The 288,358-nt window shown below is 38.5% G+C and overlaps 1 protein-coding gene and 1 long non-coding RNA gene across 3 annotated transcripts in view; both read right to left on the bottom strand.

Annotated features, from left to right (window-relative positions):
- MYO16 (myosin XVI) overlaps window positions 1-21,507 on the bottom strand; it is a 615,551-nt gene extending 594,044 nt beyond the window's left edge. The window contains exons 1-2 of one of the 2 annotated variants that reach the window (XM_050766697.1): window positions 21,330-21,426; window positions 11,687-12,043 (exon numbers count right to left, since the gene is read on the bottom strand). In XM_050766697.1, the coding sequence (XP_050622654.1) occupies window positions 11,687-11,735 (49 nt within the window). In that variant the 5' untranslated portion in view covers window positions 11,736-12,043; window positions 21,330-21,426. Of the gene's footprint in view, window positions 1-11,686; window positions 12,044-21,329 lie in introns of both variants that reach the window. The other variant, XM_050766698.1, reaches the window with a different exon arrangement.
- A 141,173-nt stretch (window positions 21,508-162,680) lies between these two features.
- On the bottom strand, window positions 162,681-283,200 carry LOC126940190 (uncharacterized). Its single transcript, XR_007720655.1, has 4 exons — window positions 283,115-283,200; window positions 270,955-271,149; window positions 165,389-165,516; window positions 162,681-163,277 (listed from the first exon to the last, which is right to left on the bottom strand). It is a non-coding gene; the product is annotated as an uncharacterized LOC126940190 (long non-coding RNA).
- Window positions 283,201-288,358: the final 5,158 nt, after the last annotated feature.

Genomic DNA, 288,358 nt, shown 5'->3' with positions numbered 1-288,358 from the left:
TCATACCTGAAATCTGCAGAATGCGTAGAAGGAACGAGGGAATGAGGGCGTATGAAAAAGTGATGTACTCCTGTGATTTTAACTGTGGCCCCTGGACCAGCAGCAGCATCCCCACATAACTTGTTTGAAATGCACATTCTGTGCTCCCATCAAGCTGTGCTGCATCCAAATCTCTGGGGTGGGTCCAGCGCTCCTGGGAATCTCACAGGCCCTGCAGGTGGCTCTCTGCTACACACTAAGTCTGAGAATCACTGCTCTAGGAAAACAAAAACCTGAAGAAAATGGCACATTCTGTGGCAAGAAAGAATGGAAAACAGCTTTCTTTTGTGTAAATGAAGACGTTCAGGGATGGCTGGAGCCTGGAGTGAAGGATGAGCAAGCAGATGAGAGAGGACGCTGAAATGGAATCAGAGATCAGGTCACCAGGAGCAATTTGAATTTTATCTTGGGGATAGTGGGGAGGGAGCTATTCACAGGTTTCAAGCCCCAGAAATAAAGGACATTTTAGGCAGATCACTTTTGTTATAGTGGGGACAATGTACACAATACTTAATCTTTCCTCTAACCTTTTCCTATCTTTTCATATTCAATTAAGACATAGGGAGATAAATGAATTTGTCCTAACAACCCTTTCTTTCTACACTTTTGTACTGCTTTGACTTACTGATGGATTCTAACAACTTTCTTAAAAGAGTAAGTAGTTTCTAAAATACTGCAACATTTAATGCACTTAGAGCAGTAAGTAAGGAATTCAAATTCCAGACCAAGAATGCCATAATTCCCTAGAACCACATTTCAAGGGCACAGATAAAATCTTCAGCTTAATTCACTGACAGTGTGGTTTACACATGAGCAAGGGAAAAAGGATTACTGCCCATGGTTCAGTTCCCAAGTCATCATCATATGACCCATCACTAAACGGCCGAGGAACAGCTAAAAGAGAAAATGGAGTTGATGCCATCCAGTTTTCTCGATGATTTCAAGCATAGACTACAATGGTGAAGGAATTCGAATTCCCAGGCAAACTAGGGTTTGCACTTACTCAGAACATTGCATTTGCCTCTGAAAGAGTCTTAACTTGTTTTGTACTTAGACACAAAATACAAAGAAAGTGGACATATTTTCTCTTTAATGTCTACTACATATACATTTTTACTAGAAAATGCTACTCTTCAAATATTCAATTTAACAAATAGTTATAGAAAGACTAGCATGTGCAAAATGTTTTCGTAAAAGTTGACTTGGATAAGATAATGAAGACAAATTATTGCGTCCAACTCTGCAGTAACTTATAGTTTCCTGGAGGAAGGAGGGCAGTTGTGAAAATCATCAGCCACATGTAAATATAAGTGTTTATGCCAAATCAAAGTGTTTATGCCAAATCAAAGTGTTTATGCAGTGCCATAGGAGCAGTGAAGACAGGATATAAGGGACTGCATTTGTGCAGAGAAAGGAAGGTGGGCAAGAAAATTCACAATACAGAATGGTCTAAACAGGTCAGGAAAGAAAAAAATGCATATTTCACTTTTATACTAATGGATTGTTTAGTATGGAGGTAGCCAGTTGTAGATGAGCTAGTTTGGAAACAAAACCCAGAACCATCTGAAGGTCTCTGGAAATCAGTCTGCTTTCTGTTTCTGGGATTTGCCAATTCTGGACATTTCATACAAATGAGGTTATACCATACGTGGCCTTTTGTGTCTAACTTTTTTCACTTAGCATATTTTCATGGTTTATACATTTGACAGCATGAATCAATATGTCATTCCTTTTTATATTGAACAATATTCAATTGTATGGGTATACCACATTTTGTGTGTTTCTTTCAGTAGATGGACATTTAGGTTGTTTCTAGGTTTTTTGCTACTATGAAGAATGCTATGAATATTCATTCATGTTCAGGTTTTCGTGTGGACATATGTTTTCAGTTCTCCTGGGACTATACATAAGAGTAGAATTCTGGATCATGTGATAACACTACATTTAAAATTTTGCAGAACTGCCAAACTTTTCCAAAGTGGGTGTAGTATTCTACAATTCTACTACCAATGTATCAGGGTTTCGATTTCTTCATATCCTTGTCAACACTTGTTATTGTCTGATTGACGTTTTATTTTAGCCAGTTATCGGTATGAAGTTTATCTCACTGTAGGTTTGATTTGCATTTTCTTAATTACTAATGATTTGGATCATCTTTTTCTCTCCTTATTGATCAATTGTTTATGTTGTTTGGAAACATACTATTCACATCCTTTATCCTTTATTATTGGGTTGCTTGTCTTTTTATTGTTATATTGTAAGAGTCACTTTAAATATTTTAGAAACATTCCCATATCAGACATAAAATTTTCAAATGTTTTCTCCCATTCTCTGTGTGGTATTTTCACTGTTCTGATGATGACCTATAAAACATAACAGTTATCAATTTTAATGTAGTTCAAATTACCATTTTTGTCACTATGATTTTGGCATGATGTCTAAGAAACCACTGACTAATCCAAGGTCACAAAAATTTACTCCTGTGTTTTCTTTTAAGAATTTTATAATTGTAGCAACTGCATTTAGTTCCAAGGTCTATTTTTTTGTTAATTTGTGTATATGGTATGGAGTATGGGTCCAACTTCATTCTTTTGCATATGGATCTTCAGTTGTTTCAGCAACTTTTGTTGAATAGACTCTTCTTTTCCCGTAGAATAGTCTTGGCACTGTTGTCAAAATTGATTGATCATAAATGTAAGTGTTTATTTCTGGACTCTTAATTATATCCCATTGATTTATATATCAGCTTTATACCAGTATCACATTGTTTTGATTGTTTTGTAGCTTTGTAGTAATTTTGTAATTGGGATATGTCAGTCTTATAATTTTGTTTTCTTTTTAAAGATAGTTTGTAGTCATCTGGATATCTTGCATCTATGTGTTAATTTTAAGGTCAGATTGTCAATTTCTGCAAAAAGTCCAGCTATAATTTTAGTAGGGATTGCATTTTGTCTATAGGCCACTTTGGGGGAGCATTGCCATCTTTCCAATATAATGTCTTTCAATCCATGGAAAAGAATGTCTTTCCCTTTGAAGGCTTCTTTAATTTCTCTAAACAATAGTTTATAGTTTTAAATGTACAAATCTTGCACTTGTTCTGTTAATTTGTCCCTAAGCACTTTATTCTTTTTGATGCTATTTGTATTTAGAATTGTTTTTGTAAGTTCATTTTTAAGTTGTTCATTGCTGGTTTGTAAAAACACGATGGAGTTTTGTTTGCGGATCTTGTATCGTGTAAACATTCAGAACTCATTTATTGGTTCTACATTTTATATGGATTTCTTATAATTTTCTATATGCAAGATCATGTTATCTAAGAATAGATAATTTTGCTTCTTATTTTTTAATCTGAATTATTTTTATTTCATTTTGCTGTGTAAGCGCCCTGGCTAGAATATGCAGTACGTTATGGAATTGAAGTGTTGACAGCAGAGATTATTGTCTTGTTCCTCATTTTAGGAATAAAGTTCTATTAGGTTCAGGAAGCATCTTTCTGTTTCCTATTTACTGAGTATTTTTTATCATAAAAGGGAGTTATATTTTGTCAAGTCATTTTTCTGAGTCTACTGAGATGATCATTTGGCTTTTGTATTACTTCACCCATGAATTTGTCTTCTGTAATACTTTGCCTGTTAATATGATATATTGTATTCAGTGATTTTCATGTCTTGGACCAACCTGATACTCCTGGGATGAGTCTAACTTGGTCACAGTGAATAAATCTTTCTATATGTTTCTGCATAGGATTTGCTAGCATTTTGTTAAATACTTTGTTTTTATATTCATAAGGAACCTTGGTCTATAGTTTCTATGGAATGTCTTTGGTTTGGGGATAAGGGCATTCTGGCTGCATGGAATGACTGGGAAGTGATCCTTCTTCATGTATTATGACACTAAGTTTTGAAGGTGGCTTCTTACACGTGAAAGGATAACTTCCATGAACATAACCAGGAGGGCATGTTACCTAACTAGATATCAAGAAATAAAAAGAGGAGACAAGTAAAGATAAATTTTAGAATGTCTTAAGCATATCCAGAATTGAGGACACATTTAGATACAATCACTCATTTACATATTTCCAATGTTTTTACAGGCAGACAGAATGTCAAATCCAGAAAGATTATGTAGATTTCCCAGACACACAAATGAGCCCTACCATATTCAGAAAATGCGAAAATCAATTCCTTTTTATATTTTAATCAAATTCAATTAAACTTTAGCCCTCTTAAGACAATGTGCCCAATTTGTTTTCTTGACCTTAAAGTGTGACCATAATCAATCCCATCTTTCCAAGCCATAAACTTTATCTGACAAGCTCAGTTAGCTTTACTTCTTGTCTCTTTCATCTCAGCTCCACTCCCTAAACACTATATCGTCTTCAAACATGAAGTGCTATTTCTGGCTTCAGAGTCTTTGTGTTGGAATGACCCCTTCTCCTTAACCTGGCTACATCTCCCCAAGTTGCATACTGGTTTAATTTCAAGACCTAGTTCTTGAAATAATTTTCTTGGTTTATTTTCTCATTTAGCAGGGAAGGCAGGCTCTACTAACAGGGCAGCAAGAACGTAAACTAGGTATAACTCTTGATGAGTTACATTTCTCATAGTCTGAAAGGAGGAAATGGGAATGTGTTGTCAAAAGTCAGAGACTACACCTCCCAACCCCACCCTGATAGATGGTGCTCCTTCCTCTGAGCCCTGCTTTGTGTAGTGCTGGGACTATCTCAGCATCTGTCACTTTATAATCCATTTATTTATTTCCTCGAGTGTTTCCTGTGAACTCCATTTGGGCAAGGACCATATCTTGTTTGACATTTTAACCCAGTCAGAGTAGCTGGCACATGTTAAATGTTAAATCAATAAACAGTTAGTGATTTAGAATTTTTAAACCTGAAGGCATTTCTGTCAAGACTGTGTAGACAGTAGCTGGATCTGTCTTATTAGTGTCTACCACCCAAGCATCCTGCCTCCTGTAGAATCTTATATTTTCTTAAAATGATTAGCTTCAGTAAAACCTTGATTCAATGATATTATCACTTTTTTTCTAATATCAGCATCTTGTCTCTTTTTTTCCCTTTTTCCTTGTTGAGGATTCCTTTCCTTAAGCATTCACTAACTCATTAAGCAGGCAACATGCAAGACACAGGACTGTAAAAGGCACATATGTTACAGTGTATGTCCAGAGGAGCTGCAGAAGAGTCAACTAAATGGGCAAATAAAATGTTCATATCTTATCCATAAAGTAAAGCTAACAAGTGATTCAAGTCTCACAAATATGCACATGCATGCATGCATATGTGAAGAAAGTAGAGTCTACTTTGTCAGAACATTACCTGCCTTCTATCTACCTCATCTCAATACATAACTAGAACACAAGCATTTTGCAGAAAGAAGTTGTTTCTGTTTCATGCTTCTTGCCTGTTTTTAAAAATAAGTATTATGCCTAAATCCAACAGTTTAGAGCTATAGCTTCAATTCCATTTTTTTTTTCCCAATTTACAGTTTGGAGGGACACAGTCCCCTGGCTTGTCTTCTCTGAGTCTCAATTTGCTTACCTACCATGAGTCAGAAGACCATTTAACTGGACTACTGTGGGACTGTGTAGAGGGCAGAAGTTCAAATGGAATATCTGAGCCCATGATATGACAGATGTGACTTATCTTTTCAGTAATCACCAATTACTAACTCTATTTATGGACAAGCACCAACATTATTTATTCTGGTTTTATATTCATCAAATGGTCTTTAAAAAGCTTTCCTCATATGTGAATCTCTAAAGACTGTAGTGTTCAAATTTTATAAGGCTCTTGCTGAGGCAGATGGTAAAACATAAAAGTTGTTCTGATTTGAAATTGAACTGAATCCAATACTGGCTACATGTTATTTTTCTAGTAGTTCCAAATTAATTCCTTTTTCATTTGTTTCAGTGTGACTTCCAATTTAGAACTTTTTAAAATGATTAATTTGATTCATTTTTAAGGTCCTTTTTTTTTTTCCTTTTTATTGTGATGTAACGCAACTGAAAACAATAGACCAGGTCCACCACCCAGGTCTTTAAAACTAAAAGGCTATAAGATCTTACTATGCTGTTGTCTCTTTATATTTTATGTTGATTTACTCTTACTTATGGAAAGCTAAATTACATGGACTCAAATCTTTGAAGTGATACCTCACCTCTTTCAAATTTAGACAGAATACACGACATCATTTTCAAAATGATATATGTGATACCTAATGGCTATCTTTAATTTTTAAATTCGTATAAGAATTCATCATTCAAAATATTATGGCTTTTGCACCCACTGAAGACTTCCCTGTCATCTCTTTTATTACTATGAGTCAACTTAATTTTTTACTGAAGCATCTGTAAATGAACTTCCGGTAGACTTATCTATCCAGAGGAAAAAGAGCACTAATACAGACAAGCTGAAAGTAAAGGCAAGAGCTCCTTTTTTTCTTTTTAACCATTCTGCAATTCTACCTACTTGTTTCTCTCAGCTCTCCTCCTCTCTTCTGCCTCAAGGTCACCTCTTCCTTGTTAAGATAGCTCTTGGCCATTTGCTTATCAGAGTCTCTGCCAGATCCAACAATACTGCAGCCAAGAATAAAGCAAATATAAGAAGGAGGATTTACTATAAATGGCAGCATGAATGTGGCTGAACTTAAAATGCTTGTATAACTTCGACATCGCACGCTTCCATCAGCACCTATGCATGCAATTTGAAATGATTTTAGAGTAGCACTGTGCTCTATGCTTCTTTATAAACCAGGGCGGGGCCCTTGTCTTTCTGTTTCTCCAGATGAACCAACATGCAGGAGGATTTCAACAATAAGAGAAGAGTACCTTCGCCCACAAAGCGCTCCAGGTCCCAAATATTTTGAAGTTCAGTCGAAGAAAAAATTTCTAGTGCAGCATAATCATTAAAAAAGAGCCCAAGAGAGGAAACGGCTGAGGCAGGCAAATGTTAGTAAATTTAATCAATCTCACAGAAAGGCCTCAACGGAGCGTGCACAGTATATTCTGACTATGTGTGTGCTGGTCCGGTCCCTGTGTTAGTCCTTATGTGCGCTGTCTCCTTTAATCCTTGCCACATTCTCATCCTACAAACTCCGTACTACTGTTAGTCCATTTTAGAGATGGACAAACAATGTCTAGGGAGGTGATTGTCAAGGCTGAAGAAAGAGTAAGCCTGGATACCTGTTTCAGGTGGAACAGTCAGTCAGTCCCAGAGCTTCACATGAACTTTATTCTGTTTATTCCTAAATAATTTCTTGTTTCTCCTATATACTTTATGAAATTGTCAGGAAGATCTGACAATTTCTTTTCGGGCCCAGTGTTTTCCTCCCCAGTGCTCTTTCAGGTGTCCATGATTCATCCTTTCAGATGACTGTTAGTGGTGTTCCTTCTAGCCAGTCTGTTTATTCAGGGCCATTCCATGAGGCTTTTACTCAAATAAGTATCTTTTTAAAATGTCTATCTACAGTCTTAACATTATTCTACAAATGGTAGGGCCATCATGACCTATATTAAAAACAGAAAGGATTTGGATCGGATTCAGTTCAGATAAATAAATAAATCTATCTATCTATATAATTTACTTTTATTTTTTAAATTTTTTAAATTGAAGACAAAGAAGCAGAAATGAAATTTCCATGCTGTCAAACACAGCTAAATCTTGGCTTCTACTGTGCTCATGTTGCTAAAGTCCTTCTCTGATCTCCCTCTAGTGTCTTTCGTTCAGTACTACATTTACTCATCAGCTTAATGACTTCAAAATTGTTCCTTCATTCATTCACTTGGCGATATCATTGAGCACCTGTTTGGGGCCAGGCACCTCGCTGGTGTATGTGCTGTGAACAGAACAGACCCGGGCCCTGCCCTCATGGGACTCACCATCTAGAGAAAGGCTAAGTGTTAAGGAACCATGGTGGCCCAGGGGCCTGAGAGCACTCCCACCATCTTCCCTTTTTCTGAATCCCCCTTTGACTTTGCACCCATTTCTAGCCCTTTCTCCCCAGTGCAAAAGCTGCAGCCCCAGCTGTGGGTGATACAGAAGAAGAAGAAGGGCTGGGCAGATCAGGGAGAAAGCACAGGAGAAGGCCATGAGAAGAATGAGGAGGAACCTTCCAGGGACCCAATAGCTTCCTGGGCTGGCCTGCAGAGGCTTGAGTTGTGGGCCAGTGAGAGGTGCTGAACCTGCCTATGGAAAATAAGGCAGTGAGGAAGAGAGATTGTGAAGAGTGTTGCTGGGGTCACACATTGGGTCCCTTTCAATGTCCTTCAAGAAATAAAGATTTAAAAAATTTTTTTACATTGAGTTTGGTTACAAGGATATACTTTCAAAAATATCATCGTGGGGTAGCTCACACCTGTAATCCCTGCACTTTGGGAGGTTGAAGTGGGTGGATCACCTGAGATTGGGAGTCTGGGACCAGCCTGGCCAACATGGTGAAACCCCGTCTCTACTAAAAACACAAAAAATTAGCCTGGCGTGGTGGTGCATTCCTGTAATTCTAGCTGCTCAGGAGGCTGAGGCAGGAGAATCAGTTTAACCCAGGAGGCGGAGGTTGCAGTAAGCTGAGATCGTGCCACCACACTCTAGCCTGGGCAACAGAGCAAGACTCTGTCTCAAAAAAAAAAAAAAAATTTGTGGGTAAGTGGGTTCAGACATTTGTTTCTGCATAGATATATACGTATTTATATGTGTGTATATATATGTATGTGTGTATTTGTTATGTTTAACATATAGATAGCATTTATGAAAAATACTATGGAAGTCAGGAATAGGTTAAGATGAAAGAGAAGAACAGGAATGGTGGAATTTAGCTGTGGGGGTGCGAGAGAGGGTTCCAGCTAGGTCTGATGAGAAAGCTTTAGACGAGGTGTGCACGATGAATCAGCACTAGTTGGGGAAGGCGCCTGGGCAGAGTGTACAGCATGGGTCACTCGTATATAATGGCAAATTATTAGTAGAGGAACCAAGAAAACACCCACATAGCTACAGGGGAGCAGGGCAAAGGCAGAAGCCATGCCACCAGGAGCTACAAAGGCTGGATAACAGGCCCCTGATGCATGCAGTAAAGGTCACATTTAGATGCAGCCCTAGGTCTATGTGCACAACTAAAATGATCATGTGAAGCTTCCAAAACAGTGACAGAAACTAAAATCAGAGTTTCCAGAAATCTGCAAAACTGAAAGTGATAATTATCGATCGTTAGAATTACAAAGTGCTGTGGGAAAGAGATCCCGACTAGCTGAGAAAATCAAGGGAAGCTTGATGATGTTTACACTGCTTATTTTTAAAATGGGCAGTTTTTAGACATGCTGAGATTGAGCTGGGGGAGAGCACTGTAAGATCAGAGAACAGGAACAAGAGAGAAGAGAGGGGTGAAACCCTAAGAGAACAACCAGTAGTTAAGGTTTAGCAGAAGCATGGCAGCTGGAAGGACAGTAGAGGGTGACAAGGTACGTAGCTCCCTGGTGTCATTGGCTGGCTTTGGAGAAAGTGTGAGCACACTGAGTTCAGTCCCAAAAAGTTCCACAAGAGGCAGTGGAGGTGTGGGGGTTCCATTCTTTCTATACCAACGCTACCCCTCTAAGAGTCTGGGAGCAAGTACATGTATTAGTTTGTTATTTACTGTATTAGTTTATTTTCCTGCTGCTATGAAGACATACCCAAGACTTAGTAATTTATAAAGGGAAGAGGTTTAATTGACACACAGTTGTGCATGGCTAGGGAGGCCTCAGGAAATGTACAATGATGGCAGAAGGGGAAGGAAACATGTCCTTCTTCATATGGCACAGGAGAAGTGCTAAGAGAAGCAGGAAAAGCCCCTTATAAAACCATCAGATCTCATAACTCACTCACGGTCATGAGAAACGCATAGGGGAACCACCCCCATGATCTAGTCACCTCCCACATGGCCCCTTCCCCAACACGTAGGGATTACAATCCAGGTTACAATTCAAGATAAGATTTGGGTGAGGACACAAAGCCAGACCATATGATTCCACTCTTGTCTCCTCCAAAATCTCATATTTCTCAAGTTTCAAAACACAATTATGCTTTCCCAACAGTTCCCCAAAGTCTAAACTCTTTCCAGCATTAACCCAAACGTCCAAGTCCAAAGTCTCATCTAAGACAAGGCAAACCCTCCCTCCTATGAGCCTGTAAAACCAAAAGCAAGCTAGTTACTTCCTAGATACCATGGGGATACAGGCATTGGGTAAGTACACCAGTTCCAATGGAAGAAGTTGGCCAAAACAAAGGGGCTAGAGCCCCCATGAAAGTCTAAAGTCCAATGGGGCAATCATTAAATTTTAAAGTTCTCAAACAATCTCCTTTGACTCCATGTCTCACATCCAGGTCACACTAATACAAGAGGTAGGCTTCCATGGCCTTGGGCTGTTCCACCTCTGTGGCTTTGCAGGGTACAGCTCCTTCTACCCCTTCGCCTCCCTGTTTTCATGGGCTGGCATTGTCTGTTGCTTTTTCAGGTGTACAGTGCAAGCTGTTTGTGTATCTACCATTCTGGGGTCTGGAGGACGGTGGCCCTCTTCTCATAGCTGCACTAGGCAGTGCTCCAATGGGGACTCTGTGTGGGGACTCCAACCCCGTATTTCCCTTCCACACTGCCCTAGCAGAGGTTCTCCATGAGGGCTCCACCCCTGCAGGAGACTTCTACCTGGATATCCAGGCATTTCCATACATCCTCTGAAATCTAGGTGGAGGTTCCCAAACCTCAATTCTTGACTTCCGTGTGCCCAGTGGACCAATATCATGTGGAAGGCTTGAGACTTCCACCCTCTAAAACAATGGTCCGAACTGTACCTTGGTCTTTACCCATGGCTGGAGCTGAAGCAGCTGAGACACCTGCTGCCATGTCCTGAGACTGCACAGAGTAAGGGGACCCTGGGGCTGACTCAGAAAGCCATTTTTGCCTCCTAGGCCTCTGGGCCTGTAATGAGAGGGGCTGAGCAGGTCTCTGACATGACTTGGAGACAAATTCCCCATTGTCTTGGTGATTAACATTTGACTCCTCATTACATATGCAAATTTATGCAGAAGACTTGAATTTCTCTCCAGAAAATTGATTTTTTCTTTTCTATCACATCATTACACTGCAAATTTTCCAAACTTTTATGCTCTGCTTCCCTTTTAAACATAAGTGCCAATTTCAGATAATCTCTCTCAAGTTTAAGTTCCACAGATCTCTAGGGCAGGGGAAAAATGCCATCAGTCTCCTTGCTAAAGCATAGCAAGAGTGACTTTTACTTCAGTTCCCAAGAAGTTCCTCATCTCCATCATGAGACTACCTCAGCCTGGACTTCATTTTCCGTATCACTATCAGAATTTTAGTCAGAATGATTCAGCTAGTCTCCAGGAAGTTCCAAACTTTTCCACATTTTCCAATATTTTTCTGAGCCCTCCCAACTGTTTCAATCTTTGCCTGTTACCCGGTTCCAAAGTCACTTCCACATTTTCAGGTATCTTTATAGCAGTGCCCCACTACCCTGGTACTAATTTACTGTATTAGTTCATTTTCACAATACTATGAAGAAATACCCCATACTGGGAAATTTATAAAGGAAAGAGGTTTAATTGACTCACAGTTCTGCATGACTGGGGAGGCCTCAGGAAACTTACCATCATGGCAGAAGCGGAAGCAAACAAGTCCTTCTTCACATGATGGCATGTGAGAAAAGTGCAAAGTGAAGGAGAAATAGTCCCTTATAAAACCATCAATCTCATGAGAACTCACCCACTATCACGAGAACAGCATGGGGGAACCACCCCCATGATCCAATCACTTCCCACGTGGACCCTCACCCAACCTTCCCACGTGGACCCTCATCCAAATTACAATTTGGATTCCAATTCAAAAGGAGATTTGTGTGGGGATACAGAGGCAGACCATATCAATACCCTACAATATTGCAGGATACTTGGACATTGGAAGGGATTTTTTTTTTTCACATGGAGCAAATCAGATGATGAGTACTCCTGTAAGATAAACAAAGATAGATTACTAAGATGGGCTCCTTAAAAGCAGAGGTAATTACATTTTTGGCACTCATGGCTATACTTAGCTTTCAAATATACTTCTTTCACAGGCATCTATATTATGTCTAAGAGTCAGTCCTTTAAGAAATGATCATATAAAACTGAACACGCATATAACTGTGATACAGGACTATGAAAAAGGATACAAGGGCTTTGCTTATTATCAGAACCCATTGCCACTACCAGATATGGTTTGTTTCCCATGGAACACTCCACTGATAATTCCTGAAAAAGTAGAAATGTTTACACATGGATAGAATATTTCAAAAGTGGATCATCCTGCTGGGGCATTCCAAATTCATTCATCCATCTAGACAACCACCAATCCATCCATCCATCTATGCATCCAGCCATTTATTCAATTATATGATACCTATTACCATGAACTGTGCAGAGGTATACAAGTGGAAAAACAGACATTGTACTTGCCCCCTAAGGCTGACAACGTAGTGAGGAAAACAGAAACACAGTTGCAATTAAGTTGGTAAGTGCTTATTTAAAATCCTTCCATAAAATAAAAATCAGCTAAAGGAATATTCATCAAAATCAGAAAAATCAAGCATTACACTAATATTTATGATAGAAAAGTTCAGAATCCAGGACCTGAACTTATATATTAAAGATAACTTTAATAATTCAAAATAATTTAATATTTTATATTTAATAATTTAATAATTCAAAATAATTCAAGTCAACTCCAATGTTAATATTTGAGCTAGTATTGTCAAGAATTTCTCCACTAGCATCTCAACTTTGGTTTGATCATTCTGCTAGTTCTTTTGTGCTATCACCATTGCAATAAATGGCCACATTCACTCACTATGATTTTCGTCTACACTTCTCTAAACATTACTTCATTTCCTTGGTCTTACTATAGCATTCTTTTTTCAAATATTACAAGTCAGTATTTTAGTCCTTGCCTGGCTTTCCCAAAAGGAAGTTTCAGATTTAGTTCCTTGGTGCAGGGGTGTCTTTTTCACCAAAATATCCTAGTATGCCTCATTAGGTTATACACAGTATAGGCACTGATATATATGGTCTAGCTCTGTATCCCCACCCAAATCTCATCTTAAATTGCAATCCAAATTGTAATTCCCACTGTTGGGGGAGGGACCTCATGGGGGGTGATTAATCATGGGGGTAGTTCCTCCATGCTGTTCTTGTAAGAGTGAGTGAGTTCTTATGAGATCTGATGGTTTTAGGCGGGGCTCTTCTTCCTTTGCTTTGCATTTCTCTTGCCTGCTGCCTTGTGAAAAAGGATGTATTTGCTTCCCCATCCACCATGATTGTAAGTTTCCTGAGGCCTCCCCAGCCAAGCAGAACTGTGAGTCAATTAAATCTTACTTTATATATTACCTGGTCTCAGCTATTTATCTGTAGCAGTGTAATAGCAGACTAATACAGGCACTCAATATGTCTATTGAATGTATTTGTTATCTATCTAGGATCACTAGTGTTTAAGAAAAAAAAGATTTAGAAAAGAGTAATGTATTAAGGCTTGACTCAGAGACAGGAAAATAGCATAAGCATATGTGTCAGCTGTAACAGGATGGTGTATTGAACTGCCTTTGTTCATTTAACCTGGTACAATTATAGCCACCAAACTGCTAAATATAGCAAAATATAGATAGTGCTATAAGTGATAAAACAAGCCATTCAAATGAACTCAGAGTAAGAGAAAATTAATAAGTTCATCCAAAGAAGTTAATCACATGAATTGAAAGCAAAAAAATTAGCTTAAATTTAAAATGTAAAGACAATGACCTATCCAAACATCAAACATTACCATTAGATAATATAAATATTATTTCAGAGATTTGACATCTAAAATCATAAAAAACCAAAGTTGTATATGAAATTGATGAATAACATATTTCAGATTAAGTCTATGAATTTTTTCCCACCTTTGGTTAAATTTAGAAATAAACTATAACTAATTTTAGAGCCAATTAACAATTCAGAACACATGCACTATCTCTATTAGGAAAAGTAGTCAATTTAATGCCTCCAAGATGGATCAAAACATTGTAAGATGATGTCAATGTGTCCAGGATTTTCCTAATTAGCAAAACTGGCTGTTCCCTCTGTCCCTTTATCCCCAACACAATCATGACACACATCAAATCTAATTCTCAGTTGGTTTTTAGGTAAGATATGTGTTTCATGATATCTCAAAATATTCCCTTGGAATATATTTTTTAAAACAAAGAGCAAATCCTTTACAATTCATTTTCGATTTTGAGTCAAAATATTCACTTATTACATACTTTTCAATAGGCTCATTTTTTCACTTTCAAACCACATACTGCTTAACCAGAGCTTAAATGGAAACTAGACATTTTTCCAGGTTCTTTCTCCAGGAATGTTCCCTCAATTTAGGATATGCTTTTCCATATCTATTCCACTACTTCATAGCAAGTGTTATATTTTCTCTAGTTTTACTTCTAAATTCAGTAGAAACTTTTTAGTCAATGAGAGAAAACTGCAGGAGTAGAGATGGAAAATGGATTCCATTGGTGGTAGTTTAAAAATGAAGATTCTTCTACAAATATTGAACTATTTTATGGAGTAAAAATATTCCTCAGAAGCCGGGCGCGGTGGCTCACGCCTGTAATCCCAGCGCTTTGGGAGGCCGAGGCGGGCGGATCACAAGGTCAGGAGATCGAGACCACGGTGAAACCCCGTCTCTACTAAAAATACAAAAAATTAGCCGGGCGCGGTTGTGGGGCGCCTGTAGTCCCAGCTACTTGGGAGGCTGAGGCAGGAGAATGGCGTGAACCCGGGAGGCGGAGCTTGCAGTGAGCCGAGATCGCGCCACTGCACTCCAGCCTGGGCGACAGAGCAAGACTCCGTCTCAAAAAAAAAAAAAAAAAAATATTCCTCAGTATTGTCCAGAAAATTGCAGGACCAAACCACCTACTTCCAACGTAGCCTTTATTTAATATTTCAAAGTCAAGACAGATTAATTTCTCAAAAGCAAGGCTCTAGGCCATAGTTGCAACATAACGTGAATTTTTCCCCATATTTGGTTATAGTTTAATGTTTTCATTTATTAGTGACATATTCTATGACTGTGTTGGTTTTCAAAAAATTCCCTTGGAAGAAGAAATTAAATTACTGTCAAAACACTTCAAAACTCCTACCAATAATCTTAAGAATCTACACATATTCTTTTAAAATCACAATTATATAGAAGATGACTAGCAAAGAGTGCATCAGAGAGGCAAGAGTTAAGGAAAGGAAAAATAGCCTACAAAGAACCAAAGGTGCAAGAGGTCTACATCTTATAAAAACTGATGAAATGCTGTATGCCTGTGTGGGTGGTGCCTCAGTCCAGTCAGGGGCCTAAAAGAGAATGCCTGAGGCCACATGGCTTAAATCACAAACATGTACTTCTCAGAGTTGTGAGGCTGGAAAGTCTGGGATGAAGGCACACGCAGGCCTGGTGTCCAGTGATGGAATTCTTCCTTGGCTGTTTTTTCATCATATCCTCACATAACAATGAGAGAGAGAAAAAACTCTAGTATGTCTTCTTATAATGGCACTAATCTCATCATGGCCCCACCATTATGACTTCCTCACCTCCCAATGGCCCAACCTCCTAATGTGACCACATTGGGGGTTTCAGTTCAACATATGAATTTGGTTGAGTCACAAACATTCAGTCAACAGCAGGTTGAAAGAATCAAGAGCACCAATTTCAAAGTCATCCTCTCCCAATTTGAGAGGCCTGAGGAGATGTTGTAGGCTCCTGAATGTCTTGGTAAACTGCCTCAAGACAACATAAAGGTCACATAACCAAACACTCAGCAGTGTTCACCCACTGCCTACCTTGCCTTATTCTAAATACAAGGACTAGAAATATGAAGGACTACGCTCAGGGTGGGATTGGATGTTGGCACAAAGGTCTGGGATGCAGGTGAATGTGCACAGCCTCTGGGTCCCTAGGATTATCTTATAACTTCTCTGGACACAGCCTCCTCATATACTCTGCGTGGAAGAATTTAGAATCATCTTGACACTTGAAAAAAAAAATTATTATGTTGTCATATTTAAAAAGAAACAAACTGTCTAGTCCACAATCTGAGTTTCAGATGATCATATAATTTATAGTTCTTTAAGTAGAGAATAATTAATTTGGTTTTCCCCTTTGTTTCCTCTGCATATAATTTTTATATAAATATATATATGTGATTTAAAATTATGTTCCTTCTCATTTTTTTTAAATATCTATTGGCATGGAACCTATTGAAAGTTCAAATAATCACTCTGCTGGTGGTGTACAGTTAAAATAAATAACAGGAAATTCTCTAACAGGTTTCAGGAAGCTCTCTAATTTTCCACTTTCTCACAACACAGTCCAAATTCTTCAAATACGAGATGTTACTTTTAAAAGCTTAAAATTCAGTTGCGGTGCTCCATGGGACACACATCTGCAAAGGGAAACGATGCATTGAATGAAGCACATATTCACAGTGATCTCTGTCCACCTTGCAAAAAAAGTGGTCCCTTTGTAAGGCTTTTATATGGGTCAGAACACTCTGCCTGCTGGGTTCAAAGCCACACAAGAAGCCCTCAAGTATAAAGGACCTGGGATTACTTTTTTCTCTCTCTCTTCATATTTCTTTCTGTAAAATTAAAAAAAAAATCTTCATGAGGAAAAGTGGCATAAAAATAAGCCCATTTTCAATAAGATCTGCTGGAAAATATAAAGTTGAAAAAGCTTATTTACTTTTAAAACACCATAGTAAAATAAATAAATGGTTAGCATTTAAGGCAAGACTGTTATCACTAACAGGTCTGTTATGGGATACATTTACTAAATTTTGCAAAAGCAACCATAAAATGAAAGAAAAAACAGTGTTCTTGTTCATACCATGGTTGCTAAGTTTCAAAGTATTTTCACTTCAAAGTCCTAGAATTTCTAAGAGAGAGTGAAATAGTTCAGTCATGACACTAGCTCTAGGGTATGGTTTCCCCACCATTTACCTTTTGTTTTTTAGTTTTGTTTCTCTCCTAGGGAACTATTTTTATATGTAGTAAATTCTATAGTAGTAAAAATTTCTAAAGATGATTGATGGAACCTAAAGTATTCTGAATGTATAAGGGTCAACAGTAGCAGCGTTAATAAATACAATGTTAACAAAGGAAAGTTATTGGCTTCTTACCAGGTACTGGACACTATGCTAAGCACCTGTGATGCACTGTGTTATTTCAATGCTCACAGCTCTCTGTAGTAGGTAAAATGTTATAATTACCCACATTTCATACAAGAAGGCTGCAGCTTAGAGAGAAGTTCAGCAAATTAATCAATGCCAGTGATCAGTAAATATCAGAGCCAAAGTGCAAACGCAGTTTTGTCTGACATAATCAGAAACTCTTGAACAATCTTTGTTGATCAAATTTCCCCTACCCTTACACTCTCTCGGGGCAATGTTGGCAAAAGTTTTGCATCAGAATCAGAGTCCAAGAAAATGTAATCTTAAAAAGTCAAGGATTAGGGTAAATAGGAGTAATTAGAGAAGTACTGCTGACTTTTTTCAGCTGAATAATTGTGTTTGTACAAATAAGACCTGGGGGTGTGTCTGAAAATACAATGGATGACTGTGCAAATGGAGGGCCAAATTACTGGACATGGAATTGAAGAAAATTTTCCTAAACTTTGCATAAAGTCTGCTATGCTCACAAGTGGCCTTTGTGAATGGATTTTCTGTTGTTTACTTTTCTTTCCATGCCTGTACAAGGGTACAAAGAAAGGACCTCATTTCATGTCCAAACTCTCTCAACCCAAAACTGGGAAAGCATGTGAGTTCTGTGAGACAAACAGAAAATTATAGTAATTGGTGGAGGAGTAATTTAGAGCCAAAAGGAAACTTAAAAATTTTTAGCTCCCTAGGAATTCACAGAAACCTCCCAGTGGGCATTTGATTTTTTTTTTATGCATTGGGATAGCTCTACTTCGTCACTGATTCCAAATTCCAAACACACGGACGGAGTGCTATGATCCAGACACTCTTCTGTGTGGTACACATCCTTCTTAGCTATAAGCAGACTGTGACCTATGACTGGTACTTGAATTACAAAGCAACAGCCGAGAGTGAACACAACCCTTGTTTTTCCAAGGTATTTAAGAAAAGAATACCTACAGAAGCAGAAATAAACCCAGGTAATTTTGTTCAGCATTCCAGTTGTTCATACACATGGATTTCTTGCACTCGATCTCAATCAAAGCAGTTTTATGTTCCAATGAATAAAAATGGTGCAAGAGGAGATCATACCTATCTTTGCAAATCACATAAGAATTCAACACACACTTATTCATTGCTGCCTATTTCATCATTGAAACCATGTTTTTCTATGAAGTAGCAAGTCCGGTAACAGAAAGTGGACACTTTCAACTCATAATTGTCAGTAGCAGCAAAAAAACAAACAAAACAAAAAGTCTCAACCTATCACTTGAATAACAACCTTTAAAAATATTGTCCTACCATGGAAAGACAATTCACTTTTGGTTTGTTATATGAATTTGAGGTTTAATTCTTAAAAATATGGAAATAAACATGCACATGTATGTTTATTGCAGCACTATTCACAATAGCAAAGACTTGGAATCAACCAAATGTCCATCAGTGACAGACTGGATTAAGAAAATGTGGCACATATACACTATGGAATACTATGCAGCCATAAAAAAGGATGAGTTCATGTCCTTTGTAGGGACATGGATGCAGCTGGAAACCATCATTCTCAGCAAACTATCGCAAGAACAGAATACCAAACAGCACATGTTCTCACTCATAGGTGGGAATTGAACAATGAGATCACTTGGACTCTGGAAAGGGAACATCACACACTGGGGCCTATTATGGGGAGGGGGGAGAGGGGAGGGATGGCATTGGGAGTTATACCTGATGTAAATGATGAGTTGATGGGTGCTGACGAGTTGATGGGTGCAGCACAGCAACATGGCACAAGTATACATATGTAACAAACCTGCACGTTGTGCACATGTACCCTAGAACTTAAAGTATAATAAAAAATAAAATAAAATAAAATCTTTCAGATCACTTAATACAAATAAGAATTTTACTATTTCTGTACTAGAGGTGAGAAGTTTAGTATTGTCTGTCTGTCTGTGTCTCTCTCTCTCCCTCCATCACTCCAATGTTTATTTGTGGAAAGCCATATGCAAATTACTACCACTAGAGTATCAGCAACTTGAAGGCAGGAATCAGATTTGCTGTGTGATTCATTCTGTGCCCTGTTGCACAATCGCTGGCTCATGGCAGGTGCTGAATAAATATTTGCAGAATAAACAAATGAAAGTAATGCTGATGCCGATCTCTGACCCCTTTCCCATATGTCTCACTAAAGCAGCTATCTCCAAGGTGCTGGTGATTCACCTTTTCGGTACTAATGGTATTTTCAGCAGTGGAGCAGTCATGGGTAGGGAATGGTGGACTATTCAACAGGATAATTATTCTAAGGCAACTTCTCACTTGCAATAAGAGCTGGTAAAGAAGGAAAAGTTATCTTTTCTATTATGTATCCCTGTTTATAAACACAAACATAGAGTTACAATATTATAAATAATATGAATTGGTTTTCCATCTTGAAACCATCCCACAGATATAGAAGACCTTACAATGGTTATGAAACACAACCTAATGTTTTTACCTTGACCATGACTGCATGAAACCGCCAGTAATCACACATCAGCAACTTTGTATGTTTCAAACTGACCAAAAGCAAGCCATGGCTGATCAAAATTGGAAAGTAGAGGGGAATGGCAGGGCAGGAGAGGGCAGAAGAACTACCAATTGCATTTTATAAAATGAGTTGAGAAATACTGTCTATAGCTGATAGAACAATAAATACAGGCTTAAGGGTTTTGAAGTTACCAACGTGACCGACAGGAGAAAAACTAAGTTACGTGTATATATTAAACACAATGGGGTGATAGGAGATGGAGAGTGGTGTAGGATGAGCTGAATCCCTATCCATAATAGCAGGATATCAATAAGACAGTATCTAAAAAAAAAAAAAAAAAATTGCAGACTTGCCATATTATTTAGGAATCTGGAGGTAAATCCTTCCAAATCTAAAGACATAAATAGTTAAATGTTTTGCTCTGGGGTGCAAAACTAGGTAAGAATAGTTATGGGGCAAAGAGATTGTAGGTTTTCCTTATGAACCTTCAGTATCATTTGGTTTATTTTAACCATGTGTAGTTATCACTTTGCTATAAATATGTATCTTAAGAGAGTAACAAAAATGTCTAACACATGAGTTTGTTGTAAGCATGTAGTGAAATAATGCATATTAAGAATTAATATCTGAATAAAGGAAGCATTCATAAATGATGGCTATTATTTTTTAACTTAGAAAATTTTTATTGATGCATAACAGATATATATAGTTTCAGGGTACATGTGATAATTTAATACATTCATTTAATTTTTACAAATCAAATCACTGTACTTGGGATCCATCAATTTAAGTATTTGTCTTTTCTCTATGCTAGAAATATTTGAATTATTCTCTTCTTTTTTGAAACATACAGATTATTGTAACCTTAGTCACCCTGCTGATCGAACACTAGGTTTTATTTCTTCTATCAAATGGTAGCAATTGCTTTGTAAAAAAATATTGTCAACGCTGAAAAATTCACACAAACACTGTTTCTACCAAAAGTACGTTATGCTTTGTGAAAATATGATATACACAAAACACATCACATATTGTAAAAAATGGTGTCAGTTTTAATTGTATGACACATACCATACACGGATTTAAAATGTATGTGTATGTGTGCTCTTGAATAAGAAAAAATACTATTTTCTATTATAAGCTTCAATCTTAAATTGTACACAAGATTTTGCTAAAACATTTCTACCTGAGAAAATCACTTTTCTGTCTGTTTTTCAAAACTTTTCAATATTTCCTCTTCACTCACGAAGACTTTCAGAATGGGGACTTTTTTTAGCTTTAATTAGAGTTAAAATTTTAAAGAGAATGATTGAATTAGACTGAGCTGAATGAATCTAGCTATCAGAAAGCAAAAACAAAAACCAAAGCAAAGAAAAAGGTTTTGATACTGACATATGCACATTTTAAAGTTAAAACAAGGGAACTTAAATTCATTCGTGGAAAATTCAGAGTTAATTCTGCATGGATTTCTCCTGTTCTTCTAAAAGGAAAAGTGAACCAGAGCTGACCCACTTACCACAATGTGGATGAGAGGCTCCAACCAGAAGGAAAATACAACCTTTGGAAATCTCTCCTCTGCTTTCACTGAAAGTCTCTAGGCGCAGTTCTGGTCCACGCTCAGAGTCTGACACATCCCTCCCCCGTCCCCACCTCTCAACACACACAGCTGATGAGGCCGATTCCTGCAGATCGACTTTAAAAGCAAAAAAGTCATTCCAGAAAACACATCAGCTCAGGTTGACTCAAAGGCAGCCCCAAATTCAGCCCACAGCGGTTGGCTGCTGTCCTTTTATGACTGGAGAGCTGGAGTGCAGCTCTTTAATTAACAGGGAAGCCTTAGCCTGCTCAAGGTAAAAAAAAAAAAAAAAAAAAAAAAAGACTTAATTTCTGAATTTGCATTGAACTCTGACATGTGCACTCCTTTTTATCTGTAAAACCACTCAAAGTTGCCACCACAATGAACGTTAAAATCCACACAATAAAAAAAGTTAAAGGTTTACACAGAAGGACTGGCGTTGAAGTGCGGCAGACAGAAGAGGAGGGTGAAGATCAGCAGTGTTATTTATTGGAGGGATCAGAGGCTGCTTAGGGCCAAGTCCTTGCTTTCTGTCAAAACACTCCCGGCAGGTGGAGAAGGGGCTGAGTGTCTAATGATTAGAGAGCCAAGAGGGACTTGAGCATCTGCAGGGGAGCGGCTGCCTGGGGTATTAGAGACCCAATTAGCCTTCCACTAAAAGAACGGAACTACCTTCACTGAGCTAGTTAATCACTTAGGGATGTAACCTTATATAATATGCAAAACTATTTTTGAAGGAACTTTTTTTTTTTTTTAACTCAAGAGCAAGCTGTAAGTCAGGCTCTTTATAAAACATATCAGAGTCAGACTCTTCCAGCCATGTGGGTTGGGGAGATTTGACCTGATTCCATTAATCCATTCAATTTTGTGGAATGAATTAAATCAGCCTACTACTACTAAGAAAACTGGAGCAAAACTAATAAAGCCAATATAAACTGTGAATTTCCAATCTTCCAGGCTTCTGTGACTGGTCCCTGAAAGAAATCCATATGTATCTATAAAACAATTGGAGCTAATTTAAGAAGAGAGACGCCATGTACAGGAAGAAAAAACTTCCCCACAGAAGTCAAGATTTTGGCATTTTCACTTTAGAGTTCAGACAGTCAAAATACCCATGCAATATGTAGACTGAATATACTTAAGAATTTACAGTCAGGAAAGGAATAAATTTGCTTTTGATATGTATGAGCCAGAATTCACTGTATCTTAACCCTTCAGCAAAAGTTATCCAAAACTGATGATAAAGAGGCAAAAAATTATTCCTCTCCTCAGCTTCAGTGAATCATATCATCAGAGAAACTTCTATTTAGAAGAGTGCTGCTGACGACTGGTTCACACTCATTTCCAATGCAGAGATCCAACAAACGTATGCCTGAATATTTCTAAGAATGTCACATATCAAGCAGGAAATGGTACAAGACCCGTCATTTGCTCAACAACACTGGGCTGGTGGGGGCTAAAAGAACAGACCCAGTTCCAGGGATTGCCACAAAGCATGCAAAGAAGTTTCCCCGCACAGTGCTTTCAGGATGTCTGAAATTATCCAGCACCAAAGTGCCCCATCAGGGGAACTGAGGAATTCCAGTGTAGGTCAGTTGAGGCCAATCCTCCAGTATACGATTTCCAAAATATTTGTTAAAAGATGGCAACATAATAATCACCTGGCTAGGGAGGAGAGCAGCTGGCAAGAGCTAGAATAACCAGCTGGGATTCAAGAAAGACTTATTAGGCAAAGGATGAGGGAAGCAGGCATTGTGAAGGCGGGAAAGAGTGCCAGTGCTCTTCACCAGGACCTGCAGGGACGCCTGAGGCTAAACAAGTAAGGGTTACCATGGCTGCAATGAGGGAGACTACAGGCAGTGAGGCATTGTGGGGCATCTCAGCAAGAAGGACTTACCGGATGTGGACTTGTGTTAAGTAATTTTAGAGGGTGTTCGAGGAAGTGGGATCTTCTGTGAGTTGGACACTGTTGGGACATGGATGAGTTCTAAGATTGTGCCTCATGGTAAATCTTAGCTCTAAGGAGTGAGGACAAGAGCCAGGCTAAGGCTGTACTTGGTCAAGAAGCAGCATCACTCAGATTAGTGAGCAAGGGTGTCTTGGGTAGCCGGTGTTTGGGTGGCTTGAATAATGATCACGTTTTGTCTGTGTTCATGTGTTACAGAGGGGTCCTGTTCCATCATGAGCGCAGAGACACCTGGTCTGAGGGTTGAGGTTTGGAAAAACTGTTTATGTTCAGTGGAACACCACGAGCCAGCTGTGTCTGCCAGGTGCACCCTCCTGGGTGTCAGGGGCTGTTCTGCGCTTCTCAGAGGAGGACAGCAGGTGAGGTATTATTACCAGGACAGAGGGCGTGACGTGCTAACGGGGCTTGGGAGCAACATAGGAGCCCCGCAGACTCTAAATGTGACTTCATCACAGGTATCTGAGCTGGAGTGTTGACCTCGGCCTTGGAGAAAGGAGTGTTTACTGGATTCATAGGTGAGGCTCTGAAACAGGCAGAGCCTGGGGCTAAATGCATCCACACCCTCAGTAGCTGGTCACATCTGTTCATGTCTAGTTTTACAGGTAACAGCTTCCGAATGTCATGGGTTAAGATACACCACTACGTAAACCACAGTCTTTATTTGTCACTTTCAAAATACACAGGCAAATGATTTGTCTGTGGGGCTTCATACTCTGAAGCCCAGACTGCACCATCCTGCAGTGGGTGGTGTCTCAGCTGCATCCAGGTGAAGGAAACACTGCAGTCTTGAGAGCAGCTCCTGCCCCTGCTGGCAGCTCCCTTGGGGAACTGATGTCCAGAATCCTTTGCCAGAAACCTCTGTTCTGTTGGATTAAGCCAACTCCAGCATGCCTTCTGCACCTTTTACACAGCTTAACTCACAGGAGCATTGAAGCTTATGTTTCCATCTTAAATTCCTCTTAGAAGAGCCACTTGAGTATTTTAGTTTATTTTAATGCCACTATGTGTTCATATAAAATTACTGCTAACAAATTTTCCATTTCTGAAGCATGATATTCACCCCCACTTTACTACTCTTCATTTACTCTTCCCTTTCAAGAGAGAAAACAGGTCCCTCACAGATGACATTGAAATGACAGTGTAAGTATTCATTTCCTGGGGACCCAAGGCCAACGAGGGGCATCCACCTGCACTCACAGGGATGAACACTAGAGAGGCGTTCACCAAACTGTGTGGTGGCAGAGGGAATTTTCTTTGGAAGGAACCACGATTGCGATTTTCTCTGGAGAAGAGTACAATGTCCTACAAATTTTAACAATTACATCAAAAATTTATTTCAGGAATTGCATATAATTTTTTTAATTAGAAAGCAATAATTGCCATGATATACTATTGAGAATGGCCCTGCGCTAGTATCAAAGCTTCTAAGAGAGAATGAATGCCAGCTCCCTAACCATACACACACACACACACACACACGTGTACACCAACGCACACAGCCACCCTCACACACACGCACCCCACAAACCCCATATAGCCTCCCACAGCCCCACCCCACTCCACACTCCCTCTTACACAGCTCCACACACCACACACACAGCCCCTCCACACCCCCACATACCACACCTTACCCACTCCACTCCACAGCCTCCACCTCACTCCACACCCTACACCCCCATATCTCCCCCACCCACCATCCCCTATACAAACCCCACACCCCACAGTCCCCACACACCCACCCCTAAAGCCCCCCCACACAGCCCCCCACACCCTCATACCCCCCAACATACCCCCAACACACACACCACACACAGCCACCGACACCCCCTACAACCCCACACACACATCCCACACACAGCCCCCAACAAGCCCCACACCCCCTACAACTCCCCCCACACACTCCACATACAGCCCACACACACCCACACGTACCCCATACAACCCACACTCCCACACACACAGCTCCCCCCACCCCCACACTCCCCCACAATCCCCCACACCCCTCCACACTCCACACGCCCCTCCATGCCCCAAACACACTCCACACACAGCCCCCCAAACTCACTCCCATACATACCCCAAACCCTCCCCACAGCCCCCCGCACCTCCACCCCCACCCCCCCACACACACACCCCACACACCCCACACACCCCACACACCCCACACACAATATAATTAAATTTTTGTATCTTATGTCTTTAAAAGTAGATAAACGTCCTCTATTTTGTATTTTTTTAATCCAAATGTTTCTATTCATAGAGTGCAAATATTGGCAGGTTAGTTGCTTTGTCTCCAAGCTAGAAAAGCTCTCCTGAGCATACCAGGAAAGAGAGACAAGTCAGCGTAAGCTCTTTCTTTTCTTCTCTACACTCAGCCATGTTATACTCAAAGTCAGGACCTTTTCCAAATTTGCTAGAAAAAGACAGAATCAAGAGCCAAATAAAAGCCTATTTAACTTCTTTTTATTTGAAACTTCAAAGTAGGTCATTTACACAGTGAAAAGGACAAGGAAGAAAAGAGAGAAAACAGTTAACAAAAAAATGAAGGCTCAACAACAGTAAAACCCTATTTCAAATACTTTTTTTTTCTAAAGCACATTGTCCACTATTGTTAGGAAAAATAAGTCATGAAATTGATTTTTGTTATGTTTCCTTCCAATCATTATGAAAAGCCATTGACTGTAAGCTAAAAATGGAAAAGAAAGAAGAAAAGAACCAAAGCCTGGCACTCAAAATGAAAGGATGGAGACATTAACCATTTATGAGCCTGATTTTTTTTTTAATTTTAAAGAGCAAGTGAATTATTATTGTGTGTTGAACTCAATTTTCAACTAGATTTTCAATGAAACCCTGAATGCTCCTCTTTTATGTTTAGGAAAAACTTGTGTTTTTAACAACTAACTCCATTTCTGGGAGATTGAAGCTCTTACACATCTAACAAATTATTTTCTTGGCTACAGCAAACAAGATCACCCCTGGAGTGCCTCCTGATGTCCAGAAGGCAGGACAGACTGCCGGGAGTCACCTGGTGATCTTGTTCAAATGCAAGTAGGAGTCAGGAGATCAGGGAAGGGACTTGAGACTTTTTCTAAGGATGCAAGGCTGGGGACCACAAGGGACTAGAAAGCTGCATTAAATTTCAGCAGCCCGCCCATGACCTACTCCCAGAAACTCTGTTAAGTTTGTGTGTCACAAGGACTGAACTTCTTTGGCTTTAGTATATTCAACAAAGAATCATAACGCACTGTATTAATTTCCTAGGACTGCCATGACTAAGTAACACAAACATGGTGGCTTACAATAGCAGAACTATATTCCCTCATAGTACTGGAGGCTGCATCTCTGAAATCAAGGGGTTGAGGTTGTGCTCCTGAAGACTGTAAGAAAAAGTTCTACCTCTCCTCTTCCAGTTTCCGGTGGTGGCCGGCACTTCTTGGTGTTCTACAACTTGTGGATGCATCACTACAATCTCCACCTCCGTCTTCACAAAGCCTTCTCTCTTTTGTGTCTTTTGTACCCTTGGGTCTTCACATAGTATTTTCTGTGTGTGTGTGTCTGTGTCCAAACCCCCCTCCTCTCATAAGAACATCAGTCGTTGGTTTAGGGCCCACCCTATTCCAGTATGACTTGATCTTAACTAGATTACATCTGCAAAGGCCCTGTTTCCAAATAAGGTCACGTTTGCAGGTCTCATGGATTACAGGTTCAACATATCTTTCTAGGGACACAGTTCAACCCAAAATGTGCACAGCAAAATTTGGCATCCACTGAGACAGTAGTTCTTCATACTGACTGCTCTTTAGAATCACCAGAGGAACTCAAAATTATATCAATACTCAGCTACAACCAGTTAAATCTGATTCTAGGCTTAAATTCAGGCAGTACTCTTCTTTAAAACCTCCCAAGTAATTCTAGTGCATACCAAGGTTTGGGAACCACAGCACAGCATGAGACTCGGATTTTACAGACTTTGGTGAATATGTGTAGTATTTCTAAATGGAATGTCTGCTTTCTTAGTATGCAGATACACTGGTAATTTAATCTATGCTGGAAATATGCTGTTTAGAAAACAGGATTTTGATAATTGTTTTCAAGAAACCAAAAGTTTCTTCTCATTGCGATGATTTTAAAAATTTGATTTTTTAAAAAACGAGTATAATACGGATTATGAAATATTTATTCATATATATAGGATATATATAGTGAGATATATATATATCACTGCACACATTTAGAAATAAAGGCAAAGGGTTAAAGAGGAAAGTACATATGAAAGAATTAAACTGAGGAAATTTGAGCCAGGAAAGTCAATCAGAATAAATTAATGACATCTTAACACCTTTCTTAAGACTTGCCCATGATGATATATGTGTAATTTTGTCCAAAGGAACTAGAAAATCGAACTGTTTTTGAACTATTCTCTCCAATTGCCACCAATTTTCCAGACATACGATTCCAGGAAACATTTGCTAATGGTCTCTAAATTTTTCAAATAGATTGATGCCACTACTTGCTTGAGAGAGAGAGACAGACAGACAGCAAGAGAGAGAGAGAGAAGACAATAATGAGGTGTTCAATATATATATGGTCATACCTGGAGCCCTAAACAAGACTTCGGAAAAGGTAAAACAAGTAATATTGGGGCATCAGATGTCATTTTCTTTTTTGGATTGAAGACAGTTCTGCATTGGTATTTGCTTTGTTGTGACAGTGATTACTGGCTAAACAGTAATAACAATTTCATGAAACAATAAATTTCACTGTGTTTATTACAATATAATGTAAAGTAGGGAGCTAAATAAATACTGGTATTTTATAATCCAGGGGAAAAGAAACCCCATTAATGAAAACATCAAGGGCTATACTGAGAAATATAGCATAATAAAATATGAGAAGTTAAACAGTAATATGAAAATATACCAAAACACAGCGATCAGGTAAACAATGATAAATAGATCATAAAATCTGTTCAGTAGGAAAAGGTAAGTATAAAGAAGTCAACATGTGGTTTATATAAAACTAAGACATAATTTATCATCCAAACCAGGGACTTTGAGAAAAAATAAGTTGCTATTAAAAATTATTCCAGCAAAATAGGTGTAAGCAGAGACTGTTCCCAGCCACTATGAATTTAGTCCACCCCACCACTGCTCTCAGCTCACCTTTGCCTGTGCCATTGCTTTATCCCTTGAAATACCATTCTAATGTCTTTTCCATGATCAAATAGGAAGGAGTACTCATTTATTCAACACCAATTCCAATATGTTGTACACACAGTCCACAAATACTCAGTGATTATTAAGAATAGAAACAGGCTAAAACTATACTGCAGTAAAAATCAGCCCCCAAATCTCAGTGGCTGAAAACAAAGTATATTTATCTCTCAGGTTACCTGCCCACCATGGGTAGGCAGGGGTCTCTGTTCAGCCTAGTCTTGAACTTTAGCAATCGTGGAACCCGAGGAAAATGAAAGGATGTCCAAGGCCTCTCACCAACAGTGCGTGTCATGCCTTGGCAATGACACATAACAAATTCTTTCATATCCAATTCGCCATTACTAATCACACAGTACCACTCAAACATGAAAAGACTAGCAAATGCAATCCTACCTAAGTTCTGAAAGGGGTAAGTGGAAATATTTGCAAGTATAACGAATGTTTACCATAAAAATAACTTCATAACTCAATATCTTCTGGAACCTGGCTCTTAATAAATACCTTCCTTGGTATTTTTCCTTTTCTATTTTGAGGAGGGAAAGTCTATTAAAAACTGTTTCTAAATCTGCTCTTGGTTTAAAAGATGTTGCAGAGGAAACCATGTTTTACGTATGCCCCACCTTCCATACTACCCTCTCTACCTAGCACTGAGCAAGTAATGATGCAGGTTCTTGGCACAGTCTCTGTGACCAGCACAGCCTAGGAAATAGCCACATTTGTCAAAGTACAAATAAGGGAAACTTCCCTTTCCCACATAGGCAGTGTTGATTGTGACATACAAATATAGTTTCTTTCAAGACACAGAAATACCAGTAGATTGCAGTTAATATTCTGACAAGCAGAGGGCACACACAAAATTCAATATATTGGATGATCTCTATAACATTAACTGAATATGTGTTGGTAATTTTAAAAACTCTGAAAAAATATTTCAAAGGGTGTTATTCCTAAGAAATAGTATGAGTCCATTTTTAAAAACATATTTCCTTAGTTAGATATTTTCTTTGTTTTCCAGATACTCTGCAGTAAACTTGCATTACATTTGCAAACAGAAAAAGATATTATTTTGGAGAAAAGGAACTAAGTGCTTCATGTAATGGCTATATTCAGGTATATTTATCTTTTCTGAGAAGGTAACATATAACTCAGATGCTAGCTTTTCTCACCGATGTATTATAACTTTTAAGTTGCTCTTAGAACACCACTTGATTGTATGACTATAATAAGCTGGTGTTTTAGAAGTAGAGTTTGATGTCTTGGGCAGTCATTCCCCTCCTTGAGGAGAATCTTCATGTGAAAAATGTTGGTTATCTATGTATAATGTTGTGTGGTGGAAAATATTATATATGAATTTTTCTTCTCAGTGGTGCCAAAAATGAGCAATTGCTAACCTCATCCTATACTCTTTCATAAAATATACCTTGTCAATCTCAATTAAAATCATATTCCTTATTTATAGGATATCAGAATTTGTTGCTAAAACTTGCTGTTGAATTCAAAATCTGAATAACATTTCTGACATAACATTGTTTGGTAGTTTAAGGTGGTGAAATATCATATGGCCCCTGATGATGAAACTAGCCCGGTTTTCTCATAGAACTGATGTTTATGGTTCCTTTGAAATATACAAATTGACACTCCTAGCCTTAAAACGTGAGAAATTTACAGTTGTTTTATCTAAATTCCTTTCTCAGAAAACCAGCATCCCACCCAGATAATATCAAGGAGCTGAAACCCACAAAATCACTGCATCTGGACAATGAGATGCCAGATTCCTCACCATCATGGTCAGAATCGCTTAACTGACCACCTGCTTCCTGTTGACCAACTCCTCTTCCTTACTGCTCCCTAATTCCTGTTTTCCCACACAAGGTTACATTTCTTCCCTGCTATATAAACCCCTAATTTCAGTCAGTGGTGGAGATGGATTTGAGACTGATCTCCCATCTCCTCAGCTGCAACACCCAATAAAGCCTTCGTCCTTAGCAATACCTGCTGTCTCAGTGATTGGCTTTCTGTGCAGCAAGCTGCAGAATCTAGAGTGAACTCCTGGTGTTTTTGGTAACAAAGAAAACTCCTGTCTTCAAATTTCCTGTGGATCTCATTGGAAAGAGGAAAATAGGTGCTATTCAGAATACTGTGGAACAATAATGCAATCACAGGGTATAAAGGGTCCTTATAGAAACTGAAAGTAACTCCAGGCTGAGGGGTTAAAGACAGACAAGCTGGAGCAGAAGTTGTTGTCTGCTCTGAGATTCAGTATAAGAATCCTGCCACTTGTTAAATCATAATAACCGGTATCTCTTATCTGAATTTGGCAGTTGCTTTACTCCACCATTTTCTAAAGTACCCGACCCATTTTTCACCTACATGACATTTGATGCTTAAAAGGATTACCTTGAATGGACAAATACAGCCCCTTAAAAGTGACCACTTTGTATCTGCCCTGCAGTGCCGTGCCTTTATCTCCAGGGAAGGAGTTGAGATTCAGTTAGCAGCAATAAAAATCTCTAGACGCTGTTTTTCTTTGGATACACTACTTAGCATATCTGAACCTCAGCCTACCAAATGGACATTCAGTAGTACCCAGCCCATTTTAAATATTTGTTTAAATTTAAAATATTACGAAGATGAGGGAAGGTTCTGAAGAAAAATATTTTTTAAAAAAATAGTCAAATAAGGATATTTCATAAAGGTGATTTCTCCATATTCAGTGTAAAATTATCATTTATAAACATTATTTGTTCATATTAATTCAGTCAAAATCTGTGTATTTTTCTTGGATTCATTTATTTTAAGTTAGTATGTTTTTCTAATGATCTCTTCTTTTTTCATCTGGGAAACATGTATGTGTGTGTGTGTTATGTGTAAATTACATGAATGTATATAATGTATGCATCTCATAAATATAATACCATTTAAAATTATTAATGCTAATTGAATGCCTACTCTGTGTCAAGATCTATTCTAAAAACATTTATGTGGTAACTTATTGAAACTTGTAGTAATTCATCCATCTTAGTTTTCAGATCAAATCTTAGGGAGGTTAAAATATTTTGCTAAAGAGTGAACATTGTAATGAACAGCAAACAAGTTATTTCTCTATCCTTTAATTTCTTATAATTTTGGAAAACCATTATTTATATTTTTATCTACATATAAATTGAGGACTAAGCTCTGATTTTTTATCTTGCCCATATTCCTACCTAAGGGGTCTAGGGAGTCATGCCCTATAAACCACAAATTCTCATCAGATGGGTTTTATTTGACCCTATATATTGTGACTTATTTTTCAGTCTGACTCTGGCATGACATTATGAGACAAGGAAAAAAATATTTAACCCCATAATATATTTCCTTGCCATATCTTGAAATTGCCCTGCAAAGTCTCTTGGGAGAAAAATCCACATTCTATAGAGAATCCCTTTCCCCCTTTGTTTTCCTTCCTTTCTTTCCAGATCCAGGAGATTATCGATTAAGGGCCAGGCACCCTTTTAGGTCTGATAAGAAACAATTTACAACCTGCTCCCTCTGAGGTCCCCTGAGAGCTCCCTCTGCACAATAAAACTTGGTCTCCACAATCCTTTATCTTTATCCTGAACATTCCTTTCTATGGATCCCAGATCCTTAGACAAACTCAACTGTCAACCAGAAAATGTTTAAATTTACCTATAGCCTAGAAGCCACCTCTTTGAGTTGTCTCGCCTTTCTGAACCAAACTAATGTATTTCTTAAATGTATTTGATTGATGTCTCATGCCTTGCTAAAATATATAAAACCAAGCTGTAGCCCAGCCATCTTGGGTGCATGTTCTCAGGACCTCCTGAGGGCTGTGTCATGGGCCATGGTTACTCATATTTGGCTCAGAATAAATCTCTTAAAATATTTTACAGAGTTTGACTCTTCTGTCAACTAAATCTAAGAGTAAATAAATAGAATGAATGATAGTAGTTAGAATATCTTCCCAATGATTCACTATTACTCTCAGCTACAAAAGAAAATGTTACTCATAACTAAATTACACTTTTGTTATGGGCCTAAAAAGAGGAAAGCCATTGAATTTCTAACTTTGTCTTAATCATATTGGCAAATTATACTTCTATTGGGCCAACTCTAAGATCAGATCTCAATTTATAATTATTCTGTAAAAATACAACTTTAAAGGTATTAAATCTAATTATGTGTAATGGTAGTAATTGTTGTACATCACAATATTTGGTCCGAAGTTGCTCTAACAGACATGTACCTGATTTTATAAACAGGCACAGACAAACAGGTATCTCATGTTCTTACTCATATGTGGGAACTAAAAAAGTGTAACTCATGGAGGTAGAGAGTAGAATGTTGGCTCCTGGAGGCTGACAGGAGCACAAGGGAAGGGGATGAAGAGAGGCTGGTTACTGGGCACAAACATACAGTGAGATGGAAGGAATGAGTTCTGGTGTTCTACAGCACAGTAGAGTAACTATAGTTAATAATAAATTATTGTATATTTCAAATAATTATAAGAAAGATTTGGAAGTTTCCCAACACAAAGAAAGATAAATGTTTGAGGTAATGGATATTCCAACTACCCTGATTACACATTGTATGCATGTGTCAAAACATCACATGTACGCCATAAATGTGTGCAATTTTTATGTATCAGTAAAAATACCTGATATCAATAGCATTTGACCAGAAATCATAGACAATGCAAATAACTTTCTCCAATTACTTACATTAAAATTGGTTCAAAGACTACTTTAGGCCGGCGCGGTGGCTCACGCCTGTAATCCCAGCATTTTGGGAGGCCGAGGCGGGTGGATCACGAGGTCAGGAAATCGAGACCATTCTGGCTAACACAGTGAAATCCCGTTTCTACTAAAAATACAAAAAAATTACCGGCGCTTGGCGGCGGGCGCCTGTAGTCCCAGCTACTCCGGAGGCTGAGGCAGGAGAATGGCGGGAACCCGGGAGGCGGAGCTTGCAGTGAGCCGAGACCGCGCCACTGCACTCCAGCCTGACAGAGCGAGACTCCGACTCAAAAAAAAAAAAAAAAAAAAAAAAAAAAAAAACTACTTTAACGGGCAAATCTCAAAGATAAACTCCTAGCTTTGAATTCTTAATTTTTAATCTTTTGATAATGTATTTTCAAAAGAGTTTTAAAAGACTGCGTGGGTAGGCACTAGAAAGTTAGGAGTTATTGTTTTCTGCCTGATGACATTGAAGGTGGATTTAATCCCTTCATTTTGCTTATCTTGCTTTGCAAATATTCTACCTTGTGCCAGAATCAGCTTTGTAACTTAGAAAAATCACTGAGTAATACAAAATTCAAAAATGAGCAAATTATTATCATTCATCATTCCAGCCCTTTGTCAATGGATGCGTTGAAATCCCCTCCCAGAATTACCCAGATAAATGCAATAATACATGCTATGTTTTCATTTTAAATAATTCTACAATTATTAAAAATAATATATCACTGGATTATAATATTTCAGGTCCTCTATGCATACTTGTGGCATTCCTACTATCAAAATATGAGGTTTAGCAATGTACTAAAATATTCCATTTTAGCAACCCAAAAGCATATTAGAATCATGTACGAGGGAAGCTTTTCTAAGTAAAGTATCTTCTAGCACCCTTTGTATCCAAATGCAGGAATTCTGCATGGATAATGCCACCGATGCTGTCAACTTGATGCATGAGTCTTTATTCTGTCCCCAGCATGATTTACGGATATGTTCCCAAAGGTGGTTTTAATATCACATCCTGAGTACCTTCGTTAATCAAAAATACAAAGAAAATAAATGTGTACAAAAGAATTCTACATAGCTTGTTTTTTTAAGTAGAAATGAAAACAAGCTAATCATTATTGCTCCTATCATTTTATATAAACGGTAACAGCCAAAATGCACACCATGTAATGTTATAAATCTATAAATATATTACTTCTCTTTGATATAATCTATTTTTAAATATTCTAATATTTACTCATAAACTTTATCTGTTGCATTCTCTGAATCTAAAATATCAATGCTAAAGTTGAATATTATAGTAATATTACAATTTTGTGACTTTAAATTGATTTTCCATTCATAACCCCATTCGGGGTGAATGACCCTTTAATCCTCAGAGGTCAGCAAAGAAGATAATACTTTTATCATTCCCCACCTTCCAGGAGTATTTGGAAACTTTTAAACAATAACCCAGCCCATGTGCCTTAACACCTCCTAACTGCAATACTTTGTCTTCCTTTTGTGAGCCAGGGTCTTCATCTTCATCCCAAACTCCACCCCCATTTCCAAAACACACACCCACAGCCTTGATCTGTCCAATCTCTTCTCATATATCCAGTCTTCTCAAGATTCAACTCAATCTTCACCTAACGTGGAAGCCATTTCCAAAACAGACACAAGACCATTTGGTAACTGCCCTGTTTTCTCTTCCTGCAGCACTGCTTCCAGGAACTTACACTATGAATGGAAATACTCTGCTTAGGTATCTTTCTTGTTCCCCTGGCTGGGTGTGGGTGTGCTGGGTGCTCAGTTGGGTTGTGCCACCTGCCACTCTTGGTCAAGTTTAGAAGTGTGTGTCCTTTTATTTTGTGTTTCCATTACCTGAGAGAATGTGTCATATGGAACGGACTGAACACATACATATGGAGCTGAGCAGACTTGCCTCAAACCGAGATGCAAAGTCAAGAGGAAAAAAAACATAAATGACTTGATGGTGTTTCATCATCCAACTCGATATGCTTTCACAGAACCCCCGTTACCTCTGTGAACCTGAAACAGTCACAAACTGTCAGGGGAAGGTCCCAAAAATCAAACAATCATGATGAAAAGTACTGGGGAATCTGAACTAATTTACATAAAAATATTTTGAATTAGGAAAATCTTTTCTTCATATTTCTGCAAAATGGCTTTAATGATATAGAAAACACGTTATTGAATGTACCTAAATAATCCACGCTCTCTCAAATGAAGCAATGAATATACTAACAAACACATTGGGAATGCTGTAAAAATCCAAATTGTTTCACTGGTTTCTAACATTTCTAACAGGACTGACAAACTTCCCCTCTTTTTTTTTTTTCTTTTTTGAGACAGAGTTTCCCTTCTGTTGCCCAGGCTATAGTGCAATGGCGCGATCTCAGCTCACTGCAACCTCCTGGGTTCAAGTGATTCTCCTGCCTCAGTCTCCCAAGTAGCTGAAATTACAGGTGCCCACCACCATGCCCGGCTAATTTTTGTATTTTTAGTGGAGGTGGGGTTTCACCATGTTGCCCACGCTGGTCTCAAACTTTTGACCTCAGGTGATCCACCTGCCTCCACCTCCCAAAGTGCTGGGATTACAGGCATCAGCCACTGCACCTGGCCACTTCCCATACTTCATAACATTGCCTAGGGCCATCCAATGAGAAAGGGTAGGAATAGAGTAAACCCTAATGAAACCACAGTGAAGAGAAATACAGGCAAGATACAAAAACGAAAAAATAAAGGCAAGAAGAAGGTGAGGGATATTAGTAGAAAAAAAGAAAAAGATACCTCAATTGTTGGAGAACATCCTTGAAAAAGAATTAGACAGTAATAGAGTTTGAATGTTCAATGTAGCTTGCATATTACATGTCTATATCATCTGGGTATGATTTAAGATTCTGACAGTCAAAAATGATTTCCACCTGGAATCTCTAATCATATTCACATTACCAGGATATGGTTCTACATTTAGAAATTCTGTATTAGGTAACATACTTTGTTCTTTTTGCTATATGACTTTAGTGAATCATAAATCATCTTAATAAGTTCTCATCTCGCTTTTCACTTTTCTAAAATGGGTACTCAAAAAATAATATCCTAAAATGTTTACACGTACTGTATTAATCATATGCACACACGTGTCAGCATGTATTCATTCAATGTATTTGAAGTTAATGTAATTAAATCACCATTCATATCTTCTTCCATACAGAAGAAGAAAACATAATTTTACTTTTCATTATAGAAAGAAACATGCTTGTTGAAGGCTTATAAAACAATTAATGTACTTTCATTTTTCTCAATATTCTTAGACTGTCTACATTCAGTCTAAGTGTTACATGTATTTACATATGTTATTTTCTGAATTGCTAAATTATGCAAAACAAGTAGCTACTCTCGAAGTTTTCAACTGACTTCTATTTACTGACTGTCCTCCAGTCCCACTGTAAAATACTCTGAGCAGTGTGAGTGACATCCCAGCACAGACAGCCACTGGGCTCATCTCCCGTCGAATGGGGCATTCCACTTCCACCTGTAGAGATGTGAGCTTACCAAGAGTGCACTCTCCCGTAGTCCCAGACATGGATATGCCAGTTTTACTTGTTATAGTTTAAATTTAAATAAATACACAGATAAATTGAGTGCACAAAGAGAGAGTGGTTACTAGGAACAAACATGTATATGCCAATTTTACTTGTTATAGTTTAAATTTAACCAAATAGACAGATAAATTGAGTGCGAAAAGAGAGAGTTGTTATTAGGAATACTAAAATTAATTCTTTGTAAACACTAAGTGGCTTAAAAGAACTGTCCAATTAGTTGGAGGATAAACAACTTTCAATGTTTGAGGTTGGTAAATCGAGGAAAACCTAGCACGATTCTGCACTCAAATTGTTGCACATGTATCTTTTGGTTCTAGGTTACCCTGAAGAATTTTAAGCATAGAAATCTCAAGGTTTGCAATACGGGTATGATTCAGTAAAGAAAGACACTGGACCTCTAATCTGTAGACGTTTATCCAGGGATGCTGTATAGCAAAACGTTCCTGTTTATGTTCACATTTAAGTATTTCAGTATGTGCAAACCATGGCATTAATTAGAACTCTTTTATTGACTTTATTTTTTATATTTATTTTTATCATCTATATTTTTAAGTCTCAAACACTGATTTATTATGTATTTTAATTGTATTATTTTCCACTCAGGAAAATGTAGTCAATTAGTCAATGTCATAGGAATCCCTGGATCTATAAATTATCGTGAATTTCAAAATACCTGATCACAAACCACCTAACTCCAAATGGTTTCTTACTTAACAAATAGCAGTCTTTGTAAATAGCAGTTTGAAATATTATTTAGGAAGTGGCCAGCTATAGGTATTAATTAAAATGCCTAAACAATAGGCATGGCTCTTCATTTTTCTACAGAATTATCTTAATTTAGAGGTGCCAAAGAAAAAAAGAAGAAAAGAAAAGAAAGCTTGCCTTGGCTGGCCATGGCGACTCATGCCTGTATTACAGCACTTTGGGAGGTCGAGGCAGGTAGATCACGAGGTCAGGAGTTTGAGACCAGCCTGGCCAACATGGTGAAACTACGTTTCTACTAAAAATACAAAAACTAGCTGGGTGTGGTGGAGTGCACCTATAATCCCAGCTACTCAGGAGGCTGAGGCAGGAGAATTGCTTGAACCCGGAAGGCAGAGGTTGCAGTGAGCAGAGATTGAGCCACTGAGCACTAGCCTGAGTGACAGAGCGAGACTCCGTCTCAAAAACAAACAAACAAACAAAAAAAAAAACAACAAAAAAAAAACACTTGCCTTTAGCATTTATAGAAATTCAATGATTAGCATTAACCCTTCAGACCTAAATGCATTCAAACGGATTTCTCTTCCAGGCTCTAATTCAATCATCTTTGGGATGATCCTTCTAGATACTAAATTTCTAACAGCTTTTCATTTTAGTTACTGAGATTATTGCAAAGGCAATGGTGACTGGTGGGAAAACTGCAAGAGACTGAGGCAAAAGGTACAAGTTACTTCCACATTGGTAAGGAAACACAACCTTAACTGCAAATAACTACACAGGGCATGGGCCACCACTCTGCCCAAGTTTCCACAAGAGGCCAAGCAGCCTCTGAAGATACCATTGGTCTTTCTACCCCAACATCCCCTACAAAGAAAAACTATCATATTATTAACCGCTTTCGAATTTTCCATGGTCCTAAATACAGTAAGATTTTAAATATATCATTTCCCAGCCATTATATTTACAGTATTCTGACACTCGAATATAAATGTATATATAAAATAAATATGTATTTATTATATAAATATGTATTTATTATATAATAATATATGTAATAATACATAAATACATAATACATATAATTATAATATATAATAAATATATATGTGAGCTGAAGATGTATTGCCAATAATTATTACAATCCACATGAGTCCATAGTTATGAACATACCACAAGACCAATTAGAAAGTAAAGGACGTGGGGATGTGAAAATGTCGCAATGCTCTTAGCAATGTGTACCTCGACCAATAGTACCCGTATTCTGAAGCTGAACATGAGAAATGTATGGGCATCGGGATGCCAGGGTTTTTTTCCAGCCAGACATCCCAGTGGGGAAGGTGAGGCACGGAGGGAAGAGTGGGACCGCTGGGAAGGACGCTGGCGGCTTTCTTCAAAAGGAGAATCTTTATAAATACACAGCACCCACCAAACAAAAAGGGGTATGGAATCCTGGGCCAGATGCCTTGTTTATAACATGCCTTTTCTAAGTGGTCATTTCTAGTTTTAAAGTCCTCAAATGGGCATCTGGCACTGCCATTACCTCTATATTTAATTTTGCATAATCGTTCCCATTTGGATTTAAAATAGGAACTGTGAAATGGATTGCAATTAGATATTTTGTTATATAAACATGTTTCTCATTATCTGGTTTTCACTCTTCAAATGGCAGTTTACATAACATTTTTAGTGTTTTAATTATTGAATTAAACATGGGAAAAGCCTACACAGATTTCCCAGCTACACAAAGTCATTTCAGGCAAATGCACAAACTCTGGCAACTGATGGCTGCTATTTATGTGTCGAATAAATATTAAGTCAAATACTTACCTTAAAGCCAAGTTTAATATTGGTAACTTCTTCTCAAGCCAGGTAAAAACAAAGGAATAGAAGTAATTTAATCCTGAAATTTTCATTTTGCAGATCTGCTTAAAAACTAATTTTTTGATCAAAACATTAAAAGGAGCACAAAATATATACTTCCTTAGTAAAGGGATAAAAGATCACTGATTGGGCTATTTTACTCAAATAAAACTCCTCAAGTAGAATGAAAATAGAATTAGATGATTAGAAGGAGATATCGGGGTGGGGTAAAAGGGGCAAGTTTGGGGATTTTTGTAAACACATGGATACATAGTTTTCTTGTTAATTAGCCATCTAAAAAACTGTTATTAAATACCTTCTCAATAAAAGACTTCTGGATCAACTTTCCCAACCTCAAAAATGATTACAATGTAAATGGGACTACAACAATATCTTGGAGTCAGTGCCAAGTGTCTGACAACTTTAACACCGAGTGAGGGAGAGAAAACAGTTTCAGGAGTAGGTATTAAAAGCGATCATATAGCACACAGAGGGTTGGAAGCATTCCGGGATGAATGGGATGTGAGTGAGACCTTGAAGGGCAGGGCAGGATTGATGCTGGTAGGAAGAGTTGGACGTAGTGTTCTAGATGGAGGAGAGAGGCAGAAATTAAAGGCATGAAGGCAGGAAGACAATAAACCAGATGACGCTGTGCTGGTGCCCGGTGCTGGAGCACAGCGAGAGCTTCTACCATGTGTATTCTATGCACACAACAACATGGTAAGGAGACCTCTCATTATGTCCTCGTCCTATGTATGACACATTGAGGCTCTCTAATAGCCAGATTTGGCCATCTGCCTTGAGAATCCAGCCTTTAGCCATTCCCTCCTCTAAGTCACTACTCTCCTGAAGGCATACTCCAAGGACAGGTTAATTACATCAATGTGGCATTTCTCACTCATTTTTGTATAGCTATTAAAAGTTAGTGAGATGTCACATTGCATTAAACAAAAAATGACCAAACGCCTCATGAAAAGGACAATCCAAGAAAACTGTATGGTGGGGAATTTTAGAAAAAGTGAATCAAATGAAAAGGCACTGCAAGCTGGGCACAGTGGCTGTCACCTGTAATCCCAACACTTTGGGAGGCTGAGGCAGGAGGAACGCTTGAGGACAGGAGTGCAAGACCAGCCTGGGCAACATAGCAGGCCCTGTCTCTATACAAAATTTAAAAATTAGCCAGATGTGGTGATGCATGCCTGTAGTCCCAGCTACTCAGGAGGCTGAGGAGGAAGGATCATTTGAGACCCGGAGCTCAGGGCTGCAGTGAACCATGATTGCACCACTGCACTCCAGCCTGGACAACACAGCGAGATCCTGTCTCAAAAAAAAAAAAAAAAAAAAAAAAAAACACTGAAAAAAAGAAAGAAAAAACTAAAAAAGAAAGAAAAAACAAAAAACTGCAAAGTTCACTGGGAATTCAACTTAAAGCTGAAATGCCCCTAAAATTACTAAAAATATGTTACGGTCAATTTTGCCAAAAGGACAATAACTTTTATATTCCTAGTCCAATGGATTATTTGAATAACATCTCTTATAACTAAGAGCAGTTACTTTCAAAATCAAAAAGAATTAGCTCAAACATGTTTTTCAGATAGCATAGATCCTTCCATTTTGTGTGTTGAATAAATAGCAATGCTTTGTATAATTACTATTGTTTTCCATCCCACATTTTACTCTTCCGTTTTACTCCTTCAGTTCATAGCAGAAGACAATATTACCAGCTGGTTGTTCCTCAGTGTGACAGTGACCAATGCACTAACTCTCAGGCTTCGGTCCTTCCCAAAAGAACCTTACAATGTGGAAGTCCCCCATGAGCAGAGCTGCATTCAAAAGACTGCAGTGGCTAAGTGAGGATTCCTCCTTCTAGGAGCCAGGATTCATTCTAGGTTCAATATGCAGAATTGCCACATCTGCCCTGTCTCTAGTGCTGCATCTGCCATCTGTTTCATTATCGTGTGTGCTCATATGTGTAAGTCCTTTCTATAGTTTTGGCACTTGGCTTACCAGCTTTTCTGAGCATGACCTACATGTTCAAATCCAGTCTCCAGACTTGCCTTTTTCTTTAGTCTTAGGGTGCTAGCCCTGAGCGCTTGACAATCAGCTTTTTGGCCTTGCCTTTCTCTACTCCTTCCAGCCCCAGCTGATTTGATATTAGACATTATCTTGTAGGCCCTCAGTTGATGAGACTTGAAAGGGTCTAGCTAGAAGGATTTAAACTCTGTGGCATATCCATTCACCTGCTGGAAATGAGGTTGGAATCTTTCTGCAACACCTGCACTTCCTAAGGTATTATTAGCCTTTCTGGGTACAGGGCTGGGAAAGACAGAATTAACCAGAGCGTAGGCACCACACCATGTCCAGAAACACTGAACAAAGAAAAGAAATGTATACGTGGGCGGACAGGGGACCATTTCATGCATTTGTAACCAAAGTGAAAGCAGAATACCAATAACTGGTAAAACTCACATCAAAAGGACATAGGGTGGTATTGGCAAGGGAGAGGAAATTTCAGAAGAGAGTTCATTAGGAGAAAACCACTAGTGTGCTATGGGTCTGTGCCTCTCTCCCCCAAGGGAGAAGGGTTCAAAGGGCTTTTGTGGGACTGAGAGCTTGTTGTATTTCACATAGTTAACGGGTGTTGGGGCTCAGGCTTGGCTTTTCATTTAGCCATCTAGAGTGCAGAAAAGGACTAGCTGTCCCTTTGGCAGCAGAGCAAGGGCCTGAGGTCTGCAACACTGAGACCTATCAGCCTCCCTAGAGCTGTGCAGGCAAAGGATGTATGATGTCATCCTAGGACCCATACAGGTCAAGGAGACATAGCTGGCGAGTTGGTCATCTTGGATCCCATCCATTCTCTGTGCAGTATGGAGAGATGTATGAGCTCTAAGCAGATGAAAAGCTGGGACTGGAATCACCAGATTCTTGGGGCTGCAGAAGCGAAGAACCCAGGAATAGAGACTGCTCAATATGTCTAAGGATTCAAAGGTCATTGTAGCATAGAGGGTATCTGATAAACCCATGAATACTTGAGGTGTGACAGGGTTAGCTCTACACACTGGAGTGTGCGAGTACACCTTATACTAGAACTAGCCACACTGGAGTGTGTGTGTAAACCTTATAATAGAACTATTCAAGTGAGAACTTCCCCATCTAGTTTTCCTTTTTTTCCTAACCTAATTTTGACCCTGTTGTGATTAACAACTGTGTTTAACAAACTGAGGGAGAGGAAATGCTTGGTAGGAAAAGAAAGAATCTCTTATTCTCTCACTCACACACATACAAATACACACAAGCACACACACACACACACACACACAATTTGTTATTGGTAGGGTCCCTACTGTAGAAAGGGAGAAGATTTTAACTTTATCCTCATATTAGAAACATTGAGGATTTTCAGACACTGAACATTTTAAGTTATTGAGTTGAAGCTTTATTGAGAATTAAAGAGATAAGAGTTCTTCCTGTTACATAAAAGTTAGCACTGTCTTCACTGAGCATGTTTAATGGGATCCATGAGAGATAAACTTTATTTTAAAATTTATTTCATGGATTTCTATCACGAAACCCATATACCAATAGACTCCTGATACCATAGGTATGCTTGGCTCTTGCAACTAGAAAAAGCTCATTGAAAGGACAGTTAATAGATCTTTATCCCACTTCCTTGCTTCATATAACCATGGAGCTTTCAGACAGTTTCCTGACTTTCCCCTAGGATTACAGAAACCTGGATGCCAACAAGAGACACAAGCCATGAAGGATGTCATTAGCAAGCCCAGCCAGCTGACGTATTCAGGACAAATCCAAGCAAGAGAAGCTTGACCAGTTCGGCTGGGTGTAGTGGCTCATGCCTGTAATCACAGCACTTTAGGAGGCTGAGGCAGGAGGATGACTTGAGCCCAGGAGTTTGAGACCAGTCTGGGTAACATAGGGAGACCCTGTCTTTACAAAAAAAAATAAAAAATTAAAAAATTAACCGGGTGTGCTGGCATGTGCCTGTGGTCCCAGCTACTTGGGAGGCTGAGGTGGGAGGATCGCTTGAGCCCAGGAGGTCCAGGCTGCAGTGAGTCATGATTGTGCCAGTGGACTCCAGCCTGGGCAATGGAGTGAGACCCTGCCTTAAACATACATACAAACATACATAAGAAATCCAACCATCAGGGCTCATGAAAAATACTGAACCTGACCTTCTAAGATTGTAAATAACTGTATTTATTAGTTTGCTTTTTAAATAGGAAAACAGTGCATCCGGATGAGGAGCAAAATATGAAAGTCTGAGAGGCTGCTACACTATCTCTGAACCTGTGAAGTCAGGTGAGGATATCAAACTGCTCAGTGTCATCTCTGACCTCCCCCGACTCCCAGACCACAACGGAGACAACTGACCTCCTCATGCTACTTTATTTCTTGTTCAGAATCTATCACCAGTCTATCCCTGGTCTCTCTGATTCCCATTTTCTACAATGATAATTTCACTCTGCAGTTAATAATTCAGTTAATAAGCTAGAAGTATCAAAACAGTATAAATGCTGTATATGCAAATTATACACCAATTAATTTTTAAATACACAGATATTTGAGTTTAAGTAGCATTTTTAAAAGTCCTACATTTTTAAAATTTTATTTTTTAAAAAATGATATTATATTCCAACTTCTAAAGTAACCTATATTTATTGCAAAAATGTTAATAAAACTGAAAAGTAAGAAAAGAAAAATCACCTATAATCTGCATCTAAGATAACCACTGCACCGAGTGAAAGCACACAACCATCGCTCCCCCTTGTCGCTGGTTTCTGCATCTGCATCTTCTCTCTTGTACCTCTGCTTCAACAAGTACAGGCGTTTTACACTTGGCCATGTCATTTGCTTTGACTCATGGAATGTGGGTGGGACGAACAGCGTGCCAGTTACAGCCAGAGAATGGAGGAGGCATTGAGAGATTCTGCGTGTTGGCTAAGCTTCTGTCTCATCCCGTAGGAGTGGCCCCAGATAGTAGCTCCTCCCTCTGCCTGGGTCCCAGAATGAAAGACCCATGAGGCTGAAGCAGTTTATCTGCGGCGGACACCCACAGTCCTCACGCAAGGTCATCAAGCAATTAGCGCTTGTTATGGTTGGACAGAAGATTCTTTTGTGGCCTGTTGCTATAGCAAAAACTGGTTTACCAAACCACTATTAACATGCTCCCCTCCCCATTTAATTTAACAGTATTTTCAAATATACCCATAGATCTGGTGTTCAAAGCATACCGTTAAGTAGAGGTCACGAAATTCAAATCTTGAGGAATATAATCAGAATAGTAACACTTTCAGTAACCTATGTCACAAAAAAAACGATAAAGGAACTTGGCGTTTTTAAAATGGAGAGGGAAGGACCTAAAGCAAGGCAACAGTTAGGGCTGCAAAAATATAGAATGCACTGTCTTCCTAGATTGTGATCTACCAAAATAAAACACATTCACCTGGGGACTAGATGACCACTTTTTATTACAAGAATTCATTCATGGTTGGGAAGCCTGGAGCAGATAATCTTGATGGTCCTCCACATCCCAGGTTTCCATGCTTTATAACTTGAAAACTAAAAATTGTATTTTTTTTCCAAATAAAACAAGTACCACTTGTATTTTAAGTTATTTAAATGATATAGATTATACCCAACGGCTAGTGGGAGAAGGCATAGACAATAGGCCTTAGTAAAACTTCAGTAATTGTAAAACTCAATGCCAGCATTAAGAAAACAATAGTAAAATAAACGGACGGGGCCAGATGTGATGGCTCACACCAGTAATCCCAGCGCTTTGGGAGACCAAGGCAGGAGGGTCACTTGCAGGCAGGAGTTTGAGAGTAGCCTGGGCAACATAGCCAGATCCCATCTCTGCAATTTTTTTTCTATTTTTAATAATCAGCTGGGCATGGTCCATGCACCTGTAGTCCCAGCTACTCAGGAGGCTGAGGCAGGAAGATTGCTTGAGCCTGGGAGGTCAAGGCTGCAGTGAGGGTGACTGCACCTCTGAACTCCAACCTGGGCAATAGAGTAAGACCCTGTTTAAAAATGAAAAAAAGAAAAAGCAACAACAAAACTTGATGCAGGGATTGTGTCGTGATTGCTTTCATGGAAACTTTTCTCCAGTCAATTCCAGGAAGACTTACATGCAAAACACACATGGGAACTCACAGTCAGCCAAGTTTTTTTTTTTTTTTTTCAAATATAGAAAAGCCCTTGAACCATTACTTGGTTTTGTTTTGAATTATCCAGACACACACACACATATATGCAAGGTCATGCACACGCAGGTGCAAGGCCAGCACCCTGCAACGCCATTTGCAGCCAGAGAACCATGAGACCTGCAGACCTCCTGCTCACATTTCACTCAGAGTGGCTCCAGGTAGCAGCGGCTGCACTCTTGTTTCTTCTTCCATATTTGGCACATTTAACATTTTAAAAAATACATTTTAATCTTGGTATACAACTAACAAAAACCTTACATTGGAATTCTCTCCAATACTCATGATTAGCCTCTTATTATTTTAGAAATTTCTGAAATCAGTTATCAACATCATGACATAAACACTTGTAGTCCTTGCCAACTTCAGCACCACTTGCATTATTTTTTCTATTCTCAAAGGACCACAAATCTTGACAATTTTGTCTTTTTTTCATCCCAGGGCTAATCCTCAGTCCTGAGCCATCCTCTGATCCCTTACTTTTATCTTCACTGTATCCTCTTATCCTTAACCAGTGAACCAATTCCTAAGTTTCCACAGCTCACAGAGATTCAGTCATCAAAAAGGTATTTTCTTAGAGTCTGAAGAAAAAAATAATAATGGTAACTGCAGAACAAACTGGTTGACTTGTGTTATCTTTTTTTTTTCTTTTCCCTCTGCAAAATCAAAACCTAAAATAATCTGATCTATATTTACTCAAACTTACCTATACCAAAAACCCAAAATTACAATAACCTGTGAGTCTTACTTTAGACTTCCTTAGGATGTTTTTGATAAATACTTGTCCCTAAAGCTAACTTTCAGTAAGTGCCTAATAGACCCAAGAGATGTTTTAATTCAAAATAATGGCCATCCCAAAGGAAAACATTAATCTCTCCACAGAACCACTAAATAGGCATAGCTCAAAAACAGAATAATAGTATTGCTGGCCAGCAAAGAGCCAAGGGTTTTGGCTACCACCATGACATTTATAATCATGAACTGGTTTTCTCAATCTCAATGTAGTCTTTTAAATTTGTATAAAGTTCTGAATAAAAAGACTTCCTGAATTATTATCTCAGAAATATTCATGGGTTTAGTAGAAAGTACAAGGTATTTCAGAAACGTGTACCCAGAGTAAGCAAACAGGTAAGAAATGCTACGTTTAAATATTTACTTCTCAGGCCCAGATGGTTTCATTGGTGTGTTATCACAGACATTTAAGAAATAGACTGGACATGATGGCTTACATCTATAATTTCAGCACTTTAAGAGGCAAAGGTGGGAGGAATGCTTGAGGCCAGGAATTTAAGATCAGGCTGGGCAAAATAGTAGGAACCCCATCTCTATGAAAACTTTAAAAATTAGCCAGATATGGTGGTGCACACCTGTAGTCTCAGCTACCAGGGAGGCTGAGGCAGGAGGATCACTTGAGCCCAGGGGTTTGAGTCTGCAGTGAGCTATGATTGTACCACTGCATTCCAGCCTGGATGATAGAACAAATTTTTAAAAAAAGGATAAAGAAAGAAAAAAGGAAAAGGAAGAAGACAAGGAAAGAAGGAAAGAAAAAAGCAAGCAAGCAAGCAAGCAAGACCAGCCCTTCACAAACACTTCCAAAGTGTAGAATAAAATAAAACACACCCTAAGTAATTATTTGAGGACCGTATGTCCAAAACCAGGCAGAGATCATAATGATATTATATATAGATAATGTTCATGACTAGAAAAGCAAAAATCTTCAATAAAATACAAGGATATGAAATCCAGGAACATTTGAGGTATTATACACCATGGCCAATTAGGATTTATCTGAGGAATGCAAAATTGGTTTAACATGTGAAAATCAATCAACAATTAATTTATGAAAATCAAACACACCATATTTATAGTATTAAGAACAGAAAACACACAATTATTTCAATAGACAATAATAGTCCATGTTAAAAATACCCAACAAACTGGAAAGAGAACTTTCTCAACTCAATAAAGGACATCTACATAAAACCCAGAGCTAATATAATACTTAATAGTGAAAGCCTAAAAATATTATCATTAAAATCAGAACAAGATAAGGACATCTGCTTTTACCACATCTATTCAACATTTGAAAAGAAGTTCTAGCCAGGACAATTAGATAATATAAAGAATAAAGTGTATCTAGAGGAAAGGGAGAAGTAAAATTATCTCTATTCAAGGAAGACATAACCTTGTACATAGAAAATCCTAGAAATTTATACACCATAAATCTATCAGAACTAATAATTGAGTTTAGCAAGTTTGTAAATTATCAGATCAATATTAAAAAATCAACTGTATTTTTTATGCTAACAATGAATAAATAAAATGTAGAATTAAGAAAGCAATTCCATTGGCAACAGCATCAAAACTAATGAAACATTTAAGAATGAATTTAACAAAAGAAGTAGATTTGTATCCTAAAACCAGTAAGACATTGTTAAAAGAAATTGAATATCAAAATAAATTAAAGACATTACACATTCAGGGACTGGAAGCCTCAAAAGTGTGAAGAAGGCAATACTCTTCACATTGATGTACAGACGTAATACAAACCCTATCAAAATTCCAGCTGACTTTTGTGATAAATTTGGCAAGCTGATCATAAAATTTATATGAAAATGCAAAGAACCAAAACTAGCCAAAATAATCTTGAAAGTAACAACAATGTTGGAGAACAGCTGACATTTTAATTTCAAAACTTACTGCACAGCTACAATAATCAAAACAGTGAGATGCTGGCATAAAATCAGACACATAGATCAAAAGAATATAATTTAAATTCCAAAAATGAACACTCACATTTATGGTCAATTGAATTTGAAAAAAAAGTATAACTAGGAAAATAATAGGTTTTCAGGAATTAGTGCTAGAACAACTGGATATCCATCTGCACAAGCACAAAGCTGGACAGAAAAATTATGTCAAAATAGATCCCAGACCCAATTCTAAAGGATAAAACCACAAAACTCTTTGAAGAAAATGTAGGAGTGAATCTCTGTGGCCTTGGATTAGGTAATGTTTTTTTAGATATGACATCAAAAGCACAAGTAGCAAAAATAATAATAATAAAGTAGATAAACTGAACTATATCCAAATTTAAAACTTTTGTCATGGAGTCGATAACACCAATAAAGTGAAAAGACAACTCACATCATGGAAGAAAATATTTTCAAAACATTTCTTTTAAGGGTCTGCTATCCAGGATATATGAAGAACTTTCACCATTCAACAATTAGACAACCCAAGTAAACAATGGTCAAGGAATTTGAATAGATCATTCTCCAAAGAAGGTATAAGCACAGCCAATAGCACATAAAAAGATGGCTGAATATATAGTTATTAGGAAAATGCAAAGTACAACCACAATGAGATAGTTTACATTCACTAGGAGGGCTATAATTAAAACTCAGACAATTACAAGTGTTGATGAAGATAAGAAGAAAGTGGAACCCTTACGCATTGCTGGTGGAATTTAAAATATCACTGTCACTCGAAAAAGTTTGATAGCTTCTCAAAATGTTAAAACTGGAGTTATCATATGACCCAGCAATTGCACTCATAGATGCAAAATAAATGAAAACCTACATTTATAAAACTTATACATAAATGCTCACAGCAACATTATTCATTATAACCAAAAAGTAGAAACAACACAAATGTCCATCAAATGATAAATGGAAAATAAAATACTGTATATCTCTACAATGGAATACTGAATACAGTGTTAAAAAGAAATACAGTGTTAAAAAGAAGTACTGATCCATGCTACAACATGGATGAACGTTGAAAACATTATAGTAAGTGAACAAAGCCAGACGCAAAAGGACACACATGTATAATTCTATTTATATGAAATGTTCAGTATAGGCAAGGAAATCAAAAGAGACAGAAAATGTATTAACGGTTGCCAGGAGTTGGTGGAGCAGGTGAGTTGAAATAGCAAGTAACTGTTAATGAGTACAGAGAGTTCTTTCAGGGGAGTGGGTAGGGGGGTGATGATTGTTACACAACTCCGAATATACTAAAAATTAATGAATTGTATGCTTTAATAAGGTGAATTTTATAGTTTGTGAATTATATCTCAATAAAGATGTTAAAACAGAAGTTGACTTTGCCATGCTCATTCACATTTTAATGTGCTGCATGACATCATTTCAAAAGCATCATTCCATCACCAAGTTTTCTTCATTTTATTACACAAAGCAAAGAGATGCCATGAGTATCCTCCTTGTGGTTCTCTTAGTAATTTTCAGGTAATCACAATGTATCTTTGAATTCTTTCTCCACTCCCATATTTCCTCATGTTTTGAACTGTCTGTTGGTCATTTTTATTTGCTGTATCTCAATTCGGGTATTAATGAAATCTTATCACCTGGGCTAACAAAGTCATTCTCCCTTATCAACTTCGATGATCAGTCAAGAAATCCTCTTTTCTCCAAGGGTCTGCGCTCCAAGCTCTAAAGTTAGTATCTATATTTCTCTCTCCCTTCATAGCCAGTCATCAGGTTTTCACACTTTCACACAAGTTTTCATTCTTTTCACACTTCCCTTAACTGCTCTTCCCTTCTTTTGTTATCTCCAGGCTGAACTACTTCAATATTCTCCAAACCTTTTATCCTGACTACAGTTCTTCCAACTTATATGGCAAACAAATTCCTACAGTTTATTGGTTTTTGTGGAATGTTTCAGCTCAAAGATGTTCAATAGATCTTCACCTCCCACAAGATTTTATTCAATCTTTTGACATTTAAAAATCTCCATCTACTGGCCACATTCCCACATTTGTCCATGTTACTTTCAAGTACTCCGCATTCATTACGCTTCCATCCTAGTCAAATTGTTCTAATTATCAACCCAAAACACAGCTGATAGCCTGTAGAAAACATTTTGCTTCCACTTAGAAGTTTATTTTTCCTTGTTATCACCTACTTTCTTAACACAAGTTAAACACCCACTCAATTAAGTACCCCTTTCTTTTCTCTTTTTTCTTTTCTTTTCTTTTCTTCACAGTCTCACTCTATTACCCAGGCTGGAGTGCAATGGCATGATCTCGGCTCACTGCAACCTCCATCTCCTGGGCTTAAGCAATTCTCACGCCTCAGTCTCCCGAGTAGCTGGGATTATAGGCACCCACCACCATGCCTGGCTAAAAAAAAGTTGGCTATTTGAAAAGATAAATAAAATTGATAAACCCTTAGCCAAACTAAGAAAAAAAAAAAAGAGAAAAAACTCAAGTAAAGAAAATCAGAGATTAAAACAGAGACATTACAACTGATACTGCAGAAATTCAAAGGAACATTAGTGGCTCCTATCAGAAACTATATACCAATAGACTAGAACATTTAGAAGAAATAAATAAATTTCTAGATACATACAATCTTCCAATATTGAACCATGAAGAAATCTGTCACCTGAACATACCAATGACAAGCAATGAGATTGAAGCCATAATAAAACTTCTCCAAGTAAAGAAAAGCCCAGAACCTGATGGCTTCACTGCTAAATTCTAGCAAGTATTTAAAGAACTAATATTAACCCTACTCAAACTTTCTGAAAAGACAGAGGAGGAGGGAATACTTCCAAACTCATTTTATGAAGCCAGTATTACTCTGAAAACAAAACTAGTCAAAGACATATTTAAAAAAAAAAAAAAAAAAGCTACAGGCCAATATCTCTGACAAATATTGATGCAAAAATCCTCAACAAAGCATTAGCAAACCAAATTCAACAGTACATTTGATAAAGTTCCACATCTCTTCATGATAAAAACCATCAAAAATTGGGTATAGAAGGAACATAACCTCAACGTAATAAAAGCTGTACATGACAGACCCACAGCTAATATTATACTGAATGGGGGAAAACTTAAAGCCTTTTCTCTTGAATCTGAAACATAACAGGATGCCAACTGTCACCACTGTTATTTAATTTAATGCTGAAAGGTCTAGCTAGAGCAATCAGACATGAGAAAAGAAACAAAGGGTATCAAAATTGAAAAGGAAAAATTCAAGTTACCCTTGTTTGCAGATGATATGATCTGACATTTGGAAACACCTGAATAACTCCACCAAAAAGAAATACCACTAGTACGGATAAACAAATTCAATAAAGTTGCAGTATTCAAAATCAACATTCAAAAATCAGTAACATTTCTATATGCCAAGAGTGAGAAATTTGAAAAAGTAATAAAAAAGTAATCCCATTTGCAATAACCACAAATAGAATTAAATACCCAGGAATAAACTTAACCAGTGAAATGAAATATCTCTGCAGTGAAAACTATAAAACACTGATGAAAACACTGAAGAGGACACAAAACATTAAAAGATATTCCATGTTCATGGATTGCAATAATTAATATTGTTAAAATGTCCCTACTATGGAAAGTAACCAATAGATTCAATGTAATATTTGTCAAAATGTCAATGACATTCTTCAAAGAAAAATTAGAATCTAAATAAAAGATCCTTTGAAGAATTAGAAGATTCTAAAACTTATATGGAATAACAAAATATACAGAGTAGCCAAGAGTATCCTGAGCAAAAAGAACAAAACTGGAGTAATCACATGATGTGACTTCAAATTATACTACAACACCATCATAACCAAAACAGCATGGTAGTGGCATAAAAACAGACACATAGACCAATGGAAGAGCACAGAGAATGCAGAAACAAATCTAGACAACTACAGTGAACTCATTTTCAAGAAAGGTGCAAAGAACATACATTGGGGAAAAGACAGTCTCTTCAAAAGCGGTGCTGGGAAAACTGGATATCCATATGAATGAAGAAGGAAATTTGAATCCCATCTTTTGCCTTATACAAAAATCAAATCAAAACAGATTAAATACTTAAATATAAGACCTCAAACAATGAAACTATTAAAATAAAATATTGGGGAAACTCTCTAGGACATTGGTGTGGGCAAAAATTTCTTAAGTAATATTCCACAAGCATAAGCAACCAAAGTAAAAATGGGCAAATAGGATCAAGTCAAGTTAAAAAGCCTTCTGCACAGCAAAGAAAACAATCAACGAAGTAAAGAGACAACCCATAGAATGAGAAAAAAATATTTTCACACTACCCGTCTGACAAGAGATAAATAACCAGAATACATAAAGAGCTCAAACAACTCTATAGAAAAACAAATCTAATCATCTGATTTTAAAATGGGCAATAGGGACCAGGTGCAGTGGCTCACACCTGTAATCCCAGAACTTTAGGAGGCCGAGGTGGGCAGACCACAAGGTCAGGAGTTCAAAACCTTCCTGACCAGCATGGTGAAACCCCATCTCTACTAAAAATACAAAAATTAGCCAGACATGGTGGTGGGTGCCTTTATTCCAAGCTACTTGGGATGCTGAGGCAGGAGAATCTCTTGAACCTGGGAGATGGAGATTGTGGTGAGCCGAGATGGCGCCACTGCACTCCAGCCTGGGCAACAAAGCGAGACTCTGTCTAAATAAATAAATAAATAAATAAAGCAATAGATTTGAATAAACATTTCTGAAAAGAAGATAGACAAATGACAAACAGGCATATGAAAAATTGCTCAACATTATTGATCATTAGAGATGTAAGTGAAAACTACATTAAGATATTGAGATATCATCTCACCCCAGTTAAAATGGCTTTTATCCAAAAGACAGGCAATAACAAATGCTGGCAAGAATGTGGAGAAAAGAGAACCCTAGTACACTGTTGGTGGGAACGTCAATTAGTAGAACCACTATGGAGAGCAGTTTGGAGCTTCTTCAGAAAACTAAAAATAGAACTACCATATGATTCCGGAATCCCACTGCTGGGTATATACCCCAAAAGAAAGGAAATCAGTATATTGAAAAGATATTTGCACTCCCATGTTTGTTACAGCACTGCTGATAATAGCCAGAATTTGGAAGCAACCCGAGTGTCCGTCAACAGATGAATGGGTAAAGAAAATGTGGTACTTATAAACAATGGAGTACTCTTCAAGCCATAAAAAAAAAATGAAATCTTGTCATTTGCAACAACATGGATGGAACTGGAGATCATTATGTTAAGTGAAATAAGCCAGATACAAAGAGACAAACATCAAATGTTCTAACTGATTTGTGGAATCTAAAAATCAAAACAATTGAACTCATGGACATAGAGATTAGCAGGATGGTTACCAGAGGCTGGTAAGGGTGGTGAGAGAGTGTGTGTGGGAGATAGTGATAGTTAGTGGGTGCACAAAAATAGTTAGAAAGAATGAATAAGACATAGTATTTAATTGCCTAATAGAGGGACTATAGTCAAGAATAATTTCATTGTGCATTTTAAAATAACTAAAAGAGTAGAATTGGATCATTTGGAACACAAAGGATAAGTGCTTGAGGGGATGGAGACCTAGCTTTCCACGATATGATTATTACGCATTGCATGCCTGTATCAAAACCCCATAAATACACACACCTACTGTGTACCCACAACAATTAAAAATAAACAATTTTAAAAATACTTATATTGTTATAAAATATTTCACGGTAAAAAATTAAGATTTTTTAAAACTCCAATAACAAAACACAGAAAACATTTCCCTTATCTGGTCCATGCCAATGAAATGAGTTTCCTAGTCAGGCAGTTGGATGTTACAGCAATGTCAGATTGGTCTAAATACTTCTAGATACATCCCACCAATGCCTGTACTCATTAGAGATTAATAACTAAATTTCGCAGACAAACACTGGTTCATATACATATTTATACATATGTATACTTACGGATATCACAAACACAGTCACGTGTCTGTTAACAATGAGGATACATTCTGAAAAAAGTGTCATTAAACACTTACGGAAACCTAAATGTGACAGCCTCGTACATACCCAAGCCATATGGTCTAGCCTATTGCTCCGAGTTACAAACCTGTACAATATACACTATTCTAAATACTTAAGGCAACTGTAACACAATGAAAAGTGTTTGTGTTTCTAAACATATGAAAGGTACAGTAAAAATATGGTATTATAATCTTATGGGAACCACCATTGTTGACCAGAATATCATTATGTGGCATGTGACTGTATCTATGCCAAAATAATATCACAATTGTGTATAAAGCCGTTTCAAATGCAAATACCCTAAGCAGTTTGCATAGTAAGTTTCCCAGAAGTGGGACTCTGTTATGTAAATATGTCATCCTTAAAATCTGCATCCAATGGTGTACCAGTGTGCATGTTACAGTGATTCTAAAATGAATCATCCCTTTTTCTACTCTTCCTACATTTTCTTATACTCTCTGACAGCTGGGATTCTGCAAAGGACTAAATGTTTTACCCCCTAAAAATTCATATGTTGAAATACTAACCCCCAATGTGATGGTATTTGGAGGTGGAGCCTTAGGGAAGTGATTAAGTCATGAGGGTAGAACCCTCACGAATGGGATTAGGGCCCTTATAAAAAGAGACTCCAGAATGCTTTATTTCTGTCATATGAGATGACATTGAGGAGGAGGTTGGCTGCAGCCTTGAAGAGGGCCCTCACCAGAAATGGACTATGCTGGCATCTGATCTCAGATTCCAATCTCCAGAACCATGAGCAATTAATTTTTATTTTGTATTGACTATAAAGTCCATAAACAAAATCTATGATACATTGTTGAGTAGTCCAAGCTGAGACAGACACCTTCTGTGAAAAAGCTTACTTAGGAAAGTAAAATTCGAAGGTCTAATTGATTACAGAGTGCAGGCTCACAAATGCCTAAATGTATTGATGGAATGATGTCCTTATAAACATTCTCCTTGTCTCCTGAGTTTCCATTTTGGATAGGCTTACTAACATCATACAATATACCATTACTTCTAAAAAGACTTTGTAGCAAGAGGATTTATTTGATTTACTCACTTGAGAAGCTCATATTATTTATTGTTTTGAATAAACATTTTTCTCCCTTAAGAATGGTTTACAAATCAGAAATAATGGGCTTACAAATAAGAATACATAATAGCATTTGCTACAAATAGATATCTGTGTGATTGAATAGAAAGTCTGATTTAATCTATAGCATCAGTTTAATGTACTAGTGCCTTAAAATACACATTAATATAAAACCACAGTATTAGGTTAAGACACAAAATGGAACACACTTTATAATACCCAACCTCAGTTTCGGTTAAAAACATTTGTATCTTTTTATAAGAAAAAAATCAAGGTTTTCACATGTAACTGTTAGAAAGTTATAAAAATATTCAAGCAGCATTGCTTCAGTTTAGAGGGTTCCATTTAATTACCCAAGAAGAAATGCATTGTCAGCAAGAGTTTTGCCAGGGTCTGGCAAACGTTGCCCTTGGAAGTCTATGCCAGGAGAATAAAAGAGAGTAAATATTGGTTTCTGTTACGTAAACAAGTCATGCTCTTCTGTTCTACAAGTTGAACTAATGGGAAAGAGACAGCCCTTAGTATGTAAGGATCTCTTAAGATCAGTCATCTTCTAATTTCAAACTGATTATACCTGATCAATGTATTTTGTTAATATAAACTGCATTTAATATCTGAGAGAGGCATTTCAGTAATTGATGCATCACAGACCCTGTTCTTCAATGTTTTCAGCAACCTTATGGGACGGACAAAGCCTTGTATATGTATCATGAGTAAGAAAAGACAGGAAGCAAATAACATCTATTTTATCAGGTAGCTCAAAATAAAAATTTATCATAAAAGATTATGGTGACCAAGTTCAAGACTTATTTAATATCTAATAACTCTATAACAATGGAGTGCTAAAAGTAGGTTCTGAAAACAATAAAATATCATATGAATACATTACTTTTGTAAAGCTGAACCACAAGTCTCCTTAAGTACTAAAATATTAGAACTTGGTTATTTTTGTCTGATTTGAACTACTTATAATATTTATACTATAATTATGTAATGCAAAATGTAATTTATAAATGTTATCTAAAAATAAATGTATATACATAACAACTTTGGTTTGTATTTCCTAAAAAGTCATTTCCCTAAGCGCATTAATATAAAATAAGCAAATAACACCAGTTTAACTTCAAAGACACATAACTTAAAATATTAATGTAAAGTGTAAAATTCTTCTCTAGCTATCCAAATTTAAATGAGTGGGAAGAAAATCAGTGTTATCTGAAATAAGTACAAAGTAGTCAGTACATTGAAAAGCATAAAATTAGCATAATACACTTAATTTTCAAGTACCGTTTTACTGGAATATCCAAAGCAAATATTTAATATCATATTCATAATATCTATTTTAAAATGCAGTTTCCTACCAGAAATTTTAACTTGACAAATTTGGCTTGAGCATATCCCTGTGTACAACTGAATCAATTTCACACTTACTCACCACCCTGTCTCTGGGAGGTGGTCCATTCATTGGTTTGATATTGCCATGGCAACTCTGCAACATGGTAACAGGCCAGCTAAGCTCTGCTGCTCAAGTCCCAGTGTATGGTGAACTGCATCATATGAATAGACAGCGGTGTGCCTTCGTAGATAGGAGTTCTTTTATCTTAGCTTACTCTTAGCCTGAAACATTAATTGCAAGCAATGATAATTCAACATTAGAAAAGAAAATCTCTGGTTAATTCTTGTTGTTGAAGAGAACACTGCAGGTGCATATTTAACATCTTCTAAAAGCCCTAAAGAAAAGAACATGAGCCCACTTGCAGTACCATTAGGAAGGGTGTTAGAGGGGCTTTAGTTTACCATAACAATTTTTAAGTAACTAATTTCCAGGTTGAATATCTGGTCACAATGCTATACTTTCAAATACAGGGAAGTTGTCTAAAATTAAAGCTTTTGATTTCTAGGTATGGAAAATTTAGTGGTCCTGCACCTTGTTTTTCTTATAGAATCTTTACTGGCACAGTGATTGTGCACTTGCATTAGTTTTTAGGGCTGCTATAAAGCACCTTAAGGCCGGGCGCGGTGGCTCAGGCCTGTAATCCCAGCACTTTGGGAGGCCGAGGCGGGCGGATCACGAGGTCAGGAGATCGAGATCATCCTGGCTAACGGGGTGAAACCCCGTCTCTACTAAAAATACAAAAAATTAGCCGGGCATGGTGGCGGCGCCTGTAGTCCCACCTACTCGGGAGGCTGAAGCAGGAGAACGGCGTGAACCCGGGAGGCAGAGCTTGCAGTGAGCTGAGATCACGCCACTGCACTCCAAATCCAGCCTGGGCGACAGAGCGAGACTCCGTCTCAGAAAAGAAAAAGAAAGAAAGAGAAAGAAAAGCACCTCAAACTGGGTTGCTCAAAAAACACAGAAATATAATCTTGCACAGTTCTGGGGTTCGGAAATCCAAGTCAAGGTGCTGGCAGGGTGTGCTCTCTCTGCAGACTCAAAGGGAAAACTTGCTCCATGCATTTGTTTCCGGTGGCTCCCGGCAATCCTTGGCATATAGATATGTCACTCTAGTCTCTGCCTCTGTGGTCACGCAGAGTGCTCCCTATGTGCCTTCACACACACTTCCCTCTCTGTGTACATCTCTGTGTCTCTTCTTGTAGGGACAACGATCATATGGGATTAGGGCTCACCCTAATGAACCCAACTTGATTACACCTGTAAAGGTCTAATTTCAAATAAAGTCACATTCACAGGTACAGGGGTTAGGACTTCAACATTTTCCAGAGACACAATTCAACCCATTACAGTGCTACTGAGGAAATGTATATACAATTTTTTAAAAAAAAAATCAACAGCTCATCAGCTCACCAGCTCACCGCTTCATTCGTCTGTGTGAAGCTGCAGCCACAAATACTGAACTGTACTCACCAACACATGAGCAAGTAACAAAAATGGTGGGTTTTTGAAATGAATTGTGAAGTGAAAATGATACAAAAGATCAATGACACATGTCTCTCCACACAGATACCCAAGGATGGGATATTACACCTGCCTAGAGTTTGAACTGTTCTCTTGCAGATCCTTGTACCCAAGGTCATAACCCTGGACCTTCTGTGGCAGGTGCTCACGTGTAAGTTACAGTGGGCGGCAGGATCAAGAGCAGAAAGCTCTGCCAGCTGGTGCTGGAAAAACTTCCAAGGTGTACCTGGGTTTATAATCCATTCGTGGGAGCTGAGGTGAGTGGAGGAGGTTTCTGCTGAGAGACAGCCAAGGCCTCATCCTCTCCTCACTTCCCTCAGGGAGATTTCATCTTCAAACACCTGCTAGAGCCCTACACTGTATGCTCATTGCCACAGTTGCAGATCTTCTGTGAAAAGACCAAGTCGAGGTGCCCACACGCAGGACACTCAACAGTCAGTCATCAATGTCTTACCCCCCTTTGATTCAAAGCAGACCTAAGGAAGCATGGCAAAGATGGTTCCTCTTGATGTGCCAAGCCCTCCTGGAAACATGAGAGGCAAAAGGACAAGGAGACATTTCCCAAGGCAAAAATTCAGTGGAAGTGGGGAAGCCAGCAGGACTCACCAAAGCCAGTTCGACTTCCATGTAAAGCAGGCCCTGCTTTGGCACAGTGAATACCTTGTATAAAAAAGGGAGGAATCTGCATGTGTCTGAAGCTCTGGCATCTTTATCTTTGCTAGGAGAAAAATTCAAGCACTGTTTGTAGAAAATTGATATTTAATTTTGTTTTTCATTTTACTGTAAGGCTCCTTAAATTTTTCATTTTTCTTTAAGAAAATTGAAAATAAAATTTTAATAAAGGATTACCTTAATTATTCTCAGGGCTGCTTGATAATGGTTGCTTAATTACCATTTCCTAGGTTGAGGAAAGAAATAAATGCCAATTGTCTTCAACTTCAAGTAAACCACAGCAGTTCTGTTCAAATTGTGGCTCAAGGACCCAGTTCAGAGGATAACAACTAGCATTGTTTTTAGGCTTAAAAGTTTCAGAGTCTATCTCATACAATAACATAAATATTGTTTTGTGAAAACTTTTGTTTCAGTTATATGTTATACTGTTTTTTCAGTTACAAGTGTGTGTGTGTTTATGTGGTTTGTGCACACCAACAAAATGTTTGATGCCCTGTTAAATGTATTACTTAATGTGCATGATGATCTAAAAACCTAAAATTTAACCAAATAGATGAAAGATCTGTGCATTGAAAATGTAAAATTTTTATAAAAGAAACTGAAAAAGACACAAATAAATAAAAAGAATCCAGTGTTTGTAGATTGGAAAAATTAATACAACCCCTATCAAAATTCCAATATTTTTCATAAAAACAGAAAATACAATCCTAAAATTTTTGTGAAACCACAGAAGATCCCAAATTGCCAAAGCAATCCTGGTCAAATAAAACAAAGCTGGAGGCATCACACTACTTGACTTCACAGTATAATAGAAGCCTATGGTATTAAAATGCCATGGTACCAGCATAAAAACAGATGCATAGGCCAGTGGAACAACATAAAGAACCCAGAAATAAATCCACACAATAACAGTCATTGATTATTGACAAAGGCGCCAACAACACACATGGAGAAAGAACAATCCTGTCAATAGGTGGTGCTGGGACAACTGAATATCCACGTGCAGAAGAATGAAGCTATTATCTTTACTGAACACCACATACAAGAAAAAAAAACCTCAACATGGATGGGGTAATTCAACTCAAGATCTGAAACTGTAAAACAACTAGAAGAAAACATAGAGGAAAGCACCATGACATTGGTATGGGCAATGATTTTTAAATATGAACCCAAAAGCAGAGGCCAAAAAGGCAAAACTAGACAAATGGGATTGTGTCAAATTAAAAAGCTTCTTCATAGAAAAGGAAACAATCAACAGAGTGAAGAGACAACCTATGGAATGGGAGAATATATTAGCAACCCATATATCTGATGAGAGATTATTATCCAAAATACGTAAGGAACTCAAACAATTCAATAGCAAGAAAACAAATAACCTGGGTTAAAATGGGCAAAGGATCTGAATAGACATTTCTCAAAAGAATTCATACAAATGGCCAATGGTATACAAAAAAAGGCTCAAACTCACTAATCATCAGGTTCAAATTAAAACCATAATGAGATATTATCTCATACCCGTTAAAATGGCTATTATCAAAAGAGTGACGGAAAAGTGTTGGCAAGGATGTGGAGAAAAAGGAAGTCTTGCACACTGTTGGTGGGAATACAAATTAGTACACCCATTATGGAGAACAGTGTGAAAGTTCCCTGAAAAAATTATAAATAGAACCACCATATGATCTGGCAATCTTACTACTGGATATATAGCCAAAGGAAATAAAGTCAATGTGTCAAAGAGAGATCTGCAGTAACACATTCATTGCATCATTATTCATAATAGCCAAGATATATTATCAACCTAAGTATCCATTAGCATTATTCACAATAGCCAGAATATAGATCAACCTAAGTGTCCATCAACAGATGAATGGATACAAGAAAATATTATATATCTATACAATGGGATACTATTCAACAACAAGGAAGCAAATTCTGTCATTTGCAACAACACGAATGAACTTGGACCACATTATGGTAAATGAAATATACCAGGAACAAAAAGACAAATACCACATGATCTCACTTATATGTGGAATCAAAAAAAGTTGAATTTACTGAAGTAGAGAGTAGAATAATAACCAGTGGAAGACGTGGTAAGGGGAGGAGGAGGAGGGAGTTGGAAGGATGTCAATCAAAAGATATGAAACTTCAGTTAGATAGAAAGAATATATTCGACAGATCTATTATACAATATGGTGACTGCAGTTAATGACAAATTATTGTATTCTTGAAAATTGCTAAGACAGTAGACTTAGTGTTCTCAACGCACAAAAAAGATAACTACGTGAGGCAATGCTTATATTAATTAGCTCGGTTTAGCCATTTCACAATGAATATTTTTCTTATGCTTTTCTCATCAACGAAAAACAGAAATCCAAGGTCAGCACTGGCCTCTCAATCTTTTCTATAAATACCTGTTTGAGAGTGTTCATACATTCATTTCCCTTGAATTACTACCTTTATGATGTTAGCTTCAAATTCTACTTTGAAACATCACATTGTACACAATGAACACACTCAATTTTTATTTGTCAATTTAGAAAATAAATTTTTAAAAAATGTTTTAAAAATCAGAAAGCCAGTGGCCTTCAGGGATCTATTGCATCTCACATGTACACTGGCAGATATCATCTGAGTTCAGCTTACCTGTGTGCTTGTGACTCTTTACTTTCAGTTCTTTGCCCAGCTCACAAAGAGCACCTAATAAAATCTTGTTAACTGATTAAATAAAATGATAAATAATTGCTTCAAAGAAGACACACAGCCCCAAATATTTAATACTTCTCTTTTGAGACTAGCTGATTAATGACTACTTATTAAATACCTGCTAGATTTCCAATGCTAGCAGGTAAAATAGAATAAATAAATAAATAAATCAGGTTTCTGTATAATCTGAAAGTTTGCATTTGTTAGAAAATATCCAGATCTCTTCCAAGTTTACGGAAGACCACTACCAAAAGATGGGTGGAGACAGATGATTTGCAAATAAAATATGATAAATATGGATTTGAGACATTCATGGAACCAGGCAAACATCAAAACTTCTGTGCATAAGTGGACAAGACTAAGAACATAGCCAGTGCTTGAATGAGATGGCAAAGCTAAAGGTTTAGCATTTGGAGCCAACGTCATAAAGGTAGTAATTCATGGGAAATGAATGTATGAACACTGTAAAACAGGTATTTATAGAAAAGATTGGGAGGCCAGTGCTGACCTTGGGTTTCTGTTCTTCGTTGATGAGAAAAGCACAAGAAAAAGACCCAGGGAAGGAAGTCAAAATTTTTTTTAAGGCAGAGTAACATAGAATTCAGACTAGAAAAATTTCAGGAAGAAAAGCAGTTCCACAGTGTATAATTTCTGTAATTTGTTGTCAAGTTAAGGCAGAATTAACTTGGTCCATGAAACAGAGTATAAAATAAAGACAGAGTATTTGCCGTAAATATCAGAGAACCCGCGGTGTATCACAGTGTATTGGTGAGGATGCATCCTGACATCAGAAGCAGCACAGGGAGACGGGCTACAGAACAGGCACATACTTCTAACACACTTTTCTCTTCTCACTTGGGGCACTCGCATTGACAGTAGCAGATTACATGAGGAGGTAAGGGAAGAGAAGAAGTTCAATGACTGACTCCAGGCGGGAGCTGAGAAGGTTGTGTTAAGAACACCCATGAAACAACCACTTGAGATTTCTTAAAATATTAGGGGAAGACACAGTCTTGAAGTGGCACCAGAATATTTGCAATTCAAAGCGAAGGCAAAACTGGAAATATACTATTTGTTGTCAACATCATAACCTCATATTCTAACCGTGGGAATAACTCAGCCTGGGATAACTAAGAGTAACAACACATAAAAGATTCTACCAAAATTTCTACTCAAAGCTGTTCCCAGTGTAATGTGAGAGAATGAAACGGTAAACATGAAGTTACAGTAAAGTATGATTAAATACCATGACAGATGTAGACAAAATAAACATTATCTCTGGGGCTTCTCATCCAGACTGGTCAGGTCAAAGAAGTTTCCCAGGGATGCGAGAATTGAGTCTTGAAGGGTAAATATAAAAGAGCCTATCAAAGGGAAGGCAGATAGATGCTGCTTTGGTTTGAATGATTGTCCCCTGTAAAACTCACATTGAAGCTTAATTGTCATTGTAAGAGTATTAATGCCAGGTGTGGTGGCTCACGCCTGTAATCCCAGCACTTTGGGAGGCCGAGGCAGGTAGATCATGAGGTCAGGAGTTCCAGACCAACATGGTGAAACCACATCTCTACTAAAAATACAAAAATTAGCTGGGCATGGTGGTGGGTGCCTGTAATCCCAGCTACTCAGGAGGCTGAGGCAGGAGAATCGCTTGAACCCAGGAGGCAGAAGTTGCAGTGGGCTGAGATCGGGCCACTGCACTCCAGCCTGGGTGACAGAGCGAGACTCCATCTCAAAAAAAAAAGTATTAAAGAGTACTAAGAGGTGGGACCTTTAAGAGATGATTAGACCAAGGGCTCCACCCTCATAAGTGGGATTTGTGCTTCTCTGAAAGGGGCGAGTTCAGTCCCCTGCAGCTCTCTCTCATCCTCTTTTATTCTACCATGTGATGGTAGAGCAAGAAGGCCCTCCACAGAAGCATCACCTTCCTAACCCCCAGAAATGTGATCCAGTAAATTTCTGGGGCAGCGTACCCAGTCTCAGGTAGTCTGTTACAGTCACACAGAACAGACTGAGACCAGTACAACAGGAGGAAAGAGTGAAGTCATGGGGTATATCACAGCACATAACTGTAACACATTTACGTATTTGATGATACTCATCTGAGAATGTATTTGATAATATTTAATTCTGCCTAAAGGCAAGATACACAAACAGGTTGGATGCACTCATAAAAACTGTTGAACATAAGCTGTAGGTAAGCTGGTAGTTTGCGAGATGTAGGGAAAATGTTCAGTGTGGATGACATGTAAAGAGGGAGCTCCTGCACTGTAGGCAGAGCCAAGAAGAGAGTGAGTGAGATGTAAGACATGCCAAGGAGAGATGGAATAAATAAAATGAAACACATTTCAACAAAAAGAGAAATGTTTATAGACAGAAAGGACATAAGCACCACATCATGATAATGCCACCTCCAGGCTGACAGCTCTGCCACCCAAATTCAGCCACCCACTGGTAACACTCAGCATATTCTCATTCTGGTCCCACGTATGCTCGATCCAAGAAAAGTACATGAAAACCATGGCTGTCAAGGAGGCTAAGGTGCAAGGGACACCTGTAGCCAGATGACCTTGCTCTCCCACAGAGGAAGCATGTATCATTGGTCCAAGACACCTTCTATCCATGGGTCCCTCACTCAAACCTCAGCCAGGGTTCTCATAACCATATCATCATCATCAGTGTCCCTAGACTCAGGGAGATATGGTCCCTCCGCCAGCCTGAAGCCTGTTCTGTAGAGGTTAACTTGCCCATTAGTTTCCCATTGCTTCTTCCTATGTGTTTAAATCAGTGGATAGAGTGACTCATTCGTTTTAATTTGGTGTGTGGTATTTTCTGTCTTTCAACCTCTGAAACAGCCTGACTGGAGTGTACTTGGAAACTACCATTGCCTCAGTATTATTTCCCAGACAACAATTACCATGAGAAAACCACAGGAACTTTAGTATGCTGGGAATATTAGATGTTAGTTGTGAAGTGACAAGAGACAAGTTGAGAGGAATAAGTACGGACTAAATCATGAAAGGCCTTTCCTACAAATCTTTGGGGTGAAAAATTTATCCCCTGGGCAATGCAGAATCCTTGTAAGATTTTTGTGGAGAGAAAAAAAAAAAAAAAAAAAAAGATAATATTTGGAATAATTCCGGAATTACTGCGATAATGAATTGGAGAGGAAGCATTCTAGAGATACATAGATAGGACACTTACAAGAGGACTGCACAATTCAAGTAAGAAATAAAAGAAGGCTAAACCAGACTCTTCACTATAGGACTGGTGAGATGGAAACAGGTTCAAGAAATGGCAAGTGGACAAGTCAAGCTAATGTGAGAAATAAAATGAGGCTTAGAGAGATAGCCAGGCAGGACCAATCACTTGTGTGCAGACTGAAGAAGCAGCCTCAGTTTCGGGGGCCAGTTCAATTTTAGACTTAGGGAGCAAGCCACAGGAAGAGGGGCTCTTCAGTTGTATTGATACATCTGAAACTTGGAAGAAAGACCTGGGCCGAAGGTGTAAATAAGGAAGTTACCAGGTATACTTGAAAGATGTAGCCAAGGGCACAAGAAGGAATTACTAAGGGAGATTGTGTATTATGAAAACAAATGGAGATAGAACACATGGAGTTTTTTTAGAACCCCCCTATTTAACAAAAGTATAGATTAAAATGTGCATGTGAAGGAAAGCAAGGAAGACATGCTATATCAGAGGCAACAATGTTGTTTCGGTATCATGAAAACAAAGGAAGAAGTTTCTATAAAAAGGCACGAGGCGTAATACCAAATGCTGCAAAACTTTGATTTCCTGACCTTAATATTTATCAAATGTGTAAAATATTAGGTGCATTTTTAATCATGCATTATGCCTGTGGATATTTCTTCGTAAGACTCAACTGTCAAAGAGCAAGTTACCATTGCAGGCAAAGAAGAAAAAATAAAATAATATGATGCTTTTCTCCCAAATGCAATAATTCAGTTCCAAAATATTAGCAGGGATTCGATACAGGTTTTTTTTTTTCCCCCCAAAACAGAGGGATAGCTTTGGTAAGTATAATAAAATAAAAAAACAAATGATAATCATTACTTCCCTTTTTCAATTTAGTTTATTTCTATTACAGATCCACAGACATTATAACTTAAATCAATCTCAAAGTGCTATAAATGATTCCATATTATTTGCCTTAGTTAAAAATCAGCAAGGAATACAAACCGGAATACAAACCTCACTAGCTTGCTTCTCTATTTTAAATTTTGTTTGTACTCCAGCAAGTGAAAGAGAAACTATTATCGTACTTTCTTTAAGGAACAAAAGACTCTAGGTTCAAGTCCAAGGTGTTAAATCTAAGTAAAGCATCAACGTTACTTGGAGGCTGAGTTTCTGACATGACTTGGGCATGCTTGTCCTTTGTTTTACCCACAAGTGATATTCAAATTAAAAGTGCAGGGGTACAGTATGGCTAGGACTACCAGGAAATTGCAAAGGTCGCCGTTCTTTCCAAGACTCTGTGCTCAGCTGCCAAATGGCTGATGCTGTGGCAGTATCACGCCAGCAGCTGTGTCAAAGAGCAGATGGGTGAGGAATCATGTCGCCAGTGGCCGAAGTGTCTCCGAGGCCCAGTGTCTCTCTGCATTGCCCAGATGCTTCACTTCTTGCCCATCTGCAATCCAGGCCACGGATCCACAAAGCCAGTTGTGTGGTCTGCCAGCCAGCTGGCCCTTCAACATGACGGAGATGAAATAGAGCTGGATTCAGTGCCAGCCGCATGGCAGATCATGGAAGACAGAAATCCAAAGTATCTTGCCCATGCAGGGGCCAGAAAGTCTGCACCAAAGTTCGGTTGAGACAATTTGAATTCATTATGACTCCTTCTGCTTTGCATCATTACCAAAATTAGCTTCCATTTTAAGTGAAACATATTAGGGTCTTTTAAACTTTTAATCACTTTTTAATGACTTCTAGTGCAGGAGGAGCTGGGGTTTTTTTCTCATTCTCATTATTTATATTATTACCATAATCTTAAAATTGTCCATCTCAAATAGCTACCAGGACCACTCTCCCCACTAACCCACCAAATATAAACTGTCTTTCCATCCCCAAAGGACTGACTTTCACCTATGCATTTAACATAAAATCTAACAAGCTTCATTCGACCTTTCATTTACTTACACATTAGATATTTATTAACTCCTTCCTCTATTTATGTTGCATTGGTTTTCCATTGTTACTGTAACAAATTATCACAAACAGTGCCTTAAGACAACACAAATTTATTATTTTACAATTACAGTGGTCAGAAGTCCAAAATAGGTGCTGCTGAAAAAATACAGAAACAGGGTGTCAGCAGGACTGTGCTCCTTTGAGAGGATCCAGAGGAAACTCTGTTCCCTAACCTTTTCCAGCTTCTGGAAGTGCCTGCATTTCTAGGCTTGTAGCCCCTTTTTCCATCTTCAAAACCAGCTGTGTAGTACCTTATTATCTCTCTCTCTCATAGGATCATATGGGATCACACAGATAACTCAAAATAATCTCCCCATCTCAAGACTCCTAACTTATCTCACTTGCAAAGTCACCTTTGCAATGTGAAGTAATGTACTCAAAGTTTCTGGGGATCAAGACATGAACATCTTCAAGAAGCATTATTCTGCCTATGATGTATGGGAATCTAACAATCAGCAAGACTGTTTCCAAATCTCTGCCCTCATGTATGTTCAGAGCAATCAAAACACAGTGCTGTGGGATTCTCTCTTCTCTTTATCGATCTGTTTATCTACAGATATATCTATCCATTAGATATAGATATTTCTATCCATCCTCCCCAAAATGGAGAATAAGAACTCATTAATTGTGCACAAGGAGAAATGCCTGTGTTGGCATTCATTGACTTTTCTCATTTTACTGATTCTTACTAGTACGGCTAGTTACAATAATTAATGAATTCTTAGCAAACCCTATTTGCGAATCTTGAACGTAAAATAACTGAAGTGGGCAGCTGAAGTGAGTGTATTTATTGATACATCTATCATCATCACCATTCATCATCATAATCATCATTACCACTATCAAGACTGTCTTCATCAACACCACCACACCATCACATTCACATAATTATCACCTTATCATCATCATCCATACCATTATCTTCACTATCACCACCACCACCACCACCACCACCACCATCATTATCCTCCTCACCCCTATCCTATCACCATCATCATCATCCTCACCACCATCATCATCCTCATCACCACCATCATCATCCTCCTCACCACCATCAAAATTATCATCATCCTCACTATCGCGTCATCCTCCTCCTCCTCACCACTACTACAATCACCATCATCCTCATCACCAAAATCATCATCCTCACCACCGATTCCTCCTCCTCCTCCTCCTCTCCACTACTACAATCACCATCATCATCCTCATCACTACCATCAAAATTTCATCATCCTCACCAATGCATCCTCCTCCTCACCACTACTACAATCACCATCATCCTCATCACCACCATCATCATCATCACCATCATAATCATCATCATCCTCACCACCGATTCCTCCTCCTCCTCCTCCTCCTCCTCACCACTACTACAATCACCATCATCATCCTCATCACTACCATCAAAATTTCATCATCCTCACCAATGCATCCTCCTCCTCCTCCTCACCACTACTACAATCACCATCATCCTCATCACCACCATCATCATCCTCACCATCATAATCATCATCATCCTACCACCGATTCCTCCTCCTCCTCCCCACCACTACTACAATCACCATCATCATCCTCACCACCACCATCTTCATCCTCATCACCACCATCATCATCCTCACCACCAAATCATCCTCCTCTTCCTCACCACTACCACCACCACCATAATCCTCAACACTACCACCACCACCACCATCATCATCCTCACCCTTATTACCAACACAACTACCACCAGTATCATCATCGTCTTCACCATCAAGACCACCACCATCATCCTCACCATCACCATCATCATCCTCCTCACCACCACCATCATCATCCTCCTCACCACCACTACCATCCTCACCATTATTTCCACCACCACTACCACCATCATCATTGTCAGCATCATCATTCTCATCACCACCACAACAAGCATCATCACCATTTTGATCATCCTAACCACCACCAGCATCATCATCCTTACCCTCATTCCCACCAGCACCACCACCATCATCATCACCATCATATGCAGCAGCAGTAATACACCATGGTACACTTGTAAACTAATATTTACCTTTGGAATACATCATTTATCCGCAAACAAACTAGCTAAGTAGATCAAAAGATTTTAAAGGATTACCTCATATATTTCATATAAGAAGAAAACATGGATTCAGATATGTAGGGGCATTTAGGAGACTTTCCTGACACCTTGTGTTAGAAGGTAACACATTGGCTCTTAAACGTATAACTTTTTGATGAATCATTGCTTTTTCCACCAAACCACACTGTCTTTTGGAAAGGATACATAATGTTGTATCTTAACTAGAGGGAAGGGATGACAAATTCAAAAGCATGATCCGTATTAGAGTAAGAGGATAGGGACTGCCTTCATTAATCAGTATGCACATAGAAGATTTCCTTTAATTACATGCTATTAGTTAAAGCCCTACTCATCCAGTCTTAGGTGATCTTACCCACCTGGCATTTCTATGGCAATTGTTATACCACCAATGCCTAACAGCATCTCATCCAACATTTTTATTTGTAAGCTCTTAGGTAAATGGCCTATAGCATATTTCTTTATAATTGCCATAGTACATTTGTTGCACTTAGAAATGCCTAATAATGATCCAATAAATTTTAACTAAATACCCAAGAAAGTGTGCTTAATAGTATACAGAGTGGTGTGCACCGGCTGTCAAAACCCAATGCTATACATCTCTCCTAACTCTGTTCAGCTACATCCTGTTGGTAGCTTGAAATCAGCCATGATGGGCATGTTCACACTGTAGACACCAGGAAATGTTACAATCAAGGGACCCACACCCAACCTCATGAAAGCCAATGTTAAACATTACTTGTGCACACTGCTTGTGGGTACCAGTAAATTGACAGTGGGCTCAGTGTTCAACAGTCCTGGGTTTTATTCTCAGCGCTGATACAAGCTGATTCTGAGACAGCTTTGATTCTGTTTTATGCCTTTTTCCTGGAGGAAGGATAATGGTTACCACTCACCACTTATCAACCTCATATGATTTTCTCTGCAGTGATTTGAAGATCTGTTCTGAAATATGTAGTGCAAATACAAAATGTTATTATTTTGACTACACTGACAAACAAGAATGAAGCGAGAAGAGGAAACACAAGGTTTCCATGCCCCAGTGGGGGGTTCTGTGTTGCATTCATGCTGTGATGGGAAGAGTGAGGACCATGGCATTCTGTAAAATGATGTACTCTGGACTTCATGTATCCATCAAATGCTATTGTAATGAGTATTTTCTCTGCAAAAAAATATTCAGAAGTTGAATGAGGACAATAAACATTCAGAGAGCAATTGTGTAAATTAAACATAAAGTGCCAGCCAAGCTTTGTCATATATATATATTTGTGTGTGTTTGGAGGGTGTGTGTCACGGGGAGAGAGAAAGAGATTCTCTAAAGATAAATCTCTTCTCTAGAGACATTGCACTGCCACATTACACACTTTAAACTTCCAAGATGCACCTTCAGGGTCCTCTTGATCTTGTTTCAACACCCTTAAAACCAACTGCCCTAGAAGAGCCTGTTTTCAGAAAATCTCCCTAGCTTCAGTTCACTTATAACAAAATGGATAGCAGCCTTCTGGGAATTATGTGCTCAGAATGCAACCTCAAGGGCCTCTGGCAGAAACAGCTATTGATGTCTCTGGAAATCCCAATTATCCAAGGCCACTGCTAGGCTGTGCTACATAGTCCCTGACCTCACTTTTGTCTTTCTCTCCTGTATCATAGACCGTCAAAGCACACTGAGAACTGGGGGCCTTATATCCATGAGGGTCCGCACTCATGCAGAACAGTGCAGCACAGGCCAGCTAGAACGGAAGCTGGACCACATGGCCAAAGGTCACTGACCCAACATGATGGCACATTTACCACCAAGTCACTAGTGTAGACTGAGAGACTGTGATGTGGCAGACCCCAACCACAATTTTCAAATGTGGTCCTCACAGAAACTATGAGTTAGTTATCTCCATTTCACTAAAGCTAGGAGAGGTTGTCCAAGCACACAGTAAGTATCAAAAGCAGAAACTGAGCCTTGTTCTGACTCCAACATGCCAAGCTCTTCATTGCTACCAACTCCCTCAAGGTATAAGTCGAACTCCATCCCTCTTCCCTGCTCCTTTGATTTAATATCAAGCCCACAACGATATGCCGTCTCACACCAGCCAGAATGGTTATTATTAAAAAGTAAAAAAATAACAGATGCTGGTGACGTTGTGAAGAAAAGTAAACGCATATACACTGCTGGTGGGAATGCAAATAAGTTCAGCCATTGTGGAAAGCAGTTTGGCAATTTCCGAAAGAACTTCAAATAGAAGTACCATTTAAGTCAGCAATCCAATTACTGGGTATATACTGAAAGAAATATAAATCATTCTACTATAAAGGCACGTGTACTCATATGTTCATCACAGCACTATTCACAATAGCAAAGACATGGAATCAACCTAAATCCCCATCAATGGTAGCCTGGATAAACAAAATGTAGTACATATACACCAGGGAATACTATGCAACCATGAAAAAACAAGATTATATCCTCTGCAGCAACATGGATGGAACTGAAGGCGATTATCATAGGCAAACTAACATGGGAACAGAAAACAAAATACTTTCCATTTTCACTTATAAATGGAAGCTAAACATCCAGTACATATGGACACAAAGAAGGGAACAATAGACACGGGGGCCTCCCTGAGGGTAGAGCATGGGAGCAGATGAAGATTGGAAAAACAGGAATCAGGTAGTAGGCGTGTTACCTGGGGGACGAAATAATCTGCACACCAAACCCTCGCGACACATGATTTACCTATATCAGAAACCTGTACATGTACCCCTGAACCTACAATAAAAGGTAAAATTAAAAATAAAAATAAAAGAAAATGTGGTACTTTATACACAATGGAGTACTATTCAGCCATTAAAAATATGTGAGATTCTATCATTTGCAGCAGCACAGATGGAACTGGAGGTCATTATGTTAAGTGGAATAAGCCAGGCACAGAAAGACAAACATTGCAGGGCATGTTCTCTCTTAACTGTGAAATCTAAAAATCGTAACAATTGAACCTGTGAAGACAGAGAGCAGAAAGATGGCTCCCAGAGTCTGGGAAGCACGCTGGTGGGGTAGGTGGGAGTTAGGAAAGGTTAATGGGTATCAAAAATGTTAAAGAATAAGTAAGTCCTAGTAACTGATAGCATAGTGGGTGTCTAAAATCAATAATAATTTACTTGTATATTTTAAGCTCTTTAGATAGGTATAAAAAGTTATATAGGTATAACTATATATCCTTTTATAACTATATAATTCTTTTAATAACTAAAAGAGTATAATTGGATGTTTGTGACACAAAGGATAAATGCTTGAAATGATAAATACCCCACTTTCCATGGTGTGATTATTAATGCATTGCATACCTGACCAAAATATCTCATATAGCCCATAAATATATACACTTAAGATGTGCACACAAAAGTTAAACATTTAAAAAGTTAAACACATTAGTGAATAAAAATATAATGCTCAAAGAATTCTTTTACTTTTCATCTCATATCTAAGGTTTTATGTGATTGGGTAAAATCTGGTGATTGTTCCTGATTAAAGGAAGATCAATTGAGAGTGAGAACTGATGGCTACATTCCACCTAGAATAAATTAGCTCACAACTTGGAATATTAATTTAAACATATTAATACATGAGGGCTTAAAAAGCTAACATTGTATAGTATGGAATATAAATAAAAAACAAAATAAATAACAAAATAAATTTTTTTTTTTTGAGATGCATTTTCACTCTTGTTGTCCAGACTGGAGTGCAATGGCATGATCTCGGCTCACCACAACCTCCGCCTCCAGAGTTCAAGCGATTCTCCTGCCTCAGCCTCCCGTATAGCTGGGATTACAGGTATGCACCACCACGCCCGGCTACTTTTGTATTTTTAGTGGAGAGGGGGTTTCTCATGTTGGTCAGGCTGGTCTCAAACTCCTGACTTTTGGTGATCCACCCGCCCCGGCCTCCCAAAGTGCTGGGATTACAAGCGTGAGCCACCATGCCCAGCCTTATCGTGCTCTTTAACTAAGTGTGTGATTAAAAAAAAAAGAAAAAAATTAAGTGAAAGTAATTGATTTCCCTAGTACCTTAACTTTGGTCAAATAAGAGAATCTGGAATTCTATTTTACCAAAATAAAATCTGGTTTCATAAAGGTATATTACCCTTAAAATGTGTGAAATTACCTGTTGGATATTATTGTGCATTTTACAATCATAGTAAACATAAATTATTGTAATTAAACTTTAATACTTGGAAGTACCTCTTTTTCAAACAAACCATAAAAGGATTATTCTTTATTTTACTCACATAAAAATTACATTCCTTATCCCTCCCTAATATTTATTTGATACTTTCTTTAGAGAAAAACTTGTTATATTTGATACTGAAAATGTGTTTTATTAAAATAAGCAGAATATTGTGAGATGAAATCAAATACCTAATTTCTGTGGAATACAAAACAATGTTTTATCTGTTTGTATTTAACTTCAGGTTGATGTCGACATATTCATTTAAAAAACCCTTACTGTAGCATAATAATAAAATCATATAAGTAATCAAATTATTATAAAATAAATTATTATAAATAAATATAAATAAACCATAAATGAACGTTTTATTTAAAATTAATAATAGAATAAAATGTAGGTGGGCTTTCTCACATTTTCCCTGATTCATGGTTTATTCCAGTTACAGAAAACTCTGTTTATCCAGAACCCTCTTCAAAACTACAGGGACAATCAATTTTCTTCTGTTTTTATGGAAAATCCTCCAATACCTAGTCCATCTATCAATAGCCACATTTATATAAATGCCAGTGCATTTATTACTTCCTGAGAATTTGTATGTAAGATTTCAAAATAAAGGCTAAATTTGCATATTTAACTCATTCATTAAATACCATAGGATTTGAGACACCAAAGAAAGTCACAAAACCAAAAACCCCAGTAACTATTTCTTTTTAAAAATATTTTAACTCTTAATTTAGGTTCAAGGGTACAGATGCAGGTTTGTTATAAAGATAAACTTGTGACGGGGGTAGGGGGTTGGTGTACAGATTATTTCTTCATGCAGATACTAAGCATATTACCTGACAGGGTTTTTTTTCTAAACTTCTCTCTCCTCCCAACTTCCTCCCTTAAGTAGGCCCCAGTTTCTTCTGTTACCCTCTTTCTGTCCCCATGTTCTCATTATTTAGTTCCCACTTGTGAGATCATGAGATAATTTTTTGTTTGTTTCTGTGTTAGTTTGCTAAGGATGATGGCCTCCAGTTCCATCCACATTCCTGCAAAGGGCATGGTCTCATTCTTTCTTATGGCTATATAGTATTCCACGGTCCCTGGTGTACACGTACCACATTTTCTTTATCCAGTCTAGTGTTGATGGGAATTTAGGTTGATTCCATGTTTTTGCTATTGTCAGTAGTGCTGCAATGAACAACAGCATGCATGTGTCTTTATAATAAAATGATTTGTATTCCTTTGAGTAAATACCCAGTAGTGGGATTGCCGAGTCAAATGGTAGCTCTATTTTTTGTCCTTTGAGGAATCACTACACTGCTTTCCACAATGGCTTAACTAATTTACATTCCTACCAGCAATGTATAAGGGTTCTCATTTCTCCACAAGCTCGCCAGCATCTGTTATTTTTGGACTTTTTAATAATAGCCATTTGACTGCTGAGAGATGGCATCTCATTGTGGTTTTGATTTGCATTCCTCTAGTGATTAGTGATATTGAATATTTTTATATACTTGTTGGCCACATGTAGGTCTTCTTTTGAATAAATATAGTTGAATCTAGAGTATCTGAAGGTTTACCCTGCTATTATATTAAATTTTCAGTATAATGAAACTTTTTATGGTAAAATGTTTAAAAGAAAGATGAAAAGAAATGCTGGACCCATAATCTTTAAAGCACAAAAACTGAAGTGTGAAATAAAATAGTCTGTAAGTTAAAATCAATTATCTATTGAATATTATAGTGCATCAAAAAGTGTGTTTCTTAGAGAATATTGTGAATACATATTCTTATATTTATAAAATATAAAATTAATGTATGTATAAAACAAATATATACATTAATAGATGCATAATTATACATATATCTATAAATTAATACATGCATCTATATAATATAGATGTTATATATACACATTTATACAAAATTTAGATGTTTAATGTAATATATAAATTATATGTCTCTAAAGTCACTTACAGAAAATATGTACATTTTTACTTCAATTTCCCAATTTTGATTTGAAAAAACATTGTGACAAATAGCCAATATTAAGGGGTCCTCCAGGGCTACTGAGGCATATGGAGTAATAAGCATTCAGTAACAGCCAACTGCCCTGTGGAACTGTTGTGGTCTTCCTACAAGGAAAGTCTCAGGTCATGTCAAACGAAAACAACGTTCATTCTGTCCCAATATTTATGTCACCTAAGAGTATTTCCTAATCTTTAATTCAACGCTTAGCATGTGCATTCTGATCAATATAATAAAGTTTTATAATTTTTAACATCTTAGGAATTAAAATTTTGCTATATATTTGTGAGTAAGATAGGACTTTCTCTTTCTTGACTGACATTGAGGTTACTGTCTCAAAATAGTTCTGCCTATAGAAAAACATGAAGCTTTGCACTTCTGATCCAACTAACCTCTTCAAACTGTGCCTTGTAAGAGTGGTTCTTCAGAAATGGGTTCTTTGCAGCACTCATGTTACGGTGAATATGGAAGCAGTTGAAGAAATTGGTGTGCTGTATTCCTACCTAAGGAACTTATACTCCAACATAAAATTATTCATATTATTTGTTTATTTTCTGTGAGTGGCAAAGGGATCTCTAATGTTCCAGGCTTTAATAGACTGAGCCTTTGAAAACTGCTATGTATAATCACACAAGTTCTAAATAATTTCTTGTGAAAAGGCAGTATCAGTTACACCATACAATCATTCAGTGTGTTCCTCAGTCATACCAGATTCACTTCTTTTGGATGGCATCTTTAAGTGCCACTGTAAGTAAAACAAAGGCTTGATCCATATGGGCTAAAAAAAGTTTTTCCAATATTCTCATTTTACACAAGAACCACTGTTCTTTTATAGTTCTACAAAATACAACCTTCGTGACAAAGTAAAACCCGTAACGATAAGTCATTTAAAATTCATATGGCATAGCCTTTGATATTTCTACCATTTACATTGCTCATGGCATGAATATGCATATATGACTATAATAAATATTTTCCCACCAGTGTCCTTCATTACAGTATAGTTTGTCCAGACTCTCATTCAATAGTTGCATAAGAAAAGTGATAAGCTAGGCGTATAATTACAGAAATCAAGCTAATCATCCCTAAAAGTCTTGAATCATTCTCTTAAGGTTTGTTGATAACATACTTCTCCTATTACATTATTAATTTTAATTTTAGTGACAAAAATTGGTTGCATAACCTTGGCATGTAACCATCACTTGCATAATACTAATAATTTAATACTCTTTTTCCAACTCACATTTCTGAGCTCCTTGTGCAAGCGTAGAGCCAAGGAAACAGTAGGGAAAAGATAAGTGCATTTCCTCCCATTAGATGACCAGTAACAATGACAAAATGAAATATTGATCTACTCTTTTGGCTGAGCTTTCTCAGGTTTGCAACCATCTTCTTCTCAGCTGTGGACAGAGCAAAATCAAAAATTGATTATCTCTCACTTCTAGACCTAAGCTTCATGGATCTTCAGTGGTTGACTAGTTAATTAAATACGGTAACAGAATCGCAGATTGGAGCTTTCTCCATAAGCATGCCATTAATCAACCCATTTTTCAATTCAAGAAAGAACTGCACACAACTACTGTAATATTACGTCTTAGCCATAGCCTTCTATCTACTATCTGGCAGAGCATAAGTTATTTGTCCCACAGGGAGGTTCATCATCAATTCACAGCTTCTTTTCCTCATTTCCTAGACAAACTATGAAGGTTAATAGATGTTTTAGATCTTTCATCATTCATTTGCTCAAAGAATGAAATGCCAGCTCTCTAAGAACTGAAAACTGAATGGAGAGGGTGTCCATGCAGATTGATGTTTGACCAATGCCAGTGAAATGTGGACCCTGCCCTGCTTTGCAATGTACAGTGGTGAGGAGTTCTTGGGTTTATAAAAACAGCTTACTCTTCTGCAAAGCAGAAGACACATATTGAACATTATGTGTCTGAGCATTAAATTATTAACGTTAAAAAGGATATTTCCTTAGAAAGAATTTTTGGCAAACACTGATAAAAACCATCCCTCTTAACTTGGGTACAGGACATGAAACACTGGTAAGCAATTTTTCTGATAAATAACAACTCAGGCAGTCTATTTTTTAAATCTGGTGTTGTAGCAAGAAAGCTGCAGGTGATGCATCTCACAGGGAAAAGCACCAGGTGAAGGCAGAAGTGAACAGGGTGGAGAAAAATGCAATAGACAAGACTGAGTGGTACACACTATTCAGTTGGGATAACTCAAAAAGGGAAGATTTAAAACTTCTGTTGCTTCTTTTCCAATCTAAGTTGAATATTCTTACAGACACCAGGGGCCAGATCCAAGTTTGCAACTGGTGCCTGGCATGGTACAAAAACTAACTTTATGTTAGAGTGTCATGTGAGAATTTTGTATTCATTCCACAAATAGATTTTGAGTTTTCAAGCCATAGTGCTAAACACTAGGGACACAGAAATAAATAAAAAGAGCACCTGTTGTCTCATATTTCAGAGTGAAGTTGGAGGGAGGCAAGGATACTACACCAGTAGGGATTAATCTTAGCAGCTATCTCTCCAGAATGATAAGTCTCCCTGAAAAAATCACCCACAGGCTCCTCTACCTCTTGACTTTCATTCCATTCAGAGCTAAGCTTTAGTGATGAATAATCAGTATTTGCTGTCCTCACTTTGTCACCCTAACATTCACTCTCAGACCCACTATGTTCTGAATTTGATCCCTCTATCCCATACCCACACAACCACCAGTGGAATTTCTGTTGATGAAGTCACTGACAATCAATTAATTTCGAAAGTGAAAAATCTTGCTCACTTACCTTGTTTAACATTAGTTTTCCTTCTCACGATATTACACTTCCTCGGTGATCTTTCTAGTCTCTGATTACTTCTCCTATCTGCATAGTTTTCCTACTCTCTGTACCCTTTAAATATTCCTAGCTGTTCTGATCCTAACTTGAATCTTTCTTTCTGTGACATTCTCTTTATTAGTCTATCTACTTTCATGGATTAAATTATCTCCCATATATAAATATATTTTGTGCTAATAGAAAAAGAAAGTACTCATTCTAGAAGAAAACCTAGAAAAACTCTTCTGGACATTGGCCTCAGCAAAGAATTTACTACTAAGATCTCAAAAGCAAAGGCAACAAAAACAAAAATAGACAAATGGGCTTAAACTAAAGTGCTTCTGCACAGCAAAAGAAACAAGCAACAGAATGAATAGACAGACTACAGAATGGGAGAAAATATTTGCAAACTATACATCTGACTAAGGATTAATACCCAGAATCTACTAGGAATTTAAACAACTCAACAAGATAAATAAATAAATAAATAAACCCATTAAAAAGTGGGCAAAGGACATGAACAGACATTTTTCAAAAGAAGACATACAAGTGGACAATACATGAAAAAATTATCAACATCACTAATCATCAAAGAAATACAAATTAAAATCACGATGAGATACTATCTCACACCAGTCACAATGGCTATTATTAAACATCAAAAAAAAAAAAAGATGTTGGAGAGGATGCAGAGAAAAGGAAATGCTTGCCCACTGTTAGTGTTAATGTAAATTAGTACAACCTCTATGGAAAACAGTATGGAGATTTCTCAAGAAACTAAACATAAAACTACTTCTCAACCCAGTAATCCTTCCATTGGATGTCTACTCAAAGGAAAAAATTGTTATATCAAAAAGACACCTTTGGTCATACATTTATCACAGCATTATCCACAAGAGCAAAGTCATGGAATCAACCTAAGTGTCCATCAACTGATGATTGAATAAAGAAACTGTGGAAAATATACATCATGGAAAACTATGCAGTCATAAAAAGGAAATAAAATCATGTCATTTGCAGCAACATGAGTGGAGCTGGAGGCCATTATCCTAAGTGAAATAACTCAGAAACAAAAAATCAAATACCACGTTTTCACTTATAAGTGGGAGCTAAATGATGGGTACTTGTGGACATAAAGATGGAAATAATAGATACTGGAAACAAAATGCAGAGGTGGGTTAGGGTTGAAAAGTTACCTATTCTGTTCATTATGAGATACATTATTCATTATTCAACTGGTACACTATTCATTATTCAGTTGATGGGTACACTGGAAGTCCAAACCTCACCATTTTCCAATGTATCCATGTAAGAAACCTGCACATGTGCCCTCCTTCATCTATAAAAATAAAAAGAGAAAGAGCATAAGACTTGACATCAGAAACTGCAGACATTAGTTCCAGGAACCTCAACAACACTATTTGTGATGATGGACTTAATGTTGGATTTATTTGGTCTCCTGTTCACAGTCTCCTTAGTAAAATTACAGGTTTAGATTTTAAATATTTCTTACTCCCTCCATTTTTATAATGAAACATTAAGACATTGAACTATTGAATATCTCATGGCATAGACATACCTTATTTCTCACACAGAAAAGGTGAGAAATAAGAAAAGTACTCAAATGCAGTTTATACTAAAAGTTTTAGATTTTTCTTCATTAACACTTCCAAAGTTACTGCCAAGTCATTAAATTGACTGATTTACTTCTGAGAGTTGCATTATTAAGTGATGAATGAACAATACATTCATTCTCCCTATATGTGGATGAGAAAACTAAGATATAGACAGGTTATGTAACTTGTCCAAGGTTACAGAGCTTGTTCCTGTTATTGTTAAGATTCAACCCCCACTCCCAATCTGACTCCTGAATACATGAAATACAGCTTCAAGAAACAAGGATTCCATGTATTTAACATCTTAAGCCGTTTGCTCTCTCTTGCAACATTATTTCCAACTTGTTTCCTCCCCAGCTTTAATAATTTGATAAACGTATTCCACTGCGAATGTCCAGGGTGGTCACTGCAAAACTAAATCCCTGAGAAGGAGTCAGTTGTAAATATGTAGCTCTTTGACTACTGGTCCTACTTTTGATTACATCAAAACTTAAATTGTTTCTCTCTTCTCCAAGTGACTCGATTAAGGCTGAGCTGAAGCAGATCACTAGGGAATTAATCAATACTCTCACTTAGCCTACACTATATATTCTAATGGCACTGATTTTTAAAAATTGCCGCATCTAGCAACGTTCCTGTATCCAACCAAAGTAAGCACACTCAGACACGTGCGCACACACACATACACACACGTATGCGTATATACACACAGACATAGAACACAGAAAGGCTAAACATATGGAGTTCCACAAAAGTGACGTTTTCTTTTACCAGCTGGACATCTCCTAAAATATCCCCACTCCAAAGAAAGGGTATTAGGGCAAATAAAATGATCAAGTAAAATATTGAAAAGTACTTAGTATTTTGGAAGCAGCTGGGTCTATAGTGAAAGTACAAGGCATGGTTCTAGCCTATGGAAACTACAGTGAAGTAATACCACTCTTGAATTCCGATTTGACATGACGACACCTAAGAAAAAAGACTACATATTCCACTCTTTTTTTGTAGCTAAGTAAAGCCATAGAGTAAATTCCATTCTACGAGGTTCAAGGGAAAGTGATGAATGAAATTTTCAACGGATTCCCTGAAAGGGAATTAGTTTATTCAACACTATTCCCTGAAAGAGAAATGGCATATTCTGTTATTTTTCAAGTAATAGTGTTTAATAGTGTTAATAGTGTTAACCTTGAAAGTTAAAATGTGAGAATGTTCATTGGAGCTGCAGCTACCATATTGAGCTCTGGGAAGTCACCAGATAGAAGGATTCTGGTCCAGAATGATCATGGGACCACCATGCCAGCCCTGGGCATGTCAGTCAATAGATAGGAAAGAAAAATAAGCATCTATATATTGAGAAAATTGATACTTTAGATTTTTTTTTTTTTTTTTTTTTTTTTTTGCCACATTATCCAAGCCTGTACTTAAATAATACAAGTGAACGGAACTGAGATCTGTTGATGTTTGGCAGATTATTTCCCCACTCAAAGAGTTTCCTCTTTGCTAAAAATAATTTAAAAAGGAGAAGAGCAAAAAAAGAACAAGAGGAAGAAGAAGAAGAAAAAGGAGAAGGAGAGGAGGAGAGGAGGAGAAGGAGGGAAGGAAGAGGAGGAGGGGAAGATGAGGAAGAAGAGCAAGAGGAGGAAAAAGAAGAAGAGGAAGGAGGAGAAGGAGAGGAGGAGGAGGAAGAGGAAAGAAGAGGAGGAAGGAAAAAAGGAAGGAAGGAAGGAAAGAAGGAAAGCAGAAGAAGATAAGAAAGAAGGAAAGTAGAAGAAGATAAGAAAGAAGAGAAGAAAGAAGGAAGAGAGAAGAAGAAAAAAGAAGGAAGAAGAAAGAAGAGAGGAAGAAGGAACAGAGGAAGCGAGGAAGGAGAAGAAGGAGGAGGAGGAAGAGGTGGAGAAGGAGAAGAAGAGGAAGAGAAAGAAGAAGAAGGAGGAGGAGGGAAGGAAGGAAGGAAAGAGGAAGGAGGAAGAAGGAAGAAGGAGGAGGAGGAGGAGAAGAAGAAGGAGGAGGAGGAGGAAGAGGAGGGAAGAGAAAAAAGAAGAGAAGAGAAGAGGAAGAGGATGAAGAAGGAAAAGGAGGAGGAGGAAGGAGGAAGGAAGAAGCAGCAGCAGCAGAGGAGAAAGAGGAGAAGGAGGAGGAGGAGTCGTAGTAGCAGTAATAACAAACTGTTAGGTATTACTTTTCACCTATAGAAATTAGAGATTAGTTGGCTACAGAGTCAACAAAATGAACCAATGAAGAGCAGAGATTCCTCTTTGAATGTTTTTTTAATGTAGAAACAGAATAAATAGAGACTCCATGTTTCCCACTTTCACCCTTCCTGGGTGGAACTGGAAAAAGGACTGCAATTTTTTCATAAAAGTTTTAGTATCTTACATGTGGACATTCAGGAAAAGCACCAGGAGCCAGATACTTTGACAGCAGCTTGACTCATTTTTCTTGTTGTGTCTTGTTGCCATTACAAATCATCACCAGACACCAAACCTAAGAACAATCAGGTAAGTTTGGGATACTCTGAGCACTGGGTTTCTTCTGGGGCTAATGAATATTATGTCAAAACTAAAGATAACTTTCTCTAGAAGCTTCAGGAAAGTCAAGATGAAACTTTCCACTTTCAATAACAATATGTAGAAATGGTGGTCCAAGGGAGAGAAATTGTTTCTAAGAATGATCCTAAAAGATGACTAAAAGAATATTCCTGTTTGAAGGCTTTCTTCTGAATTTCCCATTAATGTAGCTGATGCAATAAAAACAATTTTTAGACACAAGTACAATTAAAGGATAAACAAAATGTTAAACCAGAACTTGAAAGCAAGAAAATAACCTCTTAGAACCAGAACAAGCACCGTTTCAATTCTTGCATAATGATTATAGTAATTAGCTTGAGTTGTAACCCTTCCAGTAATATTCAGCTCATCTGAGCAAACATAAAAAAAATCTGCTTTCACAACTATGCAAAAATAAGGGGGCAGAGGATGGTGATATAAAATTTCCAGTAAGGAAAAATGTTCCAGTATTAAAATCAGAGAACCATTTGCAGGGTGCTATATATGTTCAATTGAATATATGCAGATGAAATCACTAAAAAAAAAATCTGTATTTTTTTATTCAAGGCCATTTTAATTCATTAATAATTTATTTATATGGGAAATAGAATGTCATCCCAAATGGAAATCTTTGTTTTTTCTGACTAAATACATATTTGCTGTGCTTACTTCAAGGAAAGCATACAAATTAGAACCAGAAAAAGTGATAAATATATATAACAGAGTCTGGGAGAATTCCAATGCAGAGCTTCTATTGTCCTCAAAGACACTGCCTTCCCAGCATCAACGTGTAGCATACACACACAGATCACTGCCAATCCAGAAAGTTCACCCAAGCTTCAGTGTCCAGAGTTTCTGTTGAGGCTTCACTGATAAGGCATGATTGATGATGCATTGCCCACATGGCTGAACTCGGTCTTTAGGTCAAATTATGCCATGTAACCTAATCATATGATGGTCGTTCTGGCATGGACAACTCTCACCCCTAGATTATATGGTTGGGCCAGCCCCACCCTGAGTCATCTCATTAGCCTTAAACTATCAGGTGTGGTCCCAGAGGCATACCATGCACAACAAAGAAACTTCTATCACTTCAGAAAGTCCGACGCTTAAATAGTTACCTCTCAGGAGGTAACTTCTCTTCGGATGAGGCCAAATCCTTGACTACACAGGTTGCTAATACCTATGTAAACCCCCTTAGCCTGACATGAATGTTCCTCTCTATGACACAGTGTGGTCTCCCCTCACCACCACTCCAAGTCAGTTTCACCAGTAACCATGCTTCATAATTTGAAAGGAAAACAGAAGTCATCAGACGGAATCCACTCATCTTCCCATCAACGAACCGTACCTTTTCTTCCTTCCATCTAAATGAAGCAGGTGTCTCTCCTCACAGTGGAGACCAGGTGGCTTTTGCTGTTCTGGGTGCCATGTTGTTAGGGGCCTCACTTTCTAAGGTAGGGGCCTCTTTCTCTTGCATTATCAGGCAATCTTTCACATTGGATGTGTCTTCTCATATCCAAACCTTCTCTAAAATATTTTATTTTGTAATATTTATTTATTTTGATACAGGGCCTTGCTCCATCATCCAGTCTGGAGTGCAGTGATGCAATCATAATTCACTGCCATCTTGACCTCCCAGTTTTAAGTGATGCTCCTGCCCCAGCCTCCTAAGTAGCTGGAACCACAGACACAGGCCACCATGCCCAGATAATTTTTTAATTGTGTAGAGATGCAGTATCACCATGTTGCCCAAGCTGGTTTTCTTTTCTTTTCTTTTTCTTTTTTTTTTTTTTTTTTTTTGAGATGGAGTCTTGCTCTGTTGCTCAGGCTGGAGCGCAGTGGCATGATCTCGGCTCACTGCAAGCTCTGCCTCCTGGGTTCATGCCATTCTCCTGCCTCAGCCTCCCGAGTAGCTGGAACTACAGGTGCCCACCACCACACCCGGCTAATTTTTCTGTATTTTTAGTAGAGATGGGGTTTCACCGTGTTAGCCAGGATGGTCTTGATCTCCTGACCTCGTGATCCGCCTGCCTCAGCCTCTCAAAGTGCTGGGATTACAGGCATGAGCCACCAAGCTGGTTTTAAACTCCTGGGCTCAAGCAATCCTCCCACCTCAGCCTCCCAAAGTACCGGGATTACAGCCATGAGCCACGACTCATTTCCCCCATCTCTTTCAGTTACCACACTCTCTCTTCTCAAAAACAAGCAGAAGATGGTTATTTTCTCACTCCTCATCCCTCTTTTTCTCCTGATATCACTACTCTGTTCAAACAGCTCCTTTGAAGATCACCAATCAATTCCATGTTGTTAATACTGTTCCCCATTTGACTTGACCACATAGTGGGATCTTCCACAGCTTATTACCCCTCTTCTTGAAGTAGTTGCTTCTTCTGCTCTTATGTTTCATTTATTTATTTTTATGTATTTGTATTTTATTTATTTATATATTTTTTAAGACAGAGTCTCACTCTGTCACCCAGACTGGAGTGCACTGGCACAGTCTTGGCTCACTGCAACCTCTGTCTCCTGGGTTCAAGCGATTCTCCTGCCTCAGCCTCCCTAGTAGCTGGGATTACAGGTGTGCACCACTGCACCTGGCTAATTTTTGTATTTTCAGTAAGACAGGGTTTCACTATGTTGACCAGGCTGGTCTCAGACTCCTAACCTCGAGTGATCTGCCCTTCTTGGCCTCCCAAAGTGCTAGGATTACAGGCGTGAGCCACGGGGCCTGGCCTTCTGCTTTTAATGACCCCATACTCTTTTACATATCCCTTGATTCTTCTGGCCTAACTGTGCTGTTAGTTTGATCTTTAAATGCAGGGGTTCTTCAATGTCTAGAACCAGTCTTTCTCTTCTATCCCTAAGTGAGCCCATCCATATTTATTTTCATTAATTGTTAGCCAGTGACTTCTAATATTTTATTTCCAGGCCCTGTCTCTTATGTGAGCTTTGTGAAGCGTATGTTAACTGTCTGACTCACATTTCATTTGAATATCTCATAGTTTTCTCAAATAAATAAATAAATAAGAAAGCATGTTCTAGGCTCAGCTGTATCTTCTTTCATGTTTCCTGTCTCAGTAACAGGTAACCCCACCCATCAGCTGCTCATATCAGAAACACTGTCATCCTCCTTCCTATCTTCCTCTTCTCCCAAAGCCCACTTTAAACCTATCTCAAGTCTAAATCTACCTCTAAAACAGATCTCCAAAATGCATCCCCTTCTCTCCACTTCTGCTGCCTGGTCCGCAAAGCACTCAACTTCCATAGAAACTGCTAAGACCATCCTCATTTCACACTGTCCTTGTTCTGCTTCCTCCCGATGTCCTTCCTCCTCCTCCAGAGTGGTCTTTACATTGCTTACTGTCTTCTGTGTAAAACCCTTCAAGGGCTACACATTTCTCTAAGGACAAAGACACTAATCCTTAATACAGCGTCAAAGCCCTGCATCCTCTGACCTCGAACTACCCTTTCCAGCCTCACCTTAAACCATCCTCTTCTCCACTGTGAATTTCAGTCTCACTGACTTTCTTTTACTTCCTGGAAACCACCTCACCAGGCCAACTCTAGGTTTGCACAAATACTATTCTCTCTACAAGCAAGGTTGATTTTTATATGGCTGAGTACTTTCTAAACCTAAATGCAGTGAAAAAAGTCATGATATAAAAGATCCATAACTATGAAGGTAATATAATTAAATTGTCTCTGAAAAAAAAACACCATAAACAAAAGCAACAAAAACTTAGAAAACATTGACAAGATTTCTCACGATAGAGTTGATAGCATCATGTGAATCAATAAAAAAATTTTAAGACCCAACTAATAAATGGGTAAATATAATTCTCTAAAATAGAAAATAGAGTGATTAATTGTCATTAATAATATCAAACCTCAATAGTAATTAAAAGTATAACATAACATTATTTTGTATATATGACACATTTTGTTATATTTTGAAGATAAACACAAGTAAAACTCAAATTTTTACCGTAAGCTAGGCACTTTGCTAAATGTGAATACGGCAGTGATCAAAATAGACATATTCTGTTTCCACAGAGCCTATACTTTAGCAAAGCAAGATCCATTAACCAAATAATTACATGGAATTAATATGTTAGTAACATAATGAAACTAAAGAGCTGGTTTTTTAATTGCAGTGCCATTATTAAAGGAAGAAACATAGGTGAATGTTTGATCTATTCAAATCTATCTTCTCTGAAAGAAATAACGCTAGAAATCAACAACTGGTGTTATTATCCTGTCACACCAAACATTGAAATAATCATTGTCCCATTCTTCCTTGCAGCTTGTAGTCCTGTTTATCCTTTTAGTCTCTCATTTTTTCAGCATCCTTAATGCTACATCTCCTCTTTTGCTTTTGGTTCCCAGCAATTTGTCCTTCGACTGACTCTGATACGTGGCTGTTGGTAGAGTGGACTCTCACCCTCCCAGTTCTTCTCTCTCTAGATTTCCCCCATAGAATTTAGAAGTGACTTGGAAGTAGCAGAAATGGAAGGATCTACAGAAGTGTCTAGAAAGTCTGAGCAGCAGGAAATGCAGAGAGACCTCAGCACTGAGATCACTTGGGAGCAGAAGGAATTGGGAATGCACACAGACCTACCTGGCCAGGTGGGAGGCTTACTGTGGGGATGGCAGGAAATTGTTGGGAACTATTTGGGGTTCTAGAAAACCGTAGTGAGAGAGAAATCAAATGAACGTTCTTCAGTCATATCCCCCACTCTGCCCCTGTGCTCTAACAGAGTGGATCAAAGGCAATGGCAGTGGCACCCAAGAGGGTTACCAGAACGCTCAACTTAGCTGAAGTCACAATAAAATTGGATTGCACCAAGGATGATCATAAGAGGTGTTCAGTATTCCCAAGGATTTGTAAATGAGAACCCTTGTGGTTAATCAAATCAGCATTAATTAAAGAAACACTCTTCAAGATGAGGCTGTAATTTTGGGAAAAATCATTGTAACTTACTCTGCCATCCAGTTATGCACATCACTATTAATCGTCAGGTTCAAGGGGAATTCATCCTGAAGATAACCCAGACTCGGGTCTCCAGTCTGCCTATGATTACGTTTTTCATTTTATGTTACCCAACATTTTCAGTTCATGTGCCCGGGAACATCGGCAGCTCTAGTGAAGCTTGCCCTGGTGGGGTGTTAATAGAGAAAACACAAATCCACAACACTGGAAGCCCTGTGTGCTTTCAAAAGAGACCACGTTAGTAAGATTAAAAAAAAGTAGCTTTATAGAGTGAATACATGATATCCAGATTGGCAGTTCAGCAAATGAAGAAGTGAAGTGTTCAATGAAGAGTATACTCTCTTCCAGGCTCGTGCTAGGTTCTGGAGTGAGGAAAGCGTGCAGGTAGCTCTACCTGCTCTGAATGCCCTAGTGAACCTCATGCTCCGGTACAGAGATGAGAATCAAAGATCGGAAAAAACTGCATAAGAAAATATTTATACTAACAATAACAAATATAAGGAAATAGACAGTTAAACCATAAGGACACTTGGTGGTTAGTGCTGGTGTTTGGAAGGTGGGAGATCATTCCAAGTTGGGGTGAATTACTAAGAAAGTCTTTCTGAAGGAAATGATATTTAGGTTACGTTCTGAAAGATTTAGAAATGTAAAGAGAGAGATGAAAGGGAATTGTAAAAGGAATATGCAGTTTTCTGGGACCTGAAATATTGCTATCAAGTCATCACTTCCAACCTGGGGAAAGTTAAACCCTACGCTGGTCTAAACCTTTATCTTGTTTCCTTCCCACCCCTTCATTTGTCTAAGTTATTATCAGTTTCTCTTCTTCTCACATTGTCAAAAGCTGAAAACTTCATTTTTAGAAAAAGAGAGACAGAAGAGGGAAGATGGAGGAGAGATGAGGGGATAGGGGAGGCAAAGGGGACGTAAGGGGAAGTGAGGGGAGGTGAGGGGAAGGGAGGGGAGGTGAGAGGAGAGGAGAGGAGAGACAAAATAAAATGAAGCTACTCTCATTTTTCAAGTACAATTTAGGGAACAAATATTTTCTAGTTAATACAAGAACTTGCACTTTAAATCATGCTGTATTTATTTAGAACAGATAGCTCTACGTCTCCTCACTCTGTCAGTTTCCTGTCCTATTCTTGGCATCAGACCTAACGTTTGTCATCCCAAATTCTATCCTCACAGCCAGATGAATAGCCCTAAGTTATGCCATCTGGCCAAAAGGTAAACCGTTGATGGGATCTGCCCCTTTTTGAGATTTTGTCCTTCAGCTCATTCACAATGCTTTGGCTTAAAATGCCATATAAACAAAAGCTTCCAGATACGGTAAATACAGGTGCTAATCTGTTTTCATGAAACATTCATCCCACTTAATTGCTTAAAGCTTCACCTCTGTACACGCCTGTCACTATTTTCTGTATCTGTCTTATTTTCCGTAATCTTACTTCCTCATATTTGATGCCTGGGGATCCTGCAGTTACCAATTTTCCATGTGTCAAACTGAATGGAATCAGGTTTCAGAGAGTGAGCTGTCACTGAGGTGACATGTTTACACCAGAGATACACAGATACCAGATCATAAAACAAGGGGCACATTTGGGAAGTCCCTGTTAAATAGAAAACTAACAACTTCACTTTAAAGAATCCTTTCATTGGCATACTGCTAACCTAGAAATGTTAGAAAGGCCAATTGGGGCAGGGGGTGAAAATAAAAGCACTTTCAAAAATAAGGTAGACAAAACAAACAGGGTCATTACTGAACAGAAATTCTTACATTAATAATCCTTACAAATTAAATAAATAAGTTGTGAAACTAACCTGTCACTTTCAAAGAATCCTTTTATTGGCATATACCATGACCACAGAGATTTTAGAAAGGCAGCTGTATACGAAATGATCACTTATGTTATTCAAATTGCCAAACAATTTTGAGCAGCTACAGGAATCCTTGCAGAATGATTTCTTTAATGAGTATGCACAGAAAGAGAAAATTATAAGCCTCATATTCTTTGACTCAGCCATTACAAAAAACTATAACTGAAGCCAGAGCTTACAAGCCTTAATTAACAGTTTAATAAGGAGTCATGCAAATAATTTGGAGACTGTTGATATGGGGAATTTTTAAAATTAAAGTATTCACTTAACTATCACATCTTATTTAAAAACAAGACAAATTTTGGCAATATTTACATAGTAGATATGATCAAACCTGACTCGACAGTTAATCTGCAGCTTATCGTCATGAACTTGAGTTTCTAAATGAACTCCCTTTGCTAAGAGAAAAAAAAAATCCCCTTCCTATAAATACTGAAAAATCTGTTTTAATAAATGTATAAGTCCCAGGGACTGTGTTTACGATTGTTTATTGCAAAAAGCTCCATTTGTTAGAGATTTGTCTTAGAAAGCTGTGCTTGTTCACTTAGAGTTATGAACCATTTTGTCATAGAAAGTTGATTTCATCTACCAACCTCATGATAATTAACTCACCATCTGTGATCACACAGTATTTTGTAACTTCATCCAAATTTAATGGCTTGACCTTATTTGTTAGTGAAAGAAAAAGACAGCAGATTCTATTGCCTTTCCACAAAATCAGCCTATTGCAGAACTAAGAGTCGAACCTGGGCAGTTTGTCTAAAAGTCTGTGCTTTTAACCCTGACGGTACTCTGCTTCTGCATAAAAAGTAATAGACTAGACAGAAATATTAGCAGTAACATCAGTAGACCTAGTGACCAACAGAAAAAGGCAGAAATAACAGAATATTCACAGGAAGATACAATGTATCTATTAATGACATACTTTGACAAAAGTTCAAATTTGGTAGGTTGAGGAATAAAGGGAAAGTGAGAATTGGAGAAAATATGTAAATTGTATTTTTGAGTTTATTAAAATTCTTCTTTTTGACTATAATTTAAACTAAACTGATTTTGTTTGTAAAGATTATAGCACTATTAGTTCAGTAATAATCCTGTTTGTTTTGCCCAAGCATTTCCCGAAAGGCTGTATTTCAATGCACTTAAACCATTAAAAAATCAGCATTTGGGGAAAAAAGATGCCCCCACAAAACTGCTGCCATGAAAACAACAAATCTTAAGGATCACTTAAATATTGTTGAGGTCATTATTTTTCAAATACAATATAAAAAATCATTTTTTACCTCTCTGAAAGTTTTCTTCTCTTAAGGAGTATATGGTGACTTCTAAGGTAGCCTTTTTATGAAATGTATTTATTCATTTTTATATAACAAAAATTCAAGTTCTACCAAAAGTTAGTAAATTAATAAGTTTTATAATTGATTTCAGAGGCAAATGGATGAGTAGTCAAAATTTTTCATCAGATACAGTATCTGTAACAAACCTTCTACTGTTCCAAATTCCCCAAAATTGCAACATATGCTTCCAAGAAAAAGAATAGAATATCTGTCCAGTTACTAGTAACCTTAAAAGGGCAGGAACAGCTGCCAAAGTCATTAGAGGTTGGTCATCCATGTATGTGTTTTTTGAGGGAAACAATCTGTAATTAATTCTGCATTCACCAGCTGGTGTCTTTCCCATCTCTCCTCCCTATCCCCTCCCCAGGAATAAAAAAAAAAAAATTAGGAAGATGAAGAGCGGCATCTGTTGCCACACTTAAAACAAGAAAAAAAAAAAGGATCATTTGCTCAAGCACACACAGACAATGTGTAAAATGAGTAAAAGGTAATTGATTCTTGATCATTGGAGTTAAGTGCAATACATTCATTAAAGAAATCCAAAATGTATGGGTTTTATTTTTAGGATTCTCATGAAACCCTCTTCAAGCTAATACTCCTACCTGGCATGCTAGGCCACCAGACAGTGGTGCCCTGAGGAAGTGTCCACAACGAGTTCGGTCACTCGCTTAAATGAAAAGTAGATTATGGAGTTGGTGCTAATATCAAGATCAGTGGCTTTTAACTTCAGGTGATTTTGCCCCCTAAACATTGTAACGATGTCTGAAGACATTTTTAGGCATCAAAACTGGGGGGTAGTGTGTGTGCTTCTCTCATCTAGGTTAGAGGCCAGATGCACAGGTTAGGTGCAAATAAATGCACGTTCAAGTGAAATAATAAAACACAGCAACCTCCACACATGGCTCGAGGACTGTGAGCAGAGCACAGCATTCACAATGCTTAGTGAATGGTATCCATCATTTCATTAATTCAATTATTTTCATTAGGTGCCTAACACCTGACATGCACTTCAAACTGGGGAGAGCTAAATAATTTAGCTATGGCTTCTATTGCATCCTAGTGTATACATAAAACAAAATTATTTTTGAGGCAATAATGCACTATTATAAAATGTATTTTTTGAGGCAAGTGAGTTTGGTTTGCCTTGTAAGCACTCATCACATGTTATCTCGTGGTGTCCAAGGTGATTTTGAATGGTCGTTCTCGTTGGGAACCAGAGGTAAAGTCTGTGTGTTGAGTGGACTCTAGTCCTCACACTTCTGGACACTTCACTCTCTTATTTCAGTTCTGAATATGAACTACTATACTATTTTACAACAGTTTGATTTTTTTAAAAAAGGTTTAAAAACATATATTATAGGGCAATCATTTTAACTTGAAATCAGAAATAAGATTAAATAAGCACATGATTTTAAAAGCCCAACTTTATATTTTCAAAAATAAGTTTTATGTAAAATATCCAACCCTTCAACACAAATCTGCATATCCAAATTCCATTTGTTTTCTTTGTTCTCTTATTTCTACTAACATCTCACTCTTAATCATTTCTCTCACATACGTCACTACCCCTGTCATCACACACAATCCCAATCCATGCTCCAGGGAGAATGATGGGGTAATATCCACTGGTGAGGTAAGGCAGAAGTGAAGGTGTTTCCAAGAGGATCGTGGCACAAAGAAAGACACAGAAACACACTTGTGCACACACTTGTATGAGACTATTCTTACAGTTCTTACATTGTTATAAAGAACTACCTGAGATTGGATAATTTATTTTTAAAAAGAAGAAGTTTAACTGGCTCACAGTTCTACAGGCTTTACAAGAGGCAAGGTGCTGGCATCTGCTAAACTTCTGGTGAAGCTTCAAGGAGCTTTCAATCACGGTGAAAGGTGAAAGGGAAGCAGGCAGCTCACATGGTGAAAACAGAAGAGAGAGGGAGAGAGTGTCAGGGGAAATGCCACACACTTTATTTTTTATTTTTAAATTTTTTGAAGATGAAGTTTTGCTCTGTCACTGAGGCTGGAGTGGAGTGCAGTGGTGCAATCTTGGCTAACTGCAACCTCCGCCTCCCGGGTTCAAGCTATTCTGCCTCAGCCTCCCGAGTAGCTGGGACTAAAGGTGCACGCTGCCATCCCGGGCTAATTTTTTTTGTATTTTCAGTAGAGTTGGGGTTTCACTGTGTTGCCCAGGCTGGTTTCGAACTCCTGAGCTCAGGCAATCCGCCCACCTCAGCCTCCCAAAGTGCTAGGATTACAGGTGTGAGCCACTGCACCTGACCAGTACCACACACCTTTAAGTGACCAGGTCTTGCAAGAACTCATTCACTATCATGAGGACAGCACCAAAAGGGTGGCACTCAACCATTCATAAGAAATCCACGCCTAGGATCCAATTCACCTCTAATACCGGAAATTACAATTCAATGTGAGATTTGGGTGGGGACAGATAGCTACACTATATCAACACTTGAAATGTCATGCACACAGGTCAGCCAGGTAACAAGGCAAAGTTCCTGGGACAGGAGGCAGAAATAAGACACACACACTTGGCTTGGATGTTGAAGGGTTCATGCATGTGGTGCAGGATTAAACCAGATGACCTCTGAAGTCTTCCGGAGCTGAGACCCTTTAACTTTACTCAATGTTGACATGAGAAAGGGAGGCTCAGGCCAGGTTTTGAAAAGATTTGACTGCTGGGGTAAAGAGCTTGAATAAGATTGAATAAGATGGGAAGGTGGTAGGAAGATATTGGAGGTTTGGGGTCTGCAGAATAACGAACAAACTGTGCTAAGGAGATGACTCAGGTAGTGATGGACGGGAAGGATGATAAAGGGAAGATGTTACCACCAGAAACGTCATGGGAGACTGCGGCCAGGGCACTGGCATCTGAAAGTAAGGCCTGAAGCTGGGCAGCGGCAATGGAAACAGACCCGATGGAGGAGGGCAGACTCAGGTTCCGCTGGCCCCAGGGAATTCAGGAGAAGTGCAAGTTTATTCAGAAATCTGAGTTTCCTCAGATTTAAAACCTGAGTTTAGATATGTTGGAGTTGAGCTTCTTGCTCACTAGACCAAGATCCACGTGCTCTTCAACTCTCAAGCTGTCTCCTCCCTGGTAGGTCCCTGGGAACCCTGATTTGCCTCAAGCAGATGCATCTGCTTCATTGTCACCAGGGCCACTGCACATGAGACCTTCATTCATTTCACTAAGTCCTTGTAATATCTATTTCCATATCTAATGTTATCCTCTATCTAAATCGCTCTATGTAGAAAGGATTAAAGCTTTTCTATGGCATTCTTTGTTATGGGTTACAGTGTGTGCCCCTGCCCCAAGTTTATATATTGAAGACCTAACTCCCAGTACCTCAGAATATGACCCTATTTGGAATTATTTCCAAGTAGGGTCATTGCAGACATACCTCGTTAAGATGAGGTTATGAGAGCAGGCTTGGGTCCTTATGAAATGTGGAAATTTAGACACTGAGACAGACAGACAGACACACACACACACACACACACACACCCCACATGGTAAGCAGAGATCTACAAGCCGAGGAACAGCAAAGATTGCCAGGCAGTCACCAGAAGATAGGAAAGAGGCATGGGGTAGATTATCCCTCACCAGCCTCAGGAGGACTCAGTCCTGCTGACATCTTGATCTTGGACTTCTAGATGCCAAGATTTATGGGAGTCAATAAATCTCCAAACTTACTGGAGTCAATTTATTGTGAGACAGTACATTCATGTTGTTAAAGCCACCTGGTTTGGGGGATTTTGTCATGCTAGCCTTAGGAAGATGATACATCATGAAAAGTAAGATATTGCTATGTTCTTGAAAAGTATAGGATTCAAGAACTGGACTCTTTGCTGAAATACCATTGTAAATCCATGTGCAAAAAAGGAACATGTTAAATGTAATTTAGTTATATAGTTATTTGTTCATTATTCAGGAAACAAATAGCCATAGACTTGACAGATTTTCCTTTTAGCATATTAGTTGAATCTTATAATTCATAGAAGCCATTGCTTTCTGAATAGGAAAGAATTTGGGGGTCTTCAAGATTCTGGGCCAGTTCTGGGCTACATCAAAGCATGGTAAAAAGATTCCTTTCCAAGACATGAACAATAGCTGTGCAAAATAGTCTTTGTACTTAAACTTGTTTTCCTCTTCCCTTCCTGACCTTGATTTTGTTTTCACGTTTGGGAGATAATTAGTAACTATTTATTGGGAAACCTGTGTGCACAATACTAGAAATATTCTATTGAGAAGAAAGACTGGGAAAACTGCAAAGTCAGCAAATTCAGTCTGCATCCAACCAATGTTTAGACAAATTCAAATCATAATTATATCATTGGAGATTAATAATGATGAAACTGTACTTAATGTAAATCTAGAGAAAGTATAAAATGTATACAAAATCGTAACTTTTTCTGAAATATCTAATGCTCCATTTCTTCTGTTGTTTTTTTCCACATTCAGATTTAGTTGACTAGTCACGGGAAAGAAAAGCCATTCTATTTACAAAACAGATCATTAAACATAATTACATTTACAAGCAAAACTACTTAAGGTCCCAAATGTCAGGTTCAGAGGCAGATTATCAGACATAAAGAGCACACTTATCAGTTTGAATAGTGCTATTTACCAGGCAGCTGCACAAAAGGTGACTGCAGTAAGTAGTATGCAGGTACCTAATACATTTATATTATAGGCAATTATGTTTGAGATCAAAAGAATTAAAAAACAAGAATCTTTTCCTCTAACAGATAGCTGTTTTGAAAACAGACTTTGTAGATAATTAAAACAAGTTGGAATTCATTTTGAAAGTTTTCATTGTTTGTTCTCCTTGCTACCCAGTGCTGACTTGCAAAATAATATTTAATAACCATAAAATCTTACATAATCTGTATTGATTACTTATATCACCTAATTGTATCTGTCTTTCAGGCATCCTTTAAGAAGTACATCACCCCCGTGAAGTCTCCTTATCTATTCTAGTCTCACTAATCTGCTTCTTCCTCAATTTCTCTAACACTTTCTGTTGTCTCCCCCTCCTGAGATAGGCTGTCACACATGTTCATTTCCAGCCTCTCCAGTTTGACTGTAGAAGGTTGGAGAATATAGCTTGTGCTGCTTTCATCTCACACCTAGCAAAATAGAACCATATACATTTTGGATAAAAGGAAGAAGAAAACAAAGAAAGGAAATGGAGGAAGTGAAGGAAGAAAAGCAAAGGAAGTAAAGAGGGAGAAAGGAAGGAAGGAAGGAAGGAAAGAAGGAAAAAGAGGGATGGGGATGTGGGAGGAAAGAACACGTGGAAGATGGGAATAACCCATTGCACAGACTTATTTGAGGCCCTTTAGCCCAAATTGTAATTAATGCCAATCCTCTCCTGACTGAGAAGAGAAGCATCGGGAACATCCACTGCGAGTTATCATTGGAAGAGAAAGCTCACTGTCTATACATATGGAATTTAGTTCAATGTGATCGCTGCACACTTTAATTCTATTGTAATCTCATTTGTCTTCTATGCGTTTAAATTGTATGCATCCATACTACAGGGTGTGTTAAAAGTTTATCGGCTTGAATGTATCTGACACTGATGAAAATTTCCATGTATTAACTTAATAAATTGTAAAAATGTATCAGATTATCAATAGATTTTTACTAACCAATTTTCTCCTTGACAAATAGCAATTTTGTTCAATGTGCCATATTTTATTAATGCAATGAATCAAGATTAATAATTCCCCAAATGAGTACTTATTTGCAAATTGCTAAAATGAGAGATTAAAGTTCACAATGAAGAGATGAAATATTCTCTAATATCTAAAAACCAGATATGGTCTGATTATATCTTTAATCACATATAAATTGGATTTTTTCAAATAAAATGACGTGGGGTTTCATTGCTATTTCAGTTGCATATTTTACCTTCAGAGATATATAATTGTGTATGCATCTATTATAGTGTGCATATTATAGTTTTGTAAATAACTTTCACACGCATCATTTGATTGTCACTAAAACTGAAGCAGACCAGGCAGACCTTATGACATATAATTTATAAATTAGAACACTATGATGGTGATATTAAATGACTTGCCCAAGTCACATAGAAGGAGAGAGAAAAAGGAGAGGAGAGAGGAAAGGAGACAAGAAAGTATAACTAGAGAAAATGAATGTTAAAAGTTTTATCTTCACATTTATTATTTTCTCAGTGAAAATATACTCAAAAGTAATTATAGTAAGTTGCTATCTTGTAAACTGATGGCCCCAGGGTTATAGTCTCAGGGTCAAAAAATAAGCTTCCTCTAGATATGGTATATTAAAACAATTTTATCATTAAAACATGAACAGTATTGAAATGTACAAGTACTCAACTTTTCAAAACTTATGTTTTCAGTTTTTTTATATAATGTCACTAATTTCAATTCCTTTTCCTAAGGCAAACAAGACATAAAAGAGTCATTCGCTGGTACATTTACTTTGACTCCTACAAATGATCTTCCTGTCGTTATTCTTGCATGATGTTTAGATAGCCTTTGTAAGCTCTTAAGAATGTCTGGACTTAGTGTAAAAGTTTGATTTTTTTCTGGTGTGTGTGTGTGTGTGTGTGTGTGTGTGTGTGTGTGTTATTTTGCATATTGCTTATTGTGGCCAATCAACACTTGTGGTTTTTTTCCATTATTTCCAGTGTTCAAATTTATTATGATATCTGTATCAGTTTCCAACTGGCTTATACATGCAGTACTTTCACAGAATCAAGAGAACAGAACCACTAAATGCAGTCAAATCCACAGATTAGAAAATAGAAGTAGAAAAAAGGAAGAAACAAACAGAGAAAGAAAGAGAAAAACCAGAGGGGTGGGAGTAGAAAGAAAGAGAGAAAAGGGAACATTGATTTCCATCCTGCAGAAAAAGTCACTAGCCTGTTTTACTTTCTAAAGCAGATCACACTCTGTGGAGAGAGCTGGCTTCCCTACACCATCATTGGCATGTTACAAATCGTTGTTGGCCACTGACCTGGAGCCATCCGCAATGCAGGATTAAACTATTCTGTGCTCACCTGTGTGAAATTTGAACTTCTTGCCTCTGGTAAGATGACCAAGATGCAGACTCAAGAAATGTATTTATACTAGTGATCTTTTAATGGAAATATCCACATAATAAAATTTCTTTTTTTTTTTTCTATTTTCAACACCTTTAAAGCAGCAGCATCTATTCCAAGATGCTTAAAGTCGGAGTCTCTATTCTTTTGAAAAAGTATGTTAATTTGAGATCATATTACTAAATTTGTGTGCATCCTTTGGCACGATAGAGATGTATAATTCCATTAAGTTATCTTAGAAAATTAAAATAATCATGAACTTCTAAGGCATTTTGATTTCTGATATTCTATTTTTCTCAATAAGTACCCCTCCACACTGTATTTCTTTCTACTTATTAAAATTGTTCTAATGAGGTCATCTAGAACTATATAGCAGACCACACTAAGAGTTATTCACTATGACATGTGATTTTATCCAACAGTTTTTTAAATATCTGTCCTTAGAGGTTACTTTTTCCTTTGTTTTGACTTTATCACTTCTTCAAGTAGTAATTATTTGTATGGAAAACTGGTGCAATTGTCTAAGTCACATTACACATGGTGAATGGAAGCTATAATTTAGGACTCAGAAACACCTCTCTGTTCAAAACGTTTAAAAATGCTTCCAGTGGGATATTTTAAAGGTTACCCAGGATTTTGCTGTTTGAGTCTGTAAATTCTTCCTGCCTTCCTGGGAAGGCAGACATATTTAGAAGACCCTGAAAAATCATCAACTAAACTCAGGACATCTTAGACATCTCAAGCAGATGCTATTCCTGTTTCTGTTGGAACATCTTTTTGATGTATCAAAATGTGTTGTAAGATCTCATTTTCCTTTTCTTGGAATTATTAGAATGCAATTTATGTTAAATTATGAGATATTAAGGATGCCTTAATGCAACCATCCCCAACCCCACCCATTGGTCAGAGGTCAACTGTATAGATAACAAATTATGCACAATCATTTTTCTATGTAAAAGATACTACATTTTTCTACCCTTTTACAGGGTAAACCTTCCCAGGATAAACTTTTCACATTATTCTTTCTGGGCTTTAGCCATTCTAGTTTATTTCCTCTGTATATACTTGTCACAGTGTGAATGTGGGTGTCCCCCCAGAATTCATATGTTGGCATCTAATACGCAACAGAAAAATATCAGGAGGTGAGGCCTTTGGGACGTAATAAAGTCATGAGGGTTCCACCCTCATGAAGAGTTTTAGTGCCTCATAACAGAGGCTGGAGCGAGCTCCTTTGCCCCTTGTGCTAGTGACCCCATAACGAGGCACCATGTATGAAGCAGAGAGCCCCCATTAGACACCAAATCTCCTGGTACCTTTTCTTGGGCTTCCCAGCCTCCAGGACTAAAGTTATGTTGTCTATAAATAAGCAAGTCTAAGGTATTCTGGTTACAACAGCCAGCAAACAGACTGAGGCAGTATTCTAGTTTATAAAATTCTTAACTACAGATGGCTCCATGACATGAATATATTATTCTAAAAGTAAAATCATCAACTTGGGATATTAGACATTGCCTTTCAATTTCAATAATGTATCTACATTAATTGTGGTGAAGCTGCTCTTGTTATGTTGAATATTAGTTAACTAATACACACACATTTTTCCAAGTGTCTGTTGTAAAGACAGGTGCTTGACATTCTGAACATATGCCATTGATATTTTGAATTCACCGGCAGGGCTTACAATTCTCCCTAATAAATTTCCAAGGTTTTAGAACCAAGGTTCTAAAAATTTACATGATTTCACCCTCCCCTTCTAGGCACACTCCTTAAAGACATGTGTACACATATGTATCCAGGGGGCATTCCAGGACGCCACACAGCAGCATTATTCACAACATGCAGCCAGGTGCCGTGGCTCATGCGTGTAATCCCAGCACTTTCCAAGGCCAAGGTGAGAGAATCACTTGAAGCCAGGAGTTTAAGACCAGCCTGAGAAATATAGTGAAATCTCGTCTTTCCAAAAATATTTTTAAATAACTGGACACAGTGGTGCATGCCTACCATCCCAGCTGCTCAGAAGATGAGGTGAGAGGACCACTTGAACCCACGAGTTTGAGGCTACAATAAGCTACAATTGCACCACTGCACTACAGCCTGGGAAACAGAGTGACACCCTGTCTCTGAAAACAAAACAAAGCAAAACATAATCACTCAAATGGCAGGAAAAAAAAAACAAAAACCAAAATCCCAGTCACAGAATGACTAAATACCTTCTGGTATACTCACAAGAATAAATGTACCCAGCAGAAAAACCAAATAACCTGCAGACTATACAGCAAAAATGAATAATTCTATTCATATAAAGTTCAAAATCACACAAAACAAAATTATAGCACTTAGACATGTGTACTTAGGTGACAAAAGAATAGAGAAAAGCAAAATAAATAAATACTATGAAAGTAAGCATGCTGGATGGTGGAATGGTTTATAATAGTCTATTTCTTGATACATGTTTACCTTATACTAATTTCTTATGTGTGCCTGTATATTACATGCATTTTTCTCTGTATGTGTTATAGTTCTCAATCAAAAGACTAAGATCAATTTTTAAAAATTAACTGTCTACCGGGCACAGGGGCTCACGCCTGTAATCCCAGCACTTTGGGAGGCTGTGGCAGGAGGATCACGAGTTCAGGAGATGGAGACCATCGCGGCTAACACAGTGAAACCCTGTCTCTACTAAAAATACAAAAAAATTAGCCAGGCATGGTGGCGGGCGTCTCTAGTCCCAGCTACTCGGGAGGTTGAGGCGGGAGAACGGCGCAAACCCAGGAGAGGAAGCTTGCAGTGAGCCGAGATCGCGCCACTGCACTCCAGCCTGGCTGACAGAGCAAGACTCTGTCTCAAAAAACAAAAAACAAAAGCAAAAACAAACAAATAAAAACAAATAAAAATTAACTATCATGACTACCCTTCTGCAATCCATAAGCATTCTAGGGCATAACTAATATTAGGGATTATTTCAGGTGTTACTTGACCATAGCTTTAGCCCCTTTCTCTTCTCACTCAACGCACTCAACTTCTGCTGTATCTTGTAGCAACGTTAGTAATAAAAGGTCTTCTGGGATGACAGCAACATGACAGTAGCAAAACAATGTTGGGGTTGGGGGGGAAGAGAAAGAGAGAGTCCATGATGCAAGAAAAGTCCTGGGCCACACTCAGTTGGGTCACGTTCTTAAACTTGAAAAATGACCAAAGGTAAAATAAAGTCATCAGAGCGAGCAAGATTATGCTGATCAACTTAAGCCAATGATAGCCCACTTTTAGAGCTCGAGTTGGACCAATCTCATTCAAACCATGTGGTTATTACATTACGGGGAAAGAGTGAAATTAATGCTAACTTGTATATTCTCATATGCACACATACATGTACACACAATCGTACATTCAACATTAGGGAAAAATGTACAGCAAAGTGTAAAGTGTAGCTTTCCATAGAGTAGTAGGATTATGAATTCTTTCATTTTTTTCTTCTGAATTATTTGGACTTTGTAATGTTTCTATTAACAACCAAAAACCCTTTCTCTAGTTTCTGTATGAGAGAAATCTCCACTTAAAAATACTCCTTCATGTTGTACAAGTATCATACTGGTCTTGATGTTTATCTGGGATTCCAATTCCGTTTCTGTTGGTCTTTCATTATTTGACGTTGATCAGTCCTCTGCTTATATTACTCCCTGAAAGTTTCAGATCCCTCTGCCTGTTCTTTTAACTATCTTTTACTAAAATTAATCTTTGATGGTCTAAGGCTAACACTGGTTTATTAAATATTTTGTTTTAAAGTAACCTGGTTTAGCTCAGCGTTTCTCATCTTACTCAGTTTCTCCTGTCCACAAATAGGAATCACAGCTGATGAAAGCAGTGGTGTCCTCTGGAAAATCCAGGAAAGTTTGCAGAACATCTGGTTAAAATTGAGTTAAATTCCAGTCTATGGAATGATAACAAGATAACTGAATAGTAAGTCCCATCTCTCACTCTCCCAAAAAGACATTGTCTAAAAAGCAACATATGAACCAAAACACCTTTACGAGAACTCCAGAAACCAGTGAAGAAGCTGCAGTACTCTCAGGGAATGCAACTTCAAGAATATCTGCACTGAAATGGGTAAGAAAAGCCTTTACATTCTCCCCTCCCTCCCTCTACCCCAAGCTGGCTGAGCTCAGCAGAGCTGGGAGAAAATTCTCAACTCAGCTTCTCTCTCAGGAGGGAAAGAGAAGGAGGAAAAAATGCATCCAATGTTAGGGCTTTCAGGAGATACCAAGACACTGATCTCTCATTAACCTGATTTAGAATCCTGACAAAACTTGCATACTTTAGATCCCTGGGAGCCACTGAGAACAAAAGAGAACTGTAGGCTTGCTGAAGCAGCAACCAAGATAAACACCAGAGGGAGCAGGAGATTACGAACTCCTAGAAAAGAAACAAGCAAACCTCTCTGGAAAATTACGCATACTAGCCAGAGAAAGTGCATCCCAAAAAAGCTTTGAGAGGCCTCCAGAAGCTCTAGCTGGGCTGACTAGTGTAGTTTTCCTCAGTATAAAGCTAGTCCATAAAGACTAAGAAAGATAGCTTTTTTTTTTTTTTTTTTTATTCCAAATACCCAAGTCTCCGCAAGAAAAAAAAAAAAACTGCAAGGCTTACAAAGAAAAAGGGAAATTTGGCCCAATCAAAAGAACAAAATAAATCTCCAGAATTCAACCCTAAAGAAACTGAGATCTATGAATTATGTAACAAATAATTTGAAATAGCTACCTTATAGCAGCTTAATGAGTTTAAATAAGACAGATAAACAAATAAGAAAAAAATCCAGAAACCTATGTGTGAACCAAAAGAGAATATCAACAAAGAGATAGGAATTGTATGTTTAAAAAAACTTCTGGACTTTAAATATATAACTGAACTGAAAAATTCACTATAAATGTTCAATAGCAGACTTGGCCAAGCAAAAGAAAAAAAAAGGTGAACTTGAGGACAAGTCATTTGAAGTTACCTAATCAGGAGGTAGATAGTAATATAAGTGATATTATTTTCTGTAATAACAATCAGATAGAAATGAAGAAATCTTAAGATACTTATGAGACATCATTGACTGGGCCAATATATGCATTATGAGAGACCCAGAAGAAAAGAGAAATGGGCAGACAGCTTATCTGAATAAATAATGGCTGGAAACTTCTCTAATCTCAGGATGAAAATAGACATCCAAATTTAAGAAGCTAAACACACTACAACTCTGATAAATCCAAAATGACACAGAGACACATTATAATCAAACTGGCAAAAGTCAAAGACAGAATCTTGAAAGCAGAAAGAATATGTAACTTGGTACATCAAAGGGAGCTCCCATAAGATTATCAGTGGGTTTCTCATAAGAAATCTTACAGGCCAGAAGAAAATGGAATGATATATTCAAAGTTATTTTTTTAAAAAACCTAGCAAGCAAGAATATTACATGTGGCAAAACTGTTGTTCAAAAATGAGGAAGAAATAAAAACTTTCTTACACAACCAAAAGCTAAAGGAGTTCATCACCACCAGACCTGCCTTAAGAGAAACATTAAAAGGAGTCCCTTCAAAGTTGAAATGCAAAGGTGTTAGATAGCAACATGAAAGCCTATAAAAATATAAAGCTCTCTGGCAAAGTTAAATACACAGATGCTCCTTGGTTTATGATAGTCCCATAAACCCATCGTAAGTTGAAAATATTTTAAGTCAAGGATTCATGGCTAAGAACTGTGACTCACTGCTGCTGCCCAACATGACAAGAGAAGAATGGTTAGGGTTAGGATTAGGTCATACACCATGATCAAGTGGGATTAATTCCTGTAATGTAAGAATGGTTCGACATACAAACATAAATCAGTGTAAAACACCACATTATCAGAATGAGATATAAAAAATTACATGATCTCAATTGATAAAGAAAAAGCATTTGGCAAAATTCAACACCTTTTCATGGTAAAAAAAAATTCAACAAACTAGAAAGGAAATTGCCTCAACATAATAAAGGTCATATATGAAAAGCCTACAGCTAACATCACACTCAACAGTGAAAACAGTGAAAAACTGAATGTGTTTTCTTTGAGATCAGAAACAAAGCAAGAGGCCCACTCTTGCCACTTCTATTCAACATAGTACTAGAAGTCCTAACCAGAGAAACTAGGCAAGAAAAAGAACCGAAAGACATTCAAATTGTAAAGGAAGAAGTAAACTTATCTCCATTAACAGCTAATTCTGTATGTAGAAAATTCTAGACTATGCGCAAACACACACACACATACACACACATGTGCAAAGTGTTAGAACTAATAAATGAAATCACTAAAGTTGCAGGATCCAAAATTAACATGCAAAAATAAGTTGCTTTTCTATATACTAACAATGAAGAATCCAACAACGAAATTTTAAAAATGATGCCATATACAATAGCATCAAAAAAGAATAAAATGCTTAGGAATAAACTCAGCCAAAGAGGTAAAAGATCTATACACTAAAAAACGTTGCTGAAAGAAATTTATGAAGACACAAATAAATGGAAAGATATCCTGTATTCATGGATTGGAAGATTTAATATTGTTAAAATACAAGTAATATTCAAAGTAAGACACAAATTCAATACAATCCTATTAGAGTCCCAATGGCATTTTTTATCAAAAATTGTAAAGAAATTATAAAATTTATATGGGATCTCAAAGGACCCCAAAGATCCCAAACAACACCGAGAAAAAAAGAATAAAGCTGGAGGCCTTATACTTTCTGTTTTTAAAACATGTTAAAATCTACAGTAATCAAGACAGTATGGCACTGGCATAAAAACAGACATAAAGACAAATGGAACCAAATAGAGAGCCCGGAATAAATCCTTGTGTATATAGTCAAATAATCTTCAACAAAAGTGCCAAGACTACACAATGGGGAAAGAACAGTATCTTCCACAAATGGTGTTGGAAAACTAGTTATCCACTTGAAAGGCAATGACATTTGATCTTTACCTTATGCTACAAAAAAACAACTCTAAATGGACTAAAGACAAAAATGTAGGATCTGAAACCATATACATCTAGAAAAAAAAATATGAAGAAAACCTTGTGACTTTGATTTGACAATGATTTCTTGATGACACCAAAGCACAGGCAACAAAAGCAAAAATTGACACATAGGACTACATCAAATCAAAAATCTGTGCAGCAAAGGAGATCATTAAAAAAAGCCTATGGAATGGGAGAAAATATTTTCAAGCCATGTATCTGATAAAAGTTTAATATCCAGTATATATAAAGAGCTCTCACAAATCAGTTACAAAAAAAAATCAAATGACCTGATTAAAAAATGGACAAAGGATTTGAATAACCTTTCTCTAAAGAGGATATACAAATGAACAAAAAGTTTATGAAAAGATGTTTGACATCATTAATCATCAGGGAAATGCAAATTAAAACCACAATGACATATGACCTTACCCTTATTAGAATGGCCACTATCAAACAAATAAGCAAACAACACAACAACAAAAAAAAAAAAACAGAAAATAACAAGTGCTGGTGAAGATATGGAGAAACTGGAACTCCTGTGCACTTTTGGTGGAGATGTAAAATGGTGCAGCCACTATGGAAAACAGTTTAGGAGTTCCTCAAAAAATTAAAAGTAGAATTACCTTATGATTCAGGAATCCTACTTCTTGGGTTTTAATCCAAAAGAATTGAAAACAGAATCTTGAAGAGATACTTGCACACCCATGCTCATTGCAGGATTATTCACAAAAGCCAAGGTGAAAGCAACTTAAATTTCTATCAACAGATAAATGGATGAAGAAAATGTGGCCTACCCACAACAATGGAGTATTATTCAGCCTTAAAAGTTAAGGAAATGTAGTCATAGACTAGAACATAGATGAATCCTGAGAACGTTATGCTAAATGAAAAAAAAGAGTTACAAAATATCAAATACTGCATTATTCCACTTAAATGAAGAACCTAGAATAGTCAACTCATAAAAACAGCAAATAGAATGTAACCACACATTACAGGTGTGGTTACAGGTGGCTCATGCCTGTAATTCCAGTACTTTGGGAGGCTGAGGCAGGCTAATCACAAGGTCAAGAGATCGAGACTACCCTGGCCAACATGGTGAAACCCCATCTCTACTAAAACTACAAAAATTAGCTGGGCGTGGTGGTACACGCCTGTAGTCCCAGCTACTTGAGAGGCTGAGGCAGAAGAATCGCTTAAACCTGGGAGGCGGAGGTTGCAGTGAGCTGAGATTGTGCCACTGCACTCCAACCTGGGTGACAGAGCTAGACTCCATCTCAAACAAACAACCAACCAAACAAAACACCTTCTAGAGATCTGTAGCTCAAAAATGCCCATATAGTTAACATTAGTGCACTGTGCACTTTGAAATGATTAAAATGATGTATTTTGTTGTGTTTTTTACCACAATTTTAAAAAACTGACACCAAGTAAAGGCAAAAATAATAATAATAAAACCTATGATAAATTCTTAGAACATAGGAACCCTGGAAATTATTTAGTCCAGATTCCTAATGTTATAGATAAGCAATGTCTCACATTAATTTTTTCTGGCTTTCTTTAAAGTCTAGGTCATCAGGTTTCTTTGCAATGACTTTTGTGATATATTTTAGCTCCTCATGTTTTAAACGTTTAAAAAGCATTTGTGATGTGTGCATACATATTACATATATAATTTCTTTTTGATGTGATTCTATGTACCACCTCATATCATCAAGGATGCTTCTGTATACAGCTCATCTGACCTACCCCGTTTTCTGGCATTTCTTTAATTCTCTATCATGTCCCAAAGATTACAAGTAGCACCTGCAAAGGCACATCTGCAATTCTTTCAGTCTCCTGGCATAGGATTAACTTGAGCCTAACTTGAATGGTTTTCAAAGAGCTAAATAAATTTTTGTTTTAATTTCCTCACCTATCTTTGGCTTTAATCCAAGATTCTGACCTTTAAAAAAAAAAAAAAAAAACTTTTTTGAGCTGCTTCTCCTTGATGAAGAAAATTGGGGGCCACAATTATGAAGAACAGTTCCGCTTTGAAATCATCTTGATGGTTTTTATACCGTCGGCTCCTGGCAGAGGTTGGCCCCTGCCTTGCAGCTCTTGTTGCTTGCACTGAGCATGTACCATTTCACAGGTGAGGCCTAGGAAAGGTTTTCCACATATTCACCATCTCAGAGAATTGAGATGCAGAACAGGAATCTTCTCCAGCTTGAGGTGGAGAAGACTGACCATATTATTGACCTTATTGACCATATTATACTATATTGCAATTTCCTGCTTCAATGTCTGTTTTATAGTATATATTAGGGAAACCCCATATATCATCCTTGCCTGAACACTTATATATCTATAACTTTAGCAAACTCCCTTCCTTAGAAATAACCTGTCTTAGGTTCACTCCAGAAAACTTGTTTCTACACACTAAAATGAAAATAGCGAGCTACACCCTATATAAAAATATATTCTCAGAATTCTGTCCTACTAACGTTCTTTATTTCTTAGGCCAAATTTCTTTTGTCTTGCTCTTGCATATAGATCTAAATCTCTGCAATGAATGTAAAGTTAATGGCTCTCTGTTTTAGATAATAAAGATAAAAGGCATATTAATAGACTTTTCAAAAGAAGATTTGAGAGCTCATGAAATGATTTCAACCCAGGGACTCCAACCACATATTACTCAGCTGCTTATAACCAATCATCTAAATTAGAAAAAAAATTAGTAAGCTTGGATAAGACTTTATCATTCTTAATGAAATTATTTAATATTTCAAATCTGTTCATTAAAGGCACACAGTACCACATTCTACAGTTTTTAGCCTCCTGGGTTTATTTTAAAAATATCAACTAATTTCAGTAATAAAAATAACATTAAAATGTTTTCAACATTTTGGTTAAAGAGGATATTCAAATATCAATTTGAATTGATAATTCAATTCAGCTTATGATAATTTAAACATCAAACTCACTGTTATCTATACCTTCAAGCATTTTTAACCAAAAATTACCAGAATGATTTGATGAGGAATTAACTTTACTTACATTAATGAAAATTATGTCTATTATGCTAAATAGTTGTGGATAAATAATAAGCATCAAAAATAAGAAATAAATATGACATCAAGTATTTAAATATACTATGGCTTTTCCTTTCATTTTTTTCTTAAAATTCAATAAATCTACAAGTTATTTATTTATTTATTCATTCATTTATTTAGTTTTTTTTTTTTTTTTTTTTGAGACGGAGTCTCATTCTGTCACCCAGGGTGGAGTGCAGTGGCTCAATCTCAGCTCACTGCAACCTCCACTTCCCAGGTACAAGCAACTCTCCTGCCTCAGCCTCCCGAGTAGTTGGGACTACAGGCACCGCCACCATGCCCAGCTAATTTTTTGTATTTTTAGTAGAGAGGGGGTTTCACCATGTTAGCCAGGATGGTCTTGATCTCCTGAGCTCGTGATCCGCCTGCCTCGGCCTCCCAAAGTACTGGGATTACAACTTATTTTTATATGTCCAGTCTTTTCTGACATCACAATTATTTGCCCAAGTCAGCTACCTCATAAATTATACTAAACATCATGTTCAGGTCTCATTATTCCCATGATCAGGGTTCAGCAAACATTTTCTGTAAAAGGCCAGAGAGTAAATACTTTAGGCTGCACTGGCTGCAGAGTCTCAGTTGGTCACACATTCTTTATTTGGTTTGGGTTTTTCTTCCATATTTTAAAAGTGCAAACGACATGTTTAGCTTACTGGCTGTACACAAACAGGTCAAGGTTGGAACTGGCCCACAAGTAGTGGCTTCTTGTCTCCAGCTATAGATGGTTTTCTATATGGCACTTGTTTAAAAAGCCAGTTTTCTTCTTTTAAAACGCGCAAAGAGCACAGGGTAAGTAATCAGCCCTTTTGGCAAGTCCGGATGTACCCTAAGCTAGCAGTGTAACTCTGAAGAAGTGGTTCAGTCTCTGAGTTTTCTTTTCCTCATCTGTGAAAGGAGCAGATGTCTTTTATGGAAGGGAGAAGCAGATGAGAGAGAGTCAGAGGATGAATACGGTGGGACCCGGGGTTACCGGCAGAGGACAGATACAATAACAGGTGAGACAGAGGGTCCCTAGGGAGAGCTTAGGGAGCTGTTGAAGCTAGAATCTCCCCCAGGCACTCTTGCCTCGAGAGCAGCTCGCTTTTATCTTCTGCAGTGTTCATATCCATTCATGTAACACCAACCCAATCCAGACACACAGAGATGAGTAAGCAGCAGTAGCCACAGTGCCGGGGAAAGTCCGGCGTTTCAGCAAGTGCGATACACTACGGGTTAACAGCGAAGATGGGCAGGCAGCAGAAGAGGCAGAAGACGGACCTCTATGAAGTGGGGTGTTTGGGGGAAGATGATCCGGATTTGATTCCAGCTGAACAAAGCTAGAAGCAGCTCATGCCCAGTGTTCAGGGGGATGAATAAAGTCAGTGTATTCAGAAATGCTAAGTTCCACGTGGAGAACAAGCACCTCGGTGTTGTGAAACGCAGGGATGTGAGTTGGGAGAGGTGTCAGAGGAGGCTGGAGCTGGGCAGAGAATGGGTCAAGAAGGTGTCTGTCGTGGGGAGGAGCAGGCACTTTATGCTGCAGATGATAGGAAATCATTCAAGTCTTTTAAGCCAGAAGGTTTCATGGCTAAATTTGCATTTAAGATAAATCACTCTGGCAACTGTAAGACTGGAGCAGGAAGATGAATTAGGGCCTAGTCCCTTAGCCCTGACAGGGCATGATGAAGATTGGATCCAGGGCAGTCCTAAAAGGTCAGAATAAAGAAGACTCATCTCAGTCATATCTGTAAGACACATTGTAAAGACTTGATGACTAATGGAAAATGGGATGTGGGGGAGGGAAAGGAAGAAGAAAAACAGCAGGAAACAAAACAACAAACAGGAATCAAGTCTGGGCGAGGTGGCTCACGCTTGTAATCCCGGCACTTTGAGAGGCCAAGGCGAGCGGATCATGAGGTCGGGAGTTTGAGACCAGCCTGACCCATACAGTGAAACCCCATCTCTACTAAAAATACAAAAATTAGCTGGGTGTGGTGGCGGGCACCTGTAATCCCAGCTACTCGGGAGGCTGAGGCAGGAGAATCGCTTGAACCCGGGAGGCAGAGGTTGCAGTGAGACGAGATTGCACCACTGCACTCCAGCCAGGGTGACAGAGCAAGACTCCGCCTCAAAAAAACAAACAAACAAACAAACAAACAAAAAACGCCCAGGAATCCACAGGAATAACAGAGACCGGCCTAGAGAGAACAATCGAGATTAGGATTCCAGTGTGGATGTGAGGAGTCAGGTGTGGTATGGAACCTCCAGGCCAGGACTGGAGATGCATATGTGGATCCCAGGCACAGGCACCCACCAAGAGGTGCGGGAGACACTTGAGACCACAGGAAAGACGGGAAGGGAGGGGCCACCGGAGCTGAGCGAGGGAGGGGCCGTTCCAGGGAGAAGCCAGGCTGAGGAGAGCTCAGGAGTGGACTTCCATGAAGCGGAGGGAGGGTACCGCGACGCCTGTGCCCAGGTTTCTCTGACCACAGAAATAAGCACATCGCAGAAATTATAAAGAACAAGTCACTTAACATAGTTATTTTAAAAAACATAATTATATACAAAGAATTGTAATCCTGTGTGGGATATACAAGAAATGAGTTGATTTGATCCTGCCACTTAGAGTTTACCAATATTTCATCCATGTTTACTTGTAGTCACAGTTGAGAATATAAACCTAAACTTCCTTGGAATTAATGGCCTGGTTTATTGTCACATCTTCCTAGTTATTATAATAACATAAAACTAACAAAGTAAGAAAATCTTTGCAGATTCCTACATAAATGGGAAAAGAAGTGGCTCTAGCTAGATGGGGGGTTGGGGGTGCGCCCAGTGTACATTTTTGAAAGACCATCCACTGTGTTCTCAAACACAGTGTGCTCCTGTAAATGACTCAGAGGAAGGCTGTGGTCCCAGCCCCAGATTCTGATTCCGTAGGCCTGGGACAGGCCAGGGAATCTACTTCTTATTGGGCAACTGCAGAAAATCTAGAGTTGGCATCCCAAGGAGCACACCTCGCCAGTCCTTAGAAGTTTACAGTCTTCAAAGTCAGGGTCCTGCATACTTGAATGACTACTCATTTTCAGGAAATGTCACTACAAAATTGTTAATAAATTTTTATAATTTTACATTGTCTGAAAATTATTTAGCACATTCTCTTGAAAAAAAAAAAAAAACAAAAAAAAAAAACCCCATGCTTAAAACAGGTAAGTTGAGTATAAATGTTTGATCTCAATTAACTCATGAGTCAACAATGCTCTGAAAGCATTGACTGAATCCTTACTGAATAGCACATCCAGGGCAGGCTATTAGGATACAAAGATGAAAACAGACTTAAATTAAGACAACAGATGTTACAGGGTGGTAATCACCCACATGTATCATAGCCCCAGAAGAGGCCCTAATTTTGCCTGGAGACATCTGTAAGAAGGAGAAGGACCAGAATTCAGTCATAGGAAATTGGCAATGTGGAATGAGTGTGCCTGCACTACATCTAGACAGGGCACTTGTGAGGATCAAATGAGATATTAAATGGAAAAGCGTCTTTGGGACAAGTAAGGTGTTGTTACTGTGAGCTTTTCAGTTTCTAAGAGTAATGACATTTCTTCTTCTAGGACTGTGTCCTTGTCTCAGTGGAATTCAGGTGAAAATCATTTGCTTATACTCCCTGGCTTAAAAAATTTTTAAAGACCAACTGGTTAAACTGTATGCATTTTAATCTCAGTAAGTTTTCCTTGTTCTCCTCACATGCTCACTCTTTGCTGTCTGGAAATCTTAAAGAAAATGTGTTATTTCTAGTACAGAGCAGAATGTAGAAGAAAGGTTGGTGGGCAGAGAACCACACAGGAAGGGTGTAAGGAAAGGAGGAAGAGGCAATACGTCTGTGGCAGGTTTCACTGGCCAGCCCTTTTCTCGGGAGAAAGTAATCAAATCACTCTCTCTCCCTACACATCTACCACTCCAGTCTGGTGAAAACAGCAAGATCCAGCATCCTTGCCAATATCTAGCTGTGCGATCTTGAAAAAAATATTACCTAAGTCTTCTGGACCTCTTTGCCTTCATTTGGAGTAGAGCAAGCTTGAACAGAACATTTTGAAAGTACCGTTCTACCCCAGCATTTTCTCATTCTATGAACATGTGTTCTCATTGGCCTGGATTTGCCCTGGTGATGTGATGAGATCCAGAAAGGGCAGACACATTTTTGAGGTGCTCAGCTGAGCACAAGCCTAAAGTATGATTTTCAGATATCACAGTTCCAATACCATATCTCTTCTCACTTATGTACATGTTTTAACACATTTAAGACCTGCAAGTTATGTACACACATAGAGATACACACATATACACATATATTTGGATCATATATGATTCTATGTATGATTGTGGCTTTCCCCAACAGATTTTATTTTCTGATTTCTCAAGGAGAAGGCAATATTTCTATTTTTATTCAGTCTCCTTCAAGAACATTGGGGTTGTGCAGCCAGCTTGTATACAGTGTACACTGTCCTTTATCCACAGGCCACTAACTTACCCACAGATTACATTCATGACCCAGCACAGCAGCAGGTGGGGCTTGTATCTTCGAGCATTCTCAGGCCAGGGGGGTGGAGGAGAGGGGCAGAAACCTTTACAGTATTAATTGCATGTGCAAAATATTTTAGCTATTTTAATGTATACTAAACAAATCGTTTTACTTTATTAAATTTCCCCTCCCAATTCTCATAGTACACAGATAAACCCAACCATAGCATTCCGCCCTCTAGATAAAATTGTATTGGTTAAACATATTTTTCCTTCAGTAAATAAATATCACACTCTGGATGATTTTTATAGCTAGTAGTATGGTCCCTGGAACATATGCCATCTGTAATGCATTGCTGTGTATACTGTTTTTAAAACGTCCATCATATGTAAACCTCATAAGCTTACAAAAGTTAATCACATGTGATAGTGTTAAGTATATGTCACATATGCTTGTATAATATTAACAAACTAAAATAACTTCAAACAGACCAATAGACATGTTTTAGAGCACCCTTAATCCACAGATGACAAATTACCTTCAAGGCTTCTACAAATTAAAAATACTAAGAGGAAAGTGTAATTTATTCTGGTAGCTATGCAATAATCCCACAAGAAAAAAGCTGGTTGTCCCAGTGGATCTGTGGTTGGCCCCTCCTCAGTCATGTGGCTTTGATCTCAGGATCTCATTGACGACTTTGGGATCCCTTGTTTTTCCTCTAGATTCTAAGTGAAAAGCACTGGGAGATGCATGGATAGACCGCAGGAGCGTCAGAAATACTCCCAAGAACACATGGCAAACGCGTGTTGTAAATGCTTTAACCTTCATTCCAACACAGACTCCAGAGACTGCATGAGATTCGCAGAGAAAGCCACTACTCAGAAGAGGCTCCGGGCTTCCCTTGCGCTTCTGCCTCTGGAAGCCGCAGGCCAGTCCTCGGCTCATTTACTCCTTTGGCTGATTCAAAGCAGCCAAGTTTCACTTGACCCTGCTTAGCAAGAGAAACCGCTCCTCCTCCAATGGCTAATAATTCTTCTGAGTGGCAAACGGTTAACACCCAATTTTAATGCCCTGGCTCACAACCCCCACACAGACATCTGAGCCACATGTGAGTAGCTTTTCTGTAAATGACAGAAATACTAAAAGAACTTGATGGAAATCGTCTCCATTTCCTTTCGGGGGCGTACTAGGGACCAATTAAACGGAGCACTTCCACCGGCCTAGTGGTTTTCTGCAGCCGGGGAAGACGGGGCGGTGCGCTGAGGCTCGGCGCCCCCCGGTGAGACCAGCCCCTCACTTGGCCGCCGGCCTCTGAGACAATGGAGCTGACACTGCCCAGCGGGGGTCGCGCAGAGGGGTCAGCAGGATCCGCGGAAGAGGCAACAGCTGGGGAGCCCTCCTTCACCCTACATCTTTGTTCTGCTCTCTTTTCCATCCCCAAAGAAACAGAGGAGGAAGCAGAGCCCCCACCGCGCGGTTGTGTAGGTGACCACGCCGCTTCCCCCATCTCCCTTAGCAACGGGGCTTCCGCGTCCCTCGAAATGGCCAGTTTCGCCCCCTCCTTCTGGGGCAGGTCCAGAGTTCAGAAGGCTTCTACTCCCAGCCTCCTCGGCTTGTGCATCCCAGCGGTTGGGAAGTCCCCGCGATTCCTTTCCCAGGAAGGAACCGACAAGCCTCCTCTCCACGCCCCCCAGGCGCGTCCAGTCCTCACCGTGTGGGAACTCTGGGTGGAGACCCAGCGCCTCAGGTCCGACCCCCGACACCCTCCCGGCGTCCCCAGCCCGGCCGCGCAGAACAGCCTCTGCGCCCCGCCGACCTCCAGACTCGGAGAGGCTGCCCCGCCGCGTTTTCCGCGCTGGGACCGCGCGCAGCGCCCCGCCGACGCCCCTACCTGCCGGAGAAGGGTCCGCGGGAGCCGGGGGCCGGGCGACGCGGCGATGGCCAGGACTCGGCTCGGAGACCAGCCCCGCGCAGCGGGTGAGGGGGTCGGCAGTTGCCCCTGTGCCCGGGGCCGGCGCAGATGCGCGCAGCCAGGCCGGCTGGAGGCTGGGGACGGCTCCGCCACCCGCTCGGTGGCGGCTCTCTCTGCCCGCCTCTGCGACCCGCAGCCGCGGCGTCGGCGGCGACACAGTCCCCGCCGGCCCCGCCTCTCCCCTCCCCGCGCGCCCCCCGCGTGGTGCCCGCCGCAGCGCGGGTCGTGGGGCTGGGCTCCAGCTCCCGGGGCGCCGCGCCTCGCTCTGTGGGTCACTTTCCTGCCGCGCCCAGGACGCTGAACCCGCCTGGCTTCTAATTCCCGCCCGGGCAGCCCCCCAGTCTCCGGCGCCCTCCTTTCCACGTTCCCCCGCGCGTTCCTGGAGACCGCGCCTCTCTCCGCTCCTGCCCTCCGATCCTCTCCGCTCTCTCCCGCCTGTCTCTCTGCTACAATTCTAAGAACGTAGCTCACTCCTGAAACTTTTCCGTCTCCACTTCAGCAAGATCCCGGGAGCTGGAGGGGAAGGGAGTGCCCAGAGCTGTGACCTGCAGCCGAGGTCCCCCTGGGCAGTCCGAACAGAACAAAGGCCATTGCGGGGACTGTGGCAGTGGTTACCAGATGAAATGAGTGACCCCTTTTAAAGCTACAGAGGCCGTAACAGTCTTTCGCCCTCTCTGGTAATTCAAGAGCCTTCTGAATTGGGCTCCAAAAATCAACTTCAGCCTTGGACCAGAGAACATGTGCTAGAATAAGCCTGCCTCCAGGGGACTGCGCCGTCACAATTGTTAGACAATTCCAGTGCATTCAGTGCGATGAAATGGAAGGCTTACCCCAGCCCCCAATTTTGTTCTTGGCTGGCTGTGTAAACATGTTTCCTGTCCACATTTCTCCAGGAGGGCTATTTGCTGTATTAATTCTGGGGTTAATGGAGACATGCAGTCACACGTTGCTTTACCAGAGGGGTACGCTCTCAGAAATGAGGGGTAGCTCTGAGAAATGTGTCCTTAAGCGATTGCGTGACTGTGCGAATATCATAGGGTGGATGGACCTACAAAGAACTCAGTGGTGTAGCCTACTCCACACCTAGGACATGTGCTACAGGCAGGGTGCGGTGGCTCTCATCTGTAATCCCAGCACTTTGGGTGGCCAAAGCAGGGGGATCTCCTGAGATCAGGAGTTTGAGACCAGCCTGGGCAACATGGCAAAACCCTGTCTCTACCAAAAACACAAAAAATTAACTGGGTGTGGTGGCACAGCCTGTGGTCCTAGCTACTCAGGAGGCTGAGGTAGGGGAATTACTTGAGTCCTGGAGGCGGAGGTTGCAATGAGTCGAAATCCGAGATCGCGCCACTGCACTCCAGCCTGGGAGCGACAGAAGGAGACTCCTGCCACACACACACACACACACACACACACACACACACACACAGACACACAGGACATATGATACATAACCTAATACTCTTAGGCTACAAACCTATAAAGCAAGTTCCTGTGCCAAATACCATAGGCAATTATAACACAATGGTAAGTATTTGCATATCTAAACATATGTAAATGTAAAAAAGGTACAATAGAAACATGGTATTATAATCTTACGGGACCACCTTCCTACATGCGGTCAGTTGTTGACCTAAACATCCTTATGCAGTGAATGACCGTATAGGTGATTATATATACACATATTGTACACATTGATATATATTGTATATAATCTATGTAATGTATAAAGTGCAATATATGATAATGCGATTATATAATGCATGTATATACTGTAATTATATATTATATATAATCACATAATGTGTATATATACATGTATATATATACATAATAGAAGAGGGTCTTGAACATTGTACACACCTAATAACTGTTTCTTCAAATGAGTTTACTACCATATTAATTATTGGATATGTCTGGATAAATTGTATGATAAATGAATATATGAAAGATAGAGACTCTATAGTTAGTTTTCTGCATGAAATTCGAACTTCAAACACTTAGGTGACATTATAAGGCTGCATTTTCAAGTATGGATGATATAATGACTTCAGATACCGCTTTTTAATTGCCATTTATATTTCACATCTTAAGTGATTTGAAATATATTCTGTGATTTTTAAGATGGGATTAAACTAATTAATTGACCTTAAATATGAAACTATATGATGATATTTTCTATATATAATGTAATGGAGTCTAAGTCAGAGTTCGTTTTTATTAAAATAATTTACAATGGGTAAATTAAAAATTTTCTCCCATTCTGTAGGTTGCCTATTCACTCTGATGGTAGTTTCTTTTGCTGTGCAGAAGCTCTTTAGTTTAATTAGATCCCATTTGTCAATTTTGGCTTTTGTTGCCATTGCTTTTGGTGTTTTAGTCATGAAGTCCTTGTCCATGCCTATGGCCTGAATGGTATTGCCTAGGTTTTCTTCTAGGGTTTTTATGTGGCACATGTACAACATGGAATACTATGCAGCCATACAAAAGGATGAGTTCATGTCCTTTGTAGGGACATGGATGAAGCTGGAAGCCATCATTCTGAGCAAACTATCACAAGGACAGAAAACCAAACACTGCATGTTCTCATTCATAGGTGGGAATTGAACAATGAGAACACTTGGACACATGGTGGGGAACATCACACACCGGGACCTGTCGTGTGGTGGGGGGAGAGGGGAGGGATAGCATTAGGAGTTATACCTAATGTAAATAACGAGTTAACTGGTGCAGCACACCAACATGGCACATGTATACATATGTAACAAACCTGCATGTTGTGCACATGTACCCTAGAACTTAAAGTATAAATAATAATAATAATTTACAAAATCATAATAAAATAATGAAGGCTAACAAGATTGACTATGAATTAAAACTAAAATAATTATTTCAGCACCTTATTGTTTTCCTGGCATTTTATGCATTTAGTGCCAGAGAAATATAAATGTGTATAAATGTGGTATGAAGATATTACTCTTTTTTTTTTTTTGAGACAGAGTCTCACTCTGTCACCCAGACTGGAGTACAGTGGCATGATCTTGGCTCACTGCAACCTCTGCCTCCCAGGTTCAAGCGATTCTCCTGCCTCAGCCTCCTGAGTAGCTGGAATTACAGGCGCCCACCACCATGCCTGGCTAATATTGTATTTTCAGTAGAGATGAAGTTTTGCCGTGTTGGTGAGGCTGGTTTTCAACTCCTGACCTCACGTGATCCACCCACCTCCGCTTCACAAAGTGCTGGGATTACCGACGTGAGCCACTGTGCCTGGCCATATTACACATTTTTATGTTTGTTGTGTTGCATAATATTTGAAATCATTCTGTTTCTCTTTATATTGTAAGATTTGTATAGAAGAAGCAGCTTGCACATATTTAGCTCACCAGAAGTTAAGCTCTGGTAACCAACCTTTAAAGCTCTACAGACATCAAACAGTAGAGGCGCCTGATAAAATACTACAGTGGTCAGCAGGAGAGTTCAGGCTTTATATTGCTACAGTGCATGTTTCTCAATTATGGGTTATATATTGGATATATGTTTATATCATGTATCTGTTTCTGTATTAGCAGGTGACAGTATAAGACAAAAACAAGGAAAGAAAATAGCAAAAGTCATAAGTAGAAATCATGTTTGCATTCTAGTTATTTCCGTTACAGGCAGTGATTACAGTGGACTGAAATACACAATTGAAATTGATAAGGTTTGAAAAAGTCACTATGCAATTTAAGCATATGGGCAATGTATTATTAAGAATGTATTATTAAGAATGTCAATATTGGTTCAGTTCCCAAAGGTAATTTTTCTTTTTAAAGTGAGATATGAATGCTCGTTTGTCATTGGTAATTTCTCTGTTTACATGAAGGCAGCAAATTCTGAAATAGTAAATTTTTTTACTAGGACAGAAGCATGTATTATCCAGCTTTGGCAGCCATATGAGGTATATTGTGGTAAAAGAGGATTACCTGAAATAGAAACCTCAAAGAAGATGGCAATAACAACATTCTGAGTTAAAGTTTTTATCACTTTTAGAAAGAGAAAGTATTAAGTTCATCTAATGGAAATATGTGTAAAGTGAATTATTTGTGTGTATTTTATTACACTCATAATCTGTTCTGCATATATATATCTATTCTGCATATACAATCTAGTCTGCATATATATAGACATATATATGTGTATATATATGTGTGTATATACATATGTGTTTGTATATATGTGTGTATATATATAGGTTTCTTCCACATTTTCAAGAATCTTTACAGCAGTGCCCCACTCTACTGGTACCAATTTACTGTATTAATTCCTTCTCACAGCTGCTATGAAGAAATACCCAAGACTGGATAAGTTATAAAGAAAAGAGGTTTAATAGAGGTTTAATTGACTCACAATTCCGCATGACTGGGAGGCCTCAAGAAATTTACAATCACGGCAGAAGGCACCTCTTCAAAGGGCGGCAGGAGAGAGAATGAGAGCAGAGCAAATGAGGGGGCCCCTTGTAAAAACATCAGATCTTGTGCGAACTCACTATCATGAGAAAGCTATGGCAGAAACCACCCCCATGATTCAGTTATCTCCACCTCGTCCTTTGACACGCAGGGATTATTACAATTCAAGGTGAGATTTGGGTGGGGACACAGAGCCAAACCATATGACAAATGCACTTGAAGAAAATGCACATTCCGCTGTTTATAGGTGGAGTTACTATAAATGTTAATTGTGTTGATGGTTGATAGAATTATTAAAGGCCTTTATATACCTACTGTTGATTTTATCAATTAGAAATGAAAATGGGGTGTTGAAATCTCCAGCTGTAATTGTGAATTTTTATATTCCTCCTTGTAATGCTATCAGTTTTTACTTTTGTATTGAGAATTTCTCTTTTCAGTGCATATTGTAAATTGTTACATACTTCCTTTGTAAATTTTAAATTTAATATTTAATTTTGGGATACATAGTAGGTATACATATTTATGGGGTACATGAGTTACTTTGATACAGGCATGCAATGTGTAATAATCACATCATGAAGATAGGGTATTCATCCCTTCAAGCATCGATCCTTTGTGTTACAAATAATCCTATTATACTTTTTAAGTTATTTTAAAATGTACAATCAAGTTATTGTTGACTTTAGTCACCTTATTGTTCTATCAAATACTAGACCTTATGCATTCTTTCTAATTATTATTTTGTACACATTAACCCCACTCCCCACAACCTGCCTATGCTCTTTCCCAGCCTCTTGTAACCACCTTTCTATTCTCTATCTGCATGGGTTCAATTGTTTTGGTTTTTAGCTTTCCACTTTGATAAAAGGGAAGATCCAAAGTTTGTCTTTGCCTGACTTATTTCATTTAACATAATAAACTCCAGTGTTGCTGCAAATGACAGGATCACATTCTTTTTTTATGGCTGCATAGTACTTCTTTGTGTCTATGCACATTTTCTTTATTCATCTGTTGAACGCTACTTAGGTTGCTTCCAAATCTTGGCTATTGCAAACAGTGATGCAACAAACATGAGAATGCAGACATCTCTTTGATACACTGCTTTTCTTTCTTTCGGGTATATACATAGCAGTGGGGTTGCTGGATCATGTGGTAGCATTATTTTTAGTTTTGGAGGAATCTCCAAACTGTTCTCCATAGTGGTTGTACTAATTTACATTCCCGCCAACAGTGTATGAAAGTTCCCCTTTCTCCACATCCTTGTAGTATTTGCTACCGCCTGTCTTTGGGATAAAAGCCATTTTAACTGCGGTGAGATTGAGAGGTGACAATGTGCTAGCAGCCTTCGCTTGCTCTTGGCACCTCCTCAGCCTCGACATCCACTCACATTTTGGCAACCACGAAGGGACTCTCGCCTATCACCAAGCAGTGAGACTATCGCCTATCGCCAAGCGATGGGAAACACGCAGGCATCAACAGGCTCACCCTTGAAATGCATCCTAAGCCATTAAGACCAATTTGACCCACAAACCCTGAAAAAGAGGCAGCTCATTTTTTCTGCACTACAGTTTGGCCCCAATATTCTCTCTGATGGGGAAAAATGGCTTTTTTTTCCCCCTAAGGGAAGTATAAATTACAATACTATCCTGCAGCTTGACCTTTTCTGTAAGAGGGAAGGCAAATGGAGTGAAATACCTTATGTCTAAGCTTTATTTTCATTGAAGGAGAACACACAACTATGCAAAGCTTACAATTTACATCCCACAGGAGGACCTCTCAGCTCACCCCGGTATCCTAGCCTCCCTATAGCTCCCCTTCCTATTAATGATAATCCTCCTCTAATCTCCCCCGCCCAGAAGGAAATAAGCAAAGAAATCTCCAAAGCACCACAAAAAACCCTGGGCTATTGGTTATGTCCCCTTCAAGCTGTAGGGGGAGGGGAATTTGGCTCAACCCGGGTACATGTCCCCTTTTCCCTCTCTGATTTAAAGCAGATCAAGGCAGACCTGGGGAAGTTTTCAGATGATCCTGATAGGTACATAGATGTCCTACAGGGTCTAGGGCAAACCTTCGACCTTGCTTGGAGAGATGTCATGCTATTGTTAGATCAAACCCTGGCCTTTAAGGAAAAGAATGCGGCTTTAGCTGCAGCCCGAGAGTTTAGAGATACCTGGTATCTTAGTCAAGTAAATGACAGAATGATAGCCAAAGAAAGGGACAAATTCCCTACCGGTCAGCAAGCCATCCCCAGTATGGATCCCCACTGGGACCTTGACTCAGATCATGGGGACTGGAGTCATAAACAGCTGTTGACCTGTGTTCTAGAAGGACTAAGGAGAATTGGGAAAAAGCCCCTGAATTATTCAGTGATGTCCACTGTAACTCAGGGAAAGGAAGAAAATCCTTCTGCCTTCCTCGAGCGGCTACAGGAGGCCTTAAGAAAATATACTCCCCTGTCATCTGAATCACTCGAGGGTCAATTGATCCTAAAATATAAGTTTATTACCCAATCAGCTGCAGATATCAGGAGAAAGCTCCAAAAGCAAGCCCTGGGCCCTGAAAAAAATCTGGAGACATTATTAAACCTGGCAACCTTGGTGTTCTTTAATAGGGACCAAGAGTAACAGGCCCAAAAGGAAAAGTGAGATCAGAGAAAGGCCACATCCTTAGTCATGGCCCTCAGACAAACGAACCTTGGTGGTTCAGAGAGGACAGAAAATGGAGCAGGCCAATCACCCGGTAGGGCTTGTTATCAGTGTGGTTTATGAGGACACTTTAAAAAAGATTGTCCAATGAGAAACAAGCCACCCCCTCGTCCATGTCCCCTATGCCGAGGCAATCACTGAAAGGTGCACTGCCCCAGAGGACGAAGGTTCTCTGGGTCCGAAGCCCCCAACCAGATGATCCAACAACAGGACTGAGGGTGCCTGGGGCAAGCGCCAGTTCATGTCGTCACCCTCACTGAGCCCTGGGTATGCTTAACCATTGAGGGTCAGGAAATTGACTTCTTCCTGGACACTGGTGCGGCCTTCTCAGGGTTAATCTCCTGTCCTGGTTGACTGTCCTCAAGGTCCATTACCATCTGAGGAATCCTGGGACGGCCTGTAACCAGGTATTTCTCCCACATCCTCAGTTGTAATTAGGAGACTTTGCTCTTTTCACATGCCTTCCTTGTTATACCTGAAAGTCCCACACTCTTATTAAGGAGGGATATATTAGTCAAAGCTGGAGCTATTATCTACATGAATATGGGGAACAAGGTACCCATTCGTTGTCCCCTGCTTGAGGAGGGAATCAGTCCTGAAGTCTAGAGATTGGAAGGAACAAATTCAAGCTCCAGCCTTAAGCCTTCCCACAGGACAAAACTTCTCTTTATATATCACAGAGAGAGCAGGGATAGCTCTTAGAGCCTTACTCAGACTCGCAGGACAACCCCACAACCAGTGGCATACCTAAGTAAGGAAATTGATGCAGTAGCAAAAGGCTGGCCTCACTGTTTACGGGTAGTTTTGGTGGTGGCCGTCTTAGTGTCAGAGGCTATCAAAATAATATAAGGAAAGGATCTCACTCTCTGGACTACTCATGATGTAAATGGCATACTAGGTGCCAAAGGAAGTTTATGGATATCAGACAACCGCCTACTTAGATACCAGGCACTACTCTTTAAGGGACTGGTGCTTCAAATATGTACTGCGTGGTCCTCAACCCTGCTGCTCTTCTCCCAGAGGATGGGGAACCAATCGCGCATGACTGCCAACAAATTATAGTCCAGACTTATGCTGCCCGAGATGATCTCTTAGAAGTCCCCTCAGCAAATCCTGACCTTAACCTATATACCAATGGAAGTTCATTTGTGGAGAATGAGATACGAAGGGCAGGTTATGCCATAGTTAGTGATGCAACCATACTTGAAAGTAAGCCTCTTCCCACAAGGACCAGCACCCAGTTAGCAGAACTAGTGGCACTTATCCGAGCCTTAGAACTAGGAAAGGGAAAAAGAACAAATGTGTATACAGATAGCAAGTATGTTTAATCCTACATGCCCATGCTGCAATATGGAAAGAAAGGGAGTTCCTAACCTCTGGAAGAACCCCCCATCAAATACCACAAGGAAATCATAGAATTGCACGCCGTGCAAAAAACCAAGGAGATGGCAGGTCTTACACTGCCGAAGCCATCAAAAAAGGGAAGGAGAGGGGAGAACAACAGCATAAGTGGCTGACAGAGGCAGGGAAGAACCAGCATAAAGAAGAGAGAGAAAGAGACAGAAAGTCAGAGAGAGAGAGAGAGAGAGGAAGTCAAAGAGAAGAAGACAGAGAGGAAGAGACAGAGAGACAGAAAGTCAAAGAGAGAGAAAGAAGGAGATAAAAGTAGTAAAGAAAAAACAGTGTACTCTATTCCTTTAAAAGCCAGGGTAAATTTAAAACCTGCAATTGATAATTGAAGGTCTTCTCTTTAACCCTATAACACTCCAATACCACCTTGTTGTCAGTGTAAACAAAGGCATAGCCCGAAAGCACTGAGACCACTGACAACCCGTAGCCTTCCTATCAGAAATCCTTGATGCAGCAGGTTTCCTAATGGAGGATCTAAATCTGACAAAAGTCTGACCAGACATAGGAGGAACTCCCTTCAGGACAGGATGATAGACGGTTCCTCCCAGGCGATTAAAGAAAAAGACACAATAGGTATTACAATTGCCTAATAATTGGTCTACTCATACATGTGAGCTGTTTACACTCAGTCAAACCTTAAAGTACTTACAGAATCAAGAAAGAGCCATCTATACCAATTTTAAGTTAATATAGACTGAACGAGGTCTTACTAATAGCAAAGAATAATTGAAATCCCAAACTTACAAAGTTTTCAACAAAAGTAAAGTTTGCTGAAAGTTAACAGTGTAACATGCATTATCCTACTACCACACACTCTCAAAGGCTTTCTCAGACAGTTTGCAAGAAATAACGAAATCTATCCTTACTCTACAATCCCAAATAGACTCTTTAGCAGCAGTGACTCTCCAAAACTGCTGAGGCCTAGACTTCCTCACTGCTGAGAAAGGAGGACTCTGCACCTTCTTAGGGGAAGAGTGTTGCTTTTACACTAACCAGTCAAGGACAGTATGAGGTGCCACCTGGCGTTTATAGGAAAAGGCTTCTGAAATCAGACAACGCATTTCAAACTCTTATACCAACCTCTGGAGTTGGGCAACATGGCTTCTCCCCTTTCTAGGTCCTGTGGAAGCCATCTTGCTGTTACTCACCTTTAGGCCCTTATCTTTAACCTTCTTGTCAAATTTGTTTCCTCTAGAATGGAGGCCATCAAGCTACATGTGGTCTTACAAATGGAACCCCAAATGAGTTCAACTAACAACTTCTACTGAGGACTCCTGGACCGACCTGCTGGCCCTTCAACTGGCCTAAAGAGTTCCCCTCTGGAGGACACTGCAACTGCAAGGCCCCTTCTTTGCCCCTATCCAGCAGGAAGTAGCTAGAGTGGTCATTGGCCAAATTCCCCATAGCAGTTAAGGTGTCCTGTTTAGAGGGAGAATTGAGAGGTGACGACATGCTAGCAACCCTCACTCACTCTCAGCACCTCCCTAGCCTCAGTGTCCACTCTGGCCACACTCGAGGAGCCCTTCAGCCGGCCGCTACGCTGTGGGGACCCCTCTTTGGGGCTGGCTGAGGCCAGAGCTGGCTCCCTCTGCTCCCGGGGAGGTGTGGAGAGAGACGCACTGGTGGGAGCCTGGGCTGCATGTGGTGCTTGCGGGCTGGTGTGGGTTCCAGGTGGGCGTGGGCTCAGTGGATCCCCACACTCAGCGTGGCCAGCTGGTGCCTGCTGGGCTTGATCAGGGGACGAGCTCCCTCTGGGCTGCAGGAGTGCCCAGGTTACAAAGTCCCATGGGGAGTGCCAGTGAGAGGTGAAGCTGGCTGGGCTTCTGGGACAGGTAAGGACTTGGAAAACTTTTCTGTCTAGCTAAAGGATTGTAAATCACCGATCAGCACTCTGTGTCTAGCTAAAGGTTTGTAAATGCACCAATCAGCGCTCTGTGTCTAGCGAATCTGGTGAGGACTTGGAGAACTTTTGTGTCTAGCTAATGGATTGTAAACGCACCAATCAGCACTCTGTCAAAACAGACCAATCAGCTGTCTGTAAAACGGACCAATCAGCTCTCTGTAAAACGGACCAATCAGCTCTCTGTAAAATAGACCAATCAGCAGGGATGTAGGTGAGGCCAGATAAAGGAATAAAAGCAGGTAAGCCAGTGGGGTCCCCTTCCACTCCGTAGAAGCTTTGTTCTTTCACTCTTGGCAAGGGATCTTACTGTTGCTCACTCTTTAAGCCTGCACCACCTTTATAAGCGGTAACATTCACTGCGAAGGTCTGCAGCTTCACTTCTGAAGCCAGCGAGACCACGAACCCACTGGGAGGGCCAAACAACTCTGGACAGGAGGAACAAACAACTCCAGATGTGCTACCTTTATGAACCCTAACACTCACTGTGAAAGTCTGCAGCTTCACTCCTGAAGTCAGCGAGACCACGAACCCACTAGGAGGAGGAAACTCTGGATACATCTGAACATCTGACCATCTGAAGGAACGAACTCCAGACACACCATCTTTAAGAACTGCAACACTCACCACGAGGGTCCACGGCTTCATTCTTGAAGTCAGCAAGACCAAGAACCCACCAATTCCGTACACAAGATGACATCTCATTACTTTTTTTTTTTTTTTTTTTTTTTTTGAGACAGACTCTTGTGCTGTCACCCAGGCTGGAGTGTAGTAGTGTGATTGTTTTGATTTGTATTTCTCTGATGATCAATAATGCAGAGGCCATTTTCATATCCTGTTTGCCATTTGTATGTCTTCTTTTGAGAAATGTCTATTCAAATCTTTTGCCCATTTTTAATTCAGATTATTAGATTCTTCTCCTATATAGTTGATTGAGCTCCTTATATATTCTGGTTATTAATTCCTTGTCAGGTACTTTGCAAATATTTTATTTCATTCTGTTGGTAATCTCTTTGTTGATTGTTTCCTTTGGTTTGCAGAAGCTTTTTAACTTGATGTCATCCCATTTGTCCATTTTTTGCTTTGGTTGCCTGTGCTTGTGGATAATACTCAAAAAATCTTCGTCTAGTCCAATGTCCTAGAGATTTCCCCAATGTTTTCTTATATTAGTTTCATAGTTTGAGGTCTTAGATTTAAGCCATTAACCCATTTTGATTTTTGTATATGGTGAGAGATAGGAGTCTAGTTTCATTCTTCTGCTTATGGATATCCAGTTTTTCCAGCACCATTTATTGAAGAGACTGTCCTTTCCCCAGTGCATGTTCTTGGCAACTTTCTCAAAAATGTGCTCACTGTAGATGTATGGATTTGCTTCTGGGTTCTCTATTCTGTTCCATCGATATATGTGTCTGTTTTTATGCCAGTATCATGCTTCTTTGGTTCTATAGCTCTGTAGTATAATATGAAGTCAGGTAATGTGATTCCTCCAATTTTGTTCTTTTTGCACAGATATCCATATTATGTCTGCTGCCGGGGATTGGGGGAGCGGTGGCATTGGCAATTCAAGACTGTCTCTCCTACCCTCCCCGTGACTCTTTTAGTGATACGAAGTTAAAACCAGGTACTGTGATTGCTCCCCTTATTTTTGGTTCTTGTGATGGTGCATTTTTATGTGTAGTTAGTTGTTAAAATGTGGTGTTCCTGAAGGGGGCACACAGGATGGTGTTGGCTTCTATTTCACTGTCTTGCTCTGACCCGCAGAAATGCCATGTACTTTTAATGAATTAATCACTTTATCACTAAACGATCCTCTTATTCCTAGTAATATTCCTTGATAAAACAATCTACTTTTGTTTCTCACATTTATGTAGCCACTCAGTTGTTTTTAAAATTAGTGTGAGCATATGTCTTAGTCAGTTTGGGCTACTATAACACAATACCATAGACCAGGTGGCTTAAGCAACAAATACTTTTCACATTGCTGGAAGCTGGAAAGTCCAGAAACAAGGCACTCACAGATTTGGGTCTGGTGGGAACATTCTTCTTGGTTTGCAGATAACCATATTTTTGTAACCTCAGATCACAGAGAAAAACAAATATGCTGTCTATTTTTTATAAGGATAATAATTCTATTTTTAGAAGTCTATCTTCATGATTTAATGTACCTTAATTACTTCCCAAAGACCCCCACCTCCATATACCATCACACTGCGGATTAGAGTTTTAATATATGATTTTTTGGGGGGAGGGGGCAGGGAGCATAAACATTTAGTTCATAATAGCATGATGTCTTATATCTTCTTATTCTTACTTTTAAATGATTTAGGTCTGTATATTTATTTATTTATTTATTTTTTTTTTTTTTGAAGTGTGCGTGCAGTGGCCGGATTTCTTGTAAGTTTAATTCTCCTGCCTCAGCCTAGTATGATTAGGTCTTGCTTTTTTACGGGGTTTCACCATATTAGCCAGGATGGTTTTACCTCGTGAATCTCTGCAGGCTTCTAAAATTGAAATGCTTTTTTAGTCATTTTTACATTTACATGTTTAGACCATTTACATTTATCTCATGTATATGTAAAGTGTAAGAATATTAACAACAGTAGAGTTTCATATATTCTATGCCTTGACTAAAGTCACAGAGCACACAGTGACAAAGGTTTGCTACATCTGATATGCTCATCCAATTTGGAAGAATAAAGAAAGTAATTTAACTCAATATAATTCTTCTTATGGGAAATTCTATCTGTATCATATGCCTCCTTGTTACACAAAAGGATCTTTATTAGAAAAATATGTAAATCATGAGAAGCTAATTGATCTTCTCTGTTTGCACCAGACCATCTGTCTAACAATGGCAAAGACACAAAGATGTCTCAATAATATCTTTAAGTCACTAGTCATTTCTGCAAGCAATAAATGTGATTGGTGGTTAACACACAAAAGTCAGAAAATGAACAAGAGTTGGCTAATTCTCAAACTGAAAACATTTGTTTATTTAGTTTAGCAGGTTCCTTGCTATAGAAATGCAAACCTTCTGTCTGAAAAGTTGAGCCATTGGTGAGAGTCAGTTTCATGTTCACCTCATGCTCTGCAATTGCAGGGGAATTTAAACTATGTAAATCAACCACTTGAAAATATGAAACTGGTACAAATGTGTGCCTTCCTACACATATTCCATACTTTGCTTAAAGTCAAATAATGTCTTCTTGTTAAGAGGAATGCTTCAAGAAGAAAATTGCTAGTGAATGTTGACAATAAGGTATTACATATTCAGTCTTTCTCCAATAAAAATAGGTGATTAAAGTCATTTTTCTTCAAACATATACTTACTACAACTTTACATTCATATTTTTAATCTAAATTCACCTATGCACTTGACAAGGGTTAGCACTGAGTATGTGCAAACTTGATTGCCATTTATTTTAAATTTAACTTTGGTGAAGTGTTTGTTTAGTGTATATCAGTGTATTTACATAGACACATTTGGTTACATGTATCTATGTAAATGATTTTAAAACATAATAATGAGTTAAGTTAAAATTTTATCAGTTAGAAAAACAGTCATAAACCAAAGGCAAAACATATGAGTTCAACAAAGGCAGAATGCGGCACTCACTCAGAGATGCTGGAGGAGCAAGTCAACAACACTCTTTGTCAACACTGCATGTAAAGTGCACGTTCAAAGCTCTAGGATTGATATAACCACAGAAAGGTGTTCTAACCACACAGTGGCAGTGCACTTAGAGTTCGGAAAACGTTCATTATGCACCTAACCGTTTGCATGTTTTCTTCAAAAGAATGAATGAAACATATTAATGACAAATACTGTGGTATAAAAATATAATTTCTTTACAAAAACTATATATGAGCCATCCTATATATCTTTAATTAGTAACTACCACACCTGTATATATCAATCCTGCACGAACAAATTCACCTTTGTTTCACTTTGGTACATGAATTGTGGGAACACAGCTACTCAGTTAAACTAAATTGGCAAAAGTGTATGTGTGTAAAAAATAGAGACCTGTGCCTGTGAAATTACTGTAGCTCTTAGTTCTAAATGTCTATTCTGCAATTATTGTTCTGCACGTTCAGTCCAGATTTGAATACGCAGAAAAATTACAGCATTTCTAATAGATTGAAAAGTTAACTGTAGCTCATGCTGGTGTCTCACTACATCTTCAAGGTTGTAATGGAGCTTCAGTGAATTGTCCAGTATTTATATTTTGGAAGTAAGTAAGATTATGCAATTTGGAAGTAAATTCTGTGAAATTGAAACATTTAAAACATTTACAAAATCTTACAAGTAATTAAAGCACTATTTTAAAACTTGTATCCTGTTAAAATACTTCTTTCTGCAATAGTAGAACATAGGCTTTAATTTTGAATTTTGACTTATGAAGAATAGCTCATGAAAATTTTTCATACTTCACAAAAATACGGAATTATAATTCTGAAAATGTATAAATATAAAGTATTAATGAAGAGACTGAGGGCCACATAAATTACATGAATTGACTATAAATGTATTCAAATATATTGGTCTGGCAAGAATCGGTAAGATTTACTACTAATTTCCATTTTACCATGATTCTTAGAAAATCATAGAAATTCCAAAGCAAAACTTCTGAACTTGCTTATTTTAAAATATTTCTTAAGCTCTGTACTAACTAAAAATAATTTTAAAAGGAATAAAATCAGGTGGCCAATAAAACTAGTATAACATATACTATCCAATAAAAAATGGCTGCTAGAGACTGCTGTTTATATGAAACAAGGTTAGAGAAAGGACTTAAACACTGAACTTTTAAAATGTGGAGAATACATACCATAGCTTGGAGCAAAAATAACTGTGGTTTTGCCATTACATTCAATGGCAAAAATTCTAAATTTCATTATATTGAAAGTAATGGCAAAACCGCAGTTACTTTTTCACAATTACTTTTGCGCCAACCCAATATATGAGAGAGAACAGTGTACCACAACCAGTTACTAGAATCATGATCTACTGGATTTCCATCATTTGTTTGCTCAAAACAGTGCTGCATACAGAAGTTTCTTAAGCTCAGGCAACTTTTGTTGAAGTGTAATGAATTTCAATTTTCCTTAGCGCATTCAAATTATAACGGCTATGATTAAAAGCATTAGTCACCAAATAAAAATGAAATGGCTTCTGCCCATATATGGAGATCGAATTTGTTGTCTACTGATTTTTCCCTCACAGCTGTATGTCCAGTTTTTTCACTGTTTACTGTGTTATGGAATTTTTAATTATTTAAACAGAGAAACTTGAATACTGGTATAACACTGGGGTATAATGTTCTTACCGCCTGTCTGTGAGCATGCATTTTGAATGTGGTGATGCTGGAGAATCTAATGATGCAATTTAGTACAGCATATACATATCCAACTGCAAAAGCTATAGACACTTTATGCCACTTGACATAAGTGTTGGTAGTAGCTTTAATCTGTAGAATTTGTGATGGTGCTAGTGGTTTCTTAGTATCAAAGTAACAAAGATATTTACTGCATATGTGACTACTCCCAATTTTTTTGTAGCTATCACTTTCACCCCAAAAAGACAATTGAGCACCTGTACCACCTGCAGTTGCACAAGGTCAGCTGTTGTTCTTATATCTTGATTATTTGTTTAATGTTCCCAAGAATCTGATACTAGCGTGGCCTACCTTATTGTGTCCAGATTCAGGTAAGAAAATGAACTTGTATATTGCCATTCACAATCATGAGGCAAGTACTCATTATTTTTCCCTGTATATGGATCCCATCCACCAAAAATATACATCTTCTTTTCTCTAAAAAGGCTATGTAAAAACTTAATTGTAGTGGCACTGTTCCTTCAATTTGTGGTTTTAAGCATCACATAGACTTAATGTCAAATTGCCATAGATCATCCAGCTAAGAATCACATATTTCATCATTAATATATATTTCAGTACTTCCAGAATCTTTCTTGTCACAGAATTTTTCTTGCTACAATCTAGAATGGCTACATGTCTCAGAGAAGGCACAATCCCTTGAGCCATTGGACTGTTAAAATCAAAACTCCAGAAGCATCCTGTGGCTCCAATTCATATAAGTTATTTAAATATCTGGGAATATTATTTTCGACTCTTCACCTTTATTTTCAGACCACAAAATGAATAGCCATTGTTACCTTTAGAGAAAATTTATATTAATTTACATACAAAGAGATAAACAAAATGGTAGGTGATGGGATTTTCCTTTTTTTCCATAACAAACAACTTGCTTATAACTCACAGAACTTATATCTTGCATCTTCAGCTCCTCCTCCAAATACAAATACTCTGGTACTATCACAAATGAATCCATGGATGGTAGGCCCTGGATGGATATTTTCTCGAATAGTTGGTAGAATCCACTGACTCATAACAGTGTTGTAGAGATTTGCAGCTCTTCCACAATGCCTCTTTGTCCTTTCTAAAAGTGATCATCAACTCCCAGAGGACCAGACTCTGGTGGCCATACCAAGCATGGAAGATGGGCCCCTTATAACTATTTTGGTGTATACTTGTCTACAAACTCTATCATCTTGGTTGGTTTCAATTGATTGATTGTCTTCTGATTATGGGCATCTTTTTTGTTTCTTTGCATGTCTGGCTATTTTTGATTGAATGCTAGATACTGTGATTTTCCTTTTTGGTTGCTGGATGTTCCTATAAATATTTTTGAGCTTTGTTCTATGACACACTTAGGTTTCTTAAAAGTAGATTAATCTTTTGAGGTCTTGCTTTTAAGAGGTTAGTTTCAAAAAGAAAAATGTTTAGTCTTGGTCTAACTTATCCACATTTGAACTGAAACTCCTAGGAGCACTCTACTTAGTACCCCAATAGTTAAAAGATTTCCCACTCTGGCTTGTGGAAACAGACATTATTCCTAGCTCTGGGTGAATTTCACTGATTTTTCACTATAATTCGAGTAGTTATTTTTCCCAGCCTCAGACATTTTCCTCATATGCATGGGTTGGTTGAATTACACGTGAAGGCTTGAGGAAGACCATCTGCAGATATCCAAAGTTGTCTCTCTGTGCAGCTGTCTCAACTCTGGCACTCAGCCTGTGAACTCCAGCTGACTTGGCATTCTCAGACTCTTAGCCAATCTCTTCATTTCCGTAGTCCACCCACATCCACCTGAGTTCCCCTTCCCTGTACTGCTGCATCTGGAAATTTTCCCTGGGCAGTAATCCCAGCAATATGGTTTAGCTGGGTCCCCACCCAAATCTCATCTTGAACTGTAGTTCCCATAATTCCCACGAGTTGTGGGAGGGACCCGGTAGGAAGTGATTGAATCATGGGGGTGGTTACCTCCATGCTCTGTTCTCATGATAGTGAGTAAGTTCTCATGAGACCTGATGGTTTTATAAGGGGCATTTCCTCCACTTTGCTCTGCACTTCTCCTTGCAGCTACCATGCGAAGGAGGTATTTCCTTCCCCTTTTGCCATGATTGTGTTTTCTCAGGCCTACCCAGCCCTGCAGAACTGTGAGTCAATTAAATCTTTATCCTTTATAAATTACTCAATCTCAGGTATGTCTTTATTAGCAGTGTGAGAACAAAGTAATACACCGGTTAATCTGCGCAATCTTAGGACTCATCTTGTTTGTTCCTCATCTCTCAGGGATCACTGCACTTCACTGCTGATGTTCACCATCTTGAAAACAGCTGATATATAGATTTCATCTGGCTTTTTAGTTTTTTTAGGCAATGAGTAAATTTGCTCTCTATAACTCTTTCATGGCCAGAAGTGAAAACCTTTGTTTATATCTTCTTTAATGTTATCATCAAATCACTTGTAAGAATTTCTTTAAAAAATCACTAACCACCCATGGCTATTTCAAAGATATTAAGGGAAATAAGGGAAATTGATTCAAACATGAAAATTTCTTATAAAGCAAAATGAGCAAAGAAATTCATATATATGTATATATACATATATGTAGTTTAAGAATAATTACTTCAAGTGTATCTCATAAGATTTTCAACAATCATCTTATAAATATAATCAGTTAAGAGGCATCAGTTAATTTGAACTAAATTTCAGTTCAAACTAATCTGAAATTAATATTTTTCTTCATTGTAGACAACCACCCAAAGTTTAGACAATTTTGAATTTTTTTAATAAGTCGTTTCAAAAACTGTGCCATATATAAGTAAGAGATAAAAGATACTTTCAAATTCTCTGAACCCCAAGGTTCAACATTTGTAAAGTTTCCATTTTCTCCCAAATTGTAAAAATTTCTCTTAGCTTCTTTACAAAAGTACCGGGTACCACTTTACAGGCTTTACAGTCAGATACGTGCTTTTTACCTCTTTAGTTTCACTCTGATTTTAAGCTACTTATCTCTTTGTTTCATTACCATGGATACACTAATGTCATTTGTATATGCCAAGCTTATGGACAAGTAAGATATGGTTTAGAAAACTTTAAATATTGTGGAGCAGTTATTGAGCCCACATATGTGGTGTGAAATCTGTTTACAAAACTATGACTTGTTCATATTTACAATTTCATAAGCATAAGAATGATCTGGAGTATTTTTGGTTTTAAAATATTCTTTTTAGAGCATAATTGCTTCACTTTGATTTAAATATGTTTTATCTTTAATGTAATTACCAATTATCATTGTTCACTCACTCATATCAGTCTCTAGCATCAGTATAAAGCAATGACTAATGGTCTTGAAAACCCCTGAAGGAAAGAAGATTATGATTGCGCCCCGCACTCCAGCCTAGGAGACAGGGAAAGACTGTCTCTGAAAGAAGAGAAGGAAGGGAGGAAGGAAGGAAGGAAGGAAGGGAGGAAGGGAGGAAGGGAGCAAGGGAGCAAGGGAGGAAGGGAGGAAGGGAGGAAAGGAGGGAGGGAAGGAGGGGAAGGAAGGAAGGAAAAGAAAAAAGAAAAAAGGGAAACATATTTCTACTAAATTCTATTGTCGGAAGAATGTAATTTAGCAGTGCTACAAAATGTGTAATACTTTTACATAAAAATAAAAACTATTTCAGCTGAATCAAAGGGTTAATGACTGAGCAGCTCTTCACTTTATCAAACAAATGTCAGGTTACTTTCCTAGTGTGAGCATCAAACTTTTACGACCATGATATCCCCATGGTACTTTTATTACAGGCGCTCTGAAGTTAGGACGTGTTTCACACAGGCAGCACTGGCTCCTTTTCCTCCACGGATCCTTGTTGTGTTCCACATACAAGTCTCCTGGGTCTTATTACTTTAGGCTTAGTCCCACGTAGGCTTTATGGCTATATGGACTTTGATTCCAGTTTAATTACTCCCCCAGTTGTCAGTAACTTTTCATAAAAGTAGACTTTTTACACCCTGATTTAAAATGAAATTCATTTCCCAAGCCTAAGTCTCTGAGCCCTGTCTTCATTTGTAGTAAAACTTCCTCCCTAGATCAATGCCGTCATATTGAAACTGATTCTTTCTCCAACATTATTCTGTCTGCTTAAGCTCTAACTCTGTGTCATTTCTGGTCTGACACTAGCACTTTAACTGTTTTTCTATTGCCAACTTAGACTAGACAGCAAGATGCTTTTCCATTTCTCATTAGTGCTAGCTACATAGTTTTACAGGTATGGTTAGAAAACTAGGATAAGTGAGCATGCAGCTCTATTACAATTTCACGATTCTTGAGGATATCTGGTATGTTGACTTTATTATTGCAACAAACACTTTCAGCCAGCTGAATCTGATGTATTTAATGATTTATGTAATTATTATTATGCTTTGTACTAATTAGATCAGCAAGGTAAGCCACTGTTTTACATTGTTGTCATTAACAGTATTTTCTAGCCAGGCGTGGTGGCTCACGCCTGTAATCCCAGCACTTTGGGAGGCTGAGGCGGGTGGATCATGAGGTTAGGAGATTGAGACCATCCTGGCTAACACGGTGAAACCCCGTCTCTACTAAAAATGCAAACAATTAGCTGGGCATGGTGGTGGGCACCTGTAGTCCCAGCTACCCGGGAGGCTGAGGCAGGAGAATGGCATGAACTCGGGAGGCGGAGCTTGCAGTGAGCGGAGATTGGGCCACTGCACTCCAGACTGGGTGACAGAGCAAGACTCTGTCTCAAAAAAAAACAAAAAACAAAACAAAACAAAACAAACAAACAAACAAAACCAGTGGTTTCTAACAACCAAAGCAGTTATTTTTCTGTTTTAAAAAAATCTTACATTTATAAACAAGTTAAATAAGATATATTTTTATAATAGCTGCAGTCTTATATCTAAAATTATCACCAGGAGACATTAAAATAAAAAGGTTTTCAATATTCTTTTTTCTTTTTTTTTTTGAGATGAAGTTTCACTCTTGTTGCTCAGGCTGGAGTGCAAAGGTGCGATATTGACTCACTGCAACCTCCACCTCCCGGGTTCAAGCGATTCTCCTGCCTCAGCGTCCTGAGTAGTTGGGATTACAGGCACCTGCCATAATGCCTAATTTTTTGTACTTTTTTTAGTAGAGACAGGGTTTCACCATGTTGACCAAGCTGGTCTCAAACTCCTGACCTCAGGTGATCCACCTGCCTCGGCCTCCCAAAGTGCTGGGATTAGAGGTGTGAGCCACTGCACCCAGCCAAAAGACAGATTAATAGGAGGAAAGGCATATAAATTAGATTTTATGTTATACTATGTTATTTATTTATTGAGACAGAATCTTGCTCTGTTACCCAGGCTGCAGTGCAGTGGCACAATCTTGGCCCATTTCAACCTCTGCCTCCCGGGTTCAAGCGATTCTCCTGCCTCAGCCTCCACAGTAGCTGGGATTACAGACACCTGTCACCACTCCCGGCTGATATTTATTTATTTATCTACTTATTTATTTATTTTTTGGAGAGGGAGTCTCGCTCTGTCCCCCAGGCTGGAGTGCAGTGGCATGATCTCAGCTCACTGCAACCTCCGCTGACCAGGTTGAAGCAATTCTCCTGCCTCAGCCTCCCAAGTAGCTGGAGCTACAGGTGCATGCCACCACACCTGGCTAATTTTTATACTTTTAGTAGAGCCTGGATTTCACCATGTTGGCCAGGCTGGTCTTGATCTCTTGACCTCGTGATCTGCCTGCCTCGGCCTCCCAAAGTGCTGGGATTACAAGTCTGAGCCACAACGCCCAGACCTATTTATTCTTAAATATCATGTCTTCTCCTGTCCTGAACCTACCTCTACCTTGATCTTAGAGTCTTAGATGATCATAGATGTGCATCTGCAAGCGTCTACAGAGTCTTCTCTCAAGCCCCCCAAACAGTAATAGACACTTAAGCTATTGTTCCTGGGCTCTGTGGTCATGTCATGTATCTCAGAAACTGTGGGCGCCGAGAGGGCAGAAACAGCATGCTGGGAAATGACAGCATAATTGCCACGTGGCACAGATGGGAAGCTAAAGCTCCATATAAAGGAGAGGCCACTCTGAGAACTGATTACGAAACTAAGTATCTGCAGAGGGTCTGGGAGAAGTGAAGTGAGTGGATCATTTCAAGGCAGAAGAAGAAGTAAAGCCCCAGGACTGTCGTAGTCAGTTGCACACCTTTTTGATTTTGCTTCCCCCTTATGGAGCTAGGAAAATAAAGAAACAGGTTCAACGTCAGGCCAGGGCTTAAGTATATCTTAAGTAAGAAGATCATCCTCTTTCTATTAGGAAAAAAATCTAACTTTTATATTATCTGAAATTTTTAGCAACAAATTCTTTCTTTATAGACGTGAAAATATTTAAAGATAAAAATGCTTGAGAGAGGCGGAGCTGACCTAAGACACAGAATGAGTTTTTAGTCTGTTTAAATGATGATAGAGTGTATTTTCCATTTGCTCGAAAGTCATGAGATACACTTAAGGGGAATGGAAGAGACAAGAGACCATGCAAGGATGGAAGGAAGCCAAATAAAGAATGGAGATTCCCCAGATCAGCCTTTCTGATTTTATAATTTACTAGTTTATTCTCAGTCAAGAGAATAGGGCAAATAGATGCTCCTCATGGAAACACTTCCACCCCTGTGAATCTTGGAGGGCCACCTTCTGCCCGAAGACTGAGGCACCAGAAGATGAATTACCAAGGAAAATCAGATCCCTCTTCAGTCAGCCTACCTCTTAAATGTGAATGCCAGTTTGCCACTTTGACTCCATTTATCTCAATGTTGAAATCTCTGCAATTAATCTTTTTGCTTTGTTTCAAATCAACTGCCTAAATGCATCACCTCTGGGCATTTTAGAAATTTCTTTGTACCAGAATATATTTGCCTAAAAAAATGAGTTGCCATTCAAATAAATCTCTAGAGGTCAAAGTGGTGTATGTTAGCCATTAAATTTTCATGTGGTGGTTCTTATTCCTGTGTTTTAAAAAAAATTACTAAGAGTAAAAACAAAAATATCTTTGGCCTCTGAAAACACAATGTTCAAAACTGCAATTTTTAACAATGACATCTTGTCTAACAATATTGAGTACAATTTTTATATGTGATTATTACTTAACATTCTTAAATTTGGTTCCACCATAAAATGCATTTTAGAATCTTAAAATTTAAATTATACCTGTACATATATATCATATATACACTGAAGTATAATGTACATTTCAAACAGAATTTGCTTATGAACAGCATTCCACAGTATCTATTCTTAATTCTTTTCTTTCTGAAAGAATATAAGACATCTTATGAGGAGAAATATAAAGTCCAGTTGTCCTTTGTTATACACAGGATTGGTTCCAGGATCCCTGAGTACACCAAGATCTGTTCATATGCAAGTCCCCACGTCAGCCATGTGAAACCTGTGTATCTGAAGAGTCTGCCCTTGGTATAGGCAGGTTTTGTATCCCATGAATACTGTATTTTCAAGCTTCATTTGATTGCAAACTATCTGAGCATAAGTCGACCTACACAGTTCAAAACTTTTGTTGTTCAAAAAGCAGCTGTAGAAAGAGGTGAATAGGTATAGAAATGAAAGCAAAAGACAAATAGAGGAGGCAGAACATTAAGATGAAAGAATTAATTGATACATAACATATGTATTGCGGTCTTATGAAATGGCATCTATGATAAATGACTGATTTAAAATATAATAAGCATAATGGCCACTAAATTTGGACCTCACAGTTGTTTCAGAAATGATCAACAGTAAAAGTGAGTGTAAACATATATGTCAACATTTGCACCTTTCACAAGATAAGAGTGTGCTACTTGCTGTGGCAATGGCACACTCTCTTTTCTTGTTATTTTGGTCTGCAAAAAAAAATTTTCCAATGAAGCATTTTATTTATAGGCACACATAACCAAGTTGTCAAAGTGGCAGTATTTACGGAATGATTGTAGCTAATTTTACCTGTCATGATACTCTGGTGTAGAAGATGTTAAACCCTTTAAGAAATAATTAAACAGAAATAATTAACATTTGTAAATTGCTATATAGCTTAAAATAACTTCTATATAAAATAGTTATTGTAATCTTAAAGTTCTTGGAAACCATTAATTTCATTACTTCAATTTCATGTTTGAGATTACTGAACATAGCTCTTTCCCAAATCTGGTGAGAGAAAGATCTAGAACTCAAATTCAGATTTCATGATTGCATATAAAATTTTCATTTAACTCTCCTGAATTTGGGATGTTATATTTTTATCCAGAGCATGTCATTTATGTTTTTAGTTTACATTGAAAAGTTTTTCTTCTGAATTTTGATCAGAGGTAAGTAGGTCTTAGTGCATTGAGATGGATATAACTAGTGTATTTGTCCATTATCACACTGCTATAAAGAACTTCCCTGAGATTGGATAAAGGAAAGAGGTTTAATCAACTCACAGCTCCACATAACTGGGAAGTCCTCAGGAAACTTACAATCATGGCAGAAGGGAAAGCAGCCACCTTCTTCACAAGGCAGCAAGAGAGAGAGAAGAGTGAAGAAGAACTTCCAAACACTTATAAAAACCATCAGCTCTCATGAAAACTCACTAGAACAGCATGGGAGAAACTGCCCCCATGATTCAATCACCCCGCTCCCTCCACACGTGGGGATTATGGGTCCCCCCTCGACATGTGAGGATTAGAATTTGAGATGAGGTTTGGGTGACAACAGAGCCAAACCATGTCATTCTGCCTTGAACCCTCCCAAATCTCATGTCTTTTCACATTTGAAAACCAATCATGCCTTCCTAACAGTCTCCCCAAAGTCTTAACTCATTTCAGCATTAACTCAAAAGCCCATAGTCCAAAGTCTCATCTGAGACGAGGCAAGTCCCTTCCACTGATGAGCATGTAAAATCAAAGCAAGTTAGTTACTTCCTAGATGCAATGGGGGTACAGGCATTGGGTAAATGCTCCCATCTCAAATGGGAGAAATTGTCCAAAACAAAGGGCTACAGGCCCCATGTAAGAGCAAATTCCAGTGGCAGTCATTAAATCTTAAAGCTCCGAAATAATCTCCTTTGACTCCATGTCTCACATCCTGGGCATGCCGATGCAAGGAGTGGACTCCCATGGTCTTGTGCAGCCCCTTCACAGGCTGGCATTGAGTGCTTGTGGCTTTTCCAGGTGCACAGTGCATGCTATTGGTGGATCTACCATTTTGGGTTCTGGAGGATGGTGACCTTCTTCTCACAGCTCCACTAAGCAGTGCCCCAGTAGGGATTCGGTGTGGAGCCCCAGCCTCACATTTCCCTCCCACACTGCCCTTGCAGAGGTTCTCCATGAGGGTTCTCCCCCTGCAACAGACTTCTGCCTAGACATCTAGGTGTTTCCATGTATCCTATGAAATCTAGGTGGAGGTTCCCAAATCTCAGTTCTTGACTTCTGTGCACCTGCAGGCTCAACACCATGTGGAAGCTGCCAAGTCTTGTGGCTTGCACCCTCTGAAGCAATGGCTTGAGCTGTACATGGTCCCCTTTCAGCCATGGCTGGAGTTGGAGTGACTGGGATGCAGGGCACCAAGTCTCAAGGCTGCACATAGCAGCAGGGCCCTGGGCCTGGCCCATGAAACCATTTTTTCCTCCTAGGCCTCAGGCCTTTGATGGGAGGGGTTGCTACCAAGATCTCTGACATGCCCTGGAGACCTTTTCTCCATTGTCTTGGCTAGTAACATTCAGCTCCTCGTTACTTATGCAAATTTCCACAGCCTCCTTGAATTTCTCCCCAGAAATTTTTTTTTCTATCATTAGGCTGCAAATTTTCCAAACTTCTATGCTCTGCTTCCTTTTCAAACATAAGTTCCAACTTCAGATCATCTTTCTTGAGTTCAAAGTTCCATAGATCTCTAGGGCAGGGGTAAAATGCCATCAGTCTCTTTGCTCAAGCAAAGCAAGAGTGACCTTTGCTCCAGTTCCCATGAAGTTCCTCATCTCCATTTAAGACCATCTCAGCCTGAATTTTATTGTTTACATCATTACCAGCATTTTGGTCAAAGCCATTCAACAAGTCCCTAGGAAGTTCCAAGCTTTCCCATATCTGTCTGTCTTCTTCTGAGCCCTCCAAGCTGTTCCAACCTCTGCCTGTTACTCAGTTCCAAAGTTGCTCCCACATTTTCAGGTTTTCTTTATAGCAGTGCCCCACTCTTGGTACCAATTTATTGTATTAGTCCATTTTCACACTGCTATCAGGAATTTTCCTGAGACTGATAATTTATAAAGGAAAGAGGTTTAATTGATTCACAGTTCCACATGGCTGGGGAGGTCTCAGGAAACTTAAAATCATGGTGGAACAGGAAGGGGCACCTTCATCACAAGGCATCAGGAGAGAGAAGAGCAAAGGAGGAACTTCCAAATAGTTATGAAACCATCAGGTCTTGTAAGATCTTATGAGGAAAAACAGCATGGGGGAAACCGCTCCTATGACCCAATCACCCTCCTCCTTCAACACGTGGGGATTACTGGCCCCTTCCTTGATATGTGGGAATTACAATTTGAGATGAGGTTTGGGTGAGGGCATAGAGCTAAACCATATCAACTAGTACATAAACTTTACTTAAGGAGTTCCCTTGAGTATGAAAAGTAAGTTGAGTTTCTTGCATTCACCAAGGTGACTTAAAAAATCATTTCTTATCCTTTCATGTGCATTTGAATCACCTGGGGATTTTGTTAGGTACAGATTCTGATTTGGCAGCTGCGGGGTGGCACCAGGCACCAGCATCTCTCATTGCATTTTCCATAATGCCAAGTTGATCTCTGGAGCTTCTCCCTCTGTAGGTTTGCATAGTTCTCAATTTCTTTTCAATTTACAGATTTCAGTATAAAGCGTTACCTTGGAGAATTTCACAGCAACCTTGTTTAGTGTGTGAGCTATGAATTGCTATTATTGATCTCATTTTACCAATAAAACTGAGTCAAAGAGGTCAGTGAGTACTCAGAACCATTCAGCTGCTGGAAAGGCAATTACAAATTCACATTAATGGCTGGTTTTCTGATTTGAAAGCTCTTTCCACCATCTCACCACTGCCTTAGAAAAAGTGCTATGATACTTTATCTTGCACTATTACACCAGGACACTGTGCAACAGCAAATGCAGGAGTTGGCAAAGTGGTGCAGTTGTAACCCAGAAAGGCTCAGAAGCATCTCCTAGCTCCTGCTACACAAGCTCCAGTTCATTTCCCTGCAAGACAAACCTGCAATGGCATGACCTGGCTGGGTGCTGCTTTCTGGGTGTGTTCTCCCCTGGCAGCCCAAGAGTAAGTTAGATTTGTGCTAGGTCTTGGCTCATTGCTCTGAGCCCACGTCCCAGTTGATGGCTGGAGGAGCAGCTGCTCTTCACTCATTGCATGCATTTCTCTCCTGTCACTCTTCATTTAGATTTCATTCAACTTCATCTGTTTCCTGGCTGCCATTTAACTACAGTCTCAGTCCTTCTTTATCTCTTATCTAACTTTGATTTCATCTCCTTTTTCCTGTATTAAAGTTATATAAGAGGAGAATTTTCTATATGGTTAGAAGAGTGGTAGAAAATATATAATTATGTGTAGTTTCTTTTCTTTGTGAGAGAAATGCAATTTGTCAGGGTTTTAAAAATGTGTTTGTTCTTTAATCATCTGTTTTTAAGTTTTGCCACTGTGGTCATTTTTTTTTTTTTTTTTTTTTTTTAGAAAATTGCCTTCATCATGGTAGGAAGAATATTTCATATTTGGCTGATTGACTCTTCACTCAAAAACTGCCCTTCAGGGTGCCATCCTCACATTGCATGCCCATAAATGTTGAAAGATGGTAATGATGGTGAAAGTACTATTTCACGGTAAGATGAAAAGGTGTGACTGGCAACTGTCAGCAGAAGAAACACTGTAAATCTTAGCGAGAAAAATTGCAATGATATCCAATGATAGCAAGGTGGTATTTCAGTGCAGAGCACTAAAGCTCTTCTCAAACGCCCACACTGTCAATCTGGTGAGTATCACTTGATGTCCATAAGTAACGTAATTAAAGAAACACAGCTTACAAACAAGGTCTGTCCTCATCAAAGAAGGTTTATACAGAAATATCATGTACTACAAAACTGTCTTTTATTTCCTCAGCTATTTGTTCATCTGATCAGAAAGTATAATGGGCATTGAAGCTACAAAAAAAGATAACAAAATTCCCTGTCCAAAATATAATTTTATTAAAATTGTGAACTATATAGTTTATAAATATATATACACATACACACATATTGACATGGTTTGGATATTTGTCCCCTCCAAATCTCAGGTTGAAATAGCATCCTCAATGTTGGAAGTGGGGCTGGCTGGGATGTGTTTGGGTCACCGGTGCAGATCATTCATAAATGGTTTGGTGTCCTCACCACAGTAATGAGTTCACATAACAGCTAGGTGTTTAAAAGAGCCTGACACCTCTCTTGCTCCCTCTTCTGTCATGGGATGTGCCTGCTCTCTCTTCATATTCCACCATGACTGGAAGCTTCCCGACGTTCTCAGCAGAAGCCAGTGCTGTTTCTTGTACAGCCTGAAGAATCGTGAGCCAAATAAACCTCATTTCTTTAAAAATTACTCAGTCTTAGGTATTCCTGGATAGCAATGCAAATGGACTAACACAGAAAATTGCTACCAAAAAGTGCGGTGTTGCTCTGAAGATACCTGAAGATGTGGACGCAGTTTAGAACTGGGTAACATGCAGAGTTTGGAAGAGTATTCAGGTCTCAGAAGAAAACAGGAAGATGAAGGAAAGTTTGTAATTTCTTCGAGACTGGTTTAGTGGTTGTGATCAAAACGCTTTCTTTTAGCCAATTTCTTCCTTGTGGAATGGAAATTTTTACCCAGTGCATGTACCATCATTGTATCGCAAACGTTAATAACTTTTCTTTTTATCTTACAGGTGCATAGGTGAAAGAAACTTGCCTGGGGTCTCAGATGAGACTTTAGACTTTTGAGTGCATGCTGGAATAAGTTAAGACTTTTGATGACTCTTTGGAAGTGATTATCATATTTAGTAAAATGAGAAGAACAGGAGATTTGGGGTGCCAGGGACAGAATGATATGGTTTGTATATTTGTCCTCTCCAAATCTCATGTTGAAATATGATCCCCAGTGATGGAGGTGGGGCCTGGTGCGATGTGTTTGGGTCATGGCCGTGAATCCCTCATGAATGGCTTGGTGCCTTCACTGTAACAATGAGTTCATGCGAGAGATAGTTGTTTAAAATAGCCTGGCATCTCTCTTGCTGTCTTTCTTGCTGTGTGATGTGCCTCTTCCTGCTTCACCTTCCACCATGATTGGAAGCTCCCAAGGCCTTCACCGCACGCAGATGCTGGTACCATGCTTCTTGTACAGTCTACACAGCTATGAAGCAAATAAACCTCATTTTTAACTAAACTACCCATCTCAGGTATTCCTTTATAGCAATGCAAACACACCAACACACACACATATATAAACGTATGTAATAGACCAATATTTTAGTTACACATATATAGCCACAGATATGTTTTAAAATATAGGTTTATCAATATTCAGCTATGGTGATACCAACAGATCAGATGACTCATTGAAAAGATGATTAGTTATACAGTTAATACAGCTATGAGCAACGTAATATTTTCATCAATGAAGGATCTCATAAAAATGGTGGTCCCATGAGATTTTAATACCATATTTTTCTTGTACCTTTTTAATTAATATGTTTAGACACACACAAACTTACTATTATGTTATGGTTTCCTACAGCATTTAGTATAGTAACATATTGTATAAGTTTGCAGCCTAGGGGCGATAAGTTGTGTACCACATGGCTTAGGTGTAGTAAGTTATATTATCTAGGTTTGTTTAGGCACACTCTATGATCTTCACACAATGACAAAATTGCCTAATAATGCATTTAAAAAAAGAACTCTCTTTGTTAAATGATGCATGACTGCATGATTTGTACTTACAGATCCCAAGAGGAGCGGCACATCATGTAGGGGCACACAGGGAAGCACCAGGTTCAGACAGGGGAGGGGGGCAAGGAGAAAACACAGGAAAAGCCCTTTATTGTGGTTTCTGCAGAAAGGAATGGCTGAGATGGAGGAAACAGGTTTAGGATATAATTTCAGCAGGCTCTTGGGCATAGGGGCTGTCCCTAACTGTCTGGCACTTGGCCCTGAGGTGCCTAGGGCTGGGGGCTAGTGGCATGGTGTCTGAGAGCCCAACAAAAGAGATGGGTGGGGTGTAGACTCTGGATTGGCTGTTTTGCATATGGAAAGCTGCTCTCAGATCAGTCTGTTACTATCTCCAGCAGGTGACTACCCCTGGGAGACGCAGTCTTTCCAGGTCTGCAGGACCCCAAGATATCAAAGAAATAAAAATATAGAAAATAAAAAGGCATGCTTATTATAGTATAAATTCAAGCATTTATGTAAAAGGTTATTTTATTGTATATAACCACAATAATATGTGTTTCAAAATTACAATTAGAAAGCATTTTCACAAATAACTTTTCTCTTGATCAACGCAAATTCCTACAATGAAGATAGAGATGCATAATCCTCATTTTACAAAATAAAGAAAAAACATCTTTTTTTAAATGTAATTCTCCTCATGTTTACTATATTAATCCATTTTCACGCTGCTGATAAAAACATACCCGAGACCGGGCAATTTACAAAAGAAAGAGGTTTATTGGACTTATAGTTCCACATGGCTGGGCAGGCCTCACAATAATGGTGGAAGGTGAAAGCCACGTCTCACATGGCAGCAGACAAGAGGAGAGCTTGTGCGGGGAAATTTCCATTTTTAAAACCACCAGATCTCATGAGACTTACTCACTATCATGAAAACAGCCCAGGGAAGACCCGCCCCCATGATTCAATTACCTGCCAACAGGTTCCTCCCACAGCACATGGGAATTCGAGATGAGATTTAGGTGGGGACTCAGCCAAACCATATCACACTAGTATATTACAAATGGGTTAAGCATTCTACTGTTAAAAATAAATAACAACAACTAGTATAACATAGAGGGTAACTTTCTACATAATATTTGGTTGAAAGGCTTCTTAAGATAACCACTGTTTTAGTTATCTATTGATGTACAACAAGTTGCTTCCAAATTTAGCAGCATAAAATAATAAATATGTATTATCTGCTTCTATAGGTCAGGAACTGGGAGGGGCTTAGCTTGGTGGTTCTGACTTGTGTTTCTCGGGGTCCTCTTGAAGCCTTCTTATAACACCTCAAAGGCAGAAGCATAAAGGAAATGTGAACTTCTCAAAGTGCTACTTAGAACACTTATGCATCTGCAGGTTTTAAAACTGTAGGACACTTAACAGACTAAAAAAATGAAACAGTTAATGAGGAACTGGTTAGTACTCTAAATATGCAAAGAGCCCTTAAAAATCAATTTAAGAAAAATAATTAAATTTTTAAAAAGAACTTCCAGGAGACTAAGGGCCAACTGAGAAAAAAAGAAATTCACATTTCTTCCAATCATACAGAAAAAACATTCAACTCTACTAGCAGTTAAAGAAATGCAAATTAGAAAGTGAGAATATATGTTCAAATATCATGTAGGTAAAAATTAAAAAGAATTATAGCCACCAGGGAAGACAAGGGTGTCCACAAACACTGCTAATAGGAATAAAAATTGGTATAGCTTTTCTAGAAACAAGTTGCCAACAAGTATGACACGCTTTAGAAAATGTCCACAGACTTCAGAAATTGTCATTCTAGACATCTAGAATAACAAGACATCAAATATAGATGTAAATTTAGTCACAAAGATATTTATCACAGAATTATTAAAACAATAACTTTATTTTAAATTATTTTATCATAGAATTATTAAAATAATAATTTTATTTTAAATTATTTTATCAGAATTATTATTTATATCAGCAAAAACATGGAAACACTGAAAATATCAAACATTAGAGGAATTGTAGGATATCCCTCTGTAAATAGAAAAATGTCAGTCACTCTACCTCTCACCCCCTGGTAACTAAATAAGAGGAGAAAATGGAAAGTTTCTCTTCTAAGAGAATCAAAGGGCCAGAACTCAGCTCAAGGACAGACACTCCTGAAAGCCACGCTGTTTTCTAGAGGTAATAGAATAATTCAGTTTAGCTCTGGAGAAGAAAGGGGCAGAAAAGTGAACGAACATGCAGGAAAGGAGGAGCAGGGGAAAGAGGGAGACACGTGCTGAGAACAAAGTATAAGATAGAAGCCTCTAAAAAATTCCTCAACCAAAAAATGGATTGAGTGATGTCTAACGCTAGTTTTTAGATTATTTGCATTGCAGCAAAGTAAACCCCTTCTTCTCGCCAAACCTTCAGTCACACACACACATGTCTTCTGTGATGTTTATTAAGGAAATTACCCAAAATTCCTATCTAGGTCAGTCTGGTACAGACAAGGAAATTTTATGTGAGATAGTAAGAAGATTCTAAGAGAAAACTAATTTAATGGAAGCCTGAACAGAGAGCCATGATTGATGGTGAGAAAAATAACATCTCCAGTAATTTATAGAAATCCTGGTGAGGGCATTGAACTTTCTACAATCTATTATATGGGGGATTTTGAGGCAATCTTATCTACAGCTTAAGAAGTAGGGTGACCCCAATTGCTATTTCAATTGTCCAAATCATCAAATTCTACACAGCCCTTATCAATTAAGTTTGAAAAGAATGTGTAATGGCAGTGAAGGCTGGACAAGCTTATATTGTTTAGTGAAAAAGCAAATGTAGAATTGTATAGCTGGTATTGAAATTTAATCATATACACATTTTTATACATTGAAAAGATTTATAGTGCATATAACAATGCTAATAGTAGCTATCTGTGGTGGTGAGTACAAAAGTGAATTTTTATCATCTTTATTTCATACGAGAAAAATCAGTGCTTTATTTCTGAGGCAATTAGATGTATAAACCCTTGGTAGGGTGGTCTGTGTGTTTACGTATTTCGGGTCAGGCTCCCAGGAAGTGTAATCAAAGCGGGGATGCTTGTTTGAGTGATTAGTAGCTCTCCGCAGAGGAGGAGAAAGGGACACAGCCACTCTTCACAGTGCGAGGAGAAAGTCTCTGCCAGAATGTTTAGGTACTGCAGGCATATCATAATGCTCCCAAGTTTCCTTTAAAACTGTTTCTTACATGGCTGTTAAAATTTAAGCCAGAAAATTTGGTTTACAAATTCAATGCACACTCATGTTTAGGTGAAACTTTTTTTTTTTTTTCCTGTGAACAGTAATTTAAAAACACAGTGAGGGCCCGGCGCGGTGGCTCGTGCCTGTAGTCCCAGCGATTTGGGTGGGTGGATCACTTGAGGTCGGGAGTTCGAGACCAGCCTGGTCAACACGGTGAAGCCCTGTCCCTACTAAAAATACAAAAATTGGCCGGGCATTGTGGCCCATGCCTGTAATCCCAGCTACTTGGGAGGCTGAGGGAGGAGACTTGGTTTAGCCTGGGAGGTGGAGGTTGCCAGGAGCCAAGATCTTGCTACTGCACTCCAGCCTGGGCAACAAGAGTGCAACTGTGCTTTAAAAAAAAAAAAAAAAAAAAAAAAAAAAAAATTAAATTAAAACAAACAAACAAACAAAATAGTGGGACGTCTGGAGATGGGAACTCTTCAAGACTCAATCTGTTCCATGATGTCTGTTATCTAACATTGTGAGAGCAGTTCCCTGGCTTATCTAATATTGTGTTTAATAAACTACACTAATATTTTACCAGTAATTTAAATACTATGATTTAATTCTACTTTTGTTTAGTGATAAGTGTTTATCCCAGACCTACTTCTTAGTTACCAGTTTGTCCAAGGCTATTTTCTGTCATCCTCTAGTCTTACCCATCAAAAATAGGGAATCTCTATTTTTCCCACTTGTTTGGGCCAAAAACGTTAGAGTCAACCTAGGGCATTTTCTTTTTTGCACAGATAAATCCATGAGCGGATTTGACTGAGTCTACCTGCAAATTACACACCAAATCCGATAACTTCTTATCACCTCCACTGCTGTTATCTTGGATCAAGTCATTATCATCTACGAGCTGGGCTGTTAGATTAGCCCTTGCACTGGAATTTCTGCACTTTTGCCCTCATGACTGTACTTTTTTTACACAGTAGCTAGAATTATCCTTTTAAAATCCCAGTGAGGGCTTGTATCCCATTTTCTCCAATGTTTCCTGCCTATTTTGAGTCTTTCATGAGCATTGCTGGACCTCCTCATGCTCATCACCTACATCCCCTTCCCTCCTTCGCTGGTCTCCCTGCGGTCCCTTGAGCTCTCCCTCTGCCCTTCCCCCATATGCACACGGTTTATCTCCTCACTCCCACTGGGTCCCTTTCCAAATGCCACTTACCAAAGAGGCCTTCCTGCCCATCTACTGAAACAGCATCCTGTGCTCAGTGTTTCTCCTTTTCCCTGCTATATTATTTCAAGACGAGTATCCTCACCTGGTATATTATCCATTAACTCTTTGGATTTCCATCTCCCACAAGAGAAAGTAGCTCCATAAAAGCAGGAACATGGTTCCTTTTGTTCATTGCTATGGCCCCTGTGGCTGGTGCTCCTAATTGTTGCTCAATTATTTTTTGAATGAATGAATCATGGACCCAAGGACTTTCCCTTTCATTCACTTCACTATCATGAAACAGCTCTTCCTGAAAATTAAAGGCTACTCTCCAATTTCCTGAAAATTTAAAACATTTTAGTGCCATCACCACCACACATCTGTAGGGAATATAGAAAAGACCTTATTCCCTTTACGTCATCAGTTTTTGGAAGGATTAAAAGTAAAGCTCAAAACCTAAGCTCAAAGTGCAAGCAAAATGTGACTGTCACCCCCACCCATAATTGATATTGGATGATTTTCAGCCTAAAGTTTCAATGTTTTCCAAAAGCTGTCAGCTTCTAACTTAATACAACTCCTTTTTTCATTGCAATACTTTGTAATCTAAATAATAACTTGACCCTATTTTTTTTTCTTATGGGATACAAAAGTGCTCAAGATTAGACAAGGTTTAATTTCAAAATTTGTTTTATCATGCCTAATGTTCTCCTCTCCTTCCAATGTGAGTGGAAAAGGGAATAGAAAGACAGTCACAGAAGTTTAAAGTTCTTCAGCAAATATTGCTATTAAGTACTATTTACACCTGGTATAGTAAAATATCACTTAAAGATTTAATATTAAGAGATGGTGGGCTTCATTCCATTTTTCCACTTTGTAACTGTGTGGCCTTGATGATATCATTGAACTTCTCTGAGTTTCATTTTCCTCATTTGTAAATTTGCAACATTATAGCAGTAAAAATATGGGTTTGGGCCAGGGAGGTTATGAAGATCAAATGATACAATAGAGGAATTCTTTTAAAAGTAGAAAGTAAAATTTTATTGTGTATAGGATTACATGCATACTTTGAGAGGATTTTAAAAGTACCTTTTCTGTATTAAAATGTATATATTTATTATATTGTATTATATATTATATTTATATATTATATCTAAATTACTAAAAGCCCCGGTTTGGGATACACCAGCACCCCAAAGCACAAAGCTTGGCAAATAGAGCGTACCTGTCCAACTCCCTGAGGTGCAAGACACCGCCATGCAGGGCACAACCTCTGCAATTTGACAGGAGTCCAGGCGGCTAGATGGAGCAGATGCCTCTTGAGAATGCTCCTACCCTTTTTTCAAATTTAATTTTGCTTTGGATTCAGGGGGTACTTGTGTATATTCATCATGTGGATATATTGTATACTGGTGGGGACTGGGCTTCTATTGTAGCCGTTATTCAAATAGTAAACGTTGTACCTGATAGGTTATTTATCAACTCTCACCCCCCGCCCCCTACCCTCCCTCTTTCTGGGGACCCTAGTGTCTGTTATTTTCATCTTTATGTCCATGTGTACATACTGTTTAGCTCCCACTTACAAGTGAGAATATGTGGTATTTAGTTTTCTGTGTCAGACTTATTTTACTTAAGATAATGTCCTCTACCTGCATCCACCTGCTAAAAAAGACACAATTTTATTGTGTTTGTGGGTGCATTATATTTGTGGTGTATAGATACCACATTTTCTTCATCCAGTCAACCATTGATGGACATGTAGGCTTTTTCTCTGACTTTGCTGTTATGAATAGTGCTGTGATGAACACACAGGTTCAAGTATCTTTTTTCACATAGTGATTTATTTTCCTTTGGCTGGACACCCAGTAATGGCATTGCTGGCTTGAATGGTAGTTCTGATGTTAGTTCTTTGAGAACTCTCCATATTGCCTTTCCATCCTATGTCTTTCTGAGACTGTTACCTTGTTCTTTACTGGAGAATCTGTTCCATCTTGCCTTTACTGTGACCTTGCTCCATGAAGGTCTCTGTCTCTTCTACTTCTTTTCCACTTGCTATTTTCTGTCTGCCTATAAATATGCTCAAATATGTCCCATGAAATTGTCTTCCAGTCTCTGGCCACCACTCCTAAGTTACCGTTGTATGCCATTTTTACTCTTTGGAAACTAAACTCTGTATATCTCCTACCTCATTTTCTGTGCATTCCTCAAGCAATTGAAATATGGTTTCATCTCTCCCACATTATTAAAATGTCACTTTCCAAGGTCACCAATAATCTCTAAATTGCCAAATCCAAGAAATGTTTTTTCTGCTTATTTTATGTGATGTTCAACAGACCAGTGAGCCCTTCCGCCTCTGAAGATTTCTTTCCACTTGTTCTTGATAACAGCTCCATTTCCTGGTTTCCATGTTAGGGCATAGTGAGAAGGTAGCTGTTTGTAAGCCAGGGAAGACAGCCCCATGAGGAACCAAGTTTTCCAGAACCTTAATCTTAGACTTCTCACTTCCAGAACTGTGATAAAATAAGTTTCTGTTATTTAAGCCACATAGTCTGTGACATTTTGTTATGGCAGCCCTAGCAGATGAATACAACGATGCAAACATACTGAGCAAAGTAAGCTATAATTTAACAGTGTCTTTTGTTAAATAACCATCTTGAGTACAGAAAGCATTCTAAACTGTTCTCAGCAATGCTCTCAGTGGACATCTGGGGACTCCATGGGGTGAAAGGGTTAAGTAATGTTTAACCAGTATATATACTTAGTTCTTTTTATCATTCTGAGACTTATTAGCACTCTGAGTATCAATCCACTAAGAATGAATAATACCTTGAATGACATCAGCTTCCGCCAACATGTAAGAGGTTACTATGGTAATGGAGAAAGTTTTTCAGAGCACAAAACAAGTACCATGCTTGATATATTAGTCAGCCAGGGAAAGCAGTCACACATATAAGCTACCGCATTCATTCAATGAATAGTCATTTATACAGCATGCATGTTAGTAATTCCACTGTGTTTTTCTGAAAATCAAAACTTTAGCAGTTGTATTGAGATTCTTGGCAGATTTACAAAAGTGTTAGCACTCATTTTCAGAGCCTAGCTTTTTGGGTTTTTTATTCTTTCTTTCTTGGAACCCATATTTTCAACAGGTTCACAGGATTTCTGGCCTAAACACCAAAGTGAAAGTTCCCTGCTAGGGTTCACCTCTACTTCACGTTCATTTTCACTGAAAAATCAGTGCATTTTCTTTTCATTTCACTGCAAAAGCAGCACATGTTCATTTATAAATTTGTTAGTTATTAATTATATTTGGCTGAAAGCACAAGGTTTGATTGCACAGCCATTTTCTCTACATATTTTCTTAAGATTTTAAACGTAAACAATTAAAATGATTTGGCTCCCACTAATTATTAAGTTATTTATAATCACTCTTTCAAAAACTACTGTGAAACAAAATAACAAGAGACTATTAAAGATAAAATGGCCAATCTGGTCTTATAGGGTGAGATGTAGACTTTATCTCAATATGGAGAAGAGGATCAATTACTTATCCGTGAGCAAATTACTTGAAAAGGGAAATAATTGCTGGGAAACAGAACCAAAACAGGTTCTCTAAAATCAAGGTAACCCAAACTGGCAATAATTCCTTTCTTCATAATGTGATAGGGATAGTGTAGACGAAAACCATATAGCGTACATTCATTTTAGGAAGGTATTTTTTCAGCAAAGCATTTAAGTCTCTCATATGAGTTTTACAAATGAAACTCCCAAGTCCTAGTTTGGGTAGGAATTTCTGGCTCTCTGATGCTTGCAGCAGGTTAAACCCAAGCTTTCCAGGGTCCAAGACACACATGGGGTCTCTAGTAAGAAGACCAGAGTGTTGATAACGCCAACAATGTTGGCAGTAATACCTGACATGTGGCAACAGAGACTCAGATCTGCAGAACCCAAGCGGGACCTACTCAAAGGTTTTCTGATTCCTCCAGAGGGCCCCGGTGTCTGGAAGGAGTCAGTCTATTCCTTTTCCATCTCACTGCTGTGGACTTGGCGATTACTCAAAACTTGGGAGAATGTAGAATCTTCTATTTTTCCACCACACTCCAACTAATGGTTCAGTGAAGGAAAGTGAACTAGAAAGCCATAAATCAATGCTTCTCAGTGGTTTCAGAAGTATCTCTATTAATATGGATATTACTGGATTAGAAGAAAGCATCACACATCATATTTTCTTTAGAAATTTATTCAGTTTGCAGCCGGGTATGGTGCCTGTAATCCTAGCACTTTGGAGGCTGAGGCGGATGCATTACCTGCAGTCAGGAGTTTGAGACCAGCCTGGCCAACATGGTAAAACCCAGTCTCTACTAAAAATACAAAAATTAGCTGGGTGTGGTGGTACACACCTGTAATCCCAGCTACTCAGGAAGCTGAGACAGGAGAATTGCTTCAACCCAGGAGGTGGAGGCTGCAGTGAGCCAAGATCATGCCACTTCACTCCAGCCTGGGCAACAGAGCAAGTCTCCTTCAAGAAAAGAGGAGAGGGGAGGGGAGGGGAGGGGAGAGGGAAATTTATTCGGTTTACAATTAACCAATTGAAACATTTTTGTGAGGAATGAGGAAAGGCCATAATCTTTACACTTTAGTCACACACACACAAACACACACACCCACACACACACAGAGTATATTTAATGTAAGAACTCATATAACTACATATTTGGAGTTACCCATTTTTTAAAAAATCAAAATATAATGACTTTTCTAAACTTAAGATCAACTTGCTGGATTAGTCAGGCCCCATCTTCTCTCCAGATAATATACTACAATTCAATGCAGTTTTACACTTAATGATAATTTTAATGTGGAACAATTTAAAAGGTCTTCAGTGACCCACTTACCATGATTCTAGTTTCACAATGATAGAGCTTCATTATTTCACATTTGTACACAAACATCATTTGGGGGAGGGTGCAATTTGTTTTACTTGATGAAAACGAATTCAGTTCAGTACTATTTTAAAGAGATAATCAATAATGTATGATAAAGACCCACCATATATATTTTTTACCTTTCAAAACACTTAACTGTATTCAGCTCAGAATGAAAATAAATAGTAATGCCTTTGAGCAAAGCCAAACCACAAAGCCTAGTTACAGCTCAAGGATCGACGGGAAAGCTCAAAGTTGGTTAGTGTCACTGCCACTTAGTATCATAATCAAATGTGTTAATTCACAGTGCAAGGGACCCCGGAAGATCTCGAATATATGGTGGCATGTGTGGGCTTCCCCGTGGCTCCGTCCTTCCTGACAAATTCCTTCCTAATGCACTGGGGAATCCCCCAGTCCTGAGTGAGGTGGGTACTGCAGGCGCCACTGCTTTTTATCCAGGGGCATTTAGGACAGACGGCAGTTAGTCTAGCACCCACTGTCTTCCTGCTCGCCTCACTGGCACAACCTATTTACTTCTGAGTTTCCTTTCTCACTGTGCCTTCAGTCCTTTCTTTCACTGTCAGAGAAAGGGGTCTGGGTGTGACCTGTAATAGGCATAACACTCAAAAGAAATACTTCAAACCACGATTAATGTTAAAACCAAGAAATAAGTTAAACTACTAGTCATGAAGCTGTCAGAATATATCTAAAATGCAGACACTACACAAAATAAATTGAGAGCCAGAGGAAAAGCATTGCATGAGATTTCCAACTTTCTTTGGGAAGAAGAGTAAGGTAGCACAAGGGTTCGATAAATGTCATAATGCTCCTGAGATAGTTTGAGCAGATAAATATCCCAAATTAACACGTTAAAGTTTTGGTAAGTGTGTGCCTTCGGCTGCAATGTACTGGTTATGGACATGCTCTGTGGCTCTACATTTACGGTATCAAATGTCACTGTGTTCTGGTACACGTGGCTTAAATCATCTGTGCCTCAGTTTGCTCATCTGTAAAATGGGCAAAATAATAGCAACTTAATATTTTGTAAATTTGTTAAGGGAGTCAAATGAATTAATAAATGTAAAGCCCTCAGAGCATGCCTGTGAAAGTTAAATATGGAAACTAGTATTGTTATGATTATTGCTGGATTCCTAGACATTACAAAATGATCCTTTAACAAATTCATGCTAAATTCTACTGCTGTTTATCCAGTACAGAAATCATTGTGACTGTCACTGAGATAGTTTCTCTTTTCTTAGCTCTTTCTTTTTGAAATACACATTAAGTGAAAACAACTCACTTAGTCTCCTCACTATGAGTCCTGGCTGCTGTAGTGTTTAGCAGGAGAAGAGGTAAAATGACTGAGTAGTTACAGGTTTGGGAACGTTCTGATGCAAGAGAATGGAAACCAGCAATGAGCTGGGTGAGATAGCTCAGCTCATGTGCTCTTTGATCATCTAGTCAGCTCTCAAGGTCAATGGTGGCCTTGAGAGGGGGAGGGGGAAAGCGAGGGGGAGGGGGGAAGCGGGGGGGGGAGGGGGAAAGCGAGGGGGAGGGGGGAAGCGAGGGGGAGGGGGGAAGCGAGGGGGAGGGGGGAAAGCGAGGGGGAGGGGGGAAGCGAGGGGGAGGGGGAAAGCGAGGGGGAGGGGGGAAAAGCGGGGGGAAGCGAGGGGGGGGGGGGGAAAGCGAGGGGGAGGGGGGAAGCGAGGGGGAGGGGGAGGGGGGGGGAAGCGAGGGGGAGGGGGGAAGCGAGGGGGAGGGGGGAAGCGAGGGGGGGAGGGGGAAGCGAGGGGGGAGGGGGGAAAGCGAGGGGGAGGGGGGGGGGGAAAGCGAGGGGGAGGGGGGGCGAGGGGGGGGGGGGAAAGCGAGGGGGAGGGGAAAGGGGGGGGAGGGGGAAAGCGAGGGGGAGGGGGGGGAGCGAGGGGGAGGGGGAAAGCGAGGGGGAGGGGGAGGGGGAAAGTGAAGGGGAGGGGGAAAGAGGGAAGTGGGGAAGAAAGAAAGCAATAAAAGGAAAGAAGGGAGAAAGAGCAATAAAGGAAGGAAGGGAGAGAGAAAGAGAGAGAGAGAAAGAACAGGATGAGAAAAGAAAGCTTAACATTATCAACACAGATCTGCTTTGGATAGGTTGGTTGGGGAAGGCCTGCTCTATTTGAAATTGGATTATGAAATAAATCTTACATTTCTAATGAGGAAGATAAATTTAATTTGTATGGTCTAGTTTTGATTTATAGAAATAGTTTTCAAACATCAGTAATTCCCACAGTCTCCAAAACAGGATCAAAACAGACTTTAAAATAGGTCTTTGTTTTGCCTATTTCTGCTCAGAATGCTTCATTAAAAGATATATAAAAGAAACCCCATCCTCCCACTTAAATCCTAAAGAAGCACTGACTTACTCTCTGTTGGTGATGTGTTGTACATAGTATTCATGAGAATAAAAGTATTCATTTGAATAAAAGATTTAACAACCCTAACCTGGGCCCATAGCTATAATCTTACCTGTCAATAATTTGGGTCCCTGCATTAGTTGGTTTGCGATGCTATAAAACCAGAGACTGGGTGATTTGTAAAGAAAAGAGGTTTATTGGGCTTACACTTCTGCAAGCTGTACAATAGGCATGGTGCTGGCATCTGCTTTTGGTGAGGGCTTCAGGAAGCTTCCAATCATGGTGAAAGGTGAAGGCAGGTGATATGGTTTGGCTGTTTCCCCACCCAAATCTCATCTTGAGTTCCCAATTGTTGTGGGAGGAACCCAGTGGGAGGTAAGTGAATTATGGGGGCAGGTCTTTCCTGTGCTGTTCTCATGAGAGTAAGTCTCACGAGATCTGGTGGTTATTATAAAGGGGAGTTTTCCTGCACAAGCTCTCTTTGCTTGCTGCCATCCATGTAAGACATGACTTGCTCCTACTTGCCTTCCACCATGATTGTGAGGCTTCCCCAGCCACATGGAACTCTAAGTTCAATTAATCCTCTTTTCTTTGTAAATTGCCTAGTCTTGGGTATCTCTTTATCAGCAGTATGAAAATGGGCTAATACAGGGGGCATAGCCCATGGTGAAAAGGAGCAAGAGAGAAGGAAGGAGGTGCCAGTCTCTTTTAAACAACCAGATCTCTCCTGAACTAACAGAGTGAGAACTCACTCATTATTGCAAAAACAGCAACAAGCCATTCATGAGGGATCCACCCCCATGATCCAAACACCTCCCATTAAGACCCCACCTTCAATACTGGGGATCACAATTCAACATGAGATTTGGAGGAGACAAATATCTAAGCGATATGAATGTTAAATACTTTCTATGGACATATTAGAGAAGCTTGTCCAGCTAGTGATAAAAGAGGATAGCAGCTCCATTTCTCCTGCTTCTAAGCATGTGCATCTGCTCTTTCTTATAAACGTGAGTCCAGAAATGTTCTATTTATTTGGCATACTTTCTGTTAACAATTAAATGTGTGTGCTGAGGAATAATTTTGGAAGTTAATATATTTGATCACTGCTTGAGATCCAGAAAATTTAAAAAATTTATATTCTGGAACAAAAGTAGCACCAGGCTGCTTTTCAGATACTTTTATATGGCGAGTTTGTATGCCCAGGCTACCTCCTAAATTGGGATTCTTTATCTCCCATGTAGTATACAATAGCTCATCATTTCTTTCTCTATTATTATAAAGGCAATGCATGCATAATATGGAAAATTTGAAGGAAAAAACATTAAAAATATAAGTTATCTGTATCTCTTCCACCCAGAAATCATCATTATAAACATTTTGGCATATATTTTGCAAATGATTCTCTTATAAAATTAAAGACATATTGCTCCTACTAGATATGTTTGTTTACACTACAAAATATAATCATAAGAATTTTCCTGTGTCTTTAAATATTCTCCAAGAAAGTCACTTTTAATGGTTTAATAGTTTTAAAGTAAAAAAACTGGCTATAGAATATTCCATCACATAAATGTACCAAAACTCATATTTAACCACTGCTCTATTGTTTGACATTTTTGCTGTTTTCAAGTTTTGAAATAGAACTGGGATTGACGTCATTGCACATAAAGTTTTTGTGTATCACTAATGATCTTCTTAGGATAAATTGTAATTGTTATTATTGAGTTAAAACACATGAAAGTTTTAAATGCATTTTATATGTCTAGCCAATATTTTTTATAAATAAAAGTCACACTCCCACTGGCATAAACTAAAAATATTTACCATTATCTCTTTTGTAGGAACTGGTTTTACTATGATGAAATTTGGAAGCCATATAGTCTTTGTAGTAGGAGAGGAAGATACATATATTTGGCTATATGGCAGTAATTTAAGATGTGGGTAAGACAGTACTCAGGTCAAATACATGAAACTATTCATACCACTAAAAAAAGAATAAATTAAATTAAACAAACATATGTCCTGGGAATTTAGTGAAAGCGTGTCAAAATAAAACAAAGAAGAAATGAAGTAATGATATAAAACCAAAATAAATATATTAGAAATTCAAAGTTAAAATAGGTCATAAGGCATATCAGAGAAGTAAAGTTAAAAATCGATTCTCTGACAACCCTGATAGATTGCCTCTTGTCTAGCCCAGTGGTGTCACCATCATGTTCTAAAGTCTTGTTTCCTGGTGGGTACCGTGGCTGGTACCTGTAATCCCTGCACTTTGGGAGGCCGAGACAGGGGGATCTCTTGAAGTCAGCAGTTCAAGACCAGCCTGGCCAACATAGTGAAACCCCTGTCTCTACTAAAAACACAAAAATTAGATGGGTGTTGTGGCAGGTGCCCATAATCCCAGCTACTCCCATGACTGAAGCATGACAGTCGCTTGAACCCAGGAGGCAGAGGTTGTCGTGGGCCGAGATTGTGCCATTGTACTCCAGTCTGGGGGACAGAGTGAGACTCCGTTTCATAAATAAACGAACAATTCTTGTCTCCATTGCAGAAAGAATATGAAAGCTACATTTTCCAGGATCCTCTCCTAAATATGATTTCAGATTTTACAGCCTATCAGTAAGAGGTTCTCACTCTAGATTGGAAAGGAAGGAGAGAAATTGGGAGCATGGAGGAGAGGGAGGAGAGGGGGAAGGGACAGAGGGGGGCAATTTTTTTTCTACTGTAAGTTGGTGGCCATACCAGAGCAAAGTAAGGTCTGAATAAGCCTCAAGATAGCATAAAAAAGGGAAACACATCAAATTTTTATTTTTTTGCAAAACAAAGTGGAACCCAACATATTTAAAAAATAACAGCCTACACAAAAAAACAGATTACAGGAATGCAATTATAGTTAAAGATTAGGTAAACTATAAACTTAAATAAAACAAAATTATCATTTCATTTGATGAAGAAATAACATTTGAAAAATTACAGTACTCTTCCTGATTACAGAAAAAAATTATATAAAATAGGAACAGTTAAATATTTCTTTACTTGATTAAAAAAATGGTAAAATCAAGCCATGTATCTTACTTAGAGGAGAAATGCTAAAAGTAGTTCTGTATAGACCAGATCAAGGTAGGAAGGCTCACTGTTAGCATCAGCACTTAGAAGTCTTTTCAGAAAGCCAGAGCAGGAAGGCAGGAAGGCAGGAAGGCAGGGAGGCAGGGAGGCAGGGAGGCAGGGAGGCAGGGAGGCAGGGAGGCAGGGAGGGAGGGAGGCAGGGAGGGAGGGAGGGAGGGAGGGAGGGAAGAAGGAAGGAAGGAATTGTAAAATGAGAAATGACATGGAAAAATTATCATTTGCAGGTGAAATAATTTTGTGTACTGAAATCCAACAAAATCAAATAAAAAATACACATACACCAAATACAATAAAAACCATTAAATACAAGTCAGAAAGAGATCGGTTCCATTAATACAGCCAAATAGAACCAGTTCTTACTCTTTTTATCTTTAATTAAAATATCAGATGTATAATATCCCCAAAAAGGGAAGTTACAATATCTTGATAGTATGCCAAAAAGGTATCTGTACCCCCATGTTTATTGCACTGCTATTCACAATAGCCAAGATGTGGAATCCACGTTCGGTGTTCATTGTAAGACTAGATAATGAAAATGTGGCATATATCCACAGTAGAATACTAGTCAACCACAGAAAAGGAGATCCTGTCATTTGTTGCTAACATGGATGAACACGAATGTGGAGGATGTTATGAAGTGAAATAAGTGCTACCAGAGGGTGATATGGTTTGAAGAAGTAGTAGTTGGGGGAGATGTTGGTCAAAGAATATGTAAGTACAGTTAGAGAGGAAGGATAAGTTCAAGAGATCTGTTGTACAACATGGTAAGTAGTTGATGACAATAGATTGTATCCATGAAAAATGCTAGGAGTAGACCTTAAGTGTTCTTGTTACAAAAAAATAACTATGTGAGGTAATGCATTTGTTAGACATAACCATTTGAAGTATACATACTTCTAAACATTATGCTGTACATGATAAATATGTATACTTTTACTTTTTTATTGATACCTAATAGTTTACATATATTTGATTACATGTGATACCTTGATACATGCATACAATGTGTAATGAGCAAATCAGGTTAATTGGAATATTCTTCATCTCAAACTTTTTTCTTTATGTTAGAAGCATTCAAACTTTTTTCTCCTAGCTATTTTGAAATATGCCATAAATTATTGTTAACTATAACAGTGGTTACAGTTAGATAACTATTCATCCAACTGAACTATCTAACACTAAATCTTAACCCTTCTAACAGTATTATTTGACTCATTAACCAACCTCTCTTCACCCCCGTCCTACTTTTCCCTTTCCCCACCTCTGGTAACCACTAACCTACTCTCTATCACCATGAGATTCACTTTTTTAGCTCCCATACATGAATGAGAAGACGCCATATTTGTCTTTCTGTGCCTGGCTTATTTCACTTAACATAATGACCATTGGTTCCATCCACACTGCTGCAAATGACAGGATTTCCTTCTTTTTTATGGCTGAATAATTTTCCGTTGTGTATATATACCACGTTTGTTTATCTTTTCGTCTGTTGATAAACACATATGACTTTATACATCTATTTTATAAATAAATTTGAAAAAAACTGATAAATTTAACTACACTTACTCATGTAGAGTAAAAGATGAAAAGGACAACAAATACGTCCAGCTAATATGAGATAAAACGGCACTTTTTTTTTTTTTTTTTTTTTTTTTGAGATGAGATCTCACTCTCACCACGGCTGAAGTGCAGTGGTGTAATCTCAGCTCACTGCAACCTCTGCCTCCCAGGCTCAAGCAATCCTCTTATCTCAGCCTCCCAAGTAGCTGGGACTACAGGCATGCACCACCACACTCAGCTTTTTTTTTTTTTTTTTTTTGCATTTTTGGTAGAGACAGGGTCTCACCATGTTGCCCAGTTGCTCTTGAACTCCTGGGCTCAAGAAATCCACCTGCCTTGGCCTTCCCAAGTGCAGGATTACAGATGTGAGCCCTGTGCCAAGCCTGGGACTCTTCTTAAAAAAAAAAAAAAAAAAGTATTTACAATTTGACTGTGTGTATGTATGCATTTTTATATATATGCAACACAATATAAACTAGCAAAACATATGAACAAATAATACATAGAAAAAGAAATTAAAATTCTGTTAATATGTAGGGAAAAAATGCCTCTGATATAAACGACCCCTCCTTTATTACTTTTATCTAATTCTTAGTCATCCCGCACAATCGGGCCCATGTGTCACCTCTTTCAGAAACTCTGCCACCCTCCTCCTCATTCCCCTTCCCACAGTGTGAGCTGTAGCACCCTCCTAGGAGCTCTCCCGGCTCCAGGGCAGCCACTGCTTCATGGCACTATAACAGCCTGTTAAGTCACCTTTCCCCTCCATCTACTCACTTCCTGAGAACTCAGTGTGAATCTTACTTGCTTTGCATTCTAAGTCCTACTTGCAGCTCCTGGCAAATGGTAAGCACAAAATAAATGTTAATTAAATGAATAAATGAATGAAGAAATGGTGTTTGGATTCATTTACTATGGTCAATATTCAATGTTAATGAAGACATTAGGCAATCACAGAAGTATGTGTTGACCCTTAAATCATCATAGTCTTGTAAGGTCTTATATTTAATATTGTTAATTATATGTGAATTACATAATGTGAATAATGTCATATAATACATTTCTCTGACATTTCAGTAGGTTATTGAAATATAAATGCACCTTGATTTTTCCAGCTTCCCTAAATCTGCTTAGTATTCTTCTGCCTGGAATCCTTTCACTATTCAAAATCTCCCTTTTCCCTGCAAGAAACCTCAAAGCCCCATCTCCTCTCAGATGCCCACCCTCATTTCTGTCTAGTTCCACAGGTTTTTGTTTCATTACATTATTTCGTTATATTCTTTTCCAAATATGTGACAGCAACCTCTATTGGTTTATAAGTTCCTTAAAAGCCAAGTGTATATTGCTTTCATTTTTATATCCCTCCAGAATCTGGTAGAACTTTTTTGGAGGAGATACTTAATCTTTTTAAAATTAAAGATTGGGACTTCCAACCTCAGAACTATCAAGTTCATAGAAGATGTTTAATTACAACAGTGATTTTCAGTGCAATGTTTTGGGAATTACATTAAGCTTTTTACATGCATTAACTTATTTAGTTCTCAAAATAACCATCTGCATGAGTATAATTAATATCACCATGTTTTAGACTGCCATATGAGAATTAGAAAGAAAAGTAACTTGTCAAAATATACACAACTGATAGTGTCATCTTAACTACTATACTATCTACTTATGGATGTTATATATTAGCAATAGATTTTTCCCTAATTGCATTAATCTGCCTTCTTTTTAAAAAACGAGAAAGAAAAAAAACCATACTTTCCTTTCGGTAATTCAGTTCAGTCAGTTCAGTTTACTTACCTGATTATAAAAAGATATTTGTAAGAATCATGGGTTAATTTGATTGAATTTACACACATACAGAGAGAGAAAAAATGAGTCTCTGAATAAACTATCTTTTTTAAGCAATCGAAAATATGCAATAGGGCTGAGATGGATAATTACACTACTGAACAGTTGCAACTGAGGTGCTTATTCTCCTTCAAGGATGGATGTGGTTTTGATTCTAGGAGGGAGCAGGCACTACCTTTGCTCTCCTTTCACAGATAATTAGTCAGCGTAGCCTCTCCGCAAATGACAACAGACCCATCTGCAATATCTGCAGACTGACAATAAAGGGCTCCCTGCTTTCCAGGAGACCCAGTTAGTGTGGTGTTGTCATGGCAGTGGTCTTTTCTTGGTTGCAGAGAAGCAGTTGCGCTAATTCTCCTAGGGTGGCAAGGATCTGTTTCTTATCAGTGCCTTGCATGATTCAAAGATAGTATGGGATAAGTCAGTGATGCGGACCTTGGAAGCTGTGGCAGGGTCCTTTCTGTCCACTGCTCCATCCCACTTGCCCAGTAAAAGCCCTTGTTCCACCCTTTGTGATAATGCAGCTGAGTTCAGTCGTGTGGCAAAGGGGATGTCTGCAAGAAACAGTTGATTATCGGAACTTCCAGGAAGACACTTCAGCTTAAATGATACATCCTAGGCTTTGCTGAATAAAGAATGAACCTTAGGTCCTGTATTAGTCCGTTCTCACATTGCTATAAACAACTACTTGAGACTGGGTAATTTATAAAGAAAAGAGGTTTAATTGACTTACAGTTCTGCAGGCTGTACAGGAAGCAGGGCTGGGAGGCCTCAGGAACTTACAATCATAGCAGAAGGCAAGAGCGAAGTAAACACGTCCCACCAGGGTGGAGCAGGAGAGAGAGACTGCAAAAAGGGGAATTGCCACGCACTTTTAAACAAGCAGATCTCGTGAGACCTCTATCACAAGAACAACAAGGGGTAAACCCACCCCCATGATCCAATCACCTCCCACCCGGTCCCTCCCCCAACGCTGGGGATTACAATTCAACATGAGATTTGAGTGGGGACACAGAGCCAAACCATTTCAGGTTTCTACACCAGTAACTGTTTTGTTGGGAAATTTTAAAGTATCTTATTCGTTGATAGCGTAAATGCAAACGTCTCTTCATTCTGGGAGCTGATGAGAGAAACAAGACCGTGGCCTGCTGTCTCCCAGGATGGTGGGGTACACTGATTGATTCAATGGCCCCAATTTAATACGCTTTGCTGTATAACTTTGTAGAGTCCTCCCACTCTCACTCTTGGCTTGGCCGCATGTCCTGACTGATGGTGTTTAGCAAAGTGGTGCAAACAGAGGCTTGAAAAGCTCAGTTTGTTGAATCTTTCTCACTTCTTCTGCCATCGCCATGGCACAGACTACATACCTAGGCTAGATCACTGGAGAATAAGAGACACATGGAATCAATCCAAATAAGGCCACCTTGGATCAGCCACAGATGTGAGTGAGACAAGCTGAGATCAGAAGTACCACCAGCTGAAACCAGTGTAAACCACCAATCTACAGGCTCATGAGCTAAATGTATACTAATTAAAGTCATTAAGTTTCAGAGTCAATTATAACTCAGCAATTATTAAAGCATAGATAACTAATATAACTAAGAATGCCTTTAGTGCAAACATTTTCTCTCATCAATTTATCTCAAGTTCAGTATAATTTCTCAATACATTATTTTGAATGGAAATTGTGAATCTCCTTGTACATCTCACTAGACTGGAAACTCTCTAAAGACACAGACTTTATCCAAGTCACCACTGTAGCCTGAGTGGCTGTCATTTGTTATCTGTTTAACAGATTTTTGGTAAACAAATGAATTTATGAGTGAATGAGAAAAGCGATATTTTTTACAAACTGCAAATAGGAAGAAAAATGTCTGCTCTCAAGTTGCAGGAATAAGTTTTAGCTCTCCTTAAGTTGTAGGTCAAGAAGCAGGAAATTGCCTGTCCCTTTCTTAGCCTTTGAAACACAGAGAACCCTTCCCTATTGTGCTCCAAATGTCCCAGAGCCACTTGGAAGTCAGTGCCAGAGGCTGTCAACCATCCATCCTCAAGTCCCAGTCTACTCTCCTGTTTAACAGTAACCCCCCCAACCAACCAGTCCCATGACTCTCTATTCCAACTCTCTCTGGTTTCTGCTTCTCTGTATCCCCAGATCTGTTTTTCTCCATATGTGCCTTTTTATTTTGACAATCGATTTGGACATTGTCTCTGATGGATTGACTTTGGTTCTGCTTTCCTTTTACCTTGTTTTACTAGTCCTGTCATCAATGTAAGAAACAATCCCATCAGTATTAGCGATGTTCCTAAACCTTCTGCTAGAGTCTGAAAGATTATTATCAAATGGAAGCTGATAGCAGAGGGAATGGAAGCAGAAACAAGAACACATCCAGGACATGGCTATAGGAAGGAAGAGTACACTAAGACTCAAGTCCGAAGGCAGAGGGCAGTCTGAGACAGGACCATGACCAGGTGGACAAGCCTTGGCACATGACATCAGCCACAGGTGAGGGTGTGCGTGTCAGAAGATTCTGAATGTCAGCCTTTGAGGGGATCCAGGTGCATCAAAATGTGGAGAAAAGGCAAGGGGTGGTTATGACAGCTTAGATGAACTATTTGAGGCTTCAGTGGAGGCAGAGGCTTCACAATGATCTATCAGTAAAGTGTGTTTTCCTTTGACAAGGGGATAGTGAATTAAGATCCTAAAAATTTGGATTGACTTTTCCTAGATCAATTTTTATTCATATAGCTAATGAGAAACTTTAAAGGGAGTGTTCTTTAAATGGATTACACGTGTGCCTTCAAATAGTGATACCTTTAGCCCTCTGGGTAGCCTGATGGAGGTGTCTAGCAGAAGTCAACAAGTGGGTTACATCTAGGTTGAGAAGACTTGCCATGGCCCCCTCTCTTTGGTCAAACAGAATACCAAGAACAGAGTGCAGCTAGGGAGGAACTCTTACCTCCCCATTCCACTCCATCTATTTCAGCACTGGACCATGGAAAACGCTGCTGCCTTTTGCAGATAAACAACTGTGGGACTGCCAGACATGTCTGTATTCCTGGTGTTCAAGATGTGAAACAGGCAGCCCTATGAATTTTGAAGAGAAGAGGGAGATGAGGAGGGGGCTTTGGTCTTTAAGTCAGACACTGCTGCCAATTTACAGATAATGAGCCCATTAAGTAGTATCCAAGCTAGGTTGTGCTTTCTATAAATAAATTCTTCATTATTTCAAAGTACTTTATTTGAAAGTTTTCTTGAATTTTAAATACATTTCCATTTCTACAATGTAATTTTAACACTTAGACATTTTTAAATGACTATAATACGCTATTTTGAAAAGTCTGCCATTGACTTGCATGAACAAAGTTTCTTGTTGAAAGTGACAAGAATTTCAGGTGATCAAAATTAAACTGCTTTTACCAGAAATTGAAACGTGGACATTTTCAGCAAAAATCTTGAAGTAAAATTTAAGTGCACAGAACCAAGTTTATCATCAAAAGTTTTGAAAAGTTATTTGAAAGGTTAATATAAATTCAATACTTATTTCTAATATTTGCATCGTAATATTTGTCAGAAGCACTGTCAAGAACTGAAAAGACTGAGATTTTATTACATTTGCAAGCAAACAAGTTAGCATGCCCATTTTATGGATAGTGGCAGAAGGCATGAGATTCATGGGTCAAAGACAAAAGAAAGATTTTTACTCACAGCAATAGCAGTATCCAGAGTAATGTTATTATTTTTGTGTCATTTCCCAAGTTCCACAGGATGGCGTAAACAGAGCCAGCAACATCCATATGTGCACTGGGTTGTACTGTGGAAGAGCAACCCTGAGCTTAGAGAGTTCATATACTTTGTACTGGACAGTAAGCACATTGGCCTTTTGCTACAGGTGATGACCGTATCTTCCACAAATGTCAATATTTATGTTTATTGACATTGACATTGATATTCCATGCAATATCATGGAAGACTCATAGATAATTCTATGAATTTGTGTCCACCAGGAAATTTGTACTGAACCTATCAAATACTGAAGTCAGCAACTGCATAGACAACTTTTGGAGAGTTTATTTATTTATTTGAGCAGGGTCTCACTCTGTCACTCAGGCTGGAGTGCAGTGGTGCATTCTCAGCTCACTGCAGCCTTTACTTCCTGGGTTCAAGCAATTCTCCCACCTCAGCTTCCCAAGTAGCTGGGACTACAGGCATGCACCACCATACCCAGCTAATTTTTGTATTTTTTGGTAGACATGGGGTTTTACCATGTTGGCCAGGCTGGTCTCAAACTCCTGACCTCAAATGATCCACCTACCTCAGCCTCCCAAAGTGCTGGGATTACAGGCAGGAGCCACCACATGCAGCCCAATTTTTTGGAGAGTTTTAAAAATTATTTTCCGCTTAGAAAAAAAAACACTTATTACAAATAATACACAATAGCAAAGTAAATTCTACATATTCATCATCCAATTTGAGCATTAATTCATGCACCTCCCCACACTGAAGCAAATGCCAGACACCATGTCATTTAATTTCTCATAACTTCACCATCTTCTTAATGTTCCAAAGACAATTACTTCTTATAAATCCATGTGAGAATGATGAGGAGTGTTAAGGAGCAAAATGGAAGACGTGAGGTAAATCACGCGACATGTGCATTTTTTTTTTTTTTTTAATTTTTTCTCACACGGAGTCTTGCTCTATTATTGCCCAGGCTGGAGTGCAGTGGCACAATCTCAGCTCACTGCAACCTCCGCCTCCTAGGTTCAAGCAATTCTCCTGCCTCAGCCTCCTGAGTAGCTGGGATTACAGGCACGTGTCACCATGCCAGCTAATTTTTGTATTTTTAGTAGAGATGGGGTTTCACCATGTTGGCCAGGCTGGTCTCAAATTCCTGACTTTGTGATCCGCCCACCTCGGCCTCCCAATGTGCTGGGATTATAGACATGAACCACCATGCCTGGCCTGTGTACATTTTCTAGATGAAAAAAGTGCATACAGGTGATACATCTTTACCTTTACTGTCCTTAGAGATAACTGAAGTACTCCAGAATGTGTTTTTCTTAAATCTTATTCCTTCATTATAATGAACAAAGCAGTTAATGAGGTTTTATGCTTGGTCCCACCTGACGTGATTAACTGTTTTAAAAGATTTACAAGGTGAAACTGTTTAACATAAAGTCAAGACCATAAAATAAGGGGAAACATACTCAAATACCTTTATTTGTAAAAAGCAACATGCTGAGGTTGCCGGAGACCTGCACAATGGGTCAGAGTTCCAGACTCCAGTCCCAGCCCAGCTCATCAACAAGGAGGCCCTCGACCCCGTGACCCCATCTCTGTGGCAATAAAGATTAGGTACCTAGGGCTACTACAGCAAAGTACCACACACCAGGGGGCTTCAACAACAGGAATTTCTTGTCTCCCAGTTCTGGAGGTTGGAATCTGAGATGCAGATGCCAGCTGGGTTTGTTCCTCTGAGGCCTCTTCCCTTGGCTTGTGGACGGCCACTTTCTTGGTGGGTCCTCACCTGGTCTTTCTCTGAGTACATCTGTGTCCTGATCTCCTCTTATTAAAAGGAAACCAATCATACTGGATTAGAGCCCACTATATGATCTCATTTAAACTTTATTATCTTTCTAAAGATGCCATGTCTATCCTATTTCCAAATACAGTACAGTCACATTCTGAGGTACTGGGGGTTAGGGTTTTAATACATGAATTGGGGGAGCCCATTTTAGCTTATAACAATGTCCTAGACACATTAATTCCTTTGAGAGTTAAATTAGATAGTGTTTGTGAAAGCTGTTGATAAATTATTATGCACTATATGGTATAACCTTTTTGTTGATCGTAATATCTCTATCAATTCATCAGAATTTCATTATGTCAATAAAATATATTCAGTGCTGAGCTAACTGGTCTTGGAATCCTTGTATTTTAGAAATTCATCATCTTCAAAAGGAAGCAAAATATATATTAAATAAATGGCATATAAATTAGCCAGATTTGAAACAAGTACACTATTTGGTAATTCAGTCAAAAGAAGGGAGCCACAACTAAGGTAGGCAAGATGACATCAGAACAGGTCCTTAAAGGAGAATTCAAATTTTATACCAGGGGAACAAAGAAGTGAGAACATTATATCACAAACAGTAGTACCCCCTTATCTGTGGCTTCCCTTGCTGGGGTGTCAGTAACCCATGGTTCAGTACAATAAGATATTTAGAAAGAGAGAGAGATCACAGTTGAGTAACTTTTGCCACCCTATACTGTTATAGTTGTTCTACTTTATTATTAGCTGTTGTCATTAATCTCTTCCTGTCCATAATTTATAAATTTAAACATCATTTTAAGCATGTATGCATAGGAAAAATAGAGTACACATAGGATTCAGTACTATCTGAAGTTTCAGGCATCTGCTGGCAGTCTTGAAACACATCCCCTATGGAGAAGGCGGATGACCGCATTGTCTTCCTGGTATAGAATGAAACCAGGCTAGACCCTAGATTCTGCTAAAAAGTGGTAGAAAATAAGGTTAAACAGGTAAGACAGGACCAGATTAAAAAAGACCTTAAAATCCAAGCAGATGAGTTTTGCTGTGATGAAGAAAATGATATCTAAGCCATATATGTAATTATCTCTACATCAATTTGTTTATTCTTGATTTATATATTTTCTAATAATAAAAATAAACCATCCTAAATAAGGAACATGAAATAAAATTGTTGGTTGTGGTATTTATATCTGGCTATGATGTTATTCTCTTTAGTTTTTGTGTATAATCATATTGGGCCAGTGTATTAGTGAGCTATTGATATGTAACAAATTAGCCCTGACACTGAGCAGTTTAAAACAATAAACATTTATTATCTCACATAGTATCTGAGAGTTGGGAATTGCTCAGGAGGCTGTAGTCATCTCATGGCTCAACTGTGCTGAAGGATCTGCTTGTAAACTCCTAACATGGTGTGAAGAGGCCCCTGTCCCTCTCGTGCTTTGGCTGGAGATCTCTGTTCTTGCTATGGGACCCTCACCATAGTTTGCTAGCGTGTGCAGCAAGATGGCCACTGGCTTCCACCACAGGAAGTGAGGTGGGAGAGAGAGAGAGTACACTCTGCCATGTACCACCTAGTCCCTGTGTCACACTCACCTGTGTCTTATTCTAATATTAGGAAGAGGTCAATAAATCCAGCCCATACTCAACAGGAGGATGTGGATAACAGAAGAGTGTTCTGCAGACCAACTGGAGCCCATCTTGGAAGCTGACTGCACAGTGCTGTAGTTTGAATGTTTGTTTCTCCTAAAACTCATGCTGAAATTGTACTGCCATGTGGTGGTGTTAAGAAGTGAGAACTTTTGGAGGAAATTAGGCCATGAGGGCTTCATCCTTACAAGTAGGAATAATGCCAGTATAAGAGGGCAAGTTCAGTCATTTCACCTTCTGTTATGTGAGGATGCAGCAAGAAGGTCCTCACAAGATGCCATCACCCTGATCTTCCCAGCCTCTAGACCTGTGAGAAATTTCTGTTTTTTATAAATTAACCTGTCTCAGGAATTCTTACATGAAGCAGCACCAATGGACTAACACATACAGCCAACCATAAAGATACATTTCTTCCTTTAAACATGTTAGCTTTTGTCAATATTGGACTGACATTTGTCCTTTATATTATCAAGGTGAACATATTTCATCTGTCTCTTTTTATAAAAATAGCTCTTCATTATAAAAATAGCTCAAGGTTAAATTAACTTGGGAGTTTTGTATGTTGTTTAAATATCTTCTTTTGTGGAATCAATTTTGAGTTGAGTGTTAGAAATATCTTGAAGTTTGTCAAGTAAAATTAGCTACTCTTGTAATTCTCTAAGTGAAATTTTAGGAACAGAATAAATATGAGGAGTAGTTCATATAAGTATGAGGATTAAAAGTATCCACAGGCGAGAACCCAGTTTTAGCCTTCTACTATTAGGGGAAAGTGAAGGAAAGATTGGAAAAATACTATTTTTTTCACTTTGACAGAATAAGATATAAAACATTGTTTAACCCTATTTGACATATAAATTATCTAAGAAAATCCAAGCATAAACACACCCTTATAAGGCAGGTGAAATTTCTTATTTGTAGTACTGAAGACAGGAGCAGTTAAGCTGGATGATAAGTACTTAGGGTTATACTTCCTGGAATCTGAGTTTAAGGGGACAGATGGAGAATTCATGATTCGATGAAATGACATGGAAAGTGAAGAGTCTGGGTCAATTTTCACTTTTAACTTTCTGGATGTGAAGTCTGAATTAGATGTTAGGCACAAACAGTACCATTCAACATAAATAGACATTTTTCATGAGAAACATTATAAATTGCATTTATCAAAATAAACAACTATCAGTTCCTTGTCACTAATGTTCCTGAAAAGGATGAACTGTTGAAAGCTCTGGAACAAAGGATTTCTGGGCTTAATGCTTTGGGGATCTATCAGCACTGGCGATTTTTTACTGTCATACTCCTTAGGAAGGTGCATGTCTTCATACTTAGGGAAAGACGCCACAGATTCATTTTGATAATGGCAATCTACACTGAGAAAAGTGATTATGTTTGTGAGTGTGCACACAGAGAAAGGATCAACCAAGGTAATTTCAAGGTTGCATAGGGATTAAGGATATAACTTACCTGTGAAGCCAAATTTTATCTAAATGAATAAAACGAGTTGAAGTATCTGTTGATTGAGGAAATGCAGACCCTCTTTTCTCCTCAGTTACTGACAGGTATGGGGTCAGGTAAGAAAGTGCTCACCACCACAAAATCACTGAATGTGAGAGGGTCTTACCCTGTGTCAACATCTTCATCTTCTAGCTGAAGAAACTGAAGCCTATGGGCAGAGCTGGCTTCATGGGGGAGAGAGCTATGCTCTTGCACAGGGCACACTTAGAAGGACTCCGTGCTTAACTTAATGCTCTGCTATCACTGCCACTAAATTCTTAATAAGTTTTGAACAGGGGCCCTCATTTCATTTTGCCCTGGGCCCTGCAAATTATGCAGCCAGTTCTGCATAGAGGGCTCCCACAAAATGATCAACAAAGAGGGGCCTGGCTGAATATTTTTCAGTGGTTGTTTTAGCAGAGGGGTTAAGAGCTCCACTGGCTGTACCACCTCCTGCCTGTATGGTTTGCATGTTTCTTAGCTTGTCTGGGCCTCTGCCTCATCATCTCTAAAATGGGGTGGTGATAGAGCCTGCTTCATAGGATTTTGATGCACTGAAGTATGCAGAGTGCTGATCCCAGAGCCAGCACAGGATAACCACTGCGTAAGTGTTAGCTATTGTTATTGTTGTTATTGCTGTTATTGTTAAACTATTAGGAACAATTAATCCAGTCTAAGCTGCCAACAACCCTGTCACCAACACTCCTCACTCACCAAGTTGCACATGTAAAAGTAACAAAATCAATCAAAGACTGGAGGTTACCTTTTACATTTTCAATGAAATGACTGATTTGGCCAGTTGGTTGAATACATCCTAGATAAATCATATACATACACATTAATATTTAAGGCAGTGAAAACTTGAAATTTATGATATCAGTGGAATGTAGAGAGATGTTCATTTTGCCATTAATCCAACAACAGACTCTCCTGAAAGTAGAAAGGAATCAATCCTGGGGTCTTTGGAGTAAGGGTGAGGTAGGTGACAGAGGAATAGGAAAGAACACTGGACAAAAGCAGACAGTGCTGTGGAGACTGCGCTGCTCTTTCTAACTTTCAACAGTAATATTTTTGTTCAATGAATTCATGGACCTGCAATCCTATTAAATATCCCCATGTGAGTAATCTATGTAGTCCTCATTTCCTTTGTCTCTCAAATGCAAGAAGATACATGAGAAGAATTACATACGTTAAGAAGAAACTACTTTTTATTTATGTTTGATGTGTAACACACATTTAAATTTCATCTTCTGCAAGCACATTAATTTTCAAGGTGCAGTTCAGTGAAAATTAACATAGCAATTAGGTACACTGTAAACCAATGTGTTGGAAATTGTGAGTCCAATTATTATATGAGATTTTAAAAATATATTAACCAATCTGAATCATAACATTAGCCAATTTTCACACCCCTAATATGATTCTTCCCTGGCAGAAAATAACAGACAACCAACCTAATGGAAACGTTGCATATAATGAAATTCGAGGAGGGTCATGAGTCCCCTGGGTGACAGGTGTTATTAAAATCTGAAAGGACATTATTGTTACAGTTGGGCAGGGAATTTTGAATATTGGCATTGGAGGCCATTAGGGCCATCTGTCTTGCACTCTGCTCCTCTTGATATTAAAGGGGAATGGGAACAAGCTGCCATATATTTGAAATGAGGCAGGATGCTGAAACCATGTATCCCAAAACATACATTCTCGATATGTTGCCATTTCTGAATTTCAAACTGATTCTGCCTGTATGTCTTTGAATCAACTCTTTTTCATCCTTCCTGTTGTCATCTTTCCAATATTTCCAAGCAGAAACCTCCTATCTAGAGACAGGAATTGAAATCGCTTATGCTCTGAGTCTGTCTCTATTATTTGCATGCAATTAAATGATTCACATAATATGCACTTGTATAAACATACGCCCCAAAAATCTTCACTATTTTTTCATCACACATAAAGCATAAGTCTAGAATATTCATACAGATTCCTATTAGTTTAAAATATTTTTGGAAAAAATTATTCTTTCCTCTGATACTCACTTTCCTGTACTTGCTCAAATTTTGTATCTTCATGTCATTGAGATGCACTGAATGTCACAGAGTTCATTCTTTGCACTTAGAATTCTCCAGCTTCGTTGGTATGACAGATGGAAAGATTATACCTCAGGGTATGATGATTCCTTGGTTATAGTTGAAGTCACTCTGGATTTGCCCATCTCCTACTGCAAACTGTATCTGTTTTGTAATCTAAAAGGTCTTTTCCAGCACTAACATTGATGGCTTTCTCAGCAGCTCCCATCTGACTGGCTGTGCTCAGGATTGCTAGTCTCTAGATCTATTAACTCAAATTATCCAAGCTAAACATTACCTTATTATTTCCCAAGTGTATTTTAAGCTTCGTGATGTTTACAACACTTTCTAAATTGGGATTGGTTCAGAAATAATGAAGGAATTGCCGTTTGTCCTCATTTTCCAAGCCAAAAATAAATATACACAATAAATTCAGTTTAGTGTTTCCCTGTGGGTCTTCAATAGTAAGCTATCCTGAAATCAGAACACCACAACTCCATTGACTTTTTCAGGTTTTGGCTCTTCAATACTAAGTAATTGTGAACCAATTTCACTTATTTAATCTATTTCTTAAATAAAATGTACCTAACATTGATGAAATATTTTGAAAATAAGAATTTTTTTTTACCTCGAATTATACTTTGTACCACGTTTTCATGAGACAGTAAAAGAATGAGCTCAAAGTCAGCTTTCTCTGTAAGTTAGCAAAGAGTTTATGAGAAAACTTCTGTGCCAAAAAGCACTAGCTTTATTGGTCTTTGTGCTTATTTTCAGTGTTTTGCCAAGAAAATAGATGCAGAGAAGATACGTAGTTAAGAAAAATCCTGAATGCTGTGTTGAAGGAGCCTCAGCATAATTATTGTTCAGGGAGTTGTGATCTAAACCACCCATATTACATGTGAAGTCTGCCCTGTGCCCAAAGGCAGGGAGACCAGCTGCTGAAGGAACTGAAAGGGTCTTTACTGGGAAGAGATGAAGGAAGCGGGGAATGGTGAACTTGAAGTGGGAATTGAGAGAAACAAATAATCACCTCACATGTGATGGCAGAACATGCTGTGGACAAGGGATCATGTTTAATTATGGGTCATTTCAGGGTCCAGAAGTAAAAACCTATGAGGTTCCACAAAAAGTGTGTGTGGAGGCATCTAATAATTAAAGACAACCAAACTGGAATGGACTTCCTTGTCAGGCCGTTAACTATCGACCACGGATAACCACACAGAGGCATGTGGAGGTCCCTGAGCTCCTGTTCACATTGGGTGGGTAAGCTGTGGGGGTCGTGCTATCTCTGGGATGGTTCATTATTGTTTTGTCTCTGATTTAAAGTTTAGAAAATTATAAAAAGACCTGGAGTTCATGTACATAGAAACACTGATAGTCACAAGCATTGGAAAATGACAGAAGGAAAAGGAGTTGGTATGTCCTAGATTTGCAATTTTTTGCATGAATTGCTGTGTGTGTGGAGACCCCTGAAGCAACTTTGTAGGGGCTAGTGTGTCATAAACCAAACATATGACGATCTCTGCTCAGCTCCTTCCCCTGAAAACTAGTCCACAGTTTTAGATGAGTTGGGAAATGAACCAAAGACTAGCAGAAGGCATCGGTGGAGTCAACACTGGATCATGATTATCAGCAACTACGCAAATTGCAAACCACTGTGCAGAGTATGGTGGTGAAGAATGCATCTCCAACTCTGAGGAAAGATTTGTGAGTCAGAAGTAACTACTTCTTGAAACAAAGGTGCAAGCATGAATTTTGATCTTATGTACTATTCATCTGGTCATGACAAAATAATTTGATTATAAGAAAAAAAACTGCTTAAAGACAGTTTCTGAAGATAGTAGTCACCATTGCCTCCTCCCCAGCCAACAGTTCCATCTCAGGGATGTGTGGGTCACCAGGGTGGAAGCACCTAATAACATATTTCAAGTTTCAGAACACAAAGGGACACCTATAATTAATTAACCATCACCTGAAATGGTCCCAAAGCTCAGTTCATCATAGAGACAGGAACGATGATGATCAGATGTCTTTTGGCAAAGCTTGGATGGGGACAACCTCAGTAGGTTTATTCTGTTTCTAGACTGGTTCAGTAGCTTGGTTGGAACCCTCTACCTTTGTAGCCCAAAAGCCGCCACAGATATGTAAACAAGTGAGCATGACCGCATGCCAATAAAGCTTTAGTTATGAACATTGAGACTTGAATTTCACCTAATTTTTATGTATCATAAACTGCTATTCTTCTTTTGATTTTCTTCTGACCATTTTAACATGTAAAAATCACTCAGAGCTCATATACAAAATAGGGCTGTACAAAATAGGCATTAAGTTTTGGCTTATGGGTTACAGTTTGCTGACTCCCCATCTAGTATGTTAAGAAACTGCTGCCTTAATTAAAATAGTTTTTGGATATTATATAACTGTTCTCAATATTCAAAGCTAATAAATAATTTTCAATGATTAGAATATCCAATGCACATGCTGCTGAAAAGAGAATTTTAAAAGACACATCCCTAGAGCTGATTGAGGATGGCCATGATTTACATTAACTGCTCTGACTGTAACGTAAGCTTCAGCCTTTTATTTACAGCCTACATGTCTATCATACCACTGCCTTGGCTCCTAGAGCTGCTGTGTTGAGTGTTAGCATCTGTGCTGTGCAGTTAAGAAAACCATAATTTCATTAGCATGAATGAAAATTTTAAATTTTTCAACTTCAGATTAATTAGAAGAGTGGATTCCAGCCTATCTGACAACAAAGAAGACTCTGGTTATTTTTGGTCCCACAGAAAATCTGAGAATAGCTTATCAATCTTGTTTAAATAGAATCTGTTAACTGCTGAAGGCAATGTGATAATGGCACAATTTGGTGTAGATACTGTGTTTATTTCTCTGACATTGACATAATCCAGGAAGGACGATGGGAGCTTTCACTTATTCATAACTGTTTAGAATTAGGTAATGAGAAGCGACAAGGTTATCTCAGTACAAATTCAATGTGGGCTTAATCTCATTCCCTTGTAATAGAAATTTCAGCCAGAAGCTGATCTTACTCTGAAAGATACCTTCTTCTAGGGCTGTGGCTTCCACTCCCATCTATAATTCAGATATAAGATAGACAGAAACTAATAAGCAGCTAGATCTACAATAATATACAATTATGTTTACAAAACAAATGTGCTAGTTTTTTTTTTTTTTTTTAAGGCAGAAACTTGGCAAAAATAGAGAGTTGCTAGCATTGCCAAGCAATACAGAAAAACTTGCGATATACTTGAAAGACAAACAGAACAAGTAGCTCATGTGCTGACAAATCAGTTTTGTTCATCAAAGCCTCGGGATGAGGATGAGAACTGAATCCACTCATTGACAATTTATTCCACAGAAACTTAGGGCTGAGCCAATGTCATTCTATCTCAAACCGTTCCAGTCTTCTCTACCAATGGCAGAAGTTCAAATTGGGCAATGTCCCGCTCCCAATCACACAGCATCATGGTTGAGATAGATTCTTATTAGTTTTGTTCCAGTATGCTTACATTCTTGGCTTTTCTAAATTCTTCCCAGTATCTATTGGTACTGTTATGTACTAACCGTATTCCTTTGATTAAATTCTTATATTTCATGCATCTGTCCTATTTTCAGTTAAAGCAAAATAGAAACATATGAGTTCTACTGATACAGAAAATATAAACATTTCTTTGTTATGGGAAGCTACACAATTTGGGAGTCAGGGAGGGAATGGTTGAATAAGGCAGAAGGAAATATGATTCTAGGGGCAGTTCTCTATCATCTGATGACAGTCATTGAGAGATGCTGATGTAAATAGAGTATTTGGATTGAAATCACATGCCCTGCTTTTTTTGGTAAGAAGAACAGTTGCTCACCTTTGACTGAGTTTTAAGTTTGAATAATGGCAAAAGTCCTAACGTACATTTCTGTCTTAGGTTGTTGACTTAGTTTGTTGTGAGCATCAGGTGGTGTGATTGGTTTACACATGGACCACATTTCCCATTTTTTTGTAGTTCTATTGGTTTAAAAGTCTGTTTTATATTCTAATATAGATAATTTTTGTTATTTGTCACTGTATTCATCTGTTTCCAGGTTGTTATGAAGAAATATCTGAGACTGGGTTATTTATAAAGGAAAGAGGTTTAATTGAGTCAGTTTAGCATGACTGGGGAGGCCTCAGGAAACTTACAATTATGGTGGAAGGGGAAGCAAACATGTCTTTCTTCACATGGTAGTAGCAAGGGGAAGAGTGAGAGCCGAGCAAAGGGGAAAGCCCATTACAAAACAATCAAATCTAATGAGAACTTACTACCACAGACTAGCATGGGGGAACCACCCCCAATATTCAATTTCCTCCCACTGGGTCCCTCTCATGACACATGAAGATTACGGGAACTATCAACAATTTAAGATGAGATTTGGGCAGGGCACAGCCAAACCATATTAGTCACTCATAAAATTAATAAAACTTTGAAACATATATAACAATATTTTAAGAAACAGGACCATAGGTTTTGGCTTAGAAGGCATCCATTTTATTCATGAGTGTGGAAAACTATGATGTGGCATTTTCTCCAAGGTTCTTCCAAGGTATGGGATGTTTTTCTAGTCCAGGCTGTAAACAGTTGCATTATGGAACATCTCTACATCATGAGGGTTGTTTTCATAGTAGTGAGACATCCTTCATCCCTGCCTCTCAAGATTCCATCAAGAGGTGGAAAACATGTAGCAACATGTCAAATGCTGCATTGTTAGAATTCACACGCATCCCAGCTTGTTAAATGCTTTTGGTTTCCCCAAGAGACAACTCTTACAGAAGTTTAGGTTTTCCGTATTTTCTCTCTTGTCACCTGGTGTCCTTGGGGTCTCCTTAACTTACTAAAGTTTCATAGCCAGTAAAGCCAGAAGGGTGTCTGGAACTTGCCTACATGTTTCCATTTTCAGAATTTTTTCTTTTAATCTCAGAAGCTGTGTATTTGCAACTTGTCATTCCTAACAAAAATCAGTGTTGTAGTGCTAAAAAATATGGGGTGCAGGAGAGGTATGGACAGCGAGCAGATTACTAGCATTCATCATTGTAATATATAATATTTGAAACAAGGAGATAAGTTACATTATACATAGGAATAGTTGTTACCTGTAAAACCCAAAGAATCAAATTAAACATGCATAAAGTAATGCCTGAGTTCAGTAAGGAGACTAGTAAAAAATGTAGATACATATAATCAGTAGTTTGACTTATACCAACAATACACATATTCACCACAAGAGGCTAAGTTAGAATAGAATAGAAAAAATATATTTAAATTTACATATATACACACATATATACACACATATATAAATTAACCATAAACAATATTAATGTAAAAATGTCTGACTAATATTGTGTGACTGACTACATTTTTGTATGAGAATTTATTAGGCATAAAAGAATATTAAAAATAAAGGACACCTCTATAAACCTTAATAAAACATATACTTTTCCCACAATTCCAATAAAAATACCAGTGTCATTTTTTTTTTAGAAATGGTTCTAAAGATTTTCTAAAACAACACACATGAGAAAAGATAAAAATAAATTAATAAATGAATACCCTACAATATATCAAAATATATTATGGTATGCTATAATTAAAACCGGGACTAGATAACACACTGGATTACTGGAACAGAGATGATATTCAAAAGTGGCTTTGAACATGTTGAAAAATTTAGTGTATAATAAAAGTGCCACTTCAAATCCATAGGGAAAAGATGGATTGTAAACAGAGTTGTAAAAACCAGCGGGCAGTTTGGAGGGAAATTGGGTATATACGTCATCATCTTTACACCAAAATTATTACAAAATTGTTTGAAAAAAAATAGGTTGATATTTGTATACTATTTTGGAAAGAAAAAAGGCCATTTAAACACTGTACGAGTTGACAGACTTTAACACTTAAACATTTAAACTCCTTTTTATATGACTCTCATTGCAAAGAAAGCCAATAATAAGCAAATAAAAACATATTTAAATCATATGTAAGAAAAAGTTAATTAATGCTTTAATAAATTTAAAGCTCTTTCAATTCATTAAAATATAGAAAATGAACAACAATCATTTATAGCCAATTACCTAAAGAAAATATTCAAATAACCAGAAAAGAATATAGACATAGCGCTATATTTGAAAGCACCATTTCTTTAGTAAATTTTGGGGGTGTCTACTCTGTGTTAGGCACAGTTCTAGATATCCTGAGTAAATCTATTCGTGTGATATGTACAGATACAGATATACAGGTATATGATTCTTCTCTTTGTGTTACAAGATGGTTCTTGTATTTCTTTGCTTTACTATATATATTACATATGGTAAAAGCTAGTTTATTTTTAGGACAGTTTTATATGTGTGTGTGTATGTGTGTATATATGTATCTGCATGAATTATTCAGTGTTTGAACCAGCAATTTATTTCAATTATAGAAATTGATCACAATAAAACTATCATTTTTTTTTTTTTTACGGGAATGTTCACTGAAGCATTACTTACCAAGGAAAAATTGGAAATAACATAAGTAACTAAGGCTTTGAGCCTCTTCGATATGAACATCCCTTTAAGAGAAACCCAAGTAGTCTTTTGTTGTACCTGATCCTAGCCCCTCAGCCCATTAGGGAGCAAGAGACCATTTCATGCTCCACAAGCTGAAGTCACTGTAGCCCTTCAGCTTCTACAACCAGAGATGCCAAGGAGTTGTTTGAGGAGCAATCAAATTGGAACTGAAAGCTCCATATTTCTTAATTTGTCCTGCTACTTAAAACTGCTCAATAGGTCTTGCTTCTCTTCTTTCTCTTCCTCCTCCCTATCCTTCCTGTGCTGAACAACTCAAGCCTAATTCTACCCTGTGAGCTAAGGCAAGGCACGCTCCTGTTCTGACAGTGGAGAATGGGCAGCTGTGGGAGCCCGAGGTCAGGGGAAGTTCACCTGGGAGGGCCTGGCTGTCATAGTGTCAGACAGAGCCCCAGCAGTGGGAAGAAATTATCCTCAGAGGGGTGGCCCGCCCAGAGGCTGAAGCCCCAGCAGTTTGGTATAGGGAAGCAAGCGGCAGTGGAGATGGGAAGTTGATTATATACAGAGGAATAATCAGAAAAGTAAATATTTTAAGGATGATTCAAAGCAGGTTTTTTTTAATGTCACAGAAAAGTGTTACAAAAAGTGGGAAGGGAGAAAATGAGAACAAACCTCGTGTGATGTTGGATTGGAGTTGGATGCATTGGTGCAAACTGGTAGTTTTCAGAGTATGTGGATAGACACAGACGTAAATATAAGTGTAAATGTGTGTGTACATGTGCATTCCACTAGCTCTGTCTACTGAGAGAGACTGAGGGTATGACACCCCAAAGAAATAAGAAGACTTAGCAGATATTTTCTACTAAAGAACCAAGGCTCCTTGGAGAAAGCTTCAAGGTTGGGGTTGGATTGCAGGGGCTGTGAGTCTGAAACATCTTGTTTTGCCAGAAGACAAAGAAGTGCTCCAAGTATGATGGAAATGTCAAAAGACCTCATAAGCCAATTTGAACAGGTGTACTGGTTAACTCAAAGAAAACTGGAGCATCAAAGTAAATAATGAGAATAATAGATTATGACCCATTGTCTAGAAAATGAAATCCTGAGTTCATACAGATGAAAATAAATTAATAATTTGAAGGCTTGATGAGAAACAGGATATTTACATAGTTTCAGAAATAGCTCCATGAAATATGTACTAATTATAAAGCAGAAAATATAGCCTAGTCATGGAAAATCCTGGAAGACAACACCTTCATCCATGATCAAAGTGGATAAATCAACAACATGTACCACCCTAAGATGGATGAGAAGAAAACAGTGCAACTTCTTTGACACTTCTGCCAAAGATGCATAAGCTTAACCAAATCATGTAAGCAGCATAGAAATCCACACTGAGAAACACCCTTCTTCCTACTCAAAGGCATCAAGATCATGGCACACAAAGGAGGGGGCCACCGAGGGATTCTCCCAGACTGAAAAAGCCTGAAGAGACCAACTGCAATGCCTAGCTCTGATCCTTTGATATAAAAGACATCATTGGTACAAGTGGCAAAAGTTGTATGGGGTTTAAGGATTATAAGGTAGTCATCTATCCACATTAATTCCTGATTTTGACGGTTGTATTTTGCCTTGCATTTTCCTTCTTCGAACACTAAAGTATTCGGTGTTCATGGGCAATGGATTGGCCACTGACTCTCAAGTAGTTCTGGAAAAAAAAATAGGTTTTGTACTTCAATTCCAACTCTTTTGTAAAGTTGCAATTGTTACAAAAGTAAGAAAAGAAATACTGTTTGATACCTGTGAAAGTTTTCTAACTTCTCTTAACTTTGGATTCTCTTTTTGTATCTGGTAAAGTAAGACACAAATAAGATAATACACAGGAAACAATTTGCAAACTGTAAAGCATTATTGAACATAAGCTTTTGGTTTAAATAATAATAATATACTGCATTAAGAAAGCCATTCACCCATTATGTATTTTTTTAATCTATCCAACAAACAATATGTAAACACATAATTGGCATCAGGTATTGTGCTGAAATGTAATCTCAAACAAGACATACAAGAGCACTAAGTACAGTAAGGAAGAGAAAACAAGTAAGTCAGCTCTCCTGGCCAAGTATGATAAGGACTATGATACAGTAAACTGCAGATTATGAGGAGAGGACTAAGGCAGATCACACAAATTAGAATGTGGTGCCAGGAAAGAGTTTATGAAATAGTAATGCTTAACCTGAGTTGTGTAGGATAAATATAATTTGAAGAAGGATATACCATTTGAGACAATGCCAACAGAAGACATGATGCCTCAGAGTGATGAAAAATGGTATCTTTGGGGGATCCCTCAGTAATTCAGAATGACTGTACAATGCCTATCAGAGTGTAGATGCCTATGGTTCAAGCAGGAGGAGAGTTTTCATGAGACGGCTGTGTAGAAACTTGGCATGAAGGGTACGATGTCCTAGGCGAAAATGTAGGTGATATGCTAAAAAGAATATGCATGAACTCATTTCTTTTAGCAGAACAATGGCCTTTCAATGGTATGCAAGATAACTCTGGTGAGTTTCATGAGGCTGGAGGTGGAAACACCAGGAGGTGCAATGGAGCATCCCATGCTGGCTTGGGATATGGTCCTGTTTGCCGAGACAGGGATTACAAAAGGAGAATAAGATTAGATAATGAAGAGCTCAGTCCTGGGAATCCTGATGTTGAATTTTCTGTGGGACTCTCGAAATAAAGATATTAAGTATGAAACCACTTTATGGAACATGCTGGATCCCAAAGGCTGGAAGCAGAAAGCCACTGTACTCTCTCACCCCTCCCAGTCAATTCACCCAGCAGAACCATTCTCCCAGGCTACCAGGAAAAAATGCAGGCAGGCTTTCTAGCTTTCCCAGTTTCTTAGTCACAAGTGCAACCTCATTTCAGCTTTTAAAGAGCTCTCCCTAGTATACAATCAGAATCCCAAGTTCTGGTCCAATGCACACCGTTCCCTGTCCCAGTTCTATCCTGCTTCAGGAAGTCTGCAGAGGAGGAAGGTGGGGTGGCCGGCTTCTTTCTTCACAGTTCTCTCCTTCCAGGCCTTCTGAGTTCCACTTTTGACTGCCCCAGGATGAGGCCCAGATGGGGAACAGCTTAGGGGGCATGGCACCATCTTACGCAGTCAGGAGTTGTGACCTTGCTCAGCAAGCACGAGGGATGTTTCTGCAGCTCGCCTTCTCTTTCTTTGGCTGCCCTTCGCTGGCTGTGCTATCTTTAGCTGGATGTCCCCCTCCACTGCAGTTACTGGGGCACAAGCTTCTGTTACCGATTGCTTCTAACTCACCCTTCAGCTTCGGGGCAGTCCATCCTTCTGCAGTGGTCTCTTTGTTCCATTTATCTTGGGATCCCTTTTAAGCAAACTTCAAGCCAGCCTCCATCAGAAGGGTCATACTTGGTTTCCCCAAAACCCAAACATTTCCTCTCACTGTGAAGTGTAGCTGGTCCCCACATAGCCAGTTTGCTTTGCTTTTCAAACATTCAGGTGGCATCTCTGGTCTTAGCTGCTTGCCTTTAAATTTTTAGTTGTGAGTCAAATATCGGTCTCCAAGTCTGTCAGTCTAGGGACATGTGCCAAGCCCTCTGAAGACGCTCTTAGAGCCCCTTCTCATTTGCTTTCTTGGAGGAGAAGCCCCCCTCCTCTTTCACATAAGTGAAGACAGAAACACCATAACACTCTCACAATTTTATCGCTTTCTTGTACCTTCCAGTTCAATTTTTTTATCTACAAAGTGGGTGATGGGCTGGTAGAATGATTTTTCCATCTCTAGCACTGCTATTAGGATATGCATGTTTTGACCACCATTGTTCTCACATTATGCTTGGAGTTTAGAGCCCCTGCCAAAATCCAAAAACCACATGCTGCAAATACACTGGAGTAACACATAAAGTTGGGGGTTAAGAATTTAAAAGAAAAATCTTTGATTCTGAGAAATCACTATGACTTATTCTTACCAGCTGAAGTGTTGTCATTTGTCCAGGAGGCCTAGAAAAGCTGTTTAAGCTCTTTTCCTTACACTGTCTTCATCTCTGGTTAGCTACCATCAGGTAACAACTGATTGTTAACCAGATTAAGGTGACATCTAACCAAATCACCTATACAGTTAGCAAGAGCACACCAGAAAGATACAGAAAACATTTCTTTTAGAAGACTAATGATATAGGAAAAATATTCCACATACTGATTTTTAAATTTTACGTAAATAAGCAGGAAACAGATTTTATAGGGTTAAATTATCAAAATGACTCAAAAATTTAAAGATTCAAAATATAGTCCAAAATTTCTGTACAATGATACCCCCCATGAATTTGAAAACCTAAATTGCCTGGTTAAATTTTTCAAAAACATTATAAAATATAAAACAGCATAATGAGAAATGAAAAAATGTGGCATGGTCAATAATAATTTAAAATTTTATAATGGTATTCAAAAATATTTTATTTTTATTTTTATTTTATTTTAGTCTGTGTGTGTGTGATTTTTTTTTTTTTTTTTTTTTTTTTTGAGACGGAGTTTCACTCTCGTTGCCCAGGCTGGAGTGCAATGGCACCGTCTGCAATCTCCGCCCCACCGGGTTCAAGTGATTCTCCTGCCTCAGCCTCCTGAGAAGCTGGGATTACAGGCACCCACCACCACACCCAGCTAATTTTTGTATTTTTAGTAGAGTATTAGGGGTTTCACTATGTTGGCCAGGCTGGTCTCAAATTCCTGACCTCAGGTCAATCCCCTGCCTTGGCCTCCCAAAGTGCTGGGATTACAAGTGTAAGCCACTGTGCCCAGCCAATCTTTTCCTTTTAATAGCCTGCACACATGAACATGCATGCATCTCTCCTCTCTCTCACATACACACTCACACATGTGTGCATGACAGTTACAGGCATATGTGTCTTTACAAATGAATTCTGCCAAAGTTTTAAGAAATTCCTGTATTATACAAGTGGCTACAGAAAATGGCAAAGATAAAATGGTCCAGAGAATAGAAAATGACGGAAAAGACTTAGAATGCCGATACCAAAAATAAACATGGGTGGTAAAAAGTAAAGAAAATCCCAGTTGATGTTGATATACTTGTATAGGCGAAACAATTTTACATAAAATATTAGCTACCAAAAGTATATTTGCTACCCAAATGCAAATGTATACTCTAGCAAAAATGGTATTATAATCAAATACGGTTTTTGCTAGAAATGAAAGATGGCTTCACATCGTACATATATCAATAATGAATTGAAACAGAAAAAAATTACCATCTTGATATTGTCAAAAAGGAATTTGATAATCTTCACTTCATTATTAAAGTGGGAAACAAAGTGTTTTTTGGGTGCCAAATATAGAACTCCCTCTAAACTTGTTATAGGATATATATAAAAATTTCAAAGCATAAAACAAACATCACATTTAATGAAAACACTGGATAAATATTAAATATTCCCCCTAAGATTGAAGGAAAGTAAACGTTTCTCTTACCGGTGAATAATGTGCAACACATTATAAGAAAATGAAGGAAGAGACCGAAGCCCTTAAAGGAAAGAGATTAAATTCCCTTCATATATGCAGATGGTATCATGTAAACATTTACCTTGAAAATCCAGAAGCATTAATGAACAGACCTCTAGAACTATTACCAAACTTGAGCAAGATTGCCAGAGGCATGAACAACATTCAAAATAAGCTGTGTTTTACTAAAGCAGCCATAATCAATTAGAAAATAAAATAGGAACTCAGAGGACATTTGGAGTAGCTTCAGAAACTTAAAAATGTCTAGGAATGCATCTACCAAACCGTGAAGAAATCCTTCATGAAGATAATCGTAAAATTAGACTAAAGGACAAAAAATAAAACCTGAACAGATGAAGGGGTTTTCCGCTTCGTAGGAGGAAGTGTTGTAAAGATGTGAATTCTTCCTTAATTTAGGCCTCAGTGCAATGCAAATCCTAACAAAATTTTCAAAGGCAATGGACAAACTGTTGCTAAAATTTTACTTCCAGCAATATGGAGGCCTGGATATTCTAAAATTCAATCCCACTGTCTAACTGGAAATGTGGGATAAATGAAAGTAAATCTTTAAATACATAACTCTGGCTCCTAAGAAAGTGAACAAAATTGCCAGACGTGAAAAAAAAGTAACGAAGTTAGGATATCAAGTTTGTCCCTGATTCCAAAGCTGCAGACACCCTTTGGGCATTTTTACCAGGTAGGGATGTAGACACGTGTAACCACTCCAGAGAACAATCTGACACCTACAGTGAAATTGAGTTGTGGTACTCCATGAACCAGGAACCTCACTCCTGGGGAGATCTGACAGAGGAACCCAGCTCCTTTTGTGATCATAAATGTTGAGGCAACTTGATGTTCACTACTGTAATAGATAAGGAAAATTTAAAAGATGCATAGAAGGGGTACTATAAGTAAAACATTCCTGAGTACTTAATTCAATAGAAACACGGAGAGCAATCAGATATAGTATAAATGAAAAGAAAAAACCTGTGAGATTTATAGTACAATATTATTTATGCAAATTATAAATGTAAACACATAATATAACACTATATATAATTTTCTAAATACTGATTTAAATACATACATGAGTTAGAAAATTATATAGTGTTATGTGTTTATATTTACAATTTACATAATGTCTAATCTAACTAGTGTAATCTTAATGTCTAATCTAACTAGACATTAGGATTATCAAAGCATAAAACAATGTACTCAGTACCGACATACTAAGTGACAGCTCTAAGTAATCCAGGATTGGACATAGGCATTGATATATTTTTAAGGTCCCTATGTAACCTAATAGATAGCCAAGGTCAAGAATCACTAGTCTAAATAGTTGTTGTGCCATATATTCAAGTGTATGTAGAGATGATTAAAGATTATTAAGAGCAGTCAATTCTGCTGTAATATTTGTGGAGAAAAATTCAAGTTTGTTCCTATATGACTGATGTATTTGAAAACAATTTGTGCTTAATGTGAATTTTGTTTTGTTTATGCCTGATTTTGTCTGCAAGAAATATTAGATGTATGTGAAAAACTGCACCCAGATACAGAGCCATGTAGAAATACACAAAATGCATACACTTCATAAATCTACCAGCAACCTCAGTTTGTCTTATGTGATGAGCCACACCTATGACATCTGTTGTTACAACTTTCTTCCAGTTTCAAATAACCCTACTGCAACGACTTCGCAGTATCTCACATGCTGGAGTGGTTTCTACACCCCTTCCACAAGCAACCAGGGGTCTTTTCCAATGTAATGTGTCATACTTATTGTGGTAGTCCTGACCATTTAACATGTGAAAATTGTGATTTCATTCTCATTAGGCTCTTAGCTTTTTTTCTTTACTGTGTCACTGACAAAGTTTTTGAGTGTTGTGTCCCGAACCTAATTGTTTTCCCCTCGTCCTGTGGTTTTTATTGTGCAATTTTGCATGTTGTGGTTCTCTTAAGGATTACATATGTCATGTTGTGGCATGGGAGATAGTTGGACTGACACTGGGAGGTGAAAGCATAAAATAAAACATCAGGTTTATTTTTCTGGGTGCAAACAACATCGAGTTCCAGCATCTGCAAATAACTCAAGAGTGACGGGTAGGCCCCAGAGCAGGCAAGGGAAATCAGCACGCTGAAGTTCCAAGGAAAGACTTCTTGAAGCAAGGAGGAATCCGTCCTCATCTATTCCCAGAGGAATGGAAATCTCCGTTGCTTCTGGTGAGCCTTTTGTCAATCAGAGCTTCATGATCTTGATCACATTTACCAGATGGTATGTTTAAAAGTATTCTGGGGTTCAAGGCTGGTCGCGGTGGCTCACGCCTGTAATCCCAGTGCTTAGGGAGGCCAAGGCAGGCAGATTACCTGAGGTCAGGAGTTCAAGACCAGCCTGGCCAACATGGTGAAACCTTGTCTCTACTGAAAATACAAAAATTAGCCAGACTTGGTGGTGGGTGCCTGTAGTCCCAGCTACTTGGGAGGCTGAGGCATGAGATTCACTTGAACCCAGGAAGCAGAGGTTGCAGAGGTTGCAGAGGTTGCTGGGAGCCGAGATGGCACTACTGGACTCCAGCCTGGCAACAGAGTGAGATTCCTTCTGAAAAAAAAAGTATTCTGGGGGTCAAGAGAGGGCAGATTGGGAGGAATGTAGACATAATGTTGTGTAGACATATTGTTGGTCACGTGCTGGTAAGGGTGTAACAACCAACTCTCAGGGAGAGGGGAGAAGGCAGTGACTTAGGTTTCCACTGTGGTTGATTTCTGTCAGTTTGACACCAGTGAACACCAAGTGGGGACGAACACTGATCATTGCTTCTAGCGAGCCACCCCAGCCAGTTCCAATAACCATCTTCTGTCACTGTAAGAAGGCCCCTTGACGTTCACTTAAACAGGAGAATCCTAGACTGCAGCCAGGCAAAGTGTCACGAAAGTGTGATTATAGGCGATAACCACTGTCAGAGGAACCCAGGCACAAATGCAGGGAAATGTCTAGTTGCTCTTGGTGAGGCTGCAGCAACAACATGTCTGCAGGCGTTAACCGAACACTACAGCAGGGAGGGGACCAGCCTCAGGTCAGGCTGATGGCAGGTGGTGAGCTCTGCTGGTGGTTACTGGGAAACCCAGCTCCATCACCATGGCCTCAGGCTCCTCATGACTGGACTGCCCATTGTTTCTCTGGCCCATCCGCCCACCACTTCCTCACTCACTTCACTCTAGCTCTTGCCCGGCTTCCTGTTCCTAAAACACGTCAGCCTCATCTGTCACCCCATGGCCTTCACTCTTGCAGTTCCTTCTGCCTGGAATGATTTTTCCCCAGATACCTGCAGGGATCCGTCCCTCCCTTTCTTTGATTTCTGCTCAAATGACACTTTGTCAGAAAATCTTTTTCTGGACACTTATATGAAATAGCATCCCCATCTCCATCACTCCACCTTCCTCCTCCCTACCTTATGGTGTGTCTCCCTTTCTGACACATCTCCTATTTATTTATTGTCTGGCTCTGCACAACTGAAGGGCAGTTCCCTGGCAGGAGGGACTGTTCTACATCTTTCAGTGCCACACAGAGAGCCTCTCAATCGTTTTCAACTGAATAACTGAATCAATCTCAATCTTTTGCTCTGTTCAAACGAATTTATCAATGCACTCATGTATCAATTCAACAAGTCTATCAATTGTCTACAATGATCCAGGGACTAGAGATCCAGCAATGCGTAAGATGCATGACCCATAGCTTCTACCTTCATCCCTCCCAGAGTTCCATAAGACTGCGTTGTCTTCTTCACTATGGTATCACCATTGTATGAGTATGATGGCTAGCACACTCAAATATTTCTAAATGAATGAATAGCAATAGTCACAAATGTGAGTGATTAACCATATTTAGAAAACTGATTTGAGCATGTCATTCCATGTGGAAAAGACTAAGGCTTGGGAAATGGAGAATGATATTGGAGATTGGATGTGGGCAAGAATGGCTTGGTACACAAACAAAGCAATAAGTTCAGATTCAAACTTGGAGCAGCATTCTCTTATGTTTAGAGTTTCTGTCATCCTTGTTGCTATGAAATTCAGCCATGGCAAATGTCATAATCACTATGTCCTTTTCCTTTTATTGCTGAAGAGCCTTCCATTGTATCACATCCCACAAGTTTTTATCCATTCTCCCCATGATGCACACTAGGCTAGTTTCCATTTTGGGGCTATCATAAATAAGGATGCTTTGAACATTTGTATGCAATCTTTTCATAGACACATGAACCAATTTCTCTCAGCAAAGCCACACTGACAGCACAGTTTGTCTCTGGGATGGGAGAGAATAGAGATCTTTGCAATGTAAGCAGCCCTAGAGTTGCAAGTTGTTGTTGTCTAAAGGCGTGGGGCAGAGAGGAGTTGTTAAAATTACTTACAGTCCAACCTTGAGTGAGAAGGAAAAGTGCTTCTTCCTGCTCTTCTCTCTTTCATGTTGCTTTTGGAAGTAATTCTACTAAACCATTACATTTCTAAATGGATGGTGTTTGTATATTTGCAGCCTATCCATTTCATATATTAATTTTTCAACCAGTCAGCTTATTAAACTTCCTTATCTTTTCACTTCATTAAATACATTCAGTTCATTCTCTTGGATTTTTCCTCATTACTTTCAGATGATCTTGTGTGCTCCTGCTTTAAAATATTATTGCACTTTTTTCCAGCCTCTGCAATACTTTAGCTAGTTGTCCCAAACCATGATAAAGAACAATTGGTGTTCTTGATTATTTTCTGACTTTAATAAAAATGGCTCTTGTCTTTTACCATTAATCATTATGCTAGGTTTTGATTCAATATAAGTACTTGTAAATTCCTAATTTGTTAATAATTTTTTTCATGAATGAAGTAGAATTTTATCAATTAGATTTTCAGCTTCTATCAAGATACTGCTTTTTCTCCTTTGATATATTAATAAGTTACAATGTATTCAATTACTTCTAAAAGACAGCTATTTGTCTCTGTGGTATATATACACTGCGGAATACTACATAGCCATAAGAAAGAAGAAAATCATGTCCTTTGCAGGAACATGGATGGAGCTGGAGGCCATTTCCCTAAACAAACTAATGCAGAACAAAAAAAAAAACAAATACCATATGCTATCACTCATAAATGAGAGCTGAACATTGAGCATATGCGGACACAAAGAAAGGTACAACAGACACTGGGACCTACTTGAGGGTGGAGGGTGGGTGCAGCATAAGCAACAAGAAACTACCTATCAGGTTCTATGCCTATTGCCTTCACTCAATGCTGAAGTATGACAGGTGATTAAATAATCTGTGCAGCAAACCTGTGTGACACACAATTTACTGGCATAGCAAACCTGCATAGGTAGCCCTGAACCTAAAATAAAAGTTCAGAACAATTTTTTGGGTAATTTCTTTTTTAGATTTTTAATATTTTCTTTCTTCTTACTATTTTTAGTTCTGGAGTACATGTGCAGGATGTACATGTTTGTTAAATAGGTAAATGTGTGCCATAGTGGTTTACTGCACCTCTCAACCCATCACCTAAGTATTAAGCCCCACATGCATTAGCCATCTAATACTCTCACTCCCCTCATCCGACCCTCTGACAGGCCCTCCCCATGTCCATGTAATCCTATCGTTCAGCTCCCACTTATATGTGAGAACATGCAGTGTTTGTTGTTTTTTTTTTTCCTGCGTTAGTTTGCGGAGGGTAATGGCTTCCAGCTTCATCCATGTCCCTGCAAAGGACATGATCTAATTCCTTTCTTATGGCTACATAATATTCCATGGTGTCTAAGCAAAAAGAACAAAGCTGAAGGTATCACCTTACTGGACTTCAAACTATACTATAAGGCCATAAAAACCAAAAGAACATGGTACTTGTACAAAAACAGACGCATAGACCAATGGAACAGAATAGAGAACTCAGAAATAAGATTGCACATCCACAACCATCTGATCTTCAACAAACCTGACAAAAACAAGCAATGTGGAAAGGATTTCCTATTCAACAAATGGTGCTGGAATAACTGGCTATCCATCTGCAGAACATTGAAACTGGACCCCTTTGTCACACTTTATACAAAAATTAACTCAAGATGGATTAAAGACTTAAATGTAAAACTCAAAATTATAAAAACCCTAGAAGAAAATCTAGGAAATACCATTCAGGACATAGGAATGGGCAAAGATTTCATGATGAAATCTACAATAGCAATTGCAACAAAAGCAGAAATTGACAAATGGGATCTAATTAATCTAAAGAGCTTCTGCACAGCAAAAGAAACTATCATCAGAGTGAACAGAAAATCTCAAAAGTCGGAGAAAATCTTTGCAATCTATTCAATGGACAAAAGTCGAATATCCAGAATCTACGAGGAACTCAAATTTACAAGAAAAAAGCAAATAACCCCATTAAAAAGTGGGCAAAGGACATGAACAGACACTTCTCATAAGAAGACACTCATGCATCATACGAAAAAAAGCTCAACATCACTGATATAGATCGGCTGTGTCTCCATCTAAATATCATCTTGAATTGTACTCCTGTAATTCCCACATGTTGTGGAAGGGACCAGGTGGGAGATAATTGAATAATGGGAGTGGTTTTTTCCATACTGCTCTTGTGGTAGTGAATAAGTCTCACAAGATCTGCTGGTTGTAAAAAGAGAAGTTACCCTGCACAAACTCTCTTTGCCTGCTGCCATCTATGTAAGATGTGATTTGCTCCGCCTTGCCATCCACCATGATTGTGAGGCCTCCCCAGCTACGTGGAACTGTAAGTCCTATTAAATCTCTTTCTTTTGTATATTGCCCAGTCTCAGGTATGTCTTTATCAGCATGAAAATTGACTAACACAATCAATTATCATTAGAAAAATGCAAATCAAAGCCACAATGAGATACCATTTTATGGCAGTCGGAATGGCCATTATTAAAAAGTCAAGAAACAACAGATGCTGGCGAGGTTGAGGAGAAATAGGAATGCTGTTACGCTGTTGGTGGGAATGAAAATTAGCTAACCATTGTGGATGATGGTGTGGCATTTCCTCAAAGAGCGAGAACCAGAAATACCATTTGACTCAGCAATCCCATTACTGGGTATATACCCAAAGGAATATAAATCATTCTGTTACAAAGATACATGCACATGTATGTTCATTGCAGCACTATGCACAATAGTAGGGACATAGAATCAACCCAAATGCTCATCAGTGATAGACTGTACAGATTTTAAATATTTTCAAGATCAATTTTAGACATTTAATCTTTCCTAATAATTATCATTTAATCTGATTTTCAAATTGTTAGCTTACAGTTTAGCAAGGTAATCACATATAACTATTTTCATTTATTTTGTGTTTATTTGCCATTGTTTTTATGTATTTTTCTCATCTATTGTGTTTAAGCTAATTACTTAATTGTAGCTATACAAATGACTAATTATTAAATTGTATGTTAGAGAGTTTGGTAATTAATTGCAGCTTTTATGTTTGCCTCTTTGTCTTGGATTCTGTGGAGTTATTTAATTGTTTGAATAAGGGTCTCATTCTACAGTTGGTTTTTCTGCTGCTTTCGCTCAAATTGTATTTTATTCCTTGCGTGTTTTCTGATATTTTTCCTTAAGCTCATATTCAACTTTTTCTGTGAAAATCCTTTTAGGCCTGTTTTAAAGTTGTATTCCTCAAAGAGGAATGGTATTTGTTTTGCCAGTCTCCAAGGATTACTACTTCCTTGAGACTACTTTAAGTTAAATTGTTTGCATAGGTTTTTCACAGACATATAGGTAATGTGAGCTTGTGTTGAAAAGTGGCTTAAGAACTGTATTGTGGTTACGAATTCTCAGACTATCTCTGTTCCTATCCCCGACTTCGTTGTAGAGCAATTATAAGAAGTGTGTCTTTCCTTTCAAAAGTGCCCCAGTTTGGAGGATACATTATGTGGTCACTCAATGCTGAAGTTATGGCAGGTGAGTTTCCTTCCTGCAGTCTTTGGTTCAGCAGTTTTATTTATTGTTTTCCTGTAAAAAGAGTAGTGCTAGCTCTTTGGGACCAGCTCTATTCAAGGAGTTCCCATGAGACTTCCAATGTAGGATGGTCCTAGGTTAAGTCTCCTGTCTTCTGGCTCCCTCACTTTATGCAGTACTCAAAGTAAAATCTCACATATATCAGAGCCCACAGCATGACATTTGAAAGAGTTGTTTTCTTGGAATTCAGTGTACAATATGTACAATATTGGTGGCACTGGATTCATGATGGTTGTAAGTCTTTATCTTATATTGAACGTTAATCATCATAAAGTATCTCTGTATGTCTTTCAATATTTTTGCCTTGTATTTAACTGTGCATGACATAATCTTACCATACCTGAATTCATTTTGTATATGTTTGTCTATTAATTCTTTTTCTTTCCTTTTGTCCTCAGTATTTATTTATAAGTATGCTCTAGAATTCATTGTTTTGTATACAAATGTTTGGCTTCTATATTTGATAAAGTCAGAAACGTTTTAATTTTTTTGTCTTATCTACATTTATAGATATGACAGGTGACTTTGATATCAGTTTTGTCTTCTTCATTATATTTTCTTTTCATTTCCTATTTTTGTTTCTTCCTTTCTTTTTTTCTTAGACAGAGTCTTGCTCTGTCATCCAGGATAGAGTGCAGTGGCACCGTCACACCTCACTGCAGCCTCAAACTCCTGGGCTCAAGTGATCCTCCTGCCTCAGTCTCCTAAGTAGTTGGCACTGCAGGTAGGGCTACCACACCTCCCTAATTTCTTGTTTAATTTTTTGTAGAGACAGGTTCTTGCTATGTTGCCCAGGCTGCTTTTGAACTCCTAGCCTCAAGAGATCCTCTGCCCTCAGGCTCCCAAAGCCATTTCCTTTTTATTAATTATTCAATTTTTTCTCTTCTTCTCCATTTTCTCTATGTTTTTAATTTGCAGCTTGTGTGTGTGTCTTCCTTCTATGTGTTTAGAAGGATTATAGTCTGAGTTTATTTTGTCTTAAAATTTCTTTTTAAATGTTAATAATATGTGTGTAATACTTTTTTTAAAAATCCAGAATCTATAAGGAATGTAAACAAATTTACAAGAAAGAAAAAACATCAAAAAATAGGTGAAGGGTATGAACAGACGCTTCTCAAAAGAAGACATTTATGCAGCCAATAAATATATGAAAAAAAGCTCATCATCACTGGTCATTAGAGAAATGCAAATCAAAACCACAAAGAGATACCATCTCACACCAGTTAGAATGGCGATTATTTAAAACTCAGGAAACAACAGATGCTGGAGAGGATGTGGAGAAATAGAAACACTTTTACACTGTTAGTAGGAGTGTTAATTAGTTCAACCATTGTGGAAGACAGTGTGGTGATTCCTCCAGGATCTAGAACCAGAAATGTCATTTGATCCAGCAATCCCATTACTGGGCATATACCCAAAGGATTATAAATCATTCTATACAGACATATCCACATGTATGTTTATTGCAGCACTATTTACAGTAGAAAAGACTTAGAAACAACTCAAATGTCCATAAATGATAGACCGGATGAAGAAAATGTGACACATATATACCATGGAATACTATACAGCCATAAAAAAGAATGAGTTCATGTCCTTTGCAGGGACATAGATGAAGCTGAAAGCCATCATTCTCAGCAAACTAACACAGGAACAGGAAACCAAATACTGCTCTCACTCATAAGTGGGAGCTGAACAATGAGAACACATGGACACCGGGAGGGGAACATCACATACAGGGGGTGTTGTGGGGTGGGGGACTGGGGAAGGGAGAGCATTAGGACAAATACGTAATGCATGTGAGGCTTAAAACCTACATGATAGGTTGATAGGTGCAGCAAACCACCATGGCACATGTATACCTATGTAACAGACCTGCACATTCTGCACATGTATCCTAGAACATAAAGTTAAAAAAAAAAAAAAAAGCAGTGGACACTGGTGAACAATAGTAAGAAATAAAGATATATTCACCTCTGCTTTTCTTCAAGTTTCAGATGAAGACATAAAAACATTATAAATTATTCTTTTTTCCTTTCATCTTCCCTATATCAATAATATATTTGATTATGTTGTTATCATTTGTTTTTTAATTTATTTATGCTCTTAAACTTCTATTAAGTTATTATCTTTAGGTGATTCTATTGACTCCTCACCATTAGAGATACAAATATTTAAACGCTTCTCTCTTCCACTCCTCTTCCCTCTCCTACTGCAGCCTGAGTTGATTTGGTGTTATGTTATTTATACCATTTATTTCCTACTCCATACCTTTCTTTAATACCGGATTCAACATGTACCATTAATCCTGTAACCCGAGCATCTTCATTCATCTCTTAAATAGCTGATTTTATTATCAAGTGCTCTTTTTTTCAATAAGACTGTATGGTCCCTAAAAGCTTGAATTCTTGAAAGTGTTCTTTATTTTGATTCTTGAATGACACTTGAGTGGATAAAGCAGACAATACATATTGGTTGATCAAGGCATTTCAGATCTCCTGCCCTCTGTCTTCCTCCCTTGCAGCTAGATGTGGCCTTATGAGACCTTTATGAATAATGAAGTATAGGCAGGACTCTGCTGGGAAGTGGGATGTGGTATCAGGGAAAGACAAATGACAGGTAGGACCTCACTGGGTCTTGCACTTTCATCTTGCCTAGGACACAGAGTTGGAAGCAACTTTCCTGGAGTTGGAGGCAATTGTCTCTCAATCAATTAATGATGAATGTGTTTGATGACTGGATTGGTTCTTTGAAACTCCATTTGAAACTTCTATTTAGAAAGGTAAGAAGGCTAAAATCACATTTTCCAGAATTCCTTGAAGGTATGTCCTGCATGCAAATTTGCCTCCACCAACTAGACTAGTACTTAATACAATGCCTTAATGCTGAATTAAGAAATATTAAAAGTCTAGTACTCAATAGAGTGCACTAAGGCTGAATTAGGAAATACTGAAAGTCTAGTACTTAGTAGACTACACTAAGGCTGAATTAGGAAATTAAAAGCATAATCAGAACCAATGAACCATATATATCCCCAAGTCAGATGGCCATTTGAATTCAACTAATATTAAATGGTAGGTAACTGCATACATCTTTAATATGCTTCTGCAACCAGAATTATCTTTAAAAGCGTTAACCATCCATTTAGTTTTAAATGAATAGAAAAATCATTGTATTCAATAATTCTAAAAGGTGAACGGATACCACAGCAGAAAAGGGGTTTTGACTTCCTGTTGGTTTCCCAAGACACAAATAAAACCAGATACTGGAGTGGCAAAAAGAGTTTTGTTTTGTTTTGTTTTTTTAAAGATTAGGTTAAAAACACTTCAAAACAACATGGCTTTTAGTAATATTAGCCCCCAAATCAAGAAAATTATGGGTAATCATTAGGCAACTGCTTTTTCCTGTGAGTCTTAGCAATCATAAAACCACTCAAAGAACCATTAAATAAACAAGAACAAAAGAGCTCACGGAGAAAAGGAGAGCTTTGTCTCACATTTCTAGCCTAGGGAATTTTGATGTCAGTTCTCTATCAAATGATTCTATTATATATTTAAATAACAATAACAGAAGATCGAAGATTTTCTTAATCTTTTCAGAAATATAATTTGCCCAAACATAGTATTAATTCCATGAATATTTACTGAGCATCTGATATGTTCCAAACACTTTTCTAGGCACTGAGGATGTAGGAGTTAATGAGACACGATCTTTCCTCAAAACTCTCCCATTCTCTTGGAGGAGTGTCTTAATCTCTGCTACTGCTCTGCCGTGGCCCCGTTGCTGTCCACGCCCTCTGCAAAGTACGTTTGATTCACTCTTGAGCTCCACAGTTCCTGGCAGAGTCGATCTCTGAATCTTTTGCTCCTAAGGAGCACCTATTTTATGTCTCTTGGAATACCCATTAGGACAGGGATCCCCAACACCCAGGCCATGAACTGGTACAGGTCCATGGCCTACTAGGAACCAGGCCACACAGCAGGAGGTGAGTGGCAGGCCAGCGAGCCCAGCTTCATCTGTATTTACAGCCGCTCCCCATTGCTCCCATAACCACCTGAGCTCCACCTCCTGTGAGATCCACCCTGGCATTAGATTCTCATAGGAGCTGAAACTCTGATGTCAACTGCGCATGTGAGGGATCTAGGTTGCGTGCCCCTGGTGAGAATCTAACGCCTGACGATCTATCACTGTCTCCTCTCATCCTGAGACGAGACCATTTGGTTGCAGGAAAACAAACTCCTCAGGGCTTCTACATTCTAGAATTGTATAGAATCTTCCATAGAGTCTACATTCTGGTGAATCGTATAATTGTTTCGCTATATATTACAATGTAATAATAATAGAAATAAAGTGCACAATAAATACAATGCACTTAAGTCATTGTGAAACCATCCCCACAACCCCCAGTCCGTGGAAAAATTGTCCTCCCCCAAACTGGTCCCTGGTCCCAAAAAGGTTGGGGACTGCTGCGTTAGGAGACACATGCCCTGCCGGTGCTGTGTTTCCGAGAATAAATAAGTGCCTTTGCTCTACTAGGACGGATTGATTCGTGTTTGGCCTTAATAAATAAATAAATAGCAGGGAAATAGACAGTGCATCTCTGTAGAATATTTCTAAAATTTTAATTCAGAGACAACCGTAAGCAGAACCAAGGAGTAAAACCATTTAAAAATGAAAAGAGTATGCAAGTATTAAGACCATCAGTTGTTCTTATTAGTATTAATATTCAAGTAAGTCTAACAAATTCTGGATTAGAGAAATAACTTGTATATTTTAAGATTTTTTCTAATTTAAGAAGCTTCGCTGGTGCCTTTTCTCTCTTAAGAATTCAGCTAAAATTAGTTTCCTCTCCACGCAGAGTCTGAATATATTATAAAATAAAAGAATAATTGTCTTTCACACAATAAATCTAATTTACATTTCTTTTCATTTTCTTATCTTTTTAAAACATTTTTCATCAGATGACGAAATATATGCTAAGTCCTGGATTCAGGTTTACAAAAAAAACCTAATAGCTACGGCCAGCACAAATTATGATAAAATACCTATTTTTTTCCTGAAGCTTATAAAGAATGCTGAAGTAAAATATAATTCACATAAGACAGCAGGTACAGACAATCTAGCAAAAGACTTATCAGTTTCTACATAGAAAGGAGCTGATTTCATTATAGTAGCAAGAACTTCTCGTGTGCATGTTTTATATTTATTTTAAAGGCTCCTTTTAAATTCAAGTGAACAGGAAACCAAAAGTATCTTATCTAGTAGTAGGAACATACTGATGTTTAAAGTGTCTCTTTATCATTTCTTTTAAAAAATATTTTGTAATTAATATTTCAAATGCCTGGCTTGTTAAAGTACTTAGGTATAAGAATTTTTCAATTTTTGTACAATACATTTTTAAAAATTTATAATCAAGATATTTATTAGTAACAGTCAAAACAGGCTCATTGAATCTTTTATGTTGCCTTTTGAGGAGAAAAAATCTGAATATGTTGTTTATTCTTGTTCATCTGTGTACAACAGCACAAACCTGCTGGACTTGCCAGCCACTAATCAGGGGCTACTGGGCTGCTCACCGCATCTTTTCATAAACTGATTGCAAATACAGGTTATAAGTACAGATAAGCCCTTGTTAAATAACCTTTTAAAGAAAATGTCTAAGTGATCATTAAATAGAAGTTTATTGATTTGAGAAAGGCTAAAAATAAACGAGTTGTGCAATTAATTTGGGCTCAAAAATCTTTTCACTTTTTAAAAATGATCATTGTTACCCGGATATCTGCACAATAAGATCTGATTTATACCAGAATCAGCTGCTCGCATGACGTAGGTGGTGAATCATGTGAAAGCAGCATAGTAAAAATGCCCACAGGAGGTTTCTTGGTTTGTATGTTTCTTAGTGTAATATTTATTTATTATTGTTAATTTTTTTAATTGTTTCAAGTTTTTGTAGAGATAGGGTCTCACTATGTGGCCCAGGGTGGTCTTGAACTCCTGGCCTCCAAATGATCCTCCTGCCTCAGTCTTATTTATTATTGTTAAGACTGAGGAAAGTCATTCAATAAGTGACTGGGAGACTGTAGTTATAGATGCTGCATGAGCATCTGGGATACACTACTACTTTAAGTAGGCATGCATGAATGGGCTATGTTTCTCTCAAAGGGAGAGGAGGGTCTGAGCCTCTGATGGTGTCTCTCAGTGTCTTGCAGCCCCTACTGCTCTGCTCTGAGACCAGCCAGCACTGCCTGTGCAGCTGCAGGGAGGGACAGGAAGCTGAGCCAGGACGTGCAGCCAGTCAGGGGAAATCTTGGCAAATTTATTCAGGGACAGATATCCCTATTAAAAACTAAAAATTAAAGCGTTAGCCAATAAAGAACTCCTAAATCTGATACTCCATGAATTAAAGATATCTCATCAACTAAAAACTGTCAGTATTTCTATTCTTGAAACAATGGGCAAAGTCAGAAAAAAAAAATACTATGCTTTCAATACAGAGGTACATTGAAATTGAAATACAGTAGAGATAACACCATCTCTATATATTATCGTTTATGGAGATATAATTCACACACCATAAAATTCACCCTTTTAACATATAGAATTCAGTAGTTTCTGCCCATTCAGAGCTTTGCAACCATCACCACAATCCAATTCCAGAACATTCTCATTATCCCAAAGAAACACCCTACCCATTAGCAGTGATTCCCTATTTTCTTCTCCCCTAAGCTCCACACAAACACTGATCTACTTTCTGTCTCTGTATATTTATCCATTCTGGAAATTTAATATCAATGAAATCATAAAATATGTGGCCATGAATTTTATTCTTTCAAATGGATTCAATCCTGAATAAAAGAAAGGTATTGTTTTGCTTTAGTTCACTGTCATAGTATCATTTTCTTTTAAAACATTGCAAGTTAGTTCATGAATAAGAGATGTGTGGATCAATCGGGTAAAGTGAATCAATTCACATAAGTGAAAAGATATCTGGTTACTGATTGACATTCTCATTTCATTCCTTTCTTTTAAAACCAAATAATCTAAAGCATTCCACTCTGATGCAGGCGACTCAAAGACAATGGGATTGACTGATATTTCTCATCAAATTGATTCAATTGCCTTGTTGTTTAAGAGTATGCATAGTTAACCAAAATCAGTAAAACAAATTACTAAACAATGTTAGGCTGCAAAGTATTCTGTTTAAAGACAGTGCTTATTCTGTCTCCACTGAGACTAGTTACTGGAAGAAAGCCATTTATTCTGCCTGGTACAGGGGAGAAGTGATATATGAGAAGCACGAAAGTTTCACTGTGCAAAAGGAGGAAGTGGGTAACGATTATAGTGGAATAGTCATTACAAAATGGCACACTTACTCTGCTTATCCTGAGAAAGAAAAGTGTGGTCACAACAAGTGTGATTGGGGTGAGTACATTATTAGTAAATGAAACCCTATGCAGCAATAATCCCTACACACCAAGAAAGGAAGAAACACCTCCTTGTATACAACTGCCTTCTCATCAGAAGTGTTGTTCACCTTACCTGGGGAAGTTCAAACTCTTCAGCCTGGAGCCTACCAATGTAAACAGAGAAAAGGTAAAAGCAGTGCCTCCAGCATGTATACCTACGTAACAAGCCTGCACGTTGTGCACATGTGCTCAGAATTTAAAGTATAATAATAAAAAAAAAAGAACAACAACAACAAAAATCAGTGCCTCCAGAAGAAAAAAGAAAGAAAGACAACAAAGCAGAGACAAATGAGTCCTCACTTCTGCTCCAAATCTATTCCTTTCTCTATTTCGTTTTACTCTTTCTATCACCCAGGTAAACTTTCTCTATGGGCAGGACGGGCCAGGTAGGTTTGAGTCAATAGCTTAAGTAACGTAGGAGATTCTATCAGCCACAAAAATATCATTCCCAGTAGTGTGCTACAATATTGCGATTTCAATCGTTAGATTTTATTATTATTATTACATTAATGTAGTATATCTGAGACAAATAAATTTGTCAAGACGGACATATATGGGATGTTTTGCTGCTAACTACCAGATGACAGCACCGAATACCTAGAAAACAAATAGCTCCAAGAGTGAAGATATTGAGAAGAAGACTAATTTGCTTTGTTTTACACATATATTTCAAACTCCAGAGATTGTGCTGTGCTCTGGGCATAAATGTATGACTCAGACAAAATCGTTGCCTCTGAAGAACTCAATCTAGTGAATGATGACAATTATCCTTAAAGATAGCATAGAATCTAAACTGGAGGTGTATACAAAATATTATGAAGCAGAATGTAATTCATAGAAATGCTGGCATCAGGCCTGAATCTTGAAGAATGAAGTAGCATTTAGCAAAGAGATAAGAAAGTGAAAGACTTTTTATATAGAAGAAATAATTTACAACGTAATGGAGAGAAAATGTCAAAGTAAGAAAAATACAAATTGCTTCTTATGCTAGAAGCATAATAAAATGTATAAAGTTAGGAATAGAGAGGGAGGCAAGGGCTATTTCATTAAGGTCTTTTCTGTGCTAATAATAGGACTTTGTAGATTATCTAGTAAGTGAAAGAAAGCTATTGAGTTCATTTATAGAGAAAGGCATTAAAAAATGATTCATTCTTACAGAGTTATTTTAACAACAGTGGGGGATGTACTGAACCCTTCCTACCCAAGTGCTATCTCTGAATCCTATTCCAGTCTGCAAGTCATCTGTTCTGGCCTCAGACACGTTAAGAACCTTGCTCCAGAATGTCAATCAACTACTTCACGAAGTGCACTTCATTTAGCTCAGCTGATTTCTAAAAAATACACTTTGTTGTAGAAGATAGTAATGCATTACTTTACAACCTGACTCAAGTTCCTCATCTCTTTGTAGACCAGCACCTTGGGTAGCACTGCTTAGAGGTGAGACTATAGTTCCCTGATGAGCAATAAGCATCTTTGGATGGTAGAGAAGTGAGCTCCATAAGGGTGTCATCAGATGTGTCTTGCACTCCGTAACTACTCTCAGCTCTGACCGCATTACATGGTAAATGCTCAAGAAATACTGGGCTGACCATTGAATGGGATCAAGTCTAGAATATTGTGACCCATTATGGTGCTGTTGAAATAGTCCAGGAAAGAATGACTTTCCACACCAAGATAGTATCAGTAGAGATAGGGAGGAGGGAAAGATATGGAGACACTTACACCTTAAAATCAACTAACTCACGGCTAATCAGAATTTTTGGATGAGGCACGTTAGAGAGAGGGAGTGATCTAGAGGGTTGCTTATGGAAATTTGGCCTGGGGGACAAACTAAGTGATGTCTAATTTCTAGTTAGGTTGCACAGGAGGCATATCAGGGTTTAGGTATGTCCAGGATGAGTTGTTGGGTTCATTAAAAAATCACAAATATGTGTCTTTGACTTTTAAGAAATTGGAGTTCGAGATGCAAATCCAGAAGTCACCACCATGTGCAGAGAGAGCAGCCCTGAGGAATATTCGCATCGAGGGGAACATGAGCTGAGAAGAGATTAGCTCACATACCAGAGTAGGAATACATTTTTGCAGAATAAACAATAAAATTGGAAAGACATGATACAGATAAAAAAGGATGAAGAAATTTTCTAGAGGGAGAAAATGATAAACTGTTACAAATGTTCCTTAACTCGTACAATGCAGTAATGTTCTGATTCTGCAAAACAAATTATCACAAACTGAGAAGCTTAAAACTACATATATCGATTCTCTCACAGTTTCCATGGGTTAGAAGTCTGTGTATCACCTATCTGGGCCTTCTGCCCAGGATCTCAGGATGCTGTAACCAAGGTGTTGGCTGGGCTATGTTCTCATGTGGACGCTTGACTAGGGAAGATTCACTTCCAAGCTCATTCAGGTCATGGTATACATTGGGTTGGTGTAAAAGGAATTGCGGTTTTTAAAAGTAATGGCAAAAAAAAAGAGAATCTCTCACTCCAGTCTGCCAAATGGAGTCTTACATATTTTAACATAACTATGGGCGAGACATCCCATCACCATTGCCATATTCTATTGGTTAGAAGCAAGTCACAGGTTCTGCAGTTAAGGGAGCAGGTTACAGAAGGATATGAATGTTGGGAGGTGGAAATCATTGAGGGTTCCTGTAGAGAGTGCGCACAACATTCAATATGGCATGAAAATGACTCAGGGATGGATTTGTCATTTAGATCACTGGACCCTAGAAGAATCTCAGTGAATTCCTGAGGTAGGAAACAAATTGCAATAAACAGAAGATAGAATGAGAAGTGAGAAAATGGAGACAGAAATTATAAACAACTCTTCTCAGACTCCTCTCTATGAAAGGAGAAAGAGAGGCCATGCCTACCAGTTGGTTAGTGACCCCACGGAACAGAACCTCCTCGTATTTGTCTCTGATTCCTCGCATCAGCTCAGGATCTGGCAAACAGCAGCTGTTTAGTAAGAATTTATTGAATGACAGTAACAAGAGTGGAGAAAATTTGGAGAATTGTTGTTATTGTTTAAGATTGGGCAAACTTAAAAAAATGTCATTAAATGGAAGAAAAGAAGTCAATGAAGAGAAAGAGGTTAAAGATGCAGGAGAAAGGAGTTTCTCAGAGGTAACTCACACAGAAGGAGAAGCAATGGCATCTATGGAAGTGCTGAGAGGCATCTGATGCTCTTGCTTGTCATTCACAAACAGAAACAACTAGAAGACTTCTTGGAGCCCATGATGCCCTCCGCAATGACCAGCATCAATGTTCATCTTCTGCATCCTCCGGTTCCTACATGAACCAACATGATCCTGGCTAAGGCCAACTACTCCAGGAACCCACTGGGAATTACTCCCTCTCCTCTTCTCAAAGATGGGGCTAGCAATTCTTGCCTCCCTCTTTTGCTTCATCATTTCCTCTTTTATGGTATCATGCCCGTTCGCTTACACATCAATTCCCCCAAAGTGGCAAAAATAAAATAAACATAAAACCACACATCTCTACTTTAGCTTTTTCCATCTCCAACAGCCAACTCAGGTTTCTGTTTCTTATCACAACAAAACTCTAGGAGACATTTTCACTCATTATCTCCCAGTAATGCATTTATACGTTTTGTGTGTTTGTTTACTAGCAAATGTTAATCAGGATGGAGAAATGTGAAAGAAAATCATCTTATATATTCCGGTTAACACTTTACAACGTAGGGAAAAACACAATTGCTGTTCTTGAAAATGAACTTGATTTAGAAGATGATAACCACTACCACCTGCTCTCTATCTAGCCAGGATTCTGAAGGGAATGATGTCTATTTGCAGTGGCATCTTGGTGAATTTGATCTGTTTGGGCAAATGGCCTCACTGTGAGAGCGAGGACTCTCTAGCTGCTTCGAGGACAACTTCCCCCGGGGATGAATAAGCAGAGTGGAGAACCCCTGCGCTCCTTTCTTGGATGTTGTGTCTTCTGTGTCAGAACCTTCAGAACAGAGATTGTGGACTAGGCACCTTTGTATTCAGAGAAGCAACACTGCTAAGCTGCAGGTTTTAAACCGTCTATGTTAGTTTGCTTTCATAGTTTCCAAAGCCTTGTTTGCCTTTCTCTTTGAATTTGATGTTACGGTTTTATTTAAAATTTGATTTTCAACTAGACAACAAGCCTCTGTTTTCTCTAATGCTTTCTTGCCCTAAGCATTTTCATTGTGGTTTAAATTGGACATGCTTAAATCCCCTTTCTTTATGTGGCCAAGATACATTATTGAAATACTGCATTGTTTCTGTACTTCCCGGAATTTTCTCCTTCTCCTCATTTCAAGCAAGTAGCCAGGATTTGTAATTCTTTTAGAAATCCCCCCTCCACCCCCACTCCTCTGGGGTTTTTGGCTGGGATGAAAGCAGTCTGTCTCTCCTTGTCTTTTGTAAAAGCCTACATCCCCTGAAGAGACTACCCTGGGTTTTCTGAAGGGTCTGTGCAGGAGAAAAGTCCTGGGAGCCAGGAAAGGGATGGGGGTAAATCCCAGAATATCCAGAAGGGGAGGCGGGAGGTGAGAGCAGGCCCTGAGAGCAGGGTCTCTTGGCTGAGTGGCTCTGCTGCTTCTAGACCTCCTTGACTGAGCTACGGGACTTGAGGTGATTCTGGGAGCTCCTTCAGGTAGCAAGACTCCCACTGGCAATTCCAGCTGTGCACCTGCAGAGGCAAGAATGCAGGTCCCCAGTGTCACCCAGCAGGCTAGCACGGCACGGGCACACGTGGGCCTGGAAGAAGCGTGGTCACCATAGTTTGGGCGGTCTGAGGAGAACGGCTTCACACTGCCTGATGTTCAATATGGACCTTCACACCCTTCATGGCCTCAAAATAAACTAAGTTGAATTTTCTATTTTCTGCTCAGGGTCAAAACTTTTGGATACCCAAGTTTTATAAATATATACACCTTGCTGACTTGAGTTTGTGGACTGAGAGTCATACCAGCTACACTTATAAAAAGTGTCGAATTTTGTTGATTTCTGCCCTCAACCTTCTACTTATTTGTACTGTTTTATTCCTCACTTCCACTTTTTTAGGCTACAGACATGTTTTTTCCAGAATTATCTTCCTAAATGGAGTGTAATTTTCAGTGCTTCTTTCTCAGGTAACAGAAATCAGAATGGAGAACAAGGAACACAGTGACTTCCATCATTTATCTTGATCTATTCAAAGATGTTAAAAAATGTTCATATTTTATTTTGATTATTTTAGTTGTTTTTTTTATTAGAGACTTATTATTTATTACTGTTTTTATCCTATACCCTTATTGGTGGACATATAGTTGTTTCTTTTGTTTTTCACTTTTAAAAACATCATTGAAGATATTGTCTTGTGTGTGCACCTATGTGAATAGATAAATCTAGAAGTGGAATTCCTGGCTCAAAGATACATTTTTCATTTTAATTGCTTTTGCCAAATCAACCTCCATAAAATGAGCTCAGTGTATGCTCCTCAGGAAAACGAATATAAAAGCACACAGGGGGTGTGGATCCAGGCCCCACTGCAACAGGAGGAGCAACCTGTAGTTGCAGATGCAGTCAGGGGGAAATGTCTGGGGTGAGCTTTTCCCAAGGCAAGTCAGGACCCTTCGTGAGTAGGTGTTCAGTTGTGGACATCTCCACACCCACTCTTCCTGAGCACGTGGCCCTGTGGGGTCCTGCTGCTGTGGAACCCCTCATTTGTCTGTCCTCCTGCCAACACCAGAGGCTCTGCCCCTCCTCTCTGCTGGCTCTTGGGCAGCTGGCAGGATCGGTGCTGGCTTTTACTTCTGGATTTCTGTTCTTGCCCAGTTTTGATAATTAAGAACTTTCCTTATTTACTTATTTTTTCAGTCGTGCATTGAAAAAGACGTTTGAAATCATTGTCCAGCATATTTTCAGCATTTTTTAGTGGAACGGTTGTTTACCTTTTCTGATTGGCCATATGTTAGATATAGAAACCTCACCTGTCTGTTTACTTTGTCTCATGCACTTTCTATAGTCAGGTTGTAAATTTTCATGGAGTCAAACTTAATCTTTCATTATATAGCAGAGGTTACTGTATACCCACCAAGATTCTAGGATGAGGCAGGTGTTATGGGGCCTTGTTTTTATTGTGTTGGGGTGTTTGTCACTGCTGAATTTACCTAAAATTATAGAACAATATGCATAGTGTGACCTCACAAGGCTCCTAAACATGAAAACGTGTGTGGGGGGGGTGGGGGGGGGTGTAACTCTAGTTGGAAAAGAAACAGAAGAAATTCTAAAAAATTACTTTATTAAAATTGCATCAGTATATTCTTGGCCAGACCTTCTTTCTGGCTCTAACGCATGTCACTTTATATTTCCAATATTTTTTTACAAGTATAAACAAATGACTACCAAGTAGGCAAATTTTATCTCAGGTTTTCTGACTACTGAAAACTCAACTCCTTAGCCATTTGAATGTGTATTTAATATCTTTGAATTATTAGAATTCTTCTTCTTTGATGGTGTCCACACAAATGTGGTATGAATGCATCCTAAACATAAAGCTCAACTGATCTAATCTTTTCTACGGCTAAGAAAACATGACATTAAGTAAAATTTAGATATGAGAAATCAGTAATACAATGAGGTTACTGCTTATCACAGTGCTAAGCAATTTAACAACAGGATAGTTTTAAAGTCAGTTCTACCATTGCTCTATTGAACTGACCAAATTGGTAGTAACCAACATTTTAAACCATGACCTTTTATTATATGACTGAAGCTGTATAAATACCTTTCAACTAGAAGTTGGGTTTTCACATTGTTAAATTGGCTAACTGGTCTCCTGAGAAGAGGCAGTGAAAAAAATCTGGTAATGTCATAAAAATAAAAAATGTTATGGACAAAAGTTCTCATTATCTGGAAAGATGAGAAATATAAAACTAAAGAGACACAAGGTCTCTAAAAGAAAGGTCAATTCACTTTCTATATGATAACCTCTTCCTTCAAACATCCTTTACTGCTGACAATCTACAATTCAATACTTAGCTCAATAAATTGAATGGCATTACAAAGTTGGAAATTATGTCTCTACAGAAAAAAACCCTAAGTTGTGGAATTGCAGATCTGAATATTATTTAAGAAATCTATTTTTCTATCTATCTGCCTATCTATCTATCTATGTATCTATCTATCTATGTATCTATCACCTATTTATCTATCATCTATCTGTCATCTATCATGTTTGTCTATTTATCTATTTATCAATCATCAGTTTGTCTACCTATCTATCACCTGTTTGTACGTTTGTCTATTTATCTGTCATCTGTCTATTTTATCTGTCTGTCTATCTATCTATCTATCTATCTATCTATCTATCTATCTATCTATCTATCTATCTATCTATCTATCTATCTATCTATCTATCTATCTATCTATCTATTCACCTACCTATCTATCTACATCTATCATCTGTTTGTCTATTTTTCATCTGTCTGTCTATCTATCATCATCTATCTATGAAGAGAGTTTTCATATTTGGTTACTGTGTATACAATTGTCTGTTTCTTCAGAACAACCTTTGTTACTATAACTATGATATCTTTCAAGCTTGGTTACTTTTTCTCCCTGGTATCATTTGTCTTTACAGTTTATTAGATATTCCAAATACAGTGTCAAAAATCTCACATCTCATACTGCCCTTTTTCACTCTAACTTTCTGCTGGAGTGTTCTGTGCTCCCACTACTTTCTGAATTATCTGTTTTTGTTTTATGTTCCTTCATTGCTACTCTAAGATGTTTCACCCGTGCTTGAAGTCAATTATTGATTCCATTTTTTTGGACCTATCCTTTATTTTCATAGAGCACACCATAACACAAAGAGAGGTAGAAATAAATTTTCTGATTCCTTGTAATCCAAATTTTTTAATTTATTTTTACTTCACTGAAAGTCTTGCTGCAACAAAATTCTAAGTTAAAAATTGTATGACTTAAAATTTTATAGACATAAATCCTCTGACTTGCAGTTCTTGTTATTTCTGGAGGGTCTGATGCCTTTCTGATTCTTATCCTTTTGTGGTGATTATTATTCTGGAAATTTTAGGAACTTCTCTTTAAATTTGCTGTTCTCAATTATTACAGTGGCATTCTTACCACGCATCTGTTCTCAATCATTTCTTTGGAGATTTGTTAAGTTACTTCATCTATAGACTCCTGGCCATTGACTCTAGGAAAATAATTTTGTTAGATTTTTGACCATTTCCCCATCTACTTTCTCCGTTCTTTCTTTCAATAATTTTTATTAGTTAGAAATAGTTGAATTTTAATTTCTTGGAATAATCTTGCAGATCTCTTGTTTTCACTCATATTTTTCATTCCCATTGATTCTTGTTCCACTTTCTAGGCTATTTCCTTGATTTTAAATTCCTACCAGTGATTAAATAATCTAAAATTTCTTAAATCATAGTTTTAATTGTCTGAGTGTACTTTTTGCTTTTTTTTTTTTTTAAAGTGTCTTGTTCTTATTTTATGGATAAACTGTTGTCTTGAATATCTCAGTAGACACTGTTTTACCCTTTGGGTTTCATCTATCTTTGGATGCTTCTGTGATCAGTTGTTCTAGTTGTTAATCTTTGTATCTCTTACATCACGAGGATATCACTAAATATAAGGAGGTCTCAATGGTTCAGTTATGTTTGAGATGAAAAAAATAAAAGCTGCCTGTAAGCTCTGTTTGTATGGTCAAGTCTTGTCAACTAGCAGCCTTGTTTTAGGGTAATGATTCAGGAAGCAGGAAAGTAAGTTGGAGGGCTGTCATGTGAGCATCTTGGTCCAGATCAAAGTTCTAGAGGAAAAACCTATGCAATTTTTTGCCTGGTGGGTGGACACTTCGGTGCTGGGAGATGTAGGGGGATTGTGTTAGCTAATCTAAAAACAACTTCCCAACATTCACTCCTCCTATCTTCTGCTCCAAGCCTCTCTCCAGCACACTTTTGTAAATGCTGCTTTTGAGGCCCCGTGTTCTATTGGGGTTCTGCGGCCATCTCCCTCCTCTGCCATGACCACCTCCTGCGTACTCTAGACCTGCGTTGGTCCATGTGTGGTCTGCGGGTCCAGGCATCTGCCTCATGGATGGGGCCTACAGAAATCCACATTCTCTGACCCTACCCTGGACCTAACTAAATCAGAATCTCTGGGGGGTGGTGCCTCCAAGTGATCTTTTAACAGGTGATTTTTGTGTGCTTGTTTTTAAAGAATGAACAATTTTGAGAGCTGCTGCTCTGGACTGCAGCTTCCTCGTCTCCACTTCACTAGGTACGTCTCCTCCAACCACATCCAGACTTCCAGAAATTGCTGCTTACTCTTGTCAGACACGCTTCCCCTTCATTCTAGGATTGCGCTTTCATGCCAGAAGTTACAAATATATGTGACAAAGCAAGTAAAGCTAATGAGTGGCATGGACTGGGTGACAAGCCTAGGAATTGAAGGGGACTGCAGTGCAACTGGAGAGCACAGTCTTCCACCTGACCGCATGGCTGCCACGCAGTCCACCAAGCCCCAGTCACAGCATCCACGTGAGAACATGGGCTACTGCTGCCACAACCTCCAGGATTTGCAGTGTGGGGGAGTGCGTGACATTAGGAGATGATCTTCTCATTTAAAAACATCATGTCTATCATAAGTGTGGGCCACATCTGTAACACCTTATCTGTGTTGTTTTCCTTCTTCTATCATTTTAGTGGGGGCTTGGTAAGAGAAGAAGATGAAAACCTACTGCGAATCTGTACCATTTCAGAAGAATCTTTCTGTTCCCACTTTATTTTGTAACTTGTTTTTGAGATATGATTTACATATATAAAATACATTGTTTTACAGTGTACAGTTGTGTTGGTTTTAGTACATTCATAGTTGTGTGAAAATTACCACGATCTAACTCTAGAACATTGCCATCACCCCAAAAACGAACTCTATCCCCTTAGCAGTCACTCCCCATTCCTCTCCCCTCTAACCTCCAGGAATCACCAATCCCATTCTTATCCCTATGAATTTACCTATTCTGAATATTTTACATCCAGATTCATGTAAATGGAATCGTGCAATAAGTAACCTTTTGTCTGGCTTCTTTCACATAGTATAATTTTTTTTCAAAGTTCATCCATGTTATAGCAGGTATCAGTACTTTTATTTCTTTTTATGGTAGAAAACTATTGCATTGTATGTATATACCATATTATATTTATTCATTCATTTATTGATGAACATTTTGGGTTTATGAATACTGCTATGATGAATATTGCTGCTGTGAACATTTGTGTACATGTTTTGCGTAAACAAACTTTTTCAGTTTTCTTGGGTATATGCCTAGAAGTAGAATTTCGGGGTCGTATAGTAACGTATTGTTTAACTTTTTGAGAAACCACAACACTGTTTACCAAAGTGGCTGAATTCTACATTCCCACCAGCAATATATGAGGGTTTCAATTTTCCCCCTTTCTTCTAACACTTTTTGTGGCCTGCTTTTTTAATTTCATCCATCCTAGTGGGTACGAAGTGGTATCTCATTGTGGTTTGGATTTGCATTTATTTGATGACTAATTTAATTAAATGTCTTTTCAAGTACTTATTCACCACTTGTATATCTTCTTTGGAGAAATACCTACTCAAATTCTTTGGCCATGTTTTTATTGGGTTATTTTTCATTATGTCGTTGAGTTGTAAGATTCCTTATACATTCTGGGTTTTTATCTGATATATCATTTGCAAATATTTTCTTGCATTCTGTGGATTTTCTTTTCATTTTTATGATTGTATCCTTAAAAGCATCGTTCCTACTTAATATTCAAAAAACAGAATGAATATGGAATTTTACTACCTGGTTTTTTTTGTTTTTTTTTTTTGCTGTCAAAAAGTTTATTTTATATCACTTATGATGTCCTGGTGATGAGCTAAATTTGCATTTCCAAAATAAACTTGATTGCGTCCTAATTTCTTAAATATATAGTTCTGTTACTTGTTTGTTTGCTTATTTCTATTTTGCCTCCTTTTGGCTTACACCCGGAAGATTTCATATAACCTGATTACTTTGAGCCAACTCTGGCCCCAACTTTGTTAAACTGTATTAGCAGATCTGACACAGTGCCAGTGTAAAATACTACATTTATGGTCATTAAGCCTTTGTGTTTCTAATATTTTCAGACTTCACTATTTAATGCATTCTCATTCAGTGCACCAAGGATGTAACATATTGGCTCCCCTGGGGCACACAGGGCCCACAGACTTGTTTGGTTTGGCACACACAATGCTACAAACATTGGGATGGCACCCATAGAAATTTAGAGATTCAGCGTTACTTAAAAAATTTGATCAGCTGGTACCGGGATCATTTACCCACCCAGCAACAAGCAGTGGGACTGGTTTCCAGTTTCACTTTAAAACAGAGTAGGTGGACTCCAGCTTGCCATCATTTCCTGCAGTGCCAATTATCATTCAGTCATCGACAATATCCTTTGACTCGTGTATAAAAGTTTGTCATCTCTGGAGCAAAAGTCAGAACATTCATATATTCATCATAAATTTAGTCTTCTATGTTGTCTGCACTTCTTTCTAGAAGTACTACATTTGCCGCGTGTGTGTCTGTGTGTGCAGGAGATTTCGTAACTCAGCCTTGAACAAGGCATAATGTTTGACATATGTTAGGATAAAAAATTAGTTTTTGGCCCTGATGTTCTGCCTAATCATGGTTGAGTCTTCTCACATCTGCTGCTGAAAAGTAGATTGGTGTGCAAAGCCCTCAGTCTGACGCCCAGGTCCAACATGCAACAGGCTATTATTTTCAATCACAGTGTCTTCTTGCCTCACAACCCACACAGCCCTCCGCACCCACTGGCACAGGGAATAGACTGCAGCACAAGCAAACAGAGATTCACAGCTACCCCTGTTACCAAGATTTTGCCTGTCTGCGCCTTGCAGATGTTGTTTATCTGGGGGCCCTACATCCCTCAGAGGGCACCGTAACACTGCCAGTTGGGCTCTAAATTTTGTGCATTCTTTTTAAAGATTTACAGTATCTCTGACTTTATCGCTGGGCCTGAAAAATACTTAATTATCTCCTTGTCAGGTGCCTGAGTCACAAATAAAATGTTGCAAATAACGGAAAACATCTTCCTATCTTTTCTCAGATGTTGTCTGCTTCCTGAAAAGAAGCCAACATGTCTTCTAAGTTTTTCTCCAGCCTCCACCACAGACCCTATAATTAAAATTAATTCTTCCCAGATTCTGTCACCGAGTTGACAGCTCAGTTCTTCATGGTGATAAAGGGTGTTTACTTTTCTGTATCTTTCATAGGTATCTATTGGTAGGTTGATGGTGGTTATAGACCAGACGACGGTGAAGATAATGCAGGCGATGATGATGCTGGTGATATTCGTGAAATGAATTTAACACTTTCTCTGGGCCAAGCACTACCTTATGGACTGACACATCCATAAACTCCTGTGGAGTCTGAAGCTCTCCTTCTCCTCCTTCTCACATTTTTGCATTTCGCTTTTCATGCCCATAATGCTTCTATCTGAGTCTGGCTTGGAGAATTTTGCGTGGCCTGAAATCTTGTGAAACTGGGATCTGGTTATTTTGTACCATTTGGAAACTAAAATAGAAACACTAAATTTACGGAGCACTAAATTGTGTCAAGCATCATTTGATACATTTGTGTTAAGGATTTCACTTAATATACGTAATTTTCGTAAGGAACCAATACTGATAATTCAGAGACTGAATGATATCAAAAATATGTTTAGTCTCCTTGTTTAATGCAATAAATACACTTACCTTGAAAACACTTAAATTCAGTGTGTGCCTATGTGTGTGTGCGGTGGTGGGGGTTTGGTGTGTGTGTGTGTGTGTTTAGTGGGTATAATATTAATAATATTAAGTGTAATAATAGAAATCTAAGATACAGAACATAGGATGGAGAGATTTTCTCTGCCAAGTGGGGGGATTCCCTGAAAGTAAGGCCTGTCTTTGGTGTTGAAGCTTGATTATCCCATTTTAAAGATGAGGAAACTGACTCAGACACATTAAAGAGTTTGAAAAAAGCTACAGATACATGAAAGGTTCAATAGTATGCCTATTTTACAGTTATCCAATAGTCATTTTTCATCTTTTGCAACACTGAATAGCAATTTTAACTTTTTCACTATTTTAATAAATCCTTAATCTAGCTCAGAATATCAGCTCCCAAAACACCTTTCAGGTTATTTTATGAGACATTTTAACTAGTTTTTCTTTTAACTAGCATGCAAATAAAAATATGTAGCTCAGCTGACAACAATCTGTTTTAATTTTTCAGATCACCAGCTATTCTAATTATCCAACACTCAGCACCATCCACCCACCATGCTTCATTGAACTGATGGTGCAGGGATGTGTGTGTGTGTGTGTGTGTGTGTGTGTGTATTATACATATAGCATGTACATTAATAAATAATTTCTTCCATCAAACATTATTTCATGAAGTTTTGTCAATCAGGCATCTTTCAAAGATGTATGTATGCCACTGTCCTCAAAAGAAGTTAATTCATTCTTGCAAATAACATCCACCAATAATTTTAATAGTTTATAAGAAATTACTCTTACATAAATAGAGAATACAGCAAATTGTTTCTCACTCAGATACATCCTGTAAGGAATTAGTTATAATGTTTGAAAAGTATGCATTACATTTATATTCGTTTTATAATAACCTGAAACAATTAAGCTATATTATATTTGGCTTTAAATTATATTCAAAGCATATGTAAGGGTTTCATTAGTTTAAATAAAGCCATTATTGTATATAAATTAATTTGAATTAAATTATGTGTTCTAAAAACCAAAGTATTCAGTTATAAAATATCAATTTAATGCATGATATAATTCATTCTAAATGCCCAAGTTAAGAACAAAAAGAAGAAAACAACTGTAATCAAATGTCCTGGTATGTGGACAATATGGTAATGAGCAAAAGTGATGGGAAAAATTGATTTAATTTAAGCTGCTCAATTTCACTTTCATTATTTTAGTTGCTCAGTAGAAACCTCACATTAGTTATCTGCTCATCAGTTGTGAAAAGTTTTGTGATAAGAAATCAAGCTTTCTTGAACACGCAGAAAGGGTGACGTAAGGGTGGCGTTAAGCTGGCATAATCACCAATTCCAGGCGTGGTTTTCATTTTTGTAGGCTCATTAATGTGATTATTAGTCCACCCAGAGGTCATCACGGTCCAGCATACAGACAATGGCGAAATTCAAACTTTCATGAAAATACGCCTACCAAGTGGATGAGAAGCCTGGGCTGCCCGGTAGTCAGCCTTTCCTCATAGATGAGGTCTCACGGAAGCCATTGCAACAAGGGGAGTTGGGTGATGGTCTTCATGGGTTTGGTCCACATGCCATGCTCATCTCCTGTAGTGTTATATCTTAGCCACTAACTGAATATCTGCATTCAGGGGCCACACCCTTTTTCATCCACAGTGAAAATCTTAAATTCTTAAGTTCCTTAATACTGTTAAATACTTTACCATGCTTTGAGGTAATTTGCATAACCACTCTTTGTATTTAATTCTCAATACCTTGATCACTAACTCTTGTACAACTTACAAATCAATTGGTTTACTTCTCATTATTCCATATGAAAATTTTTCAGCTAAGTGAAAGATGGAAACTGTAAAAGCATATGGTTTTCACCTTTTTCAATAAAATAGTCATGAAAATGGTTTAATTAATTACTTATTTATTTGACTTAGGTGTTTAGAATGAAAGATGTGGTCTGATTGTAGAATATTTTTTTCAATCTTTTAATCTTCAATAAGTTTTCATCTTAAGCACAAAAGATTGTTTATTTTTCCCAAACTTTCACATAATTTTCAGAGTGGACAAGAAGCATCAGAAATATTATAATAAATATTTCAGTGACATCTGGGGACATTAATACATTTTAAATTGCATCTGTCAATCAAAGCAAGAGAGAGGATTCATGCATTTATGTAACAAATACTTATTGAGATCCATTTTGTCTCAGCAACTAGAAATATAGAGATAAATAGACCCCTAAAAGTTTCACTTTTAAAATTGTATAGCAATTAGTATATACCTCTGCTTGGGCAAATGCTTATTATACACTAAATGGTTTTTTAATATCTCCCTACTTACTAGACTGTAGGTCGCATGTGAACCCCTTTTGAACCAGAGGCTACAGTCTAGTAAGTAGGGAGATATGCAAAAACCAGTTAGTGTATAATAAGCATTTGCCCAAGCAGGGGTATATACCTATTGCTATACAGTTTTAAATGTGAAACATTTTGGTTAACTTGAGGCCATCCAGAATGGCCCCATTATGAAAGCAGCAACTAAGAAGAGATGTGTGGATCAAAAAGGAGTTTTTCAATTAACAGGTTGCAGAGGACACCCAAGCCAAAGGGAACATCATCTACAAAGACAACAGTGTGAGAGAAAGTGGAAGATTATGGTATATATAAGTAGTTCCATATGGCTAAATAAAAAGTATGATGACAAAGTGTACTAGGAAGTGAGGCTGGACAAAAGGCAAGAGACTGGTTTAGAAAGGAATGTGCAAACTCAGGAAAATATTTTAGAATTTGACAAGAAAAGGGGAGTTGCTGGGTTTTCTTCAGTTGAACTTTTTAATTTTTAGATAATTGTTGATTCACGTTTAGTTTTAAGAATTCATGTCCTTTGCAGGGACACTGATGAAGCTGGAAACCATCATTCTCAGCAAACTAACACAGGAACAGAAAACCAAACACCTCATGTTCTCACTCTTATGTGGGAATTGAACAATGAGAACACGCACACAGGGAGGGGAACATCACACACCAGAGCCTGTAGCGGGGAGGCTGGGGAAGGGAGAGCATTAGGACAAATACCTAATGTAGATGATGAGTTGATGGGTGCAGCAAACCACCATGGCACGTGTATACCTATGTAACAAACCTGCACGTTCTGCACCTGTATCCCAGAACTTAAAGTATAATAAAAATAAATAAATAATATGAAGAGATCCCATGTATCTTTTACCCCCTCCCCAAGTTTCCCATCTTGGGAAACAAGGCTACATCTTGTAAAACTGTTTTTACATTAGGAGAATTGGTCTGTGGACAATGTGAGACATATTGATGAAAGAATGGGACATGGAGCCATCCAGGAGGCTGACCCATGACTCAGGATAAAGAAAAGGTGGGCATAGTTTAAGCTGGTGCTTAACTATGGTGTTCACACAGGCAGAACCGTATGTGTGAAGTTGAAAAGGGGAGGACAGGATATTATGTGTCACGTAATTATAATAATAAGTCATCAGCGTTGGGTAATTGATCGGATGCTGGTACTATAGAAAGAAAGGGATGTAGAAGGTTTTCAGATTCCTGTACTTGAAGATGTAGGTGAGTCCCCAAAATATAGAGAAGGAGTAACAGTAGGTGAAGTAAAATGACTGATAATCATGATGAAATGTATCAAACAAAAGTCACTGATGTCCTTAGAAGGAACATTTGAAAGAGGCTAATTGTTCTTGCTCCCGGCTGGGCTTCTGGGGAGAAGAGGCTAAACTCACTGTGGCCAATTCCTTAACTCATTTCCCCTTCAATTTACTGTTCAGTTTACACTGCAATCTAGTTTCTTATTAAATGGTGACTATAGTGTTTGAAAGGTATTGAATAGTAATAAATGCATGCACCTAGGAGTGTGAGAATTTCTTTCTAAGGATCAGGTCTTCTTTCTGCGTGGTTCCCAAAAAAGATATACATAAAGAAAAATGGAAAACAGAAAATCAGAGTTTCTCTTTAACATTCATTACTCAAGTGTCTGATACTTGGTTCCAATAGAAATGGAGGATATTATTTAGTTTTAAGGCCTAAACAGAGTCTCTCCTTTCTGCTAAGCTGAATTTAAATTGTGTAACCAGCCCATCACCAATGTACCAAAGAGCTCAGACCACCACTGATGATAGCTCTCCCATGGAAAAAGAAGAGAAAAGGAGGAGGGTGGATGAGTCTCCTGTCAGGGTTCGAGTCCTAGACTGGACCCATTACTATTCTGCACCAACAGGGACTGAAAAAGAACCCAAAGATCAAACCACTCAGAATGTTGACCTTTTTGCCTACCCTGAAAATGTATGTAAATCTCTTTGAACGCTTTTTTCCAGCTTTAAAACTCAGAAATGTCTTTCTCAAAGACCTGGAAGCCATCCCTTTGAAATGTAATAATCAAGGAAGAGGGGGCCAGATCTCACAGTCTCTGTGGGACAGTACAGACCTATCTTACAATTAAACATGGATGGCCTAATCACGTTGACCATGAGGTCCCCAACAGCTGTCCACTGGTTCACTCTAGTGCTTAGAAACTCTCCATCTCAGGTTGCAGTGAGCCAACATCGCGCCATTGCACTCCAGCCTGGGGGACAAAGCAAGACTCTGACTCAAAAACAAACAAACAAACAAAAAACTTAACCAAAGAAACTCTCTATCTTTTGTTTCAGCAGAGTTCAGTTCAATCTCTCTCTTCCCTTTTATAATAGTCTTTTTTTTTTTTTTTTTTTTTAAGAGAGTGAGTCTTGCTCTGCTGCCCAGGCTGGAGTGCAGCAGTGTTATCACAGCTTACTGCAGCCTTGAACCCCTGGGCTCAAGGGATCCTCCTGGCCCAGATTCCCTAGCAGCTTGGATTACAGGTGTGCATGCCACACCCAGTTAAATATTTTTCTTTTTAATTTTGTTAGAGACAGAGTCTCACTACATTGCTCAAGCTGGTCTCAAAGTTCTGACCTCAAAGGTTTACATGTAGCGGACCATTACTAGTTAACAGACAGCATCCCAAGCATTGTTCATCTATTAGCCAAGTTAGCCACACAGGCACACGGCGCCCTAGGGGCAACCCCCTCTTCACACAGGCAGAAGCAAAGTACAAAGATGTCCCATAACCTCCTAAAGTCACACAAGGTCACACAAGTGCCTTCACCAAGACAGCTGTCTCCAGAGGCTGTAGTTGTAAGTACTGTGACCTCATGCCTCATAAGTACGGTTCTGCCCCGTCTTCCAAAAATCTAGCCATTTCCAGAGAGAATGTTTATTACATAATCAAATTGCTAGCAATGGTAGTTCTTTTAGTACTGTGTCACTGGAAGCTGACTGAAACCCTCAGTTTGGTGTTTTAGTGACTACACCTGGGACTTGGGAGAACATCACAGCTTTCTTCAGCTCATTTTTCTGTAACAGCCGCAGCTCCATATGTTAAGCGAATTTGGGTCGAATTGTTCTCATGTGAATACCGAGTGCTAAAAATGGTTTAATTGGAAGCTATAGTTAATTACGAAGACATGAAACTTTTTAGAAAAATGCTGGGAAAAGGTGTTCTTTAAGAAAAAAACATTTTATTGTATCGTTAGTTGACTTTAACTTACGGAATTCTCGGTCATCACTGAAAAATAATTTCTGGGTAATAATCTCGGTTTCTTTTGTAAATAGAATTGTTATAAATATTTCTGAAGAACTATAATAAAGTAACCTGCTAACATGTAAGTCATAATAAGCAAGTGAACTGTTCAAATTCTCACAAGCAAACTAATATCATATGTTTTTCATGACAGAACAATAAATTGGAAAAAGTATCAGATTTTATATATTCCACCTTCCTTCTTTCAGTCAGGTTAATGGTAGAATTGAAAAATTAGTCCCTTTTTATTTTACAGATGGAAAAGTCAAGATCAACAGGTGCAGTTAGCCAAAGATGACACCACTTCACAGTGACAAAGAGAGAATCAGAATAAGGATGGTATAAAGCTTTCAACTAGAGTCCTAACTTAATAAATTCACAATGGCTTTCTGTGGGCTGTTTGATGAAGGACTCAGTCCAAGCACTCACTGGGAATAGTGTGTTAATTGGTAATGTCTGTCACGTGTGAGGGAGGACTCAGTCCAAGCACTTACTGGGAATAGTGTGATAATTGGTAATGCCTGCCATGTGTGAGGGAGGAGTCAGTCCAAGCACTCACTGGGAATAGTGTGATAATTGGTAATGCCTGCCATGTGTGAGGGAGGACTAAGTCCAAGCACTCACTGGGAATAGTGTGCTAATTGGTAATGTCTGCCATGTGTGAAGGAGGACTAAGTCCAAGCACTCACTGGGAATAGTGTGCTAATTGGTAATGTCTGCCATGTGTGAGGGAGGACTAAGTCCAAGCACTCACTGGGAATAGTGTGTTAATTGGTAATGTCTGCAGTGTGTGAGGGAGGACTAAGTCCAAGCATTAACTAGGACTGTTGTGCCAATGGATTGGTAATGACTGCCATGTACAGGGATAGGGCAGGGAGCACTGTTCCATGGACTGGTCCATGTTCACTGCCCCTTGATGAGATGAAGGGCTTGGAGCCTTTTCACAGGGCTCAGTGGGTGAGCAAATATCATTGCTCACCTGATACAGAACAGCATCTGCAAGTGTTCAGCTGAATAACTCATGAGGCCAGCCTGGAGTTGGTGCTGCGGCTGGGAGCTCAGGGGCGGGAGGCTGGGAATGACCGCGTCGCCTGGGGCGTTCATGAATTTTGTCATGGGCGTCAATGAAAGAGCATTGTGAAGGCAGGAAACAGTTCCGCCAAAACTGCTGAGCGCTGAAGGGCAAGTAAGAGAACAGTGTATTTGGGATGCCTTATGGGTGCTTTAAGAGCTTACATAAGGTAAGTGAATGTGCTGTCATCCCTGGGCACCGGGTTAGTTTTGCTCCTGTCTGCTAATCCCTTGGGGTAGTACATGAAAACTAGTAGTATTTTAAAATGTGCTGAAAATAAACAGAAACATTTGAAAATTCCTGGTTACCCTTACTCCCAGGTGTAAGCGGTTTCCACTGGCGAGCAGTGCTTCCCCAAAACCATCCCACTCCAACCTCCTGTGGTTTGATACCTCCCTGGGTCATGGGCTTCTAAGTTAGCAGCCTCCCCACTGTGTCTCATGACTCCCGGCCCTAGAACAGACTTGTTTGGTGAGCTTTATACCCATACACAAAGAATGAAGTTACTACTATTCTTTTAAGTTACAGAGAAATTAAAAATCACGTTATTTTCTTGGGTGTGCGCTTTGTTTAGTTTTGCACTCCAGACTGGGCAACAAGAGTGAAACTTCATCCCTAAAGAAATACATGCATGCATACATACATACATGTATGTAATCCTTTGCAGTACCTAGCTAGTCTGTGTCTAAATACAGTGGTGAAAGTCACCTTTGCAAAGATAGGAAAAAGATGGATTATGTTTCCACTTGCAAAGGCTATTTTAGACTGTCATTATGTTATTTACAATTCTGTAAGCAATGCTTTCCAAAAAAAAGAAGTGACCATTTTCTTTTTTTTTTTTTTTTTTTTTTTTTTTTTTTTTGAGACGGAGTCTCGCTCTATCGCCCAGGCTGGAGTGCAGTGGCCGGATCTCAGCTCACTGCAAGCTCCGCCTCCCAGGTTCACGCCATTCTCCTGCCTCAGCCTCCCGAGTAGCTGGGACTACAGGCGCCCGCCACCTCGCCCGGCTAGTTTTTTGTATTTTTTTAGTAGAGACGGGGTTTCACCGTGTTAGCCAGGATGGTCTCGATCTCCTGACTTTGTGATCCGCCCGTCTCGGCCTCCCAAAGTGCTGGGATTACAGGCTTGAGCCACCGCGCCCGGCCGAAGTGACCATTTTCAACTGGATTTTCAGTATAATAAATGTTTTATTTTAATACCAGATCTCCTTACCATTTTAATAAGTGGTTATTCAAAAGAACAAACTAAAATTTTTATATTTTACACATAATTAAGTTGTATTACAATAGCAAATACTTTTTGAAATTGTGGAAACATTCCTTACTACTTCTGAATTACCTGAGGTTTATTTATCTGGGAGTAGAAATATCAAATTATGTGATGCAAATGTTATTGTTTCAAATGTTTTACTTCCTAATAAAAAATTACCCTGTAACAAATCATGCTACTTCCTTTCATTCATATCCTTGAGTCTTAAATAGTCCTCCTATGAATGAAAAAAATTTAGAGTTACTGTATCAAGAGAATAATTCTATCCTCCATTTTAAATCTAAGAAAAGTCAGTCTGACTTCACATACCACACAATAGAGAGAAGAGGAGGTAGCATTAGATGACTAGTCACTAGCCTTCTGTAGAGAGACAAGCAAAGTCAAACAGAAAAATAGTACACCACAGCTATTAAAGACCTCCTGCTGAGGTACTTGAATGAAAATGAGTTTTAAAAAACAGGAAAAACAGATTCATTTCATAAGTGAATTGCATAAAATTGCAGCACTGAATACGAAGATGTGTGATTCTAAAATGAAATGCCATGAATATTTTCACATGATTCCACAAATAGCTGCTCTATTATAGTCCGTTGAGTTCAGCATAAAATACAAATATCCAACAGCCCAAAGGATAAAAAGGAAAAGTAAATATTTTATGGCAAAATTAAATCACAAAAGTAAGTGAATTTGAAACATATGTGCAACTCCTGATTTTATGTCATCCATGCTTGAAAAGAGATAGTGGGGACTTGGGAAATTTATGACATTAGACTATTTTAATACATCCATTTAATGTAAATGCCAATGCATTTTATAGCTCACCTTCACTGTGAAGGCTTTAACACAATTTTTCCAAAGTGTAATTTTTTTGGTCTTTAAGACTTTATTTCCAAACCGAAGTCACAAACACTGCAAACATACATTGCTACTTACTGCTACCATTTTCTAACTCAGTAGTTCTCGGCTAGGGACAGTTTTGCTTTGCTACTCCCCAGTGTCAGCTAACAGTGTCTGGAGACATTTGTGATTGTTCTGACTGGAGACAGAGGGAAAGAGTTGCTGACATCTGGTGGGTAGAGGCCAGGGATGCTGCTAAACATCCTACAGCACATAGGACAGCCCCCTGCCCCCAACCAAAGCAAAGAATTATCCACCCAAAATGTCAGTACTGCCACGGCTGAGAAAACCTGATTTAACTGAATTACAAACCTATATGAAACTGTGTAAAATCTTTCAAATTCTTAAAATATAAACTCTTCTATTGTCAGTTAATAGGCTATAACTTAGTTAAAATACCCATGATATACGCTTAGCAAATTAGACAATAAAGATTCCAAGGGAGAAAATTTTAGAGGAGCATGTGGTCGTTGGGAAAATAAAATTGTGTGCATTTTACATCCAATTTTCTGACTCATATCATCTAGCCCCTGTAGTTCCCTGGAAGTGAAATTGTCCTCCCTTTAAAGTAATTGCTGCAGAAACAATTCAGTTCAGCAATATAAAAAGACACTTTTGTTCATAGCCTTAGCAACTCAGCCCAGGAGGCACAAGGCCCGGAGCCCCAACAGGAGGAGCTTCAGATGGAATCTAGAGATAAATGATTCCTCTGTTGGCCTTGCTTCTTTTCAAGCAAACATGACTATGTATCCAAGCTTGAAACAGAGGAGAACCAGATAATCCACGGGAATTTTCTAGTAAGTGGCGCTTCTCAGAAATACCTGGTCCTAGATCGTACTACAATACAGCACACTAATCTGGTTACCTGAAAATGAAGGTCAAATTGTTCCCAAGCCAACTTCAGAGTGTGTGAATCTGGGCCGGGCGCGGTGGCTCAAGCCTGTAAGCCCAGCATTTTGGGAGGCTGAGGCGGGCGGATCATGAGGTCAGGAGATTGAGACTATCGTGGCTAACACGGTGAAACCCCATTTCTACCAAAAACAAAAAACAAAAACAAAAAAAAGCACATTAGCTGGGTGTGTTGACATGCACCCGTAGTCCCAGCTACTCGGGAGGCGGAGGCAGGAGAATGGCGGGAACCCGGGAGGCGGAGCTTGCTGTGAGCCGAGATCGCGCCACTGCACTCCAGCCTGGGCGACAGAGCGAGACTCTGCCTCAAAAAAAAAAAAAAAAAAAAGAGAGAGAGAGAGAGAGAGAGAGAGAGTGTGAATATGAAGTATTTACAAAATTTGGTTATCACGTTGGTAGTTTTTTCCTTAATGCATATGTGATTAATGTTAGAATAGGAGGTGGGGGGATGCTTAACTCATCAACAAGTAATCGTCATGAGCTAATCCCCATAGAAGCATAAACAAAAAATAAACAAAACTGAACTTCAAAAACACAGATATCACATTTTGTTGGTTTAAATAAAGTCGAACTGATTGTCGACATACTATCTCCTACATCCACAAGCTTGGAATTCCGGGTCAAAATATCCGTTTGTTATATTTCAGGTGTGACTATAAAAGCTACTTAGAAAAACAACAAAAACAAAAATCCTCAACACTGATTCTTCAGACTTAATAAAATCACTAGTTAAACAATTATTCTTTAAAGTTACTAAAATAGGCTGGTGCAGGCTGGCTCATGCCTGTAATCCCAGCATTTTGGGAGGCTGAGTTTGGTGGATCACCTGAGGTCGGGAGTTTGAGACCAGCCTGGTCAACATGGCGAAACCCCATCTCTACTAAAAATACAAAAGACTAGCCGAGTGTGGTGGCTCATGCCTGTAGTCCCAGCTACTTGGGAGGCTGAGACAGGAGAATCGCTTGAACCCAGGAGGCAGAGGTTGCAGTCAGCTGACATCCCGCCACTGCACTCTAGCCTGGTTAACAGAGTGAAACTCTGTCTCAAAAAAAAAAAGAAAAGAAAAAAAAAAAAAACTAAAATTGACATTGATACCCGGATAACTAAAATTCATAGTAAAATTAAGCCGTGATTTATATTAATAGTTTCAACCATTGTTTGTGTCATCTCTGATTTCTTTAAGCAGTGCTTTGTAATTCTCATTGCAGATATCTTTCAACTTCCTACTTAGCTGTATTCTTAGGTATTTTATTCTTTTTGTGGCAGTTGTGAATGGGATTGCGCTTCTGATTTGGCTCTAGGCTTGGCTGTTCTTGGTGTATAGAAATGCTAGTGATGTTTGTATATTGATTTTGTATCCTGAAACTTTGCTGACGTTGTTTACTGGCTGAAGGAGCTTTGGGGATAAGACAGTGGGGTTTTCTAGATACAGAATCATGTCATCAGCAAACAGGAGTCGTTTCACTTCTTCAGTTCCTAATTAGATGCCTTTATTTCTTTCTCTTGCCTGATTGGCCTGGCCCGAACTTCCAATAGTACGTTGAATATGAGTGGTGACAGAGGACACCCTTGTCTTGTGCTGCGCAAATGCTTCCAGATTTTGCTCATTCAGTATGATGTTGTCTGCAGGTTTGTCATAGATGGTGCTTATTATTTTGAGGTATGTTCCTTCAATACCTAGTTTATTGAGAGTTATTACCATGAAGGAATTTTGAATTTTATTGAAAGTCTTTTCCACATCTATTGAGATAATCATGTAGTTTTGTCTTTAGTTCTGTTTGTGTGATGCATCATATTTATTGATTTGCATATGTTGAACCAATCTTGCTTCCCAAGGATAAAGACTACTTGATCATGGTGGATTAGGTTGTTGATGTGCTGGCTGGATTCAGTTTGCAAGTATTTTGTTGAGGAATTTTTTTATTAATGTCCATCACAAATATTGGCCTGAAGTTTTCTTTTTATTTGTTGTGTCTCTGCCAGGTTTTGATACCAGGATGATGCTGGCCTCATAGAAAGCGTTGGGAAAGAATCTTTCCTCAATTTTGGGGGAGCAGTTTCAGTAGAAATGGTACTAGCTCTTCTTTGTACATCTGGAAGAATCTGGCTGTGAATCTACCTGGTCCTTCGCTTTTTTTTTTTTTTTTTTTTAGCTGGTAGGCTATTTACTACTGATTTAATTTTAGGGTGCATTATTGGTCTTTTTAGGGAATTAATTTCTTCTCGGGAATTAAGTTCAGTCTTGGGAGGGTTTATGTATTGAGGAATTTATTCATTTCTTCTAGGTTCTGTAGTTTGTGTGCATAGAGGTGTTCATAGTAGTGTCTGATGGCTATTTGTATTTCTGTGGGGTCAGTGGTAATATCCTCTTTGTCATTTTTAAGAATCAATAGCATTAAAATGGCCATATTGCCCAAAGCAATTTACAGATTCAATGCAATTCCTATCAAATGACCAATGACATTCTTCACAGAACTAGAAAAACCTATTTTAAAATTCATATAGAACCAAAACAGAGCCCAAATAACCAAGGCAATCCTAAGTAAACATAATAAAGCTGGAGACATTATGTTACCCGAATTTAAACTCCACTGCAGGACTACAGTAACCAAAACAGCATGGTTCTAGGACAAAAACAGACACATAGACCAAAGGAACAGAATAGAGAGCCCAGATATAAGGTCACAGACCTACAACCATCTGATCTTGAAAGCTGGCAATAACAAAAAATGGGTAAAGCACTCCCTATTCAATAAACGGTGCTGGAATAACTGGCTAGTCATATGCAGAAGATTGAAACTGGACCTCTTTTTTCACCGTATTCAAAAAGCAAATCAAGATGGATGAAAGACTTAAATATAAAACCTAAAACTATTAAAACTCTAATGGAAAACCTAGGAAATACTAGTCTGGACATAGGGCCTCATAAAGATTTCATGACAAACACTCCAAAAACAATTGTGATGGAAACAAAAATTGGCAAGTAGAACCTAATTGAACTATAAATCTCCTGCACAACAAAAGACACCATCAACAGAGTAAACAGACAACCTACAGAATGGGATAAAATATTTGCAAACTATGCATCTGACAAAGATCTGGTATCCAGTATCTACAAGAAACTTAAGGAAATTTACAAGAAAAAAAAAACATTTAAAGTAGGCAAAGGACATGAACACTTTTCAAAAGAAGACATGAATGCATCCAACAAGCATATTAAAAAGCACAATATCACAGATCATTTAAGAAATGCAAATAAAAACTATAATTAGATATCATCTCACACCAGTCAAAATGACTATTGTTAAAAAGTCAAAAAATAACCAACGCTGGCAAGGTTGCAGAAAAAGGGAATGCTGATACAGTGTTGGTGGGAGTGTAAATTAGTTCAACCATTTACAGTTGACAATTCCTCAAAGAGCTAAAAGCAGGACTACTATTTGACCCAGCAATTCCATTACTGGGTATATACCCAATGGAAGATAAATCATTCTACCATGAAGATACATGCATGTGTATGTTTATTTCAGCACTATTCACAATACCAAAGACACGGAATCAACCTAAATGTCCATCAGTGGCAGATTGGGTGAAAAAAAACATGGTACATATATACCATGGAATACTATGCAGCCATAAAAAAGAATAAAGTCATGTCCTTTGCGGGAACATGGATCGAGCTGGAGACCATTATTCTTAGCAAACTAATTACTGTATGTTCTTGCTTATAAGTGGGAGCTAAACAATGAGGACATGCGGACACATAGAGGAGAACAACACACCCTGGCCCTATTGGAGGGTGAAGGGTGGAATGTGGGAGAGGATCAGAAAAAAATAACTATTGGGTACTAGTCTTAGTACCTGGCTGACAAAGGAATCTGTACAACAATCCCCCATGACACAAGTTTACCAATATAACAAACCTGCACATGTAGCCCTGAACATAAAAGTTAAAAAAAATAAGTTTCAACTACTCTCTAAACCTTTTAGGAAACAAGCAAAGCTCAGGTTGAAAAGCCACTTAGACACCTGGGTGCCAAATACTGAATCACTTTTGGAGAAGGCCTCCCCTCTCAGATAGAACGTACTAGATGTTAGTCAGTAGGATATTTCTAGATAAATATTAGATATTTCTCAATACAAGATATTGGCAGCCCAAAGAAAGGCTGTGATTTAAACTGGAGTATCCATTTGGAACTTTGGGATAATAAGATAGTTGTCATTGAGAAAAGGTCATTGCAGATCAAAGCACAAATGAAGAGCTGAGCTCTTGAGTTGGTTTATAAGTGTGGATAAATTGATTCTAAAATTTTTACAAAAAAATAAAAAGCAACTGTGATAGCCAAAACAATTTGAGCAAAAAGGAAGAAAATAGAAGACTCAAACTACTCAATTATAACCATCGTTATAAGCTACAATAAGTAAGACTATGGTATTGGTGAAGGAACAGGCACATAGATCAATGCAACAAAAGAGATTCAGGAGATTCAATGGAGGAAGGATAATCTTTTCAACAAATGGCAATAGAACAATTGGACATCTATGTGCAAACAAACAAAATGAATCTCAATATAAACCTCACACCTTATACAAAAAATTAACTCAAAATATATAATAGAAATAATTAAAAAGGTAAAACTGATTTTTTAAAGGAACACATAGAGAAAAACTTCATGACTTTGTGTTAGGCAAAGAATTCTTAAATATAACACCAAAACCCTAATAGATAAAAGAAAAAATAAAACTTTATCGAAATTGAAAATACTTGCTTCTGAAAGACGTGATTAAATGAATGAAAATACAAGCTATGGATAAGGAGAAAATATTTGCAAATTGCAAATGTAGCAAATGACTTTATTTAGAGTATGGAAAGAACTTGCTAATGTCAGGAGTAAGAAAACAAACAATCCAGTAAAAATTAGAAAAGATATGAACAGGCACTTTTCCAAAGAATATATAAACACGTGCAAAAAGGCTCAATAGTTCTAGACATTAGGTAAGTGATAGCTGAAATTATAAGAAGAGGTGGAGCAAGATGGCTGAATAACACCCTCCAGCAATTGTCCCTCTTGCAGGAACATCAAATTGACCAACTCTCCATGCAAGAAAGCATGCTCAGAGGCATCAAACATCAGGTGAGCAATCATAGTGCCTCATTTTAACATCACTGCAAAGCAAGAGGCACTGAAGAGGGTAGGAAAGAAAAGACGATTTTGACTTATCAACACCTCTCCTCTCCCAACCCCTGGTAGTAGCCACATGGCATGGAGAGAGAATCTATGTAGTTAGGGAAGGGATAGCACAATGATTGTGGGACTTTGCATCGGAACTCAGTACTGCCTGTCACAGTGGAAGGCGAGTCAGGACAGAATTCCGCTAGTGCCGACGGAGGGAGGATTTAGACCCGCCCTAGTCATTGGGGAATCGCCCGTCCCAGCAGTCTGAACCTGAGTTCCAGATAGCACTACCCCCACAGGCTAAAGTACTCTGAGGTACTAAATAAACAAAAGGCAGTTTAGGCTACAAAAACTGCAATTCCTAGGCAAGTCCTAGTGCTGTGCTGGGCTCAGAGCCAGTGGACTTGGGGGTATATGCAACCTAGTGAGATGCCAGCCAGGGTAGCCAAGCATTTTGCAAGACAAAGCCCCCTTTATTGTTCTCTCCTCTTTCTTCAAGCAGAAGGAGTCTCTCTCAATAGCGGCCAAAACCAGGCATGCGCTGGGTTATACTTGAAGCCAACACACCACTGGGTCTTACCAAAGGCCTGTGGCAAGTACTATCTGGCTTGCATCATCCATCCCCCAACCCCAGACAGCACAGCTTGCAGCTCCAGGAGAGATGCCTTCCCCCTGCTTGAGGGGAGGTCAGGGGAGAATAAAGGGGCCTTTGCCTTACAGCTGGGATACCAGCTCAGCCACAGCAGAATAGGGCACCAGGCAGAGTCTCATGGTCCCCATTTCAGGTCCTAGCCCCTGGGTGACATTTCTAGACACACCCTGGTCCCAAAGTGAACCTGCTGCCTTGAAGGGAAGGATCCAGTACTGGTAGGCTTTATCACCTGCTGACTAAAGAACCCTTGGGCCTTGAATAAAAATAAACAGTAGCCAGATAGTACTTGCCAGAGGCCTTGGGTGAGACCCACTGCTGTGCTGGCTTCAGGTGTAAGCCAGCACATCACATGCCCAGTTATTTATTTATTGATTGATTTATATTTATTTTGAGATGGAGTTTCACTCTATCACCCAGGCTGGAGTGCAGTGGCACAATCTTGGCTCACTTCAGCCTCCACCTCCTGGGTTCAAGCGATTCTCCTGCCTCAGCCTCCTGAGTAGCTGGGGTTACAGGCGCCTGCCACCACACCCAGCCAATTTTTTTGTATTTTTAGTAGAGATGGGCTTTCACCATGTTTGTCTGCAAAGGAGAAGTATCAATAAGTTTTAGGGGGTGATGGAACTGTTCTGTATCCTTATTGTGGTTTTCACACAAATCTACATATGTGTTAAAACTCATAGAACCTCATAAAACCGTCAATATTACTTTTTTGGATATTAGGAAAGAACTTGATAACCTAACCAGTTTGCTAGAGTATCTTTGTTTTAAATAAAATAACTTACCAAACTTCATTGTCTCCTAGACAACATAGCCATCTTACACAAATAGCATGTGGGTTCTTGCTTCTTCCTTTTATTACATCAGTTCTCTTTTTTTTTTACACTTCTACTCACTTCCTTTTTTATTTATTAAGAATTTCTAAATTTTATTTTTTCTACTTTTATTTTATGTTCAGGGGTACATACGCAGGTTTGTTACATGGGTAAATTGCATGTTGCTGAGGCTTAGTGTGCAAATGATTCCATCACCAAGATAGTGAGCATAGTACCTTATAGATAGCCTTCCAATCCATTCCTCCCTCCCACCCTCTCCTGTCAAGCAGTCCCCAGTATCTCTTGTTCTCATATTTGCAAACTTGTGTATTCAATATTTAGCTGCCACTTATAAGTGAGAACATAATGGTACTTGTTTTTCTGTTCTTGCATTAACTTGCTTAGGATAATGGCCTCCAGCACATCCATGCTGCTGCAAAGGACATGATTTGTGGTGTATATGCACCACATCCGTATCCAGTTCACTGTTGATGGGAATCTTAGTTGATAAAAATCCTCAACCAAAAGCCTAGCAAACTGAATCCAGCACCACATCAAAAAATTTAATGAACCATGATCAAGTAGGCTTTATCCCTGGGATGCAAGGTTGGTTTAACATATGCAAATTAATAAATTAGATTCACAACATAAATAGAATTAACAATACAAATCACATGATTATCTCGATAGATGTAGAAAAGGTCTTTGATAAAATTCAATATCCTTTCCTGTTAAAAACCCTGAACAATTTAGGCATTGAAGAAAGATACTCAAAATAATAAGATTGATCTATGACAAACCCAGAGCCAACATCATACTGAACAGCCAAAGGTTGGAAGCAATTCCCTTGAGAACTAGAACAAGACAAGGACGCCCACTCTTGCCACTCCTATTCAGTGTAGTACTGGAAGTGCTAGCCAGAACAATCAGGCAAGAGAAAGAAATAAATCACATCCAATAGGAAGAGAGAAAGCCAAACGATCTCTCTTTGCAGACAATATGAATCTACACATAGAAAATCCCACAGACTTTGCCCAAAGGCTTCTAGAACTGATAAACAACTTCAGTAATGTTTCAGAATTCAACACCAACGCACAAAAATTGGTAGCATTTCTATACGACAATAACGTCCAAGTTCAGAGCCAAATCAAGAACACAATCCCATTCACAATAGCCACACACACAAAAAATAAAGTATCTAGGAATAAAGCTAATCAGGGAGGTGAAACAGCTCTACAACAAGAATTAGAGCATCTTAATGAAACTGGCCAAAGGTTTAGTAACAAAACTTTCATTGATTTCAGAGCAGTATCACTGAGTGGACTTTCCCAAAGTGTAAGTGTAGAACACAGGTTATACTCCAACTGATGTAGGTGACAGCCACATAGGACATTCAACATCACTTTATTGCAAAGTGAAATTTTTCCCATTTCAGTTCTCTTTAAAAAAATCATGAAATAATGATGAGGATTAAGTCTAAATTGGATGTTAAAACAGTCATGGGAATTGGACTGACTGGGATAGAAAATCTGAGATTCTCATGCCTGACAGAATCCTCATAGACCCTGAGACATTTTGTGAGGGCCAGCAAATTGGTGTACCTTCATTTGTGAATATGCTGAGTTGTCTTTTGTTTGGTTTAACATTTAATAAAATTTCCAATCTGTGGCCAATAAAATTTCACTCCTTTAATCATGTCTGTCAGTGTCTTTCTGTCACACTTCAGACTACACACTGCACACTCACACTTACACCACACTACTACTCTGGTTAAAACACAGAAAACATTGAGGGTTTTCCTTTTGTGTTTGAAATATAAGGTTTTTTTTTTTTTTTTTTAATGAGTTTAAGTGAAATACAAAAGTGAATGCATGTGCACCTCCCAATTCACTGCAATAAAAGGCCAATATCACATAAACAATAGAATTGGCAGGACATAAATACAGCCAAAGACCATGAAGACACAGCGTGGTGTGGCGTGGACATGGCAGAAATCATAATGACGGTCTGAAATGACCAAAGTGGAAGAACATATACATTAACTGTCAACTGTTTCGGTGTTAAGACTTCGAATCAGAATTCCTGTTTTTCAATCTTGCTTTTGATACTGGTCAGCCACAAGACATTAGATAAACAATTTAAACTCTTTAGTACTCAATTTTACTATCTTTACTTGAAATTAATACTGTTTTTATTTTATAAGCCCATTGAGAGGATTAAACAAGATAACTCATGTAAAACCCTTAATCAACTGTCTAGCATCCAATAAGTGCTAGCTAGAAGAGCTAACACCAAAATATATTTTCTAGCGTAGAATACATAAAACCAAAATTTCATATCTTGTGAAGTAAATATTCCCTATATATTTGTTATTTGATAGAAATTTATATTAAACCATCAATTAAAATTTGGATCACATTTTAATCATTAACATTTTGGAGAATTCCATATAATCAATATATCAAAAACAAATATCTTATGATGCTTGGAGATGGGGAGAGGAGAAGAGAGAGTGAGAAAGAAAAACAAATCTATAAAAATGAAATGTAAATGACACTTTTGAAACAACACTAATACTGAGCTCTATGAGTGAAAAATAAAGCAGATTCCTGGCTCTTCCATCAATTAGATCTTGCGATGAGTCTGAAAATCCCTAGAACATAACACGGAATTCCTGTCCCACACACTTACCTTAAAACAGTCCAGTGAAATCAATATTCTGCCTAATGTTCTGCAACTCCATTTCACCATTCAATTGGCCTCCAGAAAAAGCAATACCCTCTCTTGGATCAATTTAAGTGTAACAACCAGGAACTTCTGTTCAAATGATAGATTAAGAACATTCTCTCCTTTCCCAAATCTGATATATGTAATTGAAAATAAAGAAAAATGTCTCCAAGCATATAAAAAGGAAAAGATACATAAGAGCCATCAGGTGGTGACTGGAAATAAGTACAGTTGACCCTTGAACTCGGGGGTTAGGGCTGATGACCGCCACATAAACTCATACAAGTCAAAACCATGCACGAGTTTTGACTTCCCCAAGACTAACTACTAACAGCCTAGTGTTGACTAGAAACATTACTGATACCATAAATGGTAGGTTAACACATATTTTGTATGTTATATGTATTACATGCTGTATTTTTACAATAAAGTAACCTGGAGGAAAAAAATGTTGTTAAGAAATTAAGGAAGAGAAAATACACTCACTATTCATTAAGTGGAAATGGATCATCATAAAAGTCTCCTTTCTTGTCATCTTCACATTGAGAAGACTGAGAAGGAGGAAGAGGAGGGGTTAGTCCTGACATCTCAGGGACAGCAGAAGCAGAAGAAAATCTGAGTATAAATGGATATGTGAAGTTCAAACTTGTGTTGTTCAAGGGTCAACTGTACTTGGAAGACAAAAGTAAACTGAGTTCTCTATTGACAAATTAGGCTGAAAATTGGTCTTAGAGTGTAGAGGCAGGAGCCCACCTGCTGGGCAGAGCCCAGGAGAGATTTTAAGCATGAAAAGAGACAGGATGGGAGAATGTGATCCATATCCTCTCTCTAAAACCACCTCTCAAGCATCATGTGTGCCCAGGCAACACCTAAAACATAAGCAAAACAAAACAACTATAAATAACTCCTGGGGGTATTCTCTGAAGATGTGTTCAGGGGGACACAAGGAAATTGGAGATGGCTTTGAAATCTTAGCATAAATCTGACTTATTTTCACATTCAAGGGTGCTCCAGCTCACTGGCTGGCTCATTTCCAATCATCACAGAGTGCACTCTGCCAGGTCACAGGCTAACCATCACATACAGAATTCCTATTCAGCTTCTCTATCATTGTTTCGTAAATGTGAGCAATCAAGAAACCTAAGTCATTTTAAGAACTTCTGTAATAGAAAGAGGGAAGTCCAAAGAAAAACAAAATGGTCCAGGAAAACAAGTCAAAGAACAGGAAACAACAACAACAACAAAACCCACAAAACTTTCATTAGAAGGTGCATATGAATTGAGCGAATAAAACGGAAAAAAAGAAAAATGACATGAAAAGATAAGCAATGTAGACGATCTATATAGGAAGTACAGTGTACAATTTATAACGATTCCCCTGAAGATGAGGGAAACACATTATTAAAGATAATACATGATAATTTCCAAGGTTGAAGATCAGAAGAAATTAACTAGGAAGGCACCACAGGAAATTGAAAGGAACTTTGCAGAGGAGAAGGGCTAGGATGGATATCACCCATGCTATGCTTTTTTCCCGGGATATTCCACCAGATCATGTTTGTGTTTCACAGCCACACTGTTCTTCTCCCCCATGTCTATCTTCCTTTGTTGCCTGAATGCAGATGATCTGTTCAGATACTGAGAAGTTTGGAATGGTTAAGGCATTTGAAGAAAATTTGGGTTCATGAATGACTGATGTGTGAACAGCAGTAGCTACCCACTACGAAGTCAGTACTGGGACATGAGCAAGAAATAAACTGTGGTTATGTTAAGCTGAGATTCTGGGTAATTTTTTTGGCAGATCATACACTCTGACTGAAATAGAAATTGGTACCTTGACTTGAGCTACTGCTGTAACAAAAATCTAAAATATGTGGTCTTGGCATTGAAATGGGGTGTAGTAGCCAGCAAACAATTTTGCAGGGTAGACTGCAGGAAGTACATGTGACGCAATGAGAAAGCATTTGTAAGAGTAGAGCCTCTGTTGCTGTGAATCTAGATGAAAGGTTGGAAAACAGCACTTGTACCTCCTAAGATCTACGAAAAAAAAAAAAAAATTAAAGTGTATGCTGGCCCAGTAGACTGCATTTAACTACACAGTATAAGAAAAAAATGACCTCAAGAAAGAATTGGAGACACCACATGCAACAATGTTAGGAATAGAGAGATTCCATACAAAGTAGGGTTTTGAAGGTTAGAAAAGCTATTTCTTGAGCCAAATTGCAGAAAAAGAAAAAAAAAAAGAAAATAATCCAAATGACCAGTAGAATGAGTAAATAAATAAATGGTGGTATTCTCAAACCATGGGAAATTAAAGAGTATAAAGAAGACTCCCTCTACGGCTAGGTACAAGCACAAAGTAGTCATCAGGGTAGGAATATTCTGGATGAAAATTAATAGAATAGATGCTACATGTGATGAAATAGTGGTAGCCACATTTTTAAAATGTAAAAGGATACAGATCATACTTGTTATATATTTTATTTAACCTAACATGGAATAAATACAAAATTTATTAATGAGGTATTTTACATTTCTGGTACTAAGTCTTTGCAATCAGTTATGTATTTTACATTTACAACTCAATTCAGATGTTAATTTTTCAACTGAAGTTCTTGATCTGCACTTAGATTTTATACATTTTATAGATAAAAAGTAAATTCACATGCTCAAGTTGTTTCAAATATACTTAAAAGTAATACAATAAATAAAAATAGCCAGTTTTGGAAACTGCATGGTATATGCTAAACAGCCACATGCATTGGCCATCAGATCTCTACAGCTTAATGCAGGCGGTGGCTACATGAAAGGGCTCACTTTACAGAAATGCACCCTGTACACCTATAAGTTGCGCATTTTTATTTTTCTTCAGTTACATAGAGCACTTGCTGCTTTGGGCAGTAAACCAAGTGGAAAATGATGGAACAGGACCTCATGTTTTTTTAAATTGCTTGTGCTCTATTTGCTTCTTAAAACATATGTACAAATTGTTTGACAGTCTCTTGATTATATTTAAAAAATGGCTTCAAGCTTTTCCATTTTTTTGCTGTATTCCTGGTAACGAGATGAATTCAATTCATTAATTGAAGTTTGCTCTGAGAGTCATACCTCTGCCTCCAAGCTAATTCACTCAACACAGCCAGTCAGGATGCAAAACCCTTAACAAATTCAGTGGTTTCACCAGGATGTATATTTAGACTATTTGTGTGAAAGACTTTTGAGAAAATAATAGCTGCTTTTTTTAGTGTTTAGTGTTTTTATCAAGAATAAATGTATTTAATCCTCACAACAGTGGAATCAAGTAGTAACTCGCATAATCCCCATGGTCCATACGAGGAAACTGAGGCAGAGAAAGGTGAAGGAATTGTCAGACGTCTGGAAAGTGGTGTGCAGGGATTCAAACCCAGACACTGACCTGAATGAGCTTTTACAGTGATGCTGAGGCAGTTCATTAAACATTTCCTGGATCCCTTTATGGGACTGTATTAGCACATAGCCTAAAATATTCATTGGTGTATAAACACATATCCATTTTCTGTAAATATTTCAGCACAGTGGATACAGAAGTTAAGTAAATAAGAATAAAATATTCTGATTCTTTTCTGTGCTCTGCCTTTGACTCTTGAAACAATACCAAAGAGACCTGACAGCAGTCAAACAACAGACACTCATTCGTCCCAGCCTTGTCCTGAGCCATCCTGCACCTGTTTCCTCTCTCAGCCTGGAACTTTTCCCTGCGTCATGCTAAGCAACTGGTGCTGCCACCCTGCACGGAGCTTGGCAGCTGCAAGATTTGCTAACACACAGCCAATGCCTTGACCCGGTCACTCCAGCACGTCTGGAAGCTCACATATGCCTCAGCCGGTGCTCCCACCTGTCTACTTCCCCACATCGTTGCTGGCTTTGATCCTGCTTGGAGTCAGCTTCACTCTGTTTCAGATTTTCTTGACCTTGCCTTCTTCCCGAGAAGGTGGCTGACCACTTTGTGGTTGAGCAGAAATTGCATTAACTCTTTATATTTTCAGACTAATTCCTGGGAAAAATATCTTCCTCCTCTTGGTGCTCCCATAAGATGTATAAAAGCTAGACGTTCCAATTCATTCATTCTCCTCAGCTTCTCTGGGAATTATATCAGTGCTGTGAAAGGACCAGTTTACTCAACATAATAATAGTAATTAAACAACAACAACTCAGGACTCAAAAACAGAGCCTTCTTGAATCATTGGAATCTGGATTATCTAAATAATTTCCAACTAAGTTGTTATCTTATTGTTTCAGAGCAAAGAGGAATTGTCAGGCATGTGGCTGACAAGCAGGTATAACATATATGAAGGGCTTATCATAGCCATAAGCCTGCATTGCTTTTTCTTAAATGGGACGTGTATAAACAATGTCTCAAGTACTCAGCAGTCACCACTATGATTACCGTGTGGTTCATTCTTCTCAAAAATAAAATTCAAAGATTAATGATAGACCTCTGCTCAACTGATATCTTAAAATTGACAACTTTCTTTGCTTGCGTTTATGCAACATACACAGTTTCCATGAACACTGTTGCTGGAATTGATAAGCCACAACAGGGAAAAAGCCAAGTTGGAGTGAAGATTGCTTTTTGGAGAGATTCAGAGTGTCTGTGAAATGGTATTGTTAAAATTCTGTGAGGTGTAATGGGGTCGCTGACTGTCAATTGTTCCACAGAGGAGTAAGTAGCTGTTGGCTGACTCTGCAAAAATAAATTGGTCTTTATCGAGCACATTTCTTAAAAGATTCTTGGATCATGTGGCCCTTCAAGGATTAGTGAATAAACACTTCAAAAAACTACAGGAAATAAACATTTGAAACTTCTAATGCAATGAAGATAGCTTGCCATATCCATCCAAAGAATAATTTCCTCACCTTAGAATGAGCATAATTATAATCAGCAAGTTCACATGTTTCTAAATTCTACATTTTAATTTATCACAAATATTTCCACTCTAAATTTGGCAATATCATTTAAAAACACTTCTCCTATTTAAAAGCAATTCAACTTGAGATGTTCCTGTATAAGTGAATAAATGACTATTTCTACCATGGGTCGGAAATATTTCATTATTTATATAGTTTGTAATTAGGTACTTTGTATCTTGGGAGGGACATGTGTTCTGTATTGGTGTTTGTCCTCATAACATCATGCTATAAATCCTTTTTATCTCATTTTCCTTAGGTCTCAAATTGTCATTTAGTCCACACTATTTTCTAATGTAATTGCAGTATTGTGTTAGCACATAGCTAGTTAGCACACAGCTAGAAGCTAATATCCACGGTAGCCCATCTATTGGAGGGAGGTCTGCAGCACTGGGTGTGAGTAATGATGGCACTAAACTGTGGCTTTCTGGGCTGAGCAGGCTTGCCACAGAGGCTGTGTGATGTACTTCAGAATGAGGAAGACAGCAAGCACATTGTGCATTTAGCAGTATTCTTAACATCCCCATAATCCTGTGGGTCTCAACCTAGGCTACCAAAGAGAATCCACCGAGCTTCTTTAAATAAAAATTAATGCATTAATGCTTGGGTCTTATTCCCAAAGATTATGATTGAATTGTTCTTGAGTGTGGCCCTGGCACTGGCAATTTTACCTCCCCCCAGATGATTCCAATGTGTAGCCAGGGAGGAAAGCCTTCCTACCACACCAACCCTCAGAGCTCACCGAGTTCTTTCTCACACCCTTATTCCCTCATGTGACCTTCACAGCGTCCTTGAGAAGTAGTCAGACAAATTACGTTATCTTCTTTCTAACAGAGTAAGAAACTTCAGCAGAAAGACTGAGTTGTGCAGTTAATAGACATAAAGCAGGGACTGGGGTCAAGTCTCAGGACTTAAAGTCATTATGTCCCACCAGGTCACATTTGTCCTCATACAGTAAGGCGGACAATGACAGTAGTGCCCTCTACCCAGACCTCATTATAGCTCAACCGTTGATTACCTATGAATGATGAGCTTTGTTTTTCACGGTAAGACCCATTTTTGTGATTTCTGTTTTTCTATTTCTTCATGTTTGTCATCATTATCCCAAAGTCCATTAAAGTTAGGGACAACACAAGAGAATTCAGGAGCTCTCACTGAAAATTCTTGCCACTGTGTCATTCTATATTCCACCTTCACCTTAGCTGAATTCATTAACTTCTCAGCAAAATAGCATTAGCGGGAATTAATTTAGGGCAAATCTATGGGCACTTTATGAAGAGTGTAATTGTTCTTAATTTTTTCAGTTGTTGAAATGCCTGCTAAGAATATGCTTTCATAGTTAAAGAACAGTTTCTGAATAATGTGCTACAGAGGATGTCATTGTCACCTCCACTTAGAGGTTAAAAATAGTAATGCCAGTCCATTTGTGATTCTAAAATCACAGTCTTTTCATTTTAATGTGCTGCCATTCTGGAATGAAGGTGAGATTTCTGACCTACTGTTGGGAGGGTATGCCCTGGAAGTCCTTTGATAGTGTGAATGGATTTGTAGATCACCCCATGTATATTTCCTTCACCTCCATTGTCCTTTGTTAGTTTCCACTCCTTGTGATTTGGTTTTCCAATTTTAACTTTTAATTTTATATTGTGAATCTACAAGAACAAATGGGTGATTTGGAGCAAGTACTTTGCCCTGGGTGAGCATTATTCCCTACACCTACAAAAGATTAAAAATAATACACATTTCAAAGATTGTTACAAGGATTAAATGAGATTATGATGTGAAAGTGCCTAGCCCAACATCTGGACTCAGGACTCAGGTCAAATCAATAAGGCTGAATTTGAAGGATCATCACTTGTGTTGACCATATGTATTTTACCATTTGGTAAATGCAATTTATAAACCTAATGAAGATTTTCTCCTGTTTTGCAGATTTTGCATCTATCTCTGGCAGCTTATGGAATTAAGCTACATATATTTGGCTTTTCACTGTCAATTCCTCTAGTGGTACTGTATTCAAACACATCATTTATATACTTCATTACACTACGTTACCATACTGTGAGGGTTTTTAGACACAAACTCCATGCTGCATGAAAGGTCTAACGCTGTGGCCTTACTTCCATTTTTTTTTTTTTTTTAAAGAAAAAGAAAAGCTTTGCTATGGTAGTAATGAACAACTGGCATGCAGATGGCATTGATCAAAGTTTACCCCCAGAACAGCTGTAGTTTCTGTAATCTGCAACCCAGCTGTCCCAGATGGTATTTTTAGCATCACACTCTCTAAATACAGGAGGTGGTAGCCAAAATATACTTAAAACATGATACCATTATGGAGATTCTAATAATAGAATTGCTTTTCTTCTCTCTTCTTTAAATTTTTGTTTGTTTGTTTTTGGCAAATAGCCAAATCCTAATAGACTTGACAAATATATCTTTGTGGTAAAGTCAATAAATAATAACAAAGATACAGTTTTGAAAATTTAAATTACGAAAGTATTTTCAACCGTCTCATATCTCTTTAAATTCTATAGTCTAAAATTAGGACCATGACTATTTCCAGCAAGAGAAGAAAGAAATGACTATAAAATTAGTATCGCTTCACAAGAAAGTATTTTTTGAGTGCTTACTAGGTCCTTTTACCCAGTTAAAAAAAAAAAAAAGCCCCACTTTTCCATCTAGTTGGTAATCTAGGCTGTAATGAATAAAACAATTAAGAACAAAATAAAATGACCAATTGTGGGGAAAATAAGAAAAATAAAAGTTAGAGAAAAAGAAGCACCTGTAGCTTGGATTCAGCAGTGAAAAATCTGAAGTGCTGCAAAACATTATATAATGTTTCGAAGATTGATTGCCAGAAACATGGACACATAGAAAGACAATTTATGTAACTATACATGAATGAATTAATACATAGAGAAAAAGACACTCAAATAATATTTTATCCAAATTCTTAATGGCCGAATCTTAAAATCAATATTCCAGCAAAGACTAATGTCATCATAGCGTTAACTTCTCAATACAGGAATAAATCTAATACATCAATTTTTAAAGTATAAATATTTTACTCGACATTTTGAGTGGCTTCATTTTAAAGGTTTTACATTGAACCACAGGAATAATCCCTCCTGCACACTCAGCTATTGGATGTCTGCTGCAATCAGTGTACTGCACCTTTGCAATATCCGAGTACCCTATCTCTCTCCAATATGCTTTCCATTATTTTTAATCTACATATTTTTCATTATACCTAAAGTAATGTGTATCACTGATGTTATTTATGTGGTATTGGGTACATTATTTATTTTAAATTTTGAAGACACCAAGTGGATATTCTACTTTTACTTCACTTTACAAGATGTTGAGAATGCCCAAATAGGATTTTTATTTAGAAAAATTAAAGGTCAAGTCAGCATTTAATTAAGAATTTTAAAAAATACAGCTTTTAACATTTATGCTGTTTTATGTTATAAATACCACTTATATTTCTTCAAAGTTTGGATTTGTGATATTATCTAATCTTTATTATCCTGCCTTATCCTGCCTTAAATAGTATTTAAATTTTAATTTAAATAATTCTTAACCTATATCCACTTACAAATCACACAATGATCATTCCAGCAATATCTACCTAAGGAACTTGGAGTTATTTTTGCTATCACTTTTCAATCTCTATGTATATTTGTTAGTGACTTGAAAGTTCCTCATTATTTTATACATAAATTACCATCATCACAAATTATTGCATTTGACTTTTGCAATAATAAATACAGTATATAATTATATTTCAACTAAGAAATCTCAATATATGAAATACATAGGAGATGCTCATGTCAAGTTACAGCCAAAATACCTTATTTATATGAATATTGATAATACATTTTAAGATACTAATAATATTCCGAGATCTATAAGAAAAATTCTTAAGATATAAAATATTTATAATTCTAAGTAATATGCTATAATGGAAAATAATTTTAAGAGTCAAATGTATGTTCTTACAATCATTGATTACTGATAATTTCAAGGATGTCAGATATAATATTGATGAATAGTCAATTTTAGTTAAATACACATGTGTATAAAAAATATATATACATACTCAAAGAGTGTTCAAAAGGCTCATGGAAAATGTGTATGATGAAAAAATTTCAAAACCTTTTTGTATTAAAATAAAACTTGCACTACTTTGTTATAATATGTCTGAACAGGATCTAGTTTGAAGTATTAAGAAGAAAGCACTTTGAAAAGATCCTCTATAAAAGGGATATAACTTCTGCTCAAATTGAAGCAAGGACAAACGTCAAATTTATGAGGAAGCTTCTGGAGAAATGGCGCTATCACTGATGCTTTATGAAAAGTTTATGGGGACACTGTCCCAAAGAAATCAGCAGTTTATACATGGACAACTCTTTTTAATAAGGGACAAGATGATATTGAAGATGAAACCTGCATGGGCAGACCCTTCACATCAATTTGCAAAGAAAAAAAGTTATTGTTTTACCCAAATTGAAGAGAACTGATGATTAGCAGCAGAAACACAAGCCAATGCCACCGACATCTCACTTGGTTCAGCTTTCACAATTCTTTCTGAAAAATTTAAATTGAGAAAACTTTCCACCTAATGACCAAAATTTTTGCATCCAGATAGCTGCAGACAGAACAGGGCTTTCAATGGAAATTTTAAACAAGGGGGATCAAGATCCTGAAGTATTTCTTTGAAGAATTGTAACAGAAGATGAAACATGGCTTTACCAGTATGATCCTGAAGGCAAAGCATAATCAAAGCAATGGCTACTGAGAGTAGAAATGGGCCAGTCAAAGCAAAAGCAGACCGGTGAAGAGCAAAGGTCATGGCAATAGTTTCCTGGGGATGCTCAAGGCATTTTCCTTGTCGAGTTTCTTCAGGGCCAAAGAACAATAACTTCTGCTTATTATGAGAATGTTTTGAGAAAGTTAGCCAAAATTCTGTCAATGCCTATAATTTTACATTTTAAATATATATTCAACATTAACATTTTAATATACCTAAATATATACTTAATTTTATAACCATATTTGTATCAGCAGAATTACTAATGACTAAACACCTCATTTTTGCCTACTTCAACCCTTCTCCTCTTTACACACTAACGACTTGGATTTTATGGTTATTTAATATTCAGACTCGAGTTTGAATTTTAACCAAGTCAGATGATTCATCGTGAGCATTGAATGGAAGCTGCTCCCAAAAGTGGTACTGGAATTCCTCTGACATCTAGTAAACACCACAGACCTGATAGGAACCTCACACGTTGACCAAGTCTCTGCTCCAGTCCCGCCCCTCTGCCTGATCCCATGGGGCTTAAAAAAAAAAAATCTTACTAATTCTCTAGTCAATGTCACCCAGTATCATAACTTTAATTATTACCTGTTTGTTGACAAGTTTCATATTTATATCTGAAGCTCAGATTTTTCCCCAAACTCCAGAAAATATATATCAACCTGTCCACTGATCCCCACATTTGAGATCACACTAGCACAAAAATTTAGGCCCTAAAGCAAATTTATATATCCCTACCCACACGATCTCATCCCACAATCTTCCCAAACTCAATTAACAGCATCTCTGTTTTCCTGAGTCTTCCCTTCCTCTCACCTCCTCATTCCTTACAGTAGCACATCATCCTGTCTTTTCTTATGATCTTCATGGTCAACTCCTTTATCAAAGTCACCATGAACTCTCCCCTTAGGTATTGCTCTAACTTTCTGACTGATTCTACCACGGCTTCTCCATAGTACATTCTTAACACAGTAGTCAGGATGAACCTGTTAGAGCATACATCGTACCTTATCCCTCCTGTGTAAAAAACTCTTCAAGAGACTCCCCTGTCAGAGTAAAAGTCATGCTCTACAAGGCTCCTCACTGCCTGACCTCCTTACTTCTCAGCCTCCTCCTCATTTTCTGCACTCCAAGTGCACTGGCCTCTCCCCACCTCTCCAGACATACTGGGCACCCACACCCCAATGCTCTTCTACTTTCTGCTTCCTTTCTGACCTCATTCCTGTTAGCTGCATACATAGCTCCCTTGTTTCCTTCAGTTTTCACCCAAAAGTCACTCTCTGTGTGATGTTTTCTCTGGCCAAGCTACCTCAATGTCAACACCCACTCCTCTCCCCAACTCTGATGTTTCATATGCCCGCTCCATTTTCTACATTTCCTCCTAAGTGCTTGCTACTATTGCGTGTGCTGTGTGTTTTATTTATTATCTATCTCTTCCATTGAAATGTAAGTTCCCTGAGCAGAGATTTCTCTGTGTTTTGTTCCTTACTGCATCTCCCAAAACTAGAACAGGACCCAGAACATACTAGCCCACCAATTAAAATCTGTTTCACAATTCTGCACAGTCCTTCAAGGATGAGTCTTCAAAGATTGCAGTCTGGGAAGCAAGGCATAAGATTATGGTTTTGCACATGCAACACCAAAAGAGCATATCAAGGAAGTAAATTCAATTAAATAAATGAACAAAGAAACAAAGTCGATTCTCATATTGAAATCCATGCATGGATCAGCTAACTTAGCCTATGGAGACATCAACTAAGTGCCCCTTTGCATGTCTGAGTCATGATCTGTTTATATATCAAAAGCATATGCAGCAAAGTAGTGCATGGATCATCTTATGTGAACTTAGAGTCATCTTCTTATTAATGAAGGTCTCTTAAATATCATCTGTTTGTCAGAGAAACAGAAATACCAGCTTCTCTGACATGGAGATTGGACATGTGAATGTGCAGTGACAGCTCTGGTGGCTAACATAGCATTCTTATAAAATAAAAAAGCACAGTGCCGTTCCTCACTACCGAGAGCCTTACGCTGCAACCATTCCTCAGATTGAAGAAAACGTTTGGTGATCTTGTGAGTACCACACCGCCTGTTGTTCAGAAGATGGATTAAATACTAACAAGGGGTCGTCGCCCTCCTTGGATGGCTACTACCATCTGCATGACCCCTTCTCCTGTTTCATCTGTAGAAAAAAAAACCAAAAACGTAACACAAATGTGTAGGGGAGCCAAACAGTACTGCAGGAATTACTACCTAGTTACTGGTCATGCACAGTAAAGAGGTAGATTAAAATTTAACTAGTATCTACCCAGTTTCCCTCTGCAGAGATGGACTCCAGCAACCTTGAAGACTGACTGTTCATTGAAAAGAGGCCCCACATCTTCTCCATCTTTGAATATTGTGAGTCTGACACTTGTCTTGCATGTACTCAAAAATGATCGCTGATGGAGTGAGATATGTAAAGCTTTTAGAACAAACTACTGCATCTTAATTTTTGATTTAATATTTTAAATAGAAGCTGAAGGGTCCCCTAAGTAAACTCATTAGAATGAAGCAAGTGAATAGACCTCACTAGTGTATCTGTCAGCCTTACTTACAATTTTTCATACAAGAGCTATATTGTTAGTTACTCTGTCAATATTATATTGATGAAGAGGAAAGCTAAATCCATCTTCCTGTCTTTCTTTCTGTGCTGGCTTCCACTCAGTGATTCTTCAATTACGTAGTCCCAATGACAGGACATTTTTTACTACCCTATTTTCTGTACATCAAGTTTCAAAATATGTCAGGTACTTCCAACAATTTGTCTTCGTTGACATTACATAGTTTGGACCATTTGTGTATATCACTTTGGACATAAGTGCCTTCCTCAGCTGAGAGACCTCTGAGAGTCTCCAGTAAAAAAGGCTCTATTTTGACTTTAAATGTAATGGCCGTCAGAGGATTAGCTAAGAAAAAGGAACTCTTGGCACAGACTTTGAGTTATATTTCCAGTGTAACAAATTCCAGAAGTGAATGACATTATTTTTTCTATGGTGGTCATAGAAATCCAGATTCTTTGAAACACAACAGAAGATAATTCAAGCTCTTAAATAAAGAATTATATTCCCCACAGGCAAGGGGATGAACTGTGATAGTCAGGTAATACATTGTCTTCTGGTAAAGCCATACCAAAATCTCTAGAGAAAAAATTGCACAATTTCCCTCAGCAAACAGTCACAATGCACATCTGTTACTTTCAGGGAAAATAGAACTTGAATACCATATTCTCTGTGAGGCTCTTCTTGTTCTGTCATTTTTAACAGTGAAAGCAGCCAGCTTCTGTTCTTTAGTACTGAAGGTCATTCTTTATTTTTGCTCCAACCTTAGCTTCTCCAGCTTAGATAATTCATAGTGATGCTTGAATTTATAGCAAACCAAATGGATTTTAAAACATATTATTAACATGATGAGAATAAAAATGGCAATGTTAAGGATTTACAACATTCAAAGCTTTCTACCAAACTGGTTATTTAGTGATTTATTTTCCATTATTTTTCTCACAATGTTTGTGTGTTTTCATTTCAAAATTTTTAATTGTCTTAACTTCTTTGTGTGCTGGTCTTGTTCTTTCCATTCCAAACACTTCTCCCCTTTTTTTTTCATGCCTAACTTTGCCAATGAATGCTAGCTAAAACTTATATTTTCAGAACACTTTTTAAAGAAACAGACATGAATTTACTGAGATTTAAGAGTATTCCAAGAAGATCCTAAAACTCAAAATTCTTTTTTTCTTTGTTTAACATAATAGTAAAATTCCACTATGAGATGTATCCTTTGGGTTAAAGGCTATCATCACTACAGGAATTTTATTTAAAATTTAAAGTGTAAACTTTTATGGGTCTAAAGCACTAGAGATGTGAGGGGGAGAATGTGATAGATAGGAAGGAGATATTGCTTATTTGCTGGTTATTGTTCTGTAGATATGTTTACATCTATTTTTACTTAATGTCTGGAACATGAATACACTGAGCTTTAGAAAACTTAAATAACTTGTCCTAAATAACTATCCAGTGACTAGCAGATTCTGAACCTGGTCAGTAAGGGTATAAGGAAAAGATCAAAAACCAGTTTTATCCTCTTTAAATTCAGTGCTCACATTAAAATGATGGGCTGCATTATCCAATTAAATTAAGATTATAGGCACAGAGGCTGGGTACAGTGGCTCATGCCTGTAATCCGAGTACTTTGGGAAGCTGTGGCAGATGGATCACCTGAGGTCAGGAGTTTGAGACCAGCCTGGCCAACATGGTGAAACTCCATCCCTACTAAAAATACAAAAATCAGCTGGGCATGGTGGGGCACACCTGAAATCCCAGCTACTCAGGAGGCTGAGACTGGAGAATCGCTTGAACCCAGGAGGCGGAGGTTGCAGTGAGCCGAGATTGCACCATTACACTCCAGCCTGGGTGACAGAGCGGGACTCCGTCTCAAAAAAAAAAAGGAAAAAGAAAGAAAGAAAGAAAGAAAGAAAGAGAGAGAGAGAGAAGGAAGGAAGGAAGGAAGGAAGGAAGGAAGGAAGGAAAGAGAGAGAGAGAAAGAAAGAAAAAAAGAAAGAAAGAAAGAAAGACAGACAGACAGACAGACAGACAGAAAGAAGAAAGAAAAAGAAAGAAAGAAAGAAAGAAAGAAAGAGAAAAGAAAAGATTATAGGCACAAACAAACTATAGTAAAGGCAAAATACATTACAAAAAAAAAATCCCCAAATATCCTTCACTTCTCTCTATTCAAATTAGTTGTTTGACCCTACTCAGGAAGAAAGATAATGCGGGAAGACTGTGGTTCCTCTGAATCATATACATTTGAGTTAAATTACATATTTTTCACTTCCTAGTTGTGTGACTTTGGGAAAATTATTTAATCTTGCTGAAATCTCAGAGTCCTAGTTGATAAAACAAGGATTGTTCTGAAAATAAAGTGATTTGAGAATGAAGAATAAAACAAGAATAAATGTACCTCTTGGAACACCTACCGAATAAACTAATGTAAGAATAATATATAATCATAACAATAGAAACCATAATAATAGAAGGCCTTACGGGGGGAGAAAAAAGAAGCAAGGCACTCCTTCCTGGACCTTCCAGGTCAATGTAGAGCTTGTAAAACTTAAAACAGAAATCTTCATGCAACATGAAGACGTTTATTTTCACTCTTGCATTCAGGCTTGTCTATGACTTGTGTTTTAATAGAGACATGTTGCATTACACAGTTTGATTAGACTTTACAGCTAATCTAGTCTATGTTTTTAAAAAGATTTACACCCCAGTCATCGTTGTCGAGCAGCACTACGTCTGCTGTGCCCCGGCTGAGCTCCACCTGCTGCATTAGGCAAGTAGCAGCTGACGGACAGGGCACACCTGGAAACACAGACCCTCCCCAGTGCCACTCCCTGTCGACTACTCCATCAACTCAGGAACACTCTGGGTTGTGTTTTGAGCTACAGATCTTCGGTTTCCCTTGAGTGAGTATTGAACTGCAGAGTCGATGATCGTGAACTAATTACCATAAAGAGGATGAAAGGTCCACATGATGAGCACTGGGGCCAGGAGCTGAGAAAGGGGAGGACGATGGTGTGAGAGAAAAACCACAGATAGCTAAACAAACAGCACATTTTGCCTCGCTATAACTGTACAGCAGGAGAGGAAAGAACATGAGGCCGGGAACATATTAATATCTGCAATGCACATGGCAGGCATGAGTGGCTCTGGGCAGATGATCAAGCAGGCCACGCCTGACCTCAAGTTTTGCCTCCTCAAGAATCAGAGCTCTTCACGGGTTCTTAGAACCCTCTGTGGTTCCATGCCTTGCCTCCCCAAGCGCTCCCGTCCTAGCCATCTTCAACACTTTTACTTTTCTCCTCCTCCACAAAGCCTTTGTATTTCTGCCAACTTTTTCCTAAAACATATAGACAATTGTCATCCTTCGGCCAAATAGAAAAAAAATGGTTCCCCGTTTTCCCCACAAGGTTGAATTTACACTCCTTATGTGACACGCAAAGATGTTCACAGTCAAAAAGCCACCTTGCTCACCAACCTATCCCCTTGCACTCTGTTCTTGCCAACCACCCAGACATATGGGACCACTGATGGGACACTTAACTCCTACCTGAGATTTTAAATATTCTCCTTCACATAGAAAGTCAGTGTGCCAGCACTGCTTGTTAAATAAGCTACCCTTGCCGGGCGCGGTGGCTCACACCTGTACTTCCAGCCCTTTGGGAGGCCGAGGCAGGTGGATCACTTGAGGTCTGGAGTTTGAGATCAGCCTGGCCAACATGGTGAAACCCAGACTCTACTAAAAACACAAAAAAAAATTAGCCAGGAATGGTGGCAGGTGCCTGTAATCCCAGCGACTCAGGAGGCTGAGGCAGGAGAATCGCTTGAACCCAAGAGGTGGAGGTTGCAGTGAGCTGAGATCTCGCTACTTCACTCCAGCCTAGGTGACAGAGACTCCTTCTAAAAAATAAAAATAAATAATAATAATAATAATAAGCTACCCTTTGCCACTGAACTAGAATACAGTTTTTTGTCTAATATTTAATCTCATGTATACTGGGCTTTGGTCCTTGTTTCTATTTGGCTAAAACTATTTGGTTTACTACTTGGTTAAACTAATCTGTTTATCTATCCCGATGTCATATTAAGTTGACTCCAGTGGCTTTAGAGTATTCACTGACATCTAAAAAGCATTGCTGTGGCTATTCCCAAAGCTCTGAATTTTCATATGCATTTTAAGATCATTTTATTCAGTTCTAAATCAGGTACAGTCTGCTGGATTTTAATTGTAATTTCATTAAATTTACATATGAATATTGAGGGAATTGACTGCTGAGGTATAAATAATGCTCTGAATCTCGACCGGCTTTTTGAAAATGTCAGATACATTTTCATTTCTTTATTAAAAGCCTTATTAATACTTTCGCCAAAAGGACATGACAAATCACAGCCATTCTGGACATCCTCAGGGCATTCGCCTTTTTATAGCTTTCTGAGAACAAGAAAAGAACAATAAATGTTAAAAAGAAATAGTGGTGGGGAATTTCTTGGTGACTGACAATCACTTAACTGTAATCACTTTACACATCCTCCAAAACACTGTATAGATCACCAACGAAAACAAATAAAATCACACTAATACTATGCCTTCAGAAAAACGACATAATGGAAAACACAGCAAATTCAACAATAGTAATACGTCAGAGCTGAAACCAGTCATATCCATCTTATCAACGTTTTCAACTTGGCTCACAAGGCAAGAGCCAACCGCATGCCACATGCAAGAGACACACCCAAAACAAAGTGACTCAGAAAGATTAAAGGGTCTACAAAATGCACAAGGCAAATGGAATCAGTGAGAAAATCGGGGTGGTGCTCCTGACAGCACCCAGAAAGAATTTGAGGAAAAACATTAAGTGGGACAAATTAAACACCATTTAATCATTTTAAATATTTCACATTAATATATAGAAGGTATTAAGACTTATGTACCAAGTAACACACCAACTTGTTCATAAAGTGGAAACTATGAGAGATGAATGATAGACACAAACATATTCTCGGTGCGAGAGATATCAGATGGACAAAAAATAAGGAAGGGTATTAAAGAGTCCCAAGTGCAAGTCTAGACAGTTTCCCCTTAACCACACACACACACACACACACACACACACACACACACTCCCATATAAACTAGGAGCAGAAAGTAAGAAAGTGTTAAAAAAGAAAAGAAAAGAAAGTGTCAAGGTAATAGGACATGTCAGAAGAGTCCAGGGGCCAGTTGAAAGTATCAACAACGGCCAGAGCGGGAACACTTTGAGCATTAAGCAGTGTCGGATTATAACCCAAATATAAACATCCATGGATTCATAGGCTATAAATGGTTGAATACATTAATAAATATGGGAGAAGGGACAAATCTCTCATGCAGTAAAATTTCCCATAATTTATGTAGATACCCGCCCCCCACCCCCGCAAAGAGGGGAAGCCTAACTTTGCATTCCTTATTGTGGGCTGCACCTAGTGACTTCCTTCCTGGTGCTCAAGGTCAACATTAAGAGTCAAAAATCATGCTGATAATATCTGCACTGCACAGGATTTGATAATGACGCGACTTTTACTCTGTGGTCTTCCTCCTCATAACTCCTCATCCCACTCTTCTCATGAGAAAAACATCAGACAAATCCCAGTAGCAGGCATCCTGCAACATCCCTGAGCAGTACTCCTCAAAACTATGAAGGTCATTGCACACACGGAGCAAGGAACATCCGAGAAACTGGCACAGCCACGAGGAGCCTAAAGGGACAGATACTCATATGCCATGTGGTATCCTGAATGGGATCCTGGAGTAGAAAAAGGACAACAGGTAAAAACCAAGGAAACCCAAGTAAAAGATGAAATGTGGTTCATCATCCATCTTTCTGAGCAAACTATCACAAGGACAGAAAACCAAACACCGCATGTTCTCCCTGATAGCTGGGAACTGAACAATGAGATCACTTGGACACATGGTGGGCAACATCACACACCGGGGCCTGTCAGGGGGTGGGGGCTTGGGGGAGGGCTGGCATTAGGAGAAATACCTAATGTAAATGACAAGTTAATGGGTGCAGCAAACCAACATGGCACGTGTATACCTATGTAACAAATCTGCACGTTGTGCACATGTACCCTAGAACTTAAAGTATAATAATAATAATAAACATGGTTCATAATAATGTACCAACACTGCTTTAGTATTTGTAACATATGGTGCAGAGTATATAAAAGCTGTATTATTTTCTCTTTTTTTTCTGGAAATGTAAAACTGTACTGAAAAACAAATTATACTATAAAGAGAAAAAAAAAAAGCATGGTGACTTCGAGCTACTGAAGGGTTCAGATTCTAATGCGGTGTTTTCCAGTTCTTACTAAGATATTTTTCTGGATTTGTTGCTGGCAAAATATGCCCAGGTTTTTTATTTGAAAAGGAGTTTTTGGTCTGTGAGAGATAAGGTAGGAGGTCCATTTGCAAACATTTCTTTAAGAGCACAGCAAGTAACTGTTCACTTCCTTAGGAAGGCCGGCCTCACGTGAGGTCATGTCCTAAATAAACATTTTATTATTGTTGGTATGTACGGATTCATTATTACTGACAGCCAGGGAGTCATTTGGTGATTTAAGAAACAACAGGATGGAAGGTCATTTTTATTGGCATTACGTGCTTAATCATGCAGTCAATGACTTTTATAGTTAAGCAGTAAAATAAAGTGCCATCCATCAAACAGAATATATGGAACACTCCAATTGACAAAATAGACATTTTCATGCTACTGTTGCCTTTTCTCTCTTCTTCTTTTTGTAGGTAAACTTACTGAATGAAGTGAAATCCACTCAATACCCCCACTATCTTATCTTCCGTGCATTTCTTCATCTCCAGCACTCAGCCTTACACTCCTGCAGGATTGAAGCTGCCCCCACCAAGGTCAACCACGACGTCCTAATTGCTGGAGTGCAGTGGGAGATGCTTGTTCTTTTCTTGGCCCATCTTGCTTTGACATGGTAGCACATGAGAGTGAAGCCAGTCAGGGATCAAAGAGGATGTGAGTGACAGTCGGGACATGGAGTACAGTTGTTTCCATTTGAGTTTACCGTGGACCCAGTAAACAAGCTATGCTGAAGACAGAAACCAGGCCAAGGATTCAGGCAGGCACAATATTTCCTGCTCTCCAAGGCTCAAGGAGGCATGCAGGGAGTTGCATGGTCAAAGTCTCCTGGACAAGCCAGGGAAGCCCAGACATGAAGACATACTACTTTTTTCCAGTTATAGGTTGTAAGAAGTGAAATCGTGGCCCTTACCGAGGCTGCTCTCTCTCTCTCTCTCTGAGTTACACACCTCCCTTTCACACTTCTTTCTGAGTCACCAGGTCTGCCGCACCTGGTCAAGGGCCATCCTTCCTGTCAGCTCTGCCCACTCAGCATCTGCACAGCCCATTCACTGCTCCCCTCTCTCTCCATGACTGCCAAAGTTCAAGCCCTCTTAACTCATTTTCTTTTCCCCTCTCACCCCGACAAACCCTCTATGACAGTGATTCCAATGTCATCTTAAAAGTAAAAGTAATATCACTCTATCATTCAAAATAAATCCCTTATTTAATTCCCATTGCCTCCCAGTGAGGTTGAACTCCTTAACATATCATATGAGGACATAATGAATACACACATCCTCAGCTTCTCCAGGCAGATTTAAGCCCTATTATTACTTGATGCCTCCCCTTCCCCATCACAACACTTAATCTTTTGTAAAGTTTCACCACATTGTCTATAAATTTCTTTTTGTACAGGAATATAGAAATACCAGAATTGAGGTGATCAAGGATATGTTAGACGTTTTAACCTCAAAACTGTTGAAAGAATGGTTGGTTGAATTAATTTTAAAATCTTGAAAACTTTTAGAATTGTAGATATTAGATAAGAACCACCTCAGTGTCTTGAGAATAATACACTGCCTACCACTCACTGGGATAAAATATAAAACGTAAGACTCCCGTCCTTAGGAGAGCACATCAGTCTCAGCGGCCAGGCTGATACATAAACAGCTAATTTCACACCAAAGGCATGAAGTAAATCACAGCGATAACACAAAGATCCAACATTTATGGCACACTTAGGAGGGACCACACTGAAAATTATTCTACATATTTCAGGTCATTCAGTCCTCACAGTTATTGAAGATATATACTGTTAGGAGTCCCATTTTACAGATGCGGTGGCACACCTAGTCTAAGTGAGTCTCCCAAGCCATGCAGCTGGTAAATAAAGGATCTGGGTTTGATCCCCTTTGGTTGATTACAAAGCCTGCCCATAAAACTCGAGGATATGAAGCACACTTTTGAAATTGACTTCACGGTTATACTTTGTAAATACTGCCAAACAGTCACATACTGAGAAAGGGAACACATAGTTTTACGTGGATATAAATTGTTTCCTAAGTTTCATTAGTTGTATTTATGAGTAATGGAGGCTGTGGTGGATTTTCTATTTCCATTACCTGAATACTTCTGCCTACTTCCATATTCTCCCTTGTATTGACAGGGGCTGAAAGCCTGAAAACTACATTTTCCAGTTGCCAGCAGGATTTTAATTTAGACTCCACCACCAAGAGGCACCCCCTCAGGCATCAGAAGCAAGAAGAGGAGTAGCAGCCTGTATGGTTCCATCAGGAGCAGGCAGATGGACAAGCTTCCACAGCCGGTGGATATGGAGTGTGGGAAGCTGCAGCTTCCAAGGAGGTTCCTGCAGATCACCTGCGTTGGTCCAGAGGTAGCTGAGATCATCGGCCAGTCATGTGTTCCTGGGATTCTTGACTTTCTGAAACCAGCAGCCATTTTCTTTTCTATTTACTTTCCCAGGCATTCTGACAGCTTTCTAACCTCCATTTCATGTGTTAAATCCTCTCAACTTGAAGCACTTAGAATGATTCCTGGAAAATGCTTATTGATACTCAGGCCCTGTGTTACTTTTCCAGGGCTGCCATAAGAACATATGGACTGGGCTGCTTAAACTACAGAGATGTATTATATCGGAGTTCCTGAGGCTAGAAATCCAAGACTGAGGTGTCCAGGTGGTTCCTTTTGAGGGATGTGTGGGATGTATGTCCTTTTCAGGCCTTTCTTCTTGGCTCGCAGAGAGCTGTTTCCATGCTTACCTGGCATTCTCCCTGTGTGTGTGTGTGTGTGTGTGTCCAAATTCTCCTTCTATAAAGACACCAGTCTTTTTGGATTGCGGCTTACACTAACGACCTCGCATTCACTTGATTACTTCAGTAAAGACCCCATCTCCAAATCAGAGCACATCCTGAGGTTAGTGGGTATAAGACCTCGACCAGATCATTTTTGGAGGGACAAAATTCAACTCATAAAAGGCCTAAAATGGGATGGGCACGGTGGCTTATGCCTGTAATCCCAGCACTTTGGGAAGCCAAGAAGGGCGGGTCACTTGAGGTCAGGAGTTCTAGACCAGCCTGGCCAACAAGGTGAAACCCCATCTGTACTAAAAATACAAAAATTAGCCGGGTGTGGTGGAGCATGCCTGTAATTCCAGCTACTTGGAAGGCTGAGGCAGGAGAATAGCTTGAACCCGGGAGGTGGAGGTTGCAGTGAGCCCAGATTGTGCCACTGCACTCCTGCCTGAATGACAAAGTGAGACTCCATCTAAAAAAAAAAAAAAAAAAAAAAACCTAAAACAAGCGTGATTTTTTTTTTTTTTTTTTTTTTTTTTTTTTTTTTTTTTGAGACGGAGTCTTGCTCTGTCGCCCGGGCTGGAGTGCAGTCAGCTCACTGCAAGCTCCGCCTCCCGCGTTTACGCCTCCCGAGTATGGGACTACAGGTGCCGCCAAGTTTTTTTTTTTATTATTATTTTTTAGTGAGATGGGGTTTCACCATTAGCCAGGATGGTCTCGATCTCCTGACCTCGTGAAAAAACAGGCTTGAGCCAGCCTAAACAAGAGTGATTTATACAAGATAGAAATTAATTCAATTCATTCTTTCTCATGGAATTCAGGGATGGTATATCCACAGCTGGTTTACTGTTCTACAGTGTCCTCAGAGAGCCAGGCTCTGTTTTTTTCTCAGCTATACATGGTTATCTTTTCCAAATTCACCTCATGAATCAAAACTATTACTCCAGCACCAGCATGACGCTATTCCAACTACCAGGAAATGGTAATGGGCAAAGAAGAAAACAGTAAAGAACAGGAGCAAGACACCTTTTAGGGAAGTTTCACCAAAACTCTTCACATTTTCCATTATCTTCTGTTGCCTATAAGTATATCAAATAGCCACATCCATCTTCAGGGTGGGACACTGAGCAATGCAGATATTGGAAGTTGCCTAGCAAAATGTGCCAGGCTGAAAATACTACAGAACTATAGGCTGTGGTTTCCGCTTTTTGACTGGAAGTAACAATGAAAAGACTCTAAAAAGATGTTGCTTAAATAGATCAAAGGAAAAACTGTGTAACCTGAGTGTTACGTCAAATCTGATTGTTATTTCTGAAAGCAAGATTTCTTCTTTATCGAACGTCTTTGCATGCAGTGTATGTGTCGAAAATGTTGTCAAAGGAAGACTCAGAGGCAGAGTCATTTAGAAAAGAAAAGGTCTTATTTGCAAGGAGTTCTAGGGGAGTCAGACTTCAGAAAACCTGGCTCAACAAATATAAAACATAACAAATAGTTTTAACAGTTGCAAATCACAATGTTTAGTAAGTTTATAGGAGTCTACACTTTCTGGAAAAAGCAATTTCTTATGCAGTTATGATATTCACAAAGTTCATAATATATATTCGGATAATAAATTTTTTTGGTCATGAAGTCCATATTTATGCAAAATAGTCAAGGTTTTATTATTTTAGGTAGAACCAGTAAGAATGATCCGTTATCTCTTGGCTTATCTCAAGGTACACAGTAATTTTTTTTTTTCAGACTGTTACGGCCCAGGAAGTTCTTAGTCATAGCAAAAGCAAGGCAGAGTCAGTTCTTGTTTCTACATTGTCAGCCAAAATCTCAGTTCCTTCCTCTATGCTTCCATTTTTCCTTTACTCTCCTAGGTAACAAGGACAAGATATCAAAATTGATCTTCATCTTAGAGAGTTCTGAAAGCTCAGGTCTCCCTTCTTTGGCCTTTAAGACAAAATATTAAGATACTAATATTGCATGCCCTCGTATACTCCTTGGTTTCCAAAATCATCAGCACTCACATTATCCCTTGCTCTGCCGAAATTAAACACCTCAACATCCTGGTGATTTCCTTTGGTTCCTTAGAAGAAACAAGTGCATCAGGAAAGGGAAGGAACAGGAACCCCACCCAGGGCTACCCAAAACACAAAACAGGTAAAACATCAGGCTAGGCTTAATCACAATTACATTACCATCTTCTCTTTTTAAAGAGACAATGAATATATTATATGAGTGAGATGACTGCAGTTCATGAGAAAAAAAAGCTTTCTATTATGTGCTACTTAGGAGTCGGAAGAGCAGGCACTGCTGGCTTGCCCCATCTAGTGGTAATCACCACAGAGAAATAAAGCAGCCTTTTGTGTTCAAAATTAAGAACCAGGATGCGATTGAAGCCAAATGTTTTCATGCCTTCAGTTGCTCTTTGTTAAAAATTAAGCCACATAATAAAAGCATATTAATTTTTTAAGCAATTGGAATTTGGGCACGTGAAGTTCAAGACCGATGCTCAAGGAAGTATTTCTTCTAATATTAAAATTAGTTGAGAGAGAAATGTCAAAGGTCATCAGAGCTCACAATTAGTTTAAATAAATAATTACTTCCCTTTTATTGTACCCCATCCCTCTTCTCAGAAAAAGTTATCTTTGCTACGATTTTGTAATACTGGAAGTTAGATTTCTGGTCAGTAACCTTTTACTGTCACTGATGTTTGACCTACGGGGCCCATTGTTTGTTCAGGTGCTGCTAAGGGCTTACACTGCTTAAACAAGCATCAGAACATGGGGAATGTCCTGAAATCCAGAAGTTGTTCTTGAATTCTAAATTTCTTTTCTTATAAATCCCAAGCAAATGATTAATTTATCCTAAAATACAATCTCTCTAATGAAAAATAACTATGATTACTCCTATAATGAAAATGAATTCTTTAAGATTACTCCAATTAATTGGTGGTAGTTACAAGAAGCACTATATTAAGAAATAGCATATGATTAGGCTGAAAGCAATTTAGTGAAAGCAATTTGGCTTACTGGAATTGAACTGATAGTAAGATGTTCAACATAAAACCTAATTGAAAGTGAATATTCTTCAAATGGTGTGGTTTTTTTAACATACGGTGTTTGTAAAAATGATTTTTAAAAAATACGTAGGTGCTAGTAAGAATTTGGAGGCAGTTATTTCTACTTTATTCCTTCTAAAAGTATTTTTTAAATGTATATTCATTTATTGCTGCTTTGTTCTCTTTGCAATAACAAAAATGCGAAAAAAAACTCAGATGCCCGAACACTGGGAAGTATGAATCCCTGGGCAGTTAGTGTTGTGGGTGTTTTTCTGAGAGATGGATAATTTTATTTCTCTACTACGATCTAGAAAAATAAAATTAAATCGGTTTTTTAAATTTCTTTTTTGAAAAAGCAATTGAAGATACTGATAAAGATCTGAAATTTGATGGAATTGTTTAAATACAAAGCTACAAACTCTAGCGACACACCAGAAGAGTCACTATTCAGAGAACACATGTGTATGTTACTGTTTTGACTAAATTGTCTTGGGGCCCAGTTTACACTTGACTAAACACTATTGATCAAATCACCTATGGACACATTGGGATGAACTGAAAGGCCTTAAGGCTCAGCTAGAGAAAACCATTAGATTGATAGGGGATCTCAACAGTGACTGAAAGAGGCAACTGACTTACAGTATTCCACCAGAGGTGAGAGGGTTAATTTTCTCACCCACTAGAAAATAAATTGTATTTCTACAAACAGAGAAAAAAATGTTCTAGGAACAAATCTTGTCATCTTCATGATGCAATAAAAATAACAAATAAATCATGTAGTTCCCCAAGCTTTAGCCTTTGTTGGGGAATATAAAAACCAGAATTGAATCTAACCAAGAAATCCTCTCCACAAAGTTAGTGGAGAAAAAAAATTGGTTTCATCATTGAATGAGCATTAATTGAGAAAGTGATGCACGTGACAGGTAATCTGCTAAGAGATTGCAAAGGCAGACAGAAACCTCACCCTTTTGTACAGTCGAGGATACACAACCTACATACTCTCCAGCATAACAACCATTAGTCTTCAAGTAAGAGGGCTCGGTGGTAGCATTTATTACATGTAATTCATTTAAATCACCTGGTAATTGGGATGACCATCTATGTTACCTAATTAGCTTTCCATAAAGGAAAAATAAACACTCCTATCTTTATGACCAGAAGCAGTTTTACAACCTGGAACAACGTGTCCACCTGAATGAAGCTCCTACCCTCCCACGGCAAATCAGAGACAGGGGTCGCCATCTTCCTTGTTGTTTACATTTCCGAGATATGGCTCCTAGGTCTTTGAGAAAGACACTCCCAGGTTGTGAAGCTGGCCACGTTAGTTTTTAAAAATATTTACATATCTTTAGAGAACACAGAGAAAGAATTTACAAGTTTTCTGAAGAAAGTGCTCTGAGACAATGAGAGTGGGGTGGTTGGTAACTTTTTCTCTTATTTTTAACTGGGAGAGGGAAGACTCCTACTTTTACTTTTTCTTTGCCCTTCCACCTCCTGCTTTTGCTTGCCAGAGGAGGAGGACCTTTGATCACATGTCAGCCATGGACTATAAATTATGGACTATTATCCATATTTTATGGATAATAGGCGAGAGAAAGACCGAGCCAGGATTCCATCTAAAGGGCCCTAGGAAGCCCTTGGAATAACTCAATCTGTATGTGTACTAGAAATTATTAATTAGCATAAGGGATGGTACAAATAGTATTTCATCAGAGAAATGAGTGGTGTACATGATATATAACTGCTGAGGATAGGTATCTCTCTTGGGTCATTTGGTAAGTGTGTAAAATCTGCTGAGTGAGCAGATTAACCTTCTAAAATGGTGCCAGAGGTCTAAACCTCTGGTTAATCCTTTGGCCTAATACTTCAAACAATTTGGTATATTCTGCCTTTAGAACTTTTTGAATTTGCACCCGAGTAAATCTTTCATACATACTACTTACCAAAGTACACAAAAGGCCAGAGAATTGGTTTTATGTCTGTATGCAGATTGCAATACTGGTCTTTGCAGTGCACCTCCTGGTAGACAGTTTGCTGGGGCAGGGGTGGGCTGCCTACCTCTAATTGTTAGTAACTACTGAAGTGCATAAAAGACGATATGACACGTGTGAGTTGCCAATTTCATTTAGGCCCATTTCCAGCAGATGTATATCTATCTCAGAAAAGGTTTCATTTATTAAGCGATGAAATAAATGATTGCATATGCCAACACAAAATACTGAAGGTCTCTTCAAAATCTAAGAGAGTGAGCAAAGCTTAAATTTTTTTGCAATTATGCTAATCATAAATAAATGAAAAAAATACATACACAGAGAGAAATAAAGATGACTTCATAAATTTTAAATCTACCAACAACTGGCAATGAAAAATCTAAAAAGACAAAATGATACGGCTTTTACATTGAGGCTGCTTGTTGAAAAAAAAAAAAAAGATTAAATTAGTTGAAAATAGGTAAAACTACAAAATAGACAAAATAAGCAATTATGCTTAAATTAGTATTATACCTTAAATGATCCTCATACCTTCATTATTTCTTTTTTTATACATGTAATAGTTACATACAAAACCATTTACAGTTTTGGTATGTGGATTTATATATTTCAGTAATTATGTAAAATTTTTTTAGCTGGGTTTGAACTGCAAACTCAGTTTCTTGGGCAGCAGTTCTGGTCTCAGTTCAGATATTTTGTCCTTAGCTGATATACTCTGAGTTTATTCTTCCTATGCATGTTTCGGGGGTCAGAGTTGTGGGTAGGTTGATTTTGGACATCTATCCTTGGGTTGTTTCCTTTGAGAATTTCCTAGTTTCTTCAATAGCTTTTTTTCTGGTTTCTTATTTATCTAGCAGAAAGATGCTAGATTTTTTTCACATGTGCCCCACAACCCCAAAGAAAAATTACTTAGGGAGTTTCTTTTAAAAAAAAATGTATAGACTTAGGAAATACATCCAAGTTCAGTTTTCTTAAGTGAATATATTGAAGTCTGAGCTTGGAGAGGACCCGTCACCCCAATGGTGAACATTGTACCCAACAGGTAATTTTCTAGCCTCAGCCCCCCTGCCACCTTCCCACCTAACTTAAGGAGTTTCTACCTCCCCTTCTCTGAGTAAGCCTGCTGTCCCCTGGGGATTTGTCTGCTTCTCTTCACCCTCCAGGGCCTCCTGGTTGCGGTTTTTGTTCATGTCCAGCTTTTGTAGTTATCATCACTTATTTTATTCTGGAGCTTTGCCTGGTAGAGATCTAGTCCATTTCAGTAGACACTTAATAGTGACTACTGTAAGCAGAAGTTCTCCAACTCTCATTCAGACAGGCAACTCCCATCCTCATCATACATCTCCAAAGGAGAAAATGTATAAACTATAGATGGGGGAACAAAAGCAAAGTGCATGTGCCCGAAGCTTCTTAATTAAAACTTGTAGCTAATTACATTACTTCATGAATTAGTCATGTTCTATGAGGTTTGAATCCAAGAACCAGCATGGGGGAAATAATTGTACTTATTAAATTCATATGGGCATGGTATTAGAAAATAAGTCTTACATTTTAAACAGAAGTCACAATCTCTCACAATGACTATTTACCCATGAGAAATGAAAAAAATAGCATCTTTACATCAAACTTTTTGTTATCTGAATTGTAACTTATCTGGAGTCATTTTTATTTACTAAACTTATTGACAAGCTCTTTTGAACCACTGTGTTGACACAATGAGAATTATGGATATAGGAAATAGCATAGAATGTAAATTCTTTGTGGCCGTTTCAACTCTCTCTGTTTACTTGAGATGTGAAAATTATTTTACCCTCTAGATAAGACCTTAGCTAATGCATAATGTAAGCGCCTTCATCTATGTACAAACTAGCATCACATACAGAAAGAAATTGATGTAGGGCAAGAAAGTGGGAATTTCACAGCTTTTTAGATTTTCTTGTTAGAGTTTATGATGGGCTTTATTTAATTTTCTCAATCAAGAAACATGAACTGATCCCTTTTGTAAGTAAAACACTGTGGTAAGGAATGGGGATAGAAAAGTGAACAAGACAGAAACAGCTTTTGCCCTGATCAGCACCTGTCTAGCAACGGCACAATAACTGCCTGACCACTGTGGGCAGGAGCTGAGCTCCGTGTTTTGTCAGCTTGTCTCTCATTTGCACACCAACCCTCCTATAAATTAGTATCCCTGTTTCACAGATCAGGAAACTGAGACCCAGGAAATGTAAGCACTTGCTCAAGTATGTATATCTAAAATGAGCACAGTTGGAATTCAAACCAGTTTCCTTGGACTGTAGCTCCCACGCTGCTGTCAGGATAGAAAGCTGCTCTTCAAGCACGTAAGATACCCCAAACATGTAAAAGCAAAGTCCTGCGCTATTTCAGAGGAAGGGTTAAGGGACTCCAATTAGAGAAATTTGCAAAATCTTCATGGCCAAGAAAGTGATTTCTTATATAAGCAAAAATACTGATGTCCAATTGAAATTAATCAAAATCAAATACAAATTATTCCACCCCAACTGCCATAGACATGCTTCTCCACAATTATAAATTCATAGCTGGTAAGTTCAAAGAAAAGTGTGTGGGTGAAGATTTACAGAAGGCTTTTTCTAGTTAAAGTGTAAAATGTGGATGGTCCTTAAAATATCAAATATTCTCTGATTCATCACATTGTTTTGGTCTGGTGCATTCATTTAAAAGAAAATGATGATTTGAGACTTTAAGATAAATAAAATAACACAATCATTAAAGTTATAATATTTCTAGATAATAGCAACCTCATCATTAAAATTCTACCATTTCCATGGTTTTTTATTAATACAATTCACAATACAGATGAATTCGTTCAGTCTTGGTGATGCATGGCTACTCCAGTTCAAACAAAAGTAAGTGAAATTCAAAAAGGCTGCCTCTGGGGCTCAGGGCCTATTAAACTTAATTCATTATTAAACTCAAAAGCTAATTAGAAATGGAAAGAAAGAAATGTGGATGCATTTTCCACCACGAGTTAAAGCAGTTGGTTTAGGAAACAATGTGAAGGCCATAATAATTTAAGCTGAAATGGAGCTTCTCATCCAAAAACTTCAACGAGATGAGGCTTGCAAGTATTCAATTTAAAGAAAATGCTTTTTCGCCATTCAAAGGGCAGAAAATGAGGCTCCGAAAATCTCTCTCTCAAACCCTCGTGCTGGTTCCCAGGCAGCAGAGTGAGGGTTTTCAGGTGGTGGGGCGGAGGTGTTGGAGAGAGGTAGGGAAGGACCAGCTTACCATTTCATAATTTCTGCAGCTCATGTTCAATAGTACTGCAGACAGTTCACTAAATCATTAACTACCTGTAGTCTCATTCATTGTGGTCTTTATTAAACTGCTTACAAAACAGAACTACTAAGGGCTTTACCAAGGAAGGCCACTGGGACTCTGTGGATTTCCACAATGATCTGATGGGAGAAGAGGATTGACCAACAAAGCAGAAGAATCCAAATCCTCCCTTTGCTCAGCACACATTAGCTCACGTAAGAGTCTTCACATTATATGGACCAAAAGAGGACTAATCACGTCCATTTTCTTCACCAGTCTGTATCTGGCAACCAGACTATTTCCTGAGGCACAATCAACATTCAGTGATGGATAGATGAGCACGGGCTTCTCCACTGAGCCCTGGCCAGACTGCACATCACAGTGTGACTGATTGGTTTTCTGGAGGCTGTGAGCCACTCACTTGTGACAGGAGAGTTTGCAGACAGAGGGATGGATCAGGTAGGAGAACCTGCTCAGCCCCTGGGCTGCCTGTGTTCCTGGAAAAAGGGTAGAGAGAGAGAGAGGAGAAGGGACTCATTGCTGGCAACAGAAATCAAACTGCACATGGCATAAGTGTATTCCTGGACAGCGACACAGAGATCTGAGGCAAATTTCCACGAGGAAGAAGGAGCCGAAAGAGGACGAGAGCATTTAGCCCTGAATCAAAGCACACTCTATGCAGTCAGTAAACTTATCCAGCACATCTTACAAAGGACATAGTCTCAGGCGTCATTGTACTTTTTTACACTATATTTGACCTCTGGGCCACCTTGGATTTTTCCATCCTGCCTCAGCTAGAGCAGTCCTCACACTGTCCACCCCCTTCCAGCCCTCCAAGACCTCACATTGCCTCCCTCTTCTCCATCTTCAAACCCTTCTCTGGCTCCTGATTTCAGCCTGTGAATGTGCCAGGGATGCCCCTCCACCTACTGCTCCCACTTCTTTCATCATCAAGTCAGTTGAAAAATGTTACCTTTTACCTTCAAACCACTTGAAATCATGTGCCTTACCTCTGTTTTCTCCAGCTCTCACCCATGACTCAGCCCATCACAGGGGAAAAAACTTCTAAATCCACACTCACAAATGTCTAATTCCCACAAATGTCCTCTTTCAACCTTTGTGCACCTGGTGGTGGCTGTCTTCCCTGGGCCTCTCTCCTCTCCTCATTGCTGGGTGTTAATGTTGAGAAAGTAGAAAGGGCTCTGCAGCATATTTAGTGTGGGAAATGCTGATGTCACCAGAATGCTCTGACTGGTGGTAAGGTAGCTGGTTATACTTCATCTACACTTCCTAGAAAAACATTCCCCTTGTGCAAAATAGAAAGAAAGAAAAAGAAAGAAAGAAAGAAAGAAAGAAAGAAAGAAAGAAAGAAAGAAAGAAAGAAAGAAAGAAAGAAAGAAAGAGCGAGCCTCTAGAGGTGCTCTCTAGAGTTATACAGAACAAAAAGCTAATACTGCTTCTTAAAGACAGCACTTCAAATGTTCAAGGTAACTCCCATGCCTCCTCCACCAATCACCAAGCCCATTTCCCAAGTCTTTTCTCTCTCTTTCCTCCTTTGTTGATGGCGATTCCTTAAATTAGTGAGAATTTAAGTCCAGCATCAAGGTCTATATCCTCCACTGTTAAGCTTATCATCTTTGCAAGAAAACCTGTCAAACGTATTTTTTTCCTCTAAATAAAACATACTTTATTTTATTTTTTATTTCCATAGGTTTTTGGGAAACAGGTGGTGTTTGTTTACATGAATAAGTTCTTCAGTGCTGATTTCTGAGATTTTGGTGCACCCATCACCTGAGCAGTATACACTGTACCCAATGTGTACGTTTTTATCCCTCATTCTCCCTTCCACCCTTTCCCCCAACTCCTCAAAGTTCATTGTATCATTCTATGCCTTTGCACCCACTTATCAGTGAGAACATATAATGTTTGGTTTTCCATTCCTGAGTTACTTCACTCAGAATAATGGTCTCCAATTCTATTCAGGTTTCCGTGAATGTCATTATTTTGCTTATTTTCATGGCTGAGTAGTATTCCATGGTATACATATACACCATAATTTCTTTATCCACTCAGTGATTGATGGGCATTTGGACTGGTTCTGTATTTTTGCAGTTTTGACTTGTGCTGCTATAAACATGCCTATGTAATTATCTTTTTCATATAATGATTTCTTGTCCTCTGGATACTCATAGTGGGATGGCTGAATCAAATGGTCATTCTACTTTTAGTTCTTTAAGGAATATCCACATTGTGTTCCATAGTGGTTGCCCCACCAATAGTGTAAAAGTGTTCCCTTTTCACCACATCTATGCCAACATCTATTTTTTTTTTTTAAATTTTTGGATTTTGGCTATTCTTGCAGGAATAAAGTGGCATCATATTGTGGTTTGATTTGCATTTCCTTGATCATTAATTATGTTGCACATTTTTTCAAATGTTTGTTGGCTATTTTTATATCTTCTTTTGAGAACTGTCTGTTCATGTCCTTAGCCCACTTTTTAATGGGATTGTTTGTTTTTTTCTTGCTTATTTGTTTTAGTTCATTGTAGATTCTGGATATTATTCCTTTTTCAGATGTACAGATTGCAAAGATTTCCTCCCCCTCTGTGGGTTTTCTGTTTACTCTGCTGATTGTTTCTTTTGCTGTGCAGAAGCTTTTTAGTTTAATTAGGTCCCGGCTATTTATCTTTGTTTTTGTTGTATTTGCTTTTTGGATTCTTGGTTATGAAGTCTTTACCTAAGCCAATGACTAGAAGGGATTTTCTTATGTTATCTTCTACAATTTTTATGGTTTCAGGTCTTAGGTTTAAGACCTTCATTCATTTTGAGTTGATTTTTGTACAAGGTGAGAGATGAGGATCCAGTTTCATTCTTCTACATGTGGCTTGCCAATTATCCCAGTACCATTTGTTGAATAGGGTGTCTTTTCCCCACTTTATGTTTTTGTTTGCTTGGTTGAAGATTAGTTAGCTATAAGTATTGGCTCTATTTCCGGGTTCTCTATTGTGTTCCATTGGTCTATGTGCCTATTTTTATACTAGTACTATGCTGTTTTGGTGACCATGGCCTTATAGTATAGTTTGAAGTCAGGTAATGTAATGCCTCCAGATTTGTTCTTTTTGCTTAGTCTTGCTTTGGCTATGTGGGCTCTTTTTTGGTTCCATATGAATTTTAGGATTTTTTTTCTAGTTCTGTGAAGAATGCTCATGGTATTTTGATAGAAATTGCATTGAATTTGTAGTTTGCTTTTGCAGTACGGTCTTTTTCACAATATTGATTCTATCCATCCATGAGAATGGGATGTATTTCCATTTGTTTGTGTCATCTACAATTTCTTTCAGCAGTGTCTTGTAGTTTTCCTTGTAGAGGCCTTTCACCTCCTTGGTTAGTTATATTACTAAGTATTTTATTTTATTACTTTTGCAGCCATTGTAAAATGAGTTGAGTTCTTGATTTGATTCTCAGCTTGGTCACTGTTGATGTATAGTAGAGATATTGATTGGTGTACATTAATTTTGTTATCTTGAAACTTTGCTGAATTCGTTTATCAGTTCTAGGAGCTTTTTGGATGAGTCTTTAGGGTTTTCTAGGCACACAATCACATCATCAGCTAACAGCAACAGTTTGACTTCCTCTTTCTCTTGTCTGATTTTTCTGACTAGGACTTCTAGTCCTGTGTTGAATAGAAGTGGTGACAGTGGGCATCCTTGTCTTGTTCCAGTTCTCGGGGGGAATGCTTTCAACTTTTCCCTGTTCAGTATGATATTGGCTGTGGTTTTGTCACAGATGGCTTTTATTACATTAAGGTATGTAGCTTCTATGCCAATTTTGCTGAGGGTTTTAATCATCAAGTGATGCCGGATCTTGGTCAAATGCTTTGTCTGCATCTACTGAGATAATCATGTGATTTGGCTTTTTAATTATATTTATGTGGTGTGTCACATTTACTGATTTGTGTATGTTAAACCATCCTTGCATCCCTCGAATGAAACCCATTTGATCATGGTGGATTATCTTTTTGATATACTGTTGGATTCAGTTAGCTAGTAATTTGTTAAGGATTTTTGCATCTATGTTCATCAGGGATGTTGGTCTGTAGTTTTCTTTCTGTATTATGTCCTCTCCTGGTTTTGGTACTGGGGTGATACTGGCTTCATAGAATGATTTAGGGAGGATTTCCTCTTTTTCTATCTTGTGGAATAGTGTCAATAGAATTGGCACCAATTAATCTTTGAATGTCTGATAGAATTCAGCTGTGAATCCATCTGGTCTTGGATTTTTTTTGTTGGCAATTTTTTAAATTACCATTTCAATCTCGCTGCTTGCTTTTGGTCTGTTGAGACTTTCCATTTCTTCCTGGTTTAATCTAGAAGGGTAGTATATTTCCAGGAATTTATCCATCTCCTCTAGGTTTTCCAGTTTATGCACACAAAGGGGTTCATAACAACCCTGAATAATCTTTTGTATTTCTGTGATATTGGTTGTAATATCTCCCATTTCATTTCTAATTGAGCTTATTTGGATTTCCTCTCTTCTTTACTTGTTAATCTCACTAATGGTCTATCAATGTCATTCATAAAGAGAACCAGCCTTTTGTTTCATGTATCTTTGGTATTTTTTTGTTTGTTTGTTTAATTTCATTTAGTTCTGTTCTGATCTTTGTTATCTATTTTCTTCTGCTGGGTTTGGGTTTGGTTTGTTCTCATATCTCTAGTTCCTCAGGGTGTGACCTTACATTGTCTATTTGTACTTTCTTTGATGTAGGCATTCAAGGCTATAAGCTTTTCTCTTAACACCACTTTTGCTGTATCCTAGGGGTTTTGCTAGGTTGTGTTACTGTTATCATTTAGTTCAAATAATTTTTAAATTTTTATCTTGATTTCATTATTGACCTAATGATCATTCAGGAGCAGGTTAATTTCCATATATTTGCATGGTTTTGAAGGTTACTTTGGGATTTATTTCCAATTTTATTCCACTGTGTTCTGAGAGAGTTCTTGATATAGTTTTAATATTCTTAAATGTATTGAGACTCGTTTTGTGGCCTGTGATATGGTTTGTCTTAGAGAATGTTCCATGTGCTGATGAACAGAATGTATATTCTGCAGTTATTGGGTAGAATGTTCTGTAAATATCTGTTAAGTCCATTTGTTCTCAGGTATCGTATAAATACTTTGTTTCTTTGTTGACTTTCTGTCTTGATGGCCCATGTAGTTCTGTCAGTGGAGTATTGGAGTCCCCCACTATTATTGTGTTGCTGTCTATCTCATTTCTTAGGTCTAGTAGTAATTGTTTTATAAATTTGGGAGCTCCAGTGTTAGGTGCATATATTTAGGATTGTGATATTTTCCTGTTGGACTCGTTTTTTATCATTGTATTGTGTCCCTCTTTGTCTTTTTAAAATGCTGTTGCTTTAAGGTTTGTTTTTTGTGATACAAGAGTGGCTACTCCTGCTTGCTTTTGGTGTCCATTTGCAAGGAATATCTTTTTTCACCCCTTTACCTTAAGTTTATGTGAGTCCTTATGTGTCAGGTGAGTCTCTTGAAGACAACGGATACTTTGTTGGTGAGTTCTTACCCATTCTGCTATTCTGTATCTTTTAAATGGAGCATTTAAACCATTTACATTCAATGTTAGTATTGAGATGTGAGGTACTATTCTATTCATCGTGCTATTTGTTGCCTTAACACCTTGGTTTATTGTTATTATTATTATTATTATTATTATTGTGTTTTTGTTTTACAGGTCCTGTGAGATTACTGCTTTAAGGAGGTTCTATTTTGGTGTATTTTGAGGATTTGTTTCAAGATTTAGAACTCCTTTTAGTAGTTTTTGTTGTGTTGGCTTGGTAGTGGTGAATTCTCTCAGCATTTTTTTTTTGTCTGAAAAAGACTGTATCTTTCCTTTATTTATGAAGTTTAGTTTTCCTTGATACAAATTTCTTGACTGATAATTGTTTTGTTTGAGGAGGCTGAAGATAGGGCCCCAATCCCTTCTAACCTGTAAGGTTACTGCTGATAAATCCACTGTTAATCTGATAGGTTTTCCTTTATAGCTTACCTGGTGCTTTTGCCTCACAGCTCTTAAGATTCTTTCCTTTATCTTGAATTTAGATAACCTGACAACTATGTACCTAGGCAGTGATCTTTTTGCAATAAAGTTACCAGGTATTCTTTGAGCTTATTGTATTTGGATGCCTAGATCTCTATCCAGCTGACAAAGTTTTCCTCAATTATTCAAGGAAAATATGTTTTTCAAACTTTTACATTTCTCTTCTTCCTCAGGAATACCAATTATTCTTAGGTCTGGTTGTTTTACATAATCTCAAGCTTCTTGGAGGCTTTGTTCATGTTTTAAAATTCTTTTTTATTTTGTCTTTGTTGGATTGGGTGATTTTAAAACCTTGTCTTCGAGCTCTGAAGTTCTTTATTCTGTTTGTTTGATTCTATTGCTGAGTGCTTCCAGCGCATTTTGCATTTCTCTAAGTGTGCCCCTTATTTCTAGAAGTTGTGATTATTTTTATTTATGCTCTCAATTTCACTAAAGATTTTTCCCTTCACATCTTGTATCCTTTCTTTGATTTCATTAAGTTGGACTTCACCTTTCTCTGGTGCCTTTTTGATTAGCTTAATACTCGATCTTCTGAATTCTTTTTCTGACAATTCAGTGATTTCTTCTTGGTTTGGATCCAATGCTGATGAGCTAGTGTGATCTTTTGGGGTGTTAAAGAGCTTGTTTCATCATATTCCCAGAATTGTTTTTCTGGTTTCATCTCATTTGGGTAGACTATGTCAGAGGGGAGATCTGGAGCTCAAGAGTTACTGTGCAGATTTCTTTGTCCAAAAGGGTACTCCCTTTATCTTTCTTTTTTTTTTTTTTTTTTTCTTTTGAGACAGAGTCTGTCTCGCTGTATCGCCCAGGCTGGAGTGTAGTGGTGCAATCTTGGCTCACTGCAAGCTCCGCCTCCCGGGTTCACGCCATTCTCCTGCCTCAGCCTCCTGAGTAGCTGGGACTACAGACACCCACCACCACACCCGGCTAAATTTTTTTTTTTTTTTTTTAGTAGAGACAGGGTTTCACCTTGTTGGCCAGGATGGTCTCGATCTCCTGACCTTGTGATCCACCCGCCTCAGCCTCCCAAAGTGCTGGGATTACAGGCATGAGCCACCACGCCCGGCCAGGGTGCTCCCTTGATGTACTGCTCTCCCCCTTTTCCTAGCGATGTGGCTTCCTGCATGTTGAACTATAGTAATTGATATGCCTCTTTTGGTCTAACCACCCAGAGGAGCTACCAGGCTCCAGGCTGGTACGAGGGGGTGTCTGCACAGAGTCCTGCAATGTGAACTGTCTTCATGTCTCTCAGAATAGAAGTGCCTGCTCTAGTGGAGGTGGCAGGGGAATGAAATGGACACTGTGAGTTGTGGTTTTGTTTACTGCACTATTTTTGTGCTGGTTGGCCTCCTGCCAGGAGGTGCTGCCTTCAAGAGAGCATCAGCTGTGATAGTATAGAGAGGATCAGGCACTGGGTAGGGCCCTAGAGCTCCCAAGAGAATAAGTCTTTTGTCTTTGGTTACCAAGGCAGGTAGAGAAAAACAACAGGTGGGAGCAGGGTTGGGCCTGTCTGAGCTCAAACTCTCCTTGGCCTGGGTTTGCTGTGGCTGCTGTGGGGGATGGGGGCATGGTTCTTCAGGCCAAGGGAGTTAAGCTCCCGGGGGCATTCTGCCCGCCTCTTCTATGTCATGCGGGTTGTCAGGGAAGTGGGGGAAAGTTGGCAATGACAGCCCTCACCCAGCTCCCCATGCAGCTTAAAAGGCCAGTCTCATTCCTACTGTGCTTCCCTCAACAGCGCGGAGTTTGTTTCCGGACAGTGGGTGAGCAGGGCTGAGAACCTGCCTCAGGCTACCAGCCTCCTGGCTGTGAAAGCAAGCAGGGCGTTCAGGTTTTGTGCCTCCCCACCTGCCGCAGCTTATGTGCTTCATCTGCACTCCTGATTCACCCCCTTCCCCCACCCCGTGAGTTCCGTCCAGGAACATTTGCCTTCCATCGAAATTGTTAACAAAGTTCAGCTGGAAGTTTCCTTCTCCCTGTGGTCTTTTCCCAGTTCTTCTTGCAGCCCTCCCCAGTGACGTCTATGAGACAAAGTCAGAGATGGCTTCCCTGGGGACCGAGAGAGCCCACAGGGTGCTCTCTGCTGATTCTTCTACCTTTGTATTTCACTCAGCTCTCTACGTTGTCTCAGCTCTAGGCAAAGTGAAATCCTGCTTCCGGGATCTAGACCATCAGGTTTCCCAGTGAGGGTGCCTGTTTGGGGATGGACGGTCCCCCTTTTATACTTTCACACTTTGGGTACTCACAGTTTGGGGGCTGCCTCCTGGGGCCTGCAGGAGCCATCTGCTTCCTTCAAAGGGCCTGTGGATCCTCTTGGCTTTCTCGGTATTTTCCTGTGGTAGTTCTCGGAGCAAAAGTTCGCGATGTGAGTCTCCACCTGCTGCTTTTTCCATCCAAGTGGGAGATGCGGTTTAGTCCTGCCTCCTAGTCACCATTTTCCTCTAGAAAAAAACAACATGTCAAACTTATTACCCAAGAGAAAACACTAGCTGACAGTATAAAGAGCTTCAAAGAATTTAAGAATTAATAGATAGTAGATCCATAAGAGATCACTAAATAAAACCACAGTGGTGGCTGCAAACTCCTGATGTTCGAGGTTGACACTGGGAGCCAGGAAATAAATCCCTGGAGGGGAACCCCAGAATGTATCAGCAGGAACCTGTACGGATGTATTGCTATGGGCGGAATTGTGCCCCCATTCATATTTGAAGCTCTAAGCCTCAATATGATAATATTTGGTGCTACAACCTTTAAAGAGGTAATTTAGGTTAGATAAAGGTGATAAGATTGGGCACTAATCTAATAGGATTAATGCCGAGAAAGAGACAGCGAGATGCATGCACAGAGAAAAAGCCTTTTGTGGACACAGCAGGAGGACAGCAATCTGCAAGCCAAGGAGAGACGTCTCAGAAAAAACAAACCCTGGTGACTCCTTGCCTTCAGATATCTGGTTCCAGAACCATGAGAAAATAAGTCTCTGGCTGAGTACAGTGGCTCATACCTGTAATCCCAGCATTTTGGGAGACTGAGGCAGGTAGATCATTTGAGGCTAAGAATTTGAGAGCAGGCTGGCCAACATGGTGAAACCCCATCTCTACTAAAAATACAAAAATCAGCCAGGTGTGGTAGCAGGTGCTTATAATCCCAGCTACTCAGGAGGCTGAGGCATGAGAATTGCTTGAACCTGGGAGGTGGAGATTGCATTGAACCAAGATCTTCACTGCACTGCAGCCTGGGTAACAGAGTGAGACTCTGTCTCAAGAAAAAGAAAAGAAAAAGAAAAAGAAGATCTCTTAGTTAAGCCATCCAGTTTGTGGTATTTGTTATGGCAGTCTTAGCAGATGAATACATATATCATACAATACAGTATAAACACAACGCACTCTTATTAACTGATTTTACAAAGCAACTCACGACAATGAGGGCAATCAGGAAAACAAGGAGTGGTGTTAAGGCAAGCATTGTTTTTCCTATTTGAATTATGATGAATGCTACCATTGATGTAAAACATAGGTAATTCCCTATGGTGGAGCTCACAAAGCCAATCTGCCAGCAAGCTGCCAATGAATGAATATTTCTGCAGTTAAAGGATCCTCAGTTTCTGGCCCCAAATTTCTCCTAATTTGTGTGAATAATAACAGGAGGATAAAGACAGCAGGGCATTTCCAAAGAGGTGAGAAGAGAGGTAGGTGAGGGAGATGAAGTGAGAAAGACTCAGTTCAAATTGCCTGGAAGTGGGGACCTTGTCTTCACCATCTTGTATCCCCAGCTCAGAGGCTTTACTGAACATGGCTATTCTAAAATTAATTTGATGAGTGGCTAAGGAATTAGATTAACTGGTACCAAGTGTTAAGCTTCAGAGCACACTGTGAAACTTGGCAGAGTGGTGAGGGCCCACTGCTGAGATCCAGGCAGGAGGTTCGCCAAAGGCCGACACGCAGAGGCTGCGGCTGCAGTGTCCTTGCTTTGTCTTCTTAGGTAAACACATCTTTGCTTCTCCCCCTCCACCCGCTTGCTACGGCTCTATGTGGGAAATACTTCCTGTTTTAAATAACTCACAGCCACAGCAGAACAAAAATGATTAACAATCTCTAATATGAGTGCCTAGAAGTGTTTCATATAGGATAATAGGTGAACACGAAAAATTTAAAAGCACTTTTAGAATTGGGAGCTGTTCTCTTCATTTGAATACACTATATAATCGTTATTGCATAGATTTAATTCATTTTTGAGAACAAATATAAGAATTTATATTTGCTTAGCATTTGACCGTTTTAAAACACTCGGCAGACATTGTTTTTGGATCTCTATGTAGTTCTGTAAGGAACAAGGATAGGAATTTCATTCAGATTTATGGATAAGAAAGCTCAGGGGGAAAAGAATAAGGGAAGTGAGTGAGCTTTGTACCCAGCGCTTCAGCACAGACTCCTGGGCAAGACCAGGGAACTATTTAAGGACAGCATAGCTTATTTAGACGTTATGTACATATTTGCTGTTTTTCTTCCTGTAAGAGAAATAATAGCTCTCAGGATGTCAGTGTGCCACTTCAAGGCAAAATAGGGTAGCCATAAGTGATAAAGTGTCTAATATATCAAATTCATGGTGATATGAAAGTGTCAACAATGGTATTTGCTCACTGGAGAGTGTGTGTGTGTGTTTGTGTGTGTGTGTGTAAGTATGAATATTTTCCTCCCAGAATCACTGCTAGAAACATAAAAATATTTTGGTGGGAAAAAAAATGTAAGTGTTGGCTGGTGAGACTCAGAGAGGGCAGGATATGGTGAAAAGCATATCCTGCAAAGCAAAAGACCAGTGATTGGCTTGATACCCTGGAGACTACGGAGGCAATGGGAAAAGAAGAGAGATAAAGTGAGGAAAGAAGCCAGGGAGATGTGGGCCACAAGTCTGTAGAGCTGATTGTCAGCTGTGAATGTCATGAACCCTCATGATCCTCTAAATTTTCATTAAAAAAAAAAAAAAAAAAGAAATCACAAAATGCTTAAGAATGGTGGATTTGAAATATACCTTGATGAGTGTGATTAAGCCCTGCATCCAGGCTACAATAGGAAAAGGAGAGAGTGTTACGACAAGGAAAAATAGAAGCAAAAGGAAGCATGATCAGGAAGAGCGCTGGGATGTTAGGGACCATGGGATTAGATTCCGGAAAAGCTATGCAATTTCTGAAAGGCAGGGAGGCTCCAGATGGCATACGGATGGATGGATTGGTTGGCGGATGGATGGAAAGATGAGTTGATGAGAGGCAGACAGATCTATAGTTAAACGGTTATCACGATATTAGATCTAGATGTATTGGAAATTAATGTTTACCTAAGAGTAGTACGAAGATTCTGAACATCATGGAATGTTTCAGAATTTAAGCTAGGGAAGGCCTGAAAGAAGTCATTCAGTTTGATAGTTTGGTATTAGAAGGTGTTGGTGATCTCAGCACATTTTGAGAAAGATTGGCTCCGTTGGTAACACACCCACAATGTCACCCATACGCCTTTTCCTCTGTGGGTGTCCTTTGATTAAGCGTACTACAGAACACCATTTCTCTCTCCTTGGAACATATCTAGGCCAAAGTGGTTAAAATGAAGATAGTTGCACACTAGATCTCACTCCTGAAGTTTCATTTTCCTTTACACAAAGGAAGAGGCTAAAATTATTTTCTGTGTGAAAGTTACAGCAGACTTTAAAATGTGATTCTTTAAGAAACCATCTCATTATTCACTGACAGTAAAAAATCACCTCCTGTTGGTCTCAATCCAACATTTTAAAGGCTATATCTGATTTTACAGTATTTAAAATCTGTTCTTAAGCATTTACTATTGCTAGCCCATGGCCCTTCTTTTTCTTTTCATTTCTAAGTAAGCATTAGTGTCCAGAGTAACACAAATGGAAAACAGACCAATATCAGGGGCTCGCCATCATAACTGGTCTCAGCTGAGTATGAGCGGTGGCCTGCGCTGCAAAGCTAATGAGTGCTTAGGACAAGGGCGATGAAGCAGAAAGCTTAACAAACTGCACTCATATTGCCAGGCTCTGCATTCTAGATACACTTCACACTAGTTTTTGAGACTCTATGGCACTATTTCCTCATCTGTAAGGTACAGTTAATAATAACATCTGCCCCAATGAGTTGTTACAAAAATCAAATTTGATTTAAACAATAAAAAGTCATGGTTGAGGAGAAAATGTTTGCAAAACTCATATCTGACAAAGAACTTGCATCCAAAATAGACAAAGAAATCTTAAAACTTAACAATAAGAAAACAACTCAATTAAAAAGTGGGTAAAAGATCTAAACTGGTATCTGGCCAAAGAAGATATACAGACGGCAGGAAAGCATATGAAAGACGCTAACATCATAGGTCATGAGAGAATTGCAAATTAAAACAACAATAAAACACTTCTCTTCACCTGTTAGAATGTCTTAAATCTGAAACAGCAACATTAAAGGCTGGTAAAGATGTGGAGCAATGGGAACTCTCATTCCTTGCTTGTGGGAATGCAAAATGATACAGCTACTTTAGAAGGCAAGTTGGCAGTTTCTTGCAAAGCTAACCATAGTCTGGCCATCAGATCCAGCAGTCGTGCTACACAGTATGAGGTATTTGTCCAAATAAGTCAAAAACTGGCATCCACTCAAAATCCTACCTTTACAGCAGTTTTATTCCTAATTGCTGAAAATTAGAAGCAACCAAGATGTCCTTCAACAGGTGAATGGATAAACAAATTGTGGAGTATCCACACAATGGAATACTACTAGGCAATAAAAAGAAATGAGATATCAAACCGTGAAAAGACATGGAGTAACATTAAGTGAAGATTGCTAAGTGAAAGAAGACAATCTGAAAAGGCTACATACGATTGTTGCAACTGTATGACATCCTGAAGAAAGCAAAATGATAGAAGTGGTAATGTATTAGTGATTGCCATGGGTTTGCATGCGAGGAGAGAGGATGATGAGGTGGAGCTCAGGGGCTGTACAGGGCAGCAATAATATTCCGCATTACTGTTAATGGTGGATGCAGGACTTTATGCACTCATCAAATCTCACAGAACTTTATGACACAAAGTGATTCTTAATGCAAACTATGGACTTGAGTTAACACATCAACGTTTTTCAAGAAATGCAAAAATGTTCATTAATTATAGCAAATGTCCCAAACTAATGCAAGATTTCATCAATAGGGGAAACTGTGGGGTTAGGAAACAGGGAGTATGTGGGAACCCTGTGCTTTCTGCACAATTTTTCTATAAACCCCAAACTTCTCTACAAAACTAAAGTTTACTAATTTTAAGAAATTAATTTTTAAAAATTAAATTAGATAATAGATGAAATTGTGTTAGACCAGTGACTGATACATAAATAGCCTAAAAATATAAACAGAAGGAGACAAATATGTGCTATGTGTAGGTGTCAGGATATATCAAAAAAACAATAAAGGACAGGTCTATATCTCATTGTACATCAATCAAGGATGTGCATATTTTGGGCTGAAGATAAAAAAGCGTTCATAATCTAGAAAGGGATTAGGAAGTCAAGACATTGAAGAACCAGAAAAAAATATGTCAGACCGAGGAAAAATCCCAGTAACCGTTTCCTGGGAAATACAGGCTAATTTGAGGAGGAGCTGTTTAAAATCAAAAATGGAAAGAGATTCCTACAAAGCCTGAACCAATTTAGGGTAGACCTTGTCCTCTAACCTCCCTCTCTACAAGCCTCTGTCTGCCATCATTCCTCCTCTTTGCCCCCAAGGTCTGGAGATTGTAAGTGTGTCAAAGTCCTCAGGTACACAACTGATTTGGAACTGAATTGGAACCATGGGTTCCAACAAATAGGAAAAAAGTAGAAGCTGCCATCTCGTAAACTTTCATTAGGCACGGAATATGGTTTGAGGAAACACTGAAAATATCTGTTTGGTCTCTTAATATTCTTTCTGTTCATGCTTTTATAAATTTTGGTGTTTGTCTATCATCAATTTAATTGCATTTGAGAATAACCCAACTGTTCGCTTTACTTGTTCAGGTGCTTCCCTCTAGTGGTGAAACACATGTACAGCAATGTAAAGGAAGGAATAGGCTACATTGTCTAACCTGAATATTTTGTGGGTTTGTTTCCAAATTAATGTAGCATGTACAGTTAAATAGTTTCATGAGTAAAGAAAAAAATCTGAATTTCAAAGTGATCTCTTGGGAATTTGGCAAACACTATGTGGCCAGGTGATCAGGTACCCTGATTTGATGAGATATGTAAGATATTATTTTCCAAAAGACATATAACCCCCTCCTAACCATAAGAAAAATATCAGATAAACCCAAACTGAGAGTCACTCTATAAAACACCCAATACTCCTTAAGACTGTCAAGGTCATGAATTACAAGGAAAGACTAGAAACTGTCAGAGACCAGGGGATGTTAGGAGACATGTCAGCTAATGCAATGAGGTACAGGTGACTAGACTCAGGACCAGAAAAAGAACATAAGTAGAAAGACTATTAAAATCCCAATAGAGTATGGAGTTTAGTTAATAACAGTGTATCATTGTTGGTTTCTTAGCTGTGACAAATATTTTGTGAGTAATGTATTAAAAATAGGAGAAACTGGGTGAGGAATTATAGGGATTATCTGTTCAATTTTGCAAGCTTTTGTAAATCTAAATATATTCTAAAATTGAAAAGATATTAAAATTGACATGTTCTCTCAAAGGGTGCATCAAGACTTTTCTCAGCCTACCTTTCTTTCTCTTTCTTTCTTTGTTTCTTTCTATTTCTTTTCTTTCTTCTTTTTCTCTTTCACCTTCCTCTCTTTCTTTTTCTTCCTTCCTTCCTTCCTTTCTCTTTTTTCTTTTTTCTTTCTTTCTTTCTTTCTTTCTTTCTTTCTTTCTTTCTTTCTTTCTTTTCTTTCATTCTCTCTCTCCCTCTTTCTTTCTCTCTCTCTCTCTTTTTTTCTTTCTTTCTTTCTTTCCTTTCTTCTTTCTTTTGCATATTCCTTTAAGTCCTCTCTTTCTGTGATTCTAATTTCAGGTTCCTAATATTTTTAAGTAAATTCTGTAACTTCTTGCACAACTTGATAAACATATTAAAATCATTGAATTTTACATTTAAAAATAGGTAAATTTTACAGTATGTATATTATATCTCAAGAAAGTCTTAAACTCTGTAAGTTCTATCAATTGATTCTAATTTCATCCTGTCATGTTACTGCTCTTTAAATATCAAAAATATCCCCTTCCTTCTTTTTTCTCTTTTTTGCCTTCTTTATTTGAGGGGAGGATGTCCTTCCTTCTGTAGAGAAGTTTTTAAGTCTTTACATTTCATTATTTGACATTTTCTATGTTTTTCACTGTCAGGTCATTATCTCTTAGACACGTCCCAGAGTCTGAAAAAACTTCTACATTTGTGACCCATTCTGAATGCAATATATCAATTGGTTCTAAAGCAAAAGTCTTATTTTCAGTTTCAAATGTTATTTCTAACATAAGAGAAAAACATTGTCCCTTCTTGATGATACAGTGCTAGAAATCGGAGAAGAAACGTGATACAGGAGGTTGAGCCTAACCTTTAGGCTCAAAGTCAAAACATTTACTTGCTCTATTATTTCAGCAACAGTAAGAGTCTTGATATGGTTTGGACCTGTGTCCTCACCAAATCTTATGTCAAGTTTGGACGTGTAATATTGGAAGTGGGGCATGGAAGGAGGTGACTGGATCAGGACATGTTTCTCATAAATGTTTCCGCACTGTCCCCTGATGCTGTGCTCATGATAGTGAGTGAGTTTTCAGAAGAGATCTGGTTGTTTAAAAGTGTGTAGCACCCCGCCCCTTCTCACCACCTGCTTCTGCCACGGAAGATGCCTGCTCCTGGTTTACCTTCTGCTATGAATAAAAGTGTCCAGGGGCCCCCAGAAGCAGATGCCACCATGCTTCCTGTACAGCCTGCAGAACCATGAGCCGATTAAACCTCTTTCTTTACAAATCACCCAGTATCACATATTTCTTTTTTTCTTTTTCTTTTTATTTATTTTTTTCTTTTTTAAGACAGAGTCTCGCTCTGTCGCCCAGGCTGGAGAGCAGTGGTGTAATCTCATCTCACTGCAAGCCCTGCCTCCTGGGTTCATACCATTCTCCTGCCTCAGCCTCCTGAGTAGCTCAGTAGTTGGGACTACAGGCACCTGCCACCAGCTATTTTTTTTGTATTTTAATAGAGACGGGGTTTCACCGTGTTAGCCAGGATGGTCTTGATCTCCTGACCTTGTGATCCACCCGCCTTGACCTCCCAAAGTGCTGGGATTACTGGCGTGAGCCACCATGCCTGGCCTCATTTATTTCTCCATAGCAATGCAAGAATGGACTAATACAAATTTAGATCAAATTTACCTTTAAAAATAACTTAGAAAAACAAAAGTTGGGTTCTAGGTTTCGAAACCATGTGTTTTTTTTTTAAACCAGGGTTTTATATACTACTATCTACTATTGATCATGTCTTCTATTCATCTAGCTTAAATGATTATACCTTTACAGACAAATAAATGCTAAGGGAATTCATTACCACCAGACCTGCCTTACAAGTGACCCTTGCAGGAGTGCTAACCATGGAAATAAAGACCATTAGGAGCCATCAAAAAAAAACACACTTAAACACCTCGATACTATAAAGCAACTACACAATCAAGTCTATATACCAACCAGCTGACAACACGATGACAGGATCAAATGCACACATATCAATATTAACTGTGAATGTAAACGGGCTGAACACCTCACTTAAAAGGCACAGAGTGGCAATTGAATAAAGAAGCAAGACCTAGCTGTACGCTGTCTTCAAGATGCCCATTCCACATGCAGTGACACCCAGAGGCTCAAAGTATGGGATGGGGAAAGAGTTATCAAGCAAATGGAAAAAAAAAAAAAAAAGAGCAGGGGTTGCTATTCTTATTTCAGACCAAAAAGACTTCAAACCAACAACTATTATCAAAAAGGACAAAGAGGGGCATTACATAATGATAAAGAGTTCAATTCAAGAAGAAGACTTAACTATCCTAAACTTAACATCCAACACTGGAGCACCCAGATTCACAAAACAATTCGTAGAGCCCGATGAAGAAACTTAGATAACCACACAATAATAGTGGGAAATTTCAACACACCACTGATAGCATTAGGTGGATGTTCGAGACAGAAAAGTAACAAAAATATTCAGGATCTAAACATTTGAGCAAATTGACCTAGTAGACATCTACAGAACACTACACCCAACAAAACAGAATATGAGAATGTAAGAATTCTTCTTATCTGCACATGGCACATACTCTAAAATTGATCTCATGCTCTACCATAAAGCAATTATCAACAAATTAAAAAAAAAAAACTGAAATCATACCGGCCGCACTTTCAAACCACAGTGCAACATAAATAGATACTTCTCAAAAGGAAACATACATGCCCCAAAGGCATATGAAAAAAAGCTGAACACCACTGATTGAGAAATGCAAATCAAAACAACAATGGGATACCATCTCACACCAGTCAGAATGGCTAACATTAAAAAGTCAAGAAATAACAGATGCTGGTGAGGTTATGGAGAAAAAAAGAAACACTTTTACACTGTTGGTGGGGGTGTAAATTAGTTCAACTACTGTGGAAGACAGTGTGACAATTCCTCAAAGACATAAAGATAAAATTACCATTTGACCCAGCAGTCCCATTACTGGATATGGGGTATAACTAAAGGAGTATAAATCATTATATTATAAAGACACATGCATGCATATGTTCCTTGCAGCACTATTCACAATAGCAAAGACATGGAATCAACCTAAATGCCCATCAATGATAGACTAGATTAAAAAAAAAATGTGGTACATATACACCATGGAATACTACACAGCCATAAAAAAGAATGAAACCATGTCCTTTGCAGAGATATGAATGGAGCTAGAGGCCATTATCCTTAGCACACTAACACAGAAACAGAAAACCAAATACCACATGTTCTCACTTATAAGTGGGAGTTAAATGGTGAGAACACATGGACACGTAGAGGGGAACAAGACATACTGTGACCTATTGAAGGGTAGAGGATGGGAGGAGGGAGATGATCAAGGAAAATAACAAATGGATTCTAGGCTTAACACCTGGATGATGAAATAATCTGTACAACAACCCCTGAAACACATGTTCATTTATGTAACAAACATGCACATCCTGCACGTGTACCCCTAAACTTAAAATAAAAGTTAAAAAAAGAAATTAATACCAAGAAGGTAATTCAAAACCATGAAACTACATAGAAATTTACACAATCTGCTCCTGAATGACTTTTGGGGAAACAATGAAATTAAGGTAGGAATCAAGAAATTCTTCAAAACTACTCAAATCAAAGATACAATACACCAGAATCTCTGGGACACAGCTAAAGCAGTGTTAAGAGGGAAATTTGTAATGCTAAATGCCCACATCCAAAAGAGCTAAGAGCCAAATCAAGAAAGTCATTCCGCTCACAATAGCCAGAGATAAATAAAACACCTAAGAATACAGCTAACCAGGTAGGTGAAAGAGCTCTATAATGAGAATTACAAAACACTGCTGAAAGAAATCAGAGATTACACAAACAAATTGAAAAACTATGCTCATGGATAGGAATAATCAATATTGTTAAAATGGCCATACTAACCAAAGCAATTTACAGATTCAGTGCTATTCCTATCAAACTGCTATGACATTTTTCACAGAATCAGCAGGAACTATTACAGAATTCATATGGAACCACACACATAGACACACACACACACACAAAAAAACCCAAATAGCCAAAACAATCCTAGGCAAAAGAACAATTCTGGAGACATCACATTATCTGACTTCAACATACACTACAAGCCTACAGTAACGAAAATAACACTGATACTGGTACAAAAACAGACGCATAGACCAAAGCAACAAATAAGAGAACCCAGAAATAAAGCCACACACCTTTAGTCATCTGATCTTCGACAAAGCTGATGATAACAAGCAATGGGAAAAAGAATTCCTATTCAATAAATGGTGCTGCGAATATGAAGAAGACTAAAACTGGGCTCCTTTCTTTCACCATACACAAAAAGCAAATCAAGATGAATTAAAGACTTAAATACAAAGCCTAAAACTATAAAAATCCTAGAAGAAAAACTAAGAAATATCATTCTGGACATGTCCCTGGCATAGATTTCCTGACAAATACTCCAAAAGCCATTGCGATGAAAACAAAAATTGACAAGTAGGACCTAGTTAAACCAAAGATCTTCTGCACAGCAAAAGACATCATCAACAGAGGAAACAGACAACCTAGAGAATGGGAGAAAATATTTGCAAATTATGCATCTGACAAAGGTCTAATATCCAGAATCTGTAAGGAACTTAAGTCCACAATCAAGAAAACAAGCAACCCGATTTAAAAGTGAGCAAAGACATAAACAGACACTTCTCAAAAGAAGACATACATGTACTCAACAAGCAAATGAAAAAATGTTCATCATCACTAATTGTTAGAGAAAAGCAAATCAAAATACAATGAGATACCATCTCATACCAGTCAGAATGGCTATTAATTCAGCTACTGTGTAAAGCAGTTTGGAGATTTCTCAAAGAACTTAAAACAGAACTACCATTCCACCCAGCAATTCCATCACTAGATATACATGCAAAGGAATATAAATCATTCTACCATAAAGACACATGCATACATATGTTCATTACAGCACTATTCACAATAGCAAAGACATGAAATCAACCTAGATAACCATCCACAGTAGATTAAAGAAAATATGGTGGCCAGGCAGAGTGGCTCATGCCTATAATTCCAGCACTTTGGGAGGCCAAGACAGGTGGATCATGAGGTCAGGAGTTCGAGACAGCCTGGCCAACATGGTGAAACCCCATCTCTACTAAAAATACAAAAAATTAGCTGGGCATGGTGGCAGGCACCTGTAATCCCACCTACTCAGTAGGCTAAGGCAGGAGAATTGCTTGAACCCAGGAGGCAGAGGTTGTAGTGAGCCAAGATCGCGCCACTACACTCCAGCCCTGGCAACAGTGTGAGACTCCATCTCAAAAAAACAAAACAAAACAAAAGAAATAAAAAAGGAAATACGGTACATATACACCATGGAATACTACACAGCCATAAAAATTGAAATCATGTTCTTTGTAGCAACATAGATGGAGCTGGAGGCCATTATCCTAAGCAAACTAATGCAAGAACAAAAAAACTATAAACTACATGTTCTCGCTTATTAGTGAGAGCTAAACACTGAGTACACATGCACACAAAGAAAGGAACAATAGATATTAGGGCTTACTTGAGCGTGGGTGGAGGGAGGAGGGTAAAGATTGAAAAAATACTGACTGGGTACTATGCTTATTACCTGGGTGATGAAATAATCCATACCCCAAACCTGTGCGACATGAAATTTCCCCATGCAATAAACCTGCACATGTAGCCACTGAACCTAAAAGTTGGAAAGAAAAAAACAGACAACCATTATCTGCAATATATTCAACAGAAGCATCATCAATTTTTTAAAAGTTAATGATGTAATAAAAAACTTCTGAAAAATATATTATTCTGTCATTCATTAAATTATTTAGATATTGCAGAATTTGTCACTGATTTGATGAAAATTTATAAAACTCTTTTTAAAAAGACTATTTAACAGAAAGCCCGGGACCCTGATCTCAAACATGCAACCTGTTTTTCATCGATGTCATCAATAAACCACTCTGCTCATTATCTTCTTATAAACTAAAATGTACTGCCTATCTATGAAGAATATTTACAACATATTGCCTTAATCTGTAGTCATAATATGTGGACAAAATTAGCATAAACTATCAATATGTAAAGTCCTTATGCCTGCATTATTTTTCTAATTCTTTAATTTGTAAAAATAACAAGAGCAGTCTACTTTGGAAACACAAGTGGTGGCATTTGCTGAGGCATTTAGTAATGGGCAGGAGACTCTAGGATGGCTTACAAACATGGCTTAACAAATGGGTGGTACAACTTTTTGAAGGCAAGAGCCTTCTTTTGTTTACCATTGCACCAGCTGTGGTTATTGAAATAGAATGTGTTGGCAGTGGAGCAGGTAAAACCACGTGTAATTCATATTGAGAAACGTAGGGTCCCTTTCACCACACTTTTGCAGAGATGAGCTATCAAGTACCTCCCTGGAGTTACCACTCAAGCAATCACTGCAATTCCAATTAGTCAGTGTCATAAATGAAAATGACTACAGCCTCTCAAACTCATGTGTGGTTGGAACTTACCTCTCTGTCTTGCATCCACTCAGATAATGTAGGTTAAAAGGAACTTACTTTGAACTAGATTTCCTTTCCTGCAACGTGGTGAGATGGGGCTTTGAGAGTACAAACCACATCTTGGTTCATGAGACAAAGATTTTAAACACGAAGATAGGTTGTCACCTCTGGCGGTATCCACTCTGAAACTGGGTGATGACATTCCAGAGGGGTAGAGGAGATTCCTCATTAGGCAGTTTGTTGTTTTAGAAACATCTTATTCACTTTCACTGTGATTTTGGACTCTTATCTAGAAGCCCTGTCAATTCTGAGGCTTATTTTTGAGAAAAAATTGAAACAATTTATCTTAATTTCCAAGACAGTCAGATTGCCATGTATTATGCAATAGTCTTATCTGAAATGCAAATACAATCGTGGCTGTGTTTTTATTCTCACCAACTCTCTACACCATCCTTCCTTATGCGGTGCTTTCCATTCAGCGTCTCCTGTTCCATGGGCAAGCGGGAGCCTCCACCGTATATTCCCTCCCTCAGAAAAGCCCCTGTGAGGGTTCACCAGCTTCTTATCATTGTAAATGGAGACTGTGGGGTGGTGGTGGGGGCAGCCCGAGGGGTAAAGACCAAACAGCACTGTCTTCCCTACTCATCCCCAGCTCACACCTCCAGGGTGGTCCCATATGGACATGCCCAGGCCTCAGAAATGATCTTCCTCCTGTACATTTTCTTCCTCATCCATCTCCCTCTTATTCTGTTTTCTTGATGCTGCCACCCAGTTCCTGAATCCTGGCTGCCTTTCAGTCCTGCAAGGTTAAATTTAGGGCAGCCTTCTGCTCTCATGCTGAAGTCTTTGCCCCAGTTGTCTAAATCTTGGAAATATGTATCCTCTGGGGTGGGATATAGTCAGAGCTGTTGTGTTTCTCATTCGTGCTGCTGGATGTCGTTCTGGGACCTGATGGATGGACCCGAGCGGTGTTCTAAAGGCCAGGGTGCCGCTCTGCTTTCTCTCTCTTTCGCTTTCTCTCTCATTTTTTTCCTGTCTACCCAAGATATCTTAAAACAAAACAACAATATAAGATAACAAAACCAGATATTCCTCAGTTTCCGGCCAATTTAGCTTTCAGATTGGTTTTCATTGCTAAAATGAAACCAGACAGTACACTTCTCTTTCCTTCTTTTGAATTCAAATTCAAATTCCTCTTGTTATGTCTGTGTATGTGGGTATAGGCATGTGTGTCTTTTAAGCAAAAGCATTTAGCACGTATAATATGCAAGGTACTATTGTAAGAGTTTTTACATGTGCATATTTTTCCACAAATTCAGTGTTACTAATGTTATAAAATTAGCAGACAAATTGATGTTTGAATGCTAGACCTTCGGCAAAAGACATGAGGCTCTTAACTTATCCTCTACTCCTTCCCTCTAATATCTTCTAATAGAACTGCTACCTAATTTTCAGGACCCAGCACTAAATGAAAGTGTAGGTGTCCGTATTCGTTTGTTTTCACACTTCTGATGAAGACATACCCGAGACCAGGCAATTTACAAAAGAAAGCAGTTTAATACACTCAGAGTCCCACGTGGCTGGGGAGGCCTCACAATCATGACGGAAGGTGAAAGGCATGTCTCACATGCGGCAGACAAGAAAAGAGAGCTTGTGTGGGGAAACTCCCCTTTTTAAAACCATCAGATCTCGTGAGACTCATTCACTATCAGGAGAACAGCCCAGGAGAGACCTGCCACTGTAATTCAGTCACCTCCCCCTGGGTTCCTCCCACAGACTGTGGGAATTGTGGAAGTTACATTTCAAGATGAAATTTGAGTGGGGACACAGCCAAGCTGTATCAGCACCCTTGCTCAAAAATGATTAAGATTTCCAAGATGGCAACAGTGGAGTATTAAAGTAAGCACAGAGCCTCTCTGAGTGTGGGTCCTTGGACATAGGGGGCATGCCAAGAAGCCAGCTGTGTCTTCAAACATTCCTTTCTAATTGTATATTTTGTTTGTATGTGTGTGGCTAGAGTGGAAGTCAGGGAATTATTACACCTAAGACAGGATGAGCTTTACTGTAATTTGGCTCATTCAGGCAGCAGGGCATGGGCAGATAAAGCTGTCCCTGAGGAGGAGGGGTATAGTCTGGCCAGGAGAACACAGTGCCCAAGGGCACTGAGAACAAAGCTCAGATCAGCTGTATCTGATATGGAAGATAATGTCAAGGTTGTCAAAGAAGAGCATGGCAATGGGCTATCTAAGGGGAAATTGATACATGGGCTCTATGCCCTGACTGTGTTTGTTTTATGGGAGTCATAGGAGGTTGAATGAGTACGGCACAATAAAATTAATTCTGGAAAGCATCAGTCAAGATGGGCTCAATTACACTGCAGAAACAAACATGCCTATAATGTCAGTGACTTTGGGCAATAGAAATTTATTTGTTGTTCACATTGCTTTTCCATCGTGAATCTCACAGAGCAAGTGGTTGGATGAGGGAGTTCTCTGATCAATATAGTTTCTGAGGGATCTAGGCTGATGGAACAACACACACTGTTTTGAAATTTTTTGATCATGGATCAGAGAGAAAAAAGTATTCTATAGGGCTCAGTTCACAATGGATTAGTCAGAAATAGTCACATGGCCACATTCAGTGACAAGACTGTATCATTCTACCATGTTCCCAGGAGTGGTAAGAACTGGAATGAATTAAATATTCACACAGGGACACAAGTACAAGAATGTGTATAGGAGTATTTATTGTAAAGGGAAAAAGAAACAATACCAATATCCATGGCCAAACATCTATTTGCCCAATGTTTCCATCAGATGGCTAACAGCCATCTCCAAATTAAACCTACTAGAACAATCTATGTTTTGTTCTTCTCCAATTCTTACCATCCTCATCTCAGTCAATAATGCCTTTTCAGTTGATGAATCCAAAAACTTGAAAGTGAATCTCACACCTCATGTTAGAAGATAGCTTGTTTTACCTTCAAAATGCATACAGAACCTGACCATCTCTCACAATTTATCTCTGTGGCCCTAGGGTAAGGGAGGTCTCTAATGAAGTTGCACCCTCATCCTCAAGTGTATTAGTCTATTCTCAAGCTGCCAATAAAGACATACCTGAGACTGGGTAATTTATAAAGGAAAGAGGTTTAATGGATTCAGCGTTCTGCATGGCTGAGAAGGCCTCAGCAAACTTATAATCATGGTGGAAGGGGAAGCAAATACATCCTTCTTCACTTGGCACCAGCAAGGAGAAGTGTCAAGCAAAAGGGGGAAAGCCCCTTTAAAAACCAACAGATCTTGTGAGAACTCACTCACTATCACAAGAACAGCATGAGGGTAACCAGCCCCATGATTCAATTACCTTTCACGAAGTCATTCCCACAACACAGGGGGATTGTGGGAACTACAGTTCAGGATGAGATTTGGGGGGGACACAGCCAAATCATATCGTCGAGTATTTGTATATAGGCCACTTTCCCATCTGGGTGTTTCCTGGCCTCATGCAAATTGCAGTCTGCTCCCCGAACATGCCCTCCCCACCCTCTTTCGTGCAATTTAACAGCACTAACAGTCTGAGTGCAACTTCTCTCATGATTTTTTTTTTGGCTTGGCTTCAGGACTCCTTGTTTTTACGTTTTCTTAATGGTAATTTCTTTTTAGTCTCCCTTGCTTATTCTTCCTCATCTCATGGACTCCTGAATGTTGACATTCAGAATCCATTCTTTCACTGTCTTCTCTGCTCTTTGGGCTTATACCCCTGGTGATCTCATGCAGGGTTTCTATTCCCACCTACGTAGACGGTGTCTCCGTTTTGATGTTCACTTTTCAACGAAAATTTAATATGTTCAAAATTGAACTCCCTTCCTGCCCACTCTAAAGCTGCTTCTTCTAGTCTTCCTCATCCTGTTAGAGGATGTTTATTATTCATGTTACTCTGGCTAAGGCTTGGGAGTTATCCTTCATGCCTCTCTTTTTATCTTCTTGCCCCCATGTTTAGAGAATAAACAAATATTGTGGGCTACACTTTTAAAGATATTATACAGAATATGACCATTTTCAATATTCTCATTGTCAACACCTGTGTTTGATTATTAGACCTGTCATAACAAAGTGTCACAAACTGGATGGTTGAAAACAAGTACTTCTCACTGTTCTGGAAGCTAGAAGTCTGAGGTCAAGGTGTTGGGAGGTCTTTGCTTACTCGGAAAGATCTAGGTGAGAATCTTTCCTTGCCTCTTTTAGCATTTGGTGGTTGCTGGTAATCTTTGGTGTTTCTTAGCTGGTAAAAGCACCCATCTCATCTCTGCCTTGATACTCACGTGGCCTTCTCCCTGTGTGCATGTCTCTGTT

This window comes from Macaca thibetana, chromosome 17, assembly GCF_024542745.1.
Source record: "Macaca thibetana thibetana isolate TM-01 chromosome 17, ASM2454274v1, whole genome shotgun sequence".
Lineage (NCBI taxonomy): Eukaryota > Metazoa > Chordata > Mammalia > Primates > Cercopithecidae > Macaca > Macaca thibetana.
This window is presented reverse-complemented; position numbering and strand designations above follow the sequence as displayed.